Source organism: Hemiscyllium ocellatum, chromosome 7 (genome assembly GCF_020745735.1).
Source record: "Hemiscyllium ocellatum isolate sHemOce1 chromosome 7, sHemOce1.pat.X.cur, whole genome shotgun sequence".
Taxonomy (NCBI): domain Eukaryota; kingdom Metazoa; phylum Chordata; class Chondrichthyes; order Orectolobiformes; family Hemiscylliidae; genus Hemiscyllium; species Hemiscyllium ocellatum.
Window position 1 is genome coordinate 70,820,488 of NC_083407.1, and position 288,358 is coordinate 71,108,845.

The 288,358-nt window shown below is 40.5% G+C and overlaps 2 protein-coding genes across 6 annotated transcripts in view; both read right to left on the minus strand.

Moving 5' to 3' along the window:
• Positions 1 to 1,415: 1,415 nt before the first annotated feature.
• Positions 1,416 to 172,812, minus strand: ccdc141 (coiled-coil domain containing 141). The gene is made up of 33 exons (XM_060828119.1): positions 172,711 to 172,812; positions 172,300 to 172,422; positions 140,004 to 140,195; positions 139,743 to 139,851; positions 135,216 to 135,469; positions 128,898 to 129,017; positions 125,396 to 125,590; positions 121,513 to 121,685; positions 113,562 to 113,697; positions 111,592 to 111,711; positions 106,029 to 106,220; positions 104,173 to 104,350; positions 93,257 to 93,263; positions 87,131 to 87,299; positions 82,897 to 83,022; positions 79,274 to 79,462; positions 71,538 to 71,717; positions 71,288 to 71,437; positions 62,420 to 62,560; positions 62,110 to 62,307; positions 58,549 to 58,732; positions 52,496 to 52,614; positions 51,759 to 51,833; positions 46,015 to 46,554; positions 45,473 to 45,513; positions 41,394 to 42,094; positions 41,129 to 41,324; positions 36,656 to 36,828; positions 8,857 to 8,888; positions 2,563 to 2,688; positions 2,316 to 2,445; positions 1,486 to 1,642; positions 1,416 to 1,422 (listed from the first exon to the last, which is right to left on the minus strand). Exons 1-33 carry the CDS (start codon positions 172,810 to 172,812, stop codon positions 1,416 to 1,418), a joined length of 5,535 nt encoding a protein of 1,844 aa, XP_060684102.1.
• A 27,920-nt stretch (positions 172,813 to 200,732) lies between these two features.
• Positions 200,733 to 288,358, minus strand: part of sestd1 (SEC14 and spectrin domains 1) — a 131,693-nt gene continuing 44,067 nt past the window's right edge. For all 5 annotated transcript variants that reach the window (XM_060827962.1, XM_060827961.1, XM_060827964.1 and 2 more), the window contains 15 exons: positions 285,311 to 285,401; positions 275,341 to 275,454; positions 267,123 to 267,236; positions 257,401 to 257,498; positions 249,755 to 249,810; positions 245,511 to 245,722; positions 237,624 to 237,746; positions 230,896 to 231,090; positions 229,138 to 229,252; positions 224,242 to 224,401; positions 216,016 to 216,097; positions 215,752 to 215,874; positions 205,134 to 205,325; positions 203,660 to 203,793; positions 200,733 to 201,673 (listed from right to left, as the gene is read on the minus strand). In XM_060827962.1, coding sequence (XP_060683945.1) covers positions 201,550 to 201,673; positions 203,660 to 203,793; positions 205,134 to 205,325; positions 215,752 to 215,874; positions 216,016 to 216,097; positions 224,242 to 224,401; positions 229,138 to 229,252; positions 230,896 to 231,090; positions 237,624 to 237,746; positions 245,511 to 245,722; positions 249,755 to 249,810; positions 257,401 to 257,498; positions 267,123 to 267,236; positions 275,341 to 275,454; positions 285,311 to 285,401 — 1,933 coding nt within the window. In that variant the 3' untranslated portion in view covers positions 200,733 to 201,549. The remainder of the gene's footprint in view (positions 201,674 to 203,659; positions 203,794 to 205,133; positions 205,326 to 215,751; positions 215,875 to 216,015; positions 216,098 to 224,241; positions 224,402 to 229,137; positions 229,253 to 230,895; positions 231,091 to 237,623; positions 237,747 to 245,510; positions 245,723 to 249,754; positions 249,811 to 257,400; positions 257,499 to 267,122; positions 267,237 to 275,340; positions 275,455 to 285,310; positions 285,402 to 288,358) is intronic.

Consider the following 288,358-nt stretch of genomic DNA (forward strand, 5'->3'; position numbering starts at 1 on the left):
TCCGAGTTGACTGAAGCCCATTTTTACTATTTTTAAATGATTTCCAATGCAGCATATGGGCATCCACAATCTCAAAGAGTTTGACCATTACAGACTACTATTCTGTGATTGATGCCTATCCCTGTAACCGTAATGAAGAAATCACAAACTCCTTACAAATCCACTGCAATGCAGTGATACTCAAAAATGTTGATATATTGTGTGCTGCTTTGACAGGCAGAAGTTAAGAATATGCCTTATGCTGTTGCATTAAATCACATTTGAACTCATGCCAACAGGATAACAATCCCTTGAAACTGCTAAGGGCATATAGTACTGAGCACATGGCCTTCTCGAGTCTGCGATCTTCACCGCCTGCCATCCATTTGCATGTTCTCATCTGTGATGAGTACTTCTCTAGATGTACAATTCTTAAACTCACTCATTGTTATCCCTACACCTCATTTACTGGGCTGATGCTGGTTTCAGGGAAGTGCTCGTTACAAGCTCAGTGCTGCCTCAGCCCATGTAGCTTTGTCATAGGGCCTCACCTCTGGAAGAGTTTACAGGAAGAAAAAGTGGCAGCAAGTTACAATGCTTCTGGACACGTCCTCCACCTTAAAATTAAACTGAGCACATCATGAAAGATACAGGTTGAACAAACATAGTCAAGAAGCAGGGAAGGAAGTGTGTCTGGGGAAGAATTTTAAACACGGAGAATATTTGTTGAATATAACACTTTTGAAATTTTGCAGGTTCCAGGAAACTCTTTCCAGATTGCCTCCCAGGTCTAGCCTTGATTAACAATAGTATTTTCCTGAAGAGATGTAGATTTGTGTGGGGAAATGACCTTCTATGATTCCAGCATATAGTTCATATCTTATAAGAGCCAGGTACCTATTTTACTGTTTCCTCTAAAAGAGAAATGTTATGTTTGATTGTCATGGAAGAAAGCTTTCATGTTTTTCTTCGTTTGGGTGTGTGGCAAGTACAGAAATGTAACATTATGCTTAAGAGTGTATACATTGACCGACTGAGAAACCAACGACCATGCATCAGATTTCATTTGGCGAACACAGAACGAGAAACACAATGCACTTGCCCAAATCCAGTGCATTCAGGTGAAGACATAAGGGTAACTGGCTCCAAGTTTGCAGAAACACTGGTGGAGGTCAGCAAGATAAACCTGCACAGCTTGCTGGAGCTGCCACAACTGTTTGTCCAGCTTTGGACAATTCTTTAGAACAATACCTTGAAACAATAACTAAAGCTAAGCTGCAAAAAGTACATCTCTGAGTTACAACTCATGCTCTTCAAATGTTCCAACTATACTGTTTGGTCATCATTAAAATAAGGAAATACAAAATTGAAAAAATAAACTGTATCCATAATGCGATAAAATTAAAAATGACTGTTAAATACATTTGTAGGCATGTTTATGTACTACATAATCACAAACAAAAATAATTACTTACAATGTAAAAGGAATGGTAAAGAAAAACTTACCTTGACCATGTTTGTCCAATCTCTGAGTTTTGATTATTTTGGTCACAAGGTGCTCCATGTTCAGAAATATTTGTAAATGGAACAGGCTTTGTCATTACTCCGTGACTCTTTTCTGGAGTTTCCTTACTAATGTTAGATAACTTCCCAATAATTTTGTCTGAAAATAGTATGGAAATCAATGTCATCAATAATGTTTCAGAACTATGTACAAATTCTTTCCCAATAAATTGTTCATAAAGTGCAAATATAATTAATCAATAGAGAAGAAAATTCAAATCTTACAGTGCTACATTCCACATTAAATATAACAGGTCCAAATTAATCTTAACATCAAGTTTATTTTGTGTAATAATTTAAATTTTTTATCTGTACATACATATGCAGATGATTAGATACCCATAAGTGAGTAAAGTGCAGAAATCAAATCAAAATATTTTAATATGATCATAAAATATTCAGCATGTACTTATTTTAGTTGTAAATCTCTGAATCCAAAAATTAAGTTAGAAACAAAACTGTATTGGGCTGTCTTTAACATGCTGTCATACATGCTAGTGTTAAGCCTCAAACTGCCATTAATATGTTTGCTCCACTTTGTTGAAATATAGTTACATTCATTAAAAAGCTGACATTTTATCAATAACTGCACATTTGATGAAACTGTTAGCTTGTAGAAAATCAATTTGTTCTTTGTATTATACCAATGGTTTTATTCTGAATATAAAGTACAGTCATTCACACATATCTAACCATATCACTGCATTGCGTAAGTTGTATATCACAGACAATATCAGGAAACTTATATTACACTAAACCAATTCCATAGATACCTGTAACGATTACAGAAGCTGAACAGCACACTTGTCCTTTTATGTTTCTGGCAATGCAACTATACATTCCAGTGTCAGCTGGGCCGATATTTCTTTTCGTGAATACATGACTTTCACCAAAATGCTGTCTCTAAGCAAAAAGGAAGGCTTTGTTATTGTGCATATTACAATATGTTTTGAAATTACATTATATATTAAAATTAATTGCCTGAATTTACACATATAAAATCAGAACTACATGACTCACATTAGATTTTGGGGGCGAAATTATCTCATCATCTTTTAACCATGTAACACTTGGTTCTGGTTGACCTGATATAACACAATGGAGTATTAGATCATCTCCTTTCATTAAAACGGAGTTGCCAAATTTCTTTTCAAAGACTGGAGGTTTGTCTTGAACTAGAAATAAAAATGTAATAACAGGTAAATATTTCAGATGATTTATTTATGTTCCTTTATGCTAAAACATGTCAATAAAGATATCTGAAGAGCACATCGTTTCTTGACCAGGACTTAAAACCCACTTCTTCATTATTGGTGGATTGTGGTTGCACAATGTATGAGCTGTACAGGATTAACTATAGTAACTCAAATAGAATATTTCGACTGCATTTTCCTATATAACGACAGTGACTACGTTGTTTACATACATTGATTGTAAAGCATCTTGGAATGAACCAAAATAATTTTATTTTTCTATCCTGATGTCGGCTATGGTTCAGTTGGTCACATTCTTGCCTCTAAACCAGAAGATCCTGGATTTAAGTTGCTCTCCAGGGCTTGAGCATGTAAAACAAAGGCTTTCACTCCAGTACAGTAGTAAGGGAGCACTACACCATCAGATTTGCTGCCTTTCACATGAAACGTTAAACCAATAAAATGTCCAGACGACAGGAAGAGAGCAATTGAAAACTGTATTTTTAAAAAGCTATATCGCCTTGATAAAATAACTTTTTTAAAATGGATTTTTGCCAAGTTTAAAAATGGTTGCTATCAAACAAAGAACCAGCAAGTTAACTGCTTCCAGAAATTTCCAGCAGTTATCAAGGCAAAAACAAATTCATCTCTTCCTAGGGTGTGGCACTCCATATATTGTAGTCAAGCCAACGCAAAAGACTAGAAGAAATGTTTACCTGGCCAGTTCTGTATAAAAGACACCACTGAAAATTATTATTATTTGACTTGGTACAACTGTCTTCACAGTTATCTGTTACAACAACATTAGTTTTTTGAAGAGAGCTATCAAAATTCATCTTGCAAGCAGAGTATCTCAACCCAAAGCCCAAATCACATGATTAAAACTCCTCGTGTGTTTGAAACATTTTTAATTACACAGCTTGAACTTTTGCTTGTCAGTTTGCTTGTAAAACTAAAGGTGCAAGCAGCTCTGGCCTTAGTTAAACTCTTATCCCAGATCTAAATATCTCTCAAAAGTCTGATTTCTGGAATCTGTAAAAAAATGGGTTTGTTTATTCTGAAAGCATAATTAACAGAGCACAAAGAAAGCGCTATACTACATTTAAATAATTCTTTCAGTGTTGTATAATTGTGCTGGGAACATATGCACCTTTGGTAAAATCTTGTGTTCAGAAAGTTGCATGCCAATATTGACAAGTAGAGGGGCGAGGCACCCCTGGATAAACTTTTCCCTATTCTTTTTTTGCAATGTTAATGTATATCTATTAACATGTAAATTGAGGTTGCCAAACCTCCATTTTTGTGTGCACTTTATCCACTAAAGAGGGTACGATCTTTGGAGATCTGTGAGATTCAAATTTCCTTAGCATTTCACTGATTTCTGGAATGAGGTGTGCCATCACTCCTTATTCTTCTTGATGTTTTTTGATACAGATAATCATGCCATTCTCCTCCAAATATTTCCTGAAATGTTGGCATTACTTCATAGGACAATAGTCTCACTGGCATTAAGAGAGAATATTCCATACCTTGTAGCCCACATTGTGGGGAGGGGAGGGGGTACAGGTTCAGAGAAACAACTAGTTCAAGTTTTGATAAACAAATAGTTTAATTCAAGTCTTGGAAATGGGCATGCATTCATGCTGATCCTGAAGGTATCTAATGAAACAAGGGGAGCTTCCACTCTAAAAATCACCAACATCATCAGAGTTGTTTCTGGTAGTTGGATGAAAAAACCTGCTGGACTAAAGCTGTCATCAGGATGTTTTTCCAGTCATGGGTAATGACTGCAATACATGGCAAATATGGATAACAGGCTTTTCCCACTTATGCAAGTTCTCAGCCATACACATGGAAACCATCTTCACTACCTATACATGAGAATGCTGCTCGCGAGCTGTAGTCCTGTTTTTGCTTCCCAGCCATGAGCACTCGCTTCTCCGCTCTCTGTGGAGGAGCCCCATGCTCCTTCTTTTATGCTGTCGGATCTTTATTTTCACTTGTGCTCAATGCTTCGATGAGCAACCATCCTTCTGAGTCCCAAACTATTCACTCCCAAATGAATGGGACTATGTTGATACCTGTGCAAATGAGATACTATGACTGAGTTTGTATTAGTATGACAATGTTGTGGATATGTTCCTAGCTGATCATCTTCATAGCTGTTACTTTTATCAAGTCATCTCTTAAGGTATGAAACATAAGAAGGCTTTTTCAGCTTTCTATAAAGGGCAAACTCCTCTTGAAGAAATAGTTGTTGAGTGTCAGGGTATTACAATACTTCAAAAAGATACAGTAAGCCTGGATTACATGCTGATCTCAGTTTAACCTTTATCAAACTTCCATTTCCACCTTGCCTCCCACTTCACCACCTTCTGCAGCAATTCCTGTGTCCCAAGGTTTCTCATCCTTCTTTGTCCTCAGAGTTGAGAATGTTATGTGTTGCTGCTTTTTGCCCTATTATTTATTGAATATGATGGTAATGATTGAATGTTTCCTTTGGAGAGACAAAAGAAAGTATTCAAGGCACCGAGCAAGTATGAACTTTGGTCTTGTAAGTGATTGCATTCCATGATGATCGGGGCAAATGCTATTTCTTTATATTAAATTCCTTTAAGTATTGGTTATAGTTCTTGTGATCAAAACTGATTTGCTGGAACAGGTGTGAATTAAGATGGTGCTATAATTTTTTCCATATGGAAGTACTATCAACACCCAAGTGTGGAGAGAGAAAGACTTTGGTATATTTGGGAATGAGTGAAGATAGGACAAATGTAGGATGTATAAAGGTAGAAGTGTTCAGATTTACCCAGCTGCCTTTGTGAGAACACTGCTCTGCTGTATGACATTTCTTAGAGTGGTAGAAATATCATTTAATTCTACCACATCATTTCATATATTCTAAGCCACATTCTGGCAAGTGCCTCGTGTTGTATATTTTCTGTCTTGGAACTATGCAGAGATGACACTGTGTGTAACGGTTTTACTCACAGTGCCTTGAAATGTCCAATTCAAGCTCACTGCTCTTTGCTTCTAGCAATATATATAAGACCATGGCAAGACTCAAATAATCAAGCAAAGTGAGCATCAACAGTACACAGACTTAAATCATCAAACATAGAACAAGCAAACCGTACAGCTAACATTGCTGCCCTTCTAGTCCTCACCTACCAAAACAAACTCTGTGGATGCCTGGCGAACCTGAGAGCTCTTCAAATTGCTGACACTTTTGAGACTACCATACCATTTGGTTATTCAACAGAAAACACAAAGTTCTACTGATAAGTCATGGGAAACAGCCTAGTCATAGAGTCTTAATGTCAAAGAGTTATATAACATGCAAATAGACCTTTCAGTTCAACCAACCATGTTCCCAAACTAAACCAGTCCTATCTGCCTGTGCTTGGTCATATCCCTCCAAATCTTTCCTATTGGTGAAGTTATCTAAATTTCTTCAAACATTGTAACTGTCCCTGCATCCACCACTCTCTCTGATAGTTCAAACCACATACAAACCACTCTTTGTGTAAAAAAAGTTGCCTTCATGTCCTTTTTAAATCTTTCTCCTCTCACCTTATGCCCCCTAGTTTTGAACTCCTCCACTTGAGGGAAAAAAACCCTTATCATTCACCTTATCTATGCCCCTCATGATTTTCTAAACCTCAACAAGGTCACCCCTCCACATCCTATATAGTCCAGTGAAAAAGGTCCGAGTCTTTCCAGCCTATTTTTATATCTCAAACTTTCCATTTCTGGCAAAATGCTGGTAAATCTTTTGTGAACCCTCTCCAATTTACTGCAAACAGTTCTTCTGAAGAGGTCTCACAAACAACCTCAACATGACGTCCCAACTCTTATACTCAAACGTTCGAGCACTGAAGCAATAAACACCTTCTTAACCACCCTGTCTACCTGTCTGAGGCGCTTCTACATCGTGGCCACATTATTTGGCAACTGCAACTCACACTGAAGTCAACAGTACATCATTTATGTTTATATGGCACTTTTAATAGAACAATTTGTCCCTAATCATAATTTTCATAGGATATTATAAACCAAGTTAGATAAAGAGATATTAGATCAGGAATCAAAAGTTTTGTCAAACAGATTTTTGAGGAGACTTTTAAATGAAGAAATGAAATGAAGAGACAGAGAAGTGTCAGGTGTGTATTATAGTGTTAAGACCTAGTCACTCAAGGTCACCATTGGTGAAGCAATTAAAATCGGGAATGTTCAATGGTATCAATGGGAATCATGTGAAAAATTCTTCAATGGTTGAAGCCATATCTAACACATTCAAAAGTGATTGTAATTGTTGGGAACCAATCAATTCCGCCACTGGACATCACAAAAGGAGTGCCTCAGGGTAGTGACTTTGGTCAAAACATCTTCAGCTGCTTCATCGATGACCTTAACACAATCATAAGATCAAAAATGGGGATGTTTGCTAGTGATTCCACAATGTTCTGCACTCATAGCGTCATAGAGATGTACAGCATGGAAACAGACCCTTCAGTCCAAACCATCCATGCCAACCAGATATCCCAACCCAATCTAGTCCCTTCTGCCTGCATCTGGCCCATATCCCTCCAAACCCTTCCTATTCATATACCCATCCAAATGCCTCTTAAATGTTGCAATTGTACCAGTCTCCACCACTTTCTCTGGCAGCTCATGTACCACCCTCTGTGTGAAAAAGTTGCCCCTTAGGTCCCTTTTATATCTTTCCCCTCTTACCTATGCCCTCTAGTTCTGGGCTCCCCGACCCCAGGGAAAAGACTTTGCCTATTAACCCCATCCATGCCCCTCATAATTTTGTAAACCTCTATAAGGTCACCCCTCAGCCTCTGATGCTCCGGGGAAAACAGCCCCAGCCTGTTCAGCCTCTCCCTATAGCTCAAATCCTCCAACCCTGGCAACATCCTTGTAAATCTTTTCTGAACCCTTTCACAACATCTTGTACTGAAACAGTCCATATGCAGCAAGACCTGTACAACATTTAGGTTTGGGCTGATACAATGAACTATTCGCTCTATACAAGCATCAGGCAATGACCATCTTTGCCAAGTGAGAATCTAATCTGAATGTTCAATGGCCTTCTCAGCCCTACTATGACTATCAACATCCTGGGGGTTAATCATCATTGAACAGGAATTAAAATGGACCAGTGATATAAGTACTATGGTTGGAGGAGCAGGTGAAAGACTGGGAATTCTGTAACAAGTAACTTACATTTGTGTTCCCACTTTTTCTCCATCATCTATAAAGCACAAGTCAGGAATGTGAACTAATACTTTCTATTTGTCTGGATGAGTACAGCTATAAGAGCACTTAAGAAGCTCAGCACCATGTAGGCCAAAGCAACTTGACTTTTATCAGATGTACCACCCCTAACAATCACTACCTTCACCCCTGATCTAAGGTGGCAGCTGTAAGTACTATATATATATATATATATATATATAGGATGTGGTACAGTAACTCAACAAGCTTCTTTTGACAATACCTTCAAAACCCACAATCTCTACCATTTAGATGTTTGGCAATATTACTGTCTTCAGTTTCCCTCCAAACCACACACCATCCTGACTTGGAACTTTAGCCCTGATCCTTTATTGTCACTAGGTCAAAATCCTAGAATTCCATGGTCTCTGACTAATAGCATTATGGACACCCCTACACTCCAAAGACTGCAATACTTTAAAAAACTATCTCACCACCACCCTCTCAAGGACAACTGGGAATGGGCAATAAATGCTCACATCTCACAAACAAATTTTAAAATATCAGAAATAGATTAATGTAATTTCCTCAAAAGGTTTTGGTGCTGCAGAAGTTATGGAAGGGTGAGGCCATGGAGAAGATCAGGATGACTATTTTATAGATCTGTGGAAGAATTATGAGCATGGACACTTCCAAAATGTGCTTTTGAATCAGGCTGAAGTTTTATTTGGTTACTTTATATTGAATGGTTTGCATGCTCTGATAACATTTTCTCTTACCCAAATGTGTTTATATGTCATTTCTGCAAACAGTGAATCCTGCAATGAACCATTATTCCAAATGCTCCTGTCTGTCAATCTCCGCATACTTATTTGACATTTCCAACAGCTGCATTGACTTGTATAAATTTAGGAGCATGTTGACCCATCACTCGTATTAACTTCATATTGAGTTTCAGGCCACTCAGATACAAGTGACATACGAAGGAATTCTAAAACAGGCCTTTGATGCAGATAAATTGTTCTGCAGGATCTAAAACTGCAGACTGTTTCGAATTTCTTAGGGCCCAAACTTCATTTTATGGTGGTGTTTATTTGAACATCAATCTAACAAAGAATGGAACATGCCTTCCTTCATAACTACATAACCAATAATAACTCAGGAGTTGGAATATTCTCCCTGATCCTGCCTAATGTCAAGTGGGATGGTAGCAGAAATAGAGTAAGACTTGGCACTAACATTCCTCCCCCATCACACTTGGGACTGCCCTTTCCTGTCCATCACATATAAGTATAGTCAGGGAGGTGGGGTTTTGCTTCTACATGTGTCTCATGGCCACATTTAATGTCTAAATCTGAAACTTTTAATCATAGATTATTTTTAAAATTATTACATTGATGTTAGAAATGCAATTTAGCATCTACGCTAATAAACTTGCAGTTTTAACTTTTGAGATAATTATTTTGAGAGTGGTGGGCATTTTCCAGGCCTCCAGTAGGAACATTACATAATTGTATTTTTTAATTCATTCATGGGATTTCAGCGACACTAGCTGGGCCAGAATTTATTGCCCATTCTTAGTTGCCCTTGAGAAGATGGTTGTGATCTGCCTTCTTCACCACTGGAGTCCATTTGCTGTAGGATCCACAATGACATGAGGGAGGAGTTCCATGATTCTGATCTAGCAATACCAAATGAATGGCAATATACTTCCAAGTCATGACGGTGAGTAGCTTGGAGGGGAACTTGCAGGCAGTGGTGCTTTCTTGCCCTTCTCCTGGATAGTAGAGGTCATGAGTTTGGAAGGTGCTGACAAAGAATTTTTCATGAATTTCTGCAGTGCATCTTGTAAATGGTACACACTGAGCATTGGTGGTGGGGGAGTGAACTGATTGGGCTGCTTTGTCGTGGATGGTGTCAAGTTTCCTGAGTGTTGCTGGAGCTGCAACGTATCAATAAAATCAAACAACAAAGTCAATATTAACAATAATTTCTTCAATTTTGATATATTTTGACAATTTAATATATTATAAATGTTAATAATAGAAATAAAATAACAATATAACTTATAGTTCAATGAATTCAAATAATTGAAAAAAAATCTAACAACTGATAAATCTTTATGACTGAATATTACAGTTGACTGGTTTCACATGAAATTTGAGGAACAAGAAAATGTTTGGAAAGGACATCATACATATAAATTGAAGATAGGTTCCTTTGAAAATAATGATATCTTTTCAATGGATTGCTACTGTGTTACTGGGACTATTTGCAAACAGAAGTATCTGCTGGCAAAGAAATGCGCTGTGATAGCATCAATTAAAGGATATGGAAGCTAGAGAACTTGGGGAAATAAATAGCGACGTCTTGACCAATGTCCATATTACAAGAGAGGAGGTGCTGGACATCTTAAAACGCATATAGTTAGATAAATCCCCAGGACCTGATCAGGTGTACCCTAGAACATTGTGGGAAGCTAGGGAAGTGATTGCTAGGCCCCTTATGAGATATTTGTAGCATCGACAGTCATAGAGTCATAGAAATGTACAGCATGGAAACAGACCCTTCAGTCCAACCAGATATCCCAACCCAATCTAGTCCCACTTGCCAGCACCTGGCTCATATCCCTCCAATCCCTTCCTATTCATATACCCATCCAGATGCCTTTTAAATGTTGCAATTGTACCAGCTTCCACTACTTCCTCTGGCAGCTCATTCCACATACATAGCATCCTCTACGTGAAAAAGTTGCCCCTTAGGTCTCTTTTATATCTTTCTCCTCTCACCCTAAACCTCTCAGCCTCCGATGCTTCAGGAAAAACAGCCCCAGCCTATTCAGGCTTTCCCTCTAGCTCAAATCCTCCAACCCTGGCAACATCCTTGTAACTCTTTTCTGAACCCTTTCAAGTTCCACAACATCCTTCCAATAGGAAGGAGACCAGAATTGCATGCAATATTCCAATAGTGGCCTAACCAATGTCCTGTAGAGCCGCAACATGACCTCCCAACTCCTATATTCAATACGCTGTCCAATATAGGAAAGCATACCAAACATCTTCTTCACTATCCTGTCCTATCCACCTGCAACGTTACTCTCCAAAGAACTGGGAATACGTAAACCCTTCAATTGGTGGAAGGAATTTTGGCTGTTCCCTATAAGAACTCTAATTCTGTGGAAAGTGTAATTGTGTGAGGACTTTAAAAGGGGAATGTAAGAGACATGTTTCTCTGCAGTTAAAATTGCTTAAAAAGATGGTCTCCAGTAAATGCCTCAGTCAGTTATCACAGATGGTGTTAAGTTGGCATGGGGAGTTGGTGAGGGCTGTTGAGGGCTACAAAAGTCTAATGTTTTAGAACACGATGCAGAAAAGGTCCCAGAAAATCAAGGTGGTTCTTTTAAACTAGACTGCTTCAGCACTAAGAAGCCCCAATGGTATCCTCCAAATGCATTTGGCAGTGGACAGCCTGACTCCATCCTGCATGTACTTCTTCTGCCCACCCAGGATCAAAGATCCCACCTTTTGGGTGAGTTTTTCCTGAGGTGGTGGATTGGATAGGTAGGGACACACTGAGCTGGTAAATTTCTTGACTCCCGACAGCTGTCTCAGAAGCCAAACCATAGATCATAGAATCCCCGCAGTGTGGAAACAGGCCATACGGCCCAATAAGACCATTCTAACTCTCCGAAGATCATCCCATCCAGCCTCACCTCCCACCAGCCTATCCCCGTAAGCCTGTATTTCCTATGGCTAGACCACCTAATCTACACATCCCTGAACACTATGGGGAATTTAGAATGGCTAAGCCATGTAACCTGCACACCTTTGGTCTGTGGGAGGAAACTGGAGGAAAACCACACAGACACTGGGGGAATGTGCAAATTGGGTGCCAGAAGACGAGGTTGGCTAATGTGGTGCCACTATTTAAGAAAGGTGGTAAGGAAAAGCCAGTGAACTATAGACTGGTGAGCCTGACATCGGTGGAGGAATAGGATTTTCATGTATTTGGAAAGGCAAGGACTGATTAGGGATAGTCAATGTGACTTTGTGCATGGGAAATTGTGTCTCACAAACTTGATTAAGTTTTTGATGGAGTAACAAAGAGGATTGATGGGATATTGGTTAGCAAGGTTAAGACTCATGGAATATAAGGAGAACTAGTCATTTGGATACAGAACTGCCTCAAAGGTAGAAGACAGAAGGTGGTGGTGGAGGATTGTTTTTCAGACTGGAGGCTTGTGACCAATGGAGTACCACACGGATTGGTGTAAGGTTCACTGCTTTTTGTCATTTATATAAATGATTTGGATGTGAACATAGGTGGTATAGTTAGTAAATTTGCAAATTACACAAAAATTGGTGATATAGTGGACAGCGAAGAAGGTTACCTCGGAGTGCAACAAGATCTTGATCAAATGGCCAATGGGCTAAGAAGTGGCAGATGGAGTTTACTTTAGATAAATGTGAGGTTCTGCATTTTGAAAAGGCAAATCAGGGCAGGACTTACACACTTAATGGTAAGGTCCTGGGGAATGTTGCTGAACACAGAGACCTTGGAGTGCAGGTTCATAGTTCCTTGAAAGTAGAGACACAGGTAGATAGGATAGCAAAGAAGGCATTTGGTATACTTTCCTTTATTCATCAGTACATTGGGTATAGGAGTTGGGAGATCATGTAGCATCTGTACAGGACATTTGTTAGGACACTTTTGGAATACTGCATGCACTTCTGGTCTCTATGCTCCAGGAAAGATATTGTGAAATGTGAAAGGGTTCAGAAAGGATTTAAAAGGATATTGCCAGGGTTGGAGGATTTGTGCTACAGGGAGAGGTTGAACAGCCTGGGGCTGTTTTCCCTGGAGTATTGGTGGCTGAGGGGTGAACTTATTTAAGTTTATAATATCATGAGAGGCATGGACGGAGTAAATAGAGGTCTTTTCCCTGGCGAGTCCAAAACTGGACAGCATTGGTCTTAGGTGTGAAGTGAAAAATTTAACAGGACCTAATGGGCATCTTTTCCATGCAGAGGGCCATGTGTGTATAGAATTAGGTGCCAGAGGAAGTGGTGGAGGCTGGTACAATTATAACATTTAAAAGGCATCTGGATAGGTATATCAACAGGAAGGGTTGAGAGGGATATGGGTCAAATGTTGGCAAATAGGACTGGATTAATTTAGGATATCTGGTCGGCGTGGATGAGTTGGACAAAAGGGTCTGTTTCCATGCTGTACAGTTCTATGATTCTGTGACACTAAAATCAAAATCAGCCTGGACTAAAGGACGTTGGAAGCAGCTACAGATAGTCTGAGTGTGTACCCAGTAGCAAGGGTAAGGTATTGTCTAGTAAGTCATGGGCCATTTTACCAAATGGGTGGCAATGTTCCAAACAGGACTGCTCTACACTGACTGGAACAAAAGTCCTGACAGAAGTAGTGAACCCAAGATGTGGAATAGACTCTGATCAAAACACCCACGTTACAGAGAAAATAATGAAGAATATTTGTTAGTTTCTCAGAATAAAACAAAGATTCCAAGTCCTGCACTTACCCCTGATTTTGGGAATTATAGAACAAATGAATTGAATGTTGAAGTCTGCCATATGAAAGGCCACAGAACAGGAAGGAAGGGCATAGATGGATGTTCTCCCATTGATAATCTAATATCAATGTGACTAACAGCAACTCCAAAAGAGATGAATAGACTAACAACATTTGCTTTAATGACTAGAAGGGTCATGTGACTCATGAAGGGAACCACACTAAGATAAAATTTTGCACCACTGGGCAATAGCATTAGAAGGTACAGAGTGACACAATGTGAACAGTCAGAGGAGTTAAGTTCTGAGAAAAGATAAAGGTTGAGGAAAGTAGTGAGGGAAACAAAATGTCATGGGCTGCACCAAAGTTGGGAAGAAGCTTATGGTAAAGAATTTCCATGCCAGGCCCAGGTTCACTCTGAGATGTCAGGGGCTGTACAAGGTGATAATGTTCAGTGACACTGGTATGTGTTTAGAAATGTCAGGAAAGGAAGCATTGATCATCGGTGAAACCTCATAAATCACAAACTATCAGCAGGATAGCAACTAGTTGTATTCTTAACTATCTGTTTCAGATAGATCTCCTCAGGGCTGACAATCTGGAAGATCATCACTGTAAATATCATCTAAGGGTGGACAGCCAAAGCTTTCAAGTTCCCATTGGCCCACATTAACAGGAACATATCCTTATAACCCCACAAATATACATGACACAGGACTGGGAAATAAATCACCAATGCATTATATCATGTAGTTACTGGAAATCCACTGAAATTCTAGACGCAAGATGTTCAATCTGGACTATTAGTCAGATTAAGAAAGTCATCCTGTCAACTGATTTATAGCCCAAGTACCAGCACTTATAATATTGTTACTTAGTAACTCCAAACTTTCTCCCAGGGATACTTCAAGAGGGATGCCCTCCTGATGATCATATGAAATGGTGCATTGAATTGTAGTATTACAAGATTTGTTTCTGTAATATCCTCAAACTCATCAGTATTGATTTTGCCATAATGATAATTCTTTGTATTCTTGGAGAAGCCTTTAAGACAATTCAAACTTTTCCTCCCTGTAGGTATTTTCTGAAAGGCAGCATGAAGTTCCTCACTGGAGATTTGAAATGTGGAAACAATATTTTCTCCTTCCAACTCACAGGTAGTGGCTTTATGTCCTCAACCCAGGTTGGAATGGTAACTTAAACATTGATGATATCCCAAGAAGAATAGCCCCAGAGTTAATGGAAATGGCCCTGGTTGAAAGGCTACTCATGAAGAACTATCTGATGATAACAAAAGGAAGGGTACAGGCAGACCCAGCTAAATAGGTGAAAGGGAGGACTGCATATGCTAGAGATTAGAGTCGAGAGTGTGGTGCTGGTAAAGTACTACAGGCCAGGCAGCATCCAAGGTGCAGGAGAATTGACGTTTTGGACAAAAGCCCTTCATCAGGAAATTGCCCATTCCTGATGAAGGGCCTTCGTCTGAAACATCGGTTCTCCTGCTCCTCGGATGCTGCTTGATCTGCTGTGCTTTTCCGGACCCAGCTAAATGGCATGGCAAGGCTGTTAGAGGACTCTGCTAGTGACTATGTAGCAAGAATACACTATAACTGGTAGGAAATAGGGAGAATGGTGGCTGTTACTATTCTCAAGGCTGATAGTAACTCAAGTAATGCAGATGGTAGTAACAGCAATAGGGAATATATTCCAGTCTCTGCTGCAGCTAAAGTTTTCCCAAAGAAAAAAGGAGCGGGAAATCCGTCTGAGTTTTTAAAATTTAACAAGCCATTCCAGGCTTAGCTGAAGTCATTAAGTCTCCAGTTGGAATATTGCAGTGGATGGAGGGTTCTGGGGAGTGTCCTGCATGACCAAGAATCCAAAATGAGGAATTGTTGGGGGGCACAATAGGGAAAGTTTACATTGGATATATGTATTTAATATGTCTCGCAAAGAATGTCCCAAAATATTAAACAAAACATCGTATGATCCCTAAGGGCCAATGAGACATGACATTGTGAAACAATGTTCGGGGGCAACATTCACTTGAGAGCTCAACATGAGCTGCAAACTTTGTGTTGTTGACTGTGATTCAATCCTTTGCATTCAGTTTGGTAAACGTTTTGCCTACTTGAAACCTGCAGCCACAAGTGCAGTCTTTTCACTACAGTCAACAATTAATATGAAATTTTACCTTTTACATTGTTCACTCTTCTAAAATCGTATTACAACTCTCAAGAGAACAGTGTTAGATATCTGATTCAGGTGTGGGCAGCTGCTATGAGATCAGTTAAAAGGAAGGAGATAAAAGGATTGGTAATAATTGTGAAGCTTGTTTTAGTTGCCAGAGAATCGATGCTTGTATCAGACCATTCTACCTTCTCAGCAGCAGATTTTGGGGAAGTCTCAAGATGTAACTGAGATGAGGGAAAGGGAGATGTACATTTTTATTCTCTCTGTCATGCTCATTATCAACTACTGGGCCCACTTAACTGAAGGACAGCACTTGTGTCAGTCTCACAGTGATGGTAAAACCTCTGTTGAAGAAACTGGAAAGGAACAAACTGCTGATGTGGAATTGTTGGCTGCTCACAATTGGATGACAATCGCTCACCAATTAATAAACTAATTTACACCCATTATCACTAAACCCAGCACAATTCAGTTAAACTCAGGGATTAGCTATGGTCCACTCAGATTTTCCATATCCCCAGAGGGCTGTCAGCAAATGCTGTATTGATATATGCCAGAGGCTTTGATGTAGGGAAAGGCTTTATCCTTGGATTTGGGAAAGGAGGTCAATGAAAGGTCACTTCTTGCCTTTGCTTCCAATCCACTTTTACCACACTTCTCATCAACCTTATCTCATGGTCCCTAACCTGCCCTCACTCACCTTTGGTCTGGAACCCCAAGATTATCCTTGGTTGCACTACGTCCAGGTACCATCACCCACTGGCATTGCTGGCAGGGAGATTGCTGGCCTCTGATTGGCAAGCAGCTATCTCAGGGTCAGGTGTCCATTGTTGGAGACCTCAATTATGGGAAAGGTGCAGCGGTGGCCATTCAAGTACCTGTGGGCTTCCCTAGGGAACTGACAGAAGCTTCCTGCTGGTTCTATGAATGTTAGGCAAGACTCCAATCGGCTTGACAAAATCTGGGCCATGATCTGCTAAATTGTACACCAAACATATCTTAACTTGCATTTCCTTTCTTCTCTTATTTCCCTAATGGATGAAAATGAACTTGTACCACACCAGATAACTTATTGCTGCTAAATATCTAGCAGTGAATAAGAAGTAGAGTTAGAGAAATGAGTAATAGTGCCTACAGCTTTTATTGAAGTTTTACTGGAACCAAGGAATGCTTCATGGGCAAATGTAATTATCATCCTTCAAGTGATAAATCAGAATTGGATTTCAAACAAAATATCCAGAGAAGCAAGAACATTTTAAGCAAATGAGCAAAATGACATTTCAAATACTGAAACAGAATAGTTCTTAATTCCGAAAATATGTTCAGGAAATAAAAATAGAATATAATTAAAATAGACTGCACTACAGAATATTTGTGATTAGTATATGTGTGGTATGAATATGCACAAGTAAGAATTGTTGGGTACTGATTTTTCAGCTAATGATTATTGTCACAGACATGACTGGATATTAAGAGTTGATGTACTTGCTCAGTACTACCTTGGTGTGTTGCTCTGTTACAACTTTCATTTAAGCTTAAATGTAGTGAATACAATTTTAAAATGTTCTGCTTATGTCAAAATGTCATGTGATTGATAGTGAAGAACAAAGCTGTGAACTGCAGGAAAATACTAATATAGTGGAGACTGGAGCGGGCAGAAAAGTGGCAAATGGAATTCAATCAGGACATATGCATTTGGGGAGGTCAAACAAAACAAGGAGACACACATAAATAAATAACATTAAATAAGAGGTCTTCAGAGTGCCTGAACCAAGAGGAACAGGAAGGTAAGGTGATCAAGAAAGTACATGGGATGTTTGCTGAGGCACAGAATACAAGAGGATATTCTAAAACAGTGTGAAACATGAGTTATCCCAAACCAGAGTTCAAAATCATTGAGCATGATGGTAGATTGTGCTCATCTTCAGAAAGGAAACGCGTCTGGTTATGAAAATTACAGAGGGATTTACCTGCTGTATGACAGGGGAAAGGTCATTGTGGGAATTGTTCTCAACTGCTTCCTCGCAGAGCTGAAGAGCTACTTCCCAAGTTTCATTGCACCTTCCGCCTGCAAACAGACATGATCTTTAGTGTGCGATAAATCTAACAGTAATGCAAGGAACAGCACCAACCTCTGTACATGGTCTGCTTCAATCTCATACAGGCCTCTGTCAACCATAAGGAATTATGGGATATCCTCCTCAAATCAGCTGCCTATAGAAATTCATCAATATTCTCCACCAGCTTCAAAATTACATGTAAGCCATGATCCTCAGCAGTAGATCCACCGTAGATGCAATATGGCTTCAAACTGGGTCAAACAGGGCTGCATCATCACTTTGTTTTTCTCCATCTTCCTTGCTGCAACCCTCTATGCTACATCCATGAAGCTCCCTTTCAGAGTGCAGCTAACCCACAGGACAAGTGGGAAACTGTTCAACGTTCCACACCTCCATGCTAGCACCAAAACCACTCCAATCTCTGTCATTTGAGCTGCAGTATGCAGATGACACCTGCATGTGCGCGTACTACAAGCCACTGTCAATGCATTCATAGAATATTGGGAGATGTACAGCACAGAAGGAGACCCTTCGGCCCAATTCGTCCATGCCAACCAGATATTCTAACCTAGCCAAGTCCCATTTGTAGGCACTTGGCCCATATCCCTCTCAACCCTTCCTATTATCCCTTTTAAATGTTGCATTTGTGCCAGCCTTCACCACTTCCTCTGGCAGCTCATTCCATACATGCACCACTCTCTGTGTGTAAAAGTTGCCCCTGAGGTCCTTTTTATATCTTTCTCCTCTCTCCCTAAACCTATGCCCTCTAGCTCTGGACTCTCCACCCCAGAGAAAAGACTGCCTATTTATCCTATCCGTACGCCTCATGACCTTATAAACCTCTATAAGGTCACCCCTCAGCATCTGGCGCTCCAGTGAAAACAGCCCCAGCCAATTCAGCCTCTCCCCATGCCTCAAATCCTCCAACCCTGGCAACATCCTTGTAAATCTTTTCTGAGCCCTTTCAAGCTACACAACATCGTTCTGATAGGAAGGAGACCAGAATTGCATGCAATATTCCAAAAATGGTCTACCAATATCCTGTACAGCTGCAACATGACCTCCCAACTCCTATACTCAATGCTCTGATCAATGAAGGTCTTCACTATCCTATCTACATGCAATTCCACTTTCAAGGAACTGTGAACCTGCACCCCAAGGTCTCTTTGGTCAGCAATACTCCCTAGGACTTTACCATTAAGTGTTTAAATCCTACTCTGATTTGCTTTTCCAAAATGCAGCACCTTGCATTTATCTAAATTAAACTCCATCTGCCACTTCTCAGCCCACTGGCTCATCTCATTAAGGTGAGGTAATCTTCTTCATTGCCTATTATACCTCCAATTTTGGTGTCATTGCAAATTTACTAACTGAACTTCCTATGTTCAGATCCAAATCATTTATATAATGATGAAAAGTAGTGGACCCAGCACCGATCCTTGTGGCACTCCACTGGTCACAGGCCTCCAGTCTGAAAAAGAACCCTCCACCACCACTCTCTGTCTTTTACCTTTGAGCCAGTTCTGAATCCAAATGGCTAGTTCTCCCTGTATTCCATGAGATCTAACCTTGCTAATCAGTCTCCCACGGGGAACCTTGTTGAATGCCTTACTGAAGTCTTTATAGATCACGTCCACAGCTCCTCATCAATCCTCTTTGTTAACTTCTTCAAAAAACTCAATCAAGTTTGTGAGACATAATTTCTCATGCAAAAAACTATGCTGACTACCCCAAATCAGTCCTTGCCTTTCCAAATACATGTACATCCTGTCCGTCAGGGTTCCCTCTAACAACTTGCCCAACCCTGATGTGAGGCTTACCAGTCTATAGTTCCCTGGCTTTTATTTACCACTCTTCTTAAAGAGTGGCACCACGTTAGCCAACCTTCAGTCTTCCAGCATCTCACTCGTGACCATCGATGATACAAATATCTCAGTATGGGGCCCAGGAATGACTTCCCTAGCTTTCTACAGAGTTCTAGGGTACATCTGATCAGGTCCTGGGGATTTATTCACTGTTATGTGTTTCAAGACATCCAGCACTTCCTCCTCTGTAATATAGGCATACTTCAAGATATCACCATCGATTTCCTTACATTCTATATCTTCCATGTCCTTCTCCACAATAAATACTGATGCAAAATACTCATTTAGTATCTCCCCCATCACCTGCAGCTCCACACAAAGGCTGCCCTGCTGATCTTTGTGGGGCCTTATTCTCTCCCTAGTTACTCTTTTGTCCTTAATGTACTGTATTTGTAAAAACCCTTTAGATTCTCCTTAACTCTATTTGCCAAAGCTATCTCATGTCCCCTTTTTGCCCTCATGATTTCCCTCTTAAGTATGCTCCTACTGCCTTTATACTCTTCTAATGATTCTCGATTTCTCCTGTCTATGCCTGATATATGCTTCCTTTTCAGCAAATCATATGGCAGAACGGACTTCAGACTAAACATCCAGAAAACAAATGTGGGCCGTGTACAGCAGAGACCTGGAGAGTTTACCAGAGCTGCCTTTACAAAACGTACAAATCCAGGATAGTGTGCCATTGTTAGTGCCCTCCTCTCGGCCAATATCCCCAATATCAAGGAACTGATCATGCACAACCAGCTGTGGTAGGTGGGCCACACTGTCCACATATCCGACATAAGACTCCCTAAAGGAGTGGTCTGCTTTGAACTCCCGAGGGTAAATGATCACTAGGAAAGCAGAGAAACACTACTAAAATATCCGGAAAACCTCCCTGAACAAATGTAACATCCCTACTGACACAGAATCAATTGCCTCAGAATATATAAACTGGGGAAGAAACATTTGCAAAGGCACTAACCACTGCAAGTGGAGCACATGGAGGCCAAGACCAAGCAGAGGAATGAGTGGACAAGAATCCAGAAGGTCGCAGCCGCCCACTTCCTCTTCAAACACCATCTGCCAACCCCTGCCCCAGCAAAGTCTGTGGCTCAATTCTCGGATCATTCAGTTACTGTAGAACCCAGAATGGAAACAAGCCATACTCAACTCTGAGGGACTGCCGAAGAAGACAGTGTTCTGATATTACAGGAGGGATGTAAATGCACTAGAAAGTGTACAGAGGGGGTCTACAAGGGTGTTTGTCAGGACTGAAAAAAAATTAGCTACAAGAGCAGCCTTCGTTGCAATAAAGAAGGCTGAGGGAAGGTGTCGTCAGGGTGTGTCAAAATTATAGAGCACTGCTTTCCTAAAGTAATATGGTCAATATTCACAAGCACAACTTTATAGCTATTCATAGAAGAATTAAAGGAGATTACGTTAAAACAATTTTCAACAGTTGGTGATCATCTGAAAATCACTGTCTAAGGAAGTGCTAGAGGCAAAAACCTTTTGCGCATTTATAAAGTACTCAGATATGCACTCTAAGGCTATGGCCCAGGAGCTAGATAGTGAGGTTAGCTTGGAAATTTAGTTTTGGTTGTAAAGATATGATAGGCTAACTAGAAGGCTATGATAGCAGCAACTCCTCTGTCGTTATTTCTGGAAATCCCAATGAGACTAATCAATCTGCCTGCTGTCCAATCAGAGAGCTTGCAGTTCTAATGACCCACAAGACCACTCCAACAATTTGCAGTTCAAGAGTATTTTTTTTTCACTTTTTACTAATAATTAGGATGAAAGCTCTATTTTCTCTTTAAACCCACTGTCGTAGTATTTTCTTTTTATTATGAGATATTTGTAAGAGGCCAAGGACAACAACAACGACATTGGAATGTCTATGAGAGAAGCAACTTTAAAGGAACACCAAATTTAGGGCTTAAAAATGAAGGCTGAAGGAAAACAGAAAATTGAATGAGGAAGAGGTTTGACAGATTTGTGGTCCCGGGAGAACATGGTGAGCAGTGAAATTGATTTGTGATGGATTTATCTATCAACAAAGCAAAAATGCAAATTTGAGGAATTATAGACAAGGAAAAATCATCTCGACCCCAGGACATCACGGCAAAAACATTTCAAGGTAGATATTTTCTAATCAAATGTTTGGACATGTTATTTACACATCTGTGACAATCAGGGCTTAAACCCAGTCCTTTCTAGTCTCAAGTTAGAGACACTGCCGTTGCAGCACAAGAGCCCTCATAACAGATATATTCTAACCAACTGGTCCTGATATTATTACCCACCTTAACAGCAGGTGGGACTTGAAGCCAAAACTCCTGGCTGACAGGTAGGGACACCATCACTGTGTCACAAGAGAAGTCTAACATCTCAGGGCAATGTCGTAGATCCAATCATATCCAGCTGTTTCATGAATTACCTTCACTCCATCATAAGGTCAGAGGTGAGCATGTTTGCTGATCTATGTTGGGGTGTTACAGTGGCTCAGTGGTTCACACTGCAGTCTTACTGTGCCAGAGACCCGGGTTTGATTCCAGCCTCAGCGACTGTCTGTGTGGAGTTTGCACATTCTCCCCGTGTCTGTGTGAATTTCCTCGGATGCTCCAACTTCCACCCATGATTCAAAGATGGGCAGCACGGTGGCACAGTGGTTAGCACTGCTGCCTCACAGTGCCTGAGACCCGGGTTCAATTCCCGACTCAGGCGACTGACTGTGTGGAGTTTGCACGTTCTCCCCGTGTCTGCGTGGGTTTCCTCCGGGTGCTCCGGTTTCCTCCCACAGTCCAAAGATGTGCGGGTGAGGTGAATTGGCCATGCTAAATTGCCCGTAGTGTTAGGTAAGGGGTATATGTAGGGGTATGGGTGGGTTGCGCTTCGGCGGGTCAGTGTTGACTTGTTGGGCCGAAGGGCCTGTTTCCACACTGTAAGTAATCTAATCTAATCTAATCTAATGTGCAGGTCAGGTGGATTGACAATGCTACATTGCCCATTAGGTGCATTATTCAGAGGGAAATAAATCTGGGTGGGTTACTCTTTGGAGGGTTGGTGTGCACTTGTTGGGCTAAATCGCTTGTTTCCACACTGTACGGAATCTAATATTCAACATCATTCCAACTCCTCAAATATTGAGGCAGTCCGTGTCCATGTGCAGGCAAGACCAGGGTAACATCAGGACTTGGGCTAATAATCTGGCAGTTATATCTGCACCATTTAAGTGCCAGGCATTCACCATTTACGACAGAAGAGAGTCTAACCATGTCCCTCAGTGTTGCCATAGCTGAATCCCCTTCCACTACCAACATTCTGGGGGTTACTGTTGATCAGAAACTGAACTGGACAAGTGATCTAAATGCAGAGGTTCCAAGAACAGTTGAGAGTGTAGAAATTCACCTTCTGGCTCACCAAAGCCGGTCCATAAGACACAAGTTAGTGTGATGGATTGCCCAGATGTGTGCAGTTATAAGAACAATTAAGAAAGTTGACATTGTCCTGGATAAAGCAATCCACTTGATTGGCACTGCATTCCACACTCACTCTCTTCACTGCCAATGTACTCTGTTAGCAATATCTTCAAGATACACTGCAGTAACTCACCTAAGTTCCTTCAACAGCATCTTTTAAAACAGTGACCTCTCTACAATTCAGAAGGACAGCATAGCAGATGCGCAGAAACACTATTACCTGTAAGCTCCACTCCAAGTTACACACCAACCTAACGTAGAACTATGGGTGAATTTTCTCATTTTCAGTTAAAGTCTTTATTTAAGTGAGATTCATGGCACCTTGTCTGCCATTCTTCACACACTCTCCCACTTTTCACTGCATTAATTGTTCACCTGGGCCCTTTGGCATTCTTCTAGTGCAATCACATGGCGGGATTGGTTGAACATAGAACATAGAACATTACAGTGCAGTACAGGTCCTTCGGCCCTCGATGTTGCGCTGACCTGTCATACCAATCTGAAGCCCATCTAACCTACGCTACTCCATGTACATCCATATGCTTGTCCAATGACGACTTAAATGTACTTAAACTTGGCGAATCTAATACAGTTGCAGGTAAAGCATTCCATACCCTTACTACTCTCTGAGTAAAAAAAACTACCTCTGACATCTGTTTTATACCTATCCCCCTCACTTTAAAGTTGTGTCCCCTCGTGTTTGCTGTCCCCATACTTGGAAAAAGGCTCTCCCTGTCCACCCTATTTAACCCTCTGATTATCTTGTATGTCTCTATTAAGTCACCTCTCAACCTTCTTCTCTCTAACGAGAACAGTCTCAAGGCCCTCAGCCTTTCCTCGTAAGACATTCCTTCCATACCAGGCAGCATCCTAGTAAATCTCCTCTGCACCCTTTCCAAAGCTTCCACATCATTATTATAATGTGGTGACCAGAACTGTACACAATACTCCAAGTGTGGCCGTATCAGAGCTTTGTACAGCTGCAGCATAACCTCCTGGTTCTGGAACTCAATCCCTCTATTAATAAAAGCCAAAACACTGTAGGCCTTCTTAACAACCCTGTCAATCTGGGTGGTAACTTTCAGGGATCTGTGTACATGGACACCGAGATCTCTCTGCTCATCTGCACTCCCAAGAATCTTACCATTAGCCCAGTACTTTGCATTCTGATTACTCCATCCAAAGTGTATCACCTCACACTTGTCCACATTAAACTCCATTTGCCACTTCTCAGCCCAGCTCTGCATCCTATCTATGTCTCTCTGCAACCTACTACATCCTTCGTCACTATCCACCAACTCCACCAACCATATTAATGCCATACACATCATACTTAAAACTCACCTGAATGCTACTTCAAGTGCTGGAAGCTTGGAGAGGTGATGGTCGAGTGGTATTATAGCTGGACTGTTAATCAAGAAATCCAGATAACTTTCTGGGGACTTGTGTTTGAGTCCCGCCACAGCAGAAGGTGGAGCTTGAATTTAATAAATATCTAGAATTAAGAATCTAAAGATGACCATAAATCCATTGTCAGAAAAACCCGGCTGGTTCACTTATGTCCTTTAGGGAAGGAAACTGCTCTTCTTACCTGGCCTGACCTACATGTGACTCCAGACCCACAGCAATGTGGTTGACTCTTAGCTGTCCACTGGACAATTAGGGATGGACAATAAATACAGCCTAGGCAGCGACACCCTTAACCTTAACCCCTGAAACTGGCCCTTGTAGTCTGGTATTTGACTGTTCTGGAACAGAAAGGAAACTCCGCTTCACAGACCGGAACCTGGATGTGCTGCAGGAGAGGAGGACCATCATTTATTCAACTATTGCCGCAGCAGGTCTTGCACAGAAAGCATCCCAGGTCAGAGCTACATCCCGGGTGAATGGGGATGCCCAGCAGTGTAGAAAAGCCAATGATCTTCAGTGCTCCATACAGGTAAGCGTTTCTCTTTGTTCACTTACACTGACAGGGCCAACACTCACTCTAACCCTGCCACTGCACATACATCTCACCAATGCTCATGAACCACTATTTTATGCAAACTGCCTGTTCGATACCTCTCAGCCATCCTGTCTTCCGAAGCTATTAACCCTTCCTGCCCTCTGCACTTCTTACATACAGACTGTGCACATCTTACTCCCTCTCCTGATCATGCATCATCCTGCCATATTCTTCAATAGTCTACCTTTCCATTGTCTCATTGAAAGAAAAATATGCTCTTAACTGGGCTAAGACCTCCAAGACTGATGGGATGGGGAGGGATGTAAACATTAGGTTTCTCACTCTTATGCAGAGAAAGTTCTAGAATTAGCCAAGGAAGAGCATGGGGATCGAGAGATTCAAAGGCCAACCAAGTCATGGAGCATAACTGCACTGAGTTGCACAGCTGTCCCATTAGTGTCAGTCTTAACTCATTCTTAATCTGCACCAACTTTTATCTCTCTTAGACATTAATTCTCTCTTCTCTTTTGCATGCACTAATGGCATTCAGCAAAACTCCAGCAGGAAGAGGCTAACACTGCCAACCCTCAGCTCCATCTCCTCCTCTGAGCAGGAGGATATTCAACCCTCAGAGGATGTAGTAGCAAGGCTTTCATCTGCACCCTCCACCAGCTAAGACTTTCATCTCCGTGTATTTTCTATCTAGATTAGACTCGGGAGCAGAATCGGGAAAGTATATCACTGACGTCTCCACAGCTGGTCAAGCAAGGAACACTGCGGGTCTCTGAAACTCAGATGACTGCCAGAGACTAGGCATCTGTGCAGCACCAGTCAGGAGAAGACCCTCTGACCATGGCTATTAATGACATTGTCAAAATGCACAGAGACAGTAGGCAGATTTGACAGAGGGTGTCAGTAAATTGGATCCAAGAATGGAGAAGTCTAACAACATTCGCAGTATATGCTAGCTTCAGCAATGCTTGCAGCTAGCTGTCTCCAGTGATAGGTTGATGACAGCTATGGAGATCTAGGTCCAACAAATTCAGTGTCTGCTGGATATGTACACTGACATGCTCTCCATCACTATAACCATAGGTGCTCAGCATCAATGCAAGGCGAGAGAGGTAGAGGACCACAACCTTACACCAGGTCTCAGGGTTGTAGGATGGTGCCAGTAACAATCCCCACAGAGAGGAGAAGTAACATACATAAATCTCTTCTCAGGACCCTTCAGGAGGTGGCTAGAGCCTCCACCTTCCCCCTATCCGTGATCCCAATAGACTGCAGAAGTTTAAGTAAAGAATTGTGACTCTAAATCTAGGTAGGGCTCTCTCAGCAGACTGGGACCATCAAGCCCCAAAGACCCCCCGGAGTGATTGTCCAAGACTTCCAAGGTCAACAGGAGCAACTACTGAGCAGGATCCTTCTACCCCAGCTCTGAAAGTCAGGACTGCACTTAGACATAATGGGAGGCAAAGGAAGGGATCTTACTGAGAGCATGGGTGACATTTCACTTCAGATAACCTTTCACTTGTATAAATATTTGTTCACTTCTGCTATTACAATGTGTGCTATGGTATAATTTTCAGTGTCAGAAGCAATTAAGGTGCACACATGTGAGAAATGAGCAGTCTTTTCAGACATGCAAAAAATGAAGGAAGTCATTATCACCAATCATTGCACATCTCTCACAAGCAACTGATTGCTGAACCTTTTTTATTCATTTGTGGGCGGCACGGTGGCACAGTGGTTAGCACTGCTGCCTCACAGCGCCTGAAGACCCGGGTTCAATTCCCGACTCAGGCGACTGACTGTGTGGAGTTTGCACGTTCTCCCCGTGTCTGCGTGGGTTTCCTTCGGGTGCTCCGGTTTCCTCCCACAGTCCAAAGATGTGCGGGTGAGGTGAATTGGCCATGCTAAATTGCCCGTAGTGTTAGGTAAGGGGTAATGTAGGGGTATGGGTGGGTTTCGCTTCGGCGGGTCGGTGTGGACTTGTTGGGCCGAAGGGCCTGTTTCCACACTGTAAGTCTAATCTAATCTAATCTAAATGAGCATTTATTGCTTCTTACTAGTTGTCCTTGAGAAGCTGGTAGTGAACTACCTTCTTGAACCGCTGCAGTGCATGTGCTGTAGGTAGGTACACAGTGTCTTTAGGAAGGCAAATCCAGGATTTGAATGGTTATACATCCCCAAGTCTAGACTGTTGTGGTTTGAAGGTGATCTTGAGGTGAGTCCCTTATGTGTGTCCCTTATCCTTCTAGGTGCTAGTGGTCATGGGTTTGGAAGGTGGTATCTAACAATCTTTGCTGAAGTTTCACAATATATCTTGTAGATAGTACACACTGATGCTACTGAGCTTCAGTGGTGGAGGGATGGATGTTTGTTATTCGTGCCAATCAAGCAGACTGCTATGTCCTGATGTCAAGTTTCTTGCGTGTTGTAGGAGCTTCACCTATTCAAGCAAGTGGGGAATATTCCATCACACTCCTGTGCCTGGTAGATGCTGAACAGGCTTTGGAGAATGAACAGTTGAGTTACTCACTGCAGCCTCTGATCTGCTCTTGTAGCCACTGTTTTTACACAGCTACTCCATTTCAATTTCTGGTCAATGGAAACCTTCAGGATGTAGATAGTGGTGGATTCAGTAGTAGTAACACCACTAAATGGGTTACTGCGGATTATATCTGCCATAAATGCTGTTGGATGCGAATCTTACCAGATCGAGTGGATCGGTTGGAGAGACAGATAGAAGCGATGAGGAATTTGCAAAAGCAACAGTATGTGATGGATGGCAGTTATAGGAAGGGGGGAAAGTCTCAGATACAGTCACATAGATGGGTTAACTCCAGGAAGGGTAAGAGAGGTAGGCAGCTAGTGCAGGAGTCTTTTATGGATATACCCATTTCAAACAGGTATGCTGTTTTGGAAAATGTAGGGGGTGATGGATTCTTAGGGAAACATAACATGAACAGCCAAGTTTCTGGTATTGAGACTAGCTTTAATGCAATGACTTTCAAGAGATCAATTGTGTTAGGAGATTCTGTAGTCAGAGGTACAGACAGATGTTTCTGTGGCCAGCAGAGAAAAAGCAGAATGGTGTGTTGTTTCCCTGGTGCCAGGATCAAGGATGTCTCAGAGAGGGTGCAGAATGTTCTCACGGGGGAGATGGGCCAGCAAGAGGTCATTGTCCACATGGAACCAACGACATTGGAAGGGAAAAGGTTGAGATTCTGAAGGGAGATTACAGAGAGTTAGGCAGAAATTTCAAAAGGAGGTCCTCAAGAGTAGTAATATCTGGATTACCCCCTGGTGCTACAAGCTAGTGAGGGCAGGAATATGAGAATAGAGCAGATGAATGCATGGCTGAGGAGCTGGTGTATGGGAGAAGGATTCACATTTTTGGATCATTGGAATCTCTTTTGGGGTAGAAGTGACATGTGCAAGAAGGACAGATTGCACCTAAATTGGAAGGGGACTAATATACTGGCAGGGAAATTTGCTAGAACTGCTTGGGAGGATTTAAACTAGTAAGGTGGGGGAGTGAGATCGAGGGAGATAGTGAGGAAAGATATCGATCTGAGACGGGTACAGCTGAGAACGGAAGTGAGTCAAACAGTCAGGGCAGGCAGGGACAAGGTAGGACTAATAAATTAAACTGCATTTATTTCAATGCAAGGGGCCTAACAGGGAAGGCAGATGAACTCAGGGCATGGTTAGGAACATGGGACTGGGATATCATAGCAATTACGGAAACATGGCTCAGGGATGGGCAGGACTGGCAGCTTAATGTTCCGGGATACAAATGCGACAGGAAGGATAGAAAGGGAGGCAAGAGAGGAGGGGGAGTGGCATTTTTGATAAGGGATAGCATTACAGCTGTGCTGAGGGAGGATATTCCCAGAAATACATCCAGGGAAGTTATTTGGGTGGAACTGACAAATAAGAAAGGAATGATCACCTTATTGGGATTGTATTATAGACCCCCTAGTAGTCAGAGGGAAATTGAGAAACAAACTTGTAAGGAGATCTCAGCTATCTGTAAAGGATAATAGGGTAGTTACGGTAGGGAATTTTAACTTTCCAAACATCGACTGGGACTGCCATAGTGTTAAAGGTTTAGATGGAGAGGAGTTTCTTAAGTGTGTACAAGACAATTTTCTGATTCAGTATGTGGATGTATCTACGAGAGAAGGTGCAAAACTTGACCTACTCTTGGGAAATAAGGCAGGGCAGGTGACTGAGGTGTCAGTGGGGGAGCACTTTGGGGCCAGTGACCATAATTCTATTCGTTTTAAAATAGTGATGGAAAAGGATAGACCAGATCTAAAAGTTGAAGTTCTAAATTGGAGAAAAGCCAATTTTGACGGTATCAGGCAAGAATTTTCGAAAGCTGATTGGAGGCAGATGTTCGCAGGTAAAGGGACGGCTGGAAAATGGGAAGCCTTCAGAAATGAGATAATGAGAATCCAGAGAAAGTATATTCCTGTCAGGGTGAAAGGGAAGGCTGGTAGGTATAGGGAATGCTGGATGACTAAAGAAATTGAGGGTTCTGTTAAGAAAAAGAAGGAAGCATATGTCAGGTATAGACAGGATAGATCGAGTGAATCCTTACAAGAGTATAAAGAAAGTAGGAGTATACTTAAGAGGGAACTCAGGAGGGCAAAACAGGGACATGAGATAGCTTGGGCAAATAGAATTAAGGAGAATCCAAAGGGTTTTTACAAATAATGACAAAAGGGTAACTAGGGACAGAATAGGGCCCCTCAAAGATCAGCAAGGCAGCCTTTGTGTGGAGCCACAGAAAATGGGGGAGATACTAAATGAATATTTTGCATCAATATTTACTGTGGAAAAGGATATGGAAGATATAGACTGCAGGGAAATAGATGGTGACATCTTGCAAAATGTCCAGATTACAGAGGAGGAAGTGCTGGATGTCTTGAAACAGTTTAAGGTGGCCCCAGGACCTGATCAGGTTTTCGATTAGATTACTTACAGTGTGGAAACAGGCTCTTCTGCCCAACAAGTCCACACCGACCCGCCGAAGCACAACACACCCATACCCCTACATTTACCCCTTATCTAACACTAAGGGCAATTTAGCATGGCCAATTCACCTGGCCCACACATCTTTGGACTGTGGGAGGAAACTGGAGCACACAGAGGAAACCCACGCAGACGTGAGGAGAACATGCAAACTCCACACAGTCAGTCACCTGAGGCGAGAATTGAACCCGGGTCTCTGGCGCTGTGAGGCAGCAGTGCTAACCACCATGCCACTGTGCCACCCACAGGTGTACCCGAGAACTCTGTGGGAAGCCAGAGAAGTAATTGCTGGGCCTCGTACTGAGATATTTGTATCATCGATAGTCACAGGTGAGGCTTCGGAAGACTGGAGGCTGTCAAATGTGGCACCACTGTTTAAGAAGGGCGGTAAAGACAAGCCAGGGGACTATAGGTTGGTGAGCCTGACGTCGGTGGTGGGCAAGTTATTGGAGGGAATCCTAAAGGCTAGGATGTACATGTATTTGGAAAGGCAAGGACTGATTCGGGATAGTCAACATGGCTTTGTGCGTGGGAAATCATGTCTCAGAAACTTGATTGAGTTTTTTGACGAAGTAACAAAGAAGATTGATGAGGGCAGAGCAGTAGATGTGATCTATATGGACTTCAGTAAGGTGTTCGACAAGGTTCCTTCCCCATGGGAGAATGATTAGCAAGGTTAGATCTCATGGAATACAGGGAGAATTAGCCATTTGGATACAGAACTGGCTCAAAGGTAGAAAACAGGGTGGTGGTGGTTGTGAGTTGTTTTTCAGACTGGAGGCTTGTGACCAGTGGAGTGCCACAAGGATCAGTGCTGGGCGCTCTACTTTTTGTCATTTACATAAATGATTTGGATGTGAGCATAAGAGGTACAGTTAGTATGTTTGCAGATGACACCAAAATTGGGGATGTAGTGGACAGTGAAGAGGGTTACCTCAGATTACAACAGGATCTTGACCAGATGGACCAATGGGCTGAGAAGTGGCAGATGGAGTTTAATTCAGATAAATGCGAGGTGCTGCATTTTGGGAAAGAAACTCTTAGCAGGACTTATACACTTAATGGTAAGGTCCTATGGAGTGTTGCTGAATAAAGAGACTTTGGAGTGCAGGTTCATAGCTCCTTGAAAGTGGAGTCAAAGGTAGATAGGATAGTGAAGACAGCATTTGGTATGCTTTCCCTAATTGGTCAGAGTATTGAGTACAGGAATTGGGAGGTCATGTTGCAACTGTACAGGACATTGGTTAGGCCACTGTTGGAATATTGCATGCAATTCTGGTCTCCTTCCTATCGGAAAGATTGTGTGAATCTTGAAAGGGTTCAGAAAAGATTTACAAGGATGTTGCCAGGGTTGGAGAATCTGAGCTACAGGGAGAGGCTGAACACGCTGGGGCTGTTTTCCCTGGAGTGTCGGAGGCTGAGGGGTGACCTTATAGAGGTTTACAAAATTATGAGGGGCATGGATAGGATAAATAGACAAAGTCTTTTCCCTGGGGTGGGGGAGTCCAGAATTAAAGGGCATCGGTTTAGGGTGAGAGGGGAAAGATATAACAGAAATCTAAGGGGCAACCTTTTCACAGAGAAGGTGGTACATGTATGGAATGAGCTGCCAGAGGAAGTGGTGGAGGCTGGTACAATTGCAACATTTAAGAGGCATTTGTATGGGTATATGAATAGGAAGGGTTTGGAGGTTTATGGGCCAGGTGCTGGCAGGTGGGACTGGATTGGGTTGGGATTTCTGGTCGCTATGGACGGGTTGGACCGAAGGGTCTGTTTCCATGCTGTACATCTCTATGACTCTAAATATAATGAAGAGGTGGTTAGATTATCTAAAAATGGAGATGGTTATTGCCTGGCATTTATATGGTGTGAATATTACTTGCCACTTGTCAGCCTAAGCCTGAATGTTATCCAGGTCTTGCTGTATTTGGATGTGGACTGTTGCAGCATCTGAGGAGTTGTGAATGGTGCTGAACATTGCACAACCATCAATGAAAATCCCCACTTCTAACCTTCTGATGGAGGGAGGGTCACTGACAAAGCAGCTGACAATGGTTGAGCTTAGGAAAGTATACTGAGGAATTTCTGCAGAGATGTCTTGCAGACATGATGACTGACCTCCAAAAACCACAATCCACACAATAGTCACTGAGTAGGTTATTGTGAACAAATGCTCCTTGATAGCACAGTTGATGACACCTTCCATAACTTTACTGATGATCAAAGTAGACTGACAGACTAGTTATTGGCTGAATTGGAGTTAAGCCTTTTGTATACAGGACATACCTGGGCAATTTTCCACACTGATTGATGGTTGCCAGTGCAGTAACTGTACTGGCACAGCTTGGCTAGGGGTGCAGCAAGTTCTGGAACACAAGTCTTCAGTACAATTGCCAAACTCTTGTCAAAGCCCATAGCCTTTGCTGTATCCAGTGTCTTCAATCATTTCTTGAATCAAATTGGCTGAAGACTGACAGTGTGATGCTGGGGACCACTGGAGGAGGCCAAGATAACAATAGAGGTCAGGAATCATTGAACCATCACTAACAGGATTCCAGCCATGATAATCTCCTTGTAAGATCCTTGAGGAAATAATCTGTGGGGAAAGCGATCTAGCAGAAACATGCATGTTGCAGGCATCCGTCAGCCCCGAAGTAGAGTGCTGATGGACAGAGTGGTGTGCATGTTGGTGCCAGAGCAGGTGTGATATGGTGAAGCCCGTGGCCAGCTGATGCTGCTTTGCATGGATGAAAACAGAAGAGGATGACATCAACAGAGCAGGCAGGGATATTGTGCTGGTGACACAGTCAGATAATCGTTAGGACAAGCAATTAGCAAGCTGCAGTTGCCAGGTACCTGCTCTGTCTTGTATGTCAGGCATTTGTGTCATCTACCTTCTCAGGAGAAGAAAGAAGAATTTGAATTGGCATATCAATAAGGTAATGGGGAAATGAAAATAAATTGACATGAGATAGTCACCACACAATAGAGAAATTAAACTAGATTCCCTACAGTGTGGAAACAGGTCCTTCGGCCCAACAAGTCCACACTAACCCTCCAGAGAGTAACCCACCCAGATCCATTTCCCTCTGCCTAATGCACTGAACTCGATGGGCAATTTAACATAGCCAATTCACCTGTCCTCCATATCTTTGGACTGTGGGAGGAAACCAGAGGAAACCCACACAGCCATGGGGAGAATGTGCAAACTCCACACAGACAGTTGCCTGAGGGTGGAATTGAACCTGGGACCTAGGTGCCGTGAGGCAGCAGTGCTAACCACTGAGCCACCTTGCTGCCCCTTCTGCAATTATGAAATGATCATTTAACAGTCTAGGGGAAAATTGCAAAACTTCTTCTCAGTGCTGGGGTTCTGATCAGAACCTTCTCCATATTTCTCCAAATTTCTTGCACCACACCAGGGAGGGGAATATGTCACCATATATTGGTGTTTCTTCATTGTTATTATTCAAAATCCGACAGTGGGTTTCCTGACAGAATTATGGGTATTCCTACACCACATGGACTGTAGCAATTCAAGAGGGCAGCTTCCCACCAACTTCTCCAAGGCAATAAATGATGGATTATAAATGCTAGCTTCTCCATCATCTCCGTATGTAAAAATAGGAGGAGGGAAATCAAAAGGAGCAATAGTTAAAATATTCATTAAATATACAGAAGACAAACAACTGTAACTTTTCAACATTCAATTATTTTCCAAATTATATTATTCAAGAATCTCAAATGGACTAAATCTTCCAGACTCTGAAAGTATGTGTACAGAACCATTTTCAAGTCTAAACCCCAAACAGGAGCATTCTTAGTGAGCCAGCCAATTAGGAACCCTTTCTGGGCATACTATCCAAATAGGGATGATGGGGAGATTCTGGAAGGAAGGGGTGATGTAGCATGGACCATTGCAGCTAGGGCTATTACTGTATCACCAGTGACAGTGCTGCTGAGGTGAACAAGCTGCAAGAATGCAACTGAAGTGCTTTTATTGGGGATGCAGAAGGCACTTGGCACGATTAACGATATCGGTTTCCAAGATATCCTCATGCCATGGGAATGTCTCCGTTATGGGAATGCATTAACCTTGCAACTTTTTTCCAGATAAGCATTGAAAGGTTCAAAGTCTCACACAGCCTCTGAGTTGTCTGAGCACTGGCACAGTTCAGTCCCATGTAACACTGATAAAATGGCTTTTTGGGGTAACTTTACGAAAAATGGATCCAGTAACCACCTTCACTGACCTTCTGTCACAGACACGTTCATTGCCCACACTGAACCCAGCCCAATCCAGCTGTGGAAATGTGGTAGGTTGTGAAAATGTGTTGGTAAACTGATCCAACAATTTTTTTTGTTAATTGTGTCCACATCACCCATCTCTAAAACCATTTCAAAAGATTTAGGAAAGTTATGACTGTACTACTTGGGCCATACGTTTATTATTGTAGCCCCAAATGTTTGCAGTTGATGATTGTATGCTTTCATAAAGAAGGATTTGAGGAGGTTTTGTTTATATGCTCCTTTTGTGTTTCATTTTTAGTTTGTGGAAATATTGTGTGAAAGCTCTTTGATCCAATCAATCATTTTTAACTTAAAGAAGTTATTATTTTTCCAAATTGCATTTTATTTCATGTACATTTTTCAGATATATTAGACATCACATAGAATCATCAGCCATACATATGTCATAACAAATTATATTTAAACTGTCAACATTTAACATTCCATGACTAAACATTACATTACGATCTGGATTTAAGTTTTGCTATAAAACACATACTGTGGCATACTCTGTTTACTTAAATATTTCATGATTTATTTGTAAATGCTATTTGCAGGTTATTCCAATACTAAATTAATATGAATAAGCTGGAAGTTTTGTCAAGTGAACAACCTGAGCTTCAAGTCTTCTCAAACCTCGTTAATATGAATAATGCACTATAACTAAATCAAATCTCAAGCATACTTCCAAGCAAACTAAAGCCAAGTGATGTGTTGCTTGCACTAGCTGTTGTATGACACCAAATTATGTAGAGAATATTGAGAGAATCAACGCCCTGACCCATTATTGACAATCCTTTAAAACTAACTGTCCAGGAGCAAAATGTGTGCAACGTTCCTTAATGATTAACCCCACTCTGACCTGTAACATGGTTCAGTCATCATACAGGCATTGTACTTCATGCTCCTCAATCAGCATGTAACTGCAATTTTACTGATCTTGTTTTATTTGAAACAAAATGTTTACTGCACTAGTCTCATGTACTGCCAGCAATATAGATTTCATTGATACCACAGCGAAGAATCAAATAAGTTGATAATGAAATGAAACGTACTTAATTCCAAATAATGATAGTACTATTAAGAAAGACAAATATAATTGTGTATTATCAATACATTGCAGCTTGTGATTTTCTGACATAATAGTACAAATGAAACATAGTGAAATGAAATTTATCATGAATACACACTGTTTCCACAATTATAAAATTATTTCCTTGTCATTGTTTTAAAATGATATGGACAGCAAATATTGATAAGATTGGCAGTTCAGAAATGCAAAACATAATGAGTCCTTGTTTGTGGTCACATAGACATTTCTGTAGCAGTGGACATTTCATTTACAAGTGTTTTTTAAATTGTATTATGCTACTGCTATGTCTTTATCCATTCTATCTGCAAGACTTATGATTTATTCTCAGACTGAGTATGGGCCAAACTTGGCCAATGCTGCTTTGTGCTTGGCTACTCAGACTATGTTGTGATATCACCCTGGAGATACCATCTGGGGCAATTTTCTCTCTTTCATTGTTGGAAAGTGCCTGGTCTTTCCTTGTTACCTTCTCCCACAGACATCTTTAAGATGGGGAACTGATCAGGCAGAGAATCAGTACACATACATATCAGAGTGCCAACTTGCAATATTATTGTGCCATCTATTCAGTTACTGTTTTAACATTTTTGCAATACCTATTTTTCAAAACTATTAAATGTTGAAAAGCAAAAACGGGTATTGTAAATAAAGAATTCACATTTGACTGTAAATAACTTTTTAAAATGCTTTCTAAGAAGAATGTAAAGATATTAATGGAATCAGCCATCTAAATCATCATTCTTTTTGATATTTTACAAATATTGTTCTTTTACTCATTTCCATTTATGTCACTATTATTGGATAGTTATTATTTGTCTTTGTGACATTTTAATTAGTTATTCATGTGTTGTATTATTAATATTGTATTTTACAGGAAACTATTAAGTTATATTAACATTTTCTGCAGATTAATTTTGTGTCTTCAATAAGCAACAGTAAAGAAATATCAATTTCTGAACAGGTCAACAGCAAAAACATTATTAAAGTTATTAGGAAAACTGCACAATAATCCTGTTGGTGTTAAGTGGAGATATTACAGAACACACAGTGATGGGCAGCCAGATGACAGGAACAGAGACACATAGTGCAATGGTTAGATTAATAGCATATACATAAGAAACAAGCTAATGTACAATATACACAACAAACCAAGACAAGTGAACCAATCTATATCACCAGTGTGGAAACATCTGAGACTGCAGTTACCTTGTACTTGAAGGATAGCACTGGAACTGATAGTACCATTAGAATTTTTAGCTCGTGCAACATAAATGCCAGCATCTTTATCAGACACCTTCTCAATGAAAAGAATGTGTTTGCCTTCCTTTTGTGAAATGTTTAAATGCTGATCTGTTGTCAGCTTCTGTCCATTCTTGTACCTAAAGTAAAAAGTGCATTTTAAGTCAAGCAACATCCAGCACCATTTTAATAAAACCATGTGTATTTTTGAGAATGTCCAAAAATTAATTTTATATAAAATGTTTTTGAGTATAAAGGCAAAGTATTGTTAAGAATGAGCAACAGTCTTAAATGACTAAAGACATATTTTTGTTATTCAAGACAATTTTAAAACTCACAAATATACAAGAATATGGAATGATACAGTACTGAAAAATTTTTTCCCATCATATTTTACTCCTGAACACATCGCATTCCTCATGTTTTTACATTTTTTTCAAGCAGAGATCTTATTTCCTTTTAACTAAATTTAATCATTCAGCATAGCAGATTATGGGAATTTCATATTCTAACTACCTGAAAGTAGTAAAAATCCACATAGCACTTTTAAATCCTTTTCTGATTTTCTTAAATGCATGTATTCTTGATAGCCTACAAAAAATGACTGATACACTCAGCAATAAGAAAACTTTAGAACAAATAGATTCTTCAAGTTTGAATGGACATATTCTGTCCTAAACCCAAGGAAGGGCATGTTTGCCTTAGAAGGGTTGCAATGTGGTTAGCTATTTTTTTTTTAGTTCACACATGGGATGTGGGCATCACTAGCTGTGGAAGCATTTATTACCAATCACTAATTGAGAAGGTGATGGTGAGCTGCCTTATTGAACTGTTGCAGTTCATGGGTTTAGGTAGAACCACAATGCTGTTGGGTATGAAGTTCCAGTTTTTTCACCCAACAAAATTGAAGGAACAGTGATATATTTCCAAGTCAGGATAATGAGAGGCTTGAAGGGGAACTTGCAAGCTCCCGTGTATCTGCTACCCTTGTCCTTCCAGATGGAAGTGGTTGTGAGGTTGCAAGTTGCTGTTTAAGGAGCCTTAGCGAATTTCTGCAGTTTATCTAGTAGATGGCTCTTACTACTGCTCCTGAGGATCAGTAGTAAAGGGAATGAATGTTTTTAGAAGCAGTGCCAATCAAGCAGGCTGCTTTGATCTGGATAGTGTCGAGCTATTTGATTGTTCTCACACCTGCACGCATCCAGACAATTGGGGAACATTCCATCGAATGCCTGACCCATACACTAGATAGTGGATATGCTCTGGAGAGTCAGAAAGTGAGTTAAGCATTGCAGGATTCCTAGCCTCCAACCTGCTTTTGTAAACACTGTATTTATAGGTTCAGTTTCTGATCATTGGCAACCTCCAGAATGATGATAATGCAGGTTTCAGTGATGGTAACAATATTGACTATCTCTTGTTGGAGATGGTCATTGATTGGCATTTTAGAGGTGTGAATGTATTGGATCTTGTCCAGGGTTTGCTGCATTTGGACATGGACTGTGTCAGCACCTGAGGATTCATGAATGATGCAGAACATGGTGCAATCATTGGCGAGCTTCCTCAATTCTGACCTTACGATGAAGGAAAGATCATTGATGAAGCAATTGAAGATGGTTGGGTCTAAGACACTAGCCTGATGAACTCCTGCAGGGATGTCTTTGAGTTGAAATGACTGACCTCCAACAACCACAACTATCTTCCTACCGTGCCAAGCATGACTCCAGCCAAAGGAGAGTATTCCCCAATTTCCATCGATTCCAGTTTTTCTAGGGCTCCTTGAAGCCATACCTGGTCAATTGCAGCCATTTTGTTAAGTATTGTCACCCTCTAGAATTCAGCTCTTTTGTCCATTTTTTTGAACCAAGACTGTAATGAGGTCAGGAGCTGAGTGGCCCTGGCAAAACCCAAACTGGGTGTCACTGAGCAGGTTATTGCTAGACAGGTGGTGCTTGATAGCACTGTTGGTAACACCATCCATCACTTTACTGATGATCGAGAGTAGACTGATGGGGCGGTTATTGACCAGGTTGTATTTGTTCTGCTTTTTGTGTACAGGACATAATTTGAGTAAATTCTCCACATTGTCAGATAGAAGCCAATGCTGTCTGGCAGTGTCTGCAATGAGAGATTTGTCCTTGGTCTAAAAAATTGAGGATATGGGGGGTATAGAAATATTACAGATGATTCCATTGAAACATATTCATAGAGATTTGACAGAGCAGATGTTTTCCTTGGTTACAAAGTTTAAGACCAGAGCCACGCTTCCATAAGATGGGACTGAAGATGTAAGACTAAAATTTGGAGAAATTTATTCACTAAGTGGGTTGTAAACCTTTAAAATTCTCCACAGCAGGTAACTCAACCTGTTTAAGTCTTGTGTATAACTTAGAATGACAGATATTTGGTAATGAAGGTAATCAAGGGACAATGCTTTAGGCTTGGAAAATGGAGTTGGAGTAGAAGATCAGCCACAAGCTTATTGCATGATAAAGCAGGTTCAAAGGGGTATATGCTTTGCTTTTATTTCTGATGTCCTTACTTTCTCAAAGTGAAAAAGATTCAATAATCAGGATCAGATTTTCAATGTTCTAAAGTAATACTAGGAACTAGTGGACCTTGAAACCCTTACAGAATTTCTCAGGATACATGGTCTCCATCGCTGATACATAGCATCATTTGGTGCTATTTTAGTACAATTTTCCTTTTTCTGTCATTGAGTCTCTCAATCTATCCTGGAATTGTCATTGTTGAAAAGTGATTACAAAATGGAATGATCCAGCGTTATTTTTGTCTCCATAAATGAATCTTGTCATTTGCATAAACTAAAATACTGTAGATAGGTGTCTGTACAAAGCAAATCTGTACAGTTTCGAAGACAGTTAGTTAGATGACTTGTTTCCTTGATGCACATTAGATATAGGATCATATAGTATCCAAAACCCTATGTTAAATGATTTCATTGATATCATGCAATTGATTGAAGCTTGGCATATGTGGGTTAACATTGTTTCTCTTACTGAAGCCACGATTGTAAAATGCCCAAATGGCATTGTGGGCCTACTCACCAAATACCACTTCAGTCTGTCTTTTCATTTACCTGATACATTCTCCTTTCCTGAATACCTTATTTTGCCTCAAAACAAATTTCTCTAAAACACTCCCTTCCTAAAGCTTTGCCAAGCCCCACACAAGTTTCTCATGTGAATTCTCAATTTTTCACTGCTTTAACCTCAGCACTGTAACTTGTCATCCTTGTTGATTTTAACTTGTGCCTAATTACCTTGCCCCCTGTCCTCTGAGTTCACTCCCTTCTTGATCTGCTTCTCTAACTCTCCACTCACAAATATTCACACCATCATTTTGATGCTGTCATCTCACACAGTTTGCAACCTCCGTTATGTACATTTCATACAAACAGCCATCACTCATCAACTCTTTGTATTTCTTAGCATCCACATGTCCCTACCCATTTCTGCATTCAGTCTGGAAAACCTGTCCTCCAGGTCACACTAGCACATTCAAACTCCCAACTATCCTTGACCTGCTATTTACCTTAATAATTCTGCAGCTGTCAGTCACTACCTTTCCTCCATTTCTGTTACAATTTCTCCCAGTAAGTCCTCTACTTTCTTTCTCACTCTGACCATTTGCCTGGTAATGTCCTCACCTGAGCTCAGTTTATTCATAGGATGGAGACTTAAATGTAAATTGTGCATATAATTTAGTCTATCACCAGTAGATCTGGTTGGAATAATTCAAGCATTTTGGAATCCTGCTCTACTTTGCCAAAACTGGTGAGTATCATTTGGGAATGCAAAGACAATGCACAGCTCCTTTTTGGAATATGCAACATCCTCCTATTAAACCATCTTTCCTGTACCTAACAGCTTAATTTTCAATGACAAGTTTGATGACTTTATGGACTTCCTGATCATTGTCTGTTCCAATGCCTATATTACATTCCTACATTCCTATCATTCAGAAAACTATCACTCATGGTAAATGTAGTATGTGGCCAGCTAAGGAAAGCTAATTGCTGCTTAAATACATTATTCATCTGTTCTAATTATGATATTCTGAGACATTCTACTCAAATGGTTGGTGGAAAGATTTTAACTGCATTCACTTTTCAACTAATTTACTCATAATTTTGGGCAGAATTAGAACTGCATAATTATTTTATTTTTGTGTTTCACTAACTGTGAAGCTTCTCATTCATTTCTCCAACTTCCTTGAATTATCTCTCTCAACTGTTTACTGAGAAAGTGTATTATGTCTAAAGTTAGACTATAATAACACAGTAATATTTGACCAATGGTAACAGCCCATGCTAAATATATCTTAATATTATATGAAATATTTTCAGGCAGAAGAAATTTGACTTGTAAATATATATATATCTATATATATTATTGCTGTTCGTTATATGTTACCCACCACATCAAAGTTGGTTCTGGGAATCCTGTAACTTCTATTTCCAAGGTCACAGGAGAACCTTCTACCACATTGACATTAGACAAGAGCTTGGAGAAGTTGGGTGTGTTGCCAGACAAGTGGCACATGGCTCCGGTTCTTGATGTATGTCTGATTTCCTCATGGATGACAGTATCCATTGGATGCCCTGCATCATGCACTAACTGATCTATTCTGAGGGGTACTGTTAGTGGTTCAGGTGAAGCATGTGAATTGTTTCTGCAAGAACTCAATTCTTTTCTAAGACAGCTCCTATTATGATCATGCAACAACTCCTGCCCTTCAGTCACACTTTCATGCAAATTATAAGTCTGTTGCTGAGTCTCATGCACTTCACAGAAGGAATCAGAGGCTGATGAATTAGTTACCATTTGGGATTTTAAGATATGTGAAAGGGTGCTCGAAACAATACCAGGTTCAGGAATTGTCAGTGGGCTGTGGATACAAGAGAAAGACTCGGATCGGTATTTTGTGCAGGGCTCAGTGCTGTGGTTGGGACGAGATGCAAAACTGCCTTCTAATCCACTATAAACTTGTGGTCTTGAGTGATTTACTCCACTAGCAGTGCCAACAGGTGCTAGTGTATCAGAATTGTCAATCATTCTACTATAGCTTGCTTGCATTTGTGGCTGGCCGGTCAAATATCCAGCATATAGGCTGCGGGAACTTAATCTGGACATTTTATCCACTTCTGTTTCAGAATGGAGCATGTTCGATTCAGGCGTCTCAGGAAGTGGAGGCAAGGAAACGTCATCAGGAGACATGCACTCGTATTCTTCAACAGACAGGTTTTCATCGACTAAAAGTTCATTTTGCAGATCTCCATCTGTCACTGTGCTGCCGTCAGCGGAAGGATGGATTAGCTCAGTAGCTTCTTGTGAATATGGATCTTCTGGAACTGAGTCAGAGATTCGAGTTTTCAGTAATTCACTCGCGTTGGTATTTAAACGTTCCTTTAAAAAAAAACAAAAACAAATTGTATTAAAATTTGTTATGCCACACTTTCCTGTCATGCTACCATTTCTACTGTGCCACTAGGAGGCACCTTGATAAATTCCCCAAATTATATTGTTTCATTATTCTGCCTGTAGATTTTACCATTGAATTTTTGAATAATTAAAGGCAGGAGTTCACAAAACTCTCATCTGAGAACCAAATAGCAGGGGAAATATGGTCATTTTACGTTTACTGTTAATTTCAGTGGCCTAAGGATAAATCAAAACAAGAAATTGGCTAACAGGTTATTATACTAACTTCAGAATGCATCCAGTTACAAGCAAATATCTTTTTTAAGACATCAGCTTGAGGACATTAAATTACAAAGCCTTCAATGTTATACTGAAGCCCATGAGATTAAAGGAGAATGGTGGCATAAATATAAAGTTGGCTAACGGATCAAATCCGACAATAGTGGTGCATATTTGTTTTTCAGACTGGATGGTAGCATTTAATGATCTAGCTTCGTATTCAGAGAATGACTTCAAAGTTTACACAGAACATAAAATTCAATAAAGAAGTGAACATTGATAAGGATAGTATTTTGACTTCAGGAGGGCATAGAATAACTCCTCAACTAGGCAGGCACATGGCAGATTAAATTTAGCGCAGTGAAGTCATGTTGGTAGTGAGAATGAGAAGAGGCTAAATATAGTAAATGATACACTGTTAAGGACAGTACAAGAATACAGATACTTAGGCGAGATGAGGAGAATTTTATTATTGTCTAGAAAGCAGTGTTTAAATGGATGCAAACAGACAATAGTACACTTCAAAACAAATCTGAATGAATACTTGAAATGAAAAATTGTAGAATCTAAGAGAAAGAGAAGATGAGTGAGATTTTCAAAGAGTGGGAGATGTATGATGGGCTGAATGGCCTTCTGCAATATTAAGATTCCTCAAGTTTAATGTAATATTTCCCTGACAATGAGCTGAGAAGTAGGGGAGGGGGTTAAATGGAGCAGGGAGCAATGAAGCAGAGATCCTATTGGTCTTCTCACTGCCTCCAAATAAAGCTGGAGTAGGACGTTTTTTAGGAAGCCTTGCTGACTGGAAGCTGACTGACTCTCTTTAATGACCGTTTAAGTGTGCCATTCCACTTTTTTCGCAGCAGGTAGGGACCACAACATGTGGCAAATCCTGGCCGGTGTACCTTTGGCGGTATCCTATGCCCAAAAGAGGGACCAGGAAAAAAAAGTCCCCTGCTCTCTACAACAAACCACTTCTTCCTCCTGATCAGGCCTCCCCTAAATGACCCCAGCAATTCTGTCCCACACTTCAATCTCTGGCTGCAGTGATGATTCACATTCTCCGAGAGAAGTTTTATTTTTGATAGCAGTCTCCGAATGGCTATGGTTAGAACTCTTCAGTGTTCAGTCATAAAGTCATACAATTGTACACCTTTGGTCCAACTTGTCTACACTGACCAGATATCCAGATGCATTTTAAATGTTGCAATTGTACCAGCCTTCACCACTTCCTCTAGCAGTTCATTCTATGCACGCTCCATCCTCTGCGTAAAAAAGTTACCCCTTAGGTCTTTTTTAATCTTTTCCTTCTCACCATAAGCCTATGCTTTCTAGCTTTGACTTCTCTGCCCTGGCTATTCATCCTATCTATGCCCTTCAAGATTTTATAAAACTCTATAAAGTCATCCCTCAGCCTCCGATCCTCCAGGGAAAAATGCCCAGACTATTCAACCTCTCCTTAGAGCTCAAATCCTCCAATTCCCGGCAACATCCTTGTAAATCGTTTCTGAACCTTTTCAAGTTTAACAACATTTCTCCTATAACAGGGACACCAGAACTGAATGCAATATTCTAAAAGTAATCTTATCAATGTACTGACCATCTGCAACATGATGTCCCAACTTGCATACTCAAAGCACTGATCAATGAAGGCAAGTGTGTCAAATGCTTTCTTCACCATCCTGTCTACCTGTGACTCCACTCTCAAAGATCTATGCACGCATCAGCACCCCTCCATCTCTTTGTTCGGTAACACTCCCAGGGCCCGACCAGTAAGTGTGAAAGTCCTGACTTAGTTTGCCTTTCCAAAATGCAACACTTCATATTTATCTAAATTAAACTCCATTTATCGCTCCTCAGCCCATTGGCCCATCTGATCAAGGTCTTGTGGTAATCTGAGATAACCTTCTTCACTGTCCACTACACCACCAATTTTGGGACACCATTGGTCACAAACCTCCAGTCTGAAAAATAACCTTTCACCACCACCCTCTGCTTCCTACCTTCACCTGATTCTAGGGGCCCCGAGTTCGAATCCTGTCATAGTAGATTGTGAAATTTGAATGCAATAAAAATCTGGAATTAAAAGCCTAATGATGACCATGAATCCATTGTTGTTATTGGAAAAAGCCCATCTGATTCTCAAACTGCTGTCCTTACTCAGTCTGGCTCAATGTGACTCCAGACCCACAGCAATGTGCTTGATTCTTAACTGCCCACTGGCCAAATAGGGATGGGATATCAATGCTGGCCGAGCCAGTGATGCCCTCATCCCATGAATCAATTAAAAAAAAAGATTAAAACTTTCCCAACTGTTAATCTCATGAAGTAACTCTTCCCATCATACTGGTGAAGTACACACAGCATAGAAAGTGAGAGCTTTTGAGAAAGAAGAAGGAGTTTGTGCTTAAAAAGATTCTGAACTATGCTTTAAAATACTTTAATTACTTTCCTGTTGGTCTACAGGGATTCCCAAGTCTTGGCACCTTCTCCAGGAAAAGCTGGAAAACAGCATGACCTCAGGATCCCAATGTCATTTTCTGAGACATGCACATCTTGGAAACTGCCTTAGCTGTGAACTATCTGCCCCACCTCTCTTAATCCATTTGTTCCTCAAACCCTCATCTGTGTTGTCACTATCTCTTGACTTTCCAACATTCTTCTGGCTGGCCTAGCCATTTTCCACTCGTCTGCCTGTATTTAATTTCATGCTAAGACCCTTTGGTGCAGTTCCCTGGACTACATTGGTTCTACGTCTGATGATTCCCTGATTTTAAAATTATCAGCATTACTTTCAAATCTCTACATGTCCTTGCTCCACTCTATCTCTGTAATCCCCCCACCAGCCATCGCATTCCTTTGAGATCTTTGCATTTCTCCACGTTTGGCATGATCCCTGCCCTCCAAATTTAATCGCAACACCACGGAGGGAAATGCCATCAGCTTCCAAGATCCTCAGCTCTGGATTTCACTCTTTAAATCTGTACCTAGGACCCTTTGAGACCCTATCCAAAACCTACATCTTTTACCACCATTTTTAAAATTGCCACTATCAAATAACTCCTTACGTAGCTGAAGGTCAATGTTTTGATTAAGAATAAGCTTTGAAACATGTTGACATGTTTTATATTAAAGGTGTTTTATATTTTATCAACATAAGAATATACAACTGTCAGAAGCCTGAACAGTTCAAAGGTTCCAAAGAACTGTCTGTATGACAATGAAATAAAAGAGGAATGGTTCACTCAGCATTCTGGATGGCTAGCAGATGGTTCAGACACATTCCAGTTTGGGTTTGTTTTCTATTGCAGTTGAGACAGACTTTAGACCTGACTCCTTGACCTGCCCTAGAGAATGAAGACAAAAATAAAATTTCCAAAGATACAGCTCAGAATAAGGCATCAGCAGACAATACGCTGAGAGCCTTTATTCAGGCAGAGCCCATATGAACCTACAAAATAAAGAGTAAATACATTTGAACTAATTAATCATTTATTTGCCCGCTTGAATTTTAAATGAAATGTATTCAATGTGTTTAGGTGATCCAGTATTTATCTATGTAGCAACATTATGAATTCAAGAATATTTTTATGGAGTACCTACATGATTGTATGACAATGGGTGATTTTGCGGTTCTGTCTGACTATCCGATGTTCCCCTGTTATCCGTTTCATCCATTTGTTCATCTGCAGAAGAAATTGGCACTGATATTTCTGAATCGTTCCCAAGAGCAGTCGGGAGAAGCCTTGCCTCTTTCGATGTGTTTTGTATGAGGTGAAGGGCAAAAACTCTTCTCTCAGAATCAGTGGAATATGTTGATGGAAATATCGAATTTGATTGTGACAGCTTGGTTCTAAATGGCTGGGACAAGGTGGTGGTATAACATTGGATATATATCTCTCTTTCACTGTAGCTCTTCACACTATCTTTTGTTGCTTGGGTGTCTTCTGCGGGTAATCCTACAACTTGATTATGATTTGAGACACTTATAGAGGATTCCTTTAGCTTTTTGGTTTCTTTTGCAACTTCAGGTGAGTCCACAGTAGGTTTCAATGATGCCATAGTGACTTTTCCTGGCTCTTGGCTCTCCATCGTTTGCATGTTTGCATCAACAGGTGATGATTGAAAATCATTGATTTCCACCTAGCAGTTTATGAAAAAAACATTAGAGTGAAGACCTTTTAACTTCAAAGTGTATAGAGTTTCATTAAAATAAGTTAATTGCACATGTTTTATTTATTGATAATGTACATTTTGAAACATAAACACATTATTTGCTCCTCAGGTTTTTAAATTGCTTCTAACTGATAGCTTTAAGGAAGTAATAGGCAGAGATATTGGTGAAAAAAGTGAATAAGGCCCAAAAACAGGTATGTGAATCACAATGTGAGAATAACTCAAATCCTTTAATTTCAATACAGGCAGCATATTACCTGCATGCTGTCAGCTAATTTACAAGATAATTCACGCTGGACCAGTACCATTTAAAACCAGCAACTGCTACTTAAAGTCAATTTGCACCACCTCATAGGGAAATGTATTCTGGCTGCAGCAGGTGCTGGAAATGGTTTGGGAAACTGCCTCAAGGATGAATATGTTGCAATATTGGAAAGGGAAAGCTCCAATATTCTCTGGCATTGCATTGGAGACCTTGCTGTAGGAGATAGTCAGGAGGGAGACCCTCCATCCATGAAGGGTCAAAAGAATATCCAGGCAAATAGGAAGAGATAGTCACTGTTGTCAATATATGTCCACAAACTTGGATACAATGATGCAAGAAATTCAAAGACATCATACGAATGGTCAAGGTGATTGAATGCAAATCAGAAAGTCACATCATTACAAATGAACCAATGACCTCACACTCTGTTCAATTCCCCTCCCCTCTCTACACTGCCCTACTGACATTTTTCATCAATCATACTTCATTTTCATTGTTACAAATATCACACATAATACACATGTTAGAAGCCTTTCATTAGTTTTGTTTCATTCTGCTATCAATTTTGAGTCATGAGCTAGAAATGACTGATGAACGGGATGGTTTGTGCTAAAAGAAATAAACAGACCATTCAAGTCTTGTCTGTTTGTGAGGCGTAGCCTGGAAGCTAATTGCAGGCTGAGCTTTGATTATAAGGTTCTAACAGACATAGTAAGCCCCTCCATGCAGAATCTGCATGAGGTCAACCACTGACTGTGAGTGGCCTGCAGTTAGGGGAGCAAGAAAACTTCACACAGGTGCAACATCTCCAGAGGGTGAGGTTACACAAGTCCTTATGAGAAACCAAAATGCAGCACCTCGCATTTATCTGAATTAAACTCCATCTGCCACTTCTCGGCCTATTGGCCCATCTGGTCAAGATCCTGTTATAATCTGAGGTAACCCCCTTCACTGTCCACTACACCTCCAATTTTGGTGTCATCTGCAAACTTACTAACTGTACCTCTTATGCTCACATCCAAATCATTTATGTAAATGACAAAAAGTAGAGGGCCCAGCACCGATCCTTGTGGCACTCCACTGGTCACAGGCCTCCAGTCTGAAAAACAACCCTCCACCACCACCCTCTGTCATCTACCTTTGAGCCAGTTCTATATCCAAATGGCTAGTTCTCCCTGTATTCCGTGAGATCTAACCTTGCTAATCAATCTCCCATGGGGAACCTTGTCAAACGCCTTACTGAAGTCCATATAGATCACATTTATTGCTCCACCCTCATCAATCCTCTTTGTTACTTCTTCAAAAAACTCAATCAAGTTTGTGAGACATGATTTCCCATGCGCAAAGCCATGTTGACTACCCCTAATCAGTCCTTGCCTTTCCAAATACATGTACATCCTGTCCCTCGGGATTCCCTCTAACAACTTGCCCACCACCAACGTCAGGCTCACTGGTCTATAGTTCCCTGGTTTGTCCTTACCACCCTTCTTAAACAGTGGCACCACATTAGCCAACCTCCAGTCTTCCACCCTCTCACCTGTGACTATCGATGATACAAGTATCTCAGCAAGAGGCCCAGCAATTACCTCTCTAGCTTCCCACAGAGGTCTCGGGTACACCTGATCAGGTCCTGTGGATTAATCCACCTTTATGCGTTTCAAGACATCCAGTACTTCCTCCTCTGTAATATGGACATATTGCAAGATGTCACCATCTATTTCCCTACAGTTTATATCTTCCATATCATTTTCCACAGTAAATACTGATGCAAAATACTCATTTAGTATCTCCCCCATTTTCTGTGGCTCCACACAAAGTCCGCCTTGCTGATCTTTGAGGGGCCCTATTCTCTCACTAGTTACCCTTTTGTCCTTAATGTATTTGTAAAAACTCTATGGATTCACCTTAATTCTATTTGCTAAAGCTATCTCATGTCCCCGTTTTGCCCTCCTGATTTCCCTCTTAAGTATACTCCTACTGCCTTTATACTCTTCTAAGGATTCACTCAATCTGTCCTGTCTATACCTTACAAATGCTTCCTTCTTTTTCTTAACCAAACCCTCAATTTCTTTAGTCATCCAGTATTCCCTGTACCTACCAGCCTTTCCTTTCACCCTAACAGGAATGTACTTTCTCTGGATTCTCGTTATCTCATTTTTGAAGGCTTCCCATTTTCCAGCCGTCCCTTTACCTGCGAACATCTGCCCCCAATCAGCTTTCGAAATTTTGAAATTAAAATAGCTTTCTGCCAAAGCATGGAATGCGTAGTGTCAGCCGGCCAGAAGCAATGTTCTCTTAGTAGCTGATGAAATATATGAAAGCCACTCATCTTTCGACTGAATTTGATCCTTCCCAGCAAGTTTCACTGCTGGGTTGAAAGTGGTAGGCAATCCCGCTTTGGTGGGTAGCAGGACATCAGGCAGCATATCAGCATATCAGAACATCAGGATGGTAGCTGCTCCCAAGAGCTGCTCCCTCAGTCAGACAGACAGCATCAATGCAGCTGCAGCATCACCACTTCTAACAGTAGCCATTGCTGAGCTCAAAGGAGGTGATACCTCAAAAGGATATGTGCCAGGGCCCAGGAGAGAGGGTTGCAGATGATGCTGATCATCAGAGCCTGTGCCTGCAGAGGGTCTGGCCCCACTGGCTGAATGGCCTGTCAATTGCAAAGGTCATCCAGTCTGTAGATCATATTGATTGACAAACTAATCGGCAAATGGTTGCTGCTGTGAACAACAGCAATCATTGGTTGAGTTGGATGTGCCAGATTTCCCAATCCCTTTTTTCTTTTTTGTCTCCAGTGATTATAAGTGAACCATTCTGTTAATCCCATTGGAGGCTGCAGAAAGTGAGGTAAAATAAAATCCAAGAACATCGACTTTCTATCTCAGTAGCATGTGCTTGTCTGACCTGGGTAAGCCGATCTGTCCCACAATCCCTTCAACTTCCTCCCACCTCAAAAGCAGTACTTTCATGCAAGAAGTTGAAAAATTTTGCACCTGACTATTTGGCTTGAAGGAAGAAAGTATAGATAGCCATTGAAGAAAAAAGTCAAAAATGGTGGTGAATTACTCCACATTGTACCAGAAGTTGGTTCAGTCAGGTTAATAGATGGTAAATGGTTCTAACTGTTGGAGTTATTTGCCTGCAGAAGGAGCATTATAACCTTCTCAGATGTGTGAAAAGATGGTACAGCATGGCAATCCAAAACAAAGCTCTCAAAAGTGATGTTGAGGGTGCATGATCACACCATTCTCATGCCGAAAGAACAACTTTCTCTGAAGACCCAATGCAATGATAGGATATTGAATACGAAATCACAGATGACCGGAGAAAGTTGAAAGCTTGGACTACTAGCCCTCAACATCCTAAACAAGATTTGCGATGTGTCTTAGCATATGCACGATATTAACCATGAGACAGACCCCAGGAGTGTACAATGGTGTGTTTACAGAGTTAGGAGGTCTTCCTGGAGAATATCACCGTGAAGTAGATGAAAGTGAAAGCTTTATTCAGCATCTGCTGGGGAAAGTTAGAGCTGTCCTTATAACTTGCCTAAAAAGCAAGATACAAGAACTACAAAGAAAAGTGAGTAATAGAGAAAGTGACAACTCTTACAAAATGGATTAGAAGCAGGGTAGCAATGAAACTATCTGGAAAGCTGATAGTATGCATTGACGGAAATGATCTAAATTAGCTTTAAAGAGAGCTTACTACACTAAGCCCACCACCGAAGAGCTGTGTCACAACTTGAAATGTTAAATATTTTCATGAGCTGAGATATGACGAATTGTTATTGGCAAGTGAAGCTGGATGAAAGCAGTAGCTTTCTCATTGCATTCTCGATGCCATTTAGGAAATACAGATGGTTGCAAAGGCCAGTGCCATTTCCACACCTCCACAGGAGTGTCAACATAGAAAGCATGAAATAGTGATCTTTCTGGAAGGGAAGCTCTCATGGATGATCTACGAGATTGACTCAGCAGATGAACCCAAAAAAATTGCAATTAAAGATACCCAAAATTAGGTTCTTCACACAGATTCTGCAAAGGTAGATGTGACAGCAATGCAATGACCAATTGTTGTAAAAGCAGTGCAATGATTTGGCAACTAGATAGTAAATACTTGCCCAGTTTGTGGACAACTATGCTAATTCACTGCCAAGGACATTGCAGTGGTATTGAGGCACAAAGACAAGAAGCAGCATTCACTAGAATCAAGCAATAGCGACTGACAATGGCAGTACTGAACAATGATGTAACCATTGAAGTTACCCTGCAGTGTAATGCAAGTGAGACACACTAGGAGCAACCTTAGGAGCAAGGATAACTGGTTCCATTTCTGTTCACAGCATTAATATAAATTGAACAGCCACTGTGTTCAGATTGAAAACAAGTTTCTGGTCATGGTAGCTGTTTGTGAATATTTTAATTAATACCCACTTGAAAGATACAAAATAACAGTAAAGTCTGACCACAAGCTATTTCAAAGCATTTTCCTTAAGCTGCTGCTATCTACTCTAAAGTATATGTGGCAAATGTTTGACATTTTCCTGCAACCATGCAGATGTGTTGCCCTCCAGGTTCCCAAATGATTCACCCAAGTGTCCTATTAGGAGCTGCTTCTCAATTCTGCAGGAAATTTGACATTTCAGTTGCCACATGTGAAGAACGTGCAGTGAAATCTGGAGGCCTCCCAGCTGATTCTGTGGGGTGGGGGATCCCTCATTTGTGGACATGCTTTGGCCTGTGAGGCAATGTGCTCCTTGTGCCTCATCATTTCTTGTACAGAGCCACAAGAAATGGAATAAAGTCATTCTTTCTCACATTGTGACACAATAAGTGACCATTTTCCTCGATAGTCAATTTATGATTTTCTTTCTGGTAAGTTTTTAAACATTTACCTGTTTTTCCTGCTGAGAATTTCTTGCTTCGCCTGATTTACTTGCATTTTCTGCTGGATTTTCTGAAGCTTCAGCCTGTTTAACATCAACATGCAGTATGTCAGCTCTGTGCAAGTTATGTTCAACATGTTTGTGAATGGAACTCAGTTATCATTTGCAGGATATTTCCTTTGAATTGGTTCAGTTCTGGTAAAGACAGTGTTTTTGCTATTCAGTGTGTCAACATCCTAATGTCAAACAGATGTAGGGATTTATTCTGAAATGGAGTGAACTACTTTAAGAATTTTACAGTTTTTGGAGGGCATGTGAAAGGTATTATTATAATGACAACATTAAGACATGCTTAATAGTGAATTTGTCTTAGTCTGTAATAATCTTTTAAAAATCCAGCATTTCCTTTGATGGACTTTCCTTATATCCTTGAGTTTTGAGTGTTTGAATGTGGTTTTATATTGTGTATTCCGAATTACGCTGAATCAGAAATTGTGCCACCTTCATAAAATTGATATCACAGTGTGGTATATAAAATTAATCAAAAATGTTGCGAAATAGAGTTAATTTCTGCTGGGATAAAAATGTGTGCAAAAGTAATCTGAACAAATACTTGTATAAAAGAATATCAGTAAATATCAGTAATGCTATCGAACCTGATTTCCTTATCGTATTGATATAAGCACAACTTGTAGCTAAACCAATGTCAGTATTAACTGCAAAAGTAAAACAGTTTTTGTGCTTACCTTGTCGTGAAGTTTTGTTTCAAGCTCTCTTAACCCATTGCAAAGTTCCTTTATTGATTCAAGAATCTCATTGTACTTTGTTACCATTTTCTTCACAAATTTATTTGCTTCTTCAGGACCTTTAATTGTGAACATAGACATGAAACTAGGATGGCCTTTCAGATTAAAGTAAGAGATATCTAACTCAATGTTCAATACACATCCCGCAACTGCAGGCAGTTCTGATTTTCAATGTATATTACATCAGACAGGGTATTTGTTTAATGTTTGAATTACAGATGGTAAATCACCAATATTTTCCCATATAAAACAAACTGTAAGTCATAGAAAATACATTTTAAAAAGATGTTTTTGAAGCACCAAGTAAATGAAGACAGAAGTCTAAAGTGTTTCTGAAAGACGAACAGATCAACATTCATAGAAAACTACAAGTTTCATATTGTCTGCACAACTCTTGAAATTTCTGTTTGGCAAAGAACATCATTGGAAAAATAGTAACCATCTGTGTAATCATTGTTAGCAACGTGCTTATTTGTGAAATATACTTTATCCTTAAAATGCTAGTTGGTTACCAAAGCTAATTGTACAAAATTCTAAATGTTGAAAAGTCAAAAAATGTGCAAGTCAGGTGAATTGTCTATGTTAAAATCCCCATAATGTTAGGTGCATTAGTCAGAAGGAAATGGGTCTGGGTGGGTTACTCTTCGGAGGGTCAGTGTGGACTTGTTGGGCCGAAAGCCTGTTTCCACATTGTAGGGAATTTAATTGCTCAAAGCTTTGCATGCATATTTTTGAAGAAGCAATAAATACACATGTGGATATGCAATAAATCTCTACATTTAAAAATTATACACAAAGAGTTATAATGTTATCATCTTGTTAATGTTTCTTTAAGGTCACCTTTTATTCTTTGAAATTCTAAGCAATACAGGCCCACCTACTCATCACTCCTTATAAGACAGTCCCTCTACAACTGGTATCAACAGAGTGAACCTTCTTTAGATTAGATTACTTACAGTGTGGAAACAGGCCCATCAGCCCAACAAGTCCACACTGACCCTCCAAAGAGCAACCCACCCCCCTACATTTACTCCTATACCTAACACGACAGGCAATTTAGCATGGCCAATTCACCTAACCTGCACATCTTTGGACTGTGGGAGGAAACCGGGAGAATGTGCAAACTCGACGCAGACAGTTGCCTGAGGTGGGAATTGAACCCGGGTCTCTGGCACTGGGAGGCAGCAGTGCTAACCACTGTGCCATCGTGCCGTTCTTTGGACTGTCTCTGATGCCAGTATATTTTTCCTTAGATAAGGGGCCCAAAACTGTTCACAGTACTTCAGCTGTACCCTCACTAGTGTCTTGTATAGCTTTACTAAAACCTTCCTATTTTTATATTCCATTCCCTTTGAAATAAAGGCCAACAGTCCATTTGCCTTCCCCTATTATTTGCATTTATATGCTAGCTCTTTGTGATTAATGGATGAGGACTCCCAAATTCCTCTGTGCTATAGATTTCTGCAGTTTTTTTTTGCCATTTAAACAATGTTCAGCTCCTCTACTCTTGCTGCCAAAGTGCATAATCTCATATTTCCTACATTATATTCCATGTGCCAAGTTTTTGTCCACTCCTTTAACCTGTCTTTATCCCTCTGCAGACTTGTTGTTTCAAACTCACCACTGGCTTTCTCATCTATTTTTGTGCTATCTGCAAATTTTACTGTTATACATTCACTCCCCTCATCCAAGTAATTAATGTATATATTGTAAATAATTATGGCCCCAACATGAATCCCTGTGGAATTTCACTAGTTACAAACTGCCATCCTGAAATTGTCCCCTTTCTTCTAATTCTCTGTCTTATATTGGTTAGCCATAGGGTCAGACAGTGTGGAAACAGACCCTTTGGTCTAACTAGTGCACGCCGACAATGTTTGCAAATGAAACCAGTCCCACCTGCCTGCATTTGGTCCAAATGCCTCCAAACCTTTCCCATTCATGTACTAATCCAAATGGCTTTTAAATGTTGTAAATGTACCTGCATGCACCACTTCCTCTGGCAGTTCATCCCCCATACTAACCATTCTTTGTGTAAAAGCATTGCCCCTCATTCCTTTGTACAAGTTAATATACTACTTCCAACACCATGGGCTTTTATCTTATTAAGTAGCCTAATGTATGCATCTTAACAAACGTCTTCTGAAAATTTAAAATCTGAACCTTTTTCCAATTATTTTCCCACATCCATTACATTTAATGGTGTTTCTGCTTTATATCAAATGACAATGTTGAAAAGCTTACAGTGGTTTCAATCTGCCACTCACTTTTATCGACAATCGATAGGGAGACAATAAGCCCTACTAACATTTTTAAGTGGGAAAATATGATAATGCATTTAGCATTGCTGAAATTTTCTTTGACTTTTGGCACTTACCTCTTGCAAACAATATCATTGAAAGGATAGATAAAATAATCATTCATCAGACAACTAAAGAAAAGCAGGCAGAACTGAGAATAATAGTTACATTACAACCTTTGATATAAGCTGATTAATTTTTTTAAGTAACACTGATAATATTTAATTGCATACAGCTTAAATATGCTGTCTTTGTGAGTAATTAATAGAAAATTTAATCTATACAAAATACTTGTAAAATATAATTGGTTTTCAATGAGATTTACTCATTCATTACATCTTAAAAATAAAAAAATGTTCAGAGCAGCTTGTCCTGCAGCTGTGGTTGGGTGTAATGAAGCATCAGGGTACGGCGATGACTGGAAGGAAGTCAGCATTCATCACAGAGTTCACCCAATTTTATATCCTTATCATTCACATGTAAAGGCACCTCAGGATCACTACCCACCTCTTCTTACACATCAGAACTCAATTTCCTTCTATAGATAAAAATTGTGAATAAACTCCTCAATTCATTTATAATATCTCTTCATTCTCCAGCACTTTTTTGCAGTCAGAAAAATACTCACCACACTCATTTTCTATGTTTGATACTGTAATCCCCACTAAAACCATTATTTTCTCTCAAATTGGCTGCCCCTCTGATATGACCCAAATCTCCCTCTGCTCAATTAAAATGTAGCAGACTTGAAAGAATCGGTGCAAAACAAGATTCACCATTTACTGTCAAATGTGGCTGGACCCCAAAAAGCATGACTGAATCCTCTGTCATCTATAAACAATACTCCATATTCCAGATCAACCCGGAATGCAAAGAAAGCCCCACATTTCTTTCTCTACCACAAACTCTACCTCCACCCTCACCTCGAACAATAAGAGCGAGATGCTCACGGACTCTTCTGTTACTGACATTGAGAAGATCCAATCAGCTGCTTCTGTCACTCCCTTCCAACAGTCCAAACTTCGTCTAAGATTCCCAGGCTTATTTCTCATGGTGCAGTGGTAGTGTCCCTACTTCAGAGCTAGGAGGCACAGGTTCAAGTCCCACCTGCTCCAGGGGTGTGTAATAGCATCTCTGAACAGGTTAATGAGAAAATATCCCCTAGGACCAAATAATACTCATTTTTCTATGTGACTATTAATTCTCGGTTTGTGTATAGATTTGTAGCACGGGTGTTGGTTGCCGTGGTTGTGGGTATGTTTGCCGAACCGGTAAGTTGATTTTGCAGATGTTTCGTCCCCTGTCTAGGTGACTTCTTCAGTGCTGTGGACCCTCCTATGAAGTGCTGCTGTACGATGTCTTCTGGAATTTATTTGGTTCCGGTATTGTTGCTTCTCATTGTTTTTAGAAGTTTCCCCACCACCAAAGTTAAACTGACCAGTCTGTTACAGCTGAGCTGATCTTTACAACACTTTTTCAACAAATGACTTCTGCAATGCTGCAATCCTCCTGAATCTAGAGAAGAATTAAAGATAATGCCAGTGCCTCTGCGATCTCCACTTTCCCTTCCTTTGTATCACATCTGGTTCCACTGCTTCTTCAACTTTAAGTATCGGCAGCTTATCCAGTATCCAGTCCCTATTAATTTTAAGTCCTTTTAATAACTGACTACCCCAACTCAAACCTTCCATTTCTCTCAAATGTCCCTGGAAGTGTTATCACCTCCCAAAGCCATGCAAATTCTCCCCAGAATTCCCTGTTTGAATCCCTCTGAAGAGGGAGTCCCCCTGCCAAGGTACTGAAATAGTACCACAAATGACATCCAATGTAACATGACAAAGGTAAACATTCTCTTTTCATCTTTCTTGGTCTGTCCACAGCCATAGGCACAGTTGACCATTCTGTTAGAGAAGTCGTGATAATTCCTTTTGGAACACTGAGACTGACAGAGCTCAGATGATTTCCTATACTAGCATATAGTGAACCTCCTGATGTCCACAGAAAAACATTCTCCTCAAAGCATACCACCAACTGACAGCTAACAACGTACTTTCATTGACACAGGACCTCAAAAATGTCCCATTTACTTGTCTGATCTCCCAGCTGACTGGCACTTTACAAACTGAAGATAGTCACACTTCTTGATGGCACAAATCCTGATTGACTGCAAACTTCACCTATTGATGAGTGGCTGGAGTACTGAAGTCCCAGCCTCATCCACCAACATTGCCTCTGGCAGTCCCAAAGGATCTATTCTTGGCCCCTTCCCTTCTTTTAATACAGCAACATCATTTGAATGTAATCTGACATTCTGCATGAATAGAGTAATACTTTCCCACACCTTTCTCAACTCTCTTACTGTGGAAAAATGATCTGACTGTTTATCCTGCATCCAGTACTGGATGAGCAGATGGTTCATCCATTTAAATATCAGGATGGGCTAGAGACTCCATTCCTCTCGCTGGCAGCAGGCTGAGATTAAGCCAGTCTGTGTAGAAATGTGGTGTCATATTTACTCCTGAAATAAGTTTCTGACCTCACATTCACGTCATCACTAAGACCACTTATTTCCGCTCTATAACATTGCACATTTTGCCTGAGATTGTCAGCCACTGAGCCCCCTATTACTGCCTTTACTGTTTCTGGACTTGACTATTCCAATGCACTCCTGACTGGTCTGCTACATTCTACTATCTGCCCACCTACAATCATTCAGGTTTCTGCCCCTCCCTACCTGTGACTTAACTTACAGCATGTCCCATGCTTCTGTATTCCCTGACCTATATTGATACCTGTCCAAGCAAAGCTATTGTCTTAAAATTCTCATCCTTACTTTTAAATCTCTCCATGACCTGCCACCTCCTCATCTTTGTAATCTCCCCTTGTCAAATAGTCTTCTGAGATATCTGCACACATCTAATTTTGCCTCGTGCATTGCCAGTTTTAGTTTTTGCTGGCTGTGCCTAGAGGTTTTGGCCTACAAGTTCTGGGCTTTCAATCCTACAATTTGCTGCTTTGTTTTGTTCTTGCTTTCTTCCCTGAACCTAGCTCTGTGGCCAAGCTTTGATTACCCGACTTAAGACCTAATATGGTTCTGCATCATATTTTGCTTTATAATGCCCCTATGAGGTATCTTGGAATGTTCAGTTATGTTAATGGTACTTATTGATGTATTCATAGGTACTGAAGTTATTACAAGAATTCCATGAATAATAAAAGTGGCAATGCCTGGATTAGTTAGTTGTCATGGAAAAATATTCAACAAATAGTCTGAAAGTCTGAAAGTTTCTTTGGTCTATTTTAAGGACCATTTTTGACATGAACTTAGGCTATTCCCTCCAGTTCATTCTTTATATGTGACCAGAGCTCATGACCTTTCTCTTAATTTCCATTGGTTAACAAAGAGGCCAACAGCTGCTTTACCTATTTGCATTCTGTAAATATACATGAATTAGTAATTGGGTGATTTTTGTCTGTAGCTGGAGTCAAGGCATGTTGTTGGGGTATAGTAGAAAAAGGATAGGTTCAGGAACATTGTTAACATCAGGTAAAGGATGACTTCCTCTATATCTAATGATTCTGGATGAGACTCAATTGCCTTCAGAGTGTGCAAAATGGTGTTACCCTACATTAACATTGCTTAGCTTGCTGAATGCAACCAATGTTTTAAAATAGAATAATATTTATTCTAACCGTATAGCTGCATTGCCAATTCTGTGATTTGCTGGATTCTCTTCTCTTGTTCTGGTACGGTAGGCCACATAAACTTTTCAAACTGCTTGTAAAGAATTCCCACTGCTTCCTTTGTCTTGCACTCAGCAGAATACTTCCCAACTCGAACAACTGTACCACTTGCATCCTCACACCAAAATTGACTCTGAAATGCGAGCAAACAATTCAATATATTTCATAATACACACATATAAACACATTTCTAAAAATGCCACATCACTTGTCAACAATTTAAGTGCAGAAAATATGTTCAATCTCACAAAGCTGGAGCACAAAAAGACCACTCAATAAATCCTTTCCTTCCCCAGACTTTGAATCATTTTCAATTGGAAATTCTTTCTCACTTCTCTATTTTGTCTCTATCACTAGAGGAATCTTAAATGCTGTACTTTTTTAGATGCCATTTATATAGTAGATAGTGAGAGGCTATGGTACTTTAACAACATTTTTCATATATAATTTGAGTATACTGGAAATTATTTTAAAAATTAAATAGAGTTTAGATGCACTTGATGAATAGTCAACAATCACATGGGGGATTCCAGCACTTCGGTGCAAGGACAAGACTGAAGCATTTTGCATAGATTTTAGCCTGAAGTGCTGGGTGGATGATTCGTCTTTACCTTCTCTGGAGGTATTCACATCACAAACATCAGGCTTCAGCCAATTTGATTCACTTCACAGATATCAAGGAACTGCTGAAGACATTGGGCGTTATATAGGCTGTGGGCCCTGACAACATTCCTACAATAGTACTTAAGAACTGTGTTCCACATCCAGACACAGCCACAGCCACGTTGTTTCAGTATGACTACAGCAATGGCATTGACCTGGCAATGTGGAAAATTGCCCAGGTACGTCCTGTACACAAAAATCCAGGACAAATCCAGTCCATAGCTGATCAGTCTACTCTTGATCATCAGCAAAGCAGCAGAAGCCATAATCAATAGAGCTATCAACAGTACCTTATCAGAAATAACCTGCTCACTGACAGTCAGTTAGGTTCTCCATTGATCACTGAGCTTCTGATCTCATTATAGCCTTGATCCAAGCATGGACAAAAGAGCTCAATGGCAGAGGTAAGGTGAGAGTGACTGTTGTTGCTATCAGGGCAACAGTTGACCTAGTATGGTACCTAGGAGTCATAGCAAAACTGAAATAAATGAGAAAAAACAAATAATTGTGGATGCTGTAAATCAGAAAGAAAAACAGAAGGTGCAGGAAAAGCTCAGCAGATCTGGCAGGATCTGTGGAGAGAAATCAGATTTAACGTTTCAGGTCAAGTGACCCCTCCTCAGAACTGAGATGCTGCCAGGCCTGTTGAGCTTTTCCAGAAATTTCTGTTTTTGTTTCTAAAATAAATGGGAATTGGGAGTAAAACTCTTAACTGGCTGGTGCCAGCCCTAGAATAAAGGGAGATGACTGTGGTTGTTGGAGCTCAATCATCTTAAATCTCAGGAATTTCTAACGGAGTTGCTCTGGGTACATATTCTTTAATCAACCCTTTAAGATATGTAGTATTACACCTCAAGAGCAGGTGGATCTTGATACTAGGCCTTTGGGTCAAGAGATAGGGACATTATCACTGCACCAAAGGAGCCCTTAGTTTTTTTGGGTAGTACCCCATGTCTAATCATCTATGGTTGCTTTGTCAATAACTATCAGATTAACATATGATCCAGCAGTAGGGATGTTCAATGATGATTACACAGTGTTCTGCAGAATGCACAACTCCTCAGATACTGAAGCAGTTCATCTTTACATACATCAAGTACTAGACAACATCCAGGCATGAGCTCTCAGTGGGAAGTAACATTTACACTACACAACTGCCAGGCAGCAATCATATCAAACAAGAAAGAATCTAAGCATTGTCCCTTAATCTCCAATTGCATATCCTAGTTGAATACTCCACTATTAACAACCTGAGCATTATCATTGACTGTACTGGCCCAGCCATATAAATACTGTAGCAAAAGACTTGGTGTTATGACATGGCTGTGAACCTTTCTGCTAATTAAACCAAACACCCAGAAAAAGTTCACCTCACCTTGTAATTTGTTAAAGTATTGGTGATAGAGAACTCACAAATTCCACTATTTAAAGAAAAAAAATTCAATTTATTCCTTAACTCTAAAGTGAACATTAAACAACAACTATTCACAACTCTAAGCCTCTTTTCTCTTAAATGCTTGTTATCTACCTCCAACTCTATAACAATACACTGTTCCAATAAAAAAAATCCTGTATTCAAATTACATCAGCTTAATTGTAAAACCACACTGTGGCTGTCATCTCCGGTGCTGTCCTTCTTTTGGTTGCAGATCTCCCTGGGTCACCTTCTGTCTTTTACTGCAAAGATGTTTCATATGAAAAACATACCTTTGATTGAGAGCATTCTGAAGACAGTCTCTCTTGATGGCAGTTTACTCTGTGTCTGACTTTCAAACTGCCTGCCTCTTTTATCCCCCAACATTGGATTATCTCATTGGTTCGATGTTGGTAAAACAAGAAATTCAAAATCGATTGGGTTTTTGTATCCTGGGGCATAATTTTAACTGGTTGGTTAAATTTGAATTGTCAAACTAGCAACCAACTCAGCAATCTGTTTCACAGCCAAATGTTACATATTTTCAAATTTCCATTACACTCAGAGACTGCTAGTTAGTCGTATGACAGGTGCTTGTAAGCTCTCAGTACAAAACAACATTCATTCTCTCTTAAAGGTACAGTACACACCCTCAACTTCATAACACTATGTTAAAAGTTAGGAATTCTGCAGTGAGTGATTTACTTCCCGACTCCTCACTACCTGCCCACCAAGTCAGGCTCTGCACCTGCCTGAATGGCTTCAGCTCCAACTGCAGTCAAGAACCTTGACACTATCTAGGACAAAGCAACCTGCTTGATTGATGTCCTATCATCTTTCATACTCATCCCTTCCCTACCAATGTGTAGCTGTAGCAGTTTGTTACGCATATGGGATGTACTGCATTAACTCACCGAGGCTCCTCAAACAGTACTTTCCAAACCTGTCACCTGTACCAACAAGAAGGACAACACAGATGCATAGGATCACAATCACCTGCAAGTTTCTGTCCAAGACACACATCCTCTTGTCTTTGATCAACATTGCTATTTATTCACTGGAACTGGGTCAAAATCCTGCAACTCAATTCCTAACATCATTGTGGGTGTTCTTACGGCAAATGGACTGCAGCACATCAAGAAAGCAGTGCATCACTACCTTGGCAAAGCAATAAGTTTTGGCTTAGCCAGCAACACTCACTTACCAAAAGGCTTCAGGCAAGAGTGTTCACTTTTACTATTAAAAACAATATGTCAGATATTTGAAATGATTGATAAGATCAATGGGAAAAGGAAAAAGATCTGAAAAGCAGAAAGCAAGTGTGAAGTGAGCAACAGGATATTCAAACTTGAACATTATCATTTCTATGCAGTTGCTCCTACAACAAAAATGTTAAATTAGGTCTAACTCCACAGAAGTACTATAATATCTACCTCTTCCATAGCCTGTTGTAATTGCATCATCATGTCCAAGCTTTGTTTGTATTCCTCCACTGTCCTGTCAAGCTCATTCACTTGTTTCTGCACTTCATTCAAGGATTCTTCAAGTACATTTATTTCCATTCTTGGGATATGCTTTTCCAGTACAGCAGTGCCTTTTGCCACATACTGAATCATTTTCTTTTTGAATATCTTTTAATACAGAAAACACAACATAGATTAAATACCTGTAGCAAAGAGTAAGGTACAGTAAATGGCTTCAGGTCAGTGATTAAAATCTAACAAAAATCATTTCAAGCATTACCTCAAATCTTTCAGTATATATTTCAACTTGCTGGATTTGATTTCTGACAGCTTTCAGATTGCGGAACTTTTCATTTTTCTTTAGATAATTAAATTTCAAGTTATTAAACTTCTTCTTGAGTTCTTTGTAGGATTCCTTTAACTAAAGATATATGTTTTGCAGGATTATTATACATTCATCATCAACTTTAAACTGAACTTCATAGTAATGATTAAACCTTACTAATATGTGATCATAAACAAGCTGGTTTTCATTTCTCATAATATTACTAGAGGGATTATATTATTTCATTAAATGTACAAGACAGTGCACTTGTCATTACATACGTGAATCATTAAAGAATAGAAATATTTTCAATTATAATGCAAATATCTACTTATTTTAATTGCATCTGGGAGGGAAGGAATTTTACAGCTTTGAGATGTCAAATCCTGAAGTAAACCAACAGAGTTATGGGTAAAATAAAAGAAATAACAGCTTGTTTTCTACCTAGAAGACAAATGTAGTTGCCTAGTCATAGCCAAAGACATTTGTCACGCTATATGAATGATGGCAATGTCAGCTGTTGGGGATAGTCACACCAACCATAACAGCATTGTGCTTGGCAGATTAATGACAACACCCTACAGAAAATCACCAATAAATTAAGAGGTAAAGAAGGTTGTGTATTATAATATTACACCAGTAGTTCAATTAAAACTTTGTCACAGACATATAGGTAGAGATTGTTATTTATTGCATATATTTTTGGGAATACAACTGGTGCACATAGCATATCAATTTTTCAGTAAGTCAACCTGTGCAAGGCTTTGGGCTCAATGTCAATGTGTAAGGGCAATTTTCTAGACAGTCTTGAGGAGCTTTAGACAATGATCCCTCTACTTCAGTAGCATCTGTGGAAGTAAACTCTAGGTACATTTGTAAAGATTTTCTCTGTGGAATGAGGGAGAATGAGATTACTTCCGGACTCTGCAGTTCTGATGATGGCCCAACAGTCACTTTGTCAATTCTGGCACTTTTCCATCACTTTTGGAAGGCACAGAGTCTGAAAATTATTTTTTATTGCAGGGTGAACTGCCTGTGAGAGGCAACTGCTCCAAAATCTCATTCTGAATGTGCAGTACAATCCCCAGTCTGCTATCCTGGACAGCATCGGTCTCTCTGTTCAGATACATGTTGTTGCACAGCACAGAGTCAAATTAGCCCAGTTTAATTTTTACTTGAATATTGAAAGTCTATGACCTTACAATTATGTTATGAGATTACAGGATATGAACAATTAGAATATTTTTATAAAATTGTTGTGTCCATTACTTTAGAAAAAGGAACAGTAACCTTTTTAAATATAATGGACAAAGTTACAACATTTTGCCAAGGCCCATAATATTGATGTTATATCTGTCATTGTTATTCACACACTTTGGACAAGTAAAACAATGCTTGGTAATCGTTGCAAAGCTGGTTACTATTAAACTGTAAGGTTACAATTCTGGTATTTTCTTACTTTTAGATTACTTATTCACTCAATGTTTTAGTCCCATCTGTTAGTCTGTCGGTTGGTATCTCTACATGATACATTCCCTTAACAGGTTAGTAGGCAACTCGTTCTCAACACCATTCTAATAATGGCATGAGAACAAAATGTAGGAATTCCTGAATCGCATGCTCATTCTTTTTAAGAGGGTGCATGGAATGTGGTTTCGAACACCACCTCCAATCACCACCCACACCCCTTCCTCAATCATTATTACAATGAATTTAACACCAAGAACTTGAAGGAGTGAGGGCTGCAATCATCTGACCTTGCTGGATTACTTTGTATCAAATCTATTTTTATACTTCTCCTATATGAATATATTTAGAATGACAGCAGATGCAGAGTTATGTATCAAACATTGAGATTTCGCATCGTAATTTATTTTAAATCAGTTTGTAAAAACATTTTTCAATGACTTTCACGTTTGAACGAAAACAAAACCACCATTTACAAATTTGAAAAGATTTTTTAAATTGCTATTTGTAAAGCATTGAGGTTAGGGTAAGAAGGGGTAATTATTATACTTTATACATCACTGTATCTCTTGGTTAAGACCAGAAAATGAGTGACAATGTTGGAATACAATTTATAGAAATACGCAGTTATTGGTATGGGAATAATCCCAGTATAATTCAAACGCATGTCAAAGAGAAACAACTGTTCTTTCCTCCGTATCTTTTTATAGGTCTACAGTCACTTGCTACTTTTACATTTCACAGCATCTCTCCTAATGCAGCCGCTGAGCTTGCTAATTTGATAATATTTTTCAAAATCTCGTTTGGATAAACATGTAGGGTGCAATTTACACACCCTCAGTGGAGTGTTTGAAGGTGGACGGCATACACAATAAAGTGGATGGCGAACCCTTACATTCCCATCCACCTGACCTACCTTTTATTTTACTGACCCACCTCTTATATTACCTCCCTTCGGCTATTGAGGCTGTTCCATGACTAATTCATTCCTTTTCCACTCTGTTGTGTGGGGCTGGGGAAAGCAGAAGCAAAACAGCCAGCCAGGTACATTTCATAGCATAGATATAGCCCTAAGGAAGTGGAGTATCTCTTTTGGGAATTGCTGGGCCCAGTGGGGCCCTTTTTTTTGCTCCCCTATCCCCAAATGATACATCCGTCTCCCTACAACCACTCTCACCGCACCCCCGTCCCAGTCTCTAAAACCCAAGCCCATACACACTTGTTTGGGTCTCTGGTCCCTCCTCAGTCAAAATGTCCGAACGTACCTTAAAGATTGGTAGCCATGCTTTTCCTACAATGTATAGTACAAGCAGCAGCAACTAGTGGCTTCTTGGACTATAGAGTTGTCGCAGTTCTCAAGGATGGCAATTCCTGCCCTTAAGGCAATCATGCAGAGCAGCCAAATTTAAATTTGGTGCCACGTCAGCCATATTTGTGACTGTGGGATTTGAGAGGATCAATTCGCTTGAGAGCTGCTGATATAATGTGTGTTACCCTTTCTGATTCAGATATAATTGCCTGGTCACAGGTTTAATGAGTTGCATTTGATGATTCAGTTTCAAAGTCACTCTGAGTTTGATAGTTTCTTAATATAACTTTCATAAATAAAACTGTGTTATGAACAGGGCTCCTGCTACTACCTGCTGAAATTTATAACACTGAAAGCATCTTCAAAATCTACTTTTGTTTGTACCACACCATGATCGTTATATTGATGGATTTTCCAAGGAGAATGCAATTTTGCACCTCCTTTACACAAGGAGGGCTCCTAATTTTTACAAGAAGCTTCTGAATCAGGATTTCTTCAGAAATGCAGAACTGCACTTCCATTCTGACAGATCCCTGGTAGTACAGAACAGACAGGGGAAGGCGACCCACACCCCGTTTTCACAATAGGCAGCTGTTGCATCCATCCATAAATGGGATAGGTCGGTGTGTCAACTCCTTGGACTGAAAATGCAAAGATATGTATCGCAGTCCAATGAAATGCAAGTTTTACAATGGCCTTTTTAGGATAAAGGCCAGCAGATTTAAAACAGAGATGAGGAAAAATTACTTTTCTCATAGGATTGAGAATCTACAGAATTCACTACCCCACAATGTGTCGAGAGTGTGGTGCTAAAAAAGCACAGCAGGTCAGACAGCATCCGAGGAGCAGGAGAATGAACGTTTCGGACATAAGCGCTTCATTAGGAATGAGGCTTGTGGACGGGGAGCGGCTGAGAGATAAATGGGAGGCAGGTGGAAGGGGGGAGAAGGAAGCTGAGAAAGCGATAGGTAGATGAAGATGAGGGAGAAGGTGATATGTCGAAGAGGAGGGTGGACCGGATAGGTGGGAAAGGTGATGGACAGGTCTAGAGGGCAGTGCCGAGTTGAGGCTTGGGACTGGGATAATGTGGGTGGGAGGGAAGTGAGGAACCTGTTGAAATCCACATTGATCCCGTGTGGTTGCAGGGTCCCAAGGTGGAATATGAGGCATTCTTCCTCCAGACATCGGATGGTAAGGGTTTGGCGATGGAGGAGGCCCAGGACCTGCATGTCCTTATTGGAGTGGGAGGCAGAATTGAAGTGTTTAGCTATGGGGCAGTGGGTTGGTTGGTGTGGGTGTCCCAGAGATATTCTCTGAAAGATCCGCAAGCAGGCCTCCTATCTCCCCGATGTAGAGGAGACCATATCGGGTGCAACGGATACAGTAGATAACATTGGTGGATGTACAGGTAAAGTTATGTCAAATGTGGAAGGATCCTTTGGGGCTTGGATGGAGGTGATGGGAAGTGGTGTGGGCGCAGGAATTGCACTTCCTACAGTGACAGGGGAAGGTGCAAGGGTGGGCTGTGAGTTGGTGGGGGGGGGGGGAGCATGGACCTGACAAGGGAGTTGTGGAGGGAATGGTCTCTCCGGAATGCTGATAGGGGTGAGTCGGAAATATGTATCTGGTGGTGGGGTCCGTTTGTAGGAGGCGGAAGTGGCAGAGGATGATGCGATGTAGGCGTAAGCTGGTGGGATGGAAGGTGAGAAACGTCGATTCTCCTGCTTCGAGCTTGGATGCTGTGCTTTCCAGCACCACACTCTCAACTCTGATCTCCAGTATCTGCATTCCTCACTTTCTCCTACCCCAGAATGTGTGGACGTTGAGACTTGTAGTAAATTTAAGGAGGAGGTAGACAGAGTTTTAACTAGTAATGGGTTGAAGTAATATAGAGCATGGATAGGAAAGTGGAGTTGAGACCAAGATCAGATTAGTCCATGGTCGTACCAAATGGTTGAGCACGCTTGAGGGGCTGAATTGCCTCCTCCTGCTATTAGTTCTTATACAATTGTCACTGATAAGGCCAACAAGTATTGTCCATCCTTCATTGGCCTTATATTAAGTGGCTTAGTAAGCCTTTTCACTAAGCAGTGCAGTGTCAACTCATTGCAGTATATTGTGATGTCAAATGTATGCTGATCTTGGGAAGGATGGTAAATTTTCTTCCCTAAAGAATATTAGTGAACCAGACGGGATTTTACAATAATCGATGATGGTTTCATGTTCATCATTACTGAGGCTAGCTTTTAAATTCCAGATTTTATGACTTGGTGTCACGTTTTTAGAACCCACGTTCTCAGAAAATTAGCTTGGGCCTCTGGAGTTATGGTACTGTGATATTATCACTGCACACCGTCTCTCTCTATTTGGCGTAGTGCTCTCCATGTCAGCAAGATGTTTTTGGGTGTTTGATGATTTCAGCCAATAACCTATAATCCATTCAGTCAAGAACTGCCATGCTCAGCTGGTTGTTACATTCAATTATGAGGCTCTTTCTCAGCCTGTTCAGGAAGATGTGTCTTTTACCCAAAGACTGGATGGTATTTTGGAAGATGTCCCACTGAAGCGCTATTGAAGTTCTATGTCAAGACGACTGGATGATTTTTGGAGGTATTTTCTCAACTTTTCCAAAAATTTGGTCTGCAGTGCAAACTCTCATGAATTGTGTTAGTTAAGTCATTTCCAGAAGGAGAGTCTGCAGTAACCTCTCATCACCCCACTACATCTCCCTTATCCCACCACCAGCACAGCAGACTTCAATGGCCTGAAAGGCCTACTTCTTCTTAGAGATCTATATCCTATTTTCCTAACCCTAACCATGATGCAGTGTGTCAAGATTCCTCTGACACTTTTCTTGATCAGAGAAAGCTGAATCCTTTAACTAATGAAGTGAGGCGAGTTTGAATGATTAGCAATGCTAATGTGAAAGCACGACATAATGAAGTAGTGATGGAAGTTCAAGTACTTTCAGCTTTATGAGGTATCATACTGAGTTTGTACAAAAGTACAAGGTACAGAAAGCTCTACATGAGCAAAGATGTTTTTCAGCAGTACAGAAGCATGAGAATAATGCTCTACTTTCATATGAGAGCTGAGAAAACGCTGCCTAGAGATACTCTCAGATGTGACAAGAGGCAATTCATACATTCGTTAGATCATTATTTTATTGAGCACACTTTGTGACAGTTCCAGTTGCAATCCCAACAGCACTGACTGCGAACCTTTCAGTCAAAAGCAGCAACGTCTGAAGAATTTTCATTGATTCTTCACACTCCTTGAGCGCATTCTTTGAAGAAATGAAATCCATTGCCTTCCTAGTCGCTCACTCATCTCTTTGTTAAAGATTTGAAAATATGCAGCAGGAATCTCAAGATATTGCTTTCCTGCTATTGTAATTGAACAATGGTAATCTTCAGCTCTTCTTCAAAGCTGTAACTTTGTCATTCAGTGGTCTTTCACCGTCAGATCTTCTTTTCACAATAGGTATTGTGAAAGTGATAAAAGTGTCTGTGTTGGAATTTGAGGTCCCCTTCAAAACTGAATTGTTTTAGTATTCCATATTATTTCCTATTTCCTCATTTAATTATGTTACTGTAGCATTCTATGAACACAAAGCAAATCTCTAGTATATGAAAACAAGGAAAGGTCACAAGAATATGTAGTCATAAATTTCAACTGAATTGATGTCAAAACTCTATCGAGTGCCACACTACTCTCTCATTAATGCGGTCTTTGGGAGAATGGCACCTTTATTATTATCCCAAGGATAAAGATGGCTACCATAAAATCTGCGAACTAAAGCCTGCAAAATATCAGGGATGAGTACCCCACCATTTCAAATCATACGGGACAATTCTCCAGAACAGCTTCTGGATTAGTACAACATTCTCATTCATCATTGATCATTTACTTCTTTGTCAAAATAAATAATGTGTCATTTTTAAACTGCTGCTTCTTAACAAATAAATCAAGTGAATATTGCTTACAAAGGGTCAACTGGTGATATTAGTTAACTGTAATCATGAGCCCCTACAAAATTAATGTTGGTGTCCTGTCAAGCAGAAATGGTACCCTCTTGATGTGTATCCCTCTGTCTTCAGCTTGACACACATTCTGGCTGACATCAGTGTTCTCAGTGCTATGTCCATTGGAATATTGTTATGATTCCTATTCCCTTCAGTTCAGCACCTGACAGCATGATTCCAGGCCAACTTTCCTTCAATTGTTCTCCTGTATCAGTCTGAATGAACAATTCAAGGAGAAATTGTGAAATCTCCTCAATATTTACATCTGAAAAAGTGGCCTTTGGGTAAGATGGTGGTGTGATAAACATGTTTAGTTTTAATGAGAATATCTTCAGTTAAATTTTCAGTCCCTGATGTTACAGGAGTGATTTTGGTTACAAACTGGAAGATGTGGGCGGCACGGTGGCACAGTGGTTAGCACTGCTGCCTCACAGCGCCTGGAGACCCGGGTTCAATTCCCGACTCAGGCGACTGACTGTGTGGAGTTTGCACGTTCTCCCCGTGTCTGCGTGGGTTTCCTCCGGGTGCTCCGGTTTCCTCCCACAGTCCAAAGATGTGCGGGTCAGGTGAATTGGCCATTCTAAATTGCCCATAGTGGTAAGGGATAATGTAGGGGTATGGGTGGGTTGCGCTTCGGCGGGTCGGTGTGGACTTGTTGGGCCGAAGGGCCTGTTTCCACACTGTAAGTAATCTAAAAGTAATCTAAATCTAAATCTAAATGTGGCATTGTGGGAAGATGTAATGATACACTTTGTTGTTGATTATGTAATAAGCCTCCCAGGTCAGCAGTAATGTCACTCTAATGCCATGTCTTAAATTTTCAGTAGAATATTGAATCCTGGACAGCTTATAATGTCTTGCTCAGTAGCTTCAACATCAGGGGGTGGTTGGTTTAGCTCAGTTGGCTGGATGGCTGGTTTGCAAAGCAATGTGATCCCGACAACATGGATTCAATCCTCACAATAGCTAAAGTTACCATGAAGAACTCTCCTTCTCAATCCCCCATGCCTGAGGTGTAATGGCCCTCAGGTTAAATCACCACCAGTCATCTCTTTCTAATGAGAAAGCAGCCCTATGATCTGGTAGGACTATGGCAACTTGATTTGAGTATTAACATCAGGTATAGTTAAAAAAGAAACTTGGTTGTGTTTGCTGATACCAGTGTGCATTACACACTGCTTTAAGTTGGGCATTCACATATAAAAAGTCTTGGGGTGGTCAGGGGCACACCAATACCCAGACAGGAGGTAGGTAGGGAATGCAGCTTGGCACTCAGGAGAGAAATGGGATGTGATTTGGGAGAGTGGGAATGTTGTGAATGAGAACCAGTTGCCAGTGGGCCAAATAAAGCTGTGCATCCAAGGCATGTACTCGCAATCCCTCTGGCTCCACAGAAAGGTAAACTTCAAATAAAAACTGCCTTTATTAGTAACAGTTCTCAGCAGTCTTTTTAAAAATAAATGGATAAGCCTTGTTAGGAACCGAAACAATGAATGTTTTAGTGCCAATGAATTTCTTTAAAAGAAGCTTAATCAGGTATTAAGCTTCTACATTCATATATCAAGGGGGCCTAATTTCAGTTTCAAATGGCCATCAAGAATATTTGGATGGTCTCGTGCTCGTACAGGCACAATTCATATATGACATGTTGGTCCTTAAACTGCTTCCTTTTGCCTGTTTTCCACCCAGAATATGAGCTCTGCAAGAACCAATACCCCCACTTTAATGTTAGAATGATAAAGATACCCTTTTAAAATCAGTCTTCAAACAATACCATGAATTTCCTTTCTCAAGGCTTTCCACATAACTTTAAAAACAGTCATCAGCTGACAGCACAATGCAAATATCAGGTATATGGAAAGAAGAGCAGTCCAAGATGCTTAACTTTAGTGACAGAAGTTTGCAGATTTAAGTAAAGTGAAAATTTGTCAGGTTTGGCAATCTGCAAACTCCTTATCCATCACAATGATGTCTTAAACCAACTGATTTTAATTTTCAAAACTCTGTTTTTTTTGTACTAACCTCATTTATTTCTTCTTTCATGGTACAATAATGCAAATTTGTTTCCAGTTTTTCTCCATATTGATCTGCCTTTGCACTCCACTGCGCACTCTCACTCTCTAAAGCTTTCACTTTGTGCTGCAGGGAATCCACCGAAGCCTCAATGAATCTCTACTCAAAAGAAAATGATCAAAGGTAAGTCACCTAGAGTTAAGATATCCTTATATGTGTCAAAATGGAAAATTTTCTGTACCATCTAAAATTAACTCACAGAATGCTGAGTAATGGAGATGATATCCATTGCTAATGTGAGGGACAATTTATACAAATGGCTCACATGTGACTGTTTTTCTCGATGGTGACCAAGTTGCATCTTTGCTTCTCTGCTACTGTCAGATATTGTTAACAGTTCTGGATATCCCAGCTCTCCGACCTTCATCATGTCCTCAAGCTGAAATGAAGCCCATGAACTTTTATGTGATAACAAAAATCACTACATAAACAACTTATACATAAACACCACCTGTAATGTAATAAAAGATACCAAAGGTAATTCACTGGAGCAGTTCGAGAAAAAAGTAAAGTCACATAAGGAAATGTTAGTGCAAATGAACAAAGCCTTGGTCAGCGAGGTAGGTTGTAATATCTTAAAGTAGGAACACAAGGTAGGGAGGGAGAGGGATGTATGGAAGGAATTCCGGAGATTACAGCATAAGCAGGTGAAAGTACAGTCTCCAATAATGCAGTAACATTGATGCTCAACAGGTTAGAATTAGAGGACTGTTAATGTGTCGGAGGAATACTTGTCTGGAGAAAATTGCAGTAATAATGAGGGGAGAGACCATCGATAGATTTGAAATTAAGTATGAGAATATTAAAAGGTGATTCTGGATTAGTGGTGCTGGAAGAGCACAGCAGTTCAGGCAGCATCCAAAGTGCAGCATCCAAAGTTCAGGATGCTGCCTGAACTGCAGTGCTCTTCCAGCACCACTAATCCAGAATCCGGTTTCCAGCATCTGCAGTCATTGTTTTTACCATATTAAAAGGTGAGTTTTGCTTAATTGGGAACCACTGTAGGTTAATGAGCACAAGATGAATGAATAGACTTTATTGAATTGGGATTTGGGCAGCAGAGCTTTGGGTAACATCAAATCTATGGAGAATATGAGGGACTAACCGAGAAAGCAAGAAATATCAGTATTAATAATTTGGAAATATAACTAATCTAATTATTATGATGTTATTACTTGGAACATCAGATCGAAGACTGACATATGATATTTAACAAGGTGATGGGTGGAGAGAGAGAAAGAAAGGTGAGGTTGGGGCCTCCCATGGACCATAAATGAAATAACATAATTTTGCTGCCAATAGCTCAAAGAGTGAGACCTGATGTGTTTCATACTTTGGCATCACCCTCTGCACAAAGTAGAACCAATTTGACACAGACAGGAAAAGCTCCTTAATTCAGAATCAATAAGATTTTTATAAGGGAGATGGAAAGATGAGGAAATCCTGGGATGCATGAAAAGATCACCTCAAACTTCAGTGATGCCTCCTACGACAGTTTTGTGAAAGCTGTCGGTGAACAGCCGCAAGTTTTTTTGTCAGAAGACTGGGGAAGAGGCTCTCAGTCATAACCAAGAAGACATGGCTAGAAATGGCAGAAACAGGGTGACCGATGAGTTGGTGTCAAGGCCTGGATTATAGTGCAGAAGGTTACTGAATGACCTGATGTGGTCTGCAATAGTTAGTAATGTTAGAAGTTGGCATCTGTGAATCTTGTATTGAATGAAAAGTGTCCATTGAAATCAGAGGCCATGAATAGGGCTGCATCAAGCGCCAGTGTTAGCATGGGAGCACTCAATCAACCTGTATCCAAGACCCATGCTCAGATCCATGGATGAATCCTGCATTCAGATGGCTGTCGAGAGTGTAGTGCTGGAAAAGCACAGCAGGTCAGGCAGCATCTGAGGAGCAGGAGAATTGATGTTTCGGGCAAAAGCAATTCATTATGTCCTGCATTATGATGGCTGAATGGCCCCCTCACCAGGGCACACGATACATTTACAGGGCCTTAGAGTAAACAGCACGTAGGCAGCACAAGACAGCAGTGGCATTGTCTATGTTTCTGCTTGCAGGACAAACATTCTTGGAATGTCAGGGTACATCAACAACCAACTGTTATCAACGTGGTGAAACTAATTGAGGAGGAGGAGGCCATGCGGACTGAGTCTCTACAGGATAGCATGTCACAGAATGAAGCAGGTGTAAAGAATGCAGTTTTCCAAAAGATTTTGATCCATTGCTCTGACCTGCACCACCACTGCATGCCCTTCATTAATGAGAGGCTGGTTGAAGAACCAAATACTTCACTTTAATATTCCCACTCAGTCCAGTAGCAAATGAGGGATAGGCCAGTAATACAGCCACAAAAGAAAGCTCAGAGGATGGAACAACAATGGAAGACACGGTCACATCATTTCTGTGCTTTCTTCACCAATACAGATAGGCACACAAATATCAATGGGCTCTGTTACGTGTTTAGACTGGTAGGCACAATTTATTCTAGATGGCTAGTTGAGTAAGTGGTATCCACACCCTTGGGAGAAATGTAGGAGATGCTCAATGATGCTCCTTTCCTTACAGATGGTAAGGCTCAGGTGCCATCTGCAAGGGAGCAGAAACCCAAGGTGATGCATGAAAAGTGTGAAGACCTGGCTCCAGTTCCAGAGGTAATGTAATCCCCCCATGCAAAAGCAATGGAGGAGTTCATCCATGACATGTGTGACTCCACATTTCTGGCAATGTGAACATGATGATCCTCCTCCTCCTCCTCCTCCTATAGGGATGTGGCTCATTTGGTGTTTTTCTCCGGGTCCAATGCTACTTCCCATAGAATGCCAGGTTGTACAGGGCTCAGTAGCTGACCTTCATGGAGGAATACCTCTGAGGCTTCCACATGTACTGAGGTATTGGTAGCAGGCCTATGTAATCATGAGACAGCGGTTATATATGGCTTCTGCCTGTGTGTGGGGTTGCATACTGAGCTCAAATGTCACGACTTTACTGATTAGCCCGTATCCCCAGGATCCAGGCATAAAGATGTTCAGGTGGTTTGAAGAGCTGAGGCAGTTCATTTGGGATTAATTAAGGACATGGGTGCTGTAGCAGCTTTCTGGAAACCTTGCACACGTATGCTGAAATCACTGTGGTCACACACAACCAGGCTATCAAGTAAAAATACTTATTATTCCCAAAAGCTACAGGGAGGACGGAAACTTGAAGCTATGTTGAGTATAATCAATGGACTCCTGCACTTGGGAAAATCAGACATGGCCCTGAACTGGACTGCCTTCTCAGCCTGATTACCATAGTATATTGAAACGTTGATGTGTTGATCAGTCCAAATCTCATGGTATCCATGACCTCATTTATGCAGATGGGTTGCTGACTTAGAGATGATTTCTGGGTCAATCTGTTGGCATAGAATTTGACAGCCAATCTTGTCTGAAAGGCAAATGGCTCTGGGTATCTGCCATTCCCCGGTAGTCTCAATTCTTCATTCGCTGTTCCCCACAGTTCCACTAGGATCTCATTGAAAAAGTGCAGTCTGTGCAGACACTGGTGCTCAAATATTCCAAGGTAGCCCAAGCCCTGCTCTTCCTATTGAACTGGGTAGCACCTTCTGCTGCCAGACTGCTCTGGTTGCCCAGCCAACCAGCTCCAGTGGCCTTCTCTGGCTGCAGGAGTTCCTCTGGCTACCACACAGCTGCACCCTGTAGCTGTGTCCCTAACTTTACACTACTGTCCTCCTCACTGGGTGAGTCCAAACCTGAAAATGCTTCGCCTATGACCAGATGAAATCTCAGTTGCATTGAGGCTCTGACTGACCTTTGTCCTGCTCCAAGTGGCTTAGATCTTGGGAGATACTCTTCCAGCATCGGCGAACCACCTCTGTATCGCCCTCTGCTGAGTCACCAGCCATGACATATTCTGGCTTGCATAAGGATACGTGTTGCAGACAAGATCACAGACCTGGCATTTTTCCTTCTGAATTTGCTGGTTGGGTTTTCACCTCATTGCTTTTGGTGACCCTCCATCACTCCCTGCTTCCAGTGTGCTCCTGGAAGGATTGTAAATTTTACCTGGTAAAATCAAGCTTTATTTATAAGTGCCTTGCTGCCTCCATTCAATCTGTCATCAATCCACTGCCTTTGTCTTACCTTTGGCAGAAATGGCCATGGGCCAGAATAGATCAGGTGCCTATCTGCCATAAGGTGGAATTTTAACCATGGCAATGATGGAACTGAATGTGGCTGCCATTTCTGCTTTCTTTCTTCTTCCTGATATCCACAAGATTCCAATTAAAGTTTAAAGTGTCAGCAATGTGTATGAGAGACTAAAGTGGAGAGATCTCACAATAACTTTAAAGTGGTGAAACAAAACAGCAATTCTGAGGAGATTTGACAGGCGGAATGTTGAAAGGTTGGTTCCTCTTGTGGGAGAATCTACAAAGGTCATAATTTAAGAATAAAGGGTGCAGGGAAGAGGAAACGTATTTTCTCTCAGAGGGTTGTGTCTCTTTAGAATTATCTTCCTCAAATGTAGACAGATTCTTGATTATCAAAGGGATGAAAGATCATCTGGGATATGCAGGCATGTAGAATTAAAATCAGATCAGCCACATCTTACTGAATGGTGAAGCAGACTCAAAGGGTTGACTGGCCTACTCTTGTTCCATGTTCATATGTACAGGGCATTCTGATGGGTGGCTCTGAGTCACAACCATGATTTTCCTGCCCACTGAACTGTGCGTAGCATAAGGCCAATTGAGAAAACAAACGTGGAATCAGTGCTTCTGAAATTTAAATTTCATTTGGAAATATTTTAGATTGTTTTCACTTTAATCATCTGTGCATCACCATTATTTGGTGAGACCAGTTTAGACAGAGAGCTTAGTGTACTGACGCATCCCCTGTTTGGCACACATTGGTGATTATAAGGAAATTAGGGGCATTTTGTATTGTGAAAGCATTCACATTCACTCTTTATTGAATGTTCATGTTGGTGTTTTACTGGCTACTCTGTACAATACGGCTGAACTTGCACACTCAGGTGGTTCTCTCTTCTTTGCATTATAAAAGGTATTGTCAAAGATGACTCTCAGCATGAATATTTGAAATGCTAGTGGTGGGACATGGAGAATTAAGAGTTTCAAAGTGGTGAGTTGCTTTGATTAGGCAGGATGAGAAATTTTGATCTCTCAATGAATAGTTGCGGTGCAGGGAGAAAATCAGCAGTGTGTTTGCCGCATGTCAAGTATTATACCATTTTATAACGGGTTTATACTTGTAATACATTTGCCATGAATAATCAACAACATGAAGTAGCTTTCAATTTTTCAGGACAAGTGTAGCAGATGCTCTCCAGAGGCTTGGGAATGTAATACCCTCTTATGTAAAGTCATCTGTCATAAATCAGATCATGCAGGAATGGTTGTCTGGATTATGTTCCACAGGAAACATTGCAAAGCTCCTTTAGGTTCAGTAAGCCAGATGGGAATGCACCCTTCACTAGCATGAGTGCAGCAAAATGTCAGCAGCTAACAGCAATAATGTGGATGGAAAATCTGTAGCATCACTAGATGCTGTACAAATGACAACAGGCACTGTTTTAGAATAAGACCAAAGCAACTCCAGCAAAAGGCATATTGTCACTATTGCAGTTTTTTCCAGATACATATTCTGCATTCAATAGACGTTGCCACTGCCTTAAACAGTCAAAGATCTGTGGCACTTTTTCTACCACAGTTGGTCTGGACTTAGCAGTCTTTGGTGAAACGTCGATCCTTAACAGCTAACCTGGAAGAAAGCCTTGCTGCCAATCTCATTGTGCAATGATTGTGGAGCTGTTTAATGGGGGTTGTCAGCACAGAGCAGTAGTGATGATGTCAAGCATTCCAAGTAGTCAATTGCATCAAGGAGTTTTCACAAACAGCTGGCCAGGAAATGGATTGCACTGGAATAAGCTCACTTTAAAAAAAACATCCAGGAATATAAAGACTAAGACATCTATAGGGGGTAAATGTAAAGACTGAAATATCAGAAAATAACGAAGTTTTCTTTTCAAAATTTGCTTTTAAACATGCAATAATATTCTTAATAGTAATGTTTAATAATACGCCACAAAATTATATATAGTGCACAGCTGCAGCTGTTTCTCAAATTGCCATTAAAAACCCAGTTAAGCAGGAGTTGAACAGGAGTTGGGTAGTGGGAGTGGGGAGTTGGTAACAGTGCAGTCTATGCCAAAGCAGTTCATGACAGATCACAGCTTTGGAATTTCTGGTTTAACCTGTGCTTGTGCTCGGAGCTGGGCCTGCAAGAATTCAGAGGCTGGGTGCTGCCTGCTAACTGCCACAAAACCCCGCAAAATCCAACTCCCAATAAAGTAGAATCATTTTCCTATATTTTAAAGGTCTGTCAATATATTTTCTTGCAGAAGGTTTCAGAGGTGTAAGTGCAATGGTAGCAGAACATATGCAATTTTTCAGAACAAAATATAGACAGTAAAACGAACTTGTAGTTTTGTACAATGATTCACAAATCCAAAAAATGAACCTCGTTGAACAGTAACAATTTGCATTTTTGCTTTAGTGTAATAAAACACCCTAAAGTGTTTTTGCAAAAGCATTAACTAACAAACTTTAATATCAAGGCAATGAAAGAGATAGTAGAGCAGATGACAAGAACTTGATAACAACACAAATTTTATGAAGCATCTTAAAGGAGGGAGAAACAGGTTAAGAGGGAGAAGGTGGAATATCCAAAACTTTGGCCTTGAACAACTGAAAGTACAATTAAAAATTGTGATTGAGACTATTGGGATAAAAAGACCTGGTAGCATTGTCGGAATGAAATACATTACAAAGTGTAGGGAGAGCTGAGGCCAAGGAAGAATTGCAAAAGAACGGGAATTTTAAAATTGGATACTGCCACTTGGGGCAAATTGGGATACCGACAATAAAGTTATGGAGTGTGGAACTTGGGAGGGTGGCTAAGATATTGTTGGAAAAGTCATTTTTAGGGGAAACAAAGTATGCTGTTGTCAGTGATGAGATTATTAACTGGCCAAAATACTAATTAAATTTTACTGACCTACTCTAAACTACAATGTCAAGCTGTCCTCGCCTAATCCAAGGACTTAAAGCATTGTATTCAGACCTTAAATGTCGACTAAATAAGCATCTGATCTCAGTATAGCCTGCTCTCTTTTGAGTAATGACAGTGTCTTAACATGCCATTAGTCATAAATATATTGCACATTCTATATTTTATAAGCTTTACGTTTTGCTCTTCCTCGTGGAACTGTGGCAAGCTTAGTTACCCTAACTTAGAAAGCAGAAGAAAGCACCAGAAGAAAGCATGTACTGGATGTTATAAACAGTGGCAAAGCAACAGCAGTTGCCACTAACTTCTTAAGAAACCCATAAAGATATAGCCAGCTGGATTACATAGATTCAACAGTGTTTGCTGTTGCTTTGAACTGAGGTGATCTCCGGAGGATCACCAACAATTGTGTCATCAAATTGTGTCATCACACAAAAGAATACACATGAACATACAAATTAGGAGCAGAAGTAAACCATTCCCATGTTTTTACTCCTCCTTACAATAATTTACTTTCTGGTACATTTCTCAAATGGAAAGATTTAGCTCCATAGTTCTCTTTATCCTATGACTGTGAGCATTATTTCACTAACATTTTAATGCAACTATACTAATCTGAAAGAAAAGAATGAAACATTCATAACATAAAAGTTAAATTAGAAATGTGGTGACATTTTAGAATAGAATATATTATATGAAAGCTACAGAAATGGTGCAATCAATTGCTAACATTTGAATTCATTAAAATTAGATCTGGGATAAAATAACAGAAACAAAAAGTACGCATACACCTTTAACAAGGGCACGTTAAATTTTTAAAAGTTTGAACACATACCTCTTCAATGGTCTTATGAAATTTAACTGTCTTAAGAAAAATCGTTTCATATTCCTTTATTTTATCCTTAACTTGTTGATGAAGATTTTGTAACTCCATGACTTTTTCATCTCTTTCCTTTAGGGAAACACCTTTCAATGCCAAAAGCTCAGCTATTGCTATTCTGTATTCCACCTCAGCATTCAACTGCTAGAGATAGTAAATAAAAATACCAAATCAGAATTAATAATTCATGCCAACTTACAGTAAATTATCACATTACAGCCCAAAACTAACCTTTGATGATAATTTCATAATGTTTTAAGCTTTGACCTTATGCTTTTAAGCATTATGTTCAAACTGTGTTTCACTAAATATACATAACATCACTTACAATTTATATGAGATGTACATGGTGACATCAGATCAAAATTTTACTTTAATATTTATTCAAAATGAGTCAAACATTAATGACAAAACCTGAAAATAAATGATAAATACACCCAAATACATGAAAATACTTCTGTCTTCACTACTAACCATTTGGAATAATCTCTAAAATCGATTACAAGATATTTGTGGAAGAGGAAGATAATTCAATCCATCTTAGTTTATCCTCCCATAAAAGGCCTTAAAACTCCCCATTGCAGCATCCACCTGGTGCTTCAACAATTTCAGAGTTTTCACCTCCATCATTCGATAAAAGGATTCATTCCATGAATTGATCATACACTTTATGAAGAAAAACTTGCTGAAGCCGGTTTAAAATTGCTTTCAGCTATTGTCAAGAAATGTTAAACTATGACCCTGGTTGTCCTTTTGGGCAGCCATAAAAAAAATCCACCTTCCACTATGAAGAACAGCAGCAAATCTTCTAGGTATCGTAGTTGATATATTTCCATTTATCCCTCAACTACTGTCACTAAAACAGGTTCTTTGGTCATTTATATCATTGCAGTTTCCGGCATCTGTGGTCAGGTGAGCCATGACTTCCAGGTTTGTGACAGAAATATTAGTATTTTTTCATAAGCATGGTTAAAAGCTCAAAATGTGGAAGCGAAGTTTAAAGCCAGTGGAATCTGCAATTTGTAAACTGCAGAGCTGGAATGGACATTGGACAATCAACTTCCCACTGAAACCAGACAGGCCTGGAACTGCCTGGCCAGGTGCTAATGATCACATGGTTTCAGAATAACCTGCTATTTATACCCCCAGTAAAATTGCTTTGTTAGAAAGACGTTACGCAGATTTAGAGACACCCAACTCAGCAGGAGGCCAAAGGCAACGATGACACTTGATAATTGAAGGTCCATAACCACGTTCTGTGACCTCCATTAATCTTCCTGCTTCCACTTGAATCTTCAACGACAATGATAAATTGGGGATAAGTGGGGCATACTGGAGTCTCAGCTCACTCTGCTCTTGCACCTTCTTCAACGGAGTGTCCAGAGAGAACCTTCGACTGGTAATGAAGCTGCATGGCATCTCCAGCTCCCTGTACCTCGTGGCAAATATCATCATAAAGACCAGAGCCAAAGAGACCACCTCAGTGAGATGACCCAAAGACCAGAACCAGCCCTCGATGAGAGGGGAAGCCCAAACCAACAACTGCAGATTTTGAAACATCAGCCAACCCTCATAGACAGAGGAACAACCTATCCCCGGCTTATTGAACAGTCCTTTCAGACAAGCAGTTCAAACAAAGTGGTAGAGACATGTGGATAGGATGTAGAAAGTCCTCAGAAATGCGTGTCAGAAGTACATAGCTAGTGTAGATTTAAGACTTTTTACTGAAGAATCCTGTGATTGATAGAATTTAATTAAAGTATAATAATAGAGTCTGATAAATGTAGGAATAAATTACTGCAGATGCTGAAATCTTGCTATGATGAAGAGTCATCTAAACTCAAAACGTTAACTCCCCATGGGTGCTGCCTAACCCACTATGATTTCCAGCATTTTTTTTGTTTTCAGAGTCTGATAAATGCAGTTTTTCCTGAATAAAGTTTTCAATAAGGTTGTGTTTGCCCTTCCCTTGACTCTTATCCTGTCTGTCTGTGTCTCTCCCAGGTTAAAAGGATAACTGCAAACTGGCCAAGGTTAGCAAGGGTACATTTACCCACATTACACGGCACAACACATCTTTCTTCATGTTTCAGACCTCTTACACTGGGGATGAGAATTTACTGTCAGCAGCACTTTCTCCATGGGTCAAGAGTGTGGTACTGAAAAAGCACAGCAGGTCAGGCAGCATCCGAGGAGCAGGAGAATCGACGTTTCGGGCAAAAGCCCTTCATCAGGAATGAGGGCACTTGCTCCATGCCTCTCTGCAGTGCTTTGGCATTGTAACCATTCTTTATACGTGAGCTTAGACACTACTCTGGTTATCCAAATTGTGAAAGATTGTGTAAACTTGCCCCAATCAAATGTACACTGACATGAATTTCCAATTAGGAATGGGACTTTGCATGATTTTCCTCATCATAGTGTCACAAAGATCTGCCATTTGCAATGTTAATTTGTAATTTCATCCACTTGCTCAAATACAGAACTTTTTAAAAAAAGACACTTCTACTAAGCAAAAAATGCTGAATCAATGCAATTTGGAGATGGCAATGGCAAGTCCACAGAGAGTCTAACAAGGAAATGGCACTCCTGTAGGTGTGAACAAATCCTTTCTATATCATCAAGATGGAAGATAGATCACCCAAGTCTGGGGAAATTAAAAAAGCTAAATCACGCCAACTATAAAAAAAATTGCTGATGCAAGGGACAAGTCAGTCCTCCTTATTCCTCCAAATGTCAAAATAGCATGGAGTGAGGTCATGTGATGCAATGTTTGAATTTGGAATATCAGAGAGAAGTCAGAAATTACTGGAGTATGCACCTTTTTGTCTGAAATGTTTCATAAAGTTTTGAGCCCTGCTGAGAGCTTGAAAAACCAGCCAGAAAATCTTCTTGCTGCAAACAGAGAATTTTAAAGGAAGATTTAACCTCGACATTAGTCCCCAAGAGAAATCAGTCTTTCTTGTGGAAATTGTCGTGTTCAGTTGAAATATCAAATACCTGCACAATGAGAAATCCTTTTTGTTTTAAATTGATTTTACTTCTGCTATGCTCAATATTCATTACACAGCCAAGTTTAACATTCAACACTCTATCATGTTGTGTTTCTTTTTTGCATGCTTGGGGAATGCCTCGATGTGATTAATGCAATATCGGATGTATTTATACATTTTAACATTTTATAATACTTTTACTTTAGTGAGCTTTGGCATGAAAATAACTCCTTATATTTTTCATTCAAGAATATCTGTGGGGCTCATTTTTTCTCTGCACAGAATTAAGTCCATACTTGATAAACTGGTAAACAATCATCCTTTTAAAAATTCAAAACCCTTTTGCAGTCAAATGTAGAGTGGGAAAAGCAGAAAAACAGGAAAGTTAGGAAATCTTTCCTTGTTTGGTACTACCACTACCGTGGACATAAAGTCAAATGCACCACATCTAGCAACTCAATTAACTTGGCACAGACAGACCGATGAATCTACAACCTTCCTGATTTGTCTGAGAGTGGTTTTCTGAGCTTTCAGGATTGTCATGCTCATTATTTTTGCAATTATTAAAACTGTAGAGCTCCTTACCTGCAATTGAGGTTTTGCTTTATTGAAATTATCTTGCAGGTCCACAATAGCCCCAAGATTGCAACCCAGGTCAATTCTAAACTGTGGAATCATGTCTTTTTCCAGCATCTTCAAAGAGTGAATTGTCTGAACAAAAGAACTCAGATTGGTCTTTCATTTTTGTTAGCATTTAGTTTCTAAAAGTCACTAATAATTGAATAATACGTTAATTTCTATAAATCTATATCAAAATATATTTATACTTGCATATGGAACGATTAATAAGTTTCCAGAGGGCAGTAAGAAACAATAAAGGCAATGAGGCTAAAATCAAGTAGAATGAAGAAGCTGGCCAAAACTGTTCCTTCCCATGACCATAAACTAATTTTTTAACATGTAGTTGGAGGACTGAGAGCCTAAATTACCATCTGTTTTTGGCATGTAATTTAGTAGTGGGATTGCATATAGCAATAGCAAGCCGTTCTTCTAGACAGCGTTTGTGTTCTCCTGAGTTGTGTTTTGCTTAGGTTGTCAGCTCATGTTCAACTTTGGTTGCTGTTGGTTCTAGCATATCCTTCTACATTATTAATTGATTCCAAAGTTGGTGTTGGAAGAGTGAGCAATATGCTGGGAATTTACAGGTTATGATGCAACACAATTCTGGTGTTGTCCACAGTATCCCATGAATATTGGGATTTGAATGATCAGATCTGTTCTTATTTTATTCCCATTTAGTTCTAGGCTAGTGCAACACAAGATTATGGAGGATGTACACAGTGTTAACAAAAGACTTAAAATACTGAAATGATTATTCCCAGCAATATTGTCATGGACTGATGCGTTTACAATGGATAGATTGATGAGGATGAGGTCAGAAGGTTATTCCCCAATATTGGTGAGCCTCAATGGTTTTAAAAGGTAAATATGAATATATATTCATTAAAGCATGTTTGAGTCAAACCGACAAAAAAAATCTAATTATTTACCATTGACTTTCAATAACATTACTGCCTCTGAATGCCCTACTGTTAACCTCCTGAAGGAAGACTACTGACCAGCAATTTAACTGCAGCTGCCACATCAATACTGTGGCTGGGAAATCTACAGCAAATAATTCATATCCTGCCTCCTCAAAGCCTGCCCACCATATACCTGCATAAGCCAAGAATGTGATGAGGTCCTCTTTACTTGCCCTAATGAATGCAACTCCAACAGCACTCATGAATGTCCACAGCCTCCAGGAAAAAGGACCCTTCTTGTTTTGTCACCCGTTCTCTACCTTAAACATTCAGACATCACCTCTGATTCATACATCAGCAGCGTATAATGGCCAACAGTGTGCACCAATGGCAACATTAGTTTACTTACAGTGTGGAAACAAGCCCTTCGGCCCAACAAGTCCACACCGACCCACCGAAGTGCAACCCACCCTAACCCCTACATTTACCTCTTACCGAACACTACGGGCAATTTAGCATGGCCGATTCACCTGAACCGCACATCTTTGGACTGTGGGAGGAAACCGGAGCACCCGGAGGAACCCACGCAGACACAGGGAGAACGTGCAAACTCCACACAGTCAGTTGTCTGAGGCGGGAATTGAACCCGAGTCTCTGGCTCTGTGAGGCAGCAGTGCTAACCACTGTGCCACCGTGCCACCCATGCCACCGTGCCCTGTGGATTATAGTAACTTCTCAAGGCTTCTTCAACAGCACTTTCTAAAACTCTCAATGGCAATCAATTAGAAGGACAAGGGAAGGAACAGCACAACCTCAACAATTTCCCTCTTACTCAAACACCATCTTGACATTCCTTCAGTGTTTCTAGTCACTCTCAGTATGCAAACACCAAGTGCCCCTACGTACTAACATTCTACCTGCTGCAGTGTTGTAAAGGATTAGTCTGGCCTTGGTGCTGCAGAATGTTCCAAGTAGTTGGACCATTCTGTATCACCTGTCCCTCATGGAAAAATTAGCAAACAAAAATGCCTTTGACCATCAGTCCATGAGGAACAGCACGTAGCATTCTTGAACCCCTGTGGAAAAAGGAGAGGTTGGATCCCATTGCACCTTTCCTGAGCAGACTGCCGAAGTCATTTGGCAGAATGCCTCATCTCCGGAACTTTTCAACACAAACCAAGACGTAGCCGGAATGTGGTGGTGAGAAGGGCATAGCTTGTTTTCATGCATGTGCGGGTCTGTGTGCCAATGCACGCTGCGATGTGCTGGAGAAGGGACTGTCACACATGTCCGCCTGGAATGTGCTTTTGCCAAGGAGGTTTGGCAGAAGATGCAGTAGTTCTTTTTGAGATTCATCCCAAGCAGCTCCATGATGCAGGACTCTGTATTCTTCAGGCTGTGTCCCAGGATGCAAACGGAGACATTGACTGCAGCTGGAAGCCCATCAATTCAGTGAAAGACGCTCTTTGGTCTGCCCAAAACTTGTTGATTGTCCAGTGTGAAGAGTTGACTATGACCGTGTGTTGCAGACTGGCACATTCCAATGTCAAGGACTGTGTGCTGAGGGATACGCTAAAGCTTTGGGCAGCTGCCACTAAGGCACAGTGGGGAAGATCATTGTCTAGGGTGTCTCTGCCAAAGTATAACGAGGGCTGGTTCAGCTGTCAGACCCTCTTGTGCCTCCAAATTCAGCCTGGCGCAGCTGACAGTGAGAGTGGGAGCAGGCAGCCCAGGAAGGTAAGAGCACGAACAGACAGTCTGTGGCATGACTGCCAGTGACAGAAAGAGCAGGCTGCACGGGGAGGCCGGGGTGAGAGTGGTGAAAGGCCACACGGGAAGGCTGTGGTGAGAGAGATAACAGGCTGTATGGGGAGGCTGGGATGAGAGCGGTAACAGGCCGTACGGGGAGGCTGGGGTGAGAGCGGTAACAGGCCACTTGGGGAGGCTGAGATGAGAGCAGTAACAAGCTGCAAGGGGAGGCCTGGGTGAGAGCTGTAACAGGCCGCACGGGGAGGCCTGGGTGAGAGCTGTAACAGGCCGCACGGGGAGGCTGGGGGAGAGAGGTAACAGGTTGCACGGGGAGGCTGGGGGAGAGAGGTAACAGGTCGCACGGGGAGGCCGGGATAAGAGCAGTAACAGGCTGACAGGGGGGCGGCCGGGGTGGGAGTGGTAACAGGCTGCAGGGAGCGGCCGGGGTGAGAACAGGAGCAGGCCGCATGGGGGAGGCCGGGGTGAGAACAGGAGCAGGCCGCATGGGGGAGGCTGGGGTGAGAACAGGAGCAGGCTGCAGGGGGAGGCCGGGGTGAGAACAGGAGCAGGCTGCAGGGGGAGGCCGGGGTGAGAGCGGTAACAGGCTGCAAGGGGAGGACGGGGTGAGAACAGGAGCAGGCTGCAAGGGGAGGCCGGGTTGAGAACAGGAGCAGGCTGCAAGGAATCAAGAAGAAGCTGAGGCAGCAGCAACAGGAGCGAGGTCAAGCATGAAGCAAGGAAGGTTGAGTCCTTGTGAGGAGTGCGAGTCCAGCATGACCAGGCGCAAATGCGCAAAGGAGTAAAGGAATTGGATGTAGGTTTGCTCACTGAGCTGGAAGGTTCATTTCCCGATGTTTCATTACCCTACTAGGTAACATCTTCAGTGGGCCTCAGGTGAAGCAATGCTGAAAATTCATGCTTTCTCTTTATATGTTTGGGTTTCTTTGGTTTGGTGATGTCATTTCCTGTGCTGAAGTCACTTCCTGTTCCTTTTTTCAGGGGATGGTAGATGGGGTCTAACTCTATGTGTTTTTTGATAGAGTTCCAGTTGGAATACAATGTTTCTAAGAATTCTTGTGCTGTCTTTGTTTGGCTTGTCCTAGCACGGATGTGTTGTCCTAATCAAAGTCACGTCCTTCCTCACCCATATGTGAGGATACTAGAGAGGAGGTTAGGTCTTTTTGTGGCTAGTTGGTGTTCATGTATCCTGGTGGCTAGTTTTCTGCCTATTTGTCCAATGTAGCGTTTGTTACAGTCCTTGCACAGTATTTTGTAAATGACATTAGTTTTGCTCATTTCAAGTTCATTAGCTGCTGTTTTAGTGTGTTGGTGGGTTTGTGGGCTACCATGATTCTCAAAATTTGCTCAGAGTAAAGGAATATAATTTATTGCAGTTCCACTATATTTTCAGAGATAACGCATTTTCAGACACTAATAAACATCCCAATGTAAAAATAATTGAAGAAAGCTATTTCTTGCAAATGAGCAAAAGTTTAGTAAGTAATGTTTGTGGCATTTCAATTATGATTTATTCAGCTATATCTTACCTTTTTAAATTGTTCTTTGAATTTCTTCCATTGTTTTTTGACAGACTGCATCTGATTTAACTCAAGTTGGTAATTTGTCCACTGATCTGTGAGAGCAAGTTTTCTCTTATTTAGTTGATCAATCGTATTTTCAATGACATTTACTGATTGTTGCAAATTTAAATTCAAGCTTTCATTTCTCTGAAAAAGCAACAAATGAAATTTCAGTAAGATGCTATTGCATTCAATTACAACAGTATTTTCACAAGTAATGCCTCAGCATGCATCAATAGGGACAGTATGTACTTACAAGCAGCTTAAATACATAGGCTTTGTGACAAAGCTAATAAAAACAGCATAAATAATTTGCTTTAATTTAAAGCATGGTATCAGAATGCTAAGAATTGCAAATCATGAATTCAAGCCTTCCTGTTTTGAGCTACTTCAATAAATCAAACCAGTGCAAGCTTTATTCAGTAGGATTTTCTAACAATAGAATGAAAGCTTTGAACTGACAAGATTTATCCTCACCACTCAGCAAGAGTACAAATCTTCTCCTGTTTTTCTCAAACTGTATAGACTGAAGAGTCTATGCCTAAATGCAGCAAGACCTGAATGAGATATAGGTTTGGGCTGACAAGTTACAACTGCACCACACAAGTGTCAGGAAATGATAAGCTCAAATAAAAGAGAATCGAAACATTGCCCCTTGATATTCAAGAGCATTACCCACACTATCAATATCCTCTGGGTTATCACTGACCAGAGACTGAACTGGACCAGCCATAAAATACTGTGGCTAGAGCAGCAACTCAGAAGCAATGAATCCTACAGCGAATAACTCACCTTCTGACTCCCAAAACCTGTTTTACCATTTAGAAGGCAGAAGATGAAATATCCGGCACTTGCTTTGATAAGTGTAGCTCTAACAACACTCAACAAGCTTTACACCACTTGGGACAAAGCAGCATATTTGATTTGCATTACAATCATAAACATGCACTCCCTCCAACATCAGCATTCAATGGCAGTAGCTTGCACCATCGACAAGATGCACTACATAAACTCAGCAAGGCTCCTGAGACAGCACCTTCCAAGCCCACGAACACTTCCATCTAGAAGGACAAGGGCAGCAGATACATGGGAACACCACAAACTTGCAAGTTCCCCTCCAAGTCTTTCACCACCTTGACTTGGAAATATACAACTTCTCCGTCATTGTTGCTGTGTCAAAATCCTGGAGCTCCCTCCCTAATGGCATTGTGGCTTTACTTACAACAAAAGGAGTCTAGTGCTTCAAGACAGCAGCTCACCACCACCTTCTGAAGGGTAAGTAGGGATGGGCAATAAATGCTGGCCGAGCTGGAAATGCCCACATCCTATAGCTGTCTACATGGAATAATTGTATCAAAACCAAACTGCATTTTATTCTGATACTTAAATATGTTAGAGATACATATTTTGAGTCAGTGGAGCCTTCTAATAAATCATTATTAGATTTAAGTAAATTCTAACTGGGAGTGCTCAACTTGACCCCACACTTGAAACTCAACTTCAAATAAAAACTCTACATTCTGTTATAAGTATACCGCACCATTAATTGTAATGTCAGTGCCCAAATCTGATTCTGCCCTTTTACCTTGTCAGTTTAATCCACTATCTTTCCCTGGTGATTACATTTCTGTCCTTGCCTTCCTGCACTGTTACAGTGAAGCTTGAGGAATGCCATATTGTCATTCAATTAGACATTGCAGTCTTTAGAAATCAACATTGAATCCAACAATGTTAGGCCATGAACTCTGTCTCCATTTTTATCCTTTTTTTGCCAAATGTTGTGTATGGTTTTCAATGTTTTTGCTTTCAGACAGCGCTGGTCCCTATTTCTCAAGAATCGCAGAATTGTTATGATGCATGAGGACACTCTGCCCATCATGCCTGCACCAGCTCATCAAACTAGCTACATTACCTATTTCCAACCTCCTGTTTTTCCCCCATAGCCTTGCACACTATTTATCACTCTAAATAATCATCCTATGCCCTCTTGAATGCTTCAAATGAATCTTAGAATCCTCTAACATTATGGATACATTTCCAGGTACTGCATTCGAAACTGTTAAGTACGTGCTGAGTCAGAAGGCACAGGACACCAGATTATAGTCCAACAAGTTTATTTGAAATTACGAACTTTTAGAACGTAGACCCTTTGTCAGGTGACATTCGTACGAAACCTGGTGTCATGTGACCTCTAACTTTGTCCCAGCCTAGTCCAACACCGGCACCTCCACATCATATTTGCTGAGTGGAAAAGTCTTTCTCACATCACCCTTGCTTCATTTGCCTCTTTCTCATCATTGTTTTTGTTCCTTACATGAGCGGGCCATTAACATCTACTTTGGAACAATGCTTTATTTCTCTGCCACAACCATTACCACTTCCTTTGTCAGTTGGTTCATTACATCTTTGTTATTTATTCTCTCCTTTCTACTCTCTCCTCAACCTTCCACTTCGTTATATCCAATCGCTTATCTTAAACAGCATCAATCACGTCACCACCCGTGTCATTCCACTTGAAATATTAACCATTTCCCTGTCCACAGATATTGCCAGAGTATGTTCCAGGACATTTCTTTTATTACTTTGGCATACCATATTTAATGCAGTAGCATAGAAGCAACATGTTAAGAAGGTACCATAATGATCATTCAAACATATAAATAAACTACAAGAAGATCAGTCCACAACTCCAATGTGTGAGGTTTGTAAAGCAGAGCCCAGTACTGGCAGCTGACACTCTGCACTTCGGATGCCTTGCTAATTATGAAACTGTCTTCCCTCTGTCAAGTCAGCTACTCTGTTTCCAATACAGTAAGGTAAAAGAATAGCTTGTTCTTTGCAGATAGTCTCTAAGGAGGCTATATCAAATAAATCTGTAATGGCTTTGCTTTCAACATCAAAAGGAGAAAGCTATGAATAGCTAGCCTGCTGGTGCTTTTATGGATATTCAAACACAACACACTCAATATGACATTCAGATTTCAGTCACACTAAACCACTGAATCAATAAAATTTCATTGAAAACTTCAAGAACAAGTTGAATATTTGCCTACTAAGCAGTCCCAAATATTAGATTGACAGCTCTAAATGGAGACTGGTGTAAGAGGACCAGAGGATGCCTGGTATAACTACAACTTTGCCTGTTAGACACAAAGAATCAGGTGCATAACCGAACCAAGAGGAAGCAGATAAGGGAAGAGAAAAAAGTGGGAAGATGATGTAATTAAACAAATGGATTGCCAAACAAACATCTGTAACTGTATAAGTTGGCTAATCAAATATTTTACCCTGCATCATTCCCCTTGCAAGGTCGTATCTAATGAAGATCACTTGTTTTGAACAGGCCATCCAAATCTCAAGGTGCTTTCGGGTACTGGGCTGAACCCTCACCCTTACAAGTGTTGACAGAATGAGATATGTCACCTCGGGACCACAGTGTGAGGAGACTAGTCAACGAATGAGCCTGTTTGCTTTATCACCCATACTTATGGAAGGCTTACCTCACAGTCATGGGGCTGGCAATCCAAAAGGGTAGCAAGTAACTAACATCTGGAGACTTGCGTGCTGAGTGATAAAAGCATGTGCCAGGGTAAAGAGTTGTCGACAGGGTCAGAAGCATTGTACATTAGATAGATAAGAATAAGGAGGTTATTGACACAGAACGTAGAGCTGTCAGGGTACGTCTGGACCATTGCATGATAGGTCAGCCAAAATCACCAAGTGGATAGATCCATGTTGTTGTGTGACTAAGGTCAGAATCATCAAAGGGCAGAGGCCAGGGACAATGTCTGGCCATTAGGACAACATTAAGAAACTCGAGGTAGTGATGAGTTGAAACACAGAGAGATGTCTGTTGCCAATATCTTTATTTGGGAACCAGATAGATCAACCAAAGTGCCTAGTTAATGTTTTGAGTCCAGTGGTTCATCATCAGAACTAAAATGTCACCGGACTCAAAATGTTAACTCTGCTTTCTCTCCAGAGATATTGCTAGTTCTGCTGAGTTTCTCCAGCAATTTCTGTTTTTGTTTCAGATCTCCACATTTGCAGTTCTTTATTTTATAAGGCAAAATTTGAGTTGACAATAAAGAGGAAATTGATAGATAAGATGAAGAACAAAAATTGGAATCCTGGAGAGTCACCAGAGAAGCAAAAGATCAAATGGGATACCCAGCAAATGGGCAAGGTAAATCGGGGGGTGGTTATAATTAATACTTCATAAAACAAGTCCAGAAACAATAGCAGATAGAATCTATGGCTAAAACACACTTGGCCCAGAGTCGGGGAAAACTTAGATTCATAGAAATTATACTGAAAACAACAAATGCTGGAGGTCACACTGGGTCAGACAGAATCCAAGGAGAGAGAGCAAGCTAATGTTTCAAGTCTAGCTGACTCTTCATTATTATGTTTGAAGCACTGCAGGGCTCTAGAATTCTGCTGTGTGTGTGCTTGTGAGTAAGAGAGAGTCCATGTTGGTGTTATAGTCACTTTGTGTTCAGATTTGATGATCAGTATAAACTCCTGTGAAATGTGTCTGAACAATTAAGTTGTTTTAAATTGCTGAAAATTAAAAGAAGCAGCTATGAAAAGAAATGAGGGGTTAAGTTATTGGAATTTTGAAGCTGGGTACAAGTTGCATGGTTTCAGCTAGGCTGGTCAGTAAGCCAGAACAGTGGACACAGGTGTCTACAAGTAAAGACAGGCAACTGAAAGCAGTCGAGGCAGTGGGCCCATTAATCTCAAGGTGAACAACAGGAAGTGTAGCCAATTGCAATGAAACTTGCAAAAATGAAGGAAAGAGAAGGAAAATAGCAATACTATAGTTGACAGAGAGTCTTCGAGAAGGAAAGGGATAAATGAGGGGTAGAACAGCATAAACTTACAGAGGAGACAGGTGGGCTGGAAAAGTGAAATTCCTGAAGACTTTGTGTGGAAATATCAAGGATATATCAAGGAAAGGGGAAAAGATAGGGGAAGACAAGATTTGGTTGAAGCAGAAGCTTAGTGAAGCTAAGGCAGGGAGAGAGAAACATAGTAGGATGGCCACGAGGTTTTGTAGTCAGAGGCCAACTGCGGACCATGCGTTATGTAGCAGGATCAATGGTAGCTTCAAAAGGTAAGGGATCATTCGTGCTTTGCGACCAACTCGGAGAAAGGGCTCTGTACCCAGCACAGATGACAGGGTTTCTGGACTGCTGGAAAAGAAATTTGTTGTCCCGTTCACCCCTGAGGAACTGAAAAGGCTAGTCTCAGAGAAGGCAAAACTGACACAAGGGCAAGAGCCTAATGATCACTCATCAGATGGATTAAAAAATAATAAAACTCCACAGTTTTAATGAGATAGAAAGGAGTTGTTGCTGGCTACCCTAACTCGAGGTCTTACTCAGTTCCCACCAGAAAAAGAGAAGCTAAGGCTTGAAATACCTGCGATGAAGTAAGGATGCATGCATCATGAGGTATACACTACAGAAAAGTAAATACATATCTACTTCTGAGCACTCGCAAAATACTGACTGTGACAAACTGCTGTTGAATCAATAACAATGTGCTGAAACAAATTCTTTGTTCTATTCTGGACTGACAGAAAGAGAGACACACTCACATAGACTGGGCAAGCAGCTCTTCCAACAGTGTGTTTGCAAGGTAGTATCTGTGTCACACCATGTGGTGTGTCGTAGGTGGTTTTAAAGCAGTTTGTTGTTTAAAGTGTCATAACGTATTTCATTGGTTTTCTTCCTTTAAAAACATGCATGACTCTGTTTCATGTGGAATAAACAGATTTATTTTTTATGTGCATGATGTCTGTGTGCTTGTATTTCATGACTTTGCAAGATGGATTGGAAGAGATTAAAGGATGGTTAGGTTAAAACCAGGGTTAGCATTTTGCTAATACCACTAATATATGGACAAGGATAGTACATCCTGGTCCTCATCTTTCACCCCACTAATCTGTGGATACAATGCATTATCCTCTGCAATTTCTACCACCTACAGTCAGACACCACCACCAGAGACATATTTCCCTTCCCACTCCTATCTGCATTCCACTGCGACATTCCCTCCATGACTCCCTTGTTAGGTCCACGACACCCCCCACCTGCCCCCAACCAATCCACCCTCTACCACCGGCACCTTCCCTTGCCACTGCAAGAGGTGTAAAACCTGTGCTAATACCTCCCCTCTCTCCTCCACGCAAAGCCCCTAAGGATCTTTTCACCTCTGGCAGAGATTTTCCTGCACATCTAAACACCTGATTTACTGTGTCCATTGCTCTTGATGTGGTCTCCTCAACATACACGATGCCAACTCACAAAACGTTTCAGAGAACATCTCTGGGACACATGCACCAACCAATCCCACCACTTTAACTCCCCCTCCCACTCCATCAAGGACATGCAAGTCCTAGGCCTCCTCCACTGCCAAATCCAAGCCACTCAATGCCTGGAGGAAGAACTCCTCATCTTCCGCCTTGGGAACTTTCAACCACATGGCATCAACGTCAACTTCCCCATTTTCCTCATCTCCCCTCCCCCCACCTCATCCAACTCCAAACCTTCCAACTCAGCACCACCCTCTTGACCTTCCCATCTTCCTTCCCACCTAGCCCCTCCACCCCCCCCTTCGACTTATCACTATCACCCCACACGTGTATCTACCTATCACCTTCCCAGCTACCTTCCCCCCAGCCCCACCTCCACATTTATTTCTCATTCCCTTTCCCCAGCCCCCCCCTTCCAATTCCTGATGAAAGGCTTATGACCGAAACGTCAACTCTCCTGCTCCTCGGATGCTGCCTGACCTGCTGTGCTTTTCTAGCACCACACTTTTTGACTTAGACTCTCCAGTATCTGCAGTCCTCACTTACTCTTAGCATTCTGGAAGGGAAAGGCAGATGGCAAAACCGAGCGTAGACCAAGGCATGTAAAAATACAAAGAATAATAAGAAGTAGCTGGTGGTGACTAGTGTCTGGTACGTTCCCTCTTTACAGGATCATTTGATTTGATTTATTATTGTCACATGTTCAGAGATACTGTTAAAAGTATTGTTCTGTGTGCTCTCCAGACCTGATGTAAGTACATCACCATAGTGTTACTATATGACTGGCAACCATGATCATGGATAGAACAAAGCTGCATGACCAAGGAACTCAAAGTCTGTTCTATAAGAGCTTGAGTGATGCAATTTACAGTCAGGTCCATGGAATGTTAAATGCCACAGTTCACCAACTAGTATTCATACGGAATAGTTGAAGGCAGCTGGGAATGGGAAACAGCAGTACCAGAACTTACAAAGAGCAGCAAGAAGATTCCTATTACATTTAAAGTTGTCAGACATGAATCCAGCATCATGATTGTTGACTACATGCAGTTATCTGGGTTGGGATTAAGCACCATTCCATATTTTTGTCTAACCAACGTGAGTGTTAACTGCAGCCTTACATTTGGGGTAATTTGATCAATGTTTCTGAACAAGAGAAGGTGCTAAACGCCATTAAAAATACCTGAGCACACTGGCTGGATATATACTGAAAAGCACCAACACATTAATTGTAATCCTAAATCTGAAACAAAAACCATTGCAATGATTGTGTAGAGCAAGTCAGCATTTATTAATGAATTAGGGCTGTGAGCATGTTGACATCTAAATGATAATGAGTTCAATGCCCAAACTGAATTTTATACTTGTTTAGAATTTAATAAACATGATCGCAAAACATTGGATAATACAGGGATAATATGGAAGATAAAAAAATGGCTAAAGGATTTCCCCATACCCTATGATCAGGAGTGATTTCCTGGCTGGATGTAGAAAATAATCTTGATCTGTCCATATCACATAGAATTAAATTCGAGAGACTTATATGACATTAGTTCCATACTAATCTGTACCCTTGAAATTTCCAGCACCCACCACAAACTGATCTAGGTGGCATACTGCAGAAAAGGGCCTGCCAGCCAGCCTCAATACCAGTACCCAATGGATGGGCAACTTGAGATTCTGATTCTCGGTCCCACTTACAATTGGACATTCAGTGAAAACTAACATCTGGCCTTCCCATAGGGAGTGGATTAACATAAATGATGATCGGAGGACTTGCTGAGCCACATTCTTCCCAAAGGAATGTGAATTCCAAAACTGACAGAATATCTACAGAAAGATGAAATTGGATGAGACAACAATGAAGCCATATCCGTGAATCAGTATCAGTTAACGGCAGCACAGTGGCTCAGCAGTTAGCACTGCTGCCTCACAGCGTCAGGGACCCGGGTTCAATTCCAGCCTCGGGCAACTGTCTTTGTGGAGTTTGCACATTCTCCTAGTATCTGCGCTGGTGTGCTCCGGTTTCCTCCCACAGGTTAGGTGAACTGGACATGCTAAATCTTAGGCAAAAGTGAGGACTGCAGATGCTGGAAACCAGAGTTTAGATCAGAGTGGTGCTGGAAAAGCACAGCAGGTCAGGCAGCATCCGAGGAGCAGGAAAATTGATGTTTCGGGCAAAAGCCTTTCACCAGGAATGGTCATGCTAAATTGCCCATCGTGCTTAGGGCTGCATGGGTGAGGTGCATTAGTCAGGGGTAAATATAGGGTAAGGGGATAGACGTGGGTGGGTTACTCTTTGGAGGCTCGGTGTGGACCTATTGGGCCAATGGGCCTGTTTCCACACGGTAGGGATTTTAATTTGAATTCTAATTCAAACAGGAGATCAAACAATTCAGTGAGGAAGTCAAAGCCAAAGTGGAAGATACACATTGGCAGCAGTTTGGGACTGGGATATCAGAGTGGACGTTTACCTTGGAATAGAATTACTTCCCAGGTACTGCTGGGCATATTTGCTCATTGCTATTGGACTTCTGATCAAATGTCATACCGTGACGTTGCTAGAGTAGTGAGCAAACCATTCATTAGAAAAAGAAACTATAAGAATCTGTTGTCTTGCCATCAGTAATGGAGTGAAGAGGATAGTGTAGTTTAGCTTGAGTGCCTTTTTAGATGAGTTATAGTTTACTTTGATACTTTGGATCATTCGGGAGGTGGAGGGGGTTATTGAGAGGAGTTACAGGGAGATAGTCACACCTCAGGCATAAGAAGAAAGGAGATGGGTTACCATCAAAGGACAGAAAGGGAACCAGTAGATAGTGCAGTGGCCATTCCCCTCAACAACAAGTATACTGTTTTGAATACTGTTGGGAGGGACAACTTACCGGGGTAAGCAATGGGGTACAAGTCTCTGGCATAGAGTCTGCCCCTGTTGCTCAGAAGGGAAAGGGGAAAAGGAGCAGAGCATTAGTCACTGGGGACTCCATAGTTAGGGGGACAGATAGGAAGTTCTGGGAACGAGAGAAACTCACAGTTGGGTGTTGCTTCCCGGGTGCCAGGATTCATGATGTCTCTGATTGGGTTTTCAGGGTCCTTGAGGGGGATGGGGAGCAGATCCAAGTCGTGGTCCACATAGGCACCAATGATATAGGTAGGATGGGGATTTAAAGCAGAAATGCAGGGAGCTAGGGTGGAAGCTTAGAGCTAGAACAAACAGAGTTGTTATCTCTGGTTTGTTGCCTGTGGCACGTGCTAGCAAGGTGAGGAATAGGGAGCGAGAGGAGTTGAACAAGTGGCTACAGGGATGGTGCAGGAGGGAGGGTTTTGAATTCCTGGATAATTGGAGCTCATTCTGGGGTAAGTGGGACCATTACAAACAGGTCTTCACCTGAACCAAAGGGATAAATATCCTGGGAGGTGAAACTTGGTAATGCTCTTTGGGTGGGTTTAAACTAATTCAACAGGGGGATGGAAACCTAAACTGTCATTCCAGTATACAGGAGGGTGAGAGTAATGAGGTCAGAAATGAGGTTTCAAGGGGGCACCAGCAAGCAAGAAGTTGGTTTGAAGTGTGCCTACTTCAACGCCAGGAGCATCTGGAATAAGGTGGGTGAACTTGCAACATGGGTTGATACTTGGGACTTCGATGTTGTGGCCATTTTAGAGATATGGTAAAGCAGGAACAGGAATGGTTGCTACAGGTTCCAGGATTTAAATGTTTCAGTAAGAACAGAGAAGATAGTAACAGAGGCGGTGGTGTGGCATTGTTCATCAAGGGCAGTATTACAGCGGCAGAAAGGATGTTTGAGGACTCATCTACTGAGGTAATATGGACTGGGATTAGAAACAAGAAAGGAGAGGTTATCCTTTGGGAGTTTTCTATCAGCCTCTGAATATTTCCAGAGATGTAGAGGAAAGGATAGCAAAGATGATTCTCAATAGGAGCAAGGGTGACAGGATAGTTGTTATGGGGGATTTTAACTTTCCAAACATTGACTGGGAATACTATAGTTCAAGTACTTCAGATGGGTCAGCTTTTGACCAAATGTGTGCAGGATGCTTTCCTGACACAGCATATAAACAGGCCAACAAGGGGTGAGGCCACATTGGATTTGGTACTGGGTAATGAGCCCGGCCAGGTGTTAGATATGGAGATAGCTGAGCACTTTGGTGAAAGTGACCATAATTCGGTTATGTTGATTTTAGTGATGGCAAGGGATAGGTATATACCGCAGGGCAAGAGCTATAGCTGGGGGAAAGGCAATTACGATGCAATTAGGCAAGATTTAGGCTGCTTAGAATGAGGCAGGAAATTGCAGGGGATAGGCACAGTTGAAATTTGGAGCTTATTCAAGAAACAGCTACTGTAGGTCCTTGATAAGTATGTACCTGTCAGACAGAAAGTTGTTGAGCGCTGGAACTTTGGTTTATGAAGCAAGTTGAATCTCTTGTCAAGAGGAAGAACATGGCTTATGTTAGGAGATGTGACATCTCAGTTAGGGCACTTGAGAGTTACAAGTTAGCGAGGAAAGACCTAAAGAGAGAGCTGAGAAGAGCCAAGAGAGGACGTGAGAAGTCAATGGCGCACAGGATCAAGGAAAACCCTAAGGTTTTCTGTAAGTATATCAGGAATAAAAGAATGACTAGAGTAAGATTCGGGCCAATCAAGGATAGTAGTGGGAAGTTGTGCATGGAGTCAGAGGAGATAGAGAAAGGTCTAAATGAATATTTTTCATCGGTATTCACACTAGAAAAAGACAATGTTATCGAGGAGAATACGGAAATAGAGGCTACCAGGTTAGATGGGATTGAGGTTCACAAGGAAAAGGTGTTAGCAATCCTGGAAAGTTTGAAAATAGATATATCCCCTGGGCTGGATGGGATTTATCCTAGGATTCTCTGGGAAGGTAGTGAGGAGATTGAGAGTCTTTGGCTTTAATCTTTATGTCATCATTGTCTACAGGAATAGTGCCATAAGACTGGAGGATAGCAAACATTGTCCCCTTGTTCAAGAAGGGGAGTAAAGACAACACTGGTAACTATAGACCAATGAGCATTACTTTGGTTGTGGGCAAGGTGTTGGAAAACATTATCAGAGATAGGATTTATAATCATCTAGAAAGGAATAAGTTGATTAGGGATATTCAATACGGTTTTGTGAAGGGTAGGTCTTGCCTCACAAATCTTACTGAGTTCTTGGAGAAGGTGACCAAAAAGGTGGATGAGGGTAAAGTGGTTGATGTGGTGTATATGGATTTCAGGAAGGCATTTGATAAGGTTCCCCATGGTAGGCTGTTGCACAAAATACGGAGGCATGGGATTGAGGGTGATTTAGTGGTTCGGATCAGTAATTGGTGAGCTGAAAGAAGACAGAGGGTGTTGGTTGATGGGAAATGTTCATCCTGGCGTTTAGTTACTAGTGTTTTACCACAAGGATCTGTTTTGCATCCACTGCTGTTTGGTATTTTTATAATTGACCTGGATGGGGGTGTAGAAGGATGGGTTAGTAAATTTGAGGATGACACTAAGGTTGGTAGAGTTGTGCATAGTGCTGAAGGATGTTGTAAGTTACAGGGGGACATAAATAAGCTGCAGAACTGGGCTGAGAAGTGGCAAATGGAGTTTAATGTGGAAAAGTATGAGGTGATTCACATTGAAAGGAGTAACAGAAATTCAGATTACTAGGCTAATGGTAAGATTTTTGTTAGTGTAGTTGAGCAGAGAGATTTCGGTGTCCAGGTACATAGATCTTGAAAGTTGCCATCCAGGTTGATAGGGTTCTTAAGAAGGCATACGGTGTGTTACCTTTTATTGGTAAAGGGACTGAGTTTTGGAACCATGAGATCATGCTGCAGCTGTACAAAACTCTGGCATGGCCACACTTGGAGTAGTGCGTACTGTTCTGGTCACTGCATTATAGGAAGGATGTGGAAGCGTTGGAAGGGGTTCAGAGGAGATTTTCTAGGATGTTGCCTGGTATGGAGGGAAAGTCTTATGAGGAAAGGCTGCGGGACTTGTGGCTGTTTTTGTTAGAGAGAAGAAGGCTGAGAGGTGACTTAATTCAGACATATAAGAAAATCAGAGGGTTAGATAGGTTGGACAGTGAGAGCCTTTTTCCTTGGATGGTGATGGCTAGCATGAGGGGACGTAGCTTTAAATTGGGAGTTGATAGATATAGGACAGATGTCAGAGGTAGTTTCTTTACTCAGAGAGTAGTAGGGGTGTGGAATGTCTTGCTTGCAACAGCACTTTAAGGGCATTTAAATGGTCTTTGGACAAACATATGGACAAGAATGGAATAGTGTAGGTTGGATGTGCTTCAGATTGGTTACACAGGTCAAAGGTCGAAGGATCTATAACTGCACAGTAATGTTCTATGTTCTCTGACTGAAATTTTGCCTGTTAGTTGCACAGAAGCACATGAATAACCTAACCAAGAGGTAGCAGATCAGGGAATAGAGTAAAGTGGGAGATGACTAAATTAAAGAAATAACTTGTCAAATAAACCACAGTGAGTACAAATTGGCTGCTCAATTAGTTTAAACAAGGTGTTGTAGAACTGTACAATAATTTGTGACTTCTCTTTGCACACTGCTATATGGAAAAGGTCTCTCATTTTGAACAAGACATCTGGTTCTCAGGGAGTTTTTGGTTACTGGATCAAGACCTCATCCTTACATTATCCATATGGTTTGATTAGAATGCTTGCCCCTACAATACAGCAACTGCAAACTAAAATATCAAGGTAGGGATGGTGAACCAAAAGCATGAAAAGGCCAGAGAGATGTGGCTGCAAAGGGATCAAGGTTAGGAGCTAAATATCCAAGGCTATGCATCCTATTGAAAGGACAGGCAGATGAGGAAGAGGTTGGCCTTTCAGTTAGAAGTGAAATTAAAATCGATAGCCAGAAATGACAGAGGTGGAAGGCATAGAATCTGTGTGGGTGTAGTTAATGAACCTCATAGGAGAAAAGGCACTGATTGAAGTTATGTACAGGCCTTCGAGCAGATGTGGGGAAGAAAATCAATCAGGAGCCAGAAAAGGCATGTAAGAGAGAGAGACTAATACAATAACCATGGGGGACTTCAACATGCAGGTGGATGGGAAAATCAGGTTGCCAACAGATCTCACTAAAAGCGTGAAATGTCTATAAGATTGTTGTTCTGAGCCAGCTTGTGGTAGAGACCACTTATGAACAGGCAATTCTGGACTTAGTGATGTGTAATGAGGTAGATTTGATTAGGGAGCTTAAGTTGAAGAAACCTCTGCGGACGTGAGTATAGTATGATAGAGCACACCCTACAGTTTGGAGAAGGTGGAATCAGATGTAACAGTTTACAATTGAGTAAAAATAAGTAGAAAGACACGAGGGGAGAGCTGGCCAGACTTGACTGGAAGGGGAGCCTACCAGAGAAGATGGTGGAGCAGCAGTGGCAGGAGTTTCTGGAGGTAATTTAGGAGGCACAGCAGAAATTCATCCTAAGCTAGAAGAGGAAGTTAGAGGCAGCATTGAAGCAAAAGAAAAAATACACAATGTGGTGAGTATCAGTGGCAAGCTAGAAGATTGGGAAGCCTTTAAAAATAGCAAAGGATAATTTTAAAAGTATATAAAGCAGGAGAGGATGAAATAGGTTCACTAGTATTACCAAAACAAATTGCAAGAGTTCTTTTAAATACATATTAGGTAAGAGAGAAGCACAAGTAGACATTGGACCACTGGAAAATGAAGGTGGAGAAGTTGAAAAGGGGATAAAGAAATGGCAGAGGAACTGAACAGATATTTTCCATCAGTCCTCACATTGGAAGACACCAGTAACATAACAGAAATACAAGAGAGTCAGGAGACAAGAGGTGAGTGTAGTAGCTATTACTCAGGAGAAGGTGCTGGAAAAGGTGAAAGGTCTGAAGATGGATCATCGTCTGGACTGGATGGACTACACCCAGAGTTCTGAAGGAAATAGCTGGCAAGATTGATAGAGATATTGGTGATGATCTTTTAGGAATCACTGGAGTCAGGGAGGATCTCTGAGGACTGGAAAATGGCTAACATAAAATTCCTGTTTAAGAAGGAAAGCAGGCAGAAGACAGGAAACTATAGGCCATGTAGCCTTACCTGGGTTGCTAAGATTTGAAAGTCTATTCTGAAGGATGAGATTGAGGAATACTTGGAAGTGCATGAGAAAACAGGGCTGAGTCAGCATGACATCATGAAGGGAAGGCCATGTCTGATAAATCTGTTTGAATTCTTTGAGATAATAGACAATAGACAATAGGTGCAGGAGTAGGCCATTCTGCCCTTTGAGCCTGCTCCACCATTCAATATGATCATGGCTGATCATCCTTAATCAGTATCCTGTTCCTGCCTTATCTCCATAGCCCTTGATTCCATTGTCCTTGAGAGCTCTATTCAACTCTTTCTTAAATGAATCCAGAGACTGGGCCTCCACTGCCCTCTGGGGCACAGCATTCCACACAGCCACCACTCTCTGGGTGAAGAAGTTTCTCCTCATCTCTGTCCTAAACAGTCTACCCCGTATTTTTCAGCGGTGTCCTCTGGTTCGGCACTCAGCCATAAGTAGCAAGTTAAACAAATAAGAGCCAGACGTGACTGGTTTAGATTTCCAGAACCTTTGACAAAGTGCCACATCGAAGCTGCTAATCAAAATAAGAATTCATGGTGTTCTGAGCAAGGTCCTGGCATGGACAGAGGACTGGCTGATTGGCAGAAGGCAGAGAGTGGTGAGAAAAGGATTTTTTTTAAGGATGGTAATTAGTGACTAGTGGAGTTCTACAGAGGTCAGTGTTGGGACCTCAACTATTCATGCAAGATATTAATGATCTGGACAAAGGAACTGAGGGCACTGTTACTAAGTTTGCAAATGACACAAAGGCAGATAAAGAAACAGGTAGTATTGAGGAATCAAGAACTCTGCAGAAGGACTTGGACAGTTAGGGGAATGGGCAATGAATGTGGATAAAAAAATGGGCAAAGACTCAGGGTGTGTACTCGATGGAGTTTAGAAGGATGAGGGAGGATCTGATTGAAATTTAGAATACTGAGAGGCCTGGACAGAATGGATGTGGAGAAGATGTTTTCACGAGTAGGACAGCCCAGGATTTGAGGGGACAGCCTCAGAATGTACGGCAGACCCTTTAGGAGGAATTTCTTCAGCCAGAGGCTGGAGAATCTGTGGAACTCATTGCTGCAGAAGGCTGTGGAGGCCAAGTCACTGAGCATATTTAGGACAGAGATAGATAGGTTCTCGATTAGTAAGGGGATCAAGGATTATGGCGGGGGGTGGGGGGAGGCAAAGGAATGGGGTTGAGAATCATGATGAAATGGCAAAATGGACTCGATGGGTTGAATGTTCTAATTCTGCTCCTATATCTTATGATCCTATGGATGATATTTAATGGAGTCAAAAGGAAACTTATTTGCCTACTGCACAGCCAATTATTAGGGAAGTAAATGCCATTCAGGCACTTAGCAAGGCAATGTCGGCCTTCTAAAGGGTCAAGGAGCTTGGAGACAAAATACCACTTGCCAAAAGCTGCTGCCCAATCAGAACTCAGCAATTCCATTGCAATGCAGTGCCACTTGGCAGCAGTGGTTGCTGTGAGTAGGATTTCCAGCTGAGGTCTCCGAACATGGATGATTGATAACAGGGGTGGAGGGGTAATGGGGTGTGGAGTTTCAGAGTGGCTGCAATGCCAAGAAGGTTGCATTTGGTGGGTCTCCCTTCTGAAACCAGGCACTGTGCCTTTAAACAAAGGGTCCCCTGGAGACCCAATAAGCAACCTGTATGGTTTCTCCCTACATGTTGAGTCACCTCTGCCGCTGCTGGATTAACATCACCGGCAGTGAGATAAGATCTTTAAGTGTATAGCAATGGTTCACTTCACAGCCTCAATTGACAAAGTGAAGAGCAGGCCATTAAAAGACCTTCTCTCTACAGATTTAATCAGGCTTGATTTGGGAAGAAGTCTTCACCCGCCACACTCCCCTTGATTAAGTGCCCCATGCTGCCAAACCCATGACTGGGGCAAAAGAGTATCAATCAACCCTGCACTATGACAGATTTATGGAAACAGTTTATCTTGCTTATATTTGTTTGGTGTAGGCATCTGGTCAAAGTAATATTTAAACTGACTGGCATATTCAAAATGCTTCTTCTTGAAAGAAATTAAATGTTTTTCATGAGGTTCTTCAGGGCAAAATTTGTCATTTATCGGAGAATGATCTTGTTGAATATATTCTGATTCTCTAATCCTTGAAAAAATACTTTCTTTATTGAATCACGAGATGTAGGCCAGCTTTTATTGCCCATCCCTAACTGACAATTAGCAGGCGGTGGTGAGTTGTATTCTTGAATTACTGCAGTCCGCAGTACGATTTAGAAAGTAAATTCCAGGATACAGTAACAGTGAAGGTTCAAAAAAATTTAGCTCTAGGACATAAAACCTACATAAATGTCAGGTGACTTATGTGACACAAAACTACAGTAACAGGACCAAAATTTGGAAAATTGCACTTGAGAATGTACAGAAATAAAAATTACAGCAAAATGTTAAGAAGTCAAGTCCAACTAGGTAGTTGATGAAGCACAAGCAACTTTGAATTCTACATTTGATAAATGTATTGAGAAACATGTATTTAAATAGTTTAATTGAATTTTTTTAAAAAACTGACCATATTTACTGTGCTCTTAAAGTTGAACCCCAGATCTTGGAGGGAAAGAAAATTCATTAGGACCAACTGCCATTTGGAATCAGCAAGCTCCAACAATGACCTGACATTTTCTTCATTATCCTTCGTTAAATGAGACTGGAAACAATCTTCTAAACTTCGCATAGATGCTTCAACCTGATTCATGTCAAACGTGATGTAGAGATTAGTTTTAAAACAAGCCCATGGTATATAATTTAGTCTTTCAACATAGTGAGTAGTTTGATGGGGAACTTAAATATTTCAAGTAGCGAACAAATTATAAACTAAATTATTGATTAGAAGAAAACAAAGTACAGTATACACTGAAAACATTACTGTTTGAAAGTTTATAAAACCCGACTTCAAAAACAAAGTTGTAAGAACACCAGGATTCACAAGATTACAATTTTAATACTGAAGGATTAAATGGAGGGAGATAGATGGAGGAAGACTGTGTTTCTAAAGAGGGCCAGGAGACTTTAGGATCAACCTTTGAATGTAACCATGGAGCCTGGGATGTCAATTCCCAGTTTCTGGTCTGAGCAGCAATGGCAGAAAAAAACATAATGGCTTCGTAAACCAATCCTCCAACATCTCACATTGCTCAACTGATCAGACTCCCATCAGTCATCCAGCAGCACTCCATCACTGTCAGGACTCTAGTCCTAAAATAGAGATACTCTACCTCACCCACAAACATCCAACAATGTCATGTACACATCTAATTCCTTTTGCTTCCACATAGCTCAAATTATTCATCCACCACAGACTTTGGTTATAGCAACAGATTTTATCCAAGCCATAATATGTACAATTGTTAGTGCAAATCTTTAGAAAAAGTAAAAAAAACTATTTGTAAAAATATTAAGAGTTATTTAAACAGTAGATAATATCAAATGTACAAACCAAATAACATGCCTTCTTTATCAGTATTCAGTTCAGTGAAAATGACATAGCATGCAGTGTAGTGACGATATTATCTGAGTAGTCAAATAAATCCGTAAAAGGATAAATAGACAAAGTCTTTTCCCTGGGGTGGGAGAGTCCAGAACTAGAGGACATTGGTTTAGAGTGAGAGGGGAAAGATACAAAAGAGACCTAAAAGGCAACTTTTTCACTCAGAGGGTGGTACGTATATGGAATGAGCTGCCAGAGAAAGTGGTGGAGGCTGGTACAATTGCAACATTTAGAAGGCATTTGGATGGGAATATGAATGGAAGGGTTTGGAGGGATATGGGGTAGGTGCTGGCACCTGGGACTAGATTGGGTTGGGATACCTGGTCGGCATGGACGAGTTGGATCAATGGGTCTGTTTCCATGCTGTACATCTGATTCTATGACTCTATAACTGCTCAACTGAGCACATTGTTTTTTTTTAATATTGGTAATCAATCACATATGAGCTATCATCAATGCAATAATCTGTCACTGCTATATAGTCATCATAATTCTTCTATCTTGTAAGTTGCATATAGTCTTGCAGCAAACAAGACTCTGTTAAAAGCTGAAGTTCATCTTAAAGAGTTACCATAGTGTCTAATTGTAGTAAATGATCTTTAAACCCAAGGACTACTGGTCTCACAATCTATAACCTGGTGAACGTTTTTCAAAATGATCAATAAAATGATATTATTGTTAGAAATTAGATTTCTAACTTTTCAAACTTTGAAAATTATAAAGCAATGTGAGATTTTAACAACGTAAAATGTCTTGCTAATCTCAGAACTAGAAAGCATTTGTTAATTTGAGAAATTAGAGCTTTGCAGAGTTCCGAACAGCGAAAAAGTTTACTAAAATTTCATCAATAGAATGATTTTTAAAAAGAAGTATCCACCTCTTCAGCTTCTTTTAGAAATGTCCTATAAGATTGCAAGTGTTCAATCCGTATATTCAGGTTCCGACACAATGTTTTCCATTCGGCATTCAGGATAACAAACCTCTCAGAAAATAATTTTACTTCTGGGACATCAAACAGTTCTACCTGCTTGATGATGTCTGTAATGTGTGCTAATTCATTCTCTACCTCCTGAAACACAAAATATAGTTTCAGTAAGTTGTATAACATAAGCAAACAGGGAAAACAATATGTGATAGGCCAAATATAAAAGGAGGAAACATTCAGCAAACCTAGCAGATCTGTGGGAGAGAAACAGAGTTAACATTTCAAGCTGATGACATTTCATCAGAACTGAAAGGGTTACAAATATAACATTTTTTTATAGATATTTTTACTAGAAATTTAACATTTTAACAAATTTACAAAAATAAACAAAACTCTCAAGTACAAACATTAATATAGAAATAAATCTTAAATATACAATAATCAAAATTTAACAAAAGAAAAATAACGAGAGAGAAAAAACAAAACTCAATTAATTACTAATCTAACCTACAATTAGCCAGAGTGTATAATTGAGTCACTTACATCTTTCAAATAAGAGAAAATGAGAGGAAAAAAAAGAAGTGGGGGAGAGAAAAAAAAACCCCAACGGTTAACATAGAAGTTGGATATTAAAATACTTGCTCGGAATGTGTTAACATCATATATAACAAAACCCGTATTCGTGCGGGATTCCTCTCCCAAGGGGCCCCGGATCAGCCATGTTTGTAATCTCAATTAAATAAAAGCCCTTGTTGGGATAGCCAAAATATCTATGTAAAAGGGCTGCCATATTTTATAAAATAATTCCGTCTTTCGGTGCACCATATTTGTAAGGAAGTCAGGAGGAATACATTCCATAATTACTCTGGGCCAATTTGAAAATCCAGGGGAACCTTCAGCCACCCAGTTTACTAAAATATTTTTCCTTATATGGAAAGAGAAAACAGAAAATAATCTCCTCCTATTTGACATTCCAGGTGCACCACTTAACCGACTGATCAACCATAATCATCCGGGTAAATCCGAGACCCCTCGGGAGGGAAAACCCTATCTAAAACATCCCGAGCAAAGAGCATATAGAATTTACAAAAAAAAGGTTCTCTAATGCACTCATAACAGTATAATAAAAAGAAAACTATTTCTAAATAATAAAAAATTATAAAACATATTTGAATGGAGATTATCCCCCTTGTTCCCAGGGGGTATCACTTCTTTTCCAACGGTCAATCATATCCTCTCCCAATCATATCCTGCCCCACCCTTGACCCAGGCGCTCCTTAATAGGATGAGGAGAATTCAGATATAATACCGAGCTAGAGTTAACAGTGAGCACCCTACCCCCACCCACCCCCACCTGAGTATATTTGGTAGTATTAATACCATGTATAAACATATATAACTATAAAATTACAACTTCAACAAATTATAATTAAATATAATAATATAAAATAGCAAGGGAAAATAACCCCGCTCCTAGAGACAAAAGTAAAATAGAATAAGGTAACCACCTCTCCCCACCAACATTAACTAAACCCCCCGGCTTATATATATATATATATATATACATACATATATACACATACATACATACACACACACACATATATATACATACACACATACATACGTATAATAATAAAATAAAAGAACCCTAAGGCGGGGGGAAAAAATCGTTAAATGGAGAGCAAATAAATAGTTCCCTCTCCCCCCCTCCCCAAGATAATAATAAACAGTAAGATAAGAAAAAGAAAAAGTGGGGGGGGGATATAAATCGGAGTGGGGAAAAGGCAAGCCAACATACATTGTCTCTTACGATTTATTTAAGAGAGTCCAAAAATTCCTTAGCCTTTTCTGGAGATCTGAAATTATACCCGGATCCTTCGTGGTTAAAACATAGCGTCGCTGGGTAGCGTAAGGAGTATTGAATATTTAAGTCCCTTAAACACTTCTTCACCTCATCGAACACCTTCCTCCTTCGAGCCAGAGCCAGGGAGAAGTCCTGAAATAACATGATCTTAGATCCTTTATAGATCATGGCTTTGGGATCTTTTCCAAGATTTCTAGAGGCATCTAGGAGTATCTGCCTCTCCCTATAGCTCTGCAGCCGGAACAGGACCGGGCGTGGGCGCTGGTTCAAGCCAGGCCCGCGTATTGCGACCCGGTAGGTCCATTTACCCACACCTGGCCTGATCCAGCCTCCAGATCCAAAAGTTGTGGCAGCCACTGTTCCAGGAATGCTGTGAGCTGGCCTTTCTCTTCCTGTTCGGGAAGGCCCAGCAAACGAATATTTTTTCGGCGACCTCGATTATCAAGGTCGTCGATGTAATTCTCTAAGGTCCGGACTCGCTGTTTGAGAGTCCAGACCTGATCCGCGGCCGATTGAGCTGCAGTCTCGGAGGTCGCGGCCTTTAACTCCGCCCCTCTGACTCGGCGCTCGAGTTCCTGGATGTCTTGACCTTGCTTCTGCAGCGCGGCCGAGAGTGAGTCCCATCGATTTCGGGACTCCTCGATAAATGCGTCGATTTTCGTGTCCAGCTTGGTGATCATCTCCACAAGGCTTGTTATTGTCGGTAAGTCCCCCGAGGCGGCTATGGATGCCTCAGCTGCAGCTGGAGAGGGTGGGGGAGGGGTTCCTGCTTGCTGAGAGCTGTGGGCTCTCCTCCCTTTAGTCATTTTTCCTAAGAGATTAGATTATTTAAATTTAATACTAACACTACCAAACAACTAATTATATTAAATAAAAGCTATTTTAGATGATTTGGTGAGTGTGGTGGGGGTGGGTGATCCACTTTGCCCAAGTCTTGGGAGAAGCACTGTAGACTCAGACTTGCTGGGTCGCCGCCATCTTGAATCCCCAAAATATAACCATATTAAAGCAAGAAAAGATGCACAGGAAGTGAGCAGAAAGAAAACAAAAGAAAAATATCTGTAATAAGGCAAACTGTGGTAGGCATTAATTCGCAAAAGGGATGCTGGTGAAAAGCAGTGATGTAGCCATAGGCCCGGAGGAACACAGGGCTGCTCTCTCAGAGACAAACAACTGGTATAACCCAAAGGTCACCACATTTCAGGCAAGGGGCAAGTTGAGGAGGTGACACCCTCATGGTATGGGAATGGTACCAGCCCTGTTAGCATTACTGTGCATCACAAACCAGCCATTCAACCGACTGAGCTAACTGAGCTCAAGTGCAAGGCAAAGAGGAATGGTAATGGGATAAGAGAAGTTGCGTGTAGAGGAAGTATGAACAGCAATAGCAACATATGCCATTTAGGAATGAAGCAATAAAGCGCAGAATAAAATGGGGACAGAGGTTACAGTCTGAATTTCAATTCATTGGAGGACAGAAGGCATTAGTTTACCTAACTGATGAATTAGATGGTTTTTTTGAGCTTCAACAGAACAGTGTAGAAGGACAAGGGCAGAGAATGAGAAAAGAACTGAAAATTAAACTGACTGGGAACTCCGCATCACACTTGGAACTGTGCGGAACGGTTAGTAATTATTCTGCTTTCTCATTATTCATAATCTAGAAACATCTTTTGTTTCTTTATTTATCCCATTACCAAATGCTTTTGCTTTGGACTGACACAAATTCATCATTATTTTTCCCTGCTTTTCACCTCATCATAGATTTTTTGCTTTGTTCTTTGTTTCTTCTGTCTTTTCCCTTGCCTCTGTACTTACTTTAAACATGTTGAATCTCTCTTTGTTGTCCCCCCAATTCTGATGAAAGATCATTGACCTGATACTTTGGACAGAATTTAATGTTCCTTCCATGAGTGCGCTGGAAGGCAGAGAGGGTACAGGGTGAAGAGCTCTCCACCTTCTCGATCCTCTGCCCAATCAGTCAGGGCTGGGAAACCTGAGAATGGCCCTCCCCTGCCTGAAGCCCAGTTGAGGCCTTGAAGTGACCACTTACAGGTTAGTTAAGAGCCTCATGATGCTGTCACTAGACGAATGCCAGTGAATATGTGGGTAATGCAGCAGATGGGGGGTGGTGTGTGGTTGTGCTGGTGTTTGGAAGGTCGTTCCCTCACTACTGAGTGTCCTGTTCACCAAAAGTACCTGATATCGGAAAGGAAGATCCTGAGGAAAGATATCCCACTGCTCTTTACGTTGAGCCTCCACACCCATCCTGCTCGGCCCTTCATGACTGGCACCAGAAATCCAGCCCCATTCACTTGCACTTCAGGGTTCTGGTTACAATTATTTATCCTCAGGCATCTCCAATTAAGACAGTGATCACAGATCCCAGAAAGTTGGTGGCATTTGATTGGCTACCCACTCTTGGAGGCTGAACACCTGAGCAACAGCAGCAGCAGTTACCAGCACTAATACTCAATAGAGCCAACTGCGAGAAATTAAATTGCCCTCAAGTAAAACAAACAGGGAAAAAATGCGGGAGAAAGACATGTTGGTGACTCTGAAAACAAATAGGTACTATTGTTTGCTCATGTCAACAAACTTTGTGGCAACACCCAACACAGAAGAGTACTTCAGAAAGCAATACAGAAAGCATTTCAGACCTGACAAAAGACATGCGGGAACAGCAAGTATCTGCAGTTCCAAGGCAGGGATGTAGATTTATCATGAATCATGTTCTGTAAGAGCTGACCCATATCTGAGTTAAACTGATGAGCCAACCAGACATGAAGGATTGTGTGAGTTCAAGGCAAAAAGTTCAAGAGAAAATGACACAATTCAGACTGTCAGAAAGACTATCCATGTCTATTGTCTTCTCCCCAAAAACCTATCATTCTTCCAAGTCCAAACAGGACATGTATAGGGAGAATAGTGAAACCTTCATGACTTCGAAATTTGTCAATCAAATAACTAGAGGAAAATGGAGTGATTTAATTGTAAATAACAAGAGTGGTATCAACTTTAAGTTTGATAAGTTTGGAGCAGATGTGGTAGATGGGTCTGAAAGAATTGAGTGCAGTTACACTCACTGTGATGATGACAAGGACTCGGTCAGACTAAAGAACAAGCTGAGCTGAGGATAGTGTGATCCTTGCTAGACCAGAAATGTGGATGTTTGAATTCACGTTAGACCAGTTCAGCTTGAAGGAATTGTCTCTGTCTTTCTTACATATACACACACATACACACGCATGCATGTATTTTAAAAACAGTCAAAATAAGGTTCTGAGACTGCACAGATTAAACTGGAATCATCTTCAAAACCAAGAACAACATGATCTAATGGAGGAAAACTATTCTCTCCAGCATCAATAATATTTTAAAAGAAATACATGAGTAGATATATAATTACTAAATAGTAAAAGAAAACCATCAACAAGTTGTTGATGATATTTATACAGTTTTACATTTCTGATTGTGAAGAATCAGAAGGTACAATACCTTTTACTGTTAGAATGTAGTTCAATATTCTGCAGGCAATTTATTATTTTACGTTACAAAACCAATACATAAAGTTGAAAAAAAAACAATAAACTTCACCTAGAAGACACATGCAACTTTATAAAATGGACATCTGCCAATATAAATTACCTTAAACTGATCAGCCATTTCTAGATATTTATTCAGAATGTCTTCAATTTCAGAGAGAGAGGAACCTGGTTCTAATGTACTGGAAAGGCGTGATCTGTATGCTTGGAGACATCCTGAGACCTTGAGAAATTGCACATTTAAAGTCAAATCTAGCTTCTGCGAATCTGCCCAAAAAACAACCCGACATAGTAATTTATTTTATGAAACAAATAATTTATTTGATAAAGTTAAAGCAGTTACTTTAAAAGATAGGAAAAGGTGAAATTGATCTTAAAAAGTATTGTTAGGTTAGATTAATTTATTTGCTCTAATTTTTCTGTTCAGTTTTTTTACATTATTTACCTTAGTCATCTCTTTTCAAAATATTAGACAAAATTTTAATTGCTCTTGCTTTATGTCTGACTTTCACTTTCACATGCCAGTGGCCTTGCTAAAATACATAGTTCTATTCAGGTAATAATTTTGTTCCAATATACTGCAATCATCTAAAATAAAGTTTTCAGTTTACAAACCTGGAAAAAAGCTTTTCTATATTTGATTATCAAGGATCCTTCCTGTTGAAAAAAACCTTCTGTCTAGCTCTTTGGAGTTTCTAAGACAACTCTAGCAATGTACAAGAGTAGTCTCGCTTAGTGCTTTATTGCACAGTCATGCAGCTTTGACACCAACTATTTTCCTGAACAGCTCAAATCCCAAATTTATTCAGCTTGTTATAAAAGGTACATATGACTGATCACTGTTCAGTTGTCATGTTGAGGAAATCACCCTTGATGTTAAGAAGGTTTTTCTTTGCAATAACTAATAAGATCTTAACTTAGAAGCTGTAATCTGAACAAAATTTGTGGGCGGCACGGTGGCACAGTGGTTAGCACTGCTGCCTCACAGCGCCTGAGACCCGGGTTCAATACCCGACTCAGGCGACTGACTGTGTGGAGTTTGCACGTTCTCCCCGTGTCTGCGTGGGTTTCCTCCGGGTGCTCCGGTTTCCTCCCACAGTCCAAAGATGTGCAGGTCAGGTTAATTGGCCATGCTAAATTGCCCGTAGTGTTAGGTAAGGGGTAAATGTAGGGGTATGGGTGCGTTGCGCTTCAGCGGGTCAGTGTGGACTTGTTGGGCCGAAGGGCCTGTTTCCACACTGTAAGTAATCTAATCTAAAAAAAAATGGATCTCCTACTACGTATTTAATGTAGCTGCTCATATTTATGGAATTAAATATTATAAATAATCAATCATAAGTGAATTTAAATATGATAGAGGCTTTTCCCAGCTTGGCTTGAGCAAAGATTTTCTCGAGTTTTTTTGTCAGATGATCAACTAACTGAGGTACAGTTTCACTGGCTCAAAATCTACCACAGCTCTACCTTTCTTCAATTCTCATGATTTCCTCACTGATGAATTGCTAAGTATGTATTTCTATCACTTTTATTTTAATTTCAAATTCCCACTACCCAGAGTTTTTTGTTTATTTTTCCATTGAATAGAACATTTCAAATTAGCACTTATATATTATTGGTACTAACCAATCTAATATTTATATTGATTTAAGTGTACTACAAGCTATGGAACAAAATCCTCCACCCCATCAATTTGAGTTTGTGATGACAGAAATATACACAGGTTAAACGTCATAATTAATAATTGATGCTGCATTATTAAGTTTATGATCTTTTGTCTTCCTGGGTGTTTTACCCTTGAAATATCACATTAGCTTGGGAGAAATGCGCTTGATCCACTAAATGGTCACTTACACTCGTGTTTCAGGTTCTTGTAACAAGTTAATGTGAAGGTTCAGTATGAATTAGCTTTTAAAAGCTGGGGAAAAGTGTGTGAAAAGCAAATTATTAAATTAATAACCAATTACTTTTATTAAACGTGTATTAATAAACACAACATTTGAACAATATGCAAAGCTCTTCAATCGTGTCGCCTAGCAAAATGGTACAAATCAATTGGATTAGATTATTTTATACCTTTTCAAATTGATCATCAAAGGATGTGGTCAATTGCTGTTTCTTTAAAGCTAGCTCTTTATGAGCAAAGCATTGTCCAGTCAAATGATCTACTCTCTGTTGAATGTAGCCAATCATCTCCTGAATTCCAGTGGCTCTGAAATTAAACATACAGAGACAGCTGCTGATATAGTTCCAGCTCTAATGAAGGGACTTACCGAGTGCTAAATTAATCCAGAAGAGACACAATAAAAATAGGCAGGAGTCAGTAACCTATACCACTTCCACAAAAAGCAAGTCATTTTTCTGACCTTGCAGATTTCAGCATTTGAAAAATTCTCACATTCCAACACGTGCAAGGAGATGCCTCTCAGATATTTTAAAGTTTCCTTTGAATTATCTCAAATGTTCATACATATTTTGCACTAATAATTCACTGCATTAGATTTTGCTTCATTTTAGCTTACAAAACAAAAAGAGGAAAAAAACATATCTAAAATTCTGCATTTCCTATGCTTATGTCTGTACTTTAGTTTTTAAAGTAATGTTTTCTCTAAATTTTAAGAAAAACGTGTAAATGTTGGTTCACAGATGGTTATAGCATAGAAGGAGACCATTCAGCCAGTCATGTCTGTGGTGGCCATCTGAAGGAGCAATTAACTGAGTGCCACTCCACCCTGCATTCCTTCTCAGATAGTAGCTGAAAATGTGTTGCTGGAAAAGCGCAGCTGGTCAGGCAGCATCCAAAGAGCAGGAGAATCGACGTTTCGGGCATAAGCCCTTCTTCAGGAATCATTCCTGAAGAAGGGCTTATGCCCGAAATGTCGATTCTCCTGCTCTTTGGATGCTGCCTGACCTGCTGCACTTTTCCAGCAACACATTTTCAGCTCTGATCTCCAGCATCTGCAGTCCTCACTTCCTTCTCAGATAGTAATCCAATTCCCTCAAGTGCTTCAATTGAATCTAACTTCACCATGTTTTCAGGCAGTACATTCTAGATTTTGCTGCCTGAAAAGGTTTTTCATATGCCAATGATCACATCTTGGTTTGGTTACAAAGCAGTTCTAGTCCAACCATCTATGGATAATTTATACTTAGATACCTGAAGCCTTCCCGTTTTTATGAAAAATTAGGATTTGTAGTCTTCTGAAGTCAAGTGAAAATATTAATTTTTATCTGTCATTTTCAAATGACATATAAAAAGTATTGTAGGCAAAATTAAAGAAAACCCTCTGTAGATAGGCAAGGGGATCGTGATGCACAATTATTTATTCAAATACAACCTGCTCATTCACCTAACAGTGTTCCACAGCAAGGGGTCCTAAAGTTCATGTGAGGCTATTAAACGGAGCTAACCTGCATTACTGAAAGTGATCTTGCATGCTTTAAAGGGAAGGTGCAAACCAGTAACAGCAGAGCTGGAAGGGGCAAGGAAAGGCATTGACAGCAGGAAGAGCATCATGTAGTAGTATTACTGGCAAAACATATAGTGTTGATTCTCAGATGTTGCACTTGGTGTTGCACCAGATGTTACCTTGGTTCAGATGGTTGACAGAAGGAGAGAAGATTTGTGTCTGCAGGGGAAAGGTGGCCCTCCAAACTGTCAGAAGATATTGAGATGAGATCACTTCATTTTTGTCCTCATCGACTTAGCACAACGATAATCCTAAAACTCACATTGCACATCTTGAGCACACCACCAACCTCAACAGCCACATCACACCATGCTCACTGACAACAGCTGCGTCTTTCATGTACAAGAAGATGCTGCATAACAGTAAATAGTACCCATGATGTGGAGGTGCAGGTGTTGGACTGGGGTGGACAAAGTTAAAAATCACACAACGCCAGGTTATAATCCGACAGGTTTATTTGTAAATACAATCTTTCACAGCGCTGCTCCTTCATCAGGCAGCGAGTAAACAGTACCATCTAACTGGTGCAGAAGCTTGTCCTTATTCCCAAGGAGGAGGTAGTGCTCACCATTCTTCCAGCCACTATAACTGAGGGTAGCACAGAGGTTCAAATTAATTAAGGTAACGGTGTCCATCTACTTAATCCACATTGTCACATTCCACTTCCCTGTCATCCCACTTTCTTTTTTGATGTACTAGCTGCAAATGGTGGACAGTAACTATGCACCTATTCCTCCCCCAACCTCCCTTCTCCTCACTGCAAACTAGCTTTGTGCCGATCTCTTTTCAGACACCAAAAAGCTGCAACTCTTTGGCCCAGTCAGCAAAGGAACAGCAAGGCATGAAAGAGTAGGAAGACATCGAAGAAGCATAGTCACTCATTTCACAGCCAGCCACCTTCTCAGATTTGAGCACTGCATTTTATTTCAGTTGGCAGGTTGGAGGCAATATTTGCTTGTGATGGGCGAATAGGTATTGGGCGTGAAGCAGTCTGCAACCTAGATCGGGGCTAATGCAGCATAGATGCTAGTTCTGCAAAACGTCAGCTATGAAAGGATACAACAATACAAATTAGGAGCAAGACTGGATCATTCCACTGCTCGGGCCGATAGCTTCAGCTGTGGCCTCGATGATATGATGCAGTATTTCTGTCTCAATCACAAAACCAAGCAGTAAATCCCAGGCACCCACATCTTCTGGGTAAAAAGGTTTGTCTAGTTACCCGTCTAATCCTTTTACCAATCACCCCAAATTTATGTCCTTCAATAGTATGGTCAAGATGTACCATGTGAGATTTATGATTATAGTAGTACCAGGTGGATGAGGACAAAGTGAAGTTATCTAGTCTCGATCTCAAACCTGCTCTGCCATTTGATAAGATCCTAACTGATAAGAGTAGGAGTAGTACTAGAGTTTTGCTAATGCTTTAAAGAACTGTAGGTAAATGTCCTGACTTAAATTTTCTATTTCCCAAGTAATAAACAATATCATTCCATTCACCTTCCTATACATCTTCAGCACCTGCTGACTAACTTTGTGCAATCTGGTACACCCAGATCCCCCCGTACCTGGGAACTCTACAATTTGTCTTGACATTTCAACTTGCAGTGCCTTAGAGCCAGGAGACCTGAGTTCAAGTCTCACCTGCTCCAGGGGTCTGTAATAACATCTCTGAACAACCTGATTAAAAAAAAATCTGCATTCAGTTCCTTCATCCATGCCATTAGTACAAGTTATGTCTAGTTGCGGCCTCAGTACTGATTCCAAGGTACTCTGTCAGTATCAAGCTGGTGAAGCTACCACACAAAACTACTTACATGCCAAAACAGCAGAAGCTGCATCAGACCGACAGAGTTGAGTGCCTTTAAATGGCAAAATTGATTCACTCCATGTGCTGTCTCAAAATGGCAAGCACTGGATATGCAAAGGCCCCAATAACATTCTGGCAACATGCTGAAGCCTTGTTCTCCACAACTAGGTGTGACCCTAGCACAGCAATTCCAGTATATCTACAACACTGGCACCTACCTAGCAATGTGCACATTTGTCCGGGTATTCTATTCGACAAGAAGACAAATCTAATCCAGTGGATTACTTCCTGTCAGTCTCATCAACAATGTGATAGGAGGGGTGACAACAGTGCTTTGAAGTAGCACTTGGTCAGCAATACTCAGTTTGGTTTCTGTCCAGGGCAACTCAGCGCCTGACCTCATGAGAACTTTGATGGAACATGGGCAAAAGAGTTTAATTCTAAAGCTCAGGTGAATACGACCACCCTTCACTGCAGGCAGCTGTTGACAGTGTGCAACATTAAGGAGTCCAAGTGAGTTGGCAAATAGTTGGCATATATATAAAAATATGAGTTTTGGTAGGAAGAATAGAAATGTAGCATATTATTTAAACAGAGAAATTGCAGAGCTCAGAGATACGGGGGATCTGGGTGTACTACACGGTACAAAGTTAATATAAGGTGCTGCTAGTGTTTAGGAAGGCAAATGGAATGATGTTGTTTATGGCTTGGGGCATAAAATTGAAGTCAATGTGAATCAGCAGGAAATCTTTCTGACGGTTAGACTGATACTCAGTTATAAATTTCAAAGTCAAGCATAGCTGAAGGGCAAAAGCAAGATAGAGAGGCAGATAATGATTGCGCTCGGAAGAGGGGAATAATTTGATGAGGTGTAAGAAGAAGGTGAAGAAGGTATCGGAGAGCTTTGGGGCTATGTATCCTCTTAATTTTAAGGTCTATGTACAAAAGCTGGAAGTTTTCCTTGGATAACAAAAATTAATAATTCATATTTACAGAAATAATGGGCCAGAAAGTTGTGCAGTGATTGTGTTATAAAAATAATCGCGCAATAGCTATGCCATTTCAACTGATGTTGCCGGAATCACGTTATTGTTAATACAGGTAAGGGAAGTTTGCATTCTGTAAATAATGGATTAAATCTTCAATCACATTAAAGAATCATGTGTAATAGTAGAACCGCCTGTATTCATTTTCAGTTGCATTAATTAAAACAACTCCAGATCCCCATGCTTGTGTACATGAATGAATACTATTTAATGAAATTTATTTTATTGGCTGCATTTAAAAACGATGCATAGTTTCCCTGTTCCATGGCAAATTTTAGGCTTGGTGCCATGCAAATAGGTTGAAACCGAAACACGAGGAGAAAAGAACACTTCTAAAAGCCAACACATCTCGTCTTATATTCAAGCTCAAATTGCCAATTGCACCAAAGTGAAGGCTCTTCCACTCAGTATTTTATTTAAGCACCATTGCTACGATTCATTGGGATGGCTTGCTGGAAATCGAGCCCCACTATTCCTGGACTCTTCACAAAAGTGAAATATTTCATCAAGTATGCAAATTTCCCCAATTTATCTTACTTTCAGACCCAGATTGACAGAAAGCACAGACCAGGTTTCTGCACTGAACAAGAATGGCTAATTGTTTCAAGTCACTAGATTCTAACTACAGATAAACAGTTATAAACTGTAAACGTATAACACAACTGATTAAAACTGTAATCCTCTTCCAGGTACCCTCTTACACACACGTGCAGACAGATATGCTGGGAAAATAGGCTATTATGCAGAGGAGATAAACTAGAAAGACAGTTCACTTGTCTTTGTTCCAGGTTCTGTCGTGAAAAATAATCCTTATGAAGCTTCTGCTCACTAGCACATTGCTTCAGTCATCTTCCTCTAGATTTTTGGTAAGAAATACAAGGTGGCCTGTTCACTTACGTAAAGTCCCAGAGCTCTCAGTTAAAAGTCACAGCTTGCAACAACTGTTACAGAAAAGATAAATTGGTTTTCCTTCGGCTTACTGTGTGTTTTAACTGTAGAGAATAGAAACACTACTCCCAAGCTGGGGAAAAACTGAACACTTCTCTCTCACTGTGATTTGTACCCAGTTCCAATTTGTTCTTTACCTGATAACCAATCACATGGTTGTTGGCAGGGAAAGAAAATCTGTCATTGATAACTGATCACTAGTCCATAGACCAATCAATTTCTTGTTGCCAATAAAAGCTGCATCTGCAAGTCCCCCTTGACTCCAAATCATTTGCAACTTTAACTTTAATTATTGCTTGTTCAACTTGTTGTTTACATGATGAACCTTATTGGAGCCACATACAGACTTGTAAGTAATATTGAACCTCAACCTATTAGCAAGATAGAGAAACTACAAGAGCAAAGCAACAACTTTCAGAATGGAACTGGGCATTAACATTTGCTAAAGTAAGATAGCCACGTCAGACAGACAGTCATAGAGTCATAGAGATGTACAGCACAGAAACAGACCCTTTGGTCCAACCCGTCCATGCTCACCAGATATCCCAACCCAATCTAGTCCCACTTGCCAGCACCTGGCCCATAGCCCTCCAAACCCTTCCTATTCATATAATCATCCAAATGCCTTTTAAATGTTGCAATTGTACCAGCCTCCAACACATCCTCTGGCTGCTCATTCCATACACTTACCACTCTCTACATCAACAAGTTGCTCATTAGGTCTCTATCTTTCCCTTCTCACCCTAAACCTATGTCTTCTAGTTCTGGACTCCCCCACTCCAGGGAAAAGACTTTGTCTATTTACCCTATCCACGCCACTCATGATTTTATAAACCTCTATAAGGTCACCCCTCAGCCTCTGACAACCCTACCCTATTCAACCTCCCCCTATAGCTCAAACCCTCCAACCCTGGCAACATCCTTGTAAATCTTTTCTGAACCCTTTCAAGTTTCACAACATGTATCCGATAGGAAGGAGACCAGAACTGCATGCAACATTCCAACAGTGGTCTAACCAATGTCCTGTACAGCCACAACATGACCTCCCAACTCCTGTACTCAATGCTCTGACCAATAAAGGAAAGCATACCAAACGCCTTCTTCACTATCCTATCAACCTGCGACTCCACTTTCAAGGACATATGGATCTGCACTCCAAGGTTTCTTTGTTCAGCCACAACCCGAGGACCTTACCATTAAGTGTATCTTGCTGCAGAAAGCTGGATTTGGGTTTTGAATGAGATGGCTGAAAGATAAAACTAGACAACGTTGCCTACCAACCCACCCAAGTAATCCTTGCAGACAAAATTACCAGAACCAGCTCAAAATGAACATTATTTCAAACTCAATATTAGCAAATTTCTGGACTCTGAACATAGAAACCAATCGGAATCTGCCTTCCTTTGTTCTTATCTGACTTGTTCCAGAAGACTTCAGCTCTAAAAAAACATTTTTCAATTGCATGACTGCTTCATCAGCCCTCTCTAGTCTCAATTTGTGCCAATGTGCTCCTCCAGGAACACTTCATTTCTACTGGCTAGCTCAATGTGAGCAGAATGATGGCTCGATGATTAACATTGCTATCTCACAGTGCCAGAGAATTGGGTTCAATTCTAACTTTGGACAATTGTCTGAGTGAAGTTTACACATTCTCCTGTGTCTATGTGGGTTTCCTCCCACAGCCCAAAGATGTGGAGGTTAGGTGGATTGGCCATGCTAGTGTCTACGAATGTTCAGACTGGGTGGATTAGATTGGGACATGGGAAATGTGATTCCAGGGATAGGGTAGTGGGTGGTGGGATGGTCTTGGATGTAAAAACAATGACTGCAGATGCTGGAAACCAGATTCTGGATCAGTGGTGCTGGAAGAGCACAGCAGTTCAGACAGCATCCAACAAGCAGCGAAATCGACGTTTCGGGCAAAAGCCCTTCATCAGGAATAAAGGATGAAGGGCTTTTGCCCGAAATGTCGATTTCGCTGCTCATTGGATGCTGCCTGAACTGCTGTGCTCTTCCAGCAGCACTGATCCAGGATGGCCTTGGAGGGTCAGTGTGGACTTGATAGGCCAAATGGCCTGCTTCTACATTGTAGGGATTCAATTACATCTAATTTTCAGGACTGCATTACACTTCCCAAACAATATTTTTAAAAAACAACTCTGTCATTTCTGTCTAGCTTTTCAAAAAAACACAAAAACGAAAGGATTTTACAATATTGCATGCTCAGATTTAATTAAATAGGAGAACAAACATTTCCCAACAATTGCATAAGCACTAATCTCACCTTGATAAAAATTAGATGGTGAGTAACATGATAAAAAGCAGAACATTGCATGAAGCATGAAAATTATAAATATGAAGATCAGATTAATCAACAGCTCCCACCTCCCATTTCTTCTCCAGCCCTTCAAGATGTCTGTACATCTGCTATGTTAGCCATTCAACTAGTGACAGCCATGTCTTTAGCTGCTGAGCCATGAGCTCTGGAACTCTGTGACTCTACATCTCACTCTTCTTTTGGGATACACCGCAAAAACCATATTTTTGACTTTCACTCACATGCCCTCCTATCACAAGTAGCTTAATACCAAACATTGTTTGTTAATTCTCTAGTAAAGAACCTGCAAACATTTTACTATGTTAAAATCAAGTTATTAAAATTGTCGTGCATCTGTAAACAATTGTCACTCAGTTTCACAAGATGGTATTTCTGTGCATTCTTCGAGCAATATTCACTGGTGTGTAGTTCCTACCTCTGGGGATTAATTTTACTCAAGAGCAGTTGTCCCTTTAGTAAAGCATCTGAAGTTGCATCTTTGATTGCCTGGCACACAGAAGCATGTTCTTTAGAGAGTTCTGACAAGCACAGAGACTTTAAATTAAGGTGTTTCAGATGACTTTCTAATCCTCCCAGTACATCAAATCCCTGTCAACAAAAACATAATGTTACTCAACGATCTTGTAATTTAGATCATGTTAAGCCTGCAACAAACGTTATAAACCAGAAGCACTCAACGCACCTTGAAAATCGCAGCATGTTGCTTGATAGTTACATATTTGCTGTGGGCTTAGATTGTTTTGTTAAGCTTTACATTAATTCAAGAACTTTAGTAGCTAATGGAGTTCTTGCAGCACAGTGGTAGTGCCTCTATCTCTGAATCAGAAACTGCAAGTTCAAATCTCACCTGCTCCACAGGTTAGATTAGATTAGATTACTTACAGTGTGGAAACAGGCCCTTCGGCCCAACAAGTCCACACCGACCCGCTGAAGCGTATACCACCCAGACCATACTCCTACATTTACCCCTTCACCTAACACTATGGACAATTTAGCATGGCCAATTCACCTAACCTGCACATTTTTGGATTGTGGGAGGCAACCGGAGCACCCGGAGGAAACCCACGCATACACGTGTGGAACTACATTTTTGAACAGGTTGATTAAAAACATCTAGCCATTTCACAATGATTATAATTGAGACCACTAGGAAAGCCCTTAATATTGAACAATCATTTGGTACATTAGCTACACTTAAGGTTTCTAATTGATTAAAGCTATTCTGATCCACACTGTGTCCACACCCACAACTTCCTCCGGAAGTTCATTCCACATGCGAATCACTGTGTAAATAATTTGCCCCTCGTGCCTTTTTAAAATTTCTCTCCTTTCACTTCAAAAATGTGACCCCTAGTCTTGAAATCTGCCATCCCAGAGAAAGGACACCCACCATTAACCCTAGCTATACCCCTCATGTGTTTATAAATCTGCATCATATCACCTTTTAACCTCCTATAATCCAGTAAAATAAAGTCTCAGTTTATCCAACTTTGATTTGCTTTCCCCTCCCCTCAGTGGAGAAGCTTGAGCTTGTTTGTTTATTAAGGAGGTGATTTGAAGGTGAATAATTAAATATTATACAAGATGATAAATGATATGGGAAAGCTCAACCCAGAATTCTGTTTAAGCCCTGTGAGTCTACAGTAAAAGACAATAACTTGAAAACAATAAAACAAAACTTTAGGATGGATATCAGAAAAACAATCTCCAAGCAGACAGTAATTAATGTTTATGATCGACTTTCGAATGGAGCCGTACAGAAAATAACCCTTGAATTGGTTATATATAATTATCTGCAACTGTCAGCTCTTTCAGTGGATGGACTATAATTGGCTGAATGGTTGTTCTCATCTGCAAGTATCATGTAATCTTGTAAATTAGGCAATGTGAAGGATTAATTTTGCATTAAAAATCACACATTGTTCCAACTCAAAATGTTTTTGGATGCATTATTACGCTGCTGCAAACCACAGTAAACATATCTGTTAACTGAATAATGTTCTGAAAATCCACAAGATGGCAGTACAGAAACAATATCCTCATTTCCTTATTTAATTTTGCAGGAGACTATTGAACCTATTGCACGTGTTGCTGCAAGAGAAGCAGAGCTAGTTCAATATGCCACCTTTTCATAAAAGTTCTGGAAATACTTCCTCTTTAGTTAATGTTTCAATTTCCTTTCAAAAGCCTCAATTGAAACCACCTTCACTACACTCTCAGGAAGCAGAATCCAGATCTCAGCTAATCACTGAGTAAAAAGGTTTTCCTCATTTGCTGTTGCTTCTTTTAGCAATTATCTTAAATTGGTGTCCTTTACTTCTTGACCCATGCATCATTGGGAATATAGTTTCTTCCTGTTTACTCTGTCAAAATCCGAACACATTTATCAAATCTTGTCTTAATCATTTCCTCACCAACTTTTCCAGTCTATCCAACGAATGAATTACTTCATTGCTGGAACCACTTTCTTGAAACTTTCCTGCACACTATTTAATATCTTCGCATACCTCCTGTAGCATGGTGCCCAGAACTGATGATGTTTCTACCAGTGATGTTTCATACAAGTTTATCAAAACAGCACTTTGAATTCTATGCCCCCATTTTAAAGTCCAAGATCTTTTTTGTGTTGTTAATTGCTTTCCAAATCTGTGCAGCCATTTCTAATGGTTTTTGCACACACAAGTAATTTTGCTCCCAACACACACATAACTTGGAACCTTTGTCCCAACCTCTTTAACATAGTATCTCTTATTCAGTCTTACCTTCCCATGCTTTGCTTACAAATCCCGCCATATCTCACCGTACTAGATTCCGTCTGTCTCTTGACTATCCAATTCAGCCGCCTGTCTACGTCCTCTTGAAGTTTGTCGCTATCCTACTCAGCTCACAATGCTTCTAAATTTGTACCAAGGTATACTTAACCTCCTGTTTCTCAAAGCACATGTGCCTAAGACTTATTCTCTTTCTCAGGCAGCCACCGCAATGCACTTGTAAGAAATGAGTAATTTGTTACATTTTTCATGTTTATCAATGTATAGAATTCTAGTTTTTGGATATACAGAAAATTGATTCCACTTCTGACATCCTGCAGAAAGACTGAATTGTTCCCAGCTCCTGCACACCATAGGTCCAAGTGTTCTTTAATGCTCACAGCAACACCTGAGCCAGACTCCACTTGCAAAACATCCTTTTTCCCTTTTTGTATCCAGTATAATTTGTTGTTCCCATTGAAATGTGCTATTCTTGCTTCATCCTGATGAATGCATGAAGAAAAACCTCAACAGCGCATTTATTTTTTGAGCAATATTCATATTCTTTCATTACAAACTATTGTTCCAGTGGATAATAAAATACTATCAACCATCCATGTGAATGTGTCAACCATCATAATGCTGACTTATGGTCATTTATTTACATTTGTAATTTGATCCACATTCATATGAAAATGTCCAGGTTTTCTAGGGGATGATAAAAAGAACTCTAGCAACACAGCTATATTGGGAGGTCCAGACTGTGGTATAGTTCTAATGAGGAATGTGGAGGATGACATGGGACCCAGATCAGGCAGGTTTCTCTATTTCATTTAATTTAAGTTTTAAATTCCAATCAATAATGTGTGCAAATACAACTTACTCTGCACCACTCCCACTTAATGATTCACTGTGTTTTTGGATTCATATTTGTCTACAAAAGATCCAAAAATGAGTATTTGCAAAAATTAAAAGTTTCTTCTGAGAAGAAAAATATATAACTCAACATTTAAACTGATAAGGGCTTAAAGCTCTGCTTTGAAGCAGTGTCCAGTCATTGTGAGTTTTCGGAGGCACAGGGAAGCAGATAGGTCTGTTGAACCTGTATAAAAAAATGGGAAATACTCCACACTCATTCTAAACAGATGAAACCTCATGTAAGATGCAGGTATGGGGAATATGAAATAGCAGGTCGCAATTCAGTACAACATTTGAAGAGTTCATGGAAATTTTGTATTACTTTTTGCACAAAGCTGAAAGGAACAACATACTAACTTATTGTGCTCAAATTCTCTCAATCCACCCAGCAATGTTACATTAGTTGTGCCTATAATCTCAGATGCATAATATTTGTTTTCCAGGTCAATATGAAGGAGGAAGTAACAGCTATTACTGCATGCCTCTTTCAATTCTAAGGCAGAAATCACAGCCACACCAAAAACCATAGATTAAGAAAATATATACGTGCAGGAGGATATGGATTTCAGTATATAATATATGAAATAATTTGCAGTAAAATTTCAACACAGATGTGGCTCAGGAACTAACCTTATTTGCACTGTCAAAAAATTCATGGGCCTCTTGGAGCAATAATTCTCGTTCCTTCATGTGAAGCCAGAACTTCTCACACATCAGCTTCAATTTCTGATTTTGAGCTGCCATCTGTTCTTTATCTGTAAAGTCTTCGATCAGCAAAATCTCATCAGCTTCAGCTTTTAACTTTTCAGCTACAGACGTGAATTCCTATAATAAAAAGTTTAAGGTTATAATTATTAAGTTCTCGTAGAACTTCAAATCTGAATGACCGTAGAACCAAGTGAGATTTTATATAGGAGAAAGTGAGGTCTGCAGATGCTGGAGATCAGAGTTGAGAGTATGTTGCTGGAAAAGCACAGCAGGTCAGGCAGCATCCCGGGAGCAGGAGAATCAACATTACGGGCCAGAGCCCTTCATCAGGAATCGTTCTGGCCCGAAACGTCGATTCTCCTGCTCCTCAGATGCTGCCTGGCCTGCTGTGCTTTTCCAGCAATACACTTTCGACTGAGATTTTATATTCTCTAATACAGGCAGATATAAGTGAGAACCAGTTAAATTGTACGTTATTTAAAAAGTGTACAGAGTAAAGTTGTATTTAATCCAAAAAGCAGCTTTATAAAGGATTGTCTCAAATACTTTTCAGATGATGTGTGAAGTACACCTTGAAGAACTTCATCACATAAATAAAGTATGACATATTTTCAAATGCCTAGAATGAAATATACTTTCTTTTTGAACAGCTATCATTTCATTGATTTTAAAAATCATGGGGCTAATACATAGCAATATTAAGCATTAGGATCCTATTTTCATATTTACAATGTAACACGACGTACACACCTTGAATTCTACTTATCAATGGTATGCATTCAAAATCAGATCTCAAGGGAAAGACTATTAATTAATATGAAAGCACACAGATATGTCTAGCTGAATTCTGTGTTTAAAAACACACACATAAAAATGAAATAGCAGCAAAAATAGATGATTTGGTCTCTCAAGCCAGCTTGGCCTTTCAAAACTATAATGACTGCTTTGTTTAGGTTTTAGTTTCCACCTTCCTATCTATCCTGATAATACTTGATCTCTTAGCTTCTTTTTTAGGCAATCTGTCCTAAAAATATTCAATCACCTAGCCTCCATCACCTTGAAGCAAAGATCTCCAAAACTGTAATACACTCAGAAAAATATGTTCCTCATTTCTGTGCTGGAATTGGGTGAGGAGAGGACTCTCATTTTAAAAGATTTCCATTTATTCTAGACTGATCCATAAAAAGAAACACCCTTTCCATGTTCCCTTATCAAATCCATTCAGGATCTTATGTAGTTCACTCAAGACACTTCTCAGTCTTCTAAACTCCTATCGAAGCAAGTCAAGCCTTTCAAATCTACCCTCATCAGACAAGCTGATCACTCCAAGTATCAATCCAGTAAACCTCCCCTGAAATGTCTTCACTACATTTACATCCTTTTGTAAATAAGGAGATCAAAATTGTACCCAGTATTCAAGAAGTGCTCTCACCAATGTCCTGTATGACTCAAGCATGACATCATTACTGTCATAAAATAGAGAAGTGCAGAAGCTGGAAATTTGAAACAAAAACAGAAATTGCCGAAGAAACACAACTGGTCAGGCAAATCTATGGAGAGGGAAATGTTAATTGTGTTTCTCCCCCTCATCATTAGCTTTATGTTCAATTCCTCTTTTTAAAGGATAGTATCCCATTAGCCATCTTGATTGTGTTGTACCTTGAAACTACCTTTTGTGACTCATTCACCAAGGTCCCTCTGCACCTCAGACATGCACAGTCATTCTCCACTTAAGTAATAGTCTCAGTTTGCCAATTATCAGCCAGAGTGTACTAATGGTGGCAAGGATGAGGCTTTGCGTTCTACAGAGATTCTTGGTCAAATGAAAACATCAGATTAGGAAAAAGGGAGAAATATTTTGGAAAAGCCAGCAGCAAATAGGCTCGTACAGTTAGATGGTTAAAAAAAAGCAAAATTAACGGACTTTAGATACGCATAGTAGTTGGGACAAAATAAATGAATTAATGGCACAAATATGGGTGTGAACTTACACCAGTTATGAAGATATGGTTACAAGATCAAAGCTGAGAACTAAACATTCAGGGCTAAGTGACTTCTCAAAAAGACAAGAAGGTAGGGAAAGGTCCTGGGGTTAGGCAGCTTAACTTGTACGAGATGGAATAACAACAAAAAACCTTGGATCGGATAATGCAGAATCCATACGGGTGGAAGTATGAAATAATGAGGGGAAGTAGACACTAGCAGGAGTGGTCTATAAAGCCACTGCATTCTGTTTCTTCTGTTCATCACAGACATTTTGAATTGAATACACTTTGAAATACAGTCTCTTCCCAGCAGTGATTGGTGTGTAGTTATCCTAGTTAAATAGATCTATTGCTATTTCCTAAATATGTGTTTAGCTGTGGAGAAACTGCTGGATCTGCTTCATAACCCTTTCATGTTGATTGAAGTTGGGAAAGGAATAATTGAAGCTATTGTGTCTGATGTAATGTATTAGTTATGGCCTATTTCTCGATTCTTTCCTCAGCCTCTTTCAGTTGCTCGTAACAGTTTTCACAGCTCTTATCATTTACTGTATCTCTTTGACAGTGGCTGTGCTCCTCCTCAGCACTACAGAACTCAACCTCAGTTCCGTTTCTGATACCATGTTCAGGAGGCAGCAGACCAGTCTTTACTATATATGTATTGAAGGACTTGCAAAATGGCTGCCTCCAGTGCATAAAACCCATGGTAGAAATCACATGACTATGGCATACCACAAATGAGGCATTTGTGCATGACTGTATTTCAATCCAAGCAATACATTGCTTGATGTATTAAGCATTTTATTTTAAACTCTATTTTGTGATCAGCTCCATTTTGACCATTATGCAAAAACAAGATTGAAAAGTAAATCATTTACAAGTAGAAAGTTAAAGTCGCCATAGCCTTACCAGACTATAGGGCTGTGCTTTCATGAGAGAGAGAGATGAGTGGTGATGGTTTCACCTGAGGGTCACCATGCCTCAGGCGAGGGGAAGAGGTTGAGAAGCAGAGTCCTTCATAGTAACCTCAGCCAGTGCGGGAACTGAACCCACACCGTTGGCATCACACCAGTTCTCTCGCCAACTGAGTTAACCAACCTTCATTTACAAATAAATCATATGAAAAACTTAACTTTTTTTAGGAGCTTGTTTCAACAGGGTTCCAAAATCATTGTTCAATAAAATATTACTAGAATATATATCCTGTAAAATCTTTACGAATTCTCTTTTGTAACTGAGGCTAAGAAGTTATACAGTCAAGAGTGTGGCGTTGCAAAAGCACAGCAGGTCAGGCAGCATCCGAGGAGCAGGAGAATCGATGTTTCAGGCATAAGCCTTTCATCAGTAATTCACACAACCTTATAGAAGTCATACAACCTTATTTTTCAGTAACACTTCTCATCAAGGAGGTGCTATGGATTGGATCTTGTTACACTTACCTGGGCTTTACATTCAACATTATGGTGCTCCTGAAGTAGCCATTCATTTTCAGTCAGAGATGAACCTAAGGTTTCATTCTGTACATATGTCTCACCATCATGCTGGAACCATTGCATCACCTTCATCAAAGACAGAGTGGTTTACTGTTAAAACTCATAGTATAATGTATAGAACAACTGCAGGCAACTGGACTATTTTTATTCTCAACACTTCTATCTATTCCTGGACAGAAGCATGCAAGCATTGGAGTACCAAACAAAGCTATCAACTTATTCAATTATGTTGTTTCTTTTGCAGGTACATAAATGATTTTTGATGCTGATTCATTGGAATAAAAATATTAACCACATTCAGCTGATAGGCAATGTTCAGTACATTAATGTTCCCAGTTTCAAAGAGTAAATAACAGAACAAACTGAAAAATCGTATCCTATTTGGCATTATTTAAATGTTTGTCTGTAACTGTATTCTAGTTAACTTTGTAAGTTCCTTTCATTCCTTTCTTGTAAGAAGACTCAACAGTAGGTTAAACCAATAATTGGGTAAAAACAATGACTGCAGAGTGCTGGAAACCAGATTCTAGATTAGAGTGGTGCTGGAAAGGCACAGCAGGTCAGGCAGCATCCGAGGAGCAGGAAACTCGACATTTCGGACAAAAGCCCTTCATCAGGAAAAGAGGCAGAATGCCCACAGGGTGGAGAGATAAATGAGAGGAGGGTGCGGGTGGGGAGAAAGTAGGATAGAGTACAATAGGTGATTTGGGGTGGAGATGGAGGTGATAGGTCAGGGAGGAGGGTGGGGGAAGGCAGCAAAGAGTACACTGGGTGAATGGGGCTGGGGATGAAGGTGATAGGTCAGAGAGAAGGGTGGAGTGGATAGGTGGAAAGGAAGATAGGCAGGTAGGACAAGTCATGGGGATAGTGCTGAGCTGGAAGTTTGGAACTGGGGTGAGGTGGGGGAAGGGGAAATGAGGAAACTGATGAAATCCACATTGATGCCCTGGGTTGAAGTGTTCCGAAGCGGAAGATAAGGCGTTTTTCTTCCAGGTATTGGGTGGTGAGGGAGCGGCGGTGAAGGAGGCCCAGGATTTCCATGTCCTCGGCAGAGTGGGAGGGGGAGTTGAAATGTTGGGCCACAGGACGGTATGGTTGATTGGTGCGGGTGTCCCAGAGATGTTCCCTAAAGAGCTCTGCTAGAAGGCGTCCAGACTCCCCAATGGAGAGGAGACTGCATCAGGAGCAACAGATACAATAAATGATATTGGTGGATGTGCAGGTAAAACATTGATGGGTGTGGAAGGCTCCTTTGGGGCCTTGGATGGAGGTGAGGGAGGAGGTATGGGTGCAGCTTTTGCAATTCCTGTGATGGCTGGGGAAGGTGCCAGGACGGGACGGTGAGTTGTTGGGGGGCATGGACCTGACCAGGTAGTCATGGTGGGAATGGTCTTTGTGGAAGATGGAAAGGGGTGGGGAGGGAAATATATCCCTGGTGGTGGGGTCCATTTGGAGGTGGCGTCGGATGATTTGGTTTATGTGAAGGTTGGTAGGGTGGAAGGTGAGCACCGGGGGGGAGGGGGGGTTCTGTCCTTGTTACGGTTGGAGGGGTGGGGTTTGAGGGCGGAGGTGCGGGATGTGGACGAGATGCGTTGGAGAGCATCTTTAACCACTTGGGAAGGGAAATTGTGGTCTCTAAAGAAGGAAGCCATCTGGTGTGTTCTGTGGTGGAACTGGTCCTACTGGGAGCAGATACGGCAGAGGCGGAGGAATTGGGAATACGGGATGGCATTTTTGTAGGAGGTAGGGTGGGAAGAGGTGTAATCCAGGTAGCTGTCGGTCGGTCTTCATTAATGGAGATGGAGGGGAGGGATGAGTCAGAGATGGTCCAGGTAAATTTAGGTCAGGGTGGAATGTGTTGGTGAAGTTGATGAATTGCTCAACCATTTCGCAGGAAAACGAGGTGGCGCCAATGCAGTCATCAATGTAGCAGAGGAAGAGGTGGGGTGTGGTGCCTGTGTAATTACGGAAGATGGACTGTTCTACGTAGCCAACAAAGAGACAGGCATAGCTGAGGCCCATACAGGTTCCCATGGCTACCCGTTTGGCCTGGAGGAAGTGGGAGGATTCGAAGGAGAAATTGTTAAGGGTGACGACCAGTTCGGCCAAACGAATGAGAGTGTCGGTGGAAGGGTACTGTTGGGGACGTCAGGAGAGGAAGAAACGGAGGGCTTGGAGGCCCTGTCATGGCAGATGGAGGTGTTCAGGGATTGGATATCCATAGTGAAGATGAGGCGTTGGGGGCCAGGGAAACGGAAGTCTTGGAGGAGGTGAGGGCGTGGGTGGTGTCGCGAACATATATGGGGAGTTCCTGGACTAGGGGGGATAGGACAGTGTCGAGGTAGGTGGAGATGAGTTCAGTGGGGCAGGAGCATGCTGAGACAATGGGTCAGCCAGGGTGATCAGGCTTGTGGATCTTGGGAAGGAGGTAGTACCGGTACAGTGCAGGGTTCCCGGACTATGAGATTGGAAGCTGGGGTGGGAGATCTCCTGAGGTGATGAGGTTCTGTATAGTCTGGGAGATGACAGTTTGGTGATAGGGGCTGGGGTCATGGTCAAGGGGGCGGTAGGAGGAGGTGTCTTTGAGTTGGCGTCTGGCTTCAGCAGTGTAGAGGTCAGTGCGCCAAACTACCACTGCACCCCCTTTATCTGCTGGTTTGATGGTGAGGTTGGGATTGGAGCAGAGGGACTGGAGGGCTGCGCGTTGTGAGGGTGAAAGGTTGGAGTGGGGGAGGGGGGTGGACAGGTTGAGGCGGTTAATGTCCCGGCTCTGGATTAGTGGTGCTGGAAGACTACAGCAGTTCAGGCAGCATCCAACGAGCAGCGAAATCGACATTTCGGGCAAAAGTCCTTCATCAGGAATAAAGGCAGTGAGCTAGAAGCATGGAGAAATAAGCTAGGTTAATGTCCCGGCGGCAGTTGGAAATGAAGAGGTCGAGGGCAGGTAATAGGCCAGCGCGGGGTGTCCAGGTGGATGCAGTGTGTTGGAGGTGGGCAAAGAGGTCCTCGGAAGGTGGGCAGGAATCCTGATTGTGAAAGTAAGCTCGCAGGCGGAGGTGGCGGAAGAATTGTTCGACGTCATGGCGTGTATTAAATTCATTGATGTGTAGGCGGAGGGGGATGAAGGTGAGTCCTTTGCTGAGGACTGATCGTTCATCTTCAGTGAGGGAGAGGTCTAGAGGAATGGTGAAAACTCAGCAGGGCTGGGAACTGGGAGTGTGTGTGTGTGTGTGTGTGTGTGTGTAGCTGGGAGTGGGGGCGGAGCCTGTAACTGAAGTGGGTGTGGTGGTGGAGGGAATGGGGGTGGAGTCATGAGCAGGGGTGGTGGTCCCCTCAGGGTTCTGGGGGGTGGGGATGGTGACAGTGGGATCTGTGGGGGGCATGTCAGCAGAATGCAGGTGAGTGGCATTGGTGGGGGCAGAAGTGGTTGCAAACACAGCAGTGGAGTGGGGGGGAAATCACTGAGCGTGTGACATCAACGATGATGAGAGGGGTGGAAGTAAGATCACGTATGGCGCATGAGGAATTGTGAGGGGCGGAAGTGGCTGTAGAAGCGGCCATGATGGGGGTGGAAGTGATGTCATCGATCACTGTGGGGATGGTAGGTGCACCAACTGCATGGCTAATGGTGTCCGAGCAGTTCTAGCGGCCGGGGAATCTTCTGGAATGTTTGAGGAGTGCTGGTTATGGAGGTGGGTATAAATGTTTGTTGCAAATGTTTTAATAAAAGTTTGTTGTACTTACAGTGTACTCTTTGCTACCTTCCCCCACCCTCCTCCCTGACCTATCACCTCCATCCCCACCCCCATTCACCTATTGTACTCTATGCTACTTTCTCCCTAACCCCACCCTCCTCTCATTTATCTCTCCACCCTGCAGGCACTCTGCTTCTATTCCTGATGAAGCTCTTTTGCCCGAAATGTCGATTTTTCCGGTTCCTCGGATGCTGCCTGAACTGCTGTGCTTTTCCGGCACCACTCTAATCTACACCAATAATTGACAAATGTTAAACTAAAACTGAACAACAGTCATTCCAAATTTATGAAAGCTTAAAAATGATGTTCTTATTTTCTGTATTTTCTCAACTACAAACTAAAGTTAGATGAGCATATTTAAATTTGTTTTTGAAGCAGTCATAAACTTTCGGAACTGGATTGGAACCTACACGATGATATAATGAAGGTTTTCTCACTGTTGGCAACCAAAGCCTAATGTGAATCTTTTGGCTCAAATCTTTCAAGGTCCAGAGCAGGAATATCTGGACTTCAATTTGTGTTTGCATAAGGTGATATAAACTGTCTGATTTATATATATTTTTAATACTATCTATGTTAAGTTTGAGTTTTGATTTTGTGTTTAGTGACATAGATGTTTTCTGCATGTCTGAGGTTAGTAATTATTCAGTAGCCATGGTGATTTCTTTTAAAACAGTTTGATATAGCAACTTTGGCAGATTAAAGGGTTTTTGTTAAGTTTGGGATGTTATGTGACTTAGAAAGATAAATAATGGGCTGTAAGTTCAGTTTGAAATTCTGAGACTGCATTTTTTTTAAGCTTTGGGGAATACTCGTAGCTTAGAGAGATACTAAAGAGTTTAACTTTGTTTTGGGTAGTTCTGTGAAATCATAAGATGAAGATGCTTGTATACAGCAGCACTCCTGAGAAGGAGAGAATATAATAAGATTAGATTTATAGTGCCAAACCAGAAGTGTTGGGATAAAACTCTGAAGAGATTACATGAAGTTGAGTATGTTTAACCTTGGGTATTTGGTAGCTCCAATAAGAAGTTATCAGTGTTTCCAGTCTAGGAGTTAAAGTCACAGCTCATTAAGCCTACCAAGGTTCTAGGAAAGCATTGCACAAAGGTACTTTTAGTTTTGTACAAGGCAGGTTTTGTTTTGGACCTTATAAAGAGATTGTGATTATACTTTCACTGTGTTTAAATATCTTGGACTTGTGTGAAGTAAATATTTTGGTTTATTCCATTTTATCTTTAGGTTAATAAACTTCTGTTTTATTGTTAAGACAAAATCTGCAACATTGTGTGTTTATGTTTCAGTGAGAAGCCACATTATTAAAACCAAACCAAACCAAACCAAACCAAAACAAGATCTACAAAACCAAGTTTCAGTCTGGGATCTGACTTGTCCAGTAATAAAATCAGCTGAGATCAGGACAGTGAGGTTCCTGCCAAAATCCTGGTATATATACACACACTGTAATTGCCTGGGTAGTTTTAAACTTCTGATTGGTTGATTTACACTGCCTCGGGACCTTGCTCAAATAATCTCCAACAATGGGTTCAGGTGAGATATGCAGTACTTACCTTGGAAATATTACACTGTTACTACTTAGTCTAACTTAGTCACTGGTCAGTGTTACTGAACCAAACACCACAAGCAATCACCCCATCACCTCCGCAATCCAAGCAAGCTCCCAATGCAACCCTCTCTTCCACCACTACCTCCTGACAATTACCGTCTGACCTGAAATTAATACTCCTTGAACTCACACACCACACCTGTCTGACCAACCAAACTGACTATACACTCACTGAATGACTCACTCAGCCATTCACTCCTCACCTATTCACTTACCAACTCACTCATTCACATTCACTCACTCACACCCCCTCAGTGAATCATTCATTCACGCTTGCACAAATCCATTTCCTAAGGCAAAATTATGCATGAAAGGACTAGAGACCCTTACAAACCTACCTTAATATGACTGCTAGTAAAGGGGCATGTCCAGTCCGTCTTTCAACTCTGCTGTGCTCGCTGGGCTTACCCTGGAGAGGCTGCACCACTCCATTTCTGCTTCAGTCAGGATTGGAGGTCCCACTATAAAGGGGCAGGTCCACCAGGGTACAGAAAATATTGTGGTCAGTGCCAATGCACCCAGTATTGCTGCTAACCAGAAGATCTCGGTCAACGTTTGTTCTTAGCACTGTGACAAGATTTCAATCCAGTTCTCACTGAAGTTGTGATGGCAGAATTTTAATAAATTCATTCTCAGGACATGAATATGGATAGTGGTTTCGTTGATATTGTGATATCCATTTGTATTACAAAGGAATGAAGACTATTCTTGATCACTACCTTAATTTTGACAGTTTTGTGCATTCCTCAAAAGCAAATAGTCATAGGTAGCATGTGTTTAATCAAATATTTTCTTCTATGAGAAAATAACTCTATTGCTTGGGTATGCATCATTATATCAAGGCCAATATTTGCATGGTAATAAGGCACATTCGGTCCATACCTTGTCTACCTGCTGGTCCCATTCATAGATCTGTAAAATTCGCTCCAGGTCCAGTCTTTGACGATGTGATTGCTCCTCCAACTGTCTCCTCCTGTCCTGTAGCAGTTCCATTAGACTCTCAATTTTTACACAGCTGTTGTGAGCCCCATGAGTTAGCTCAGAATGTACCTTCGGTCCTGGGATTTTGAACTCTTTGATTACATGAAGGAGTTCTTGACTTTTGTTAAGAAGAACCATTGAGCTTGTTAAAAGGACTGAAACAAAAGTCAACTGTTCAGAATCAATTCAAGTTCCACATATAGTAGCAGATTTAGACCATAAGACATAGAAGCAGAAGTAGGCTTGTCTGCTCTGATGATCCTCATCTCCACGTTCCTGTCTTTTTCCCATTTCTCTAGATTCCTCATTGATTAAAAATCTGTCTGCCTTTGCCTTCAATACAATTAATGACACAGCTCTACAGCTTTCTAAAATAAAGTTTTAGACAGATTCACTGACCTCTAAGAGAAGAGAAAAAGTTTCTCCTTATTTCTGTCCTAAACAGAAGTTAAGCCCTGTGGTCCCATTCTCTCCCACAATGTAAAACATCTATCCTGTCAAGCTCCTGAAGGGGCTTGACTGTTTCAATAAGGTTGTCTCTCATTCTTTTAAACTGTAATGAGTACAAGTCAAATCTCTCCTCATAAAAGGGTCATTCCCTACCAAAATCAACATCGTAAACCTTCTCTACATTGCTGCCGTTGCCAGTGCATCTTTTTTTAGATAAGGGAACCAAAACTGTTCACTGTATTCGAGGTGTGATGTAACTAGTGCCTTCAATCATTTTAGCAGGATTTCCCTACATTGACTCTCCACTCATTTTGAAGTAAAGGCCAACATTCCATTTGTTTTCTCTATTACCTGCTGAACTTGTAAACTAGCTTTTTGCGATTAAGCACGAGGACTCCAAACATTCCTCTCTGCTGCAGTCTTTCTCCATTTCAATAATATTCAGCTCCTCTATTCCTTCTGCCATGATGGATAATATCTCATTTTCCACTTTATATCCTACTTCCTCAATTTTTGCCCACTTGCTTAAACTATCTATATCTTTCTGCAGACTCTTTGCATCATCCTCCTACCTTTTCTTACATCATCAGTAAGTTTTTCTGTAATACTTTCACTATCCTCAAACATTTCATTTATATATATGATGCAATTGCAAATAATTGTGGCCCAGCACTGAGCCCTGTGGCACTCCACTGGTTACAGGCGAAAAATGCTGCCTTTATCCCACCTCTCCTTTTTCTATTAATTAGTCCATCCATTATCCTTGCTCATACATGATCTCCAACAACATGTCATTTTTCTCATTAAGCATGTGTTATCAAATCCAAAATGTTTTACATCTTCTATTTCCTTTTATCGATTCTGTTTGTTAACTCTTCAAAGAATTTTAATAAAATTGTCAGGTAGTATTTTTCTTTCATTAAGCCATGTCAATTCTGTTTGCTTAAATTATGTGTTTCTAAATGTTCTGCGACTATACCCTTTATTATAAACTCCATCATTTTCTCAATGACAGATGTTAAGCTACCTAGCCTTCAGTTGGCATTTTTTTTGTTTCTTTTCCTTTACAAAGAATATATTTCCTCAGACTGCTCATTTTAACTAATGATTGCTTGGAAAAGATTTCAAGCAAGTTTTGAGACATATTGATTCGACCTTGTTTTGATCAGGAATTCCTCACTTTCCAAAGTTGATTATTTCTATCTTTCTCTATTCTTTCGAGTAATTTACATTCACCACTTTAAAAGACTTTCCTCTAATTTTCCCTTAATGGGGGAATGACGTAGATCGAATCACATTCTCAACGACAATTAGCCTTTATCACTAAGTCACCAAGACATACTTCTATGGTAGAACTGACATGCTTTTGCCCTCCTCTCCAACACTTACAGGTAAAATGCTTCAAACACTTCAACTGCAACAAAACTAATTCACTGTGATTAAGCAATATAATCAATAGTGGCATTTAAAATGGTGAATATTTGGTGCCAGGTCCAATAATCTTTGACTGTGCAACTCAGTCTCTGCTCTCTATGTCTGTCACTTTTTTCTCTAGCTCAGTACTAAAGCTGGCGAGTCAAAAACAGGCTGCAATCGTAGCTAAGCCCTTACTGCTTGGCTTATTACCAATCACACATTACAAATGATTATTACAGGTATGTCATGAAGACATCAAAATAATTTGGCATAAATTGACTTCCAATGTTTAAACAGACTGAGCTGACAGTCCAGAAATTCTTACACAGCCTTCTCAAATAAACTGGTTTGGCCTCAACTGGAATGTTTCATTCGGTTCTAGGCTCCACACTTTCATAAAGATGTGAAAGTGTTTGAGTGCAGAAAAGATTAATTATTAAGTTGTAGGAATAAGCAACTTCAGTTTCATAGATAGACTGAAGACTGTTCAGTTTAGAGAAGAGACGGAAATTTAATAGAGGCATTCAAAATCATGAGGGACCTGGACAGAGTAGACAGGGAGAAACTCTTCCCAGTGGAAGGATCAGGAACCAGATGGTATAGATTTAAGATATTTGGCAAAAGTAGCAAAGGAGACATAACCAGAACCTTTTCATGCAATGAGTGTTTATGGTCTGGAGTGCACTGCCTGAATGTGCCGCATACAGGTTCATTTGAGGCATCAAGAGGGAATCAGTTCATGATTTGAAAAGAAAAGAATCTCCAGGGTTAAAAGGTAAAGTTAAGGGATTTACATCCTTCAAAGTGCAAAGCAGACTCACTATGCCAATTGAACTCACAGTCTGCAACAATTTGGTGATTCTGTAGGAAGCATAGTTTCCCAAAGATTTTCTGCTGACTTGTTCACTGCTCCTTTACTTGGGAAAGGAGTGATGCTGGCTGCCCTAATTACACAGCTGCATACCACCCACACAAAAGCTGCAATCAAATTAAAGTGTAATTTGAATTTTAATCTATTGCTAAACTACTGCCTACACCATTGAATCCAGACACATTTATTCATTTTCTCTGTGTGATCAAATAAATATAGCAGAGAAAATGTCAGTAAGTAGGTTACTCTAGATCACACCATCAGTCAAAGCCCAATTGGTTTTGACTCAGTGTTGGCCTGAAGCAATGCTACATATTTTGTAAAGCTGAACAAATGAAAAGACTGGAAATTGTAAGGTTCAAGGTCACATTTACATATGTTAGACAAATTGAAAATGTCAATGACCAAGGTAAGGTGGAATAATTTTATTAGACCATAAGATCAAAAGACATAGGAGTGGAAGTAAGGCCATTTGGCCCATCAAATCCACTCCGTCATTCAATCATGGCTGATGGGCATTTCAACACCACTTACCCATACTCTCTCCGTTACCCTTAATTCCTTGTGAGATTAAGAATTTATCAATCTCTGCCTTGAAGACATCTAATGTCCCAGCCTCCACTGTGCTCCATGGCAATGAATTCCACAGGCACACCACTCTCTGGTTGAAAAAATGTCTCCTCATTTTCATTCTCAGTTGACCCCCTCTAATTCTAAGGCTGTACCCACGGATCCTAGTATCCCCACCTGACGGAAACAAATTCCCAGCATCCACCCTTTCTAAGCCATGCATTATCTTGTAAGTTTCTATTAGATAAGAGGTACTGTTTGCAGATGACACCAAAATTGGAGGTGTAGTGGACAGCGAAGAGGAAGTGGTGGAGGCTGGCACAATTGAAACATTTAAGAGGCAATTGGATGGATATGTGAATAGGAAGGGTTTGGAGGGATATGGGCCAGGTGCTGGCAGATGGGACTAGATTGGTTTGGGATACCTGGTCAGCATGGATGGGTTGGACCAAATGGTCTGTTTCCGTGCTGTACATCTCTTTGACTTTATCTCCTCTCAAACGTCTAAACTCTAATGAATACAATCCCAGGATCTCAGCCGTTCATCGTATGTTAGGCATACCACTCCAGGAATCATCTGTGTGAATCCTCTGCTGGACACGCTCCAGTGTCAGAATGTCCTTCCTGAGGTGTGGGGCCCAAACCTGGACACAGTATTCTAAATGGGGCCTAACCAGAGCTTTATAAAGTCTCAGTAGCACATCGCTGCTTTTACATTCAATCTCAAGTTGGAATGTAAGAAAAGTAACAATAAAGTTGCACAGTGTAAATCGGGTGTGAAAGTTCCAAATAGACTTTGAAATTAAGTGAAGTGAGATCCTCTTCTTCAAGGAGTCAGGGCTTTGCTCTGGTGTCAACTTATGGGCTGAATCTGGATTTAAAAATGCAATTACGTTGTAACTGTTGATTTGAAATAAAATCATTTTGCACCAATACCACAGCTGTACTGTAAACATTAATAGGTTTTGTTACTCATCTCTATTTAGGATACTGCCCAAATTTTACTGTTAAAAATAACACAAAGTACATTGTTTCAGAAATCAGGATCAAAGAAATAAGGTAATTTCCTATTTGAGATCCCAGTTACAAATACTCACGATACATTTCATTAAAGTACTCGCCTTTCTTAAGGTCTTGATGCTGATGAAGAAGTTGCTTCAAGGATTCCATATCCTCAAATATTTGGGCACTGTTCAGAAACTCTTCAGCTTCATCAATTTTTATAGCAAACTAAAAAAAATACTTTTTAAGAATGAATCAAACTTACAACTGTTATGTCAATCAAAAGACAATGAGGCACTATCAAAATCCACTGTAATCTTTTTAATTCCAACATTAAAGTGTTGTATTTTGTGATCACTTTTCCTTTGTTAATTACTAACCTCTAAAGCTTGATCAAAGAACTCAGAGGCCATTTTTAAAAGTCTCTTTCGATTTTCAAGCAATTGGTTGAGAGTTGTCCAATTAACTCCCAGAGTTCTTCCCATCTCATCATACAGCTGGCTTTGGTTTTTATTGGCCTCTGCTGTTTTGTCAGCTTCAAGCAGCAAATCCCGAACACCACCTTCATGTGCCTATTCGCGAGAGAGAGAGAGAGAGAGAAAGCAAGAATAACATTTCTGTACACAGTTGGCTGGCTTTTTTAAACAAGACCAGAACCCCATCATTAAGTCTCACTTGATAGTTCGCTAAATATGGAAACAATTAAATATCTTACTTTTTCCCTAACGAGTTCTGCTGATTAAATTAAAGATGTACACAAAATAATAGAATAGCAGATGACTGGGGCAGCTGATTCAGACAGATTCTTCTGAGCTTCACTCTGTGAAGATGGCTGGTGTTCATCATCAGGTAATGCTGCTTCACTGCTCATTTCAACTGTGCTTTAATTCAGCTTCAAGAATGATGGCAGAGAGGAGGAAGAAGGGAGGATCGGAAACAAAGTGAGGGCACAGAGGGAGTGCAGTCAGGTTGTAAAGGAATAGGGAGGATGGAAGGAAAGTAGAAGAAAGAACAGGAACATGGGCAGCATAGGCACCAACCGAATATGAGAAAAATGTAATGGAGAAAGTCTTGAGAATTCAGTGTCGACTCGCCAAGATGCATATTGTTGCTTGTGAGTAGCTGAAAAGAATAAGAAAGCTCTAAAAGAGACAAAAGTTAAATAGCTGAAGAAAAACTTGCTCTAAAAGAGGGAATCTATCATAAATGAACCTGTGGAGCTGCAGGTGGCAGAGGAACTCTGAGTGGGAGAGATCCGTTTGCCATTGTCCACACAGGCATTAATGAAGAAGGAGGTTGTGCTGAGAGAGTAGAAGCAGCTGGGGTTAAATTAAGAAACAGAACCAAAAAGGTAACAATCACTGGATTATTACCTGAGCCATGAGCAAACTGACACAAACTGTCAGCAAGTTTAAGAGGTAAACAAAAACAAAAACAAAAACAGAAGTTGCTGGAAAACCTCAGCAGGTCCAGCAGCATCTATGAAGAGAAATCAAAGTAACATTTTGGGTCCAGTGACCCTTCCTCAGGCAATTTTAGCATGGCCAATCCACCTAACCTTTGGACAGTGGGAGGAAACTGGAGCAACTGGAAGAAACCCACATTCTACAGGAAATACTTGAGAATACTCCACATGCTCCAAGTATAATCCTCCAAATTGAAATGGAAATCTGAAACAAAAACAGAAATTGCTGGAGAAAGGCAGCAGGTCTGCAGCATCTGTGGAGAGAAAACAGAATTAACGCAGTCCTTCTGAACAAGGGCCACTGGATTCGAAACATTGATGCAAACTGTGGAAAATGGATTTCAATTCAACATGAGCAATTTTTGAGCTAAAAGGGTTCAAGCAGACTGTTTTCTAAATCATGAAAAAACTACAAGCAAATGCAAGAAGGCAGGTACAAGATAAAGTCCGAGCTTCTTGAGTGTTATTGGATCCAGACTAGTGGCAAGTATTCCATTACGCATTTGACTTGTGCCTTGTAGATAGCAGACAGGCTTTGGGGAATCAGAAAGTGAATTACACACTCGAGGACTCCTAGTCTCTGACTTGTTTCATAGCCACTGTATTTATATGACTAGTCCAGTTTAGTTTCTGGTCAAAGGTAACTTCTAGGATGTTGATAGCATGGATTCAGTGACCTTAACAGCATTGGATATTAAAGGACAATTGTTTGATTTTCTCTCGCTGGAGAAAGTCATTGTCTGGCACTTGTTTGATTGAAATGCTTTTGCCACTTGTCAGCGCAATCCCAGATACTGTTCATGTTGTCTTGCACTTAGACATGGGCAACTTCAGTACCTAAGGAGTAGCAAATGTGCAATATTCAGCACAATCACCATCAGTGAACATCCCAGTTTTGACCTTATGATGGAGGGAAAGTTATTGATAAATCAACGGAAGATGGTTGGGCCTAGGACACTACCCTGGGGAATGCCTGCAGAGATATCCTGGAACTGAATTGATCAACTTCCAGCAACCACAACCGTCTTCCTTTGTGCCAGGAATGAAAGCAGGGTGCTTTCCCCAATTATCATTGATTCAAGTTTGCAAAATACAAATGCAATCAAATATCAAAGGCAGACATTCGTACCTCATTTCTGTACATATTTAAACTGAGACTGTCATGAGCTCAGGAGCTGAGCAGCAATAGTGAAACCCAAACTGAGCATCATTCAGCAGGTTATTGCTAAGCAAAGGCTGCTTGACAGCATTGTTGGTGACCATCTTCCAACTCGTTACTATTATCAAGAGTAGACAGATGGGGCAGTAATTGGCCTGGTTGAATTTGTCCTGCTTTTTATGTATAGGACATACATAAAAAGCTCACTCTCTCGGCGGAGCAGGTAACGGCTGGCTGGTGGTGTTTTTTTAAGTCGGGGGTATAGTCCAGTTTTTGTTTTTTAACGGCTAAAATTTAAAGTTTTTTTTAAGCGCCTAGCGGACCCGGAAGCTGGTGTCGCGCTAGCTTACCTGGGAAGGTTTTTTTTATTATATAAGCGCGCAGCTTCAAGCCTTCGGCCTCACTCTCTCGGCGCTTAAAAAGTTTTTTTTAAGCGCCTAGCGGACCCGGAGCCTTAGGGAAGTAGTTACTCCGAAAGTTATAGACAGATGGGTGACAGTGAGGGGGAGTGGGAGGAAGCAGCCAGTGCAGGGACCCCCTGCGGTCATTCCCCTCAAGAACAAGTATACCGTTTTGGATACTTGTGGGGGTAATGACTTACCAGGGGTAAGCAACGAGGTTCAGGCCTCTGGCACGGAGCCTGTCCCCGTTGCTCAGAAGAGAAGGGTGGAGAAAGGTAGAGCGATAGTTATTGGGGACTCAATAGTGAGGGGCACAGATAGGCGGTTTTGCGGGGGCGACAGCGACTCACGATTGGTATGTTGCCTCCCGGGTGCAAGGGTACGTGATGTCTCTGATCGTGTTTTCCAGGTCCTTAAGGGGGAGGGGGAGCAGCCCCAGATCGTGGTCCACGTTGGAACCAATGACATAGGTAGGAAGAGGGGTGAGGATGTTAGGCGGGCTTTCAGGGAGCTAGGTTGGAAGCTCAGAGCTAGAACGAACAGAGTTGTTGTCTCTGGTTTGTTACCCGTGCCACGTGATAGAGAGTCGAGGAATAGGGAGAGAGAGCAGTTAAATGCGTGGCTACAGGGATGGAGCAGGAGAGAGGGATTCCGGTTTCTGGACAACTGGGGTTCTTTCTGGGGAAGGTGGGACCTCTATAAACAGGATGGTCTACACCTGAACCTGAGGGGCACCAGTATCCTTGGGGGGAGGTTTGCTAGTGCTCTTTGGGAGGGTTTAAACTAACTCTGCAGGGGCATGGGAACCTGGACTGTAGCTTTAGGGTACAGGACCTTGAGTGTAGGGAGGTTAGGAATAAGGCATCGATCTCGAGGGAGGGTGCCTGTAAACAGGAAGGTGGCTTGAAGTGTGTATACTTCAATGCCAGAAGTATAAGAAATAAGGTAGGTGAACTTGCAGCGTGGGTTGGTACCTGGGACTTCGATGTTGTGGCCATTACAGAGACGTGGGTAGAACAGGGACAGGAATGGCTGTTGCTGGTTCCAGGGTTTAAATGCTTTAGCAGGGGCAGAAATGGGGGTAAAAGAGGGGGAGGTGTGGCATTGCTTGTCAAGGATAGTATTACAGCGGTGGAAAGGACGATGGAGGAAGACTTGCCATCTGAGGTAGTTTGGGCTGAGGTTAGAAATAGGAAAGGTGAGGTCACCCTGTTAGGAGTTTTCTACAGGCCTCCTAATAGTCCGAGAGAAGTAGAGGAAAGTATTGCGAGGATGATTCAGGAAAAGAGTGAAAGTAGCAGGGTGGTTGTTATGGGGGACTTTAACTTCCCAGATATTGACTGGGAAAGCTATAGCTCGAGTTTGTTAGATGGGTCGGTGTTTGTCCAATGTGTGCAGGAGGGTTTCCTGACACAATATGTAGGCAGGCCAACAAGAGGTGAGGCTATACTGGATTTGGTTCTAGGTAATGAACCAGGCCAGGTGTTAGACTTGGACGTAGGTGAGCACTTCGGGGACAGTGACCACAACTCGGTGACTTTTACTCTAGTGATGGAGAGGGATAAGTGTGCACTGCAGGGCAAGAGTTATAGCTGGGGGCAGGGAAATTATGATGCAGTTAGGCATGACTTAGGATGTGTGGATTGGAAAAATAGGCTTCAAGGGAAGAACACAAATGATATGTGGAGATTGTTCAAGGAACAGCTATTGGGTGTCCTTGATAAGTATGTACAGTCAGGCAGGGAGTAAAGGGTCTTGTGGGGGAGCCGTGGTTTAATAAGGAATTGGAATCCCTTGTGAAAGGGAAGAGGGCGGCCTATGTAAGGATGTGGTGTGAAGGTTCAGTTGGGGCGATTGAGAGTTATAAGGTAGCCAGGACGGATCTAAAGAGAGAGCTAAGAGCAGCGAGAAGGGGACATGAAAAGTCCTTAGTTGGTAGGATTAGGGAAAACCCAAAGGCTTTCTATAGGTATGTCAGGAATAAAAGGATGACTAGGGTAGGTATCGGTCCAGTCAAGGATAGTAGTGGGAAGTTGTGCGTGGAGACGGAGGAGATTGGAGAGACACTAAATCAATACTTTTCGTCAGTATTCACTCAGGAACAGGACACTGTTGCTGGTGTGAATATTGAGTCACAAATGATTAGAATGGATGACCTTGAGGTATGTAGGGAAGAGATCTGGGGAATACTGGAAAGGATGAAAATAGATAAGTCCCCTGGGCCTGATGGCATTTATCCTAGGATCCTCTGGGAAGCTAGGGAGGAGATAGCGGAGCCATTGGCCTTGATTTTTATGTCGTCACTGTCTACGGGAATAGTGCCAGAAGACTGGAGGATAGCGAATGTGGTCCCCTTGTTCAAGAAGGGAAGTAGGGATAGCCTGAGTAACTATAGGCCAGTGAGTCTCACTTCTGTTGTGGGCAAAGTCTTAGAGAGAATTGTAAGGGATAGGATTTATGAACATCTGGATAGGAATAATATGATCAAGGATAGTCAGCATGGTTTTGTGAAGGGCAGGTCATGCCTCACAAACCTTATTGAGTTCTTTGAGAAGGTGACTAAGGAGGTGGACGAGGGTAAAGCAGTAGATGTGGTGTATATGGATTTTAGCAAGGCGTTCGATAAGGTCCCCATGGTAGGCTAATGCAAAAACTACGGAGGTATGGCATTGAGGGTGCATTAGAGGTTTGGATTAGGAATTGGCTGGCTGGAAGGAGACAGAGGGTAGTAGTTGATGGTATAGGTTCATCTTGGAGTGCAGTTACCAGCGGTGTTCCACAAGGATCTGTTTTGGGACCATTGCTGTTTGTCATTTTTATAAATGACCTAGAGGAGGGGCTTGATAGCTGGGTGAGCAAGTTTGTGGATGACACGAAAGTCGGTGGAGTTGTGGACAGCGAAGAAGGAAGTGGCAGGTTACAGCGGGATATAGATAGGTTGCAGAGCTGGGCAGAAAGGTGGCAAATGGAGTTCAATGTAGCTAAGTGTGAAGTCATTCACTTTGGTAGGAGTAACAAGAAGATGGATTACTGGGCTAATGGTAGGCTACTTGGTAGTGTGGATGAGCAGAGGGATCTTGGTGTCCATGTACACAGATCTCTGAAAGTTGCCATCCAGATAAATAGTGCTGTGAAGAAGGCATATGGTGTACTGGGCTTTATTGGTAGAGGAATTGAGTTCCGGAGTCCTGAGGTCATGTTGCAGTTGTATAAGACTCTGGTGCGGCCTCATCTGGAGTATTGTGTGCAGTTTTGGTCGCCATACTATAGGAAGGACGTGGAGGCATTGGAACGAGTGCAGAGGAAGTTTACCAGGATGTTGCCTGGCATGGTAGGAAGATCGTATGAGGAAAGGCTGAGGCACTTGGGGCTGTTCTCATTGGAGAAAAGGAGGTTTAGGGGAGATTTGATAGAGGTGTACAAGATGATTAGGGGTTTAGATAGGGTTGACAGTGAGAACATTTTTCCGCTAATGGAGTCAGCTGTTACTAGGGGACACAGCTTTAAATTAAGGGGTGGTAGGTATAGGACAGATGTTAGGGGTAGATTCTTTACTCAGCGGGTTGTGAGTTCATGGAATGCCCTGCCAGTAGCAATGGTGGACTCTCCCTCTTTATGGTCATTTAAGTGGGCATTGGATAAGCATATGGAGGTTATTGGGCTAGTGTAGGTTAGGTAGGCTTTGGTCAGCGCAACATCGAGGGCCGAAGGGCCTGTACTGTGCTGTATTTTTCTACGTTCTATGTTCTATACCTTTGCAATTTTCCACATGATTGGATAGATGCCAGTGTTGTTGATGAATTGGAACAATCTAGCTCAGTACATGGCAAGGTCTGAAGCACACATCTTCAGTATTTTTGCCAGAATGTTGTCAGGGATCACAGCCTTCACATATATCAGTGTTCTCAGAATTCAAATCTTCACATTAACTTTCATTGTAGGCCACATTTCTGCCAGGAACAACCCACTGACTCATTATAGGACTGGTGTTTAGAGAAACACAAATTCATTTCAAATGGTTGTATTTCACCCGGAACAATGTTATAAACAATTGCTATTTTATTTGTCTTCATTTGTTTGGATAAGCATTGTTCAACAAAACACTTATGAATATCAAATCTGACTCTTACCTCAAACATTATAAATATCAATATGGAAACACATTATTGATGATTTATTATATACACAATATAGCAACAAGATCCAATTCTGTAGAATGCGTTGTGATGTGTATGTTCATTCAGAAACACCCACACATTATGCTTGTTGCCAAAGCAATCGTTTGGTCTGCATTCATGCTGTACACATTGATGCTGCCTATGAAGATTTCAGTGATGTGACCATTTTGCAATTTTTTTAGACAGGACTTCAGGTCCTACCTGAAGCATCGAAGGATCAATGCAGACATCAACGGAGATGTTTGTTGGAGAACTGACAGAAGAGAAGAGAACACATCCCTTTTTCATGACAGTAAATGACATATTTAGCTAAGGAAGACCATGAGGCTTTAAGATAAAGAGGCAGAATTAGGCCATTAGGCCCACTGAGTCTGTTCTGCCATTCAATCATGGCTGATGTGTTTCTCAATCCCATTCTCCTGCCTTCTCCCTGTAACCCTTCGTCCCCTTTCTAATCAAGAACCTATCTACCCCTGTCTTAAATACACTCAATGACTTAGCTGCCACAGCCTTCTGCAGCAATGAGTTCCACAGATTCATCAGCGTCTGACTGAAGAAATTCCTCCTCATCTCAGTTCTCATCATCGCTTCAATCTGAGAGTGTGCCCTCAGGCCCCATTCACTCCTACTCGTGGAGATACCTTCTTCACATTCGTTCAAGTCTTTCAGTGAATTAACCTGTCATTGGATGAATATGTTAATAGGTGAATAGATCAGTGGGTAAATGGAGGACTGCGTTGGTGAGTTGAATGAATGTGTAGATCTTTATAAATTCATTTATTGGATGTAGACATCACTGGCTAGGCCAAAATTAATAGCCTGCTCTTGAGATTGCTGTTGAGGTGGTGTTTTCCATGTGTTGTATAGGGAATCCAGGATTTTGACCCATTGACTCTGAAGGAAAACCAATACATTTCCAAGTCAGGATGGTGAGTGACTTTAGGGAAACTTGTAGGCGGTGCTGTTTCCATGCTGCCTTTGTCCTTTGACATCAAAAGTTTGGAAGGTGCTGTCCAAGGAGCCTTGGCGAATTTCTAGAGTTTCCTTCTTCACTCATGGGACATGGATGTTGCTGGCTAGCATTTTTATTACCTGTCTCTAGTTGCCATTGAGAAGGTGGTAGTGAGCTGCCTTTTTGAAATGATGCTGTACATATGTTGTAGGTAGATGCACAATGCCCTTAGGGAGGGAATTCCAGGACTTTGACTCTCCTTCGAATCCTCCCACCTCCTCCAGACCAAAGGGGTAGCCATGGGCACCCGTATGGGCCCCAGCTATGCCTATCTCTTTGTTGGCTACGTAGAACAGTCCATCTTCCGTAATTACACAGGCACCACTCCCTACCTCTTCCTCTGCTACATTGATGATCGCATTGGCGCCATCTTGAGCTCTCGGGAGGAGGTTGAGCAATTCATCAACTTCACCAACACATTCTACCCTGACCTTAAATTTACCTGGACCATCTCTGACACCTCCCTCCCCTTCCTGGACCTCTCCATCTCCATTAATGATGACCGATTTGACACCGACATTTTTTACAAACCCACCGACTCCCACAGCTGCAAATGTGTTGCTGGTCAAAGCACAGCAGGTTAGGCAGCATCTCAGGAATAGAGAATTCGACGTTTCGAGCATAAGCCCTCCCACAGCTACCTGGATTACACCTCTTCCCACCCCACCTCCTGCAAAAATGCCATCCCGTATTCCCAATTCCTCCACTTCCACCCTATGTGCTCCCAGGAGGACCAGTTCCACCACAGAACACACCAGATGGCCTCCTTCTTTAGAGACTTAAATTTCCCTTCCCACGTGGATAAAGATGCCTTCCAACGCATCTCGTCCACATCCTGCACCTCCGCCCTCAAATCCCACCCCTCCAACCGTAGCAAGGACAGAACCCCCCAACGGAGCTCACCTTCCACCCTACCAACCTTCACATAAACCAAATCGTCCGATGACATTTCCGCCACCTCCAAACGGACCCCACTACCAGGGATATATTTTCCTCCCCACCCCTTTCCACCTTCCGCAAAGACCATTCCCTCCGTGACTACCTGGTCAGGTCCACGCCCCCAACAACCCACCCTCCCGTCCTGGCACCTTTCCCTGCCACTGCAGGAATTGCAAAACCTGCACCCACACCTCCTCCCTCACCTCCATCCAAGGCCCCAAAGGAGCCTTCCATACCCATCAAAGTTTTACCTGCACATCCACCAATATCATTTATTGTATCTTTTGCTCCTGATGCGGTCTCCTCTACATTGGGGAGACTGGACACCTCCTAGCAGAGCGCTTTAGGGAACATCTCTGGGACACCCGCACCAATCAACCACACCGCCCTGTGGCCCAACATTTCAACTCCCCCTCCCACTCTGCCAAAGACATGCAGGTCCTAGGCCTCCTTCACCGCCGCTCCCTCACCACCCGACACCTGGAGGAAGAACGCCTCATCTTCCGCCTCGGTACACTTCAACCCCAGCGCATCAATGTGGACTTCACCAGTTTCCTCATTTCCCCTTCCTCCACCTCACCCCAGTTCCAAACTTGCAGCTCAGCACCATCCACATGACCTGTCCTACCTGCCTATCTTCCACATATCCACTCCACCCTCCTGTCTGACCAATCACCTTCATCCCCACCCCCATTTACCTATTGTACTCTGTGCTATCTTCTCCCCACCCCCACCCTCCTCCCACTTATCTCTCCACCCTTCAGGCTCTCTGCCTCTATTCCTGATGAAGGGCTTTTGCCCGAAATGTCGATTTTCCTACTCCTCGGATGTTGCCTGAACTACTGTGCTTTTCCAGCACCACTCTAATCCAGAATCTGATTTCCAGCGTCTGCAGTCATTGTTTTTACCTCAGGTACATAAATGTCTGCTACTTAGTTTCAGGGGTAGACGAAATGTGTGTCTGTACGTTTGTACGTATGTGCGTACATACTTGGGGGGTTGTTGTTGTTCGATTGGACCAGGGTATCAGTCAGGTGGTTGTGGGAATGGCCAAGTCAGCTCAGTGAGTGTGGGAAATTGATTATGGTGCTCTGTTTAGTTACATTAGCTGCTTATTGAGCTAGACCAGGAATTAAAATGTTTGACATTTCCAGGGTAAGTATTCAGCTAAGCTCCACAGACCTGCCCCAATCTTCTAACAAAGGCCTCAGGAACGAAAGACTTTGAAAAGGATCCTAAGTAGCACAAATCAGCCATCAGAAGTTTAAACTTCCCAGGTAATTTCAATGCCTGTGAAGGTGTCCACGTGCATTTCCTAACTTGTCTCATCCCTGACTATCCAGAGAATGGAAAATTTGGGCCAATCTCTCAAGCAAATTAGTCAGCTTGCAACAATCAAAACTGAAGTAAAAGTTGGTGGTTTAGGTTAACCGTGTGTATAGGGGATAGTTCTTGCTTATGAGTGCAGCTGAGGAAAGAGAGCAAATCTGAGAGCTTGGCAAGTGGGAGTTCAGTAAAGGGGTTGTGAAAACAAGGTATTCATTTCATTTTGCTTTTCGAACTTCGTGTCCCATATGAACTGGTTCTTGCCCTATTACACTGAAAGGAGTAAGCCATTTGGTAATGAGTTTAGGTCTATTCCAATCTAAAGGTTTAAAATAGCATACAAATTAGTGGTAATTTTAATAAAATATATTTAAAAAGTGACAAATAAATGAATAACATAGCTAAATAATGGGCAGCATGGTGGCTCAGTGGTTAGCACTGCTGCCTCACAATGCTAGGGACCCAGGTCATATTCCAGCCTCAGACAACTGCCTGTGTGGAGTTTGCACATCCTCCCTGTGTTTGTCTGGGTTTCCTCCAGGTGCTGAGATTTCCTCCCACACTCCAAAAATGTACAGGTAGATGAATTGGCCATGTTAAATTGCCCCTAGTGTTCAGGGATGTGTTCTTTAGGTGCATTAGTTAGGGGAAATGTCAAGTAATAAAGTAGGAGAATGAGTCTGTGTGGGATACTCTTTGGAGGGTCGGTGTGGACTTGTTGGGCCAAATGGCCTGTTTCCACACTGTAGGCTATCTATGATTCTATGATAATTAATTCCAACTCATTGAGGATGCATCTTGGCTGCAGCAAGTGGGAACTTTAGAATACCATTGTATCCAAGACAAACATGTCTTCAGTACGCATTTGTAGCTCAAGTAAGCTTGGCTCAGAGTCATTGAGTTGGAGGTTGACCTGCAGACTCTGTGATATGTGAAGGAAAGGGTAAATTACTTGGATGTGTTGTACTAGGATGTAATCACATCATCAAGGAGAGGGTATTTTGATTTGATCACTGGTTGGGACACGAGGGTGCGACTGTGAGTGAGGCAGATAAGGGATTCCAGAAGGCAATAATGGTAGCTATTGCCCAATAGGTTTGAGGTCCTCTCAGTTTGTCTGAATAAGAGGAGGGACTGCAGGTGAATGAACAAACTGAATATGGTGCTGTGGTGAGGTAAAGATTGAAATAGAGTGAGCAGCAAGGAATGTCGTGGTCATAGGGAACACTATAGAGAGGGGGACAAACCCCATTCTCAATATTCTAGACAGCAGTGTTGCCTGTCTGGTGCCAGTGTTTGGGATATTTGCTCAGGGCTGTAGAGGAAGTTGCAGAGGGAGGGAGAGTATCCAGTTGTCATGGTCCATGTACCAGCATTCATACACAGAGCAAAGAAGAAGTCCTGAATAGAGAGTATGAGGCTCTAGGCCCTAAATTATAAAGCAGAAGTTCACAGGTTATAATATCTGGATTATTACCTGAGCCTCATGCAAATTGGCATAGTGGACAAAGGACAACAGAGATAAGTGATGGCTCAAAAACTGTGTTGGGAGAAGTGGGCTCTGGTTTGTGGAGAACAGGCACTATTGCTGTGTAAAGTGCAGGCTATACTATCAGGATCACCTACACCTGAACCGAATTGGGACTGGTGTCCTTGCAAACTGCATAACTAGGACACCGAGAGGATTTTAAACTAAGTAATCAAGGCAAGGGATCAAATATGGAAAGATGTAGGCCGAAAGTAATAATATGGGAAATGCGTGTAGAAATAGACAGTAGAAAATAACCTAAGAATGCACCAACAAGCCCTGAGCAAATATCCCAAACATTGGCACTAGACAGGCAAGGCATATTGTCACAAAGATAAGAAAATGACAAAAGTAAAGACTCTGAATTTTACTACAAACAGTTCAAGTGTCATTTCTGATGAGTTTCAAGGAAGGTTTGTCTCTGCAATCCCTAGCAAGTTCTTTGCACTATCTTCCCAGACTGACCTCACTACCTATGCACAATACCCCTACAACACACTGCTTGTTAAACTTTCCCTCTCACTATTGGTAGCAGTACTGGTCATTACCACTACCTCCTGAAATTTCTGGTGCTGGTACTATTTTTAAAGCCTCTACATCAAGTGCTGGCAATCCACAGCTGGCCAGCATGGTTTCTGTCAATAGCTCCAGACAAACTGGACAAAGGGAAATGAACACCCTGTTTGTCAACAGGAATCTGGAGTTCCTGGTGGATAGGGTGGTCCTTGGGATCATGGCCCATGGAACATGCCCCAAGAAGTAGGTGATTGATGTCCAAGATGGAGGGCCAGAGGAGCAAGTGGAGTCACCAAGCAACCGCTTTGACTTTTGCTGCAGGATTTGTCAGCATCTAGTTTCTATTGATAGGCAGGAGAATTAGAAATTGCATATCAATGAGATGCAAATGAGGATGCTAATGCATGCAGATTGGCCTCTTGACAGTCATTAGCGAGCATCTCATCTCACCGTTCAACACTTGGTTGGAAAATGAAAAGCTTTGCTCTCAAAGTCAGGAATCTCCTTACTGCTGACATCATGTGATTCTCCCAATATTCCCAACACTGCTCACATTATTCAGGAGCTGGGCAAATTCTGCCCTCCGTATCTGAATGGATGTAGGTTTCATAGCAAGGTAAACAAATTGATAGCATACACTGAAGTAAATATATATGATCTGATAGCCATTATAGATGTATGGCTGGAGGATGACAGGTATTGAGTCCTGAATATTGAGCAGTATCTGACATTCAATAAGAATAGGAAGCTAAGGTGGAGGGGTACCACTACTAATCAAGGATAACTCATTAGTGGGATTGGTCTACAGACTCTGAACAGTAACCAAAATGCAAGACCAAGATACCATAAAGAACTAATTGGTGCGTCTGAGAAGGATGACAAATATCATGAGTAGCTTTAATCTGGAAAAATCACAACTGGAAAAACCAGATTGGCAATGGATAATGAGTTTAGAGAATGTTTACTAAGTAGTTTCTTAGAGTAGCATGTCTAGAACTAACCATAGAGCAAGATTAGAGCAGTACTGGAAAAGCACAGCAGGTCAGGCAGCAGCCGAGGAGCAGGAAAATCAACATTTCAGGCAAAAGCCCTTGATCAGGAATCGATAGAGCAGGCTATTTTAATACTTGTTTTTTGTGCAGTGTTGATTGATTAATAATCTCAAAGTAAAGGTACCTTTAGATAGCAACAACCACAAAATGACTGAATTTTACACCCAGTTTAAAGGAAGAAGGGTTCTGAAGAAGGGTTATTGACCCTGAAATGCTAACACTGCTTTCCCTCCACAGATGCTATCAGACCTGTTGAGTTCTCCTAGCAATTTCCAGCAAGCAGTTCCTTAGTTTTTTTGATAAAGGGAGAAGACTGGGTCCAAGACTAGTACTTATAACTTAAAGAAGGGTGATTATACAAGCAGTTGAAAATGTGTTGCTGGTTAAAGCACAGCAGGTCAGGCAGCATCCAAGGAATAGGAAATTCGACGTTTCGGGCATAAGCCCTTCATCCTGATGAAGGGCTTATGCCCGAAACGTCGAATTTCCTATTCTTTGGATGCTGCCTGACCTGCTGTGCTTTAACCAGTAACACATTTTCAACTGTGATCTCCAGCATCTGCAGACCTCATTTTTTACCTGATTATACAAGCATGAAAGCTCAGCTAGCTGAAGTGATCTTATATACTGGCTCAGAGATAAATCAAAAGAAACGCAGTGACAGACATTTAAGGAGATTTTTCAGAATACTCAGAGTAAGTATATTCCTACTGTAAAGCAAAATTCTAAAGGAAGGGCCCAAGAATATGGTTAACTGAAGACACTAGGAAAAACGTCAAGCTTAAGGAAAACATATATAAATCGTAAATGTGAGCAGATGATTGGCCAGAAAGCAAGGGATAATTAAAAGTTTAATCAGGTAGAAGAAATAGTATGAGAGGAAACTAGTTACAGATGGCCTTCTGGTATTTTTAAAAAAGGAAAAGACAAAGTAAATTGCGTGTTGGAGCCTTTCTCTGCAGAGTGAGAATGGTGGGTTAACAATAGATAATGAGAAAATGACAGATGAAATGAATAAATATTTTGCCTCCATCTTCACTAAAGAGGATACAAAAATTATTACAGCAATAGGTTTATAACTCGTGAGGTAGGAGACAGGAACTTGGAGAATTCATAATCAAACAATAGAGAAGTGGTACAAAATAAAACTGCAGGCTGATAAATCTCTCAATCCAGATGGACTTTATCCTAGAAAATAGGTAGCTAATGAAGTAGTAGACGCTTGGTGTTAATCTTCCAAAATTCCCGAAATTCAGGAAATGCTTCAATCAGGTTAGAATATCACAAACATAACCTTTGTATTCAAAGAGAGAAAGACAGAAAACAGGAAACAATAGAGCAGCTTGACATTTGTCATGGGGAAAGTTAGAATTGATTAGTAAAGCATTTGTATCTGGACAGTATGGATTAGATAAGGAGATTGATGGTGTGCTAACTAAATTTACAGATGACACAAAGAAAGGTAGGAAATTATGTTATGAAGATGACATAAGAACAAGGATGCAGGCTGATATAGATAGGATAAGTGAGTGGGCAAAGATCTGGCAGAAGGAGTATAAGGTGGGAATAAGTGAAGTCGTTCTCTTTGGCAGGATGAATAAAAAAGTAGAATGTTACTTAAATAGAGACGATGCACAATTCCATGGTGCAGAAGGATCTTAGTGTCAGTGGAAGTGAGTGGAAGGGAGGTCATTGAATATTTCTAAGGCAGAGAAAGATAGGCTCTTGAATAAGAACAGAAAGTGCAGGAAAATCTCAGCAGGATTGACAGCATCTTAGGAGACAGAGACAGACTTAATGTTTTGAGTTAAGAAGGATGATTCTTGTTAGGCAAGGAAATCAAAGGCTATCGTTAGTAGGTGGAAATGGTATTTGATCATGTGCACTCTCACCTGAGTCAGATGGTTGTTGGTTCAAACCCTACTTGAATCAAGCACATTGTCCCAGTGAGAATTGTGATACTGAGGGAGTACTGCCCTGTTGAAGATATCATCTTTGTCTGACAAAATAAACCAGGGCCTTATTGTACTCTCAGGCAGACAAAGAAAACTCTGGATTTACAAACATATAAGATAGGAGCTGTCTGTCCATAATAGCAGTAATAGATCATTCAGTCCCATGAACCTCTCCATTCGTTCAATAATATCATGGCTGATCTGTTTGTATTTTGAATTGCAGATTCCCCAGCGATGCCTTAAATTTTTAACTTCTCTCTAGTATCCCAGCCAATGTTAAGCCCTTATCCAACATCAATTTACAGCAGAGTATTTAGTATATTTTGGATCTTGTGCATTTTTCCTACATCACAACAGCGACCATATTTCAAAGTTATTCAATTAGCTATAAATCATTTTGATCTCACTGAGGTCTGGATAGGTGCTTATGATCGATTCAGCTTTGTTCTTTCTTTGGATAGAAAATTGGCTGATGGGAAGAAAAGGGTTTAAATAAATGGGCGTTTTTTTATGTCAGATAAGGATTGAAAATTCTAAATCTCAAAATCAATGGGAATTATTTTGTTGTTAGTATGTAAAAATGATTTGTGCCTGGGTTAATGGAGGATAATGAAGAGGCGCTGGGGTTATGGATGAATGAAAGGAAAGGATCAAAACACTGAAGCAGATAATGGTCCACCTTTTGCGGGAAGTGGCCTTCAAAGCTGTTTACCACTAACCTCAAATAAATCTTCTTACAACCATCTAGCCATCCTTGTGGTGCAGCCTTCCCTTTTCCCAAAGGAATTTTAAAGTCTGATCCCAAATCAAGTGAATCTCCATCATTCAGTAGCAGTAGTGTCCATAAGAAGGGTAAGCAGTGAACATTGGAGTATGTTAGCAAAGCAGGAAGTTAAAAGCACTTCATCTTTTCACATTCAAAGTTCAGAAAGGAAAATAAAAGATGATTAACCCAACATGAAAGCTAAAATAGTGATAAGCAAACTTTAAAATAAAATCCACTGGAGCAGTGAGGTGTAAAATGAGTTTTAATGTGGAGTTTTCAGATTATGAAGAGGAGAAATTGTAATTCTTCTGGTTGGGATTTAAAAGAAGAAGGATTATCCATTGAAAACAATTCCAGGAGAAAGGAAGAAAGTTAAAACTGTAGGACCTCAAAGATATTTTGCTTTCTGCAGTATTTGTGGTAAAAAAAACAGACGTTCCGTGGTAGCAGAAAGAAAAGATTCACTGAGTTTCAAGTTTTAAAATAGTCCACAACTGCATGCAGGTGTTAAATCAAAGGAAGTATTAACAACAGGTAGAATAAGATGAAAATGCCTGAGGCAGATCTATTAGAGCAGAAACAAAATTGGAAGAGAAATAATAGGTGAATAAATCTCAGAAACAGATGAAGTGGAGCCAGTGAAAGTCCCAATTTAAGATTTCCAGAAGGTATTTTAGAAGATGCCACATCAGAGGTTATTGTGGAAAATAAAAACTCATGGTTAGGGGGTAACATATTGGCATGGATAGAAGATTGCCTGGCTAACTGGGAAGCAGAGTGAAGGAATAAACAGGTCCTTTTCTGGCTGACAGGATGTCACACAAGACATATGCCACAGCGATCAGTGCAGGGGGCACAATTCATCACAATTTACATAAATGAGTTAGATGACAGGAACAAAATCCTGGGGACTGTTACTGAACAAAGCGCCATTGGAGTGCAGGTTCATTTTTCATTGAAAGTGGAGTTGCAGGTAGATAGGATAGTGAAGAAAGTGTTTGGTATGCTTTCCTTTTTGGCCAGAATACAGAAGTTGGGAGGTCATGTTGCAGCTATACAGGACATTGGTTAGGTCACTTTGGAATATTATGTGCAATTCTGGACTCTCTCCTATCGGAAAGATGTTGTGAAACTTGAAAGGGTTCAGAAAAGATTTACAAGGATGTTGCCAGGGTTGGAGGATTTGAGCCATAGGGAGAGGCTGAATAGACTGGGGCTGTTTTCCCAGGAGTGTCAGAGGCTGAGGGGTGACCTTATAGAGGTTTATAAAATCATGAGGGGCATGGATAGGGTGAATAATCAAAGTCTTTTCCCTGAGGTGGGAGAGTCCAGAACTAGAGGGCATAGGTTTTGGGTGAAAGGGGAAAAATTTAAATGGCACCTAAGGGGCAACTTTTCACGCAGAGGGTGGTGCGTGAATGGAATGAGCTGCCAGAGGAAATGGTGGTGGCTGATACAACTACAACATTTAAAAGGCATCTGGATAGATATATGAATAGGAAGAGTTTAGAGGGATTTGGGCTAAATGCTGGCAAATGGAAGTAGATTAGGTTAGGATATTCTGTCGACATGGATGGGATGGACCGAAGGATCTGTTTCTGTGCTGTACATTTCTATGATTCTATGTATTGAGCTAAATTTGCTAATATAAGTAGGAAAGGGATTTGTAAAAGAGGACATAAGGAACCTACAAAGCCATATAGCTAAGTTAAGTGAATGGTCAGAATTCTGGCAAATGGAGTACAATGTGGAAAAATTTGAAATTGACAATTTTTTCAAAAAGAATAAAAAAGATGCATGTTATCTAAATAGTGAAAGTTTACAGAGAGATTAAAATGTCCTAGTGCATTAACCACAGAAAATCATTGTGGAGGTACAGCAAGTAATCAGGAAAGCTAACAGAATATTATGTTGTATTGCAAAGGGAAATAAATGCAAGAGAAGGGAGGAGATACAAGGCATTAGTGAGACTGCATCTGGAGTTCAGTGCACAGAATGGTCCGGGGGAGACTAATCATTGATTTAAATATGACACAAACTGCCTCACAGATAACAGCCAACATTGAATGCTGAGAGACGAGACTAACATCTTAGTGGGAGTGCTGGACAAGGCGTTATCAGCATGCTTGTAGTCCAAAAGGTTTCTTTCATTGGCTAAACGAATGCCACATATGCTGAACTTCATAACCAAAACAGAAATGTTAGATGAGGGGACAAGAAAGCCTCTTACGGCAAGACTACCAATTTCATAGCTCAGTCCAGTTTGCCAGTCAGAGGGTTGTTAATATGCTAGTAAGAAAAGTTGGAAGAGAGTGCGGTCACTGTCGTTCGATGTCTGCCTTGGGAAAAAATGTCATTGGCACAAAGTCTTCCACCCATTAATGCCAAATGCCACAAGAAAGCTCAGTTCAAGAGGTATTGAAGAAGATGTGTTTTTCGTAGAGGAAATGGTAGATCCACAAGAATAAAGCCGGTATACAGCTACCATGGCTAAAGGCAGGAAAATAAATTTTAAACTGGACAAAGGCACAAGACTTCTGAGACCACACAGTGGCTGAAGCCTGAATTTCTCCATTCATCTTCCATCAACTTCACAGGATATTCTACCAAAGGTGTGAGGATAGGTGCATGCCACCTTTCAATTTAATGAGACCAGCAATGCCATTTCTAATCAGCATTGTTCTTTATTTGTGAGAAACATTGATGTAACTTTGCATTTGCTTTATTTGCTTCTGACCGAAGAAAGTCAATTTGAAGCAATATGCTGTGTATCATTGAATAGTGAAGGGTAGGAGAAACTCTTGCTCAACGAAGTGATTAACAAATTTATGGCAAAGTTGACCGAAACTCACAAAAGGTCAGCTTCTGAGCCCGTTACACTCAATGGAAGTTGGAGCTTCTTGAGAATGGGAATATAAGAACTTCATAGAAGTTCCACGAAAGCTTGGTAATGGCATACAGCCAACTGATGAACATTACACCGATCATTTTAAGCCATGAAGAAGTAAGATGCTTAGAATCTGGTAATATGGAAAAGAAGAATCATATGCTTTCATTCTTGGCAGGTGAGAAAAATAGGAGTGGAATAGGGAATACTAGTTCAGAGAAGATACAAGAGAATAGTTCAAGGCATTTAGTCATTCTTAGACAGAGTGATCATGATTGAAAGAAAGTCTTTTGACTTGGTTGTCTTACAAGTTAATGCTCCAAATCAAGATTACATGGAACCCCAGTTGGAGGGATTTGATGGCGACATCCTGAAGTGTCATGATTAAGTTAAATGCTCTGATGTGGTAAATGTAATGGGCAACTTAAATGCTAAAGTTGATGAAGGGCCATCAAAGAGACATGTTAGACAATATGGTCATGGACAAAGAAATTAAAGAGAAAGATTGCTACAAATTTGTCAAGAAAATGATCAGATGGCAGCAAACTTTCCTTAACAATTGAAAAGACTGTGCACTTGATTGAGGCGATGTGTTTATAAATAAAATAAATTACATGATTGTGAAGCAATGTTTTTGAAACAGTATAAAGGAAAGCTATATGTAACCTGGTGTGGATATTAATTGGGATCATTGGGTCTTTGCAGCAATGACATTGAAACTGAAAATACCAAGAAAATTGCAGAAAAAATATTTAAGGAAATAGACGGTCTGAAAGAAGAAACAGAAACACATTTGTTTGGCAAATGTTTGAGTCGGAGGACTGCGTTAATTCTAATTAATGGAGTAAATGAGAAGTTTTCCCAAGTTTCTCTGTGGAAAATACTGTAAGACAAGAAACAGAAATAGAATGCTAGGGTTGAAGGAAGAAATAAGGAATAATGTAGAATGACAAAGTGCTACCACACTGTATGAACTCCAGAAGACTTATCATAATTAGAAATAGATGACAGCAGCAGAAGCTGGACCTTACTGCAAATACCTTATTGACACAACTGAGTGGCATGCTGCCGCTTCATGGCTCAGCAAGTAAAAGCAAAGGCACTCTCTATATGTCTTCAACTAAACTGGATGGATTTTTAGGCAATCACTAGGGAACTCTTTCTGCTCCAAGAAGTTGAAGTGGATGCGAAGCACTTCTGCAGAAAATCACTGATCTGTTTCACAACAAGATCATCTGAAACATGTACAAGGGGGATCTAGCTCCATAGAAGATGACAATCACACAGGACTGTCAAGCAACAGAGGAATTCACCCATTAGGAATGGTGCAACAGAAAAAAATGAACATGCTGGAGTACAGTAGTATGCGAATGCTATATTTTATCTAACTGTCTTCAAAATAGTCTTTGTTCTGCTTTTCATTTATTTGATTCATTACATATATACTTTGCAAGGGTTTTCACAGAGAAAGAGACATGAAGTCTCCTGAAAGTAATTAAGATCCAAGGTCTAATGGGATTGTGGGACTCAATAAATTGATATTAGTGAAAAAGTAGAATTGGAAAAATTTAATGGGACTGAAATTTCACAAAACCCTAGGACCCAATGATGGTCACCCGAGGGTGTTGAAAGAGATGGTTACAGAGATAATGTATGTAATAGACATCATTTTTCAAAATTTTATTAATGTTGCAAAGATGTCTGCTAATGCAAACGTAACCCTCCTGTTTAAGAAAGGAGGGAGAGAGTAAACATGGAATTGAGGATCTGTGAGCCTTACGTCAGAAGTAAGGAGAATACTGAAATTTATTATAAAGGATATGGTTACTATACAATAAATTTAGAAAATAATTGTCTGAAGTAATTTATGAAGGGAAAATCATGTTTGACAGCTGTTAAGGCTTTTTGGGGGAATGTTACTAGTAGATCATTAAAAGGGATATCAGTAGATGTGTTGAATTTGAATTATTATAAGTCTTTTGATAAAGTCTGAAGAAAGCAGTTTAGCAAACACAATTAAAACTCATAGAATGGGGGTGGGTGGGGGTGGATGGGGGAGGTGCAATATACCAGCATAAGTTGAGCATTGGTTCGCAGTCAGAAACTCCACAGTGTAGAATAAATGGATTACTCTCAGGTTGGCAGGCTGTGACCAGTGGGGTAGCACAAGGATCAGTGCTTGGGCCCCAGCTGGTCATGATAAAACAAAGAACAAAGAACAACACAGTACAAGAACTGGCCCTTCGCCCCTCCAAGCCTGCGTCACCACATTTTGCCCTTCCATCTAAAACTGCCTTCACTTATAGGATCCGTATCCCTCTATTTCCTTCCTATTCATGTATTTGTCCAAGTGTTTCTTGAAAGGTGCTATTGTGTCTAATTCTACCATCTCCTCTGGGAACGCGTTCCAGGCACTCACCACCCTTTGTGTGAAAATCATGCCGCGCACATCTCTTTTACACTGTTTCCCCGCCCCCCCCCCACCTTGCAACTTGAATATGTGTCCCCCAGTAATTGACCCCACCACTCTGGGAAACAGCCTTATACTTTCTGCTCTATCAATGCCATTCACAATCTTATAAACTTCTATCAGGACACCCTTCAACTTCCTGCATTCCAGTAAAAACAAACCCAGTCTATCCAACCTTTCCTCATAGCTAAAGTCCCCCATATTCGGCAACATCCTGCTAAACCTTTTCTGTACCCTCTCCAAAGCATCCTTCTGGTAGTGTAGTGACTCAGAACTGTACGCAATATTCCAAGTGTGGCCAAACTAAAGTTCTATAAAGCTTTTTCACAATCCACAACTCCAACAATGTTTATAACATCCACCGACTTACTAATTAGACTGGCCATGTTTTCCTCCAAATTATTTATGTAGACCACATACAGCAGACATCCCAGCACTAACCCCTGTAGGAAACCACTATTCACAGACTTCCATTCCGAAAAATATCCTTCCACCGCTACCCTCTGTCTCCTATGACCAAGCCTGTTCTGTATCTGTCTTGCCAGCTCACTCCATATAATTTCACTTTTGTACCAGTCTGCCCTGAGGGACTTTTTTAGAGGCTTTACTGAAGTCCATGTAGCCATCTAACTGCTTTTCCTTCATCTTTGTCTCCTCAAAAAACTCAATCAAGTTAGTGAGGCATGGCCTCCCCTGCACAAAACTATGCTATCACTAATAAATCCATTCACTTCTAAATGTGAATAGATTGCAACTCTGAGAATCTTTTCTAATAGTATTCCTACCAGGAAAGTGAGACTCAGAGATCTGTTATTTCCAAGATTATTCCCTCCTACCCTCCTTAAACAATGGGACAACACTGGCTACATTCCAGTCCTCTGAGACCTCACCTGTGGCCAAAAAGATGATACAAAGATGTCTGTCAATGTTCCAGCAACTTGTTCTCTTGCCTCCCTCAATATTCTGGGATAGATACCATCAGGACCCAGGGACTTATCTACTTTAATAGTTTTTAAGACAGACAAGACCTCTTTCTTTATAATAGAAATTTGGTTTAGAAACTTGACACTCCCTTCCCTGACATCATCCTCACATATTCCTTTTCTTTGGTAATTACTGACACGAAGTATTTGTTTAGGACCTCAACCACCTCTTCTGGTTCCACACAGATTCCCTCCTTTGTCCTTGAGTGGGCCAACCCTTTCCCTGGCTTTCCTCTTGCTTTTATGTATAGTGACAATGTTGCTCCTTTAACAAGGTTATGCTGTCCCTGGCTTATTTTTTCAGAGAGGTTGTAAAAGCAGCAATTCCAAAAAAAAAATCTGGGTTTAACTACTTAAGAATGCTTTCAAGTTTTAAAAGACAATTGTCCAATGAAAGGGAAGTGATCAGTTCTCCCAGTTCAGCTTTTCTCTGGTCTGGTTTGATTTGGTTTTTAGCAGTCTGGCTGTTCACTGAAAGCAGTCAGTCAGTTTTGAGGCTGCTGGTCCAACAACCAGTTACATGGAAGAAGGTGTTCCAAGCTGAATCTGTCTGTCATCTCTCCCTCTCTCTCTCTCTCTCCCCCCACCCCCTCTCTCTCCTGTAGGATCCTGTGTTTGATTTTAACTTTTGTGCTGAGGGCTGTTTATGGGGATTGTTGCAAATCATTGAAACAGCATCATTAAGTTGAGATAATCTGTTGGGTTTTCGGATAGGTTAAGTTATTCTATATTCTGTTCTCTTTTGTTTGTGTTTCATTTGGCAATTTTGCAAAATAAAATTCTGTTTTGTTCAATACTGAGTGGTTGGGCCAGCTGCATCCCTCCTGGAATATCCACCTTATACCTGCTTAAAACAGCTAGCAAGGTTAGGGTCCGGGCTACTTTCTTGAAATGTTTTGTGGGTTTCGCCTGATCCATAACAATATTTATAAAAAGCCTTGGGATTCTGCAGAATCCTGTTTGCTAACAACTTTTCATGACCCCTTCTAATTCCTTGTTTAAGTTCTTTCCTACTTTCTTAATATTCTTCAAGGGCTTCATTAGTACCCATCTTCCTAGACTTTATGTACACTTCCTTTTTCTTTCTGACCAAGGTCTTAACTTCTCTGGTCATCCAAGGTTCATGTATCAGTCATCAGAATAAGAGGAACATTAAAACAAATGACGTTTTACTGTATCAGATAATTGTGCAATGGTTCCTCGATTCTTGATTGCATTAGGGAATTTGATGGTGCACTGGTATTAGCTCTGTGCCAGAAAGCCAAGGTTCAAGTCTCACTTGCTCTAGATGTGTGTAATAACATCTCTAAATAGATGGATTTGAAAATATCTTCAGTCCCTAAAAATAAATGAACACCGCCAGAAATTGTGGTGTTGAATGAGGCAGTGAATGTTTGTAAGATGCATCTAATAAATTAGTGCTTTATTAAGCATTAAAGATTGGCTCCAATTCTATTCTTCATCACCTTTTCCAAAAATAACAGGGAGTACTTAAGTCAGAGTACTTCATCACTTGAATTTGAAATTGTCTCTGTTATTCTTCATTATTTTTGAATTTCACTAGTTTTATAGGTATGAGGTCTAATTTTAACATCCATTCCCCATCCTCCAGTATTTTCCTCATAACTTGGAAAGTTACAAGGGAGTAAATGATAAGAGGGTTTAAAGATGAGAAAGGAGAGAAGGATAATAAGATTGTTAGTTGAGAATAAAGTAGTAAGAAGGAGGAATGTTGGTTACTTCTTGATGAAAGGAGGAAGGGGTCTAAATTCTAGCGAAGGTACGTGAGAAACTTTTTGTTAGAGAAGCAAAAATAGCTTTTAGAGTAAGCAGTATGCATTTATTTTGCAAGGGTCACTGAATAGTCTTTAAGCAAAACCAAAACTGTTGAATCAGAACCATCAAAAAGTGAATACACTGTTAGCTCAATGTAATTCTCAGCACCATTTAATTGGGATAGATTTCTTATACAAGAGGAAACAAGATGACTTTTTTTTTAATTTAAGCCTTTTACCAAGATCATTTCACAGTCTATGCTGTTTGCATTTGATCCTCTTGAAAGCAGGGCCACTGTTGTTTGATTGTTTTTACGCAAACCTTTAAAGTAGATGTTGAAAACAGATAGGCACCAGGGAAAATGAGTTCTCACAATGCCCATAAGTTCCTAAGGAGAGACCAATCTATTCTGAAGATTGTGAGATAAGCCTAATATCCAATATCCACCCTTTACTCATTCTCTTCTCTATCTCTTCACTAGTTTCAAAACTCGTCCTGTGGAGGGCAAAAGAGCAGAGATAGGGAGATTCTCAATGTCTTTTTAGTTTCAGTCAGTCCCACGTTGTGAATGGTTCCATTCTGGAGTCCATTCCAAACTGAGTGTGTGCAATTTGGAATACAATGCAGGACAATATAAAGGAGCTTTTGTAAGTACTGGAAATGTTTGGATGTCAGGTCTTTAAAATCATATCCCTGTATGAGATTGCATTCATGTGAGTATTTGTAAATTGGACATTTATAAATCAGGGATCCTCTGTGTAGTTGTTTTCTCCTTTAGAATGTGTACAAAGGCATACATTCATTGTAGTACCATTAGATTCAGTCAATCCCATTTACCCAGCAAGAACTGCAGTGGACATGAAGAAAGATGCATGACATTGCACAGAATTTGATGCTTTCAATAAATGCACATGTTAGGTTGTGAATGAAAACAAGCTTCCAGACGAAGGTGTAGGATGTAAAAGATTTCTGGATTCTGCAAGGTAGCTATGCTATGTTCTTAGAGCTCTTCTAAACATTGATGTAAAGTGATTTTAAACAGTTAATCACAGAATTGTTAGAGCATAGAGGAGGCCTTCAGCCTTCAGATGTGTTACCTAAATGATGATCTCTTGGTTTGTTCCCCTTTCCCTCCATACCATTTCGATCCAAATACCATCCAAAGCCCTCCTGAATGCTTCAATCAAACCTGCCTCCACCATACTTCCATATCCTACCTACACGCTGTGTAAAAGCTTTTCATATATCTCCTTAAAGCAAATTACAATTGCTGAGTACAGTGCATTTTTGGATGTGACTTGTCACTTATACTTTATCCTGACTGAAATGCTCAGAGGTCTGAAAATATTGGACTCGAAATATTAACTCTGGTTCTTTCTCCAAAGATGCTACCAGATCTGCCGGGTTTCTCCATCATTTTCTGTTCTTAGTTCAGATTTCCAGTGCTCTACTTTTAATTATGCAGAAATGCACAAATGGCAAGGCCCACCTTCTTTCATGATCATCTCACATGCCTCAAGAAAACATCCTTTCTTATGAAATTGCATTAAACAAAACTTCACTGCAAGTCCTAATAAAGTTGGCGGTTTGGTACCCATACATCTTTCAATGTTTCAAAAGCCGATTGCCATATATATGTACGTCTGGGACCTGAAAACACTGCAACTATATAAGAGCCTATGCAAACTGGAATTTATCCATCCATTTCAGCCCCTGGTAAACTTCCAACTGTAACCAGCATCATGGTTGAGATTGCTTCTAAAATCACTTAATTTAACAGATTTTGAACAATTCCCAAGTGAGCAGAAAACCTGCCTCCCTGCACTTCCACTCAGAATTGCATCAGACTGGGAGGTTGCTAGAACCTCAAGGTTCAACAGGAACATCTTTAAAAACTAAATGCTGCTATCTTTCACTGGTGACCTCTGAGGAGACTGAAGAATCTGACATCTGCTTGTGGGTCAGTGACTAATTTCATTAAGTGGTATCATAACAGGCTTTAGGTTCTGCATTTATATGTCCATGTGGCATGGTGCCTGTTTGGGCATTTACTTGGCCACCCATAAATAGGGCCACAAATTTAGCAGGGGCAACATGATCACATTAAAAGTGTCGTCTGGTTGGGTCGTTCTGCCAATGAGAAGTGTTTTTCTATTCACTCTGTCTAGAACTCTCAGGATTTAGATTACATTCGTACGCTTTGCTCATGTACAGAAAAAAGACACAATTCCTACCAACTAAGGCTGAACCAATTATAGTTACCTTCTACCAGGAATACCAAGTAAATCATCCATGACAGCTTCCTCCTGAGCACGTGAATATCACAGATACCAGTCTTTAGCCAACTTGCTTCACTCCAAGTGATGGCAAGAAATGACTGAAGGAACTGTACACTGCAAAGGTAATGCTGTGAAAATGTGAGCTCCAGAGCTTGCTACATTCCTAGCCAAGCTAATCCAGTGCAGCTACAACACTGGTATCCACAAGACAATGTGAACATTTGCCCAGACATGGCTTTCTACAAAAAACAGGTGAAATTCAGTTTGGTGCAAGAGCAGGTCAAAGGTTGAGAATTCTCAGGTGAGTAAAACACCTCCTGACCACCCAAAACCTGCACAGTTTGCAAGGCACAAGTTTGAGCTGTAATGGATTACGTTCAACTTGCCTGGATAAATGCAGCTAGAGAAACACAAACTCGACATCATCCAGGCCAAAACAGCATGTCCAATTAGCACCTCATCCACCCAAGTTAAACATTCATTCCTTGTATGGCCTATGCTTTGTGGCAGCTGTGTGTACTATGTATTGGACGGCACGGTGGCACAGTGGTTAGCACTGCTGCCTCACAGCGCCAGGGACCTGGGTTCAATTCCCGCCTCAGGCGACTGACTGTGTGGAGTTTGCACGTTCTCCCCGTGTCTGCGTGGGTTTCCTCCGGGTTCTCCGGTTTCCTCCCACAGTCCAAAGATGTGCGGGTCAGGTGAATTGGCCATGCTAAATTGCCCGTAGTGTTAGGTAAGGGGTATATGTAGGGGTATGGGTGGGTTGCGCTTCGGCGGGTCGGTGTGGACTTGTTGGGCCGAAGGGCCTGTTTCCACACTGTAAGTAATCTAAATCTAATCTATGTGTGACGCATTTTAGTGGTCACTTTGATGGCGACTTCCCAACTCTTAAACACTACCTTCTAGAAGGGCAAAGGCAGTGGAAATGTGGGAACACATCCACCAGCAACTTTCTTCTATACCACACTCCTATGACATGGAGCAACATATCCTTCACTGTCATTGAATCAAGTTCCAGGGACCTCCTTCCTAACAGGATTGTGGATGAACCTGCACCAATATATTGAAGTGATTCAAGAAGGTGCCTCATCACCATCTTAAGGCAATAGGGTTGGGTAACAATAGGCTTTGCCAGCAATGTCTATATGTCATGGAAGGATTTTAAGTAAGTATTGATTTGCAACACCAATAACCTGTGCAATTGTTTGTCTCAGTTGCACAGGCTGCATTTGCCGTGAACACATCTGTAATAATTTGCAACCATATTCAGTGAAAGTATTATCCAGTCTTTCATGATACATTCCACATTCATAATCTGGTGTGCTTCTTCCTCCCAACTATCGACACATTTTCTCTTTTGATCTTTAATCCCATGCCAGCGTTTAGAATAGAGGAATTTCACTGGCATGCCAGTATCCCAGCTCCATCCCATCTCCAGGCCATTTTTCAAAGGCAGGACTGGAACATTATCTGCACGTTGCTGTTATCAATGGATCCATTCAAGGGCCTATCAGGATCTGCTGATGGAAGCTGACCAAGATTTTCCAGTCAGCACCCGTGTCCCCCACAGACACCAGAGGGTAACATTCAAGCTTGGGCTGATTTGCAGCATGCAAAATACATACTACTCATGCCAAGCCATGACCATCGCCAATTAGCGAAAGTCTAGCCATTTTCCTCTGCTGTATACCATGATTGTCAACACTGAACCCTACCAAAATGTTGAGGTCACTATTCAATAGAAATATAATATGCTATACAAATGCTCTGGCCAAACTGCTAGTAAGAGACTGGATTTTCTGTGGTGAGTAACTCATCTGCTACAGCACATCAGGAAAGAGATTGAATATTTAAATAGATGAGTATGATTTCAAAACACACAAGAACAAATTGGCAACAAACATCCACCACTTTATAGAAGAATTTCCTCTATCGCTGGTGCACTGTAGCTGCAGCATGTACCATCTTCATGATGCACTGCAGCGACTCACCATTTCTTCCAATAGCAGCTTCAAACCTCTCAAACTCTATCACTAGAGAGCAGGTGCTTTGTAACATCACCACCTGCAAGTTCCTGTAAAAGCCACACTCTAACCTGACTTGGAAGTACTTCAGTCTCCTGTTGAGCCTGTATTTGGTCACCTGTTATTGGTGTAATTTAGCTTCAGTCTCTTTCTGGCCAGAAAATAACTCAACCGCCCTTCAACCTCCTGAGTAAAAGTCATTCCAATCCTGCAACTACACTCCCTGTATCCTCGCTGCATTGTAATACCTAAATCCATGTACTCCAATACTCTACTCCATAACATACGACAGAATTTAATGACTCCACTCACCAGCAAATTTGAAAGGAAAGGTAGATTTAGTCAGGAAGGGGAAAGAGACCTAATGGTATCTCACCTCCACCCAGTTAGATCTGTTGTGGGAATGCACATGGATGATATGTCTTAGTTTTGAAAACACTTAAAGACCCACCGTTGACAGCCCTCTTCGGCAAATAATTCCACAATCCACACCCTCTGAAAGAAGTAATTCCTTCTCATCTCTATCTTAAATGAGTGACCCCTTAATCTGAGATTGTATGGTCTGGTCTTGGACTCTCACACAAGGGGAAACAACATTTCAAATCGACTCTGTCAAGTCTCCCAGGTCTACCCTCTCTAAACTAGAGGCAATCAACTGCATGTATCTTTACTTGCACCAAATTCCATTCACATTCCATCTCTGTGTTCACAGACCAACAATGACACCCAGTCAAGGAAAATGCTGGTCCTAAAATTATATATCCATCAGTTAATTACCTTTTATGGCATAGAATTGTGATATTTAGTCAAACCAGTCTGTGATCATTTTTCTGCTCCACTCATGTCTCCTGCAACCTTTGATCTAAATCTATCATAAACCACTGCTCCATTTTCCCTCACAGACTTGTCTAGTTTCACTTCATTTATGTTTATTCACTTTAACCAACCACATATTCAACAATAATGCAGGTTTACCAATTCAGCTCCCTCCTTTAGTTTCCAAATATATTAATTCTGATAAAATAAAGACAGCTTGTCCTTGAAGCTTTTTTTTTGTAATAACTGGAACACATTATCAGAAACACAACGTTCAGTTAAAATTTTGTGAGCAGCCTTTAAGAATGTGTACAAGACGTTTGCTTTGCCGGATAGTGAGTTGTAAGGCCCTTTTGAAGCTGTCACATTATTGCTTTCAAATTGCTCCATACCTTATTGCTCCCCATCACTGTAATCTCCAACAGCTCGACAAGTTTCCGAGATCTTTGACCTCTTGAACATTCTCAATTTTAAATGTTCCTCTTTCGTGGCCATTCGTTTAGCTGTCAATGCACTAAGCTTTAGAATGTAGTCTCCACACCTCTCCACCTTGCTTTTTTTCTTTTCAGGCATGCCTTAATACCTACTTCTCTGACTGATTAGGTCATAGGTCCCCATATCTCCTGTGTGACTTGTCTGAAATGTTCTATTGTGCGATGGTTACGTCCTTGTGCAATCCCACATTATAGAAAAATCACGGGTTAGAAACAGTGCTTAATGTGTTGCTGATGGAATCGCTTTACGGCCAACACATGCTTTAAAAGTTTATGCTTTAAAAACACTGACCCCCAATTTGTCAATCATGTTACAGTGAATTTGTATTAACACAACTTGCATTACAGCAGAACAACCTATATTTTATTTCATAATCTCCTACAAAACATCATTGTCCATATATTTTGTTAGGTGTATGGTACACTATAAGTTATTCTGTCATCTGTGGACCAGAATTTTAGAATTATCTCCTCAAGACTGGAGGTTGGCTAACGTGGTGCCACTGTTTAAGAAAGGTGGTAAGGAAGAAGTCGGGGAACTATAGACCAGCGAGTCTGATGTCGGTGGTGGGCAAGTTGTTGGAGGGGGTCCTGAGAGATAGGATGTACATGTATTTGGAAAGGCAAGGACTGATCAGGGATAGTCATCAAGGGTTTGTGTGTGGGAAATCATGTCTCACAAACTGGACTGAATTTTTTGAAGAAGTAACAAAGAGAATTGATGAGGCCAGAGCGGTAGATGTGATCTATATGGACTTCAGTAAGGCGTTCGACAAGGTTCCACATGGGAGGCTGGTTAGCAAGGTTAGATCTCACGGAATACAGGGAGAACTTGCCATTTGGATACAGAACTCGGTCAAAGGTAGAAGACAAAGGGTGGTGATGGAGGGTTGTTTTTCAGACTGGAAGCCTGTGACCAGTGGAGTGCCACAAGGATCGATGCTGGGTCCACTACTTTTCATCATTTATATAAATGATTTGGATGTGAGCATAAGAGGTATAGTTAGTAAGTTTTCAGGTGACACCAAAATTAGAGGTATTGTAGACAGCAAAGAGGGTTACCTCAGATTACAACAGGATCTTGATGACATGTGCTGAGAAGTGACAGATGGAGTTTAATTTAGATAAATGTGAGGTGCTGCATTTTGGGAAAACAAATCTTAGCAGGACTTATACACTTAATGGTAAGGTCCTAGGGAGTGTTGCTGAACAAAGAGACCTTGGAGTGCAGGTTCATAGCTCCTTGAAATTGGTGTCACAGGTAGATAGAATAGTGAAGAAGGCGTTTGGTATGCTTTCCTTTATTGGTCAGAGTATTGAGTACAGGAGTTGGGAAATCATGTTGCAGTCGTACAGGACATTGGTTAGGCCACTGTTGGAATATTGCGTGCAATTCTGGTCTCCTTCCTATCGGAAAGATATTGTGATGCTTGAAAGGGTTCAGAAAAGATTTACAAGGATGTTGCCAGGGTTGGAGCATTTGAGCTATACGGAGAGGTTGAACAGGCTGGGGATGTTTTCCCTGGAGCATCGGAAGCTGAGGGGTGACATTATAGAGGTTTATAATGAGGGGCACTGATAGGATAAATAGACAAAGTCTTTTCCCTGGGGTGGGGGAGTCCAGAACTAGAGGGCATAGGTTTTGGGTGAGTGGGGAAAGATATAAAAGAGACCAAAAGGGCAACTTTTTCACTCAGACAGTGATACGTGTATGGAATGAGCTGCCAGAGGAAGTGGTGGAGGCTGGTACAATTGCAACTTTCAAAAGGCATCTGGATGGGTATATGAGTAGGAAGGGTTTGGAGGGATATGGGCCAGGTGCTGGCAAGTGGGACTAGATTGGGTTGGGATACCTTGTTGGCATGGTCGGGTTGGACCGAAGGGTCTGTTTCCATGCTGTACATCTCTATGACTATGACTCTAATAGGCAGTCTTTTGGGATATCTTCATCAATTAACTACAGCAGCTCTCAAAAAGGTGATTTTGAGTTACTTTCAAGTGTAATTAAGTCTAGTTAATAAATGCTGGCTTACATATCACATCAATGAAAAAAACAGTGAAATGAAGAACAACAACTACTTTGCACTTCTAAGTCAACCAAGACTCTCCCAGTAGGGATCAGAAAAAGACCAAGATCTAAATGCATTAAGTCTCAATATTATTTGGGAAATCCAGCATCAATTTAAGAAAGTTGGAATCCTTCCTGCTCCTTCCAAAGCCTATTAAGCCTAAGCGGAGAACCCCAATAAAGGGACACCATACATGTAATACAAATATCTGTTTGCCCCATGCAAACTACCAATCTTCCATGCTCCAGCATTATAACTTCTGGTGAAATGATCCCCAGGAAACTGATTACAGTCTACCAATTAACCCCATCATCTCCATGTCCTCCTCAAAAGATCTAGCACCAGACATCTCAACAGTCCAACCCACTGTAACATTTGTGCCCTCTTTCCAAAGTTTTAAACTTTTTCTCATTTTCGCAATGTCCACAGGAGGGTCTAATGTTCTGTGTCTTCAGTTTGTAACTTCTGTAATATCAGTCTATGCTGGTAGACTGATCGAATCTACAGTTAGGTCAGCCTTGGTAGCATGAAGTAATTGCTCTTACTTAACGATAAGCTGGGTACTAATGTCCTCTTACCTTCAGTTTAGCAAGAAGAATCTCATGTTCAGTCAATATTTTCCTGGTTTCATCTGCATTGCTGCCAATTTCAAGCAGATTTGGTATTGATTCAACCAACTGAAGCTCAACACATGTCCCTGACTGAAATACAAGAAATGATACGGGTGGTCAGAATTATCACAACATAAAACCATTGTAATTTATTGGTATGTTATACATAGAAGTAACATTTTAAAAAATTAGCACTTCCAAAAGATTTCAAATTTAGAATCTTAAAACATCTCTTATACTATGTCATGCAGAATTTTACACTGGTGTAGAACTGAAGGCTGGGAAGCAAAGCACAGGCCAAATTTATCAAACCTAAAGTTGTGACATTACAAATTAGCAAAACTATAGCATATTTCATTTCAGAAAAAGCAAACTTGCCTTCAGTACAGCTACAACAATTCTTGAGTCTCCTGTCTGGACAGCTACAGTACTAATTGTTGTTGCTGAAGGTCGACTTCCAGAATCACTTTCACTGGACATGTTCTCCTACTCCCTAATTCATACAGCTGTTGGATTAACCCTGTGGACTGAAGTTTTAAGTGAATCGAAAGTTAGGCTGTTAAATAACTGATAAAAGAAAAGCAATAAAACTGCAGTGCTCACTTCTGAACATGCATTCAGGAAAAGGGCCCAACTGACACTGGCTCAATATTCACAGCAAAGAACAGCTAGATAAAAATAGATTGAAGCAGCATGTGTTGTATCACTGCTTTAGTAAGCTGACACACCCCTATTTTGACAGCACCAATCTGCCTGTGTTGCTCTGTTATCAGCAGAGAAACACTGGATTCAGTCCTCACACAAATTAACATGACCTTGGAAGATCAAATGGAAACAGTCACAATTTGAAGAACATTATTTTGTTCACCCACAAAAGCTGTTAGCAAAAACCTTAATTAAACTGTTTTCAGCTTTATTTTGTAACACATGAACCTTAAGAGAGTTATGGTAAAGTTTGGATATGCTTGTGTTATGATTTAAAGTGATTTAGTGTTGCAATTTCTATTCTGAGAATTAAAAAGACAGTATAAGAAAGTACATCCAAATCCAAAGTTGCAATTTACACCTCACATGGTTACATTCACACTGGTTTTGCCCAATAGCAACTTTACTGACAGACAGAATGCTACTTTTATACTTGGTAACTTGAATTAAAGATAAAGCTTTGCAGGGAAAAATGTCACAGCTGGAATTTAGCTATAAAGACTGACAAAAGCAAGTTTCTCTTCACAGAGTGGTCATGATCAAGTTGTTATGATGTTACAGATCAATGATTAAAGACTATAGGAAAAGGACTACCATTCTTATAAATCAATAAAACACTTCAAGAGCAAACATTGCAGATTAAGTTGAATTTTTTTTCAATGTTTCTTTGCTTTAAAATTACATGCTAGATCAAAAACAATTGAGTTTGGGCATTTCAACACAGGTTAACTGTTTAAAAATTAGCATTGGACCACTGTACAAATTGCCCGCAATTCAATACTTATTCCAATCAATTCGCAATTTCAGTTCAGTAGGAAATAAGAATGGTTATGAGCAGTAAAATAGAGAGATTACAGCTGCTACTAACATAAGGGAACCCCACAGGTTGTAAATGATATGCACTATGCTTCTGGATACTTACAGTAGAGACTGTATTGCATTTTGCAAATGGTCCACTCTAGTGGAATTGCACATTGTTGGTGGAGTGAGTGAATTATGAAGTTGGCGAATGTGCTTCATTTTGATAATTTGATACATGCATTGAAGGGAAACTACAGGATTTGGGTTACCTGTACATGCTGAGCTTGCAAGGGGTATGGGAGCTGCAGTCGTAAAACTCTCAGCTCTACAACATGGCCAAGAAATGGAGTAGGGAGAGAAAGTTTTGTGAAAACAGATGGGAAGAAGGTTGTACCTTAAGCCTCCAACTCATGTAGGATCAATGTCTGTGCTCACACGGATTCGACAAGGAGATGATCACGCAACTGAGCCACCTCCTGCAAGACGGCCTGCTGCCTCAATTCAGGGAGAGCTGCCAATAGCCATAACGGTGGCAGATTATCCCAGACAGGAGTGGATAACATAGAAACCATGTCTGCACACACTATACATCTCTGTCAATAAAAGAGAAACAGGAATAAATGGGCACATGATTTGCTCAGTAGAATACAGTAATCTAATCTAATCTAATCTAATATTCCCCAATGTTCCAGAGAGACATTAACTGCATGCAAGTGGCTCAAAATTCATGGCAGTCAGCAGCATCCTGTACAAACTTACCACCATGAGAACACCACTTGACATGCAAAGGAAACCTGAGGAGGAAGCAGCAAGAAGAATGTGGCTTGAAATAAAAAGAGAATGTGGCTCAACCCCTATATTACAGACCAACTGTCTGAGTGTGTATGTTCAGACTTGACATTCCTTGCAACATCTCCTAACATATCTTTCCAAACAGAAAACTCTATTAATGCTTCCCCTCTTCCAAGATCCTGAAATAAATTCACCAGCAATGACCTTCCTGTAAAATGCGTATCTAACAAACATCCATTATAAATTCAACTTCACACAATCTCTTTGTGGCTATTTCACAGCTGCCTTGGCTAGCATAGCACTCAACTGTTGAATCACTCATGGATTCCAACTAGACTTCCAAGATGCCCTCCAGCAGCTCTTGGCCTACAATGCCTGACTTCAAACTGCCCTGTCTCAGCATATGAAGAGCAGTCTTGCATGACCTGCTAAGAGACAGCAGCAAGCAGAGTACCAGAGGAGGTGTGGTGGAAATACAAATGCTGATATCCTGAGAGAAGGCATCAGGTTCATAATCCCACTGCGACTCCCAAAGGAGGGAGTCCCACAAGCCCTACGAATCTGCTGGTGCTCAGATTCTATGTGCCTATAAAAATATAAGAACATATGAACTTGGAACAGAACTAGATACTACAGCCCTTCAAACCTGCTTCCCCCATTCAATACAATTGTCAGCCTTCACTTCTCTTTAATGCCTGCTCCCAACATTTCGTGATTCTCTATGACCAAACTCTGCTGACCTCAGCTTAAAACAATAGTCAACAACTAAGCATCAACAACCCATGAGATGGAAATTTCTCTTAATCCTTGTTCTTATCCTAAATCTATGAACCCATACTTTAGATTCTCCAGCGAGGATAAACATCATCTCAGTGTCTACCCTGTCAACTTCCTTCAGAATCTTGCCTGTTCAATGAGATTCCCTCTAATTCTTTTAAAACCCCAGACAGAATAGTTGCAATTTACTCAGTCTCTTGGTGGGCAACATTCTCCTCCCAAGTACCAGTCTGGTGAACTACACTGTACCACCTTCAATGGAGGTATAAAGCTCCCTAAATATAGAGCCCAAAACTGTACATTGTACATTGACTGGTATGATCTCACAGTTCTCTACAAATGTAGCAAGATAATTTTTGTACTCCAACCGTCTTAGAATAAAAGGCCAACATGCAGTTCATCTTCCCAATTGCGTGCTGTGTTTGCATGCTAACCTTCTGTGTTCCTTGGGTGAGTAGACCCAAGTCCTTTTGAACTTGAACCTTCATAAGACTCAAACCTTCTAAAATATATTGTTTTTCTATTATAATCAAAGTCAGTAGCTTTAACATTACACTCCATCTCTGCAAGAGTAGGAATGTTGGATTATCTCATAGGATATTAGTATAGGTTTGATGGACTAAATGAACTCCTTCTGTGGTACAAATGACTCTGCCACCTTGTTGTCTATTTGCTTAACTTGACTATATATGGAATCATGGAGAAAGTGAGGACTGCAGATGCTGGAGCTCAGAGTCATGAGTGTGGTGCTGGAAAAGCACAGCAGGTCAGGCAGCATCCAAGGAGCAGGAAAATCGACGTTTTGGGCATAAGCCCTGTTTTTGGCCAAGTTCCTATTGCATCAAGTTTCTGAAGGGTTTTTCATTAAGAGGCCTAGTGGATTTTGTCACCACATCTTAGACAACTTGCTTATTAGCTATCTACCAAATTCATGGTGTCTTTCTTGAACAATTCTAGTCCCAACTTGACCTGCTCCATGCTCTTAACAATTTGCCATTGCAGGATATCCCAGAATTGACTAGTGTTCCTGGCACCAGTGTCATGTTAAAAAGGTAGTTCTGCACCCTAACAAGCACTGTCAGTCCAGATTTGCACTGCTAATCTGTTTTTTGTTGTGACTGGAACCAGGTGGATCATGTTGACTATGTGATCCTTGATCAGGGATGTTAACCTGGGGCAATCAGGAAAGCCTTGACTGACAAATATAACCAGGGGACTATGGACCATGTATACATTGCGTGTGGGCACTTGCACACCCTTTTTGATTTTCTTAAAACCTTTTGCTCTGTTTTTGGTTGCACTTCAATCCTGTGCTCCTGATCTTTGGACATCCGGTGCGGATGGGGGGAGGGCAAGTCTGAGGATCGCTTTGTGTGTCTGCTCCTGGTCCTGGCCAAAGTGGCCACAAACAGGTCCAGGCAGCGGACCATGGAGGGTGTCGTTAGGGCTGACTGCCTGCCCTTCTTCTGTGGGTACGTCAGAGCCCGGGTATTCCTGGGGAGAAGGAGCATGCGGTGTCCACCAACACCCTCGGGATTTTCAGGGAAAGGTGGACACCAAAGGGAGTAGAGTGTATTATTTCACCTTCTATCTCTAATTTGATTTAACCCCTTCCCTCCCCTTCATGTTTGGTCATGTTGCATTGCCCTCTGAGAAGGACACTGCCTGAAGTTTCCTTTCTTCCTGGTGGTGGAAATTGAATAAAGATTTGTATACCTATTGTCTTTCATTGTGTCTCACACCTGCACACACAAAACATGGGTGCTGGGGAAAAAATAAGCACTACCGCAGTTAGGCGGTAGTATGGGGGTATTTAAAAAAGTATAACCAGGAGATTTAGCATCTCCTCAGCTTAGGGGACTGACTCTGGATGTAGGTTTGCCCACTGAGCTGGAAGGTTCATTTCCAAATGTTTTGTCACCCTATAGGTAACATCTTCAGTGGACTGCCAGGCGAAGCACTGTTGATAATTCCTGCTTTCTATTTATACGTTTGGGTTTCCTTGGGTAGGTGACATCATTTCCTGTGGTGATGTCATTTCCTGTTCTTTTTCTCAGGGGGTGGTAGATGCGTTTGTTGATAGAGTTCTGGTTGGAATGCCATCCTTCTAGGAATTCTCATGCTTGTCTCTGTTTGGCTTGTCCTAGAATGTATGTGTTGTTCGAGTTGAAGTGGTGTCCTTCCTCCTCTGTATGTGAGGATACTAGTGAGAGAGGGTCATGTCTTTTGTGGGTGGTTGGTGTTCATGTATCCTGGTGGTTAGTTTTCTGCTTGATTGTCCAATGTAGTGTTTGTTACAGTCCTTGAACGGTATTTTGTAAATGACATTAGTTTTGCAGTTGTCTGTATGGGGTCTTTCAAGTTCATTAACTCTGTTTTAGTGTGTTGGTGCATTTGTGGGCTACCATGATGCCAAGGGGTCTGAGTAGTCATGCAATCATTTCTGAGATGTCTTTGATGTGGGGGAGAGTGACTAAGGTTTCTGGATGTGTTTTGTCTGCTTGTTTGGATTTGTTGCTGAGAAATCATGCAGACTGTGTTCATTGGGTACCTGTTCTTTTTGAATAAACTGTAAGGGTACTATTGATGGTCTTGAAGATTTCTTCTAATTTGTTTTATTTAGTGGTGGCAAAGGTGTCATCCATGTAGTGGACCCAAAGTTTGGTTTGGATGGTTGGCAAACCTGTTCATTCGAGTCTCTGCATTACTGCCTTTGCTAAGATCCCTGATATTGGAGATCCCATGGGTGTTCCGTTGGTTTGTCTGTAGGTTTCTATGTTGAAGGTGAAGCGTGTGGTAAGGCATAGGTTCACTAGCTTCACAATGCTGTCCTTGCTGATGAAGTTAATGATGTTTGGAGTATGTGCCTTTGGGTCTTCTAATAGTGTATGAATCTGAGAAGCATGGCATTCCAACTGGAATTCCATCAACAAACACATTGAGTTCAACCCCATCTACCACCCCTTGTGAAAAAGAACAGGAAATGACATCACCACAGGAAATGATGTCACCACAGGGAATTATGTCACCAATCCAAACAAACCCAAACATGAATAGAAAGCAGGAATTATCAACAGTGTTTCGCCCGGAGGCCCAATGAAGATGTTATCTAGTATGGTGACGTCTAGAAAAGAACTTCCAACTTAGTGAGCAAACCTACATCCAGAACCTCAACCTGAGCCGCAAATCATCTCAAAACTCACTAGGACTGACCCTGTGCTGGCCGGTGCTATAATCAGTATGTTCCTGCTGGTACTGAGGAGGACAGTTTCTTTTTAAAAAAAAACAACCAGGGTATCTGTTCCTGGGCCTGGCCAAACTAGCCATAAACAGATCCAGGTAACGGGCCATGGAGGGAATTGTTATGGCCAATTGCCTGCCCCTCTTCTGAGGCTACGTCTGAGCCCGATGTATCTGGAGAAGGAGCACCCAGTATCTACCAACTCCTTCAAGCCGTTCAGGGATAGGTGGGCACTGTAGGGAGTGAAGTGTTTTACCTCCTCCTCCAATTCATTTAATCCCTGCCCTCCCCTTCACTTTTTTGATCACGCAGCATTGCCCTTTGATGTGAAGGACACTGCTTGTCACTGGCCCACCCTGGTGTTTCCTTTCTTCCTGGTGGTGGAAATTGAATAAAGATTTGTCTTTCACTGTGTCTCACACACACACACACACACAAAACACGGGTGCTGAGGCAAATATAAGCACTATCGCAGTTAGACGGTCGTGTGGGGGAAATAAGAAAAAAGAGAAAAACTTTTAAAAACATGAGAAGAAATAAGCACTACTGCTTATTTCTAGCGCTAGCGTGGGGAGGGGATTTTATTAAAAAACACCTAGGAGATTAGAATTTCCTCAATTGAAGAAAAAAAGAAAAATAAGAAAAAAATTCACTCGGAATTAGAATTTCCTCAGTTTAGGGCATTGACTCTGTGCTGGCTGGGCCACAGTCAGTGTGTACCTGCTGCTCACCTCTGTGTTTTGAAGAGGAGAGTTTTTTTTTCTTATTCCCCCTTTTCCAGGGGAGATATTTGTTCTTTTTAGTTTTCTTTATTTTATTTCTTTTGTGTGTTGTTTCTCCTTAAAGAAAAGGAATATAATCAGGGGATTCCTTTGCTGAGAAGGGCATTGCTTGGCAATGACCACTTGGGTGTTTCCTTTCTTCCTGGTGGTGGAACATTAGTAAAGATTTACGCACTCGTTATTCTTCACTGTGTCCTATAACTGCACACACACAACATGGGTGCTGGGGAAAATAAGCACTACCACAGTTAGGCGGTAGTGTGGGGGTTTATTAAATGGAAAAAAAGAAAATCTCCTCAGTTCAGGGACTGACTCTGACCTAGCTGTCACACAGCCAGCTTGTTGCTGCAGTGAAAGGTTCTCTTGGTCTGAGACATTGCCTTCCTTTGTTTTGTGTTTTTGGATTTTTGGTTTGCTTCCCTGAAAGAAAAAGACATAAACAGGGGATTTCTTTTTTTCTTTTTTCCCCTATTTTTAGACCATAAGATGCAGAGGCAGAATTAGGTCATTTAGCCCATTGAGTCTGCTCTGCCATTTGATTACGGTTAATATGTTTCTGACCCCGATTCTCCTGTTTTCTCCCTTGATCTTCTTACTCATCAATAACTGATGTGTGACTGTCTGAAGTAGAATCAAATACTTGGCCTCCACAGGTCTTCTGTGGCAATGGATTCCACAGATTCTCCACCCTCATCTCAGCTCTAAAAACTTGTTCTTTCATTCTGTGCCCTTGGGTCATAGTCTCTTATGCTAGTGGAAACATCTTCTCCACATCCACACTGTCAAGGCCTCTCAGAATTCTGTAAGTTTCAATCAAATCTCTCCCCTTTCCTTATAGACTCAATTGAGTACAGGCCCAGAGTCTGCAACTGCTCATCATATGACAAGCCCTTCATTTCTGAGATCATTCTTGTGAAACTCCTCTGGACTTCCACAATACCAGCATATCCTTGCTTACATACACAAACCTGCTTACAATATTCCAAATGTGGTCTGGTCAGAGCCTTATGCAGCTTCAGCAGTACATGTCTGCTCTTGTATTCTAGTCCTCTTGAAATGAACGCTATTTGACCTTCCTAACTGCCAACTGAACCTATATGTTCACTTAAGAGAATCCTGAGCTGGGACTCCTAAGTCCCTTTGTACGACAGATTTCCAAAGCCTTTCCCCATTTAGAAAATAGTGTACGTCTGTATTCTTCCAACCAAAGTGCACAAGCTCAGACTTTCCCATATTATAATCCATCTGCCATTTCTTTGCCCACTCTCCTACCTTGTCCAAGTCTTTCTGCAGCCTCTCTGCTTCCTCAGAAACTTCTGAACTATTCGTAAAATCTGTGGTTTTTATCAGGATCGCTGGAAAAATTCAGATATTTGGCTTCACTAATTTTTAAACAAATATTAAAGCAACTTTGTCACATATTTGTAATAAAACTTGATTAAGTGTCAATTGCATAAGATTACAAAAATAGCTGGGACTGTGTATGTTGTACTTTATCAGAAACATGTTCCATTTTTGTCATCACAGCTACTACAGATCTGCCAATTGTATATCACTCACACCACTTTATCTTCCAGCACTTGTGTGAGGTTTAGGATTGCATGACAGTGATTGCATACCTTTTTAGTTATTTGAATGTTTTTGTCAGTTTCTTCAAAAAATTGTGTACACCAATTGATAGTGATATTATTTTATTGTACATTAAAATTATGGCTCGATTCTAAATTCAAAATGATCTGTGTAACAAGAAATATTGGAGATTGGATCAAGTGGCAGCACCAGAGTGGTAATCTTTACCACATCAGTAATCTTAGTGAAATTAATTTAAAATATAATGGTTTAGAACTCCAATCCAGATTGGAGCATATTTGAACTCCAGTCAGAACTTCTAACACAAAGAATTTGGAATATAACTGGTGAAAACTTAATCAAAGCAGTAGTGTTTAGTGATCACCCTTTGAAAGACTTGAAAGCAAAAGTAACATGTTGCATTGGTGAAAATGCAATGGGAGGAAGACAACTGACTGGAGTTACAGAATAGAGGCATTGGGGAAAGTATGGGAACATAAGTAGCCAGAGAGGAGAGAAAACACAGAAGGGAATAAAAGGCTAGTTGCGAATGGGTTAATAGATGCACAATAAGTTACTTGACCACATTAAGGGAGTTCACAAACAATAAAGGGTCATTGTGGACATTGGAGTAGAATTTGAGTTTAAAAGAAACACAAATTCTGGAACCACCATTCACATCAAAATGGTAAATATAGCTGGTGTGATGATTGGGGAAAAATGAGGAAAAACAGAAAGGGAAGGAAGATAAAGGTATAGTGATAGATAGAAAGGAGGAAGAGGCAAAAATGTACGATGTATGAATAAAGAAAAAGAGACAAACTTGAAACTAAAAATAGACACATAAGATTTTTGAAGAAGTAACAAAGAAGATTGATGAGGGCAATGTGGTGGATGTGATGGACTTCAGTAAGGCGATCAACAAGGTTCCTCATAGCAGACTGGTTAGCAAGGTTAGATCACATGGAATGCAGACACAACTAGCCATTTGGATACAAAACTAGCTCAAAGGTAGAAGACAGAGGGTAGTGGTGGTGGGTTGCTTTTCAGACTGGAGGCCTGTGAACAATGGAGTACTACAAGGATCGGTACTGGATCCACAACTTTCCGTTATCTGTATAAATGATTTCAATGTGAACACAGAAGGTATGGTTAGTAAATTTACAGATGACAACAAAAGTAGAGGTGTAGTGGACAGCAAAGAAGGTTCCTAAAGTGGGTTTTTTGAAGAAGTAACAAAGAGGATTGATGAAGGCAGAGTGTGGATGTAATCTATATGAACTTCAATAAGGCATTTGACAAAGTTCCCCATAGGAGACTGGTTAGCAGGATTAGGTCTCATGGAATACAGGGAGAACTAGCCATTTGGATGCAGAACTGGCTCAAAGGTAGAAGACAGAGGGTAGTGGTTGTGGAGGGTTGCTTTTCAGACTGGAGGCCTGTGATCAGTAAAGTACCACAAGATCAGTGTTGGATCCACTACTTTTCATCAATTATATAAATGATTTGGATGTGAACATAAGAGATATGGTTAGTAAGTTTGCAGATGATACCAAAATTGGAGGTATAGTGGTAAGCAAAAAAAGGTTATCTCAGATTACAACGGGATCTTGATGAGATGGGCCAATGGGCTGAGGAGTGGCAGATAGAGTTTAATTTAGATAAATGTGAGGTGCTGCATTTTGGGAAAGCAAATCTTAGCAGGACCTAGAGATCTTGGAGTGCAGGTTCATAGCTCCTTGAAAGTGGAGTTCCAGGTAGATAGGATAGTGAAGAGGCGTTTGGAATGTTTTCTTTTATTAATCAGAGTATTGAGTACAGGAGTTGGGAGGTCATGTTGCGGCTATACAGGACGTTGGCTCGGCCACTGTTGGAATATTGTGTGCAATTCTGTTCTCCTTCCTATCGAAAGGATGTTGTGAAACTTGAAAGGGTTCAGAAAAGGTTTACAAGGATTATATTAGATTCCCTACAGTGTGGAAACAGGCCCTTCGACCCAACAACCCCACACCAACCCTACAAAGAATAACCCACCTAAACCCATTTCCCTCTGACTGATGTACCAAACACTATGGGCAATTTAGCATGGCCAATTCACCTGACCTGCACATCTTTGGACTGTGGGAGGAAACTGAAGCACCCACAGGAAACCCACGCAGACACGGGGAGAATGTGTAAACTCCACACAGTTGCCCAAGGCTGGAATCGAACCTGGGACGTTGCCAGGCTTGGTGGATTTGAGGTATTGGGAGAGGCTAAATAGGCTGGGGTTACTTTCCATGGAGAATTGGAGGCTGAGGGGTAACCTTTATAGCAGTTTATAAAATCATGGGGAGCATGGATAGGATAAATAGACAAAGTCTTTTCCCTGGGGTGGGGAAGTCCAGAACTAGAGGCCATACGTTTAAGGTGAGAGGGGAAAGATATAAACAGCACTTAGGGGCAACCTTTTCACACAAAGGGTGGTACATGTATGGAATGAGCTGCTAAAAGAAGTGGTGGAGGCTGGTACAGTTACAGCATTTAAAAGGCATCTGGATGGGTATATGAATAGGAAGGTTTTGGAGGGATGTAGGCCAAGAGCGGGCAAATAGGACTAGATTAGGGTAGGATATCTGGTTGGCATGGACAAGTTGGACCGAAGCACCTGTTTTCGTGCTGTACATCTCTATGATTCTATGGCTCTATAACCAGATCTTGGTCAGATGGGCCAATGGGCTGAGGAGTGGCAGATTCAATTTAATTTAAATAAATGTGAGGTGCTGCATTTTGGAAAGGCAAATCAGAGCAGGACTTATACACTTCATGGTAAGGTCCTAGGGAGTGTTGATGACCAAAGAGACCTTGGAGTGCAGATTGATAGTTCCTTAAAAGTGGAGTCACAGTTGGATAGGATAATGAAGAAGTCTTTTGGTATGTTTTCCTTTATTGGTCAGTGCTTTGATTATCGGAGTTGAGAGGTCATGTTGTGGCTGGACAGGACATTGGTTGGGCCACTATTGGAATATTGCATGCAATTCTGGTCTCCCTCCTATTGGAGGGATGTTGTGAAAATTGAAAGGATTCAGTAAAGATTTACAAGGATGTTGCCAGGGTTGGATGGTTTGAGGTATAGGGAGAGACTGAATAGATTGGTCTATTTTCCTTGGATCAAAGGGTTTCCTTATAGAGATTTATAACATCATGAGGGGCATGGATAGATTAAATAGACAAGGTCTTTCCCCTGGGGTGGGGGAGTCCAGAACTAGAGAGCATAGATTTATGGTGAGAGGGGAAAGATTTAAAAAGGACTGAAAGGGCAATGTTTTCACACAGGCTGGTGCGTATACAGAGCGAGCTGCCAGGTGAAGTGATGGAGGCTGATGCAATTACCACATTTGAAAGGCATCTAGATGGGTGTATGAATAGGAAGGGTTTAAGAGGGATATGGGCCAAGTGCTGGCAAATGGGACTAGAGTTATTTAGGAGGTCTGGCCAGCATGGATGAGTTGTACCGAAGGGTTTGTTTCTGTTCTGTATATCTCTATGACTCTATTTATATAAATAACAAGAGAGAATAACAAAAAAGGAATATGAAAAAGTTAGAAAATATATTTCCTTAAAGTAGGAAGACAAAGGAAATATAAATCAAATAATCAAACATTATAAAATGTTTATATAAAATCATAAACTATTTGCTCTTCTTAAGCAAAAAATACCCGTCCTCCCTTTGTTTTCTTTCCTATCTTTACTAAACACTTTATAACCAGGAATATTAAACAACAAGGCAAAGCAGCCACTTAAGGGTTAATTCGTGGTGACTGTGATCACCCTTGTGGGTGTCACTAGGTTATCAGAACCTAGATAGTCCTAGGCTGAAGTCAGACTCTTGCAACAAGTATAGGTGTACCCTCCTCAGCCCGATCTGTTGAAGTAGAGTAGAGCCGTTTTTTATTTGTCATTTCTACCACATACAACGGACACGGTAAAAATGAGACAGCGTTCCTCCAGGACCAAGGGTGCTACATGGACGGTGGTACAGTGATTAGCACTGCTGCCTCACAGCGCCAGAGACCCGGATTCAATTCCTGCCTCAGGCGACTGTGTGGAATTTACACATTCTCCCCGTGTCTGCGTGGGTTTCCTTCGGGTGATGTGGTTTCCTCCCACAGTCCAAAAAAGTGCAGGTTAGGTGAATTGGCCATGCTAAATTGCCCATAGTGTTAGGTGAAGGGGTAAATGTAGGGGAATGGGTCTGGGTGGGTTGCGCTTCAGCGGGTCGATGTGGACTTGTTGGGCCGAAGGGCCTGTTTCCACACTGTAAGTAATCAGTGAACCCTCTGTAGAATGTGGTGAGGATGGGAGTGGGCTGTGGGCTTTCCTCAGCCTGCACAGAAAGTAGAGATGCTGCTGGGCTTTCTTGGCTATGAAGGCAATGGTGTCACAGGCACAGCAAGGTAAAGAGTCTTGGCACTTCTAGAGTGCCCTGAGATAAATCCCCAGAGGCAATAGCTGATCCCCCTCCTCCCTGTGGAAGGTGTAACTGAAAGCAGCTCAAGGTCCCTCAATCCCTTCACCTGGCGATTGATGAACTGCATTGACAGCTAGAGCAATGGAGTGCAGGCCTGAGCAGATAACCAGCTGCCACTGTGTGTTCTGTTGGGCCTTGGTCTGCAGGGTGGCTGCCACACCAGACCGCGGAAGCAGCTAAGTCCTTGCATGCTGGGATGACTACAGTAGGCATAACGTCACAGCTTACTCTATCTTTCACTCCAGTCTATGGACGGCCTCTGGTACCTCTGCCTGATGCTGCCCTGCAGTCTCTGCACTTGCAACATTTGCTCATTGCTAAGTACAGAAGCTCATCATCCACATGGAGTCGAGTGAACTTCTGGTCTTCTTCAGTCCTCTGAGTGTCAGAAATCTCAGACAACACTTTCTCACTGGCTGTCAATTGGTGCCAGTGGAGTGCTGGTCAGATTGTGAACCTGAGCTTATTCTAGGCCCAGCAAGTGAATGCCTGTTCTGGTGGAGGGTGCAGATATTACCATGCTAGTGTATCCTGTAAGGTTGCGGAGAGATCCTCCTCAGAAGTACTGGTGGTAGCGGGGTGTGTGTGGAGGGGTTGGGTGAGGTTACCTCCTCCTCTTCTGTTGTCCACTAATACCTGGAGCAGAGAAGTGAAGCAATTAGTTGCTGAACATACACAGTCCTTTATTTAAGCAATATATCACATTGACTGCAAACTTGAGAAGAGTAGCCTGCTGGCTTCTGCAATGGCTTCATGCAAGATTCCAGTCTCTCCATCCAAGCAATCATGGTCACAGTGCTCTCCTTCTACGTGCGGCTGAAAACAATAATATTGGGCACCCTCTACAATTTTATGAGTTTACCCTGCTAATGTGGATCATCTTATCCTGAGAGGCAAAGAAAGAGAAAAATTGAGTGTGATTGCAATGTGTTCATGAGTACTTTATGAGCATGCATTGCCTAGTTAGGTGAGAAAGTGAGGACTGCAGATGCTGGAGATCAGAGCTGAAAATGTGTTGCTGGAAAAGCGCAGCAGGTCAGGCAGCATCCAAGGAGTAGGAGATTTGACGTTTCGGGCATAAGCCCTTCTTCAGGAATCACTATCACACGGACATCTACTATAAACCGACTGACTCCCACAGCTACCTAGACTACACCTCCTCCCACCCTGCCCCCTGTAAAAACGCCATTCCATATTCCCAATTTCTTCGTCTCTGCCGCATCTGCTCCCAGGAGGACCATTTCCAATACCTTGATAGTCAAGGGCAGAGGAGCGGGAAGTGGAGGAGATGCGGTGGAGGGCATCGTCGATCACGTCTGGGGGGATTCTGCGGTCCTTGAAGAAGGAGGCCATCTGGGCTGTACGGTATTGGAACTGGTCCTCCTGGGAGCAGATGCGGCGGAGACGAAGGAATTGGGAATATGGGCTGGCGTTTTTACAGGGGGCAGGGTGGGAGGCGGTGTAGTCTAGGTAGCTGTGGGAGTCAGTCGGTTTATAGTAGATGTCCGTGTGATAGTGATTCCTGAAGAAGGGCTTATGCCCGAAACGTCAAATCTCCTGCTCCTTGGACTCTTGCCTAGTTAGGTCCTGAGCATTTCCCAGTGACTGGCTGTGATATTATCCTGCAGCTGGTATGACATTAACAGAATGACATGGCTGTCACCATACTGGACACATTAACCATGATGTTCAGGCTTTTACATGATTGGGTAAAAACAAGGGCTACAGATGCTGGAAACCAGAATCTAGATTAGAGTGGTGCTGGAAAAGCAGGACAGGCAGCATCCGAGGAGCAGAAAATTGATGTTTTGGGCAAAAACCCTTCATCAGGAATAGAGGCAGGAAACCTGCAGAGTGGAGAGATAAATGAGAGGGGGGTGGGGGTAGGGAGAAAGTAGCAAGGAGTACAATAGGTGAATGCAGGTGGGGATGGAGGTGAAAGATCAGAGAGGAGGGGGAAGTGGATAGGTGGAAAGAAGGATAGGCAGGTAGGACAGGTCATGAGGACGGTGCTGAGTTGGAAGGTTGGAACTGGGGTGAGTGGGGGAAGGGGAAATGAGGAAACTGGTGAAATCCACATCGATGCCATGGGGTTGAAGTGTTCCGAGGTGGAAGATGAGGCGTTCTTCCTCCAGGCGTCGGGTTGTGAGGGAGTGGCGGTGGAGGAGGCCCAGGACCTGCAAGTCTTTGGCAGAGTGGGAGGGGGAGTTGAAATGTTGGGCCACAGGGCAATGGGTTGATTGGTGCGGATGTCCCGGAGATGTTCCCTAAAGCGCTCTGCTAGGAGGCGTCCAGCCTACCCAATGTAGAGGAGACCGCATTGTGAGCAACGGATGCAATAAATGATATTGGATGATGTGCAGGTAAAACTTAGATTGATGGGGAAGACTTCTTTGGGACCTTGGACTTTTGCCCAAAACTTTGATTTTCCTGCTCCTTGGATGCTGCCTGACCTGCTGTGCTTTTCCAGAACCACTCTTATCTTTTACATGATTGTCCTATCAGACATGCATCTGCGTTGGCACAGTTAAATGAAACGATGCCCCGTGAGCACAAAACTGCAGTGACCACACAATACTTACTCTTGTGGAGGACAGGTAATCATTCATCCTTCTCCTGCACTAGGTCTTGTGTTGTGTGTGTGTGTGTGTGTGTGTGTGTGTGCGCGCGCGGAATCCACGGTTGCTGATGTGTGAGCCTCCTGCTGCTACTACTGACAAACAGAACCCCTCTTCTTTCCTGTTTGGGCTGGATGTGAACCTCGAATGTAGCATTGCTGAATTGTGTGGTCAATTTTATGTTTGGGGCGAGACATCTCTGGAAGGAATGGGAGTAACAAATGCAGGTAGAGGGATGCTGCAAACTTTCAGTGAGTGAAGGGCTGTCCAGGTGACATTTAAATATGACTTCTGGAAATTCAGTGTTGGGTGGTCTTGGCAGGGCTGAGAACCTCATAGCCCTTAAGAATTGGTGTTGCAGTTACACAACACCCACATGCATACTGTGATGTAAACGGCAAGATTCATATATATGTTTAATATTATTTATGGCATGTTTAAGTTCTTGGAATCTGGGTTAATGACAGGCATGGATCTTTCTGTAGGATAAAATTAATAATTAACAGTGGGGTATAGATATAGATAGATCAAAGTTTAGAAGAAGATTTGCAGCTCGGGTGCTCGTTGTTGTGGTTCTGTTTGCCGAGCTGGGAATTTGTGTTGCAAACGTTTCATCCCCTGTCTAGGTGACATCCTCAGTGCTTGGGAGCCTCCTGTGAAGCGCTTCTGTGATCTTTCCTCCAGCATTTATAGTGGTTTGTCTCTGCCGCTTCCGGTTGACTACAGGAAGCAGCAGAGACAAACCATTATAAATGCCGGAGGAAACATCACAGAAGCGCTTCACAGGAGGCTCCCAAGCACTGAGGATGTCACCTAGACAGGGGATGAAACGTTTGCAACACAAATTCCCAGCTCGGCAAACAGAACCACAACATATGGATAGATTGCAGATTTGGGCAGAGAAATGGCAGATGGAGTTTAATCCGGACAAATGCGAGGTGATGCATTTCGGAAGATCAAATTCAGGTGTGAATTATACAATAAATAGTAGAACCCTTCAGAGCATTGACATTCAGAGGGTGTATAGGTCCACAGATCCCTGAAAGTGGCAACACAGATGGGTAAGGTGGGCAAGAAGGCATGCAGCACACTTGCCTACATCTGCCAGGGCATCGACTGTAAAAGTTGGCAAGGTATGTTACAGCCGTACAAAACTTTAGTTATTTAGTCCATTTGGAATATTGCATGCAGTTCTGGTCACCATGCTACCAGAAGGGTGTGGATGTTTTGGAGAAGGTGCAGGGAAGGTTTACCAGGATGTTGCATGGTCTGGAGGGTTTTAGATATGAGGAGAGGTTGGATAAACTTGGATTGCTTTCACTGGACAGATGGAAGCTGAGGAGTGACCTGATAGAGGTCTACAAAATTATGAGAGGTATAGATAGGGTGGATAATCAGCAGCTTTTTCCCAAGTTGGAAAGGTCAATTACAAAAGATTCAAGGTGAGAAAGTTTAGTAGAGTAGTGCAGAACAAATGTTTCACACACAGGGTGGTGGGTGCCCAGAACACACGGCCAGTGGATGTGGTAGAAGTTAGCGACGTTTAGGGTGTATCTTGATAGATAGATGAATGGGAGGTGAACAGACGGATAGATATCGCATATGGGCACTAAGTAGTGAGTCTAAATAAGGAATAGGAATCGGTGCATGCTTGGTGGGCCAAAGGGCCTCTTCCTGTGCTATATTACATTGCATTGTATGAGTATTTCTGTAGCTATCGTGGTTTCCCTTAAGAGGTTTTGAGGCCGAGGCTAAGAATTAAACATTTTTTGTGTCCATTGGTAGGGATTTTTTTATTAATTGATGGGATGAGGGCATCACTAGCTAGGCCAGTATTTATTACAAATCCCAGAGGGCAGTTAAGAGTCAATCATATTGCTGTGGGTCTGGAGTTACAAGTAGCCCAGACCAGGTAAGGATGGCAGTTTCCTTCCCTAAAGGTCATCAATGAAGTGGATGGGTGTTTTCAACTATCGACAATTGATTCATGGTCATCATTAGACTCTCAATTCCAGATGTTTATTGATTCGTATTCCACCATCTGTCATGGTGAGTTTTGAGCACGGCTCCCCAGAATATATCCTAAGTCTTTTCAGAGATAATACCACTAGGTCATTGTTTCCCCAATTTTAAAACTGAAGAATGTGTTGCCATTATATAAAAGCTGTAGTGTTTCTTTTCAATTTATATACAAATTATATATATTTATTTTGTTCATAAACTTCTGATTTGTTGTTAAAGCAAAATCGGAAGCATTGTGCACTTACATTTCAGTGAGAGACGACTTAATTAAAATCAAAGCTAATAAAAAATATGATCTATCAACAACAACTGCAGTTATCTATCCAGCTTGATCTATCAAACCAGGATTCAGTCAGGGCTTGGACCTATTCATTAATAACCATCAGCTGAGATCATATGAATAGTGTAATGAGCTGAGGAAGTGTGCAAGAAAATATGACCCACCACTGAGTTGAAGTGATGACCACTAACATGTCTGACAGCAGGTTTATACTGCATAACTGAAGATTCTACCAATTGTTTGGTCCTGCAGTCATCAAATGCACTGTAAAAATTTGCATTCTTTCAAGAGAATTCAAATCATGTTATAATAAAAGAAGACATTCCTGACTGATCATTAAGGATTTTTTTTTCATTAGCCTTCAGTAATTTTTTATTGCTATCTGCTTTCTTCACCTGTCATTCATACATTCTTGACCTATGCTGCATTGATTTGCTGCTTTTTGGACAGGGTTGGGGTGGGGAGAGGTGGGGGGGGGGGGGGCAGTGTTGGATGGGGCGGGGTGGGGTGCGGTTCTGGGGACGGGGTCTTGTGAGTTGTGCTACTGCTGCAGTCTCCTGAACGGGGAGCTGACTTTTAAAAATATCAAGCTCCAGAGGAAAGGCATTTAATCAATTAACCGAATAATCAATTATCCGAATGAAATAGTGCCTGCCCATCACGTTCGGATAATCGAGGTTCCCCTATATAGTGTTGAAATAGTTAAATGCGAGGTTGAAAGAGACCAGGAAGCATAGAAATAAGCATGTGGTTGATCAGGATTCAGCACAACAAAACAGCAATTAAGAAATCATGGCGAAATAAGTAGTACATAAGTCAGAACAGCTATATTAGAACGATAGGACACTTCAATCAGATCACATCTGATGCCCAGGTTTGATTACGAAAATGTAAGTGAAACATTCAAGCCTTGAAAGTACCTCCAAGAAAATCTTAAACTTCAGACCACTAGTTATGGGACAAATGTGGGAGTTCAGGGAGCCACACATATAAGGAAGAAGATAATGAATGACAAGGAAATGACAATGCTGGAACAGTGGATGTGGTGTACATGGATTTTAGCGAGGCGGTTGATAAGGTTCCCCACAGTAGGCTCATTCAGAAAGGAAGGACACACAAAAATCTGGCTCTCTGGATGCAGAATTGGCTGGGCGATAGAAGACAGAGTGTGGTAGCAAATGTAAAGTATTCAGCCTGGAGCTCAGTGATCGGTGGTGATCCGCAGGGATCAGTTCTGGGACCTCTGCTCTTTGTGATTTTTATAAATGACTTGGATGAAGTGGAAGGGTGGGTTAGTACGTTTGCTGATGACACAAAGGTTGGTGGAGTTGTGGATAGTGATGAAGGATGTTGTAGATTGCAGCAAGACATTGATAAGATGCAGAGCTGGGTTCATAAGTGGTAGATGGATTTCAACCTGGAAAAGCATGAATAATTCATTTTGGAAGGTCAAATTTGAATGAAAAATGCAGGGTTAAAGCCAGTGTGAAGGAACAGAGGGATCTTGGGGTTCATGTCTGTAGATCCCTCAAAGTTTCCACCCATGTTGATAAGAGTTGTTAAGAAGGCATACGGTGTGTTGGCTTTCGTTAGCAGGGGAATTGAATTTAAGAGCCATGAGATTATGCTGCAGCTACATAGAGCTCTAGTTAGACCACATTTGGAACACTATGTTTAGGTCTGGTTGTCTCATAATAGGAAGGACGTGGAAACTTTAAAGAGGGTGCAGAGGAGATTTACCAGGATGCTGCCTGGTCTGGAGGGCATGTCTTCTGAAGTAAGGTTTAAGGGAGGTAGGGCTTTTCTCATTGGAGAAAAGAAGGATGAGAGGTGACTTGATAGAGGTACAAGATGCATAGATAGTGGATAGTCTGAGACTACTTCCCAGCGCGGAAATGGCTATCATGAGGGGGCATAATTTTAAGTGATTGGAGGAAGATTCGGGGAGATGTTAGAGGTGGGATCTTTACACAGAGAGTGGTGGGTGTGTGGAATGCACTGCCAGCGATGGTAGTAGATTCGGATACATTAGGGACATTTAAGCAACTCTTAGATAGGCACGTGAAAGGTAGTACAATGCAGGGTAAGTTAGTAAGTTAGTTAGTTTGATCTTCAAGGAGGATAAACGTTTGGCACAACATCGAGGGCTGAAGGGCCTGTACTGTGCTATACTGTTGTGTGTGTATATATATATATATAAAATATATATATATATACACACACACACACACACACGCACACACACATATATATATATATATAAAATACTTCAAGGCAAATTGAGTTTGTATGACAAAAATAGCACAGATTCAAATGTAGAGAGAATTTATAGCAGAAGTCAAAATTTCTCCAAGTAAAAACATGACTTAAAAAGAACCATTTAGGTAAATATTTTCAGGTTCTAGTGGGAGTCAAGAGTGTGGTGCTGGAAAAGCACAGGCTAGGTATCATTTGAGGAGCAGGAGAATTGACATTCAGGTTTCCTGATGAAGGGCTTATGCCCAAAAGGTTGATTCTCCTGCTCTCAGATGCTGCCTGACCTGCTGTGATTTTCCAGCACCACACTCTCAACTCTGATCTCCATGAGTCTGCAGTCCTCACTTTCTCCTAGGATCTAATGGGAGCCAGTTACATGCCATTTGCTTTGAGTGGGTAGGAAGGAAGTGGTGGTAAGCAGGGGAAGTGTCCCTTTTTGGAATGATGAGCAAATTTGGCAAAAAGACTTTTCTAACGTGCATCCATCTTGTGAAAGAGAAACATGTAAACACTCCTGTATATCTTAACAAAGGTGATTTATTGATTCTATACATGAAGATTTCTTCTTGCTATACATCTGGTTGTTTGATTCGTAAAAAATACTGCAGGTTTTCACAGTTACCAATGTGATTTTTGAATCTGTGTGTTGCTTTCTATTTTTCAATGTTAATTTGTGAGACCCTGAGAAAAAAACACAAATGACATGGAAATAACAAAATAAAATACTTTAGTAAATTACTTCACATTTCAGTCTTTAGGATGCAAATATTTATTTGGCATATTCAGTACCGTTCAGATTTAGAGCAGCTGTCTGCATTCCAGGAAGGCTCCAGAAAACATTCTGTGACACTTCAGTAAGGAGCAATGCAGGACTGATAATAACTATTTTCATTGCACTCTGGAATGTCAGTATGGACATGCAATAAACAAAGATAAGGAAAGGTCAAAAACTACAGTGTGACAATTTTCCTGCAATGTTATTTATATCAGGTTCGTAATGCATCTGAACAAATGGATCTAGCTCTGTGCAACAGAAAGTGAAGAAGCAATGTATCGGAAGAAAAGAGAAACAATTAGAATGAAGGGATGGTGTTATGTTCTGCATACAGGACGAGAAAAAGGCCACCAGGTCCATTGGTTTGTTACATCCTTTGACTGATGTCAGATACGTACATCAATTATGCATATCCTGGAGGAGGCAAAGAAAAGCAAAACTGGCAATTATTCATAAGATTTCAATTACAAAATTCTTCCTAATTTCATAGGAGCAATTTAGCTATGTTCTTGAGGCATTGCAGATCCTCACATTATTTACATGAATAATTTACTCTTATGCCATCATTATTTTTCTTTCAGATATATCACTAATGTGTTCTTGAGGACTGAACAGAGTTAGTCTCACCTCGACTGCAATTGAGCATTTCCTGTGAAAGGAGTGGCTTTGACTATCACTGTCTGCTTCCTCAACTTGTACAGGAGAGCTCCTCATTCCATCAATTCCAGCACCTCAAAATACCACATTTACATTGTTCCTTTATTTAAGAACCTTGCCAGTTTAACAATGGGAGGTTGTAATTATAATAAAGACTCTTGTGATTTATCAAGGCTGAATAACATCCATAATTTTAAAAGTTTTGGAAAGTAAGAAAAATCAACCTGAAATCTCAGAACGACCCTCAAGTGTCAATGTAAAAAAGGCCAGTAATTATTGTGAAATTTTGTATGAACAGTCCAAGACAGATTTTTAGTCAGAACAGGAATCAAGGGTTATGAGGGTGTGGCAGGAAAGTGGAGTTAAGCATTATCTCGGGCTTGTGCCCGAAACGTCGAATTTCCTGTTCCTTGGATGCTGCCTGATCTGCTGCGCTTTTCCAGCAACACATTTTCAGCTCTGATCTCCAGCATCTGCAGACCTCACTTTTTCCCTTAAGCATTATCAGACCAGTCATGATCTCACTGAAAGGTAGCATAATGGGTTACTTCTGTCCTACATCTAATGATCTGATGGTTGAAGATAGATTTTCTATTGAAGAAAATAGTCAAAAGATCTATGATGACCATGAAACATAAGTGTGACTTCTGTAACTTCCCAGAGAAAGCTTCAAAAGGCTAGAATGTATTTGTCCTCCTTTACCAGCATCTTTGGGGTTTGTATGCAGTACAGGCAGCTCAGACCATACAAGTTGCATAAGGGTAATAGAACAGAACAAAGAATACAGTGTTACAGCTGCAGAGAAGGTGCACAATGAGCAAGGTCAACATTAAATTTAAAATTTGAGAGGTTCATCCAGAAGTCTAATAACAGCGGGGAAGAAGCTGTTCTTGAACCTAGTGGTAAGGATGCTTAAGCTTCTTGTCTGATGGAAGATTTAAAAGAGATTATAACGGGGGTAGGAGATATAATTACGAATTTTCAAAAAAGTCAGAACAATTTCGCATCCATGGCAGTGGCAAAAGTGTACAACAATGTGGAACCCAAATTCTTGATGAACCTTACACGCAAAGTGATCTGGCACAGCAGACACAAATAGCAATCAATCGTTCTTATGAATGAAATAACACTTGGAATGACACTGAATACCCTTCAATTCCCTATACCAAAACAATACAAGTTAAGATGCTTTTAGAAGTTCTCTAAAGTACTCTTGGTTAGTATGCCATCTATCAGCTTTTTTTTAAAAAAAGGATTGTTCTCAAGATGTGGGTGTCAAAGGTGAGGCCTGCATTTGTTGCCCATCCTTAATTGCCCTTTGGGTGGTGGTAGCTAGCTGCCTTTTTGATCCACTGTAGTCCATTTGGTGTAGGTACATTCATAGGAGAGAGTCATAAGGATTTTAGCCCATCAATGGTGAAGAATCAGCTCAATAGTTCCAAATCAAAAGTGTATGTGGCTTGGATGGAAACTCACAGATGGTGATGCTACCGTGCATCTGCTGCCTTTGTTTTTCTACGTGCTTCAAGTCAACATTTGGAAGATGGTGTTAAAATTAGTGAGCTGTTGTAGATAGTACAGAGAACTGCCACTGTGCATTGGTGCAGATGGAGTGAACGTTGAAGGTGTTACACAGTGCCAATCAAGTGGGCTGCTTTGTTGTGGATGGTGTTGAGCTTGAAGAGTTGTTGGAGCTGCACTCATCCAAATAAGTTCAATTTCTGCTAGACATTGATAATAAGGGATTCAGTGATGGCAATGCCATTGAATGTCAAGGAGCAATGGCTGGATTCTCTCTTGTTACTTGCTGTGACTATCTTCAAGACTAAATGTTGTCCAGGTCTTGCTGCATTTGAACACAATCTGTCCCAGTACCTGAGGAGTTGCGAATGACTTTGAATATTCTGCAATAATCAGTGAACATCCTTACTTTTGGCATCCCACAATAAAGGTCTGGATGATATTTGTCTTTAACTGCTTGATGTACCTGCACACTAAATTTTTATGTTCTACATAAGATTACAGCAAAATTTCGTTAAGTATTTAAAGTTTCACCTTTTAAAATGTTCTGCTTTTCTTTACTAACAAAGTGAATAATTTCCCACTTGACATGATACTCCCTTACTCACTTAACCTCAATAAGACTTGCAAATCTTATTGAATTCTTTGAGGAGGTGACCAAGCATGTGGATGAGGGTAGAGCAGTGGATGTAGTGTACATGGATTTTAGTAAGGCATTTGATAAGGTTCCCCATGGTTGGCTTATGCGGAAAGTCAGGAGGCATGGGATAGTGGGAAATTTGGCCAGTTGGATAGAGAACTGGCTAACCGGTCGAAGTCAGAGAGTGGTGGTAGATGGTAAGTATTCAGCCTGGAGCTCAGTTACAAGTGGAGTTCCGCAGGGATCAGGTTCTGGGGCCTCTGCTGTTTGTAATTTTTATTAATGACTTGGAAGAGGGAGTCGAAGGTGGGTCAGTAAATTTGCAGACGATACAAACATAGGTGGAGTTGTGGATAGTGAGGAGGGCTGTTGTCAGCTGCAAAGGGACTTAGATATGATGCAGAGCTGGGCTGAGGAGTGGCAGATGGAATTTCAACCCTGTCAAGTGTGAGGTTGTCCATTTTGGAAGGACAAATAAGAATGCGGAATACAGGGCTAACGGTAGGGTTCTTAGTAAGGTGGAGGAGCAGAGGGATCTTGGGGTCTATGTCCATAGCTCTTTGAAAGTTGCCATTCAGGTGGATAGAGCTTGTAAGAAGGCCTATATTGTATTAGCGTTCATTAGCAGAGGGATTGAATTCAGGAATCATGAGGTGATGTTGCAGCTTTACAGGACTTTGGTAAGGCCACATTTGGAGTACTGTGCGCAGTTCTGGTCGCCTCACTTTAGGAAAGATGTGGAAGCTTTGGAGAGGGTGCAGAGGAGATTTACCAGGCTGTTGCCTGGAATGGAGAATAGGTCACACGAGAATAGGTTGAGAGTGCTAGGCCTTTTCTCATTGGAACGGCGAAGGATGAGGGGTGACTTGATAGAGGTTTATAAGGTGATCAGGGGAATAGATACAGTAGACAGTCAGAGACTTTTTCCCCAGGTACAACAGAGTGTTACAAGGGGACATAAATTTAAGGTGAAGGGTGGAAGGTATAGGGGGGATGTCAGGGGTAGGTTCTTTATCCAGAGAGTGGTGGGGACATGGAATGCGCTGCCTGTGGGAGTGACAGAGTCAGAATCATTGGTGACCTTTAAGCAGCAATTGGATAGGTACATGGATAGGTGCTTAAGCTAGGACAAATGTTCGGCACAACATCATGGGCCGAAGGGCCTGTTCTGTGCTGTATTGTTCTATGTTCTATGTAACCTGTATATAACTTTGCAGACACTTTACATCTTCCTTGCAGATTAACCTTAGATACATTACTTTCTGTCTCTTCGTAAATTATATGTAAATTCTAACAAAAGGATGGAGAGAGAAGATAGATAAAGGTGAAGAGCAGGAACCAGACTTCAATAAAAAATGATTGAGGATGAGAACAAAGCCAACATTTGAAAGAAAGAGGTCAAAGAGACAAGAAAAGAGCACAACATCATCAAGTAAAGCAGTCTGGCATTGCTCCAACAATTAATGTCTTTATACTACTATTGTGATAAAACAATAACTCATTGTTATGTTGTGCCTTTAATGTCCTCTCCCAGAAAGTGCAGCGTTCATTCAACAAAGCTTAAGAATGGGCTTGATGAAGTGAAACAGAATAATATCATTCATCATATACATCAGCAAATACTTTAGTCCAGTTTACATTCATAGTAGTTTGCTGGTGTCAGCCAGTGTCAAGCTGCTTCACTTGGGCAGGCTTGCTGGCCCAGTCAGGGTGCACCTCCAAAACTAAGCATTAAAAAAAACTATACATGACAAACCTCTCATGATTCTGGATCAGTGGTGCTGGAAGAGCACAGCAGTTCAGACAGCATCCAACGAGCAGCGAAATCGACGTTTCGGGCAAAAGCCTGATGAAGGGTTGTTTTTACCTAAACCTCTCATGAACTGATCAATCTGGAGACATCTGCAATATCAATTGTGGCTTTCAAAAAGGTATTGGATAATTACTGAAGACCAAACAAAAACCTTGCAGGACTATGGGAACAATCTGGGGAGTGAGACTAGTTGATTTGCTCTTGTGAAGACTTGTCAAGGACATAATGGGCCAAAACAGCCTCCTCATATGCTGCAACCATTCTACGATTCTATCAGGAATCTGGTGCTAACGTTTGAAGAGCAATTCCAGGGATTAGTCAGGTAAATGCTTGACAGAACAATACTTATAGAATTATTCTAATCACTCAACCTTTAATCACCCTCCTCATCACCAATGTTATGTCCCATCAACAGGTGAGATATGCTAAAGGAGAAAATGGCTCCTAGTCCTGAACATAGACTGAAAACCAATATTTACTCTAAACTGCATGACCACATAGCAACCTATAAATCACTATGCAGGAAGTCTGTCCTTTAAACTACAGTATGGTGTGTAAAAATAAATGAAAGGGGCCATTTACTTAAAGTGATCATCTACACACTCCAAAAAGAACAATTTGGAGGAATATTGATCAGTATCCATGTATATAAATTAAGTGAGGTGATGCACTTGGGTAGGACATACAAGGCAAGGGAATGCATAATGAACGGTAGGACCCTTGGAAGCATCAATGATAAGAAGACTTTGGTGTCCATGTCCACCAGTTCCCTAGGGTAACATGGCTTGCAGATAAATAGGTTAAGAAGGCACTTGGAAAACTCAGATTTCTTCGCCAGGACAAAGGATTTAAGTGCAGAGAAGTTTATGCTGGAACTGTACAAAACTTAGGTTAGGCTGCAGCTACAGTATTGTGTGCAGCTCTGGATGTGATTGAACTGGAGAAGTGCAGAGGAAATTTACCAGGATGTTGCCTGGGTTGTCTTTTTTTGGTTATGAAGAAAGATTAAATAGACTCAGACTGTTTGCTTTGGAGCAGAGGAGACTGAGGTGGTGATGCTAGTGGGGAAGAGACATGATTGAGATGCATACAATTATGAGATGTATAGTGTTAAGTAAGGGACAATGAGGCTCAGAAGGTATGTTGGGACAAATCCTTTCGAACAGAGGATGCTAGGAATCTGGAACTCACTGCCTGTAAAAGGTGATAGAAGCAGAAATTCTTATAAAATTCAAGTAGTATTTAGATGTGCCCTTGCGATACCATAGCATAGAAAGCAAGGGGCCAAGTGCTAGAAAATAGGATTAGAACATTAAGTACTTGTTTTTGACTGGAGCAGACTCAATCTGCCGAGTCACCTTTTTCTGTGCTGTAGGCCTAGGCTTTGAATTCTCATATTAATGAGTGTGCGAAAATTGTTTATAATACTTGCAAGTGCATGAATAAAATGTATTGTTGGTTATTCACATATGACTATGATTTCAGCAATTATTGTCATAGAGTAACACAGCATGGAAACAGACTCTTCAGTACGACTTGCCAAGCATACATCCCAATTTTACCTAGTCTCATTTGCAAGTATTTGGCCCACATCCCTTTAAACACTTCCAATTCATATACCCATCCAGATGCCTTCTACCATTTCCTCTGGCAGCTTGTTCCATATACGCACCACCCCCTACGTGAAAACGTTGCCCCTCAGGTCTTTTAAATCTTTTCCCTCTCACCTCAAACCTATGCCACCTAGTTTAGCAGTCCTCCACCTGAGGAAAATGACCTTGTCTACTCACCCTAACCAAGCCTCTCATGATTTTATAAACCCCTATGAGGTCACCCTTCCGCTTTCAACATTCCAGAGAAAAAAGCCTTTTCAGCCTCTCCCTATAGCTCAAACCTTCCAGTTGTGGCAACATGCTTGTAAATCTTTTCTGCGCCCTTTCAAGTTTAACATCCTATCTATAGAAAGGTGACAAGACCAGAATTGTACACAGTATTATAAAAGTGGCCTCATTAATGTCCTGTATAGCCACAACATGACTTCCTAACTCCTATAATCAACATAATGAAAATGAAGGCAAGCATTGTAAATGCCTTTTTGATCACCCTGTCTACTTCAGACTCTACTTTTGAGGAACTATGCACCTGCACCCCGATATTCACATCCATATTGTAGAAATGAAATCATAATATCTGTTTTCAGCTTCATTCCTTAGATGTATGCTGATACTTTTCTGATTTATTCTTACTTCCATTAGGCCTACTACCTTCCTATCATTAGACCAAAGCTTGATATCACTTCTTGCTTAACCAGCATACTCTTTTAAACCCTGCAGTGCGGTTAAGCACCATAGCTCCTTCCAAACACATTGCTAACAGACACTGCGGATATACCTGTACCCCATGGAGAAGGTAACTCATCACCAAGTTCTCAAGGGCAATAAAACACTTCAGTCAGTGACATCACCTTCTGCAAATGAATGAAAAAGCCTTAGCTCTTGAGTTTTCAATAATTTTTTTTCATACCAGCTTAAAGGAAATAAATGTCCATGATACTTTGTATACATATTGCATTTTATTTTGCAAGGATGAGAACCATTACTTTCCAATGCAAAATTGCAACTTGAAATGTTCGGCTGTCAAAACAAATAGTTGTTCATCTGTATTTTAAAGCTCCTTATCATCAAATATCATTTAATATGTAATTACTGTAATATGTAAAACAGATTAGGTATTGAAAAACAAAAATTATAGCAAAGGCATTGAAGTATACATTTCATATTGGCACAAATTAAAGCAGCAACTTAAAAAATTTAAAACATTAACTGCAAGGGAAATATTTTTATCATCTACGAACAGATATAATAAAAGCCTAAAAGTACCACTGCATCTGTCTAAGAACAGTAAAAAGGACTGCTTAGTCCATGGACATTCTAAAATATTTTGTAGCACCATTGAGCTTTTGTACCAACCACTAAACTTAACAGTTGACAGGACTGAAAAGCTTTGGGGTAAGAATTCAATTCAGTGCAATGCTTTCAATTCCAATATTACTTTATTCTCAGATCTTAATATCATTGCAGCAATGTTAATTAGTCAATATGGCTTCTACAGTCAAAGCTGACAATGGCCTGTATTCAAATGCAAGCTGTGCAGAATACATATGGAATGGAGTCCATTTCGCTCACTTGCAGAATGTGTTGCTGCAATAATTCTACACATATAATGCACAGGTGGGATATCAGGCTTATTTTCCAAAGTATAACTGCACATGTTGGAGACAAAAATTGCTTCAAGGTCCATTATCAAAATTTCACAGTTTATGCACACTTGGAATGCAAACCCATTTTCCAATATGAAGTCGTTCCATCATATGCAAAACAAATTTCTAGTATCTGAATGGTATGCTGAGGAGATTATTCCAGTCTTGCTTTTGGCCATACACTAAAAGAGCTGATCCATTAACTGTCCTTTGGAATGTGTTCTGGCGACTGCGGCTTCTTTTGGCTAACCAATCGCATCTTTTCTCGGATATGTTCTGCTGTAGAGGCCATGTCACTTGGACTTCCAAAGTACTGCTCGGATCTGAAAAACATTGATAATATATTTAAGTATGGAGAGGTAGGATAATTGAAATGTAAAATAATCTTAGCAGCTGAAATAAACTTTGATGAACTTCTGCATGGAATTCTGAATGTTTGATATCCTGTTTGCCTAAGATGTTCAATGGATGTGGTTGTCATTTTATTGCTCATTCCTACTTGTTCTGAGACAACCACATTGCTGTGGGTCTCAGGTCACACGTAGGCCAAATGGAGTAAGAATGGCAGATTTTCTTCTCTGAAGGGCATTACATGTTTTTACAACAATGATTACTTGGTCATCATTAGGCCAGCATTTTAAATCCAGATTTTTATTGAATTCAAATTGCAAGAAATGCCATATTGGGATTTAAACCCATGGCATCAGAACATCAGCATAGGCCTCAGGATTACCAGCCCAGTGACCATACCAGGCCACTACTTCCCTTAATTTGAAGAATGTTGCAAGGGTGTTCACCCTCTTCAAGAACTAAAGAAATGGTGGAGATTTGTTTAACTTTATCATCTCCAAATTACCTGTAAAAGAAACTCTGTGGGATTACATAACTCTTACATAACTTTATTGTGCTGCCGATTTTATAACTGAGCTAGCTTAAGTCTGCACTTTTGATGTTTAGCTTAAATTTACAGGATCTATTTCGGTGGCAAATAATTTTTTAGGCATTTAGATAGGTAATGCCAGAGCAAATGTTACTTCTCTTATGCAACCTTGGACAATAAAGCTAATCACAAATTTATTGGGAAGTTAGACAAGCCATTGTTTAATAAACAATATGAGATACAAGTAAGTCACATTTCACTTTTAAATTACATACTGATCACGATATAGTGAAGAAAGTGTATAATATTTCATGACCTCTGAGTTCACAATGAAGATGGCTAATGTGGAAAACTAGAATAATTTACTTCATGAATTTGCTACCAAGTGTCAGCAGCAAGTACTCAAATGCATGTACAACACAGATAATGCCAAAATAAAAAAAGTCTACTTGCGCAAATTATATCCTTTAATTTAAATTTCAGAAAAACTGGTTTTCTAACTTTCACATCTGTTGCCTATAGTCTGAGTGACATTATAAGCAAGTCATTCATTTGTGACTATTGCACTATGGATCTACACAAATTAGAAACTGCATGAAGGCTGCCAACTCATTTTGCACTGGACCACTCAATCTTGTCTGAAGAATTTCAAACTATCGTGTCTGAATTTTACTAAAAGGTTGGCATTGCATTAGGCTCCAAATCCAGATGCATGGTGGGCATGATACTGGATCTTACCAGCAGCATCCAATGAACAGCTGATGGGTGGAGGTTGGAAATGCCCAATAACAGCCGTTGGATCAGACAGGTCCCAGAAAGTGAAATACAATCACTAAATCTAAGATTGACAGCTGCAATTAAAACACTACTGAAACAGACACTAAAAGGATGCTTTCAAGAAATGACTGCAGAAAGGGGAAAAGTAGTTCCTGAGTTTAATGCTTCCTTGGAAATGCCTCTCTAGCTGGGAAAGGCACAAAGAGTAGTGTCTTTGCCAGTCAATGTGAATAACATAAGTGAATCGCACAAGAAAGGCATGGTTGAAGGTATGGAAAATCCACATTTCAAATCTGGACAGTGGCTTAACTTACGATGGAGCATTCAAAAAGCTTGAGAGCTTTGCAATCTTACGTTCAGTGAGATGATCACACTATCACTTTTTCATGCTTCTGTCACCTCTAAACATTTCTTCAACATGCATCTCATGGAACATTAATTTCTTGACTTGTTGAAAATTCAGCCTTTCCCCCTTGTGTCATGTCCCACATTCAACATGATTTGCCCATCACTTTTGATGAAGTACATTTGCTCCCTGCTTTTGACTATAGTGGATTTAAAATATTCTTCTTCAAATTGCCATGAGTGATTTGTGATAGTTAGAGCTCAAAGGACACCTTGCACAAATATATATCAATAATATAAATCTTACCCATCAGGATAAATCACAGGCACTGTTAATCTATCTAATAATGATTTTCCAGTGACTTCAACTTCATCAAATCTTTCTAGAAACTCCTTCCAGGCTTCAGTCTGCTCCTCTAGTTGTGAATTGTCTTTTAATATCTGAAGAAACAATGATTATAAATTATGAAACATAAGACATGTGACATAACCATGGACTGAATAAAGTTCCAGTCAGTTCTAATTAAGTAGCATATATATGCAGCTATAAAGTATATGTCAGAATATTAAATTATATCAAATTGCCCAATTGTGAGACATTTGGAGGTGCAAGTTTGACTGAAATACAAAGTGCGGCTTATAGAGCACTGCAATATACTTTTGTGAGAATTATTTGACATGCATCTACTTGCTAAAATACAAACCTTGAAGCAAAGTATAATCTTTAAAATTAAATATATTTATCGTGGGTATATACATGGGAAGTCAGAGCTACACACAATTCACCAAAAGTATATTAAAACTAAGTAGAGAAAATTTTACTGCTAATAACTGTAAAGTGCATAAAAATTATGCATTCTGTGAAATGAAAACTTTCTTGATGTAAAAGTACATTTCATGAAGAAATATAAACATTTTGGAAAATAGTTTAATCTCAAAAACAAATATTTTAGCTTGAATAATTAACATTAGAAAGCTACACTTTCTGAAGCATGAATAAATAAAATTATTTTAATTACACATCAATTAGAAGTACACTTCTCTTATTCCCACTCTGCAGAATGAGGAGACTCTTTTAGTGAATACTCAATGGAGACAGCAACTAAATGCACAAATGAGCCATCAGCAGCCCCTAAAGAGATTAATTCCATTCATACCAATGTAATGGAGTGAACATGCTATGCTACAACACTTACTTGCATTAGTTTCTACAAAATGATCAAATCCAGTGGAACTGATCTGGAATTATTTAACCATGCCCTTAGAAAATGGTTAGCAGACATTTATTCAGAAGCAAGTGCTTCCAGTTCTTAATAGCTGCAATTAGATTGAGGTTTCTCTTTCACACAACAGAAACACATGGACAAAGTGTTTTCACAATAGCTGAGGAGGCAATGTTTGTGTGACATGACACTGACTCATATATCAAGAAACTTCCTATCACAAATTCAGATCCATATGGAGTTAACCTTGATGCAAGTCAAGCACAACAACTGACCTCAGTCCCTCAGGTCAGGAAGGTAAAAGAAAAATCATCTAGGCTTCCTATTCCTTATTGGCACCCAGACACATTCTCTGTAAAAAGTGCAGAGAGAAATGTCAGAGATTGACAGAATCAGGCTTGATTACTTGGTCATGCCATGAGAATTTACTTACTAGCCAAGCCTAAAAATGAAAGGTAAATGAGTCACTACATTCAGGAGGGCAGTAAAGAAAAGTACTTCTGAGGTGCTACTGTGTATCTAAATACTTCTAGACCAAAAACAAAATAAAACACAAGCCTTTTCAGCAGCCAAGTTAAATGCACAAGCCAAATTCAGTCTGTGAATCCGTTCTTCTGATGTCACTGTAAACTGTTTCCAGACTCTGTTCAATCTTGGTAGTGTCTCGCCTGATGACCTTGTGGTGCACCGTAGAGACTGGCACAGCACTACTGTGGCCTGCAGCAACTGTCTTCCATAGTCGTAGGTGCTCTAGGTAATCATTAGATAAGATTAAAGAGAAAAGATGTAACTTGACGCATATTTTGCATCCTATTGGCAGTAATCTATCTCATTTCAGCAAAACTCAATGATTGTTTGGGTAATAATACATCACTAAAAATGATTTGGAGATGCCGATGTTGGATTAGGGTGTACAAAGTTTAAAATCACACAACACCAGGTTAGAGTCCAACAGGTTTAACTGGAAGCACTAGCTTTCAGAGCGCTGTTCCTTCAACCACCTGAGGAAGGAGCAGCGCTCCGAAAGCCAGTGCTTCCAATTAAACCTGATGGACTATAAACTGGTATTGTGAGATTTTGAACAAAATCACGAAAAACATTAAACTTCTCTAAACAGACATTCATTAAGCAATGCAGGATACTTTAAGTTATCAGCATACCTAGCTTCATTGAATAATTCATGCGGTCAACTATCAAGAAGCAATCTTCTGCCTCCCATAATTTTGTACAGTGTGCCACCATACACCTGTATTTAGCTAGGTTGGGGGCTGTAACAGGAATTATAAATGGGCAGGTAAGGCTAATATTAGTGCCAAAGTCTTTGGAGTTTGCAAATATATTTTTAAATAGGGTTCAGGATATTTCACTGATCTTTTAGCACTTTCTGACATCAGCAAAACTTGGCAATTTCCCCTCTTCTCAAAGTCCGAAATATTCCTCCGCGTGATAACAATTTTCATATATTTATACCAATCTGATGTACTGTATTTGCACACATTATGGATAAAACTTACTTGCATTCTGCTTTGTTGAATTTTACAATTTTGTTCAGAACCAATATCTGGTTCTTCATGACTAGCCATCTCAACTCTTGCTCCCATTATATGATCTTTCTCTGTACTAATATTTCATGTTTCATCAATGTCTTAATGTTTCATTAAGTTCAACATAAAATTCAGGAACTGTGTCAGCCTTGGCTCGTTAGAAGCACTTTCATCTCTCAACCTAAAAGGTTGAAGAAACTGCACTCCCTCTTAGGATTGCAGCATACTATTAAGTTGAGTTCAATGTCCCCATTATGCTGAACTCATCTGTAAGTTGTGCCTTATGTTGGAAGGTATCATGAAGGCTTTATTTCAGGCTAAGTAGCACATTTATCCAGCCATGCAAACAAAATTAATGTAACACACATTGAAAATTAACTGACCATGACATAACAATAGAATTTGACCAATAATAATGGTTGAGACTTTAATGCAGTATTGAAGAAGTTTTGCATTGTTAAGGTATTGTTTCTCAGAAGAGATATTAATTTCCATTCCTTTGCAAGCTCAGATGGATTCTTCCATGCAGCTGGTACTTTGAAGCTTTACTTTTGCTCTTTTCCATGCCATTTCACAACCTACTTAGCTATTTCCACACACTTTTGTTATTGTAATCTCATTTCACTATCTGTTGGATTCATTTCCATACAACATCTGTAAATTTTCACCAGTCTTTAAAAACAAAATCAACATGCCAAAAATGAGCAATCCTTTGTTGCAGGACATCACGGCTCCACCCCCACACAATGCTCCCTGAGGAAGGAATATGGAATTTAGCGAATGTCAAAATGTTGCCCCAAGAGTTGGAATTGGATGTTGATAATATATGCCATATAATAGTTCATTTTGAAGCTGGAGAACTGTAGCTCTCCCTTAATGTTGTGCATTCTTCAAACGTCCTTTTATCTGCACCGTGCGTGGTTTACTCACATCTGAATTCATCCCGGATCTAATTGTTCATTGCCAGAGGCAGTAGATGTGTGACTATTGAGCAATTCGTCCCATATGAATAATGAAAGAACAAAATACCCTAATGAGATATTTATGAATTCTACTCATAGACATTGAAGGGAAAAATCTTGTTCCTGACTAAATACACTCATGCTCAGCATCTATGTGAAATAATTCTCTCTTGGAACATGTAATCATAATTTATGGAAATACTTTGTAATTCCGAGCTTTAATTTTTTTTCCCTCGAATTCTAATATTCCCTTTCTTATAAGCTTGGAATCATTTGGCTCTATCTGATGATTGAGAGTAAACACCAAGATGACCACTTGGAAATTAATCCTCTTTATTTCTGCAGTGTCTTGCTGTCATTGATGATAGCAATGTTCAAGCAGGTCACATGAAATGCAAAGGCAACTAGAGAGAGACAATTAAGGCCTCTAATTTCAGAGTCAGTAAATGGGTGAAAAGGAAGACAAGAAACAACCCCAAGAAGAAAAACAATGAACAACATTTCACTTGAGGAACTTTTAACAACCAATGTAAATTAAACAAAAGAACTGCAGATGCTGGAAATCAGAAACAAAAACAGAAAGGTTGGGAAAAGTGGCAGTTCTGAAGAAAGGTCACTGAACCCGAAACATTCATTCTGCTTTCTCAGAATAGATGTTGCCAGATTTGCGGCCATTGTATCTTAGAAATTATGCACTAAATGGTAGATATGATAAAGTTAACCTTTGTGGATTTTTAGACAGTTTATTTAACTTGTACAGCACTAATTTTGGACACAAAGTGAGTGCATCATTGGTATAACGTCAAGCCTGATATTTGAGAATGTGCCGAGACTGGAAAGTTTGAGCTATAGGGAGAGACCGAATAGCGTAGGGCAATTTTCCCTTGAGCATTGGAGATCTTATAGAATTTTGAAATCATGGATAGGGCGAATAGCCTCATCCTTTTTCCCAGGGTAGGGAAGTCCAAAATTAGAGGCATAGGTTTAAGGTGAGAGAAAAAATTGAAAAAGGACCTTAGGGGTTACTTTTTCATGCAGACGGTGATGCATGTCTGGAACAAACTGTCAGAGGAAGTGGTGAAGGGGAGTACAATTGCAACATTTAAAAAGCATCTAGATGGGTATATGAATAGGAAGGGTTTAGATGCATGTGGGCCAAATGCTGGCAAATGGGATTAGGTCAGATTGGGGTGTCTGACTGACATGGATGAGTTGGATTAAAGAGTCTGATTGAATGCTGTGTGACTCTATGACTCTAAGATTTCCAACTCTCAGTTTCCATCTTATTCTGACAAAAATTATACCTAAAACATTAACTTCTCAGTTCTCAGCAGATGCTAAGTGACTGACAAGTATTTCTAATATTTTTTTTATTTGTTGATATTCTTCTTCTGGCCTTCACTTTGTTCAGTTCTACAAAAATATCTTCTAGTTTCTGGTTCTGATGAAGGATCTACATCTGATCTTTCAACATTTTCCTGTTTTACACTCACTACAATTGTGATGATGAAGAAATATTGCCCACAATCAAAGCAGAAGTGCGATTTGGAAAACAAAACTTGGCAAAATTCAAGAAATTTCAAGCAGATGTTTGGAAATTCATTGCTCCAGCAGAGCAAGTTTTATAGGATTAATATTGAGCAATAAAGGGTAAATATTTTTATTACCCTGACTGTCCTAGATGTAATTCTACTACACACTACCTGTCATATTGGATCCTTTATTGTTTGTTTCTTATCTGAAAATAGAGTTTTTTTTATTATTTTGTTTCAGGTGGTCTAAGCATCTACAGTTTACAAAACCTCCCATAATTCTGGGGATAGCTGTATTTTGATCATGTTAAGGATTTGTGAATTCAGAGGCCTGAAACTAATAACCCAGGGGAGTAATTGAAATCTGAATGGCAGTTTGAGAGTTTGAATTCACGTTAAAAAAGCTGCAAATAAAAAGAACTGACATCAGTGCAAGTAAAACCTAACTAGCTTATAATATTGATTTCGGAATGAAACTTGTCATCCTGACCTGGTGGGCCAATATATGGCTCCAATTCCACACCTGTTTAGTTGATTCTTAGCAAGCCATCCAGGTTCAGAAGCTGTTTTACAACTGCCTTGTCTGAGCAAATAGGGATGGACAATAAATCCAAGCCTTGCCAGCAATGAACAAATTCCAGAAACGGCCTTTTATTTTTAAAAAGAAAATATCTGGAACAGTCCTCATCTATGAGCATGTAAATGTTTTCTTTACCTCCTCACTTTGAACCTGTTAGCATTTGTTCTTATATTTACGAACTGAGGAGGATGATGTTTCACTTCGAAAGGACATAGGCACACTGGTGGAACGAATGAACAAGTAGCAGACTAGATGATATCCACACATGTGACGTGTTTCATTTTGGTAGCAAGCACACAGAGATACAATATAAAATAAACGATAAAATTGTAAAGGTGGTGCAAGCACAGAGGGACCCAGAGGCATAAATAATTAAAAAGGGAGAATAGCAGATTGAGAGCATGGTTAATAGGATTCCTGAAGGGCTTATGCCCGAAACGTCGAATTTCCTGTTCCTTGGATGCTGCCTGACCTGCTGCGCTTTTCCAGCAACACATTTTCAGCACGGTTAATAGAGCACACAAGTCTTGGGTTATTTAAATATGGTCATGGAGTTGAAAAGCAAGGAAGCTATGATAAAACTGCAAAAAAACCCACTAATTCAGCTTCACCTAGAATGATGTGTCCAGTTCTGGGCAACACGCTTTAGGATATGAAAATATCAAAGAGGGTGAGCAAAGATTCTGATGTGAGAAACTTCATTTACATGGAGAGATCAAGAAAGCTGGGATAGTTCTTCTTGATAAAGAATAGAGGTGTCCATGAGAGGTCTGGACAGAGTAGATATAGAAAATCTTTTTCCATAGATAGAAGGATTGAGAGCCGAAGGAAACTGACTTAAGGTACTTGGCAAAGGAAGTAACAGCAATACGAGAAAATACTTTATTTTTTTACACGGCAAATGGTGAGATTTCAGATTTCAATGTCTGAAAATATAGTGAAGGCAAATTCAATCATGGTTTTCGAAACGGATCTAAATAATTATCGGGGGGGGGGGGGGGGGAAATGAATCAGGACTCCAGAATCCAGGGAAAACGTGATCTCCTCTTGCAGTGAATTGGCATGAGATTGACAGCCAATAAACCATAACTATATCCATGGTCAAATAGTTCAACAAATGTATTTTAGAATTATTATTTCACCATATGTTATGATACTGCCCCTCTACAGTTGTAAAAATGGAAAAAGTTACAAATTTCCTACATGAGAATGTAACAGAAATCATGCCATGATTGCAATTTTCCCTCCCCGGAAGTGAAGAGAAGGGCAAATGATTGGGCACATTGACCATGGAGAGATATTCAACCTATTCTTGTCATCTCAGCTATTAGGAGTTGGGTGAAGAGGGACCTTTTCAGTTCATCAGCAAATAAGGCCTTACTACCCAAGTAACAATCACTTCAGAGTTTCAATCCACCACTGAACAGGTTACCTGTTTTGCCGGCAGGTGAAAAAAGTGGTCCGTTTCAGACATCATAGCAACCTGCCTGCTGGGTTTGGGGGTGGGGCGGGTGAGAGGGTAGGCTGGCTCAATTTATCTCATACCAAAAGAGAAAATGCTGGAAAATCTCAGCAGGTCTGGGAGCATCTGTAAAGAGAGAAAAGAGCTGACCTTTCGAGTCTAACTGACCCTTTGTCAAAGCTGGGGTTATCTCAATCCAGGGTTAGGAAAGGCAGGGGCAGGGTTAAAGCAATGATGCTGAAAGTCACCCTTGGTGTTGCTTTAGACCCTCTGACCCACCCCGACTAGCGAGACCCGAAAGAAAAAGACCTATGAGCACATGAACATTTGATTTAAAGGAACATCAGGGCACTTAATCCCTCAGGCCTGCTCTGCCATTCAATAGGATTGTGGTTGATTTGACATTTCAACTTTCTTGCCTACCCATGATAACATTTTACCCTCCTGTTTATCAAGAATCTACCAATGTGTTAAAAATATTAAAAGGCTCTGTTTGTTTATTTGAGGAAGAAAGAGTCCAAAGACAAATAATTGTTTATGAGAAAAATGGGCGACCTCTTATTGTTAAAACAGTGACTCCACTGGATGTAGGTTTGCTCGCTGAGCTGGAAGGCTCATTTCCAGATGTTTCATCACCCTACTAGGTAACATCTTCAGTGGGCCTCCAGATGAAGCACTGTTGATAATTCTTGATTTCTATTTATATGTTTGGGTTTCTTTGTGTTAGCGATGACACTTCCTGTGCTTTGCTCAGAGGCCCACTGAAGATAGGTAGATTCTTGATAAACAAGGGGGTGAAATGTTATCATGGGTAGGCAAGAAAGTTGAAATATCAAATCAGTCACATCTACAACCCCAACCTGAGCTACAAATCTTCGCTAAGTGACTCCAATTCTAGATTCTCCCACAAGGGAAAACAACCTTTCCATATGTTTCCTTGTCAAGACTACTCAGGATCCTATATGTTTCAATCAAGTCATCTCTTGCTTTTCTCAATTCCAATAGATACAAGTTTAACCTACTGAACATTTCCTCTGAAGACAACTTGTCCATTCTAGATTTTAATCCAGCAAATTTTCTCTGAATTGCCTCCAATACATTTACCTTCTTCCTTAAATAAAGAGACCTATACTATGCAGAGTAATCTATTTGTTCTCCCACTAATGCCTGGCATAATTGAAGCATAATCTCCCTACTTTTGTATTCAATTCAATTCACCTTGTAATAAATGAAAACATACTGAGCTTTACAAAAAAAAAAATCTGACCACCAAGCTAGCTGGGGAGGTAATTGCTAAGATGTTTCCCGAGTTGAGTTTTACTACCCGCACAGAGAGAGAGAGAGAGAGGGAGAGAGCTCCAGAGAGAGAGACAGCAACAGAGAGAAAGGGGGGGCGGGGCATTGGGGTGGTGAGAGAGAAGGGGAGGAAGGCCTGTTTCATTCACAGCAGGAAGCCTAACGGTACAGATGATTTAATGGTCTTATTAACTGAATAAAGCAGTCAAGTCTGGCCAGAATTGCTGAGATGCTTAGAAATCAGTGAGAAGACAACTCTAGAAATAGAAGGCAGTGGAAGACAGGAGCACATTCCCTACAAGTTAGTAAAGATATGTGCAATATAACAAGCTGTTAACTCAGCTCACATAAAGGGTCCTGGAGAAAGACATTAGCTAAATAAAATAATATTGTAATATTGAGTGAAGGTGCAGAATCTTGCCCAAAGGAAACAGATTCTCACCATGTCAACTGAGCAAGAAACTTTAGCATGGACACAGGGGTGACTCTTCAATGTCTGAACGTATGTAAGATTATTATTAGGGAAAAAAAAATTACTGATATTTGTATCTAGGTTAGTACTGTTTGTGGCCTTCTTTCATGCAATAAGCTTTCATGTTCTTCTAATAAAGTACAATGGCAGCCTTGTATATGTTCAATGTACACAACTGGGTAGCCAAATGCTGGATGAACGGCATCTATATATTTGCTGATGACACTGTGGACTCCACTTACATGTCCTGTTGCCGCAAGAAGCTGCCAACATCATCAAAGACCCACCCGACCAATGCTCTCCTTCAACCTCTTGTCAGATAGAAGATACAAAAGCTTGAACATGTACCAGCAGGTTCAAGAACAGCTTCTTCCATGCCATTATTAGACTGAGGACTTTTCTAACTTCAAATAATGCTGACCTTGTTAATGTTGACCTTGCTTCAACCTGTATGCCTCACTCTGCCCAAGTTTTTTTTTATACCCTATGATGTCCCTGTACTGCTCGCAAACAAAGCTTTTCATGTACTTAGGTGCATGTGACAATAAATCAAATCAGTGACTGAACACTACAATAAACAAAAAAGAAAAATAAAACTTATGGATTATCAAGCCAGATTTTACACTGTGATCTGACTTATCCAGTGTGATCATAAGCTGGGATCACAACAACAGCCAGATCACTCTGCATTTTGGAGTTTATGATCCCTCATCCTTTAGATAATATACTTTGCCTTATATTCTTCCTGTCAAAATTGATAATTTCACATATTCCCATATTATACTCTATTTGCCAGATATTTACTCAGTTACCCTATCTAAATCCCACTGTAGCCTCCTTACATCATCTTCACAAATTACATTCCTACCCATCTTTGCATCATCAGCTAACTTAGCAAACAAACCTGCAGTTCCTTCATCCAAAGCTATTTATATGAAATACAAACAACTGAGGGCCCAGTGCTGATTGTTACATTTGTTACATCTTGCCAATTATCTCTTCATGTCTACTGTTTCCTGTTAACTAGTCAATTTTATTTATATCTATGTCAATATGTTACTCCTAAAACTATAACTTTTATATCCTGCAAAATCTTTGATATTTGATATGGACCTTATTTAAGTGTCTTCTGGAAATCTAAATACAGAATATCCGCCAGTTCTTCTTTATCCATTGCACAAATTACTTCTTCAAAGAATTCCAGTAAATTGGTTATAATGATTTTCATTTGATGCCATCTGATTATTTGAACTTCTAAGTGCTTGCTATTAATGTCTTTAATAATAACTTCTAACATCTTTCCCAGGACAGATATTAAGCGTGTAATTTTCTGTTTTCTGTCTCTGTCCCATTCTAAATAAAGAAGCTACATTTGCTATTTTCAAACCTAATGTTTTCCAGATTTGGGGAATATTACATTAGAAAATTACAAGTCAACACATCAATTATTTGATTCGATGCTTCTAGGATGAGGTTCATCAAGACCCAGGATTTGTCAGTCCATGGCCCAAGCAAATTATGTAGTACCACTTCCCTCATGATAGTAGTTTTCTTCCCATCCATTTTCTTATTTACAGCTATTTCTGGAATGTTTGTTGTATCCTTTAACTTGAAGATTGATGTACAATTACCTATTGCTATCTAGTAATCCTAAGACTTAGATTATGCTCTGGGGACATGTGTTCAAATGTTAACATGCAGCTGGTCAAATTACAATTCAATTAATAAATCTGGAATTAAAAGCTAGTCTCAGAGATGGGGTCATGAAACGATCACTGATTTTTGTAAAAACCATCTGACTCATTCATCCACTTTAGGGGAGGAAACCAATAGTCTTTATCTGATGTCACATACTTGTGACTCCAGACCAACAGTAGTGTGATTGACTCTTGACTGCCCTCTGAGATGGACAATGCAAACACCCAATGCTGTCCTTGCAATGATGCCCATAGATCATGAAAGGGTACAATAAAAATTTGTTTAATTCATCAGCCATTCCTTATTTTCTATTATTCATTTCTCAGGCTCTCCTCCTAAAGGACCAACATTCACTTTGTTTTGATCTTTTAAATATAAATATAAAATTGTTCTTTTTTTCCAGTTGCCTTCTTTCAAATTCTAATTTTTTCCTAATTATTGAACATTTTTAGTCATTCTTCGTTTTTTTTTAATATGTTGTCTAAACTGCTGACGGTGCCACCAAACTTCACACACCAAATTGGATACGATCTTTGATTTATTAAATTAACTATGGAAGGTGGGTCCACCCTTGGAATTTTTCTTCCTTGGAATGTATCTGTGTAATGTGAAATATTCACTTAAATGTCTGCCGCTGCATTTCTACTGACCTATCCTTTAATCCACCCTCTTGCCACTAAATCCTATGAAATTAAGCCTCCAGCAATGATCTCTATGACCCAGGAACTGCTGGTCTCCAATTCGCTGATGACTCCTGTCAAGGTGCGACTTCAGCTTCAAAGTAAGTGATTTACCAAGTAGCTCACCAGTCAACTAGCCGACTGGAGCTTGAATCGGTGTGCTCTCATTGATGGGGACAGAGAGTCATTTGCTGCTGAGTGCATCAGTCCCTATACTTACGTACTGTAGAATTAAATCTCAACCACAATGTGATAGCTGGTAGACATAGAACAGGTAGTTTGATAGATAGTGGATAATTAAGTATTGCGAAATTATTCTTGGCATGCAATTGAAAATAGTGCAATTATGCAACGTAACATGTTACTATACAAAGAACAATATTCCACTTGAATAGCTGAATAGTCACTTGAATAGCTGAATAACAAAACGTGCTAAACAAAAGAAATAACAGAAACAAGGACATATACAGTGACTTTACTGTAGAAAAACATTCCACAGTACTTCCTGGACACAAAGTGAAAAAAGATTTATGAGATATGACAGCAATGTTGGTCAGAGAAGTTGTGCTAAAAGAAGGTTTAAAGAAAGAGATAGACAGAAAGTGAAGTTTAGTGAGGGACCTCCAGAATGAGACATCCAGACACAAAGATATTCACTCCATAATAAGAGGGAGTCTGAAAAATGCTGGGGAAGAGAATTTTTCAAAACCCATCTTTACGAGCAACCTTTCAGTCAATGCTTCTAACTTTTCTTTCAACTAATTGTCCAATTTTTCTTTAAGCCTTCTCAAGTGTTTTAGAGATTTTTCTATGATAAGGCACTGCATTAGAGAAAGTTATATTTGTTGACAGCAATAGTTAATTAGTTCAAATTGGGTCACAGTCAAATACCTAGAATTTGCTTCCTTTATAAATATATAGTAGCTATAGCATTAAGTACATCAACATACCTGGGCAACATCAATAAATTTGCGGTGCTTTTCCAGGAGAACTTTGGCTTCCTGTGCATCATCTCCTAATCTAATATGAGTTTTCAGGAGGGCATCCAATAGTTCACTTAGCCATTCAACTGCCTTTTACATATGAAGGAAATAAAAATTAATTGAAATACAAGGAGCATTATATTCGACATTTGAGTTCAAAATCTTTTACGTTTGCAGAAATATGCATCTTTGTTATTTTAAGTTCTGAATTTAAATAATTCAGTGACTTACCTGTGCTGCATCTTCTTCACATTTGAAAAGTTGCACCATCTGAAGCATTTTCAGTCTCCGGACATCCACCATATCCTCACATCTGCAAAATCCAGAAGCATGGAAAGGAAAATTAACAGTCAATGATCAGTTAATGAGTACCTGTCTTTGTTTCGCAGTTCAAACAATAAACTCCAATCTAATTTTTCTTTGGGAGTTAACTTAAACTTCTAAAACAAAGCAGTTCTTATGCATAAACCTCACTGAGGAAAATTCTATATGGGGAGCACAACAAATACCCAGTAATTTAGATTACATGAAATAATTAATAACCTGAATTGTAAAATGGGTACATGATTATAAAAAACCTTGAAATAACTAGTATAAGCAGGTTGCAACAAATGTTTATGTGATATCCTGAGAACATAATTAATTCAGCAATTAAAGAATACAATACAGTTTTAGGAAATATAATTCCACCACCACTAATTTAAAGCTTGGTATAATTAACGAAATCATTTAATCCAATCGTTTACTCTTCATTTCAGAAATTAGCTTAGCAATGCAATATGTCTATCAATACCCACCAAGCTCCCAAATGATATCCACCCTTCATTCATTTGTAGTCTCTGCACGAGAAATCCCTCATCATATATAGGAACAGATGTGAGTCTCACAGTTCTTCGAGCAAATACATTGCTTTCTATGAATCATAGTTGATCTAAATTTCAGTTTATTTATTCAGAAATGTAGCTGCTGCCGGTTAGACCTGCATTTGATTCCTCATCCCTAATTATTCTTGAATAGGTGGTGGTAAGCTGCCTTCTTGAAATGCTACAGTACAGGTGGTAGACGTACAGCCACAGTTTTGTTAGGAAGAGAGCTCCCAAAGTTTGACCCAGTATCAGTGAAGGAATGATACTATAGCTTCAAATCAACATGACATGTGACTTTGAGGTTACTTGCATGGTGCTCCCATGTATCTGCTATCTTTGCCATTTTAAGTAGTAAAAGTCATTGCTATGGAAGGTACTATCTAAAGCACACATTAGATTAGATTAGACTTACAGTGTGGAAACAGGCCCTTCGGCCCAACAAGTCCACACCGACCCGCCGAAGCGCAACCCACCCATACCCCTACATTTACCCCTACCTAACACTATGGACAATTTAGCATGGCCAATTCACCTGACCCGCACATCTTTGGACTGTGGGAGGAAACCGGAGCACCCGGAGGAAACCCACGCAGACACGGGGAGAACGTGCAAACTCCACACAGTCAGTCGCCTGAGTTGGGAATTGAACCCGGGTCTCAGGCGCTGTGAGGCAGCAGTGCTAACCACTGTGCCACCGTGCCGCCCATAAAAGAAGATGAAGTGTGTCTTGCTGGTGTTATATACTGCTGGAATATTGGGCTGAATTCTATTGGATATTAGCTACAGGTTAATTTTGGGGAGCTTTATAGAGGGCTTTCTCAAGCTATTCTCCAGAGATCAGCTCAATAGCTACACACTACACCTCTATGCCACCCTGCTCATTTTATCTTCTGCTCCTCAATGGCAGAAGTACTCAACATTGCCAGGACCTCTCAGGATTTCTGGTACCAGCACCATTTTAAAACTTTACTGTGCCCAGATCAAAGGAGCTGGCCCTCACAAAGCAGGAAATCCTGCAGCTATAAGAAAAGCTACGCAGGTTACCCCGAGTCCTTGGCAACATCTCATCTCAGAAGACTGTAAAAGAGTACTATTCTTTCTTTACTGCACAGTGTAGCCTAATATCTTCTCTTTGTTCAGTAGGGGAGCATTATACACTAAAAATCCTTCAAATAATTGAGAATATTCATTTTTCGAAATCAAAGAATAACACTAAACAAAAGTTCCATTTGCTTTTGGCAACTGCTTGCCTTTTGATCAGCAACAAGTTTATAATGAGTGCTCACTGCATCTAGCTCACATCTATTGGACTTGGATGCCAATTACATCCTGACTGGTTTGTCGCACCTTCGCTGCACAACTCTATAATACAGATGGTGACATTCTTCATGTTTAATATCCTTATCTTTCTCCTTAGAAGACTGCTATTGCTCTCCCAGCTCTTAAGTGTCCAACACATCTCCTTTGGTTTGCTCCAGTTGTGTCAAGCGCATCATGATAGGATTATACAGCATATGCTGTTTGAATTGTAAGGCAGGAACCCTCACTTCTCAACCAAAGCATAAGAACCTCATTTTCAGCAGACTTATCTAATGTACCATGATGGCTCTGGTTGAAGAATGGGCTGCACTGTCTTTAACTCAGCCTCAATCACGAGCTTTTGTAACAGAGTTATCATCCAAGCTTCTAGAGGGAAAACCTGTGCCCATGGGGGATTCTGATGAGACTTGTTGCAACTTTATAGAGCATTGGTTAGGCACAGATGAAATACTGTGTGTAGTTCTGGTCACCACACTAATCAGAATGATGCGATTGCACTGGAGAAGGTGCAGGGAAGATTCATAAGGATGGTGCCTAGGATGAAAGCTTCATGAGAAGAGACTGGACAAGCTGGATTTGTTTTCCTTGGACCAGAGGAGGCTGAGAGGTGAAGTGATTGATGTGTACAAACTTTGAGAGGCACAGATAGAGTGGATCATGAGAGTTGTTTCTCTATGGCAGACATATCTAAAACCAGAGGGAATACTTTTTTAGGTGAGGAGTAAGTGATGTAAAGGGGTTCTAAGGAAAACATTATTCACTCAGAGGCTGGCAGAAACATGAAGTTTGCTGCCTGAGAGGATGGTTGATGCAGGTATTCTTGCAATTTTTAAGAAGCTTCGGGATGAGCATTTAAAATGCAGGTCATAATAGGACCAAGTGTAGGTAAATGGGATTAGTGTAGTTTTGAGTTTGTTGGCCAGCATAGAAATGGTGGGCCGAAGGGCCTGCTTCCATGCTGTTTAACTCTATGATTCTGAGGACGGCCATGGGATGCTTCCACATGGTCATCTGACATTGTGCAAATGCAGTAGAAGATTGTAAGTATTGTATGATTACTGATACCTTACTTCCCCTCCTTCAACTCATATATCACCCAAGAAATGCATAGAAGAGCATGTTAGTGAATATTTACAATTTAAAGTTAAAGGAAAACAGCTCCAGACCCTTTTTCAGTCCATGGGATCTTGGATTACCTTTGTGAATTGTGCTCCACAGGTGCCACTGTTAAGCTTGCCTATGATAATTTCTGCCTCACAGCAATAACTATAATCAATCAGAAATGACCATTGACATGGACAAAATTGCTTGCGACCAGTAATTGTATCCCACATGGCATGCATCTCACATACAAGGTGCTATAATTACAGATGACTTCAAGCTCTGCAGTGCAAGTGCCTGGTTAATCCAATTACCTCTTGAATGGATTCACTTTGCTCACAAGTAAAGCCAGTATGCTCAGATAGAATAAAACACTTACTCCGCTCAGCTGGATGTGGTTATAGCCATTTTCTAATACTATTGTGGATTTATAATCGACGTGAGCATGCAAGGCAATACAGGTTGTTCTTGGCACAGTGGCATCCTCAACCAATTGGTCCCTTCAAACCACCATGTTCCTTCCTTCCTTGGGCCCTGATCAAGCCCATCAATACACAACCTGCATACGTTCTCAGACATCTCTTTCTTTAAAACTTCACCTTCTAACATTATCAACTGAGGTCTGATCCAAAAGTTTAGCCATGCCAATCATCGTGCTGCACTGTGCCCCTGCCAATCTCAGATTTGTAGTGACCATGCCCCCCGCCACAGCAACCACCATCATACCCCTTCACAATTATTGTCCTCTCTGCATCTCAGCATATTGCCTCAAATCCCCAGAACATATTTTTCCCAATTTCCTTGCCTCAGCAGTAGCCCCTAATAATCCCCTTCGACTTTCATCGACGTGACCCCTATGACAAATCATAGCCTGTCCAACATTTCTCCTGAGCTGTGAGAAGGCTTCACATACATTGATCGGTATGCCCGGTATGCCAACAGGTTAACCTCTGGCTTCAGAGAGACTATGCACTGAAAAAAAGACAGCATTTCTCCGACCAAAATAGACGGACAGCCCTGACTGATGAGTGACAAGGTCTCTGACTGATCTGTGAATTTTCCAGTTCTGAATGATGGAACAAACAATAAAAGGCAAGGCAAAGGAGAAATGATGAGTTCATCCAAGTGGGTGCAAAATGAGAGTGCTGAGATAGCAAGTAAGGGATCCTGATATGCATACTGGTTTAATTCATGAAAAATTAATAATTTTGGAATTAAATCTGAAATCTTTCTAAGAATAGATTATTTTGCCCCTTGAGCCTGCTCTACCATTGAACTTGGTCATGGCTTATTTTCCATTTCAACGTAATTTTCCCATGCTATCCATATCACTAATTTCTCCAAATCTATCAGCTTGAAAATATTCAATGTTTGAAAGTCTCCAGGCTCGAACAGAATGCTCTGGGGTATAGCATTTTACATATTCATCACTGTCTGAATAAAGAAATTCCTCTTTACTTCAGTCCTAAATGTTCTAACTCTTATTCTAATACTGTGTGTCCCAGATCCAGACTTCCTCACCAGTGAAACATCCCTGTACATACTCTTATCGAGTCATTTAAGAGTTTTGTATGCTTCAATGAGATTACCACTTATACTTAGAAACTTTGGAGAATTAAAGCTCAGTTTTCTCAATCTTTCCTCATAAGACAATCCAGCTATTCTAGAGATTAATTTGATGAGCTTACTGCACTCCTTATACGGACACTACATCCTTCCTAGTTAAGGAGACCACAGCAGTACAGAATACTTCAGGTACAATCTCACCAAGGCCCTATACAGCCTTTTTACTTTTTTTACTCAAGTACTCTTGCAAAAAAAAAGCCAACTTAGGAAATCTTAGGACTGGTGACAAAAAGCTTGATTAAAGAGATAGGTCTTAAAAAGACAGAGTAAGAAAGGCAGTTGTTCGGTGAGGGAACTCCAGACCTCAAGGCTAAAAGTCACATCTGTTTGCATCTTTCACCACCCTTACTCCCCTAGCCCTTCTGGACATACATTTTATTGCATTAATCCAGATAAACCTTTGCCCCCATATTACTTACAAACGCAATTTCAAGCAGCCAACTACCTGATTTTTGACCCTTCATAATACTCCCAAAGCTGTCAACCTGCTCAACTAGTCTTTGATATCCTTGTTTACAGTTAGATCTTCAGTCTCTTCATATATGGCCATTTCCACAAATATGTTCTCCATCTTCGCTCTCTCAAGCCGATGACTAGTGGTGTTCCGCAGGGGTCAATGTTGGGACCACAGTCAGTCACAATATACATAAAAATCTGAACAAAGGAATTGAGGGCATCGTTGCTAAGTTTGAAGATGACATAAAGATAGGTGAAGGGACAGATAGCATTGAGGAGGCAGGGAGAGTACAGAAGGACATGGATAGACTAGGCGTGTGGACAAAGAAGTGACACATGAAATACAATGTGAGAACACCTGAGGTTGTGCATGTCGATGGGAAGAAGAAATAGATACAAGCTTTGGAAATCTCAAGCACAAAGGGACTTAGGAAAACTCTTTCAGGGTCCTCTTAAGATTAACATGCAGGTTCAGTTGACAGTTAGGAATACAAATACAATGATAGCATTCATTTCAAGAGTTTAGAATACAAGAGCAGGATTGTACCACTTAGGCTGTATAAGGCACTGGTCAGAAACAAAATCAGAGATTGCTGAAGAACTGAAACGTTAACTTGGTTTTGTCTCCACATGCTAAGTTTTTCTAACAATTTCTGATTTTGTTTCTGATTTCCAGCATCCACAGTTCTTTGTTTTTTTTGTGTAGGAATTAGGTTTTATTTTCACATATACTCAAGTACAGGGATCCAGGAGCACAAATGAAAAATGTACAAAGTCACCACTCCTGGAGGAGGCACAAGGTACCTAAGTACAAGATCCTTAGATACAAGTACAAAAATAAAAAAAAGTTAAAAGTACATTACAGTTCTTCTCAGTATAAAGTAGTAAATAAAGAAATAAAGTTAAGTTGAAAATTACAGTCATTCTTTAATTATGGGCCTGTAGTCGCTCCACACTGGGCTTTCCCCTCAAGGGCCTCTACTCCCCACGAGGGCTCAATCTTTCCCATGCTAGGCTCAACCTCTCTCCAGCACTGGGAGATCTATGCGCCAATCGCCATCCAGGCTCACATGTTGCACCCACCTTCCCCGCAGACTTCTAGACTCCTGCTCTAGTGCCTCTGTTCAGGCACTAGTCAGATTGCATTGGGAGCAGTCTGGGCCCCTTTAGATAAGGAAGACCTTGGAGACTGTCCAGAGGAAGCTCACAAGAATGATCCCAGGGATGAAGGGCTTGTTACATTAGAAGTGGTTGAAGACTCAGTGTTCAATAGAGTTTAGAGGGATGCGGGGGGGATTGGACTGAAATTTACAGAATACTGAGACGCTTAATTTGAGAGGATGTCAAGAAGTTGTTAGGAGAGATTAAGAGTACAATGCATAGCCTCAGAGTGAAGGGACAACTCTTTAGAAATAAAATGAGGAGGAATTTCTTCAGCTACACAGAGTGGCAAATCTGCAGAACTCATTGTCACAGAAGGCTGTGGAGACAAAGTTTATTCAGTATATTTAGGATCGGGATAGATAGGTTCTTGATTACTAAGAGGATCAAAAGGTCTGGACAGAAGGCAGGAGAATGGGGTTGAGAAACATAACAGTCATGATCAAATAGCAGAGCAGACTCAAATGGGCCAAATGGCCTAATTCTGTTCCTATATGGTATAGTTTTCAACATCTTTCATAAAACTTATCTTTTTTTGACCAACATGTGGTCACCTCCAAAATATCCTTCTGTGAAAGTTCATGATAAATTAGCATAATTTGGAATATTGGGTCCTAAAGTGGATATAACCATATCTACCGTCAAGTTTGATTTGTACTTCTTTATTGTGTTAAGGAGGAGAAAACTTCATTTTAATGTTATTTCAGATTTTGAGAACTGAATGCAGTGATGGACTAGTTGAAGTTTATTTACATGTATTTAAATGAAGCTTTAAAAATTCTCAAAATGAGTAACTTCTGCTTTAGAAAAGAAGAACTAAACAGAACAAAAATGGCCAACATCCAAGTGCCATATGACACAGGAAGACAGAGATAGAAACAATTTTCCTTTTGAAGGTGAGAATTATCTAGAAGATTAGAGAGTCTGCAGAGAAAAGTGGTCATTCAGAGAGGAAAAGCCTTTTAACATCAGCAGTGCAGTCTCCAAAACAATCAGGGCAGAAGAAAGGAAGTCCTGAATGGCTTACAAGTTAGTAAGAGGAAATCTCCAAAAAAACACAGAAGGCTTAACATTATCAAAGAGAAGACATCTTACAAGAGAATGTTGAATGTACAAGTTGAGAGAACATACGCTAGGGACTAAGTGAGTTGTGTTCGTAGTTTGTTTAAGTTTCTTGTGAAGAGTTGTTAAGGAAAGAAGATAACATCGAGTGAATATGCAATGGTACAGCTCTGACCATTGAATAAAAGAACTTCAAAAGTAGAGTAACCCATTTCTGAGGTTAGAGCATATTCAAGGTTGTTTTGATGCTAAACGTGTTGAATCTCAATTTCTGACATTTGTATTAAGGCTGTTTCTTATGTAATGCAAGGTAGACTTTTTTTTCTTTTGTGTAATAAACTTTTATGCTCTTTTCTTAAATGTACATTAGCAGTCTCTTGTGAATATGTTCAGACACTGACCACTACAGTAAACAAATTGCAACAATAAAACTTTTAGTCTAAAAAGCTAGGGATACTCATTCAGGGATCTGATTCAAGCAGCATTATTAGTTGGGATATTATGTTTTATGTTCATTTTAAATGTAAACAGCTATGAAAAGCAATGAAAGCAATTTCTAAACAGCATTTTTATAAACATAATTTACTTTGTATTTGAAGCACCTTTAATGTTGCTGAGACATGACAACAAAGTAAAAATCCAATTCTTTTAAACTTTCTTGAAAAAGGTATTTCTCATGTGATCTTCAACACAAAATGTTAACAATTCAAAAGGATAATTATACTTAATTATCTTTAAATATACTTAATATGTTATCTTAATATCATGTAAACAGTTGGTTTTCTTTTTAAGCTGTTTGGATCGAATTAACAATCCTAGTTCAGGAACTTCACAAGTTATCATTGCAACAAATTTTAATTTTTACCTTTGTTTCCGAAGTTGCATATCTTCCATAAGTCCTTGAATATGTTCTATGTTGTCTTTATTTTCAATGGAAACATCTTTTCCAAATGTCCATGGAGCCTGGGATGTCATTTGGTCTAAAAGACCTTGACCTTTTTCCTGTAAATTCTGTAAAGCAGTATCTATAAAACAAAAATTATTGAAGGTCAATTTTCATTTATTTTATTTATCTTTTTAATATTTTTTCACTGTTCTGTACCTCTTATTTCTTGATTGTCTCTCTTTCTCTCGCTCCCCACTCTCTCATTACCTTTTTCCTCTCCTCTTCGCCTTTTGCTACCCTTCTCCCTGGTTTTCCATTTGACCTCTGCTTCACCCATCCCCCCAATATTTTGTCACATAGCACTGGCTTCAGCCTTAGTCATTCACAGCTCCTAATCTCCCTATAATCTCTCTATGCACTGTCATTATCACCTCTTTATTGCTACCTTTGCTTCTGGAGCCATGACTCACCTTCTCCCAGCCTAGTATAAATACCTCTCTATTTCTCCCCCTTTTTTAGCTTTGACAAAGGGTCAGTTAGACTCAAACGTCAGCTCTTTTCTCTCCTTACAGATGCTGCCAGACCTGCTGAGATTTTCCAGCATTTTCTCTTTTGGTTGAAGATCAGTTTCTCTGCTATTATTGCAATGCAGTACAAGAATCAACTGGCAGGTCAAAAGCAATAAGCTCTGACTCTATAGCAGAACTCTCATTTCAGAGTAAATAATAGTGTAAAATGGGCACCATAAAATCAGCAGCTCATTAAGACATCATGCTAGATTTTCCTTTTCATTTACTTCCATGTAGAAGAACATTGGGTGGATTGTATAATGGGTAACTAATCTGATGTTGCCCATTTCATGCCATTAGTTAAAACAATTCCCAAGGATTATACATAAATTGGAATGATAAATGGAATTTAATGGACAACTGGCTGCAATTTTCCACCTAAACATTATTAAAACAGGAGCCCTCATATCCAGTTGTGGCACAAACTCTATTATGGACACTATTCCATCCTGTTTCATTGTCAGTCTGATCTCAGTTCTGGTATCTTAACTGACCTCAAACAAAACTTCTGATCCTCATTTAGACAACTTCACATTCAACTCCTCTCACTTTCTTCAGATTAAAGGTGTGGCCATGGGTTCTGCCTGGGCCCTAGCTACTCCCATCTCTTGTGGGGTTCAAGGAACATTCCCTTTTCCAATCCCACTCTGGCCCTCACCCACAACTCTTTCTCCATGCATCAATGATATCTTCAATGCTTCCAATTTCACCTGTTCCATCTCTGATTCCTCCCTTCTCTTCCTTGACTTCTATGTTTTCATTTCTGTGGAGAGGCTGGCCACTAATAACCACTATAAACCCACCAACTCCCATAGTTACCTTGACTATACATCCTCACACCCTGCTTCCTGAAAAGTTGCGATTCCATTCTCCCAGTTTTCCATCTACATGCATCTGTTCTGATGATGCAAACTTCTGCAGGGGAGAAAAGCAGGAGAATGGAAGGAACACAGCAAGCCATGCAGCATCAGGAGGTGGAGAAGTCAGCTTTTCTGGTGTAACCATTCTTCAGTCCTGAAGAACGGTTACACCCGAAACGTTGATGTCTCTGCCTCCTGCCTGTTTTTCTGCCTTGGATTCCAGCATCTACACTTTTTTGTCTTTAGCTTCTGCAGGGGAGCCTCAGATATGTCCACCTTTTTCCTCAACCAAGCATTCCCCACCACTGTGGTTGGCAGGACTCTCCGGCATGTCCATCCCATTCCCCACACTTCTGCCCTCATCCCTTCTTTTCTCTCCCACAGTATTGATAGGGTACCCCTGGTCCTCACTTTCCGCTCTACTAGCATCTGCATCCAAAGGATGAAAGCTGCCATTTCTATCACCTCCAGCAGGATGCCAAGAGCAGACATATGTTCTTCTCTTCCCTTTCATCAGCCTTCTGCAGAAACCATTTCTTCCCAGAGACCTTGGTTCATTCCTCTTCCACTTCCAACACCACCCCACATCGCCGCAGCACCTTCCCATGTAACATCTGCCTCTTTACATCATCCCTACTCACTATCCAAAGTCCCAGAAATACCTTCCAAGTGAAGCAGCAATTTACTTACACTTCACCCTGTCTACTGTATTTGCTGCTCACAATGTGGTCTTCTCTACATTGAGGAGACGAAATACAGACTGAGCAACCACTTTGCGGAGTATCCATGTTCTGTCTGCAACAATGACCCTGAGCTTGCTGTTGCCTTCTCTTCAACAGACTACCATGTACCATGCCAATACTTCCGTCTCAGGCTTGCTACAGTACTCCAGCAAGGCTTACAGCAAGCTAGAAGAACAGCATCTTATTTTTTGCCTTGGCACCATCCAACTCAGTATCAAGTTCAAAAATTTTAGAGGAAAGTGTTCAGGGTTCTTTGCCTTTTACCCAGCCCCACACTCCAGGCCCTTTTATAACATGGATGCTTTCAGTATAGCCAGCAGATTTTCAACTACTTTTAGTCTCCATTATCAGATTTACTTTCTCCCAAACTTACCATTATCCGTCTCTGGCCCAGGTAGCATGATGACTCAGTGGTCAGCTCTGCTGCCTCATAGGGCCAGAAATCTGGGTTCAATTCCATCCTCGGGCAACTGTCTATGTGGATTTTGCACATTCCTCCTATCTGTGTGTGAGTTTCCTCCCACAGTCCAAGGATGTGCAGATTAGTTTGATTGGCTATGTTAAATTGCCCGTCATGTTTAGGGATGTGCAGACGAGGTGGATTAGCTATGGGAAATGCAAGATTACAGGGATAGGTTAAGGGGGTGGTTTGGGTAGGATGCTGATTGGAGAGTTGGTGTGGAGTCAATAGGCTGAATAGTTTACTTTCACACTGTCAGGGATTCTATATCTCTTTTTCTGCATAACTGTCTTTCTCTCTCTCTCTCTCCGAGATCCATCTCCACCTATCCACTTACTCCTCCCTCCCACCCACCTTCCCCCTCCCCCCCCCCCACCCTTGATTTCAGCATACCTTCCTAGCTATCAGTTCTGAAGAAGGGTCACTGCACCCCGAATGTTAATTCTACTTTCTCTTCACAGATGCTGTCAGATCTGCAAATTTCTCCAGCAATTTCTGTTTCTGCTCCTGATTACTTAACCTCTCAGTCACAAAGACTCCCATTCTCATTTGCATAACAAGGACTACTCCTCCATGTCTTAACCATCTGCTGAAACTCTCATTCAACTTGATCACTCAAATCAAATTACTCCAGCATTCAGCTGACCAGATTCCATTCTTCAACACATCCAAAATTCTTATATCCATATCCTAACTCATATCTCATATCTAGATCACCTCACATATTTCCACTGTCCGCATTACCCTTTAGTGCCACCTGAAGTTCAACATCTCAAAATAAAGGCATCAACTTCACGTTTATATCCTTCCATAGCATGTCCATTTTCTTAACCACCTTTTCGGAATAATGTAGCTGTTCTGGCTTATTATGCTTCCACCTCTCTCTTTCACCTACCCTTGGCAGCCACACTTTCAGCCAACTGGACCCCTTTTCTAAACTCCACTGTCTCTCTAATTCCCTTCTTCAACACACAACTGACAAGCCTTTCTTCACTCCTTCAGAGATTTCCATCTTGTTTCATTATCCATGCCTTGCTTCCACATGTGTTCACAGTAGGGAGTGGGGAACTGAAATAGCTAACAGAGCTGTTAATGGCTAAAAGTCAGAGAGAAATAATTTATGTGATATTCACCAAAGATTCCTGTTAACCTTCCTCATATCCCTGAATTCCAAATCTCTTCTCCCTAATGCTCCCAGACTCTTGCAACCGCATTTGAATCTTTGGATTCCAATATAAAATGTAATGAGAATTTTGGTTACTTCACTCTTGAATGGAAACTTTAAAAATCACTAATGCATTACAAAAATTCCCCATTTCACTGAATATAATACAGACAGGTTTCCTTATACATTATTCTGAATCATACAATATTGACACATTTAAAATGCAAAATATTGTTTAAAACCCTTTGTTCAATTTACAGTGGTGGATATATCATCACATATGTTAAAACTGTAACATAACCAAAGAAAATCACACACATGAATTTCCTTCATAATTTAAATAAAACCCTACAATTTTAATTTAAATATCAATGTGACTGAATAAGTGGGGATAGCTGGAATTCAAGTACTAATCCTGTATGATGACTTCTTCATAATCTTTTCAATTAATTCATATCACCTACTCAGCATTAACCACAAAAGATGGGAGGAATAAACTGAAATAATTATTTTGTACTAACGTTCTATCAAAAAACGGTTTAAAAATTGTTCATAAAAAGATTTTTTGTGTTATGTTTATGCAGATGGAATGTTGAGTTTACTAATATAAATTACAAGTGTAAATTTAAATGTAGCCTGGTGTGAGACACATGAATATCACTTCAGTTGAGAATTTGCTCAATCTCAACTTCAAACACTTTAATACTTGGTATCCGCCCCTTGCCATTCCTCATCTGCCTCTTACTTTCCTAACTATTTACTTTCATGTAAAAATGTGATTTTCAAAAACTAAACCATGTTCCATATATATTTTCATTAATGGAACATATTTAAAGTTTATAAAAGCATCTTCGGGTGTGGATAATATTGCCCTCCTGAAATTCCACTTACAGCTCCTAACAATCTTTATTTTTACTCATATCATTACTTTATTACCTTGATTGTTGTAAACACAAAACCAAAGAGGGTTCAGCAGACTCTTCTCACAATTTAATGCTGCCATGATCAATGCTGGTCTGCTGGAAGTTCATATCTTCATTCATTTGCATGCACAATAATACATGTTTCTCCCACTTACCAACACTCTTTAGCTTCTCTTCTAAAAGTTTTAATGTTTGTTGAATGGCAGTTCCATCAGCTGGTGCCACATCAGCACAAAGCATCCCAAGTAATCCATCCAGCTGCTGGGACAACTGTGAAAGATCCATTCACAAGATTCAATTTTTCAAGTCTGCACAAATATATAGTATTAATTGTTCACAATTTCTATTAATTTGAATTTTAAAATAAATGGGTCAATATTTGAAAAAGAATTATTGAAGTAAAATAGATTGTAACAACTAAAGAAATTCTTATGCATTATCTTTACAGACCAAATGCTGTAATAGTAACTATACTGCTACATGGGCATTTCAGGAATACAAGCCTGGCGACTTTGCAGTAGCAAGTGAAGAGTCAGATGTGGCAACAATCACAGACACCATGAATTCCAAGTTCATGTAACAGTAACGCGAGTGAACGAACACTCTTGCACTAGTTATTTTTTGGAGTTAAGTGACATGGTGTTGGAAATGCTTGGATGCTTCCTTTTATGATTCTGCAAATGTTGTTGGATTCTCCAACATGAAATCTTCCAATCATTAGTGCTTTATATACAGTTATGTAAAATACAAGCACTAGTGTTTCAAATAGTGTTGAAGTGATTTTATCACATGACCACCCTTTTCTAATTAACAACTTGTTAAATAGAACATTTAAGGTAATAAAATGCACCAAAGCACGTCATAGAAGCATTATAAGACAAAATACGATACTTAGCAATATTAAGTCAGATAACCAAAGGCTGGGAGAGGAAGAGATACGTTTTAAGGAATGAATTATGGAGGCAAGAGAAACGATGAGGTGGAGAGAACAACTCCAGAGCTTATGGCACTGACCACTGAAGGCACAACCAATACTAGAGAAATTAAAATTAAAAAGAGAGCAAAATCGGATGAGCACAGATACCTTAGAGATTGAGGGAGCAGGAAAGGATGTTTAGTTGGTCAATTTTCTTTTAGAATTAGGGTTGAGGAAACTAGGGAAAAAAACAAGTTGAGGGTTATGTCAGGGTGAAACTTTAGATGTGGTTTGGGTTGATTAGCTAGTGGAAAGGAGGGATGTGGCAGAGACAGCTGAGCAGTTTGTCTGAATTTTAGTGACACGTAGTGTATGAGCTCTTGGCACTTGTTGGAGGTGAGGGTGGAGGAAATTGGGAAGAGAAGTTTAACATGACAGATTCCTGTATTTTAAAAAAAAGCAGGCTTATCTTTTCATTCCAGGATATTCCTGGAAAAAGGTGATAGTGGAGCCCTAACAGAGGTTCACATGGTCTAGTCACAAGTGAATGGTTAATTCAGCTATCCACAAAATCCTTTCAAGTTTTCATTTCTTGGATTTAAAGAATTGAAGATGAGGGCTATATAAAGGAGAATTACCCAGATAAGAGAATATGATAGCTCGCTTACCTATCCAGTATCACCTATCCAGAGAAAGGGAAATTTATGTATTTCATTTAAAGCTTATATCTTCCTTTGTTCAAACTCAGACAAGTACACTTCTGCTACAAGTATAATTGTTTAGCTGTGTCCTTGATGTTACTATATGGCAATGTGACATTTCCATTACATCGCAGTTAACCTGCTGCTTTTTGTCCATTTGTGTTTAGTAGACAACATCATATTTATTAGAATTAATCACACTTCTTTCAATGATAAATCAAGAGATCAAAAAACACTTACTTAATGGTTATCAGTTTCTGAAATGTGAAAGCTAGTTTTATTAAAAAATAACTTACATCCTGAGCAATACCATGGAATTCAAGGGCTGTCTGCAGCACATTCTGTCTGAATTCTAGTTGGCTGGCCTGGCGATAGCAAACATCACTAAGCTGTTGTTGAAGGGCTTTTAGTTCAAGCAAATCCTCCTCATCTCCAGCATTCAACAGTGCTGCAATCTGCTGGTTAAGTTCCACATATACTGCAAACCATTCCTGCAAATAAGGCAAGAAATAAAAGTACAATAAGAAACATAGATCCTAAATTCAGAAATTCTCTTCATTCTGAGCCACAACCATTTTCTATAATATACTATAGGTATTGGCTATGCATAGTCCAAATATAGAAATGTTGCATAAATCTCAAGTTTGATATCACAGTAAAGCAAATTCAGGTGGCCTGCAGTATCACATACCTTTAACTGAGGATTCATAAACGAACTAACTATTCTGTCAATTCTCCTTAATCACTACATGTTTTGCAGACAACTTGAACAAAATGAAAGAATCATAAATTAATTCAGCACAGGAAGCACTTAGCCCATTCAATCTGTGTTACCTCTTTCAAAACACAATCCAATTGTCCCAATTTAATTCTCTTTGACCATTTCCCTGCTTTTTTTCTCATCGAAGATCCAATTTATCCGATTTTCTTTTTAAGTCTACTATTGAATCTGTAACCACTGCCAACCTATCAGACAGTGCATTTCAAACATTTGTTGAGCTCAAAATTATTCCTCAAATCAAGTTCAAGTTCAAGTTCTTTTATCAAACACCTTATATCAGAGTTGTGACAAACAATGGCTAGCATTTTCTATTTTTGAATTAAAGTATGGTGCAGATGTCAGTGCGTGTGGAACATCCTACTACCAGAGAAAGGCTGATGATGGCACGGCAGGATATCAGGCAGTTAAGTGGTCACCTAGTGGGGCTTTCACATACACATCACTTCCTGGAACAGCAATGTGCCTTGCCGCCGAAATTGCCAGCCAGTAATAGACCAGTAGCCAGTGCAAGTAGCAGTGCCACTTCAGAGGCTGAGGTTGCTGGCCCAGAAGTCCTACAACAGAAAACAAATTCAGTTCTTTTCAAAGTTGGAAGAAAATTACAGGATCTGGTTTTGGCAAAAAGAGGCAAGGCCAGGGAATGGCTGTCAGAAGCCAACTCTGCCCTCGCGTCTGATCACTCCCAGATTTTGGGACACATTGAGATGCATCTCCAACTCAGCAGGCCAAATGAAGGTCTAAAGAGACCCTTATGTGGGTTGTTAATTAACCACTCAAGAACTAATTACATCCAAGATATTGAAAGAAAGAGTCAATGGAAATTGCAATTGGGCCATAAACTTGCAATGTTATTAGACTTGGGGGCTGGTGCTAGGGGACTGGAGAACTGCAATAAAGGTTGTCAGGATAAACCTAGCTGTTACAGACCAGTCAGTTTAACTCTGCTAATGGCGATGTTTCAAAACAATAACTGGGTTTAGAAAAGGTCAAATGTGAGTTAATTAGGTATTGTAAGCTCTGTGAAGCACAATAAAGAATTTCAAAAGGACTTTGCCAAGTTGGTAGACTGGACAGATAGGTGAAGTTCAATTTGGAGAAGTGAGACATTCTGGCAGAAAAAATATGGAGGGAATGTAGATTAAAATGTACAAGTCTAACGTACAAGAACAGGAGAAACCAGATAGTAAATGGGCATAAGTTATAAAAGGTAATAGGACAGATGCTGAGTAGCTAATAAAGCAAACTGTATTCTGCACTTTGCTAATAATGTCATTGAGTACAAAAGCTGGGACGTTGTGCTGAAGCTGTAGAAGACACGAGTTAGATATCAGCTGGGGTACTGTCTATAGTTCCGCCCGGAAATGTGGTGAAGAAAACGTCATTCACAACATTCAAGAAAGCATTGGATGTTTACTTAATCAGAACTAATAAAAAACAGGGTCACAGGAAAAGTGCAGAAAAATAACAGTCATGATGATCATTTAAGAACAAACGCCAACAACAATTCTGTGAAAAGATTCAACAGGTATTTAGAGTAAGAATGGGGATTAATAGTAGGTAATAAAGGAAATGACAGATGAAATAAACAAATATTTTGCTTCTGAATTCCATACAGAGGATTTTAAAAAGTCAGCAATAACTGTTAATCAAGAGAAGAAAGGAAAAGAGGAAAGTTGGTGAAATTACAAATCATTGGGGAAGCAGTATTGAGTAACCTGATGGAACTGATAAGACCCAGGTACTGATGGAGTTTATCGTCAGGCCTTAAGGAGAGGTGCTAATGAATTAGAAGATGTGTTAATGTCGACTTTTATGAAATTTGCTAGACTAAGTTTTCAGTTGACTGTAAAATGGCAAATATAACTCCTCTATTCAAGAAATTATACAACAGAAAACAGAAATCTATAGGCCAATTAGCTTGACATCTGTCATGGCAAGGTGTTATAATTGTTAGAAAGGTATTAGAATCATTAAAGAAGTAATAGCTGGGCACTTGGAAAAAACTGAGTGATAAGGAAGAGTTGGCATGATTCCCTATAGGGGGAATCATGTTTAACTAATTTAGTGGAGTTCTTGAAGGAGCAACATGCATTTGGATGTAGGAGAGCCTGTAGACAGTGTGCTTAGATTTCCAGAAAACATTTACCGAGGTGCCACATTAAAGTCTATTGCACAAGGTAGGAGCTCATGGTGTAGGGGACAATGTTTTAGTATGGATAGGAGGAGGTATGGTTGGTAGCAAACAGGTATGCGCACACTTTTTCTGGTTGGCAGGATATGACCAGCAGAGTCCCTTAGTGGTCTGTGCTAAAGCTCAGTTTTCTACAATGTATAATAATGACTTAATATGAGAGGAGCAAAGACATGATAGCTAAATTTACAGATGAAATAAAGATAGGTAGGAAAGTATGTTGTGACAGACTTAAGATGAGTGAGCAAAAATCAGGCGAGTGCATTGTGGGAAAATGTGAACTTGTTCACTTTGGCAGGAAGAATAAAAAGCAAGTATTACTTAAATGTTGAAAAACTGCTGAATTCTGTGGTACAAAGGGAATTAGTAGCCCTGGTGTATGAGTCTCAATGTTAGTATGCATGTACAGAAAGTAACTAATGTGGCTAATGATATCCTTTACTTCAAGAGAAACTATACAAAATTAAAATATGGTTATTACGTTTTAGTTATATAGGGCAAGAGTGACATGGCATCTTGCAAGCTATGTACAGTTTTAGTCTCATTATTAAAGGAAAGACGTTGGGAGGCGGTTCAGAGGAGGCAAATTGACTGGAATGAGCAAGTTGTCTTATGAGGAGTTAAGATAAGACTCTACATGCTTCAATCGGAATGCAGAGTTACGTGACTTGATTGAAGGTTACAAGATCCTGAACTGCCTTAATAAGGTGGATATGGAAAGTAAGCCCAGAACCAGGGGTCAAAGTTTAAAATTAGGGGTTACCATTTTGAGACAGATATGAGTTTTCTACTGACATAGATGAGGAAACCTCCTGCAATTAGCTACCCACCTCTGTTTATGAATCAGTACCACTCCATGTTAAATAGCAGTTAGAGGAAACACTGAGTGTACTCTGTCTTCACATTGAGGATATACTCCATCATGTTATGTGGCACAATCATTGGGCTAAATGGGGTAGCTTTCAAACAGATCTAGCAACTCAAAACTAGGCAACCATGAGATGCTGTCATCATCATCAGCAGCAGAATTATATTCAACTACAATCTCTAAGCCTATGGTCTGGTATATTCCATCAAATATCTTCCTCCAAAATAAAATGCCAGCGGGCATAATAATCAAAATTGTTTCAATGAAGAGTACTGCTGGATATGTCAGGAGCAGCACCAGGAATACCTAAAAATGAAGCAATCTGGGTGAAACTTTGAGCTTCTGAGTGTCCTGCCATTCAATGAGTATTCCCTTGTCTTGTTATCTTCTTCCAAGTGCACTACCTCACATCTACTAGTGTTAACTTTCATCTGGTACTGATTTGCCCATCAGACCGATCCATCCAAATTCTCCTTTAACCCAAGATCTTCTTCCTCACTGTCAACCATCTGGCCAATCTTTGTGCATCCACAAACTTATTATTCATAACCCATTTTCTCATCTACATTGTATAGAGATTAGGAATTCAACAATGAGTGACTCAACACTAATTTGTCCAAAGCCACAGTGGCCCAGTGGTTAGCACTGCTGCCTCACAGCGCCAGAGACCCGGGTTCAATTCCCAACTCAGGCAACTGTCAGTGTGGAATTTCCACATTCTCCCAGTGTCTGCGTGGGCTCCCTCCGGGTGCTCCGGTTTTTTCCCACAGTCCAAAAACGTGCACGTTAGGTGAATTGGCCATGTTAAATTGTCCGTAGTGTTAGGTGAAGGGGTACATGTAGGGGAATGGGTCTGGGTGGGTTGCTCTTCTAAGGGTCGGTGTGGACTTGTTTGGCCGAAGGGCCTGTTTCCACACTGTAAGTAAGTAATCTAAATCTATCTGCCACCTACATGGCACAAGTCAGGAGTGCGATAGAATACTTCTCACTTGCTTGGATGTGTGCAGCTCCATCAATACTTGGTACCATCCAGGACAAAGCAGCCTGCTTGATTGCTTGATATGTAACATCTAGATGTTGCAGTGCAGTCACTCTTGTAGTATATTCAAAATTTATAGTCTCTATCACCTCGATGGACTTGAACAACAGGAACATGAATACACTATCACTTACAAAATTCCTCTCCAAAGCACAGACCATGCTGATTTGAAACTATATTGCCATTCTTCCACTTTTAGTGATCAAAACCCTGGAACTTTCCCAAACAGCTTCACAGGTGTAACCACATAATCTAAACTTTAAGGTTCTGAGTCACTACTACCTTCTCAGTGGCGATTAGGGATGAACAACAAATTGTTGGTCTTGCCACCAATGCTCAAGACTTACAAATATTCCCTAGAGTAAGCATAACCTAACACTCGATACTTTTTCAACTTATAATTTTCAGAAGAATATTAATTACATAATTTAACTTGATCCATCTTCAGTTAGTGGATAAACGTTGTGTTTTGCAGTAAGGACCAAATGATGTATTTTATATAATTTGGTTTTAAATTCTCACACTCTTCTTAGAGATATTTTACTTGCTAGCAAACGGAAGTAATGGTTATAAATCCGAATAAAATAAATTGGCTCATTGAACTCTCTAGCATTCTTAAACCTACTAACCTGTATGTGTTCAATATAAATTGTTGGACCTGCCCCTATATTTTTAAGGAACACAAAATGGCCAGAATTTTAAAAAGCCTGCTTCAGCATTTAAATGAAACATCATTTCCTTTGAGAAGGGGGTTTTCCCGAGGCAAAAGGGAGTATTGTCTGAACATCAAGTTACAAGGAATACAGAGACAGCCTTGTTAAGGAAATATTCAAGGATGAACAATTTGAAGATTTGTAACAAACAGAGGTGTAAAAAGAAACTTTGAATCATCATTAAACTTTGAATCATCAGCAAATAATTAATTGCAGTTTCATTAATGAAAGGATGTTGTTCCAGTAGGCAAACAGCATTAGTTAAGTATCATGCAGCCATGAAAACAACAACTAAAGTTATCTCACAGTAATTAGCCGTTTCTTTGAAACTACTTACAATACAGTCAGTTCTATAATGCGATGGTTATGTTCTTGTGCAACCTTGCTTTATAGAAAAATTAAGCTGTAGAAACAGCGCATAAAGTGTTGGCGCTGTAATCGTTTTAGAAATTCACAGTGTAGAAACAGTGTTTCCAATTCATCGATCGTGTTACAGCAAATTCACATTAACGAAACGGGCGTTATAATAGAACGACCCATATTAAGAAATAGGTTCTAGTTAAAGGTTCTTCAAATAATCACAGATAAATTTCAACGCAATTACAGAATAAAAACATTAGGAGAAAACATTAGGGGCATATCTTGTCTCATCAGCTAAAGAATGCTAACAGTGGGAGTAATTATAAAACTTTACAATAGAATTAATATTATGACTTACTTTTTATAATAAGAGGAGTGATATAATTTGATAAAGAAACCAAATGGAATACAATAAACAACAGAATTTGAGCAGTCGTTAGAGATAAGCAAATCAGGTTCATGTCCAAAGGAGAACAGCCAGTAACTTTGGAATGCAGATTAATAAATTACATTGAAAGATCCCACAGCCTAGAGATTACAATAGCGGTTAGACATCATGAAAACCAGGAGAACCTAGGGCTATCTATTGGAGTGTCCATCATTGATCAGATGTTTCACAGCATTGGTTGTATGGAGAAAGGAGAGGGCGCAGTAACAAAATTGTACGTGTTCATTTTAGCCCAAAATACATAAAAATACTGTTTTTCAATGTTAAAAACTAGAGTGCATCATTGATTTCTCTTCTAATCTGAGCTGTGGATTAAGTGAACAATTGGGTTCTCACGTAGAGGTCAGATTCAGGGACGACCTTGGGACGTCTCCCTGCATTATCCGGTTTTGCTTGAATAAAAGTCTGCCATGGCCTGAATCCTGCTTGTCTCCTGAGTCTTAAGAAAGGCTCATGCCCGAAACGTCAATTCTCCTGCTCCTTGGATGCTGCCTGACTTACTGCGCTTTTCCAGCAACACATTTTCAGCTCTGATCTCCAGCATCTGCAGTCCTCACTTTCTCTGAGTCTTTGTCCCTGATAAGGGGTTACACTTCTACATAAACCATTTTTAAAAAAACTTACACTGTGCTGGCTTTCGATTTCCTCATGTTTTTGCTGCAAAGCTTGGGAAGCTCGAATCGAATCACCTATTCCCCATTGAGTCCTTAGTTGCTCTGACCCAGGTCCTTCCAGCCAGTTCACAACCTGAAGTGAGAAATTAAATCTGGTAACTGAATTGAATGACAAATCGTCATCAAGACTGTTACTGGAAATGACTCAAACGTGAAATAGAATAATGCAAATAAAACCAATGTAGTTCAACCACATCGGGACTGGAGACTTGAAAAGGAATATACATTTTCACAGTTTAGACATAATTAGCTAATTAGCAAATGATTTACTGTTACATTAAAAACTGAAGTGTAGTGAAATGTCTGGTGATATCAATGCACAGTGTCCTGGAGACTCAGCATGCCAGCTTTAACCCACGATTCTTTAAAAGGTTGTTCAATTTAGGTGGCTATTTGGTTGTAAGCAGCACAGTTCTCAAAAACACAGAATGGGAAAGGAGATGAACAAAAGAATATGAACACTCCACATGCTTTGCTCCTGAGAACTGTCTTGAAGTGCAACATGAAGGACAGTGTCGCTCAGGGAAGCTGCTTGAATCATAGATGATAAACAATAGCAAGAATAATTGTTTACCAAATGATACGTGCACTAATATATCCACAATTTCCAGTTCCACCAACAGTCTTTCAAAAGAAACGGTATCTCCTAAACCACTAAGTTCAGAACATTCTTTCCAAATAAAGCTTGCTCTTGGAAGATTTATTTAACACATAAAATGTTTCATTTCTTGATGAGCAAGTCTAAAATGTTTATTCATTATGAATTACTGAATTATTTTTCAGGCTGAACCATTAATTAACCTGCAGGTCAGCTCATCTGGGAGAATGACAGTTTGCAAACTACTCAGCCCTTTCAAGTCTGTCATTTTGTATTTGCAAAGTAAAAACTAATAATAAGTCAACTCCCGAGATATTAAAGGATTGTTGTCAACTGTCACCAATGATAAAGTTAAAGGAAAACAATTACAACACAGCAGTTTCAAGTGTTGAAATATATGAATATTTTACCTCCAGATTCAATAGTTCAATGTTCTCCAACTTCCTTTCCAATACTTAACCATCTGAGATTAATTTCTTCAAAATCTCTGGCAGCCACATTTTAGCCTGCACCGTGCCCCACTTGAGGACTTGCTCTCAGCAATCTACATGGCCACAGTTTGGAATTCTCATCCTCAGTCCCACATCTCTCAATTAGTTTATCCATTTCCATCTCTGAAACTTCATACAGTGCTACAATCTATTCTTCCTCAAACTATCTGTCCCTCTGATTCTAGCTTCTTCTACATTTGTTTGATTTGTGCACGCCCACTGACTTTACCTCACCATGAGCTGCTACAGTTTCAATTTCCTGGACCCACTGATGTGGAATACACCCCCAAAATAGCTCAGTCTTTCCCTCGTCCTGGAAGTACCTGCTTTTAAGTGACCTGCTGGGTGAAGATGCTACATAATACGCTCAGTATCTCAAATAAAAACAGAAACTGCTGGTCACACTCAGCAGGAATTTCTTACAGATTTTTGTCAGCTGGAACCATCTGTGGAGAGAGAAACAGAGTTCACGTTTCAAGTCCAATATGACTCTTCTTCAGAACTAAACTCTTCATATCCCCTTCATGGGTTAGTTGCTAATTTTGTTTTCATATAACTGTTAAATGCGTTGGGGTAATTATGTAGATTAAATGTAGAAAAAGCAAGGTATTTTGCAATGGTAGGATTGCAAAACCTCTGAGTGTTAGTCCAACACCACAGTCATTATACTACATTGGTGGTAGGGTAGACATTTGGGGGTCGTTAGTGCTTGGGTATTTGTTTCAACACTTATTCTGAGAAACTTTGATTTATAAAAGACTTTCAGCCAATGATCCAAATGCCATGAATCTGAAGTGGATGTCAATAATAAGAAACCATACATTACTCTAGGATTCCCTGAGAAGCCAGGGAGGAGTTTGCAGAGCCTTTGGCTTTGATCTTTATGTCGTCATTGTCTACAGGAATAGGGCCAGAAGACTGGAAGATAGCAAATGTTGTTCCCTTCTTCAAGAAGGGGAGTAGAGACAATCTTGGTAATGATAGGCCTGTGAGCCTTACTTCGGTTGTGGGTAAAGTGTTGGAAAGGATTATAAGAGATAGGATTTATCATCACCTTGAAAGGAATAAGTTGATTAGGGATAGTCAACATGGTTTTATGAAGGGTAGGTTGTGCCTCACAAACCGTATTGAGTTCTTTGAGAAGGTGACCAAACAGATGGATGAGAGTAAAACAGTTGATGTGGTGTACATGGATTTCAGTAAGGCATTTGATAAGGTTCCCCACAATAGGCAATTGAATACGGAGACATGGAATTGAGGGTGATTTAGCGATTTGGATCAGAAATTGGCTAGATGAAAGAAGACAGAGGGCCTGTACTGTGCTGTACTGTTCGATGTTCTAAAAGAAATTGCTGGAAAAACACAGCAGGTCTGGTAGCAACTGTGGAGAGAGAAAATAAAGTGAATGCTTTGGGTCCAGTGCCAACTCTTCAGAACTGTTGAGTTTGTCCAGCAATTTCTAATTTCGTTTCTGATTTGTCGCATCCTCAGTTCTTTGTATTTTTTTAAACTACATATTAACCTGTATTATTGTCCAAAAGATAAACAACCAAAACAAGACAAATATAAATTTCTTACTATCAACCAATAGAATAGATACCTCTTGCACACTTCTCTCATCACTTCTATGGTTTCTCATTTTCTTCACTACCTAATCATCAACACTAAACAATCCTTAAAGACTGAATCGCTTATTGTGGATCTTAACTCCAGTTTCAAAACTCATAAGGGAACACCACAGTTTAGTGGAAAGTAGTTTTAAGTCCATTTCTGATGTGATTGAGGAGATGCTTTTCTGAGAAGTCCAGGCAAATGTTTGAGGGGAAACAACTGGTAGATGGGAAACTGTTAAGGAGCAATAAATAGTTAAAATGCTGGAAATACTGAGCAGATCAGGCAGCAGCTGAGGAAACAGGATCAAAGTTAACTTTTCAGGATCTTTACCTTTTGTTAAAATTCACAGCACTAACTTCCTTTAAAATAAATGTTAGTTGTTCAGGTCGAAGATTAGGGTGGCACGGTGGCACAGTGGTTAGCACTGCTGCCTCACAGCGCCAGAGACCCGGGTTCAATTCCTGACTCAGGCGACTGACTGTGTGGAGTTTGCACATTCTCCCCGTGTCTGCGTGGGTTTCCTCCGGGTGCTCCGGTTTCCTCCCACAGTCCAAAGATGTGCAGGGGTTAGGTGAATTGGCCATGCTAAATTGCCCATAGTGTTAGGTAAAGGGGTAAATGTAGGGGAATGGGTGGGTTGCGCTTCGGCGGGTCGGTGTGGACTTGTTGGGCTGAAGGGCCTGTTTCCACACTGTAAGTAATCTAATTAGGTACAACTGATGTCCCCCCGCATCAGCATCCAGCCAATTCTAATCAGTTTAAAGACACAATTATATAGTCACAGAGTTGTACTGCACAGAAACAGACCCCTGCAACCAACTTGTCGACCCCAACCAGATACCCCAAATCAATCTAGTCCCATTTGCCAGCATTTGGCCCATATCCCTCTCAACCCAAACTGTTTATATACCCATCCAGATGTCTTTTAAATATTATAATTGTACCAGCCTCCACCACTTCTTCTGGCAGCACATTTCATACACTTATCATCCTCTGCATGAAACATTGTTCCTTGCGTCCCTTTCATATCTTTCCCCTCTCACTTTAAATCTATGCCCTTTAATTTTGAACTCCCCTACACTGGGAAAAAAGACTTTGACTATTCACCCTATCCATGCCCTTAATGATTTCATAAACCTTTATAAGGTCACCCCTCAGCCACCAATGCTCCAGGGAAAATAGCCCCAAGTCTATTCAGCCTCTCCCTATAGCTCAAACACTCGGATCTCGGTTAGAGTTTGATCTGCCTCAGATATGTCATAACACTTCTGAACAGGTTGATTAAAAATATGCGAGAGACAGATTGGATTTAGGTAATGGGAGCATAGCTTTGAAATTTATTGCCCACACAAAAGTTGGACGTTTAGCAAACAAGAAAATGGACTCTTAAAATACCTCAGAAAAATGCAAACAAGTTAGTGAGATGGACAAACGGATAGCAGATCCAATTTGATGTTAAATGTGAAGTACTATATTTCAGGATCAAACATTCAGAATGGAATAACATACTCAATGGAAAAACACTAAATTATGCAAATTAACAGACAGCAACAGTTTGAAATCTGTAACCATCCTAAAAGTGCAAATGCAATTAAATGATGGTTGTCCTTACGAGTTTGAACAGGCTAGCTGTGCAGACTCATCGATAGCAATCACAGGGATGATTATTTAGCATCAGCCTGGATGAACAGTCTTAAACTGTTGAGAAATTGGAATCCTATGTTGCATCAGATGCTCTTCTACAAGGTTGTTCACAGGCACTAATGAGAAAACCCTTTTCAAAACTGAGTGTATGGGTCAAAGTTCATTATTGAATGTCTTCTTATGTTCAATCTTCCAGCTCCTAGGATTGATGCTGCATCACTTCAGCTTTCTCTTCAGTATGTTTATCAGTGCTTGTGCAGCTGATGTTGTTTAGAGATGCTAGCTCTCTAAACAGCAATTGTCTCCATTCTAATTGCATGTCTTACCCAGTGTTGAACTTTGACAAAGGGTCAGTTAGACTTGAAACGTCAGCTTTTTTCTCTCCTTACAGATGCTGCCAGACCTGCTGAGATTTTCCAGCATTTCCTCTTTTGGTTTCAGATTCCAACATCCGCAATAATTTCCTTTTATCCAGTGTAGTTGGGCTTAAAGGGCCATTGCCTCAGTATTAGTTGACAGGCAGGTCCAAAAATTTGGAAATTTGTAATCCAGTCACACCAGTGGATGGTGTGAAGAGAATGCATGTGAAAGTGTTACACTGCCCAATGTGTTTACAGTACAGAGTCCAAGACATTCAGCAATAAAGGAAAGAAATCTGTTCTGTGTGGACAGTGTCGTACTCTGGTTAGTACTCTAGTGTAAAGTCTTTTGAGTGCCTAACCTGTCTTCGCAATCCATGGGTGGCACGTTGCCTCACAGTGCCAGGGATCCTGGTTTAATTCCACACTCAGGTGACTATGAAGTTGGCACGTTTTCCCTGTGTCTGCATGGGTTTCCTCTGGGTGCTTCTGTTTCCTCCCACAGTCCAAAGATGTGCAGATTAGGTGGATTGGCCATGCTAAATTGCCCATAGCGTCCAGGGATGTGCAGACAAGGTGGATTAGCCATGGGAAATACAGGGATGGGTTTGGGTGAAATGCTCTTTGGAGGGTTGGTGTGGACTCGATGGGCTGAATGGCCTGCTTCCACACTGTAGGGATTCTATGAAATTCTATCTAGGTGGATATCTGTTTATCAAGCAAAGCATAAGTGGAGATAATGACCCCAAGGTATGAATAGCTAGCAACTTTCTTCAGCACTATATCTTTGATGAAGATGTCTGCTGAACTGTGTGCTGGAACTTTTTAAGAGCTGATACAGAACTGCAAGCCTTCCAAAACTAATGATCAATCCAAAGAGAGCCAAAGCCTCTGAAAACCTGTCAAACATGATCTGCAAATTTCTCATTTTAGAAGCTGCTGTAAGCTGATCATTTGCCAATGATCATAAACCAGGATCCCTGGCACTGAGAGGCAACGTGCCACCTATGGATTGTGAAGACAGGTTAGGCACTCAAAAGACTTTACACTAGAGTACTAACCAAATCTTGGATGATTTTCTCAGAAGTTTTAATAAGTTTTGTAATAAGATGTAGTAGGCCCAAGTACAAGGTATCATAACGACATCAGAGATGCATATTCTTATTGAGATCATTGACTATATGGCTAATGGCACAAGTGAAGAACAAGTTAAAGAGAACAGGTGCTAGAATCGAACTTTCTTGCACTCAGTTTGCATTCTCAATGGGAGCTGATGATTCATCATTTAAAAGGACTTGACCTTTCATTCGATCATAGAATAGCTGCATGATCTTGTCAATCTTTTTTAATTAAACTCATGAAAAGTGCAATGTATACAAGTAGAAGCTTGGATTTGAAAGTATGAAATAATAATACAAAACATTAACTGCACCCAAGTTAAAGCATTACGTGCAGTCCTGGGCCCTTATTATGGCTGTGTCAGCTGTGGTTCAGTTGGCAGTGCTCTTTCTTGACCCAAAGTCAGGAGCTTTTGGGTTCAGATCTCACTCAAGTTAGAGCGCAAAGATCTGAAGTACCAATTCAATTCTTCTGCCATTTCTTTGTTCCTCGTAATATATTCCCCTGTTTCTGTCTTCAAGGGCTCAATTTTAGTCTTAAACATTTTTTTGCCTTTCACATATCTAAAAAAACTTTTCCTATCCTCCTTTATATTTTTGGCCAGTTTACCTTCGTACCTCATTTTTTCTCTGCGTATTTCCTTCTTGGTAATCCTCTGTTGTTCTTTAAAAGCTTCCCAGTCCTCCATTTTCCCACTTATCTTTGCTATGTTATACTTCTTCTCTTTTAACTTTATATGTTTCTTAACTTCCCTCATCAGCCACGGCCACTCATGCCTCCTCCTAGGATCTTTCTTCCTTTTTGGAATGAACTGATCCTGCATCATCTGCATTATATACAGAAATATCTGTCATTGTTCTTCCACTGTCATCCTTGCTAAGGTCCCTGATCAATTCTGGTTCGTTGCACAATACCAGATCCAAAAGTGCCTTCTCCCTGGTAGGCTCCAGCACCAGCCGTTCTAAGAATCCATAAATATTTCTGTGCTATAACATTTATGATGCACACCAAGCCCCATTCACCCATTAACACTGTGCTCACTGGCCTTCATTGGTTCCATGCCCAGCAATGTCTTGATTTCAAAAATTCCATCCTTGCATTCAAGTTTTTCCAATGTCCCTCTCTGCCAGACTGCCAGTCTTACGATCCACCACAATATCTGCTGTGCTCCAAATTTGGCCTTTTATGCAGGCTGGACCTTCACAATACTACTACCATTGACTGTGCCTTCCATACCACTAGACACTGTCAACACTGGCCAGTCACATTTTTGTTATTTACAAGCCTGGAAAAGGATTGATTATAGACTACTGTGCGATGCGCAAACATCATATTCAAACTCTTTACCCTGCGTCTACAAATGGAAATTTTGTTTCATAACTCATTACAAAGCAATCAGCAATGGGTTAAAAGGAATAATTACTTGTATAGTGTCTTTTTCAACCCCAGGTCATTCCAAAGCGTTTCAGACCTAATCAAGTTATTTTCTTTAAGTCGGTGTTGTAATATATGAAAATCTGCAATGAGTTCTCATACAAGAGATTAGATTAACAACTAGATAATTAAATTTTTAGCTATGTTGGCTTCAGAATAAGTTTTCCAGTACTTGCCTGCTCTTCTTCCATTGTCAAGGCATTTTATTTCTATACAACCAAAAAGCTTTGGTTTGACATCTTTTTTGAAAGATGACATCTTTAATACTGCAATATACTTTCAGATTACGAATATATCAATCCATATTATGTGCCCAAGTCTTTAAATTGGGGTTTCAAACGACACGCTTCTCATTCAGAGGCATGACTGAATTGTAAATTGCTTTCTTCGGTAACTCAGGGAATCGAAGACCAATTTCAAAACCTTAACTGTTATCTTAGGTAAATAGTAGGTGAGCCAAAATGGTCTGCATACTCCGCGACTGTAGAACTCAATCTTGCTAGCAGTGAACACAGTAGTCTTAAGATTAAACCAGTGCATTTTGTAGAAATGTCATAACATTTAGAACTATTGCTCACCTGCATAACTTTTTGCTGTATCTCCTCTAGTTGCGTACGTTTACTACGCTGTCTGCAGACTTCTTGGTATCTAGTATATTGCTCTCGTAGAGAATCCAGTAGTTTCACTACTTTGGGCTGAGCTAACAATTCATCATCCATTGGGGACCATGACATACCTCCTTCTAATCCATTAAAGCGGCGCTGTTGCAATTCTGATAGGAGTTCATGACCTTTAGAGTAATACCAGAAAACATTTAAATACTGATTTAAAATACATGCTACTAGTGTATGTATCTCTTACTTCAAAACCAAAAGATGCAATTTTTGAAACACAACGTTAAAAGGCATTTATTTGCTCAAATGGAGAAGTTGGGCCAGCTACTACAGCAGATGAGAGGTTAGGAATTCTCACGAAGTACCTAGCAGGCTCCTGCTTCCTAAAAGCCTCTCCATAATCTCCAAGGGACAAGTCAAGCACTTGATGGAATGCCCTCCACTTGCTTGTACGGGCACAGTTCCAAAAACACTCATGAAGTTCCATGTCATCCAGGACAAAACAGTTTGTTTGACAGGCAATACTATCCACCACCTTCAGCAATATGCACCATCTCCAAGACACTGTGGGAAACATCAAGCTTCCTTTGGCAGTATATTTTCAAACTCGTAATAAAGGGCAGCAGATGCATGGGAACACTACCATCTGTAAGTTACCTCTGAGCTGCACACCATTCTGACTTGGAACTGTATCATCACTCCTTTGCTGTCACTGCTTCAAAATTCTGATACATTCTTCACAACAGCATGCTGCGTTTACCTCTCCACATGGATTGCACCAGTTCAAAACAGCGGTTCACCAATGCCATGTTATGGATAATTAGGGATGGACAATAAAAGCTGGCCTGTCAGTGATGCCCATGTTCCACAAAACAAAAATTTAAAAAGTATTTTCTCTGGGATTTTCTCTTGTAAGAAGGTAGGAGTATACTTAAGAGGGAAATCAGGAGTGCAAAACAGGGACATGAGATAGCTTTGGCAAATAGAATTATGGAGAATCCAAAGGGTTTTTACAAACATATTAAGAACAAAAGGGTAACTAGGGAGAGAACAGGGCCCCTCAAAAGATCAGCAAGGCGGCCTTTGTGTGGAGCCACAGAAAATGGGGGAGATACTAAATGAATACTTTGCATCAGTATTCACTGTGGAAACGGATATGGAAGATATAGACTGTAGGGAAATAGATGGTGACATCTTGCAAAATGTCCATATTAAAGAGGAAGAAGTGCTGGATGTCTTGAAACAGGTAAAAGTGGATAAATCCCCAGGACCTGATCAGGTGTATCCTAGAACTCTGTGGGAAGCTAGAGAAGTAATTGCTAGGCCTCTTACTGAGATATTTGTATCACCGATAGTCACAGGTGAGGTACATGTATTTGGAAAGGCAAGGATTGATTCGGGATAGTCAACATGGCTTTGTGTGTGGGAAATCATGTCTCACAAACTTGATTGAATTTTTCGAAGAGGTAACAAAGAAGATTGTTGAGGGCAGAACAGTAGATGTGATCTATATGGACTTCAGTAAGGCGTTCGACAAGATTCCCATTGGGAGACTGATTAGCAAGGTTTGATCTCATGGAATAAAGGGAGAACTAGTCATTTGGATACAGAACTGGCTCAAAGGTAGAAGACAGAGGACGGTGGTGGTGGGTTGTTTTTCAGACTGGAGGCCTGTGACCAGTGGAGTGCTACAAGGATCGGTGCTCGGCGCTCTACTTTTTGTCATTTACATAAATGATTTGGATGCGAGCATAAGAGGTACAGTTGGTAAGTTTGCAGATGACACCAAAATTGAAGGTGTAGTGGACAGCTAAAAGGGTTACCTCAGATTACAACAGGATCTGGACCAGATGGGCCAATGGGCTGAGAAGTGGCAGATGGAGTTTAATTCAGATAAATGCGAGGTGCTGCATTTTGGGAAAGCAAATCTTAGCAGGACTTATACACTTAATGGTAAGGTCCTAGGGAGTGTTGCTGAACAAAGAGATCTTGGAGTGCAGATTCATAGCTCCTTGAAAGTGGAGTCATAGGTAGATAGGATAGTGAAGGCGGCGTTTGGTATGCTTTCCTTTATTGGTCAGAGTATTGAGTACAGGAGTTAGGAGGTCATGTTGTGGCTGTACAGGACATTGGTTAGGCCACTGTTGGAATATTGCGTGCAATTCTGGTCTCCTTCCTATCGGAAAGATGTTGTGAATCGTGAAAGGGTTCAGAAAAGATTTACAAGGATGTTGCCAGGGTTGGAGGATCTGAGCTATAGGGAGAGGCTGAACAGGCTGGGGCTGTTTTCCCCAGAGCGTCAGAGGCTGAGGGGTGACCTTATAGAGGCTTACAAAGTTATAAGGGGCATGGATAGGATAAATAAGCAAAGTCTTTTCCCTGGGGTCGGGGAGTCCAGAACTAGAGGGCATAGGTTTAGGGTGAGAGGGGAAAGATATAAAAGAGACCTAAGGGGCAACGTTTTCACGCAGAGGGTGGTACATATATGGAATGAGCTGCCAGAGGATGTGATACAATTGCAACATTTAAGAGACATTTGGATGGGAATATGAATAGGAAGGGTTTGAAGGGATATGGGCCAGGGGCTGGCAGGTGGGACTAGATTGGGTTGGGATATCTGGGTTGGCGTGGACAGTTTGGACCGAAGGGTCTGTTTCCATGCTGTACATCTCTATGACTCTAAGTACGTTATCTATTGTTTTCTGTTCATAACTCAGACACTACAACAAATCCCTTAGTGAAGAAGTCTTGATGTTGTGTAACTTCTTATTGGTAAGATAACAGAAACTGTCCTAATAAAGCTAACAGAAGTTATGGCCAACATAAAAAGCACTTTTTTTGGCGTTCAGCATTCTCACAATTTGCACAGCACATTAATTAACACCATCATTCAGGTATCATTTGAATTTAATGTGCATATTGCACCACAAAAATGCCGTTAAATAAATCAGAAATTTACAGGTGTCAATCAAGAAGTCAGTCCACTCTCCCAACACTTAACCAGATTTGACAAGTTAGAGCGCAAAGAAAAGTGATAATGCCTGTTTGAATCACAAAACAAAGAAGCACATATAAATGAGCCTCATCTAAAATCTAACACACATAAATTTGTGAGCTACCATTGTTGAATCCCTCATAATCAATATCCTGGGGATTACTATTGATCAGAAATGTAAATGGACCAGACATGTAAGCATTAGAATGACAAAAACTGGGGCAGACGCTGGTAATTCTGCAAAAAATAATTTACCACATGACTCCCCAAAAGCCTGTCCACCATCTACAAAACAATTCAGGACGAATGCCACTCCAGCAAAACTTAAGGAAATCAACACCATTCAAGACAAAGCAGCCTGCTTCACCTGCAACCCATCCCCACCTTGAAACATTTACACCCTCACACACTTACGTGGGAGCAGCAATATCTGCCAAAAGATACACTGCAGCAACTCATTGAGGCTTCGTCAACAGCACCTTCCAAATACAGACATTTAATGACATACAAGGTGCAACAAAAACAAAAATTCAAAAGCAAATACTGTGAATCCTGGAAAGCTGAGAGAAGAACAATAATACTGAAAGAACTCAGCAAGCCAGGCAGCAGCTATGGGACAAAACAACCCAATAAGACATCACAAGTTGAATCCTTAATAAACTCTAATGAAAGTATTTATTTTCTATTGATGACAGCTACAAAATATGACTGCTGGTCAGAACCAAAAATGGGAGAATGGGAACTAACATTGCTACATCATTAGAGCAGGTGCACTAATACGCCTATTTTGTTCAATTTTCACCCATTCAGAAGTTAAAATCCTAAAAACTGTTTATTTGCAATGAAAATGGGCATGTCTTAAAATATGAACACCATATTTGATAGTTATGTTCACTGATGCTTGTATATGAATAAAATCTTTTGTTAAAACATTGGGAAAGTTCAATGTCCAACATTATCTGAATGACAACATACATAGTAAACACATCGATGAGCAGAAGTAACCGAAATCCAGTAAGTGAAATTATTTTTTTCAAAAGTGGCGTTGATACTTAAGTTGCTACCCAATGTGTAAACAACATGAAACAGATGCAGAAATACAAATTGGATTGGATTTCTACAGAGCTGATCTAAAATGTGCATTGCAAAATTTCGGAATTTCTGTGGCAATTAACATGTTTTAAAACACTTAACATTTATAAAGAAAAGGTACCTGTTTGTAAAACTGTTTCTGGATCCACGGAAGGAAGAAAACTGTATTCCACAGGCCTACCAATGTAAACAAAGTGTTAAACTTTCTAGATGCCAAAGAAGGTGTAAAATAAAAAGCGCAAATAAGCAATCCCAGAAAATAAAGTTACTGAATTGCTAAATGTTTTAAAAGAGTTGACATGGAACAACCAAATACGTTGCCTTGCCCTTAGGTAAGCACTATACCAACCCCATCTGGTGGCACTAAAAGATATTGCATAATTTCTTAGGTCCAATAGTTTATTTATATAATTAACTGTCCTAAGCCAATTACAGTCAGAGTCATAGAGATGTACAGAACAGACTCCTCGGTCCAACTTGTCCATGCCAACCCGATATCCTAACCTAATCTAGTCTCATTTACCAGCACATGGCTCATATCCCTCTGAACCCTTCCTATTCATACACCCATTCAGATGCCTTTCAAATGTTGTAATTGTACCAGCTTCCACCACTTTCTCTGGCATCTCATTCCACACATGCACCACTCTCTGCATAAAAACATTGCCTCTTAGGACCCTTTGGAATTTTTCTTCTCTCATCTTAAACCTATGCCATCGAATTCTGGAGTTTCCCCAACTCAGTGAAAAGACTTTGTCTATTTACCCTATCCATGCCCCTCATGATCTTACAAACCTCTACAAAGTCACCCCTTAGCCTCCGACAGCCTCTCCCTATAGCTCAAATCCTCCAACCTTGGCAACATCTTTGTAAATTTTTTCTGACCCCTTTCAGGTTTTACAACATCCTTCGAATAAGGGCGGGGGAGACCAGAATTGCACACAATATCCTCGTAGTGGCCTAACCAATTTCCTGTACAGCCGCAACATGACGTCCCAACTCCTTTACCCAATGCTCTGCCCAACAAAGGAAAGCATACCAATCGCCTTCTTCACTAGCCTATCTACCTGCGACTCTACTTTCAAGGAACAATGAACCTGAACTCCAAGGTCTTTGTTCTGCAACACTCCCTAGAACCAGCTTGGATTTGTTCTTCCAAAATGCAGCATCTCACATTTATCTAAATTAAACTTTATCTGCCACTCCTCAGCTCATTTGCCCATCTAATCAAAATTCCATTGGACTCAGAGGTAACCTTCTTTGCTGAGCACTACAACTCCAATTTTGGTGCTATGTGCAAACTTACTAACTATACCTCTGATGTTCACATCCAATAATTTATATAAATGACGAAAAGCAGTGGACCCAGTGCTGATCCTTGTAGCACACCACTGGTCACAGGCCTCCAGTCTGAAAAGCAACCCTCTACAACCACCCTCTGTCTTCTCCCATCAAGCCAGTTCTGTATCTGAATGGCTACTTCTCCTGTATTCCATGAGATCCAACTTTGCTAACCACTCTTCCATGAGGAACCTTGTCAAACATCTTACTGAAGTTCATACAGATCATGCCCACCACATTGCCCTCATCAATCCTCTTTGCAACTTCTTCAAAAAATTCAATCAAATTCGTGAGACATGATTTTCCACGCACAAGGCCATGTTGACTATCCCTAATCAGTCCACGCCTTTTCAAATGTACGTAAATCCTGTCCCTCAGAATTCCCTCCAACAACTTGCCCACCACTGACGTCAGGCTCACCGATCTGTAATTCCTTGGCTTGTCCTTACCACCTTTCTTAAATAGTGGTACCACATTTGCCAACCTCCAGTCTTCCACCACCTCACCTGTGACTATCGATGATACAAATATCTCAGCAATCCCTTCCCTACCTTCACACAGAGTTCTAGGGTACACCTGATCAGGTCCTGGGGATTTATCCGCTTTTATATGCTTCAAGACATCCATCGCTATTTTAAAACTAATAGAATTATGGTCGTTGGCCGCAAAGTGCTCCCCACTGACACCTCAGTCACCTGCCTTGCCTTATTCCCCAAGGTTAGGTCAAGTTTTACAGCTTCTCAAGTAGGTACATTCATATACCTGAATCAGAAAATGTTATCATAAGTATATAGCTGAGACACACATGATGATATTTGGTCCGTAATCAAAAACTTGGTCAAAAGATTTCAGGATAAAAAGTTCTAAGATGAAAAGTGAGACAGAGAGGTAGAGAAGCCTCTAGAGTATGGGGGTTGAAGCAATCGAAGGTATGGCCACCAATGATACAACAATAAAGATTAGATGCCGTCACTGTGTTTTCCATGCAGAAGATAATTTTGTATGCATTCTTGTTCATTAAAAATTTTCCAAATAAATAACTAATAAGAACATTACTGTATTTTAGAAATCTAATTTTAATGAAAATGGTCTTTAAACTTCATGTAATAGAACAAGTACCTAGTGGGCCCATGACAAGTACATTTTCTTGTCCCGATATTAGCTTCTGTTCAAAGCTCATTGGAGGTGTGCACAAGTTGATTCAAGAGCTAATTTGTCCTGTGTCTGATAGATTACAGCCAATTTCCTAAATTTCAGCATCGAGTAGTAATACTGACCGACATAGGGGCGATCCTCATTGTTCAATGGATTCTCTAGTTTCACCAAAACTTTTCAACAGCAGATTTCATGAAAGGTGGCCATCTCAGTAAATACCTCCTTGCCTGATTTAAGAACCTCTATAGCCTTAAAAACAGACTCCTTTGACAAGACAGCTGCAGTAGACAATACTTCCAAATACCAAAGATCATCCCCAACGGTAGCTATGTAAACAAATGTTTAACTACTGCAGGATCTATTCTAAATGTACTAATTTTTTTCATTTAGTACAGCCATATATGTCATGAAAATGGAGTGTTATAGGTTGGAGGAAAGTCATATAAACCTATTACAGAGATAAGGAGGGGGAAGGCCATGAAAGGATTTGAGAACAAGAAAACATTTTAAAATCAAGACACTATTTGACCAATAACTTCAGGTCAGCAAGCACGAGAGTCACCCAATACTTGGTGCAAGTTAAAACCATAGATAACAAAATTTTGGATAGCCTCAAGTTTGTGAAGGATAGCATGTGGGAAACCAACCAGAAGTGTGCTGGAAGAGGTGAGGAAGGAACTGATGAGGGTTCCTGAAATTGTAGGCAGTTTCAAATGATGAGAGTAGGACCTGGCATTGCAGTAAGCAGCCCAGTCAAATTTGGCAATGGAAGCTAAACCAGTTGTGGCAGTATATACTTTCAACTTAGTCTCACTTGGGCGTCATTGGATGATGATGAAGGCCATATAAGGATAAATGGCCAAGGAGAAAAAGGGTAAAGTGACTCTAAACTATGTGACTAGAAATTAGGTGGAGATCACAGCTAAGCAGCTGCAGAAATGTGGCAAAAGAAGGGCGGGGGGGGCTTCAAAGGCTAGTTATTGGTATATGCAAGTGTAATTGTATGTCAACTGGAGATAAATCTTTCCAGAGGCAGATGCACAAAGAAGTGATATGAATGATAAGTGACACAAAGTAGTTGTTAGAGATTGCCTTATCTGGGAATGAAATTGCAGGACTATTACGACCCGTAAATAAGGTTAAGAGGATGGCTGGGAGTTTGAAGAGAGAAATTTAGGATAAATAAGAGGGCAGAGGAGAGAATGTAATGACTCGAAATGAAGAATAAAATCACTGAGGATGACAAGTGATTTGGAGCAGAAGCTAAAGGAGGAAAGTAATGAATAAATCTCTGTTGGAATTTTTTTGTACTTGTGAGGCAGTTGCAGGAAACAATGATTCTGAACAGAGATGACCAGTTTAGAATATGATGAGATGCTCAAAGGAGGAAAAGGTGCCAGAGAAATAGGGGGCCAAGTCAAATTGTGAGCTCATGACATGTGCCACACTGCCTTTGTTCTGGATGGGGTGAATGGTGGAAGATATAACAAGGCAGGGAGGCTAAATCAAGACAGTAGGTATCATAATCTCTGCAAGGTTTATGTTAAGACCATGATCTGACAGAACAATCCACAATAAAGTTCATGGATGGCAAAGGTTTTATTCAAAATTGAATATACATTCTGAAAGGCAGATGTGTAGAGAGGTGGTGGGAGTTAATTTAATGGCAGAGTCCACAGAGTCAGCAGTCAGTGGCTAAGTTAAATAGGACAAAGATTGACAAGCCGATGAAATGGGAATGAACTCAATGAGAAAATGGGATGGAGTAATTGCAGTTGCTACTGATAATGAGCCAGCACTGAGTACGTTGGTGCCTTCTTCGGGGAATGCACAGGAAGGTACAAAAGGAAGCTATAGTTTTGTTTAACAGGGAGTCAAGCCTGGGATAAAAGCAAAATAACTGTGGATGTGGGAAAACAGAAACAGACACAAAGAATGCTGCAGAAACTCAGCAGGTCTGGCAGTATGTGTGAAAAGAGAAAGAGAGTTAACATTTTGAATCAGTATGACTGTTCTGAAGAACATAAAATCATAGTTATAGAGTCATAGAGATGTACAGCACGGAAACAGACCCTTCGGTCCAACGCACCCATGCCGACAAGGTATCCCAACCCAATCTAGACCCACCTGCCAGCATCCGGTCCATATCCCTCCAAACCCTTCCTATTCATATACCCATCTAAATGCCTCTTACATGTTGCAATTGTACCAGCCTCCACCACATCCTCTGGCAGCTCATTCCATATATGTACCACACTCTGCATTAAAAAGTTGCCCTTTAGATCTCTTTTATATCTTTCCCCTCTCAACCTAAACCTATGCCCTCTAGTTCTGGACTCCCCCACTGCAGGGAAAAGATTTTGTCTATTTATCCTATCCATGCCCCTCATAACTTTGTAAACCTCTATAAGGTCACCCCTCAGCCTCTGACACTCCAGGGAAAACAGCCTCTCCCCATAGCTCAGATCCTCCAACCTTGGCAATATCCTTGTAAATCTTTTCTGAACCCTTTCAAGTTTCACAACATCTTTCCGATAGGAAGGAGACCAGAAATGCATGCAATATTCCAACAGTGGCCTAACCAATGTCCTGTACAGCCACAACATGACTTCCCAACTCCTGTACTCAATACTCTGACCAATAAAGGAAAGCATACCAAACACCTTCTTCACTATCCTATCCACCTGCGACTCCACTTTCAAGGAGCTATGAACCTGCACTCCAAGATCTCTTTATTCAGCAACACTCCCTAGGACCTTACCATTAAGTGTATAAGTCCTGCTAAGATTTGCTTTCTCAAAATGCAGCACCTCGCATTTATCTGATTTAAACTCCATCTGCCACTTCTCAGCCCATTGGCCCATCTGGTCCAGATCCTATTGTAATCTGAGGTAACCCTCTATGCTGTCCACTACACCTTCAATTTTGGTGTTACCTGCAAACTTACTAACTGTACCTCTTATGCTCGCATCCAAATCATTTATGTAAATGACAAAAAGTAGAGCGCCCAGCACAAATCCTTGTGGCACTCACTGGTCACAGGCCTCCAGTCTGAAGAACAACTCTCCAACACCACCTTCTGTCTTCTACCTTTGAGCCAGTTCTGTATCCAAATGGCTAGTTCTCCCTTTATTCCATGAGATCTAACCTTGCTAATCAGTCTCCCATGGGGAAGGAACCTTGTTGAACGCCTTACTGAAGTCCATATAGATCACATCTACTGCTCTGCCCTCATCAATCTTCTTTGTTACTTCTTCAAAACACTCAATCAAGTTTGTGAGACATTATTTCCCATGCACAAAACCATGTTGACTATCCCTAATCAGTCCTTGCCTTTCCAAATACATGTACATCCTGTCCCTCAGTATTCCCTCCACAACTTGTCCACCACTGAGGTCAGGCTCACTAGTCTATAGTTCCCTGGTTTGACTCTACCGCCCTTCTTAAACAGTGGTACCACGTTTGCCAACCTCCAGTCTTCCGGCACTTCACCTGTGACTATCGATGATACAAATATCTCAGCAAGAGGCCCAGCAATCACTTCTCTAGTTTCCCACAGAGTTCTCGGGTACACCTGATCAGGTCCTGGGGATTTATCCACTTTTAACCGTTTCAAGACATCCAGCACTTCCTCCTCTGTAATCTGGACATTTTGCAAGATGTCACCATCTATTTCCCTACAGTCTATATCTTCCATATCCTTTTCCACAGTAAATACTGATGCAAAATATTCATTTACTATCTTCCCCATTTTCTGTGGTTCCACACAAAGGCCGCCTTGCTGATCTTTGAGGGTCCTATTCTCTTCCTAGTTACCCTTTTGTCCTTAATATATTTGTAAAAATCCTTTGGATTCTCCTTAATTCTATATGCCAACGCTATCTCATGTTCCCTTTTTGCCCTCTTGATTTCCCCCTTAAGTATACCCCTACTTCCTTTATACTCTTCCAAGGATTCACTTGATCTATCCTGTTTATAACTTACTTATGCTTCCTTCTTTTTCTGAACCAAACCCTCAATTTCTTTAGTCATCTAGCATTCCCTGTACTTACCAGCCTTTCCTTTCACCCTAACAGGAATATACTTTCTCTGGATTCTCGTTATCTCATTTCTGAGGGCTTCCCATTTTCCAGCCGTCCCTTTACCTGCGAACATCTGCCCCCAATCAGCTTTTGAAAGTTCTTGCCTGATACTGTCAAAATTGGCCTTTCTCCAATTTAGAACTTCAATTTTTAGATCTGGTCTATCCTTTTCCATTACTATTTTAAAACGAATAGAATTATGGTCACTGGCCCCAAAGTGCTCCCCCACTGACACCTCAGTCACCTGTCCTGCCTTATTTCCCCGAGAGTAGGTAAAGTTTTGCACCTTCTCTGGTTGGTACATTCACATACTGAATCAGAAAATTGTCTTGTACACACTTAAGAAATTCCTCTCCATCTAAACCTTTAACACTATGGCAGTCCTAGTCGATGTCTGGAAATTTAAAATCCCAAACCATAACTACCCTAATATTCTTACAAATAGCTGAGATCTCCTTACAAGTTTGTTTCTCAATTTCCCTCTGACTATTAGGGGGTCTATAATACAATCCCAATAAGGTGATCATCCCTTTCTTATTTCTCATTCCACCCAAAAAACTTCCCTGGATGTATTTCTGGGAATATCCTTCCTCAGTACAGCTGTAATACAATCCCTTATCAAAAAATCCACTCCTCCATCGCTGTTGCCTCCCTTTCTATCCTTTCTGTAGCATTTGTATCCTGGAACATTAAGCTGCCAGTCCTGCCCATCCCTGAGCCTTGTTTCTGTAATTGCTATGATATCCCAGTCCCATGTTCCTAACCATGCCCTGAGTTCATCTGCCTTCCCTGTTCGGCCCCTTGCATTGAAATAAATGCAGTTTAATTTATTAGTCCTACCTTGTCCCTGCCTGCCCTGACTGTTTGATTCACTTCTGTTCTCAACTTAGATTGATCTCTTTCCTCATTATCTCCCTGGGTCCCACCCCCCCCCCTCACCTTACTAGTTTAAATCCTCTCAAACAGTTCTAGTAAATTTCCCTGCCAGTATATTAGTCCCCTTCCAATTTAGATGCAATCCGTTCTTCTTGTACAGGTCACTTCTACCCCAAAAGAGATTCCAATGATCCAAAAATGTGAAACCTTCTTCCATATACCAGCTCCTCAGCCATGCATTCATCTGGTCTATCCTTGTCAAAGTTCTTGTCAAATGAAACCACAAATTATCACCTGCACATTTTATTCCTACCTTTCTTTCTCCTGCTGATTACCCCGCTCAGATCCATTATTAATTAGAGCCAGTTCATCGAGCAATGACGTTGATTCCTTTGTGAATTTTTCAAAGACCTGTATTAAACATGAAAACAATTTTATCCTCAAATATTCAGCTTTAAAATATTTCACTTAAACAGATATTCAAGCTAAAACGAGCTTGCACAAAATGGATGCAGAATATCATTTGGATTTATGAATGAAAATCAGGTTAACAAGATGCTACTTACATTCATTCAAAGAATTGAAGCAAAAATCTGAATAATTCTTCTGAGTCACCAAAATCAGACTAAAACTAAACATTCCTTGATCATTGCAGTGGAAAGGAAAAAAGATGCAGCTGTGGTGGTCAACGTACATACTGACAACATCACTAAGACTGAAAGACAGGTTCTGCACATGGAATGAGAAGAGCTAGAAACTACATTAAAAAACAGAATCTCAAAGACTGAAATCTCTGAATTATTAACTGAGTCACATGAAATAAATAAAATTACAAAAAAAACATGGCTCAAAGATTGGACTGGGAGAAGTAGGTTAAAAACCGAAAGAACTACAGATGCTGGAAATCAGAAACAAAACAGAAATTGCCGGAAAAGCTCAGCAGCTCTGGCAGCATCTGTGGAGAAAAATCAAGAGTTAATGTTTTGGGTCCAGTGACCCTTCTTCAGAACTGGGGAAATAAGTTCCTCTTCATGAGGCACATGCAGCAATACCAGAGAAAGTGAAAGCTGTACCATTGGGACAGTGAACCTGAACTGAGCTGGGGCCAGTGTTCTTGAGTACTATTAACTAGAGAAGTAGAGAGGGCTTTAAACTCAATAGAGGGAGGGAGGGATTATGTGGAGGAAAATTGAATAAACTAAAGGGAAATGACAAAGCAATTAATTAATTTAGCAACGAAGGTCATGATTATCAGAGAATGGGAGGAAGGGACAGTGATTGCAAGCTTAATAGTCAGCCATGAGGTAGGGTGAAAATTTATAAAACCTCATTTTAAAAAAACTGAATTAAGGGCTCTGTATTTGAATGCTTGCACAATTAACAACAAATCAGACGAATTGTTTGTTCAAATAAAAATTGACAACCAAGACTGGATAGCTGCGGCAGAGACACAATGGAATTTAAGTTAATAAATAACACTTATTGGTTTATTATACCTTTAAATTTGATTTAATCAACAAAGTGAATCACCTGAAACATTCATGTTTCAGCTGATCAGTAGTTCATCAACATTTTGCAAACATTTACAACATGTAGCACAAGACGCAAAAGGCACAATCATACTTTTTTTCTTGGCAGATGCCAGACCTCAAGCTATGAGGCAATCTCTGCAATGTATACATCGAACTATAAACATGTTGAGTCAGCAGTCTGCAAAAAGACAAGGTCCCTTGGTAATTCTTCCATTGCAGAATAACAGCAATTTTTGATTGCATTGGGAAGTTACATGAATGAGAAGGGCTGGAACTACATACATTTTCAGAATTTCCCAAAGAAATGACAATGAATGCAACCAATTCATTGAGCTATTAAATTTATCAAGGGAGAATTTCAAGTGAAAAATAAAACAGTCTAGGCAGAAAAAAGTGAAGCAATCTAAAACACATCTTGAAAGGTAAGAAAAGATTCACATTGCTCTTTAAACCAAAGTTGAATTTGATAAAAGCTCTTACTCTGGACATATGATGCATTATGTAACAAAAGAAATAAATTCAGGCATGAATATTGAGCATATCATTGATCTTTAATGCTGTTGGGATTTGTTTATATTATAAGAAGACATAAGCACAAGTTTAGAAACTGGAAGAACTGATATCATTGAGGTGACAAAAGACTAAGGTGCTTTCTTCTGAAAATCCATCGACCCCAGAATTTATTTTTATTCCTTCATGGGATGTGGGAATTGCAGGCAATGCCATCATTTATTTATCTCTAATTGCACTGGAAGATGTTGGTGACCTTCTTGATCTGTTGCAGTCCTTGGGGTGTAGGGGCAACCACAACACTGTTTGAGAAAGGGAATTGCAGAAATTTCACTCAGCAACAGTGGAAGAATGGCGGTATAGTTGCAAGTCAGTATTGTTTGTCCACTTGTAGGTGGCTGTGCTCCTATGCATCTGCTGCCTTTGTTCTTCTAGGTGGTAGAGGTCACAGGTTTGGAAGTTGTGATCCAAGAAGGCTTGATGAGCTAATGCAGTGCCTCTTATAGATGGTACATGCTGATACCAGTGTGTGCTTGGTGAATGTTGAAGGTGGTGGACAGGGTACCAGTCAAGTGGGCTGCTTTACCTGGTATGGTGTTGACCTTATTCTGTTGCTGTTGGAGATGCACGTACCCAACCAAGTGGGAGGCATTCAATCACATGCCTGACTTGTGCCTTGTAAATGATGGACAGGAAATGGGGAGACAGGAGCTGAGGTACTTGCTACAGAATTCCCAGCCTTTGACCTGTTTTTGAGCTACAGTATTTATATGACTGGATCAGTTCAGTTTCTGGTCAATGTTAATGTCCAGGATGTTGATAGTGTCGGATTTGGTGATGATAAATGCTTCGGAGGGGTAAGGTTAAAATATCTCATTGGAGGTGATCATTATTTGCTACTTGCGTGGCGCAAATGTTGCTTCCCACTTTCATCCCAAGCCTGGATGTTGTCCAGGTCTTATTTAATATGGATATGGGCTGCTTTGGTTTCTGAAACGTCATGAATGATTCTGAATATTGTGCAATCATCAGTGAACATATCCACTTCTGACCTTATGTTAGAGGGAATGTCACTGATGAAGAACCTAAGAATGCTTGGATCTAGAACATTACCCTGAAGAACTACTGAAGTGATGTCTTGGGTTGAGATGACTAACCTTACTAACAACCATCTTCCTTCATGCTAGATGTGACTCCAACCAGTATTGATCTTCCCCAACTCCTCACCGATTCCCAGTGAATCTAGATTTCTGAAGGCCCTTGATGCCACATTTGGTCAAATATTACCTTGATGTCAATGGCAGTGACACTCTGTTCAGCTTCCAAAACTAGAGTCAGAACGGATCATGAGAAATCTCTCTGCTGGTTAGAGTGTTACTTGCACAAAGGAAGATGGTATGGCTGTTTGAGGTCAATCATCTCATTTCCAGAATTACTCTGAACGCTGTCCAGAGATTAGTGTCTGAGGTCCAATAATCTTCTGCTGCTTCATCATTGCCCTTCCTTTACAAAATAAGATACTTGCTGATGATTGCACAATTCAGCACCTTTTGCGATGACTCAGATTTTGAAGCAGTTCATGTCTAAATGCAGCAACACCTGAACAAAATCCAGTTTTGGGCTGACAAGTGGCAACTAATAATCATACAAAACTCAGGCAATGACCAATCCCAAGAAGAAATATGACCTAACAATCACACCTCAACATTCAATGGCATCAATGAATCCTCCAACATTACCATGGGGCTACCATCAATACTCCCTTCAAGCTGTGTAGCCACGTGGTATTGTTCCTGCTTCCAGGAGCTATTGATGGATGTGGACTTGCATGTCAGCACAGCAGCAAGTACAGTTACAGAGAACATTGGTTACTATTGACCAGAAACTAAGCTGTACCAGCCATATACAAGTGTATACAAGATGCCAGGAATTCTGCAGTGAGAACTCAATTTCTACCTTCCTAATGCTGGTCTGCCAGCTACAAGGCACAAGTCAGATATTAATGGAATACTCTCCATTTGCTCTTATAAATAAATTTCCACCACCATTCAAGTAGGTTGACAACATTCATAACTAAGTGGCACTACACTCACAAATATCCAAACTCTCCAACACCAACACTCATTAACAGCATTGCGTATCATGAACAAATGCACTGCAGAATTTCACCTAGGCTACATAGACAGCAACTTCTGAACCCACAACCACTACCATTTAGAAAAATAAATCGATGGGAGCACAACCAACTGCAAGTTTCCCCTCAAGCACCCCACTGTCCTGATTCTGAAATATATAGCCATTCTTCAGTGTCACTGGTTCAAAAATTCTATAACTGCCTGCTTGATCAGCATTGTTTGAGCGCCTACAGCAAATGAACGGCATTGGTTCGAGAAGACAGGTAACTCTCCCCAATCTTCTCAAGAGCAACTGGAAATGGTCAATAAATGCTAGACTAGTTATCAATGTCCACATCCCATTGAGGAATTTAATAAACTTTTGCTTTCTTAAGAATTAATTGAAAGATTTTCAACATTGAATAGTTTCTTTTCCCTAAATTTTCCAGTTCCAGAAAAGAGCTATATCAGCGATGCACAGAAATATTTATTCTATGTCAATTTGGCTCCTGACGTTTAACTACAGTTAGCATGGAAGCAGGAAGATAAAGAACATAGAACGTTAAGTGCAGTATAGGTCCTTCGGCCCACAATATTGCGTCGACCTGCGAAACCAATCTGAAGCTCATCTAACCTACATTATTCCATTTTCATCCATATGTCTATCGAATGACCACTTAAATGACGTTAATGTTGGTGAGTCCACTACTGCTGCAGACAATGTGTTCCATGCTCCTAATTCTCTCTGTGTAAACAACTACCTCTGACATCTGTCCTATATCTATCACCCCTCAATTTAAAGCTATGTCCCCTTGTGCTAGCCATCACCATGCAAGAAAAAAGGCTCTCACTGTCCACCCTATCTAACTTTCTTATTATCTTATGTGTCGCAGTTAAGTCACCTCTCAGCCTTCTTCTAATGAAAACAGCCTCAAGTCTTCAGCCTTTCCTCGCAAGACTTTCCCTCCATATCAGGCAACGTCCTAGTAAATTTCCTCGGAACCCTTTCCAAAGCTTCCATATTCTTCCGATAATGCGGCGACCAGAACTGTACACAATACCCCAAGTGCTGTCCCACCAGAGGTTTGTACAGCTGCAGTATGACCTTATGACTCCGAAACTCAATTCTTCTACCAATAAAAGGTAACACACTATATGCCTTCTTAACAACCCTATCAACTAGGGTAGCAACTTTTAGGGATCTACGTACATGGACACAGAGATCTCTCTGTACATCTACACGACCAAGAATCTTACCATTAGCCAAGTATTCCACATTCCTGTTACTCCTTCCAAAGTGAATCATCTCACACTTTTCCTCATTAAACTCCATTTGCCACATCTCAGCCCAGCTCTGCATCTTATCTAAGTTCCCATGTAAACTACAACAGCCTTCTGCACTATGCACAACTCTACTGACTTTAGTGTCACACTTCTGCACCTTCGTCAAGGTCACTTATAAAAATGACAAACAGCAGTGGACCCAAAATAGATCCTTGTGATCTAACACTAGTAAATGAACTCCACGATGAACATTTCCAATCAACCAACACCTTTTGTCTTCTTTCAGCTAGCCAAGGGTTACCTCAGATTACACAAGGATCTGGACCAGATGGGCCAATGGGCTGAGAAGTAGCAGATGGAGTTTAATTCAGATAAATGTCAGGTGGTGCACTTTGAGAAAGCAAATCTTAGCAGGACTTATATACTTAATGGTAAGGTCCTATGGAGTGTTACTGAACAAAGAGACCTTGGAGTGCAGGTTCATAGCTCCTTGAAAGTGGAGTCACAGCTGGATAGGATAGTGAAGAAGGCGTTTGGTATGCTTGTCTTTATTGGTCAGAGTATTGAGTACAGGAGTCGGGAGGTCATGTTATGGCTGTACAGGACATTGGTTAGGCCACTGTTGGAATATTGCGTGCAGTTCTGGTCTCCTTCCTATCAGAAAAATGTTGTGAAACTTTAAAGGGTTCAGAAAAGATTTACAAGGATGTTGCCAGGGTTGGAGGATCTGAGCTATAGGGAGAGGCTGAACAGGCTGGGGCTGTTTTCCCCAGAGCGTCGGAGGCTGAGGGGTGACCTTATAGAGGCTTACAAAGTTATAAGGGGCATGGATAGGATAAATAGGCAAAGTCTTTTCCTGGGGTCGGGGAGTCCAGAACTAGAGGACATAGGTTTAGGGTGAGAGGGGAAAGATATAAAAGAAACCTAAGGGGCAACCTTTTCACGCAGAGGGTAGTACGTGTATGGAATGAGCTGCCAGAGGATGTGGTGGAGGCTGGTACAATTGCAACATTTAAGAGGCATCTGGATGGGTATATGAGTAGGAAGGGTTTGGAGGGATATGGGCCGGTTGCTGGCAGGACAGACTAGATTGGATTGGGATAACTGGTCGGCATGGACGGGTTGGACCGAAGGGTCTGTTTCCACGCTGTACATGTCTATGACTCTATAATCCCATGCCTCCATATTTTGTGCAACAGCCTACCGTGGGGAACCTTATCAAATGTCTTAATGAAATCCATATACACCACAACAACTGCTTTACCCTCCTCTACCTGTTTAGTCACTTTCTCAAAGATCTCAACAAGGTTTGTGAGGCACGACTTATCCTTCACAAAACCATGTTGACTATCCCTAATCAACTTATTCCTTTCTAGATGATTATAAATCCTATCTCTTATTACCTTCTCCAACACTTTACCAACAACTGAAGTAAGGCTCACAGTTCTATAATTACCACGGTTGTCTCTACTTCCCTTCCTGAACAAGGGAACAATGTTTGCTATCCTCCAGTCTTCTGGCACTATTTCTGAAGACAATGACGACATAAAGATTAAAGCCAAAGGTTCTGTAATCTCCTCCCTGGCTTCCCAAATAAATCCCATTCAGTCCAGGGGACTTATCTATTTTCACAATTGCCAGAACTGCTAACACCTCCTCCTTGTGAACCCCAATCCCATCTAGTCTAGTAGCCTGTGTCTCAGCATTCTCCTCGACAACATTGTCTTTTTCTAGTGTGAATTCTCACAAAAAATATTCATTAAGAGCTTCCCCTATCTCCTCTGACTCCATGCACAACTACCCACTACTATCCTTGATTGGCCCTATTCTTACTCTAGGTGAAAACAATGACTGCAGATGCTAGAAACCAGATTCTGGATTAGTGGTGCTGGAAGAGCACAGCAGTTCAGGCAGCATCCAACGAGCAGCGAAATCGACGTTTCGGGCAAAAGCCCCTATTCTTACTCTAGTCATTTTTTTATTCCTAAAATACCTATAGAAAACCTTAGGGTTTTCCTTGATCCTATCCACCAATGACTTCTCATGTTGCTTCCTGGCTCTTCTTAGCTCTCGCTTTAGGTCTTTCCTGGCTAGCTTGTAACTCTCAAGCGCCCTAACTGAGCCTTCACGTCTCAGCCTAACATTAAGTATTCTTCTTCCTCTTGACAAGAGATTCAACTTCTCTAGTGAACTCCCTTGCTCGACAACTTCCTCTCTGCCTGAAAGGTACATACTTATCAAGGTCATGCAGTAGCTGTTCCTTGAATAAGCTCCACATTTCAATTATGCCCATTCCCTGCAGTTTCCTTCCCAATCCTATGCATCCTAAATCTTGCCTAATCGCATCATAATTGTCTTTCCCCCAGCTATAATTTGTGACCTGCAGTATATACCTATCCTGAATGCTGGCTGGGGGTACAAGTGGCATAAATGGGCACTGTTGGTATAGGCATTACCAAAAGGTGAGAAACAGGGTACAGGTTAGCATGTCATCATAAAGGCGAGGACCATAGACACAGGGGTACATAGCTGCACAGGTGTCATAAGGGATGGGCAGTGTGCAATAAGGTGGTATGAAGGGTTTAAGAAGCCAGGGGTAACAGGTGAGCAGCATAGGGATATAGGATTGCGTGCGTGGGGGAATGAGGTGTGTGTTTGTGGGTATGTGTGGCCAGGGAGCACAAGGAATGAAAGTATATTTTTGCTTTTTTTCCTCATTAAATGACAGTACAGTATGTTGTCAGCCCAAAAGGAATACTCAAACCTTTTATCTAGGCGTTCTTCCCTTGTGTGAGAGACAAAAAGCAGGAAATCAACTCAGACTCAAACTAACCTTTCATTCAATATAAAAGATATATTTGTTTTAACATTTACTTCTTACATCATCTAACTTAACTGCAACATGAACTGACTTCATTTAACTTCACTTTACCTTATACTTTAACTTAACCCACATTTAACCCTAACTCCTACTTTAACTCTATAAGTTCGGCTTGATTCAAATATTACCCTAATTCAAGGGAAGTGTCCAATTTTGCTCTCAGCGTCCACCTGGTCTCATGGTTCTTTGTCTTCTCTGAAGATAATTTCAGGTTGCATATTTCTCAACTTTTGGCGTCAAAGACTACACCCGACAAATCCTTTGCTAACTTTTCCACAAAATGCAATCCTTCTAGAAACTTGTCTGGCACTTTAGCCAATGAATTGACCAATCCCTGCTCACATTGTTTGATCCCAGCCAATGGAGCTTTACTGGTTTAAAAAGCTCCCAAATGTTAAACAGACATTCTATGCTCCGTATAAGGTTGTAAGGCGCCAACTTGTCTAGCAGATCACATGACACCTGCCTCATTTGGTCAACACAGAAAACTGCAAGTCACAATTTACAGATGGGTCACAATGTGTACTGCTTACAGTTTTAACCAAGGTCAGAGTTTAAACTAGCTTGACCACCATTCTCAGTCTGTTTGATTGTAGCTCTTAACCATTTCTGCTGCTAGCCACCTGAGCACAAGTGCCAGTTTATGGAGATTTGCCTTGAATCCAAACAACAACTTGTTTCAGGGTCACCTGGCCCAACTCCCAGGGAACCTCAGCATCTGGGGTTGAAAATATGACCTTACAAGTCAGTTTTTCCCAAGTCAGGTTTGTGGAACCAGGAAACATTTTGCCTCAGGAGCAAGATCAGATTCTTAAACTCTAAATTAAACCTCTTATCTGAAATTTCCTTCTCCACTCATTTGACTTGAATTTTGCAGATGTAAGTCAGATAATTATCACACATTGGAAGATTAAAAACTTGGTCTGAATACTGTTCAAAGACTTACATAAGGGTTTATATTATTGCCCCAACTGTCCTAATATTGCAAACTTGCAGTTCAATACAAGTGTCACTCGTGTCTTAAGCATAGATAGTTTGGGTCAGAACTCTCATAGTTCTAAAGTTCTTGAAGATCATAAACACCCAAACAAGAATCTCCTCTCCAGTGTTATTACGTTAGCTTAACAGTTCTCAAAATGAAACTATTGCTGGTCTCTTATGCAATTGATTATATAATCAATTAATAGAATCAAGTTACCTTTCACAAGAAATCATCTCTCAGAGAAACCTATTACTTAATGGAGTCATCACCACAACAAAAGCAAATGGACCATCACACCTTTCATACGTAAGCAGAAATTCAAATTAACCTGGGAATACATTCCTTCATCAGCACTTGTTCAAAATCATAGGACTCCCTTCCTAACAGCCTTTAACAGACAGATGGCAGCAATTTAAAAACTGACTTGCCATTATGTTTTCAAGGGCTGATTTTAAAGTGGTAAATTGAATTGCCCACCGTGTTTTGTGACAGTTCACAATTAAATTTGCTATTGTCAAAGAAGTCATCTGAAAAATGATGTTCAACCACCAATAGGTGATGGTTAAAGAACCAGACACATTGCAGATTTTGTTTCTCATTTTCGGAAAATATATGAGATACATCACAGTCTCTTAAGTAATCATTTTAAAAGAACAGTCAGTATTTATCTTAAGATACTTGTACTGGGTACCATTTGTAATTTTAGAATACCTGTAGCTTTACAATACTAACCAATCGTTTATTCAGCCAGTCTATGTGATCATACAAAAGTGAACCTCCAAATTCTTCTGTCAATTGACACGGTTCTATATAGCGGGTCAGCTTGTTGGCAGACACCAAAATTACCTGTTGAGAATAGAAATAAAATTAGCTAAGGAAACATTTGGAGCCCTCCCACTCTATTAAAGCCTAAATAGATGTCTATACTGTATAGTGGATAGTGGGTAATCCATTCAAAACTCTAATTGAAGTCTTTGTGCATAACCTGTTTTTCAGCGAGTCATTCGTAAAATATTCTTTAATCTATAGACTCCCATGAGTACACTGTCCTCAAATCCATGTAACTGAATGATACCAAACCTCAAAAAATTGAATCTCGGTTTTAACACAAACTGATTTAAGTTAACTTGATCCAAATTTACGCTATAGAATTTGCTATATTCCCTCCACTGTTAGTCTCAGCAATTTTCAACTTCAAGTTTATGTTAAGATACAAGAGTCTCAAAATAAAAACTCCCAACTCCAGGTCATAAAAATAAATCTAATTTAAATGCAACCTTAGAAGCATTCTGGAAAAAAAGAAGCACCAAGCAAATTCGCTCCAGCCTCCCTTGCTCCCTCCCATTTATCTCTCAGCCCACTTGGGTCTCTCAGCCCACTTGGGACTCCTCCCCCCACCCCACACATTCCTGATGAAGGGCTTATGCCTGAAACATTGACTCTCCTGTTCCTCAGATGCTGTCTGACCTGCTGTGCTTTTCCAGCACCATACTTTTTGACTGAAATAATGTCCTGTGTTGACCCAATTAGAAGGTAAGCCTCTCAATCTTCTGCAATAAAATTGAAAAATGCACAACTACATTAGTGCAACCATACACCTAAAGAGAGAGAGATTAAAGTACTGAAGTCTTTTATATAAAGTGTTAAGACCGCCTTTCTTGATGATTATTATTCTGGTCAACATTTCAGCTGTCAGTTCACATCGACCTGCCAAATGAGAAGCACCGCAAAATCATGTGCAACCTTTCAAGACTGATTTGTTATTCTTAACAATGAATTCCAACATTATAAGCATAAGCATAAAACTGTAATAAAAATACTTTGAAAAATATACTGTATCTATAGTCAAGAATGCTCATTATTAAGCAGAAATGTCGAGATGGATCTTAAATGAAATTATAAAGTCACAAAATTGAAGGAATATACCAACAAAAAAATTCAGAATCACATTGTTTAAACTTTTTGAAAGCTTGGAAACTGCCACCCACAACCGGCTTTACATGCAAAAATGTCAAATGCCCACTTCTGATAAAAGTGAAAAGCAAATGGGGGGAGGCAGTGCTTCAATAATGGATTATTTTGCTAATTAACAGACCCATGATGTAGTGCTCTGATATAGTGCGTGTTCCAAATCCATTTGGTTCCATCAGAATTTGTGTCAGCTTTAGTTAACTGAACAAGGCTGTAGAGTGTGAAGCACATAAAATGGCAACAATGGTTGAAACTTTCACAGATTGACACGATCACAAAAGAAGCAGTACCAGGACATCATTGCATAAGTTCCTCAGGATAGTGTTCTCTACCCAACCATCTCCAGCTACTCCAACAATGACCTTCCCTCCATCATAAGGTCAGAGGTGGGAATATTCACTCATGATTGCACAGTGATCAGCACCATTCGCAGGCTCCTTTGATACTGAAGCAGTCCACATTCAAATGCAGCAAGACCTGATCAACATTCTGTCTCGGGCTAAAATGTGGCCAGAAACATGCATGCCACACGAATGCCAGGCAATGATTTTCTCCAATAAGAGACACAATCTAATCACTGCCCCTTGACATTCAAGGAGATTACCATCATCGAAACCCCCACCAAAATCCTGGGGATTACAACTGACCAGACACTGAACTAGTCTAGCTGCATAAATACAGTTGTTACAAAAACAGGTCGAAGGCTAGGATTGTTCCAGCGAGTAACTCATAGCCTGAATTTGAAAAATCTTGTCCAACATCCACGTGATACTTCAGGGGTGTGATGGAATATTCACCACTTGCCAGGATGGGTGCAGTTCCAAAAACTCTCAGGAAGCTTGACAACATCCAGGACAAAGCAACATGTTTGATAGGCACCACATCCACAAACATCTACTCCCTTCATCTCCAGTGCTCAGTTACAACAATGTTTACCAACTACAAGATGCATTGTAGTAATTCACCAAAGATTCTCAGACAGCAATTCTGAACTCATGACCACCTCAATTTAAAAGGGCAATGACAGCAGAAGGTCCTCTCCAAGCCACTCATCATCCTAAATTGGAAATATATCACTGTTCTTTCAGTGCTATTTATTTCAAATTCTGGAAATCCTGGCCTCATAGTATTATGGGTCTACCTACAGCACATGGATTGCAGCTGTTCAAGAAGGCAGCTCCCCACCACCACCTTCTCAAGGGCAACTAGGGACAGGCAATAAAATTTAGCACCCACATCCCATGAGTGATTAAAAGGAAGAGTCTTCCTTTTTTTTTAAACAGCCATTTAGATGTTGCTTCTATACCCACCTACCCGTTGGAATCATGTCTGCACAGAGGACACTGCCAATGAATGCATCATTTTTCATATGAACAATATCTTGATCCATGGTTCAACAGAAACATAGCCAGAGAGCAAGAGAAGTGCTCATAACCTTACAGGATTTAGGATTAACACTAAATGGCATGTGAACATTCTCAAAACCCACAATAAAGGTTTGTAGGGCACATTTTGCAAGTAATGGGCATCACAGTTGACCCTCAGAAAACAAAAGTTAAAGAAAATTTTCCACGTTCTCGGAATATTATAGAATTACGGAAACTCATGGGAATAGTGAACAAATGGCAAATTTTCTACTACTGGCCCAGATAAACAAACTTGTAAGGAAATTCCTTATGCAGGATCAAGCATGGCATTGGAATCATCTTTTGTGAAAATCATTTAGTAAAATAAAATGAATGTTAATTTCTTCTGAGATCTTAGCTCTCTATGGCCCAAATGTTCTGATGGTCAGCCTTCAGAATACCCCAGCATAGATGGAGTATGGTGCAGTTGTGTATGACGGATATCCTGCAGAATGTCCATTGTAACAATTGAATTGTGTAGGTGCCTATCTAGACCTTTGAATTTCAAAATATGCCACCTAACTGCTGTCAAAAGGGGGTAATATCTGTCTTCCCCCAACAGTTATATGCTACGAAAGAACATCAAGATGGAAGTAAGGCTCTGCATTTCTGAAGAAGCCTTGATTAGAATATCCTAAATAATGCAGACCTTCCTCCTTTTGTTCAAAAGAAGTGCCAGATGACAATCTGAGTGAGATTGCCATTTCTTGGAAAATCCAGCACTATTAAGCTAAGAGGTAAATTATTATGGCAGTGGATACACCAGCGCAAAATTCTGGGGAGTACGAACACTGTTTCAGAATTATAAAAACAGCATCAGATAACCAGTCTATAATGCAACATGCATCAACTAAACAAAGCATAGACAAAGAATCCTATAGATGTTAAAGGAAATAACAAACTACTGTTGACGCATTACCAAGAATACAAAAAGCAGACACGAATTTTGAGAAGCTGAAGCTTTTATATCTCAAACCATTGAATACTTACCTGCAAAAGCAGAGAAGCTACAAAGAATCAGTCAAGTACAGATGTGAGATGAGAAATGAGTGCAGGTCTGCACTCTGTCTTGATAGATGTTCTCAATAATCCCAATCAGACAGTATTTTGAGAATCATTGCTGAACTCCTCATCAATGGTGAGAGACTGGTTGCACACAAGTCACTCGCCTTCGTATCTTCCAGAGGTTTCAAGGATATCTCGGTATCAATAAGTTTCAGATTATGGTACTGCACTCAATATGGTGGCCAAGTATATTGTGCCCATTTGGAAAAAATGCTCTCCAATTGTATCACCTATGCCATAACAAACAAGAGCAGAAGGAACCACTTCTAGTCTCGCTCTTTCAGTCTAAGCCCTGCTAATGCCTTGGCATGGATTTGATGGATTGATTTGATTTATTGACACATGCACCTAAGTACAGTGAAAAGCTTTGTTTACAAGGAGTACAGGCAGATCATAGTAAGCACGGTCAAACAGACCATAGAGTGAAAAAAAACTTTTGACAGAGTAAGGCATACAGGTTACACAATCCACTAGACAAGATCATATCAACAAAATCAGCATTATTTGAAGTTAGAGAGTCCATTCATAAGTCTAATAACAGCAGGGAAGAAGCTGTGCCTGAACATGCAGGTGCATGTGTTCTGGCTTCTGTGTCTTCTGCCTGACAGACGAGACTGTAGGAGGTCATCACCGGGGTGGGATGGGTCTTTGATGATGTTGGCAGCCTTTCCGCAGTAACGATGCGTATAAATGGAGTCCATGAATGGGAGATTGGCTTCTATGATGGTCTGGGCTATGCACACAACCTTCTGTACTTTCTTACAGTCCTGGGAGAGCAGTTGCCACACCAGGCCATTATGCAACGAAACAGTATGCTTTCTATGGTGAATCGGTAAATGTTGGTAAGGGTCCCTGTTTCTTGAGCCACCTGAGGAAGAAGAGGCAATGTTGTGACTTCTTGACCATTCATCTACATGGGAAGTCCAGGACAGGTTATCAGTTATCATCAGTCCTAGGAATTTGATACTTACAACCTTCTCAACCTCCACTCCATTCATGTAGATGGGAGCATGTCCACCTCCTTTCTTTCTGAAGTCAACGATCAGTTCTTTAGTTTTGCCAACATTGAAAGAGAGATTGTTATCATTGCACCATGTTACCAAGCCCTCTCTCTCCTTCCAGTATTCTGACTCATCGCTGTTTAATATCCATTCTACTACAGTGGTGTCATCAGCAACTTGTAGGTTGCATTTGTTTGGAAATTGACAACACTGTCATGGGTGTGTACAGGGTGTACAACAGGGGGACTGAGAATGCATCCTTCAGGACTCCAGCATCGAGTGTTACCGTGAAGGAGGCGTAGTTGACTGATTGTGGTCTTTGGGTCAGGAAGCTGAGGATCCACTTGTAGAGGGTGGAGCGAAGACCAAGGTCTCAGTTTTGAGATCAGTCTGAAGGGGATAATGGTGTTGAAGATGGAGCTGTAGTCAGGAGCAGGAATTTGTCATAGGTGTCCTTGCTGTGTAGATTTTCCAGGAATGAGTGCAGGGTTAGGGAAATGGCATCCACTGTGAACCTGTTAAGTTGGTAGGCAAATTGCAGGGGATAGAGGCAGGATTGGATAGTAGAGTTGATGTGGGCCTAGACCACAACCAGCCTTGCGAAGCACTTCATGATTAGGGAGGTCAAAGCCACTGGGCAGTCGTCATTAAGGCACGTTGCATGTACTTTCTCAGGTACTGGGATTATGGTGGTCTTCTAGAAGCAGGTGGGGACTTCAGCTTGTAAGAGGGAGAGATTTGTTTGAATTCAAAGAAAAGCTTTTCCTCCAAGTGGATTATTACTCCCATTGAAAAACAGTGCTTACACAGGCTCATTTCTGAAACTATGATATCCTCTGTTAAGGAAAACATTCTCAATACTTGGTATCCTAGACACAGTCATCTCAGATAACAAATTTACTTCAAGTCCTTTCCCAAGTTATACAGCTTTGTTCATGTCACAAGCTCCCCAACATAACCCTCAGACCAATGAAGAGGCTGATGGGGGCACACGCAACCAAAAACAGGAAAGATTTCATACTGTTACGCCACACTTCCAAGTCTTTGCAAAACAGTCTGGCCCCATGTGAACTCCAGATTAGCCGAAGACTCAAGATCCAACTCCCTTCTCTCATACTTGCACTGACACCAAGTATCAACACAGAGGACCAAAAAGTATAAAAAATGGAGAAGGATATCAAGCATGCCATAAAGCCCACAGTTTGAAACAATGCCAAAGAACCCACAAATTGCCTAATTTAGCAGCCAGGGAAATGGTCTGAGTCAAGGATCAACAATGAGCCAGCATTGTCATTAGGAAGATGCAGCAACCAAGATCATACTTGGTTAAAAGAACATTTTTAAATTCAAATGCCATGTTTCAATATCAGTCTGCACAAAACCACTGGCAGGATGTGCTAATGACTTTGATACCTGGCAGCAGAACAATGCTACAGAACTTCTTCTTAGTGAACTGAGAAAGAATGACTTTCAGGCAATGGGAATGAAGTAAGAAAATGTACATTCTTAACAACTTCAAAGAGAAATCCATATCAGATTAGGACGAATGATAAACCAACATAAAGGCTGTGCCTCTATACAGAGACTTTTAGAAGGATGTGTGCATGTTATAAATTCACCTAAAGGTATAGAGAGAGTGTGGAAGAAAAGGGAAGAAAGCAGAGAAAAAGGTTAACTGCTGAGCATGTACACAGCGAGCTATGTCATTTATGATATCACAAGTGGAGTTCACACATTCTCCCCTTGCCTGCTTTGATTTCCACCAGGTTCTCCAGTTTCCTCCCACAGTCCAAAGATGTGCAGGTCAGATGGATTGGCCATACAAAATTGTAATGTTCAGAGATGTGCAAGCAGGGTGGATTATCCACATGAATGTGGGGTTACAGGGATATGGTAGGGGGCTGGGTCTGTGTGGGATGCTCTTCAGAGGGTCAGTGCAGATTCAATGGGCTGAATGGCCTCTTTCCACATTATAGGCATTCTACGACCATATAATGATGGTGACTAGTGAAGGGATAATAGCATAGACCTCATGCAAAACTGGAATATATATAGTTAGCACGGTGAATGTAAACATTTGGTATCTAAATTGGAGCATGCACTCAAAATATTGCCCAGACTCCCATTCAACAGAGTTCACAAGTTCATAAAATTGTTAAGTATAAAAGAGACCATTTTGTCTATTTCAGTCTAGTCACCCTCATTACTGTAATCAACGCAATTTCAAGGCCAACTAGCAAAACTATCAGTGTGCATTTTCTAGAATTTGCAGATTAGTTAACTGTTAAGTAGTTAAACATGGAGGCCCAGAAGTAGCTCTCAGTGATTCTACTCCACTCCTGGAGATGCACAGTTGTAGACGTCTAAAATGCAGTGATATTTAATCACTGAACTGACAAGAACTTGCAGTCTTATGCTCTTTGTCTAACTGTAAAAAGTCTTGTTAAAGTTACAGTTTATTGACGGAGGTGTAATTGGATTTTAACAGCATAAATTCATAATGCTTTCTAAAACAGCCTCAATGGCTCTGAAAAAGTAATTTTGTGTTTGTTAAATATAATTTTCTTTAAAACAATAAGAAATCCCATGTGGTATGCAAATAATTATTCTTCTGACAATTTATTTCAATTTCTAATTGAAGCCTATGTATAAAAAGAATCTTCAGTTATTATCTCACTATGATACTTAAAAAAGTAAAATGAAGGAATTTAGTTGTTCTTACTTCCTGTTTCCTTGCTGAAAAAACACTTTAATACGGTTGGTTGCTTATCTTGCTTGATATACTATTGCTGAACACCTGATGATTCCCTTGGCTTAGAGTCATATTTAAAGTAACATCTGGAAAGGGAAATTTGGCGTTATAGAGATCACCAGATTTTGCAGCTCTATTCAAGGTCAACAGCTGTTTATGAAATTTAGCCCATTGTGTAAAAGCATAATAAACCTATAATGTTTCTTCAGTATTTAATTCACTTCAGTGTAGAAATTAAAAAACACTAAAATGCCCAACAGTAAGAAACAAAAGCAAATCTGAAAATTAGAATTCTTTTAAATTAACGAAAAATGTGAAACCACGAACCTCCACCGATATCAACCTTATTTAAAGAAACAATCCTGTAAGTACAAACCATGAAACCTCCTTAACAACAATATCACTATTCAATAAACAATGACAATTACTAAATCAAATTAATTAAACTTTCACACCAGCTCCAACATTAGGTTATTTGTACAATGCCATTTTCAGAAAGGCAGAAAGATGATATTTATAATCTACCTTTGTGAAAACATTTGATGTAGATTTTCCACAAGTGTGATGGTTTTAATCTGTAAATACAATGAGCACTAACTCTGAAGACTTCCTATGTTCAGATACTGATTACTACTCAGAGAAATTGGTTTTGACTTCTACATTTAATAGAAGTAAAGTAACATTGGAAACAGCAAATCAGGTTAAAAATTACAAGAACACAATACCCGTAATGGGAGAACACAGCGTTCACATACCTCAAATCCAAGTCTATCTTTCTCCTTCCAGAAACAGAAATGAGTCACTTTCTTGTCCCAGAATTCATCTGGTTTCACCACACAGACTAAGGACACCTCAGCAGGAATCACATTCTAGGTAACAAAAGAAATGTCACCATTTTTACATTTTTCCCCAAACTTTTGCGATATTGGGAGTATTATTTTAGACTTAATAACTGTAAAGAGAATAAACATATGATTAAGATAATTCAGTTCACAACTGCCACATCTTCATTTCTTCAATACATGCATTGACAACAGAGACACAAGAGGGAACTACTAAGCACTTAGCAGGAGACCTGGGTTCCACTCCCATTTGCTTCAGAGGTATATAACAGCTTGAACAGTTAATTAATAAGTAATTCAAAGTTAATTAGGGTTCTTGTGGCACAGTGGTAGTGCTTCTACCCCAAGTCCAAAGGTCCCACCCATCCTAGAGATGTCTCTGAACAGACTGATTGAAAAATAATTTATTGTGTCTGTATGTGGCTCAGGTTGGTAGTACTCTTACTTCTGAGTTGAAAGATAGTGGGCTCATTTGAGGCAGACAAATCTAAGTAAATATTTCATGAAGTACTCAGGAAAATGTTTGGGGGTGTTGGTGATGCAGTGGTAGTGTTCCTACTTCTGAGCCAGGAGGGAAGGTTTCAAGTTCCAGGTAAGAAATAAAAAGAGAAAGATGACACCCGTGAGAGTAGGCCACAGGCTCCCTGACAGTACAGTGGGTCAGACAATAAAAGATGAGATAATGAGGGCATGGAACAAAGGCAGTACATTAATCATCAGCAACTTCAGTCTTCATGTAGATTGGAATAGTCAGATTGGCAGAGCAAGCCATAAGGAACAATTCATACAGTGGTCTTCTGTTCCATTTAGGACAGTTTCTTAGATCAATATGTTGTGGATCCAACCAGCTATTTTGAATCTGATAATGTGTAATAAATGTGTTTCATAAATTGTCTCAGAATAAAAGATTCCTTCTGAAATAGTGATCATAATGTGGTAGAATTTAGTGTGCAGTCTCAGAGTGAGAAACTTGGGTTAGAAACTGTGCTAAACTGAAATAAAAGTAATTACATGGGAATGATGGCAGAGTTGATGGGAGTGATTGAGAAAAGGGATTTAGCAGAAAAGATGATTGATGAATAATGACCATGACAGATTTTTAAAAACATAGTTTATGACCCACAGCAAAGATATATCCCAGTGAGGATGAAGGAAACTAGGCAGGGAATAAACTGATTGCAGTTATCCGATGACATAAAGATGGCCAGAGTAAACCTGCCTACCATAAGACCAAAAGGCCATATGATACAGGAGTGAACCCGATGGGCCGAATGACCTACATCTGCTCTCAACTCTCAGGACCTTATGCTAGGCAGTTGTACTGCAGCCATCTTCATGTCACTGGAACATATTAATCAGTGCAATGCCTTATCTAACGGTGATCATCAGAAACCAAAAGCCCCTGTCTGCAGCAGTCTAAATTCAGACGCCAGGGCTTCAGGGCTAGTTTGTAGAATAAGTAAATAACCTTTGGTGACATTGTTACAAATGAATATTGAAGACTCTCAAATGGCAGGTTTTAGATGCCAGATTTCCTCAAGAAAATCCTAAAGACTGAATAGAGGAATGATTAATAATGTTTGAACACACATCTTCTCAGGCAAGCACATAACTCTTGGTCACATAACTCAATAACAATTGGCAATTTTATCCTTCATTTCTTCTGGAAGGTAATAGATTCCGAGCCACTATTTTATGCCTCGTTAATCATTGCACAGGACATCTTTACTAACATTTATCCAATTACTGAGTACAAAATAAAAGGGCTTGCAGTGGTAGCAGGGGCAACTTCTGAGGTGGCAACTTTCCACACTTTTCACTACACTCCTGTTCGTGAGTACACATGATAATGACACCTAATTCTAATTCATAGGAGTGAAAATGCAAGTCACACATGGAATGTGATTATGGAGGTTCTGCCAGAAGATCATGATGTAAGATTTTAGATTAGGACTCATGTCTGGATCTTGGATTCTCTCCTTAGTCAATGGTTCTCCTCGTGGTTGTGAAATCAAAGAAAAAAAGTTCTACTTCTGCACTGTTCATTACAGTCCTTCGCTTGTTCATTGTTGACTTGTGTATGTGCATGGATGTTAGTGAGGGCAGATTAAGCCTCAACTATAACGTTGGCTCAGTTCTCCTGTAATATTCATGTTCAAGCTTTATACATGAATGACAACCAATTGGTTTGCTCAAAATAGTACCTCAACATGCAAATACCTCCAAAATGAGACAAATTTGATAACAAGTAATGTGCTATGAAACAGTTGAAATAATGCAGCTTATTTTAACATACAGCTCATTTTCTGCCTTACAATGACATGTAATCAGATGTAATATTATTCCCTAAATTTACCAGAATAAATTGACATTGATGCTTCCTGGTATGAATTTACTGTAGCTGATCCACAATGCAATACATCTTCTATAGTGACATGTGCAGTGCATAAACAATTAGAGTAGATTTAAATGCTGTTTATTTTTGCCTTGGTACATACTTGAAACATTAAGAATGTCATGTTGCAATTGCAGCAGAATGTTGGAATTGATCAAGTCATCAGTTTCAAAGTAAAGTGATACATTCATGGAATCTCACAGTAAATAAGACCGCCATTTGTCACATTGTGCTGGTCCAATTTAATCTCATACTCAAGTTCTTCTCCACTATGACGATATTATGACTTTAATAGGTGCATTTTGTCATTTGTTTTGAAATGAAGAAAAGTTGAGACAGAGGTGCAGAGTGGTCTGCTCAAAGCCAGTAAATAGTTTTGAGGTCTTGGGGATTTTTCTTTTGAAACGTGAGAACAATAGAAGCAGCCTGAATAGGTGGGTGCAAGCTTCCACAGAACCAGGATTTTCAGTTTTATCTTTCTGCAATTGCTGGAGTATTGAATCTGGATATGGAAGTTCTTATTCTTCTCACTATTACAGTTAAAAGCTGCAGTTCTCCTCCTGCTGTTAGAATTGCATGTGAGACAATCTATTTTGATGGATTTGTCTTTGCCAAGGTGATGTTTATGGGAGGTTACTCTTCTGAAACTGTTAATTAGTTGCAGTTAATATATGTATTATTTTGTTAAGCATTCCAATCGAGTTATAATTAAATCAGTTTTTTTAATTTTAATTTTGTCTTTACAGTGTGACCTTGATTATCCGGCATTCAATTATTCAAATTTCGGATTATCTGGTAAGATCGCAAGGTCCCAATGCTTGGCTAAACTACGTTAGCTGGCATTCGATTATCTGAACATTCAATTATCTGACAAAATAATCCCTGCCCATGTTGCTCAGATAATCAAGATTCCTCTGCATTTTAACTATAATGTAAAATGTGTTTTGCTTAAAGTTGAGTAGTTTGACCAATTGAATTGCATTTTGAACACCACGCCTTACACTTACTTTTAACATAAGACAAAGTTAGGATTGAGGCTATCTTAATATATTTTGAGGGGATTTAGTCTGATCCACAACACCAAAGAACTGAAAATAAACCCAACCTTCTTCCCTGGAACGTCGGAGGTTGAGGGGTGACCTTATAGAGGTTTACAAAATTATGAAGGGCATGGATATGGTAAATAGGCAAAGTCTTTTCCCTGGGGTCGGGGAGTCCAGAACTAGAGGGCATAGGTTTAGGGTGAGAGGAGAAAGATATAAAACAGACCTAAGGGGCAATATTTTCATGCAGAGGGTGGTACGTGTATGGAATGAGCTGCCAGAGGAAATGGTGGAGGCTGGTACAATTGCAACATTTAAGAGGCATTAGGATGGGTATATGAATAGGAAGGGTTTGGAGGGATATGGGCCAGGTGCTGGCAGGTGGGACTAGATTGGATTGGGATATCTAGCTGGCATGGATGGGTTGGACAGAAAGGTCTGTTTTCATGCTGTAAATCGCTAGGACTATAACTTTTCACGTTGCACATTCTTGATATAAACTGCACTCATGTAAAGTATTTTCTCCACATTTTCCAATAATTTCTTGTAACATATTAAATCTACAATCCAGCCATTTGCCAGCAACACTCCAACTGATTTTTCTTCCGCCCACATGGACTTCCAAGGTCCTTGCATGCAACAGATGTTATACAGCTGCATGACAATGAATGTGTTCCAGCAGAACAGTCAGGCTGACAGGAGGGAACGTTACTTGCCAGGGGAAACTGTTCCACCCTGCTTGCTCTATCAAAACTCATCACCTTGAATATCTCAATTAGTTCTGCTCAAGAAGGACAACTCAGCTTCTCCAAACTGTCTATACAACTAGTATTATCCTGGTTACTCTCCTTCGTATCTCGTCCCAGATCTTGAGATTCTTCTGAAAACCTGAATTGAGTGTATTATACTAACTGAAGTTGAACAAAAATTTTGTAAAGCTTTAGCCTTCTTTCTTTTTACATGGATTTTAAAAAAAATTATTCACAAATAAAGAACATTGGAACAGCCAACATTTATAGCCCAAAGGATTTCATGTAGGATATTCCAGGATTTTGAACCACCAGTGAAGGAACAGCAATATATTTCCAAGTCAGATGGAGCATGGCTTTGAAACAACTCGTATTTTCCTTAATTCCCACATGTGAAATCATTGGAAAGTCCAGCATTTACGGTCTGTCCCTAATAACCTTGAACTGAGTACTTGTTTGGCCATTTCAGAGAGCATTTAAGAGTCACAAGTAGGCCAAATGAACGTGGTGTTGGAGTAGTGGACAACAATGATAACTCATAACGAGATTTACTCCACTGCCACTTAGACAATTACAACCATCCAAAAATCTCAATACAATTGAACTTGATACCAGTTCTTGAGGTTACTGAAAATTCCTTAAAGTAATACAGATTCTTCCATTGATAGGGGCACTCTTTGAAGTCACTCCACAACTGCAACTCAATAAATCAATTTCAAATTTAAAAAAATCAATGGTGGACCTAGTCTTGAGAGCAAAAGGAAAGCAGTATTTTGAGGAATTTGGTTCAGAGGAATATGAGAGAACAAGGTAACAATTGTACTGGAATATCAAAATCACCAAAAAGGGATCTAGAAGGGAGTACTGGCACAAGACTGACAGTGAGGAAAGAGGAAAATAGCAGGTGCAGAAACTGAGGTCTGAGGTTTATAGAAACTTACAGAATACTGAATGGACTGGACAGAGTGGATATTTGGAAGATGTTCCCACTGGTTGGAGAGACCAGAACCCGAGGGCACAGCCTTGGAATAAAGAAAGGCCTTTTAGAACAGAGAAACTTCTTCACCCAGAGAATGGTGAATCTATAGAATTCACTGCCATAGAAGGCTGTGGAGGCCAGGTTATTGAGAATATTTATGATGGAGATAGATAGGTTCTTGATTGTCAAGGGAATCAAGGGTTACAGAAAGAAAGCAGGAGAATGGGACTGAGAAACTTATTAACCGTGATTGAATGGCACAGCAAACCCAATGGGCTGAATGGCCTAATTTCGGCTCCTACATCTTATAGTCATATGATTTGCAAGTGCTATTTCAGGGTAGCATTAGTTGAATTGGAATTCTACATTTTTACAGTACAAGCTGTTCTGCTATAATGCAGTAGTTGCGTTCTCGTGTGACCTCATGTCATAGAAACTCATGCAATAGAAATAACAGAGCCTTTGGGAAAAAACAGGGTTGAGTAGAACCACCAAAAATAAAAACCAAAACAAAAATAGTAATTAGCTGAACATAAACAATAGAATGGTCTAAGTAAATATTAAAATCATAAATGTATTGTATTAATTCATTAAAATGTAACACTTTTAGGGATTTCTGAGTTTGCTAATTTACAGTACTGTATTAAGACAGGGCTGAGGGTCATCATCAGCATCATTATTTTCAGGTGCAGTTCTGGGTGCAGGGTTATGAAGACAGAAAATATTTAATCCACAAGTGGATGGGCTCATTGTTCTCAAACGGTTTCTTCGGGGGAGGTTGGCTTAAAAAAGGCATTTCGTTTTTGCTGCTTTGTATCTTTCTTCTTTCATGAAGAAGCTGCTCATAAGGTGTTAGATAAAACTTTATATCACAAACTGCTATCCTGCTGTGTTCTGCATTGTAGTCGTTATCTTCTAAGAGCTGCAACTGCTTCACGACTTCCCTCAGGATAGAAGGCAAAAGAGAAGTGGAAAGTTCTCATGGTGCTGCAGCCTGGACTTCATCTCGAGCTTGAATTTCCCCCACAGAAACAAGTTGTTGTAGATCCGTCTCCACTTCTTCAAATCTAACTTGCTTTGCTACAGCAACACAATATTTTCTGATTGCTGGAAGCTCCTCTGGCTGTTCAACACCTTTAAAATCATGAAGAAAACCCGGGAGAAGCTTCTGCCAAATTGCAGGCAAGCAGTCCTTACTGACATCGCCCCAGGCCTCCACAATGATGTCAATGGCATTCTTAATGTTAAAACTCTTCCAAAATTGAAGAACACCGTCCTCATTATCGCCCTCAGTAGCTGCAAGCAGCTTCCTGAATGTGCATCTTAAATAATAAGCTTTAAAAGCTGCTATTGCACCCTGGTGAATGAGAGAGGTTGTGTTCAAAAGGTAGAAATAGCACTTTGATGTTTTCAGAAAGCTCACCAATGGTGAGAGGATGGCTTGTGATGCATTGTCCAGAATGAGGAGAATCGTGAAATCCAAATCTTTTCTCCTGCAATAATTTCTAAAAACATCCTCGAAAACATCAACAATAAAGGTCAGAAAAAGTTTTCCCTGTCATCCAACCTCTTTTGCATGACCTGAAGTAAACACAGAACTTTAGGAGAGTTGGACTGGAATGTGCTGTTTATATTTAGAAGCACTGCAAAGGAAAACCTGGAAGAAAAATTTCAAGATCTGGAGATACCAGGGTGTGATGAACGCAAGATATCAGGAAGTGAACTTGGAAGGATGAAAGAAGAAACAGAAAATAAGAAGTTTAGGATGGATCCCAAATCTTGTAGTAATATAGTAGAATAGATTTTCATCAGTGCTTAAGGACACTTAGATGCAGCAAAAAAAATAGGATGGAGAAAGTCATAGAGCATGAAGTAGGATCACAGTTGGCAAGAGGAGGAAATCCACTGGCATTCAGAATAGGAAAAGCAGCAGCAATTGGCACAGGTCAGGAAATTAATGGCACTTATAAGGGAAGCAGCCAGATGCAGCAATGAAATGGAGAAAAAGACCCAGGTGCTCAGATTAGGTTAGGGCAAAAAGTGTTAAATGAAAAATAGTTATGCTAAGAGAGGTGAGGAGGAGCAAAAGAAATATAGGGTACATCACAGGGGACTAAAGGAGTAAAAGTGAATCCTTCTGCTGGTTTTTCAGAAAACTTAATTATCAACCAATAAATGCTCTGTTTTCTATAAATGCTATCCTTTAAGTTGTAAATTACTTTTCTTAGGGAGGAGAACTTCATTATGTTTAGATAGATTTCAGATTACTTACAATGTGGAAACAAGCCTTTTGGCCCAACAAGTTCACATTGACCCTCCGAAGAGCAACCCACCCAGACCCATTCCCCGACATTTACCTAACACTACGGGCAAGTTAGTATGGCGAATTCACCTGACCTGCATATGTTTGTGACTGTGGGAGGAAACTGGAGCACCCAGAGGAAACCCACGCAGACATGGGGAGAATGTGCAAACTCCACACACAGTTGCCAGAGGCAGGAACTGAACCCGGTCTCTGGCACTGTGAGGCAGCAGTGCTAACCACTATGCCGCCGTTTAGCCTCAAGAAAAACGTTAAAGTTTATTTTTTGATGTTAGGTTGTCATTCTAACTGAAGTGATGCCAAGAGTTAGCAACATTTGTACTAAGCATTTCTGTTTCATTGAGTTGCAAGTTAATACAATAAAATTAAGTTTATTGCGCTACTTTAAATTTTTACTCATCCTAAACTACAAAATTATTTTAAACGTGTCATCAGTTAGAATGTTTATTATTTTTGCTCCCCAGAAGCCAGAAACTAGATGTGATTTGCACCAACTCAGACATATAATATCAAAGATTTGGGTTCAAATCCTTAATATGCTCATTAGTAGATACAGTGGAAACTCGATTATCTGAACGAGATGGGCGGGCACTATTTCATTCGGATAATCGATTATTCGGAAAATCGATTAAATGCCTTTCCTCTGGGGCTTGGAGTTTTAAAGTCTGCTCCCCGTCCAGGAAACTGCAACAGCACACAGCACGCGAGACTCCGTCTCCCTCTCGTCACTGGCCCCCACCCCCAACCCCCAACCCAGTCCAACCCTGCCCCACCCCGTCCCACCCTGCCCCCTGCAACCCAGTCCAACTCCCACTTCCCCCCCCGCCCCCAACATAAAGCGCATGAACCCATGGCCACCACCACCGCTTTCCACTCCTAGCCCCTCTCTGGGGCATCCGGTCTGCACACCAAGAAGGCTGCTGCTTCCTCTGTGGGCTAAGTCTCCAAATAGCGTGCGTACACACACACACACACACACACACACACACACCTTTTTACTGCAAATTTTTGACATGTTCCATGTTTGCCCTGTACAGGCAAACATGTTGGAGAGATTATTCCTGGGAAGGTTGTGGGGGGGGTGTGAGAGAGAGAGCGAGAGAGAGAGAGAGCGAGAGCGAGCGAGAGCGAGAGCGAGCGAGAGCGAGAGCGAGCGAGAGAGAGAGAGAGCGAGAGAGAGAGAGAGCGAGAGAGAGAGAGAGCGAGAGAGAGAGAGCGAGAGAGAGCGAGAGAGAGAGAGCGAGAGAGAGCGAGAGAGAGCGAGAGAGAGAGAGGTTAGGGTACACCCCTGTATAGAACTCCAGGGAAAGTGTGGGGAGAGTGAGAGGGCAGGAGGTCAGTCATTTGGAGATGGTGCCTGTTTAATCACTGTAAACAAAAGAAATGATCACTGTTAGAAACATGTCTTGGATGTAATGTTTCTATCGGGACCTCGGGATCTCCTTTGGATAATCCGATTTCCAGATAATTGGTATTTTGGATAATCGAGTTTCCTCTGCATTGACAACATAAGATGAGAACACATAGAAGTGGCCTTTGTTGCTCTGCTTAAATCTGATGGAGCCCAGGAGCATAAAACATTTTGTAGCCAAACAAACTGCCTGGAAGACTGATCATATCTTTCTACAAAAACAATTTACTTAACAGAAACCATCAATTTAATCCACTGGACTTACCATCATGTGGTTAATTTTCTTGGCATTACAGTTCAGATGACTAATGAAGCATGGCTACTTATGTGCACATAATGAACTTGTGGTTACCGCAATTTTACTAATTCCCTCACTGCAACAGACAATGGATCTGACAAATTTAAACATAATTCTGTAACTTCATAAACACTAAAGCTTCACTTGGTTCTAAATCTGCATAAAGTTGAATGTTAAAAAGTAATTGGGAGGTGGAATTTTAGCAAATAGTTGCAGATACTAAGTAGCCAAGGACTCATACTACTCAAAGTTTCCCAGCAGTAAGGGACAAGTGCCAAATATGTAAGTCTTGGCCCAATATATTAGCACTTCACTCCAAAAGCAAGTAAGTCTCTCTTCTGTTTATACAACTCTATTAAAAGAGAGGAAGCATTTATATGAATTTCACATTGTAATCTAATTTGTATGTTTTCAATAAGCTGAAAAGAGTAAAATATAATTAAAAATGTGTTAGGTTAAAAAGAAGTTCAATCTTTATAAAACTTTCCACAATTTGTCAAATATTCAGATATCCAATTTCTTTGCAATGCTTTCTTCAGAAGGTGCTCTTCAGGAGCTATTAGTACTTGAGGGAAATAGCAAGATGTCCTTTGTACCATTGATTATATATTAATGGAAATGAATAAAACTAGAAAAGACTTGAATTGAGTTACATGCATACCTATTAGTTGTGAGGAAACTTTACCTGCAGCATCAGTACAACGGTCTTCACTACATTCCACTGAGATTTCCGGCCATCCACAATAACAGTAAAACCTCTGGCTTTACACTTATCGCTGCAAAAAGCAAAACATCAACTTGAACACTGAAGTCAAACAGAAAAATATCAATATTTGTAGGCCTAGAAAAAAAAAACCATAGGTTATATTCTGAAAGGTTTGCAAGGGCTTCAATATATTTTTTAATTAACCCGTAACATGTGTAACAATTACAAAAATTTCTTGCAAAAACCAATTCTGGAAATTGTTCAAAAACTGCCCAAGAAGAACGCATACACATAAATAAAATTCGAAGAACAAGGCCTGAGTTTTAAACGTACAGAAATAAAAAAGGCTTTCAACTCAACAAGCAATTAGGTACTAGATGCAGCCCATTGATCAATCATAAAATTTAAGGTTCCAAGTTAGTCCTAACAAATCATCTTTATGATCTACCCTTTGTATTTATCTTAAAATGAATTCAACTATTTTACAGGTACAAGTTCTTTAATAGATTTTACCAAATTCTTCAAGCTCATTGAGGTCAGAGATCCAGATTTTTACAGCTCAAAAACATTGTAAAGAAGCATAGAAGACAACTCAACTTGCTGGTAAAATTAACGAGCAACTTCCTCTTACCAATTTATAATTCTATGGCGTTCATCAATAGGCAGATGTCTTGGATTACATCACAGTGCTGTGCAGAGATGAAAAGTGATGGGAGTACAAAGGAATGAGGACAGAACTGGCTGGAGTGGACTGGAAGGAGTTTAGCAGCAAAGACCAGTCAGAAACAATGGCAAATGTTTAAGAAAATCATTCATGGCTCATTAAAAGACATACTTCAGTGAGGGTGTAAGATTCTCGGAAGGGGATAGCCAAATATGGTTATCCAGGTTAGTTAATGGTAGCATCAGATTAAAAAAAAACATACAATGTGACAAAGATTAGCCAGAAACTAGAGGATTGGGAAGTTTTAAAAACAAACAAAAGATAACCAAAAAATAATAAAAAGGTGGGAGAAAATAAACTTTGAGGCAAGTAATATCAACATTGACTGCAAAAGCCTTTTTAAATGCAGGAAAAAGAAGAGATTTGTCAAAGAGAACTTCGAGAATAAAGCTAGGAAAGTAATAATGGGGAACCAGGAAATGGCATAGGAGTTGAATAAATGTTTTGCATTAATCTTCACAGTCAAAGACATTATTAACATTCTAACAATACTAAATAATCAAGGGACAACATTTTGGGAAACAAATGGAGCTAAAGACCAAAATGTCCCCTGGAACTGGAACTGATGGACTGCATCCTAAAATATTAAAGGATATAATTAGAGAAAGATTGGATCATTCCAAAAAGTGGACAGTAAGACAAAGTAAATCAACCTTGCTATCACTGGATTCACAACATAATGAAATTAGAAAATTCAATGACCCTCCAAAATTACCCAATTGCTCCTAAATATTCTTTATGATTAACAGATTCAGAACCAAGTTTATAGTTTAATTAAAAAAACAATTTATTATTAATACTTTATAATTCAGCTTTGATAAAGTTACTGTATAATCTAATTATGATCTATGATTTAAACCCAATCTTCTTTGATTATAACCCCAAACTCACACACAGACTAGATAAAGAGAGGTGCCTTAACATTTCTTATGTCATCTAGTGTCCAATTTCACTTCATAATGCTCCTTAGCACATATTAGAATATTTAATTATATTTGAGGCATAAAATATTTTAAGGTGGGAGTCAAATATCATCTTAAAGAAAGAAAGATGAGTAGCAAGATGAGTTTCATTGTTCAGTTTCAAGGTCGCTGGTTATAGGCAACACCTTATAGCAAATAGTCAGAGAGAATAAGTGACTGACTCTAAGCATGAGTTATTTTGCTGCAAAGATATAGAGGCGGATCCTGCTTCTTTTAGTCTGGAAACCTTCTGCTCTCATACATATCAGCTGTTCACTTGTCCAGGATCAAATCAGAACACTATCATCAAGTTGATGAACTCTGGTATCTACAACTGGTCACAACTGCACTAACCAATCAGCAATCTGTTGCCTACTGAATCTCACTCTGCACATACATGCCCATGTATGCCATCTTATCTCTCTTCTTTCCAAAGCAACAGTGTAAATGCAACTCACAATGAGTTCCAGTAACCTGTCTTCAGAAGTATACAATTCCTTCTCCAGTCCTTGGTTTTAAAACAATCTTTTTCCCATTTCCCACAAGAATCTTACTATACAAACCTGAACAAAAACAAACAAGAAAAATGAATACTTGTTATGATCCACTAGGGAGACTGCACAATAGATCAAGTCCTATTGTTCCCCAAATTATCACAAGTAGTTAAAAGTTTAGAGAAAGTAGCCAAAGTTCCCAATTTACTAGACAACAAACTCAGGTTAAAAGAAGACAATCACCAGGTTTTTGTACGTGACATGAAAATAATGCTATTACAAACTGATTGTCTTTAACGAATGGTAACTAGCATACATGAATTGGAACTTAGAACTCTCTATAGTTTAAACTTCACACTTTTTAAATCCCCTCCTTCACAAACAGATACACAGAGACAGACAAGACATGCATATTAAGGTGGAAAGGGGAAAAGAAAATCTGGGAACCAGTTCACTCACACCAGTCTAGACCTCAGGAGTTGAAGGGATGTTTTCTTCCAATTCCTTTCAGTTCTTTGCTGTTGACTAGTTATTTGCACACCATAAGACCATGAGACCTAGAGCAGAATTAGGCCATTCGGCACTGTCAGTCTGCACTGCCATTCACTCATATCTGATACGTTTCTCAACTCCATTCTCCTGTCTTCTCCATATAACCCTCGAGCCCATTACCAACATGAACCTGTGACACAGCCCCCATGACAATGAGTTCCGCAGATAAACCATGCTCTGAAGAAATTCCTCCCTATCTTAGTTCTAAAGGGGTCTTTACATGCTGAACCTTTGCACTCAAGTCCTAGTCTCTCCTGCTAGTGAAGAATAGAATCATAGAATCCCTGCAGTGTGG

Excerpts from the sequence above, each read along its gene's own strand:
- ccdc141 (XM_060828119.1), bottom strand. The coding sequence starts at position 172,812 with ATGTCCAGTGAAAGTGATTCTGGAAGTCGACCTTCAGCAACAACAATT. Across the intron at positions 139,852-140,003 it reads TCTTTGATCAAGCTTTAGAG|TTTGCTATAAAAATTGATGA; the intron begins GTTAGTAATTAA and ends TATTTTTTTTAG. Across the intron at positions 71,438-71,537 it reads TCTCCATTACTCAGCATTCT|AGATTCATTGAGGCTTCGGT; the intron begins GTGAGTTAATTT and ends TCTTTTGAGTAG.